The sequence below is a fragment of the Budorcas taxicolor genome, chromosome 10 (genome assembly GCF_023091745.1).
Source record: "Budorcas taxicolor isolate Tak-1 chromosome 10, Takin1.1, whole genome shotgun sequence".
In the NCBI taxonomy this organism is placed as follows: Eukaryota; Metazoa; Chordata; class Mammalia; order Artiodactyla; family Bovidae; genus Budorcas; species Budorcas taxicolor.
Window position 1 is genome coordinate 74,752,491 of NC_068919.1, and position 288,358 is coordinate 75,040,848.

At 42.6% G+C, this 288,358-nt stretch overlaps 6 protein-coding genes and 2 non-coding genes across 13 annotated transcripts; 5 read left to right on the forward strand and 3 right to left on the reverse strand.

Moving 5' to 3' along the window:
- Nucleotides 1-8,515: 8,515 nt before the first annotated feature.
- MTHFD1 (methylenetetrahydrofolate dehydrogenase, cyclohydrolase and formyltetrahydrofolate synthetase 1) lies at nt 8,516-70,306 on the forward strand. 4 transcript variants are annotated; one of them, XR_008200014.1, is made up of 29 exons: nt 8,516-8,652; nt 23,297-23,381; nt 33,961-34,020; nt 34,450-34,503; nt 35,388-35,524; nt 35,646-35,746; nt 37,660-37,796; nt 38,689-38,800; nt 43,750-43,877; nt 44,358-44,455; nt 44,606-44,779; nt 45,419-45,555; nt 47,294-47,340; nt 47,930-48,037; nt 48,170-48,244; nt 50,730-50,832; nt 52,697-52,773; nt 53,387-53,527; nt 55,010-55,078; nt 55,335-55,446; nt 55,540-55,679; nt 58,142-58,183; nt 60,710-60,810; nt 61,999-62,176; nt 64,511-64,618; nt 65,145-65,297; nt 68,692-68,785; nt 68,902-68,948; nt 70,173-70,306. XR_008200014.1 is itself a non-coding variant. In XM_052647271.1 (28 exons), exons 1-27 carry the CDS (start codon nt 8,612-8,614, stop codon nt 68,779-68,781), a joined length of 2,808 nt encoding a protein of 935 aa, XP_052503231.1. In that variant the 5' UTR covers nt 8,516-8,611; the 3' UTR covers nt 68,782-68,785; nt 70,173-70,306. The 4 variants fall into 4 exon arrangements, 1 of the variants encoding a protein (XP_052503231.1); XM_052647271.1 differs by lacking the exon at nt 68,902-68,948; XR_008200015.1 differs by lacking the exons at nt 8,516-8,652; nt 23,297-23,381; nt 33,961-34,020; nt 34,450-34,503; nt 35,388-35,524 and adding an exon at nt 35,294-35,367.
- ZBTB25 (zinc finger and BTB domain containing 25) lies at nt 65,978-110,820 on the reverse strand. Of its 2 annotated transcripts, XR_008200017.1 has the most exons (6): nt 99,573-99,708; nt 90,571-90,605; nt 85,563-85,626; nt 80,133-80,228; nt 68,976-69,185; nt 65,978-67,249 (listed from the first exon to the last, which is right to left on the reverse strand). XR_008200017.1 is itself a non-coding variant. In XM_052647272.1 (3 exons), the coding sequence occupies exons 2-3, from the start codon at nt 99,743-99,745 to the stop codon at nt 95,420-95,422; spliced, it is 1,308 nt and encodes a 435-aa protein (XP_052503232.1). In that variant the 5' UTR covers nt 99,746-99,752; nt 110,759-110,820. The 2 variants fall into 2 exon arrangements, 1 of the variants encoding a protein (XP_052503232.1); XM_052647272.1 differs by lacking the exons at nt 65,978-67,249; nt 68,976-69,185; nt 80,133-80,228; nt 85,563-85,626; nt 90,571-90,605 and adding exons at nt 95,420-96,554; nt 110,759-110,820 and having other exon boundaries at nt 99,573-99,752.
- Nucleotides 78,176-79,462, forward strand: AKAP5 (A-kinase anchoring protein 5). The gene has a single exon (XM_052647273.1). It carries the CDS (start codon nt 78,176-78,178, stop codon nt 79,460-79,462), a length of 1,287 nt encoding a protein of 428 aa, XP_052503233.1.
- Nucleotides 110,821-111,918: 1,098 nt separating the features above from the next.
- Nucleotides 111,919-134,726, forward strand: ZBTB1 (zinc finger and BTB domain containing 1). Of its 2 annotated transcripts, XM_052647029.1 has the most exons (3): nt 111,919-112,062; nt 125,737-127,652; nt 134,690-134,726. In XM_052647029.1, exons 2-3 carry the CDS (start codon nt 125,755-125,757, stop codon nt 134,724-134,726), a joined length of 1,935 nt encoding a protein of 644 aa, XP_052502989.1. In that variant the 5' UTR covers nt 111,919-112,062; nt 125,737-125,754. The 2 variants fall into 2 exon arrangements, with proteins under 2 accessions (XP_052502989.1, XP_052502988.1); XM_052647028.1 differs by lacking the exon at nt 134,690-134,726 and having other exon boundaries at nt 125,737-127,926.
- Nucleotides 134,727-136,963: 2,237 nt separating this feature from the next.
- LOC128054911 (small nucleolar RNA SNORD2) lies at nt 136,964-137,032 on the reverse strand. The gene has a single exon (XR_008200056.1). It is a non-coding gene; the product is annotated as a small nucleolar RNA SNORD2 (small nucleolar RNA).
- Nucleotides 137,033-141,574: 4,542 nt separating this feature from the next.
- Nucleotides 141,575-144,044, forward strand: HSPA2 (heat shock protein family A (Hsp70) member 2). Its single transcript, XM_052646239.1, has one exon. It carries the CDS (start codon nt 141,685-141,687, stop codon nt 143,593-143,595), a length of 1,911 nt encoding a protein of 636 aa, XP_052502199.1. The 5' UTR covers nt 141,575-141,684; the 3' UTR covers nt 143,596-144,044.
- Nucleotides 144,045-149,288: 5,244 nt separating this feature from the next.
- PPP1R36 (protein phosphatase 1 regulatory subunit 36) lies at nt 149,289-172,253 on the forward strand. The gene is given in 11 exon segments (XM_052647171.1): nt 149,289-149,354; nt 150,160-150,224; nt 158,186-158,272; nt 159,147-159,244; nt 159,344-159,410; nt 161,311-161,409; nt 166,125-166,259; nt 170,705-170,747; nt 171,074-171,252; nt 171,342-171,533; nt 172,070-172,253. Coding segments are annotated over 11 exon segments (1,215 nt in total).
- Nucleotides 172,254-193,439: 21,186 nt separating this feature from the next.
- TRNAC-ACA (transfer RNA cysteine (anticodon ACA)) lies at nt 193,440-193,511 on the reverse strand. Its single transcript has one exon. It is a non-coding gene; the product is annotated as a tRNA-Cys (tRNA).
- Nucleotides 193,512-288,358: the final 94,847 nt, after the last annotated feature.

The following is a 288,358-nucleotide window of genomic DNA, read 5'->3' on the forward strand; positions in this document are numbered from 1 at the left end:
TTTTCTGAGATGTGTAAGCTGATATATGTTTGACTTCCAATGGCTTAGCCTTGCGGGGCCCTTTGCTTTGGGCAGTAGCCAGCTTCCCTGGATTTGAGTGGTTTAAAAACTGGACAGGGCTTGACATGCTGGAGATAAAAGAAGCATGAACCAGATCTACTAATGGTGAACCAAGCTGCTTCCAAGAAGAGTTTTCATAGAGTGGTCAGGAAAAGATGCTGAGGTCTGGCCAGCGTCCTCAACAATGTCTCTGCGAAGGTTCCACGTCAGATCCTTACAGTTTAGCCAGACCTCAGAAGAAGCTGCCCGCTGAACCTGTAGCTTGGAGATAAGACAGATCTAATTTCTAAAGGCAGTATCAAAACAGTGCTTAAATTATACCTGGTTGAAAATAGCCTGCTGATATACATGTTTGCACTTATAATATCATACTTAAATGCTACTTGTGAATCATATCTTTAGATACATGACTTGCAAATTTCCTTCAATTTCTGAATCTATAGGAAATATAACTATATCCTTCAAGATTCAGTCAAAAGCTAGTATCCAAAATGAGTTAATGTAACATGTGATAGCTCATATTGTTCTTTCTGTCCCAGAGGAACATAAAATGTAACCTCACATTATGAATTTTATAAATTCAATTTCCTAAGAACTCAATATTGCCTTAAATCCATTTTCCCTACCCGGTTCAATTCACATATTATCTTTCTTTTCAATCAGAGAAATAGAAGAAAGACACCCTCCAAATTATTATCCATATATTTTATTAAGCAATAAGATGGAGATTTCTTTTTTAAGATCAGAGAATGAACTCTAGTGGGGGAAATGCGGCATTTAGAAGCTGTGCACCGAAAGGGCTGCATGCAAATAGGGTATGAGTTTCCTTTGCTGGTGGTATCTCCCAGAAAATGGAACAGTTACAGAACAAAAAATATCAGGAGGGTGTGAGCTGAAGAATATTGAGCTGAAAGTATGAAGCCCTGGTTTTCTTTACTAACCCTGGAAATCTATTTTGAAATGCCTCTATTACTTTATTCTAGATTTATTAATACTGAAGACAATAATTAAAGAACAAATATCTCTAATGAAACTTTAGTCTCTGCCTTATTTTAATTATTTGATACTTAAAATCGTTACTGTATCAATTCCTTTTCTAAGAACCAAAGAATAGACTTAAAGAATGCCTTCCTCAGTGATCAGTGCATAAAAATGGAGGCAAACAATAGAATTAGAAAGTCTAGAGATTTCTTCAAGGAAATTAGAGATACCAAGGTAACACTTCATGAAAAGATGGGCACAATAAAGGACAGAAATGGTATAGATCTAATAGAAGCAGAAGATATTAAGAAGAGGTGGCAAGAATACAAAGAACTATACAAAAAAGACCTACAAGACCCAGATAATCATGATGGTGTGATCATCAACCTAGAGCCAGACATCCTGGAATGTGAAGTCAAGTGGGCCTTAGGAAGCATCACTACGAACAAAACTAATGGAGGTGCTGGAGTTCCAGTTGAACTATTTCAAATTCTAAAAGACAATGCTGTGAAAGTGCTGCACTCAATATGCCAGCAAATTTGGAAAACTCAGCAGTGGCCACAGGACTGGAAAAGGTCAGTTTTCATTCCAGTCCCCAAGAAAGGCAATGCCAAAGAATGCTCAAACTACCACACAATTGCACTCTTCTCACATGCTACCAAAGTAATGCTCAAAATTCTCCAAGCCAGGCTTCAACAGTATATGAACCATGAACTTCCAGATGTTCAAGATGGATTTAGAAAAGACAGAGGAACCAGAGATCAAATTGCCAACATCCATTGGATCATTGAAAAAGCAAGAGAGTCCCAGAAAAACATTTACTTCTGCTTTATTGAATATGTCAAAGCCTTTGACTGTGTGGACCACAACAAACTCTGGAAAATTCTTCTATGGGAATACCAGACCACCTGACCTGCCTCTTGAATCTGTATGCAGGTCAGGAAGCAACAGTTAGAACTGGACATGGAACAACAGACTGGTTCCAAATAGGGAAAGGAGTATGTCAAGGCTGTATATTGTCACCCTGCTTATTTAACTTCTATGCACAGTACATCATGAGAAATGCTGGGCTGGAGGAAACACAAGCTGGAATCAAAATTGCCAGGAGAAATATCAATAACCTCAGATATGCAGATGACACCAACCTTTTGGCAGAAAGTGAAGAAGAACTAAAAAGCCTCTTGAAGAAAGTGAAAGAAGAGAGTGAAAAAGTTGGCTTAAAGCTCAACATTCAGAAAACTAAAATCATGGCATCTGGCTCATCACTTCATGGCAAATAGATGGGGAAACAGTATCAGGCTTTATTTTTGGGGGCTCCAAAATCACTGCAGATGGTGACTGCAGCCATGAAATTAAAAGATGCTTGCTCCTTGGAAGGAAAGTTATGACCAACCTAGATAGCATATTAAAAAGCAAAGACATTCCTTTGCTAACAAAGGTCCATCTAGTCAAAGCTATGGTTTTTCCAGTAGTCATGTATGGATGTGAGAGTTGGACTATAAGGAAAGCTGAGCGCCGAAGAATTGATGCTTTTGAACTGTGGCATTGGAGAAGACTCTTGAGAGTCCTTTGGACTGCAAGAAGATCCAACCAGTCCATCCTAAACGAACTGAGTCCTGAATATTCTTTGGAAGGACTGATGTTGAAGCTGAAACTCCAATCCTTTGGCCACCTGATGCAAAGAACTGACTCATTTGAAAAGACCCTGATGCTGGGAAAGATTGAAGGCGGGAGGAGAAGGGGACGACAGAGGATGAGATGGCTGGATGGCATCACCGACTCAATGGATGTGAGTTTGAGTAAACTCTGGGAGTTGGCGATGGATAGGGAGGCCTGGCTTGCTGCAGTCCGCGGTGTCACAAAGAGTCGGACACGTCTGAGCGACTGAACTGAACTGAATTGACTTAAGTTTTGGTGAACTGAAAAGGAAGAATAAACTGCTCCTCAGTCCTGGAACAAGGATCATACTGGAGACAAAGGTCTTCTTAAAAATTCTATCCTCTGCTATTTTTGAAATTTCTTTACCATTTTATGAATCTTATGCTCTTTTAAAAACAACTTACGAGTTTCATTTATATTGCTTCTAAGAAACAAGCTACTGTGTGGTTCAAAATATATTCCCAGAAGCATGAACTGATCTTACAGTATCTCAAGTACCATCTCCTTCCTTGATTTATGCAAGATGAGAATAATCTCTCTCTCTTCCTAATTCTAAGAGTATATGATCTATGCATTTCCTTTGATTGTTATCTCATTCAGTATCGTATGAGGTAAAAATCTGATCTCTCCTACTATATTAAAGGTACATTAAGAGCAGAATCTATTTCTGGTTTCTCTCTATCATTCCATACTCAGTTCAGCTCAGTTCAGTCACTCAGTCGTGTCCGACTCTTTGCGACCCCATGAATCGCAGCACGCCAGGCCTCCCTGTCCATCACCAACTCCCGGAGTTCACTCAAACTCATGTCCATCGAGTCGGTGATGCCATCCAGCCATCTCATCCTCTGTCATCCCCTTCTCCTCCTGCCCCCAATCTCTCCCAGCATCAGAGTCTTTTCCAATGAGTCAAGTCTTCGCATGAGGTGGCCAAAGTATTGGAGTTTCAGCTTCAGCATCAGTCCTACCAATGAACACCCAGGACTGATCTCCTTCAGAATGGACTGGTTGGATCTCCTTGCAGTCCAAGGGACTCTCAAGAGTCTTCTCCAACACCACAGCTCAAAAGCATCAATTCTTCGGCGCTCAGCTTTCTTCACAGTCCAACTCTCACATCCATACATGACTACTGGAAAAACCATAGCCTTGACTAGATGGACCTTTGTTGACAAAGTAATGTCTCTGCCTTTTAATATGCTATCTAGGTTGGTCATAACCCTCCGTCCAAGGAGTAAGCATCTTTTAATTTCATGGCTGTAATCACCATCTACAGTGATTTTGGAGCCCCAAAAAATAAAGTCTGACACTGTTTCCACTGTTTCCCCATCTATTTCCCATGAACTGATAGGACTGGATGCCATGATCTTCGTTTTCTGAATGTTGAGCTGTAAGCCAACTTTTTCACTCTCCTCTTTCACTTTCATCAAGAGGCTTTTTAGTTCCTCTTCACTTTCTGCCATAAGGGTGGTGTCATCTGCATATCTGAGGTTATTGATATTTCTCCCAGCAATCTTGATTCCAGCTTGTGTTTCTTCCAGTCCAGTGTTTCTCATGATGTACTCTGCATATAAGTTAAATACGCAGGGTGACAATGTACAGCCTTGACATACTCCTTTTCCTATTTGAAACCAGTCTGTTGTTCCATGTCCAGTTCTAACTGTTGCTTCATGACCTGCATATAGATTTGTTAAGAGGCAGGTCACGTAGTCTGGTATTCCCATCTCTTCCAGAATTTTCCACAGTTTATTGTGATCCACATAGTCAAAGGCTTTGGCATAGTCAATAAAGCAGAAATAGATGTTTTTCTGAAACTCTCTTGCTTTTTCCATAATCCAGGGGATGTTGGCAATTTGATCTCTGGTTCCTCTGCCTTTTCTAAAACCAGCTTGAACATACTAGGCCCCCAAAATACAGTTTGAACAACTAAAGAACCCAACAGGAAAAAAAAAAAAAGACAAAACACCACTCTTAAATACAAAGTTAACTCATATAAGTGATAATACTGTTCTTCCAAAAATATAATAAAAATATAATGGAAGTCTGATGTGAAAAATAAAATACAGCCATATGACACAATTATTCCATGATTTTAGGTCTGTACATAACTACTGAATTCTTTTACAACATTCATAAGATCTATCAATATTCACATTAGAAAAATACAGTATGCTATGCTTCATTTAGTAGAAAGTAAAAACCATAAATGTTTACCATATCAGGCACAAGAGAAAATTCCAATTCCAAGTTCAGTTCCCAGAAGAAATCTGAATTGTTCAATATGAGGGGCTGCCCTGCACTATTTGCCAAAAGAATGTTTGTACATCAAAGGAGCTGTTGCTAGGTCAACGCATCACAGAGGTCAAGGGAATAGCAAAGGGACTTCCTAAAGTGATAAAGTAAGGCCTGTTAGTCTTTATTTTCCTAATTAATGAAGTGAAAAACATCAAGTGGCTTCATCAAGCATGAGAGAACTTAACAAACTCTTAGGAAAATGATCCCACCAAAAGTAAACATTCCAGCAAAGGTGAAATTCATATTTTGGGTCTGTCTTTTGTGAAATTCTTGGAATAGGTCAACACCTACACCTAATAAAGAAAGAAGTACTTTGAAAGGAGGAGAAAAATTATGATTCCATCTACTATGGAATGTAGTAAAAGCAAAATATGATTTGTTTGAAAAACTGGTATTCGAAGAAAGCATGTCCCTATTATGTATTCTTGATATTAGAATCACTACAATTATACTTCAAATATCATCTAATCTAGTGGCTCTCAGCCCTGTCCACCCATTAAAATCTCAAAGACAACTTCAAAAAATACTGGTACTCTGACACTACCCCAAGTTCTGACTTAATTGGTCTACAGTGCAGTCTAAGCATAAATATTTTTAAAAATCTACACAGGTAATCCTAGTGTGAATAAAAATGAGGTAGGGGTAAAATAAGTAGTATTAATAAGTATGAGAGTAAGAGTTAATAACTAAACCAGGAAAATTAGAAATATCCTTTTTTTCCTCTAAAACTAGATTTTAAAAATTACATCCCGAAGCAGCAGAAACATAATCATGAACAAGACAGGAAATTTCTAATAAAGCTAAAATCCTGGTGGAAAAAGAAAAGATAGCAAACAGCTATATAAATAAATGAAATCATTTTAGATAGTGATAAGTGCTGTGAATAAAATAGGCTATCTTGATAAAGTAACAAGTAGCTAAGTGAGGGGTCATTTTTGATAATGTAAGCAGAGACAGTCTGCTTTGAATATATTAATAGAAATCATATTACACATTTTACTGGATAACCTGCCTTGATGATTTAATAATTTGTGAAAGCTATCTTACACAGCATCTATAGCTGTATATCCATTGTTTAACAACTTCATCCATCCTGATGGAGATATGCTTTTTACTATTTAAACTGACGCTGTGAGGAACACTCTTATATATATATCTTTGTGTATACATGTACTTATTACTCTAGGATAAATTTTTAGAAGTGGACTTACAAGATCAAAGAAGGCCCACATTAAAGTTTTGATAGATATTCTCAAATAACCCTCAGTATTTCTGTAAAAATGGAACTTCTGCAGAAAGGATCCACGTTTTTTCAAGCAACTGCCATTAACAGCATTTGAATAAAAATGTTATCTTTTTATTCTCTGTGAAATGATCCATTCTCGGTCTTTATCTTATTTGACCAATCTGCAATATATTTGGAAGAATTAGTTACCTCTTTTCCTGTGAAACACTTTCTTGTCTTCTAAGGCTGAATGGTCTCAAAGTTTTCCTCATAACATGCTGGACTCTTTTCAGTATTCCTTCCTGGTTTCTCCTCATATCTCCTTGAATTCTAAACACTGAAGTGTCCTAGGTATCAGTCTTCAGTCATCTCTCTACCTAAACTCATTCTTGTCTTGGGCACACTTCCAATTTCATGGATTTAAATATTGCAGATCTCATTTATATAAATATCAGACATTTAAGATGCATCTAAAAACTTATTTCAGCTCAGTAATGGAACTTCATTTTTTCAGTTGCTCAAACCAAATCCTTGCTTTTTTCTCTTATACCGTAGCTTCCTCTTCTGCACCTCAGATTCCCCAGAGGGAATTTCCTCTTAACACATTTCTAAAACAGCACTCTCCTGCCTCCCACCACCATTCCCTATCCTCTTAGCTTGCCTATTCGTAAAACATGGTATGTCTCAATATCTAAAATTAGAGTAGATTTCTTTAATTGATCACTGACTCCCAAAATATTAGCTGGGAAGTGGGGGTGGGGGGATTAATTGGTTCACCGTGGTACCCCTAGCACCTAGAGCAGTGTCTCTTTGTTGTTGACGCAGTAGCCACTCAATAACTATTTGCTCAGTGAATGAATTGTACAGGTCACACAGATATATCATAGCTGAAAACCAGGCTGTTAGAGTGGCAAAGGCAACATATTTGAAACAATCAGCTTTGGTCCCTATTCCAGCAACAGCTATGCAGTTTTGAAAAAGTTATCCTTCAAAGTCTATTTCTCAATCTGCAATTCGGGGTTTATGTCATCTTTCTCAGCAAACCAGACAGTTGCAGTCAATATTTATTTGGCATTATAAAAACAAACTTTCACTACCCACAATTTAAGGGCAACACATTTTTCTCTTAATCTCTGTTGTTCACATGGAACATAACGTAACAGTACGCCTTCAGAGGTCCTTATATTTTTTAGGTTATTATATAGTTGGCCCTCTGGTATCTTTGGGTTCCACTTGCTCAGTCAGCCAAGCCTGGTCAAAAATTTTACAAGTTCCATTAAGTTCCCAAAGGCAAATTTTGAATTTGCAGCCTACCAGCACCTATTTATATAGCATTTACACGGTATCAGTAATCTACAGATGATGTAATTTACACAGGAGTATGTGCTTACGTTATACGTAAATACTACGCTGGTTTTTTATAACAGACTTCAGCACTTGCGGACTTTAGCATCTGTTATAAACATTCCAGTTGCCTTCCAAGAGGGAGTGTCCGTCCTTGAGGTCACAAGGCTATCCAGTTTTGCAAGGCCCATGTCCTTTCTCCAACCCCAGATCTGTGTGGGGGCATTTGATAAAACCTAGACTTGCAAAGCTGACCACCCTCCCTGCAACGGCCGTCCTGGGGTTACCCGGACCCTGAGGGAGCCAACACGGCGCTCCAGCTACGCGGGTCTGAAACAGCGGGCTGGGCTTCAACCTTGGCCAAGCATCAGATTCGCCTGAGCCTTGAAAAGCAGTCAGGGGCGCCACCCAGACCCTCCGATTCAGTATAAGGGTGGGGACTGCGACCCTAGTCTGACCACGCCGGGGTGGGGGTGGGAGGGAAATGAGGGAGGGGGTGCGAGAACGCCGGACGCCGCCCCACACTCCGCACGTCTACCCGCTGCAAGCCAGCCCGGCGCCTCCAAGCTCCCTCCGCGGGAACCCGGTAAGAATCCTCCAGCAGAGATTCCACGCCCTCAGCCGGCGCCGCTCTCCCGCGCCCGCCAAACTGGTCTCCCGCTAGCCTGTGCCTGGACTCCGCCCCCTAAGGTCTGGATTCTAGGCTGATTCCCAATTCAGCTGGATCCCCGCCCACACGATGGCGCATTCTGGAAAAAAAACTCCTTCCAGCAGCCAATCATGTCCTCCAGCCAGTCTACACAGACGTCCCTCATACTCCCGCGGCACTTCAGACCCTCTACTCCTCAGCTCTAAGCTTGCCTAAGGGCCCTCCGTCCGTCTGGACTGCGCACGCGCATTCTCATCCGTTATGTGTGGAGGCGGGGGCGCAGGCGCAGTAGAAGTGTCGGCCTGGGCGGTCGCTAAGCACGTGTGTTGGGCTGTCCCGCGCAGCAGTAGAGTCGAACCTCGATTTTGTTGGTGTCCATTGTGAGCGGCGGACTTTTAAAGGTCATGGCGCCGGCGGAAATCCTGAACGGGAAGGTGGTCTCCGCGTAAGCACCTGTCCTTGTTATTAGGGCGTGTTGGGTTTGCAGGCGAGGACTGTGAGCAGGGTGTGCAGGTTCCCAAGGACTTTTTTTTTTTTTTTTTTTCGGGAGGGAGACTTATAGCGCAAGAGTCAGGCCAGCGGAGTGGGTAGCGAGGATTTTGTCTTGAACCCCTCACACCTGAAGACTGGGTCTCTGCAACCAAAAAAAGGCGCCCCGGACATGATCTGCGTTTGTAGATGGGGTACCTGGTGGCCGTTTCTGCTGGCTTCTGTGCTTCTGGGACAAGTTCTCTTCCTCAGCCCGACAACTATTCTCCCAGAAGTGCAGCTGCCAGAAGGGTAGTTTGAGTTGCCTGCAGCATCCCACTCAGAAATCCAGTTACTTCCCTTCCGCCGTAATTTGGAGGGGAGGAGACTGATATTAATGAGGTAGCAAGACTTTATTACCAGGCTGATTAGTGTCAGAGGGTCTCCATCCAAAATCATAGCTTTTTCCTACTACACCAGAGTCATCATTTGCTAAGTGAAATCTAATAAACATTTCTTTCCCCCTCAATTTCATGCTCCTCTAACAGCTATCTCCTGTGTCCTGACCCTAGAGCTACTTTCTGGTTTGGCTCTTGAGTCCTGACAATATTTTACACTCCTTTTGACCTCTGCCATTTCTACTCCACGGGGAAATCTGGATGCTTAATTAGTGGATATGATTGCCAGCCTTAATTCCCTGGGAGTAACACCTGGCAGCTTTTTGTTTTGAGAGTTGACCGGAGTGGAGTGAGGGGGAGAGATGAAAGTAGAAGAGGGAAGGATATATTTTCTGTGATCCACCTGCAGGTTTTTCTTGGGACCTTGGACTTTACCAGTTATTTTGTAACAGCTGCAGCTGGCAACAATAATTGCCCCATGAAGCCCTAATTTTGTGTGTACAGGTTTTGACTCTATAGAGTCACTGGTGGTGAAACCCACCTTCGGCCATAATGATTGTTTTCCTGGAAGGTAGAAGTGAACAAAGAAGGTGAGATGTAATTTAGATGATGGTGAATCTCTCACAGTGGTGAGGAGGAACCCAGAACTTCTAGATTAGAAATCACAATACTTAACATTTGAGCTCCTTTCTGCAGGTGATTTCCTAAATTGCATTGCTCGTGCTTAATCTTTTTTTTGTTTGGTTGCTTATATTCAAACCCACTGCCTTAATCAGAGCCTTTTCTTGATGAAATCTTCATTTTAAAGAGACTGAAGAGATGATTTAGATTTGCTTCTTGGCAGGCTACTGAGAATAGGTGCTCACTGGATATGTTTTGGTTTGAGTAGAGAGCAAATTAAACATGTTTGTAAGCTCCATAAGGGCCAATATGTGCATCATCTTATTTCTGTCTGTATCCAGAACACCTGGAAACCTTTCACTCCTTACTAGTTTTCTAGCATTAAGTGAGTTAGCTAACCTCTCTGTGCCAAAATTTTCTCAAGTGTAAAATAAAGATAATATCTAGGCCATTGAATTATTAAGAGAATTGAATGAGTTTCTAACTGAAGAGAATTTAGAATTGTTCCTGGTACAGAATAAGCATTCAATACATGTTAGCTGTTAACAATTGGTAATTAGTTAATATATACAGAAGAGATTGATTCATTATCTTTTTCACAGTTTCAAGATTCAGTATCTTTTGACAGTGATAGTTGCCTTGAGACCTATTTTAGTGGTTCTCAATATAAACTGCACATAAAAATCACTTGGGGAGCTTTTTGGTTTTGTTATTGCTTTTTATTTACATATGAACACGTACAAAAAAGTGCACCTGTCATAGGTATATAGCTCAATGAGTTTTTCACTGCTAAACTTCAGTAGCACTCAGCGAGAAATAACATTGTTGGCACTCCAGAAACTCCTCTCTCACTCCCATCCCATCACCACCCTCCAACAAAGGTAATCGCTGTCTGACCTCCAACACTGCAGGTTAGTGTTGCTTGTTTTTGATCTTTATATAAATGACATCAAGTAGTATAAAGTCTTCTGTGTGTCTGGTTTCTTTCAATCAGCCTTGTATTTCTGAAATTGTTTCATGTTACGTGTAGCTGTAGTTCATTAACTCTCATCGCTGTTTTGTATTCTGTGTGAATATGCCACTATTTACTTATTCACGTACATTTTGGTTTCTCGTTTTGGTTGATTATGAATATTGAATAATGCTATGAGCATTCTTTTACATGTCTTTTGGTGGAACATATGATATATACATTTCTGTTGGTTAGATCCCTAAGAGTAGAATTGCGGAATGATAGGACACATATATGAACAGTTTTAGTAGAAATTGCCAATCTTTTCCAAGATAGTTTTGTGCACGTGCAGGTATGTGAGAGGGTTCAATCCCTGGGTCAGTAAGATCCCCTGGAGGAGAAAATGGCAACCCACTCCAGTATTTTTGCCTGGGAAATCCCATGGACAGAAGAGCCAGGCTGGCTACCATCTATGGGTTCACAAGAGTAGGACACGAGTGAGCAACTGAGCACCTCCACATATCCACTCCATGCTTGGTACCTACACTAGACTGATTTAATTGTAGTTGCTAGCAGTAAACCACTGGACTCAACATTTTAAAAATCTTTTAAAAGCTCATCCTGTGCTTCTAAGGCATCTTGACCACTTATCTAAACCCTTAACTCTTACGCTGAGCTTCCCTGGTGGCTCAGACGGTAAAATCATCTGCTTGCAATGCGGGAGACCCAGGTTCAACCCTGGGTTGGGAAGATCTCCTGGAGAAGGAAATGGCAACACTCTCCAGTATTCTTGCCTGGAGAATCCCATGGATGGAGGAACCTTGTAGGCTACAGTCCATGGGATCACAAAGAGTTGGACATGACTGAGTGATTTCACTTTAACTCTTAAATCCAAGTTTCATAGTTGAAGAGGAGAATGGCAGTGATCTGGAAATGACTGTTCCAGGTACTGGAAGGATTCCTTTCCCTCGTCTGCTCAGAAGTCACATAGCTGACCTTTGACACTGCCTCATGGTTGAGCAATCAGATAGTTCCAACTAATACAATTCATAAACAAGCACTAAGACTAAGGACTGTGCTTACAGAGGAGTTTTCTTTAATGTACTCATAAAATGGCTCTTTCAGATGCAGCCATCGCACCTTGACTTTCATGGAGAGCTTGAATCCAGGAGCAGGTAGAGCTCACAGCAGAAAGGAGAAGCTGTAGAGAGGGGACAGCCTGCTTGGTTCATGCAGTAGTGGAGTCCCTCAGCTCCAAGTGCTGAGGCTGGGCCAGGCCTCGGACTCTTGGCTATGGCCCAGGGGGGCGTCCTGAACAGAAAGGTGGTGGGTCTTAGAGCTTGAGCTGGTGGGGCTGTAGGGTGTCCCTGCTGCTGCTGCTGCTGCTGCTGCTAAGTCTCTTCAGTCGTGTCCGACTCTGTGCGACCCCATAGACAGCAGCCCATGAGGCTCCCCTGTCCCTGGGATTCTCCAGGCAAGAACACTGGAGTGGGTTGCCATTTCCTTCTCCAGTGCATAAAAGTGAAAAGTGAAAGTGAAGTTGCTCAGTCGTGTCTGACTCTTAGCGACTCCATGGACTGCAGCCCACCAGGCACCTCTGTCCATGGGATTTCCCAGGCAAGAGTACTGGAGTGGGTTGCCATTTCCTTCTCCAGCAGGGTTTCCCTACCTTCCCTCTTTTCCTGGGCCAGGGACACTCTTCAGAGGAAAGGTAAGTGCAACCAGGATTCCTGGGGTCCAGGAGAAGGGTTCCTCATTCCCCAGATTTGCAGATCAGATTCCTGTTGAGTCTCTCAGGACAAACTTGCAAAACATCAAGTTCCCTGGGCAGATTCTGTCCTGATGTAGTGTTTGAATTATAACACTTTGCTTTCTTCTTTGAAGGGGGAGGAAGAATGGGGCAGACCAAGAATCCCATGGTGAGAAATTCTCTAAAATAGAGTTCACACCCATCCTATCCTGCAGCTGAGGAAACAGTTGAGGCAAGAAAAGTGATATGATTTGGCCAAAAGTTGCTTGACTGGTTAGTGGCAGAGGTTGATTTAGAATCAGGGTCTTCACCCAGTACATGGTGTTTCTCACCATCGAGTGCTTATTACTTTTCCTAAAAGGAATTTCATAAGCAATTTTCTTTTCTTTACACCCGTCTTCCTCTCATTGCCATGCCTCCCATTCTGCTGAGAAGGCCATCCTAGACTTTTGTCTACTTTTACTTCTTCTCCCTTTCTGGTAGCCTGGACTGGGCAGAGTTCATCATTCCAGATGTCTTCTCTGCCTGTGGGAAACCTAGATCTGTTTGCCAGTTGTGTCTCTTTGGAAGGAACACTTCCATTTCTTCCTTAGGGGAGTTTCCAAGGTTGTAGCCTGGATTTGAACACTGGGGGAGATCTGAGGGTTAGGGACCAAGGTGTCTTTGGGGATATTTATTCATTCAGTAAATATCTGTGGGCCTCCAACTAGCCAGGCACTCTTCAAAGCCACAAGAGTATAACAGTCGTCAAGACAGCCCACATCCCTACCCTGGTAGAATTTGTGTCCTAATGGGTAGATGAAGGTGGTAAAAATCGATAAAGCAGGGTGTGAGGTAGTGAGAAGTGCCAAAGAGAAAACCAGTGCGGGGAAGGGGGTGGAGATTTCTGAGGCGTTGGGATATGGGGTTTGTAATTTTGAACATGAGAGTGTAAGAGGAACCTATGGGGAGAGGTTTGAAGGAGGTGGGGCTGTGAGCCTGCCAGTGTTACAGAGAAGAGGATTCTTCACCAGAAACACAGCCTGTGCCATGGAACTTTGACCTCGCCAGTCATTATTAAATGACTGCCCTGGGGTCAGCAGTGATGGCCTCAGAGAAGCTGAAGGTGAGTGGGAAGGCTGAATGAAAGTGCACTGACCTTGGTGGTGAGAGCGCCCCCTGGCTTCAGGGAGGAACTCCTAAAGAAATGATAGAGAGGGTGGAAAATAGACACTGTCAGAAAAACTACCCTGATAACAGCTGTTAGACCAGAAGCGAACCACCATTCGCCTTTCAAAGGGGGCTAATGAAGTGTTGTACAATTTGTTTGACCTTTCCTTTTGCAGTTGAGCCTGTTACTTCCTCGGAGGGATTGATCAAGTCTCTTAATTAAGCCTTCTTTCTAAAAAGGCCGGTTGTGAAGAGACAGATGGTTTGCCATTTGTCAGGCCACCAAGAGAAGGTGCTCTGAGTTATGCGTCGAGCAGACCCTGTTGATGTGCCGGTAACACAGATTCCTGTGGGAGGTATCCACAGAGCTGGTCACGGAGTGCTCCCTCCAGGATCACTGGGCGACTTGGTTTACCTACTGCCTTAGCATCCTCATCTGTATACATGAGTGCCTGCTAAGTCACTTCAGTTGTATCTGACTCTTTGCGACCCTATGGACTGTAGCCCACCAGGCTCCTCTGTCCATGGGATTCTCCAGGCAAGAATACTGGAGTGGGTTGCCATGCCCTCCTCCAGGGCAACCTCTTCCCAACCCAGGGATTGAACCTGCATCTCATGTCTCCCGCATTGGCAGGTGGGTTCTTTTCAGATGCCACTGATGCCACCTGGGAAGCCCCCTCATCCGTATGTTGGTCACCTAATTCATAGGATTGTTAAATGAGTCATTACTTGTAGAGCATTTAGAGCAGTCCTTGACACACAGTTAAGTTACAATAAATTGGTACTTAGTACATGTTGAATAAACAGATAGTGTTTGTATTTATCCAAACCATATCTGTGAACGCTGGTTTACCATCTTGAGCCTTAAAATTAGAATGTATGCTACTGTTCAAAGATAAAATGGAATCTTGATTATATGTTTAGCTACAGGGCTAGAAGAACTATTTTCTGTAAAAAGAGTTTGTTCACCATAGTGAAATTGATAAGCTTTTCATTTTATCCTGCAGATAAAGTACCTGTAGGCCTTTTTGTGCTTGGAAAGATTTACCTATAATGAGTTCCAGAGTGTGGGCCTTTTGGAAGGTCCATGGAACGGTGACTGTCAACCTCAACCTTGGCTTGAGTCTGAGAGCCTGTGCAGGAGAGCAAGCAGGAGTTCCTGAAAGTGGGACCTTCCACTGATTCTTCACTAGGCCACCCAATCAGGCTGTTGGGTGTGTTGTAGGTGGACTGTGGCAGTCTGGACTGGCAGTCATTCACGTGGCCATGGCACCAGCCAAAATCTTTTCTAGGGCTTATCATCCCAGAAAATGTATTTGTCCTCACCCACCAGGAGGGGTGATAAGGCAGATTGGAATTTGGACAAGGGGCTTTGAGTAGAGGTATATAGTCCCTGTTTATATCCCCATTTGCATGGAGAAGCCTCTGGAAGAAGGGGTATCAGGCTGGCCTGGCACAGGGGAGGGTCCCTTCTCCAGCTGACTCCTGGAGAGGCTGGATAGGGTAAAGAACAGCCTTGTGTGGCTTTGGGCAAGTCAGTCAGCCTCACTTTCCACTTCTGTGTAGTCGGGGTGATTATGATGGTGTTTATCTCCTGAGGTTGCCAAGAGGATTAAATGAGTATATGAGGTTCTCTGAAGCAGTCCTTTGTGCTTCTCTGGTTACAGCTGTACCTTCTGACATCTGACCCACAGGGCAGAAAGCCATGGCATCTCTGCTTTGTACAGTTTCCCCCACCTTGATGATTTCTCATAAGGTGGCTCCTGGCACCCTGTATGTAAGCCTTTGACCTTGAGGGAGAGGGCAGCTAACTGTGCCACAGTCAGGGTTTCTCCGCTACCCAGGTCACCGCTTCCTCCATGTTGCAGTTTATGAAACTGCAGCCAGAAGTGACTTGTTTGACCAAGAGTTCTAAGGCTAGTGGCAGACCCTCATCAGTGTATTTTCCTTCTTCTCCAAGGGCTTTTTATTTGCTTGCTAAAAGGAATTGCAATCTTTCACTGGCTAGATTTGGCTCTCCCTTTAAAGAGTTGAATGAATCAAACTGAGTCACCTCAGAAAATCATTTTCAGAGTCACAGTCATTTTTGACAGGTTGAAGACCAGTCAAATCACCCTCCTTTGTTAGCTAAACTTTTTTTTTTTTTTCCTCCCTTGCTAAAAAGTTCTTGCCTTCAAGCCTGGGCAGGAGAGGTACAGCTTTGGGTTGCTGATGCTTAATGCGCCTCAGGAAATAGGGAGTGTTTTTGTTAAAGGTTTTGCCAGAGCCTTTCAAAACCAGAGCAGGGAAGAGGGGCAGACTTCTGATTCACAGGGATTATTATTTCGAATATGGAAATTAACCTCATACTCATTGTAAAAGGGACTTGTAGGTAAAGATTTGAAGGAGGTGGGGCCATGATCCTACCAGTGTTATGGGAAGGAGGGTTCACTGCCTTGCATGAGTTAAGATAAATGATTTTTCCTTTGGATGTTGACCCCTGCTTAGTAAGTAAGAAGCCTTTTGGACCTAAGCCGTTCCTACCCAAGACTGTCCTTTGCTGCTGCTGCTAAGTCGCTTCAGTCGTGTCCAACTCTGTGCGACCCCATAGACGGCAGCCCACCGGGCTCCCCCGTCCCTGGGATTCTCCAGGCAGGAACACTGGAGTGGATTGCCATTTCCTTCTCCAACGCATGAAAGTCAAAGTGAAGTCATTCAGTCATGTCCGACTCTTCACAACCCCATGGACTGCAGCCTACCAGGGGTTTTCCAGGCAAGAGTACTGGAGTGGGGTGCCATCGCCTTCTCGGAGACTGTCCTTTAGTCTTCTCTAAAAGCAGAAAGGCCAGGTCTCTGAGCCTTTTCTCAGCTAAGAGCTGTTGGCCTCTCCTCTTCTCCTGGTGGAGACCCCAGTATTTTCTACACTCTTTCCACATTCCCCTCGGATGCTGACCCAGAGGCCTGCTGAATGTCATCTGCTCTGACATTTAGATCTGTGGTTAGATAGTCCTGAAATAGGACTAATTCTGGGGGTTGGGCCCTTGCTTGCAGATCCTGAGACTTGCAGCCACTCCATCACGTCTCTTAACTCTTGCTACCAGCTGAGAATTACAGAATGGTACCCTGGAGGCCAGATGTAGTTGTGTTTCGTTGGGCTTGCAGATTTATTTTTAAAAATTGGATTACTTCCCAACACATTAGTGTGTAATTACACATAAGAATTAATTGATTAATTACACATGGTCGCCTGACGTTTTGAAAGACATGTAAAGTCCAGCAATACTGTACTCTGATTCAGCATCACAGGTTTGTTGGGTCTGAGAAGAAGCTGCCCCCACTCCCGTGTGAGGGCAGGGGGAAGGTGGGACTACCTAGCAGTGTGCACCCTGTCTGACCGTGCTTTCCTCTGTGTGACCTTTCTCTAATGTTAATGTAATTTTAGTCTGCTTTTAAAATCCTTGCTTTTATAAAGCTCAGTTGTGTCTGCCTCTTTGCGACCCCGTGGACTGCAGCCTGCCAGGCTCCTCTGTCCATGCAATTCTCCAGACCAGACTACTGGAGTGGGTTGCCATGCCCTCCTCCAGGGGATCTTCCCAACCCAGGGATCGAACCCAGGTCTCCTGCATTGCAGGTGGATTCTTCACTGACTGAGCCACCAGGGAAGCCCTTTCCGAAGCCTTTCCCCACCAATTCAGTCTAGTTTGTAGCTCCATTTGTTTCCTCCAGTTCAGTTCAGTTCAGTCCCTCAGTCGTGTCCGACTCTTTGCAAACCCGTGAATCGCAGCACACCAGGCCTCCCTGTCCATCACCGACTCCCAGAGTTCACTCAGACTCGTGTCCATCGAGTCAGTGATGCCATCCAGCCGTCTCATCCTCGGTCGTCCCCTTCTTCTCCTGCCCCCAATCCCTCCCAACATCAGAGTCTTTTCCTCTAGATCCGTGGTTCTTAAATGGTGGCAGTTTTGTCCCTCCTTCCATGGCCACGTTTGGACATGTCTGGAGACATTTTTGCTTGTCATGTGGCGAGTGGCTGTCTGCTGGTGGCATCTAGAAGGAGAAGCCAGGGGCTGCTGAGCATCCTGCTATGCACGGATGTCCCCACAACATAGAATTATCCAGCCCAAATGTCAGTCATGTTGAGATCCATAAACCCTGATCTGGAGACCTCAAAAGCATTTATTTTGTCACTGTGTATATGGATTAATGATGACCTTTACGCTCACTGAGAATTTGGAGGTTTATTACAACTTAACACCAGTTAGCTGTTTTCGTGTCATAAGTATCAGGTAAGTCACTGTTCCCTTGGGTCTTTGAGAGAGTTTGAGAGAATTGGATGGAAGAATTTTACATTCTAAATTTTCATTGGAGCCTAAAATAGATTCATATTAAGTTTGCAAATATATGTTTGAGGTACCTGTCAAGTTTAGTAAATATTTGTGTAAAATTATAATCATTGTAAATATTTTGTTCTTAAACATAAAAGAGTACTGGTGTTAGTTGATAGGTATACTGATAAAATGTAGTGCTTGATATTATCACTAAAAATGTATCAACAAGAAGGTAATTTTTTTACATTTATTTTATTGAAATAGTTGATTTACAGTGTTACGTTTCTGCTGTATGGCAAAGTGATTCAGTTCTGTGTGTGTGTGTATGTGTCTATATATACATACACACACTCATTCTACTTCATATTCTTTTCGATAATGGTTTATCGCAGGGTGCTGGTTATAGTTCCATGTGCTGTACAGTAGGATCTTGTTTATCCATTCTATATAGAGAATAGTTGGCATCTGCTACTCCCAGACTCCCAATCCATCCCTCCCCAACCTGCCCTGCCTTGGCACCCACAAGTCTGTCCTATGTCCATGAGTCTGTTTCTGGTTTATAGATAAGTTCATTTGCGTCATGTTTTGGATTCCACATATAAGTGATATCACGATATTTGTCTTTCTCTTTCTGATTTAGTGTGATAATCTCTAGGTCTGTCCATGTTGTTGCAGACAGCATTATTTTGTTCTTTTTTATGGCTGAGTAGCATTCCATTGTGTGTGTATCACATCTTCTTTATCTGTTCACTTGCTGATGGGCATTTAGGTTGTTTCCATATCTTGGCTAGTGTGAATAGTGCTGCTGTGAAGAGTGAAAGTACAGTTGCTCAGGTGTGTCCGACTCTTTGCGACCTCATGGACTGTAGCCCACCAAGCTCCTCTGTCCGTGGGATTCTCCAGGCAAGAATACTGGAGGGGGTTGCCATTTCCCTCTCCAGGGGATCTTCCTGACCCAAGGATCAAACCTGGATTTCTCACATTACAGGCAGATTCTTGGTGCATGAATATCTTTTTAAATTATAGTTTCATCTGGATATCTTCCTGGAGAAGGAAATGGTAACCCACTCCAGTATTCTTGCCTGGAGAATCCCCATGGACAGAGGAGCGTGGTGGGCTACCGCCCATGGGGATGCAGAGTCAGACACGACTGAGCGACTAACACACACCCACTGGCTGTCTACCCAGGAATGGGATTGCTTCATCACATGGCAACTCTGTTTTTAGTTTTTAGAGGAACTGCCACCCTGTTTTCCATAGTAGCTGCACCAATTTATTACATTCCCACCACCAATGTAGGAAGTTTCCCTTTTCTTCACACCCTTTCCAGCATTCATTATACTTTTTGATGGTGGCCCCTTGGACTAGCGTGATGTGATATCTCAGGGTAGTTTTGATTTGCATCTCTGTAATTAACGTTGAGCATCTTTTCATGTGCCTGTTGACCATCTGTATGTCTTCTTTAGAGAAATGTCTAGGTCTTCTTCCCATTTTTTGATTGCATTTTTTTTGTTGTTACTGAGTTGTATGAGTTGTTTATATATTTTGGAAATTAAGCCCTTGTCAGTCACATCATTTGCAAATATGCTCTTTAACAAGAAAAATATTTAATTCAATTAAACTAATTTGGGATTTGAAGTATATACCTTTCTTGGAACACTAGGTGGCCTCAATTGTTTTTACAAGGAACTACATGTTATGTTTTTCCCAAAAATTTGAAGAATTTTTTTAGCAGTATGAGAGATTCAGTGAAAAATAAAACAGCAAATGAACGAAATGAAAATAAAACAAATAAAATCAGACAGTTGTGTTTTATTGCATTGTAAAATCTTGAAACAACAACCTCCTTGAGGGGAAAAAGAGAAATGTGTGTCCTGGTTTAGAATAGCCCTACATGTTGATGAATGTTCTTGCTTTTTCTCTGATCAACTACTAAAGGCCTATTCTGTGGACCTTTTAAGGATCATTTGCAAATTCCTCTAAGCCTATGTTAACATTTCAGTGTTTGTTGACTGGGCAGCTTGTTTTTCATCACGTAGATTTCTTAGCCATGTAGGTAAATATCCTTTTCTGCCTCCTTTTCCTGCCTATAGCTTCTGTTGAAATGTCTTTGTTAGGGTTATATTTTGGCAGTGCTTTTTTTTCTCAGGCAGAAAATGTCCAAAATTTAAAAATGGGCCCTCCTGTGAAACAGAATGAGTTGAAACTTGTAATGGAGTTTTTCAAGAGTAATTGTACAAGACTTGAGGCAAGAGATCTAGGTGACTGTTTAGGGATGTTAGACTTTGACTAGGACTGTTCAAGAGTAATAAGATTCTATAGGGATGTACACCTTTAACTTTTATTAACTAGGGTCTTTGACGCTTGGGTGTGGGAGAAATCAGCTTGGAAAAAACTGATAAGTCATGCAGATCCATAGAGATTCAAACAGATTTTGACAGGTTGAGCTATAAATGATTCCACCTTGATTTTTGCAGCTTAGAAAGAAAAGGTAACCCCAAACATTGCATTTTATCGGCCAGCAGCAGAGTTTCTCAGCCTTGGGCACTGTTACCACGAGGGCTGGGTAATTCTTTGCTATGCTTTGTCCTGTGCATTGTAGGATATGTAATCGCATCTACCCACTAGATGCCAGTAGTAACTTAGTTAAACTGCATCTGTGTCTATTCACGTTTAGTTGGCTGTGACTCTCGGCTCAGGACTAGTATCTGTCCTTCAGGACCAGAGAGACGTCAATGGTTTACTGCTACTTTGTCCTGCTAACGTCAGTGGCAGTTTAGTTCTGATTTTTCCTACATCAAGACTGAGCTATGTCTTCCCTCAGATTTTAGGGTATGCTGATGGAAGATGGTGTGACCAGCATGTGTAGTTCTATTCAGGGATCAGGGATGTTTCTCCATATGCCCACTTTTGCCTCGCTTTGCTCCCAAAATTTTTACCAGGATGATGTAACTTGCAGGGCCATGGATAGAAATGAGAGGTGTCTGCAATCAAGGAAGTTTGTGTTGATTTAGGAAGCTTCAGTGATTCGAAAGTTATTCCATTATACATTTAAACTTTCTAAAAATGAGCTATAAAAAGTAAAGGGCTTCCCCCTATTTAATTCATCACAGTTTTATGACCCTAAAATAAAGGTAGACAAGGGAGGGAATGTTAATTTCTCTCTCCATCTTTTTCTTTTACAGTCTCAACTTCAGACATACCTGACACTTGGGTTTGTTTTTCCACTTTTCATTTTAGGTACTTCAGTTTCTGGCCAAACAAGAAAGCCAGGCAGGGGAAAAAAAAAATTTAAGGGACTTATGGAGACCTAATTACAACTATCTTAATTTCTCTGCCCCCGCCCCGCCCCCCTCACCAGGGCAGATTTTCCACCTGATGCTTTAGTGTTCTGTGCTGTCTAGTTCTTGCTTACTGTGGTTTATGTGCATGTTAGACTGTCTCACTGATATTCTGATCATGTCTCATAAAGAGGCCTAAGTGTTAACTTTTCAACAGAGCTTTGTATTTGGAAAACTATCCCTGCAAATTTTAAAATGATCCTGCTTCTTAGAGAAAGTTTAAGGGAGGCAGTATAAGTGATCTCAAGCTATAATTTCTTTTAGGGGAAAAAAATGCACCCTTAGACCCATTTAAATTATAGCATAGAAAATAAAGAACATTTTGTTCTTTGCTATTAACTTCCTGGGCTGAAACAACATTTTCCACCTCGACTACCTTATAGTACTGGGTTCCTGCAGCTTACTACCTGCTGAGTTTAAGTATTATTTTTATTTGTCCCTAGATTCTTTCCTTGGGTCTCAAATGCTTGCTTATTCTAGAATCCTTATAAGGTTTGGTAAATAAATTCACTGTCCTGTCCTTAAAATATTTGTACCATCAGTCTTTCCAGCTCCATCTCACAACCCCCTCAAACTTCAGAGTCCCCTGTATTCCTGGTATTTCCTCTGTGTTTCATGTTTTGTATATCTGGAATATATACTTCTTGCCAGCTTACCTCTGATACCATAATCCAAGCTACCACCACCTCTTGGCCTGGATTTTACAGTTGCAGTAACTTCTTGCTGATGTCCTTGATTCTCACCTTTCCCCCTTGGGTGTATTCCCAATTCAGCAGCAAGAATAATCCTTTAAAAATGTAAGGCTGAGGACTTCCCTGGTGGTCTAGATGCTTCTGTTCCAATGAGAGTGAGGGTTCCATCCCAGGTTGGGGAACTGGGATCCCACATGTCACAGGGCACAGCCAAAAAAAAAATTTTTTTTCAAGTGAGTTCCATCACGTCAGCCCCACTGAAAACCCTTGAATGGCTTCCCATCACATTCAGAATAAACGACTATCTACCTGATTTGATTACTATTTCCTCTTGGACCTCATTTACCCACTGGGGGCCTTTTGCACCTGTTGTTCTTTCTGTAAATTGGCCCTGGGAGAGGCACCTGTCCCAACTGCTTAGTGCCTGTGTGTGCATCTGTGAACAGGAATAAGAACGCTTTTTCTCCCTTGCCTACTGCAGGGGGTTATTGAGTCTCAGATGTGTTCATCTTTTCACTGTTGGTTCACCTTACTGTCTCACATTGTGCTAGGAATTGTTTTTTTTTAACACCTACCCCTCCTAAGATTCCCTTCCGCACTGGGTTTTGTTTGGGTGGGGAGGGGTAAGGAGAACCAGTAGAAGCCTCTGCCTGGCACTTTGTGTTACTTATGACAGTGGTTGCGGGAAGGAAGGGGAGAGCAGAGAGTGGAGACTTGTTCTCTGCAGCAACCTGGGCAGCACTTCCAGTCCTAGGGCAGGAGAAACCACTCTGGCTGGAGCTGCGGGAGAGTTTCAGCAGGAGCCCAGGGAAGACTTGGCAACTCTAGTGTTTCCTGTTGTCTTATGTCAGAGCAGAATTGTGCCTCTGTTCATTAAAATCCCAGTAAAAGAAATCCAATAGTCAGTTGATACTTGTGTTGAACATATGATTTGTAGAATATTGGATTTGAAAAAACAAGGCTACTAGCTACAAGATTTTGCAGTCCTAGTTCTAACTTCTTGTATCACTAAACATTCTTACCATTTACTGCTGCTGCTAAGTCGTGCTTCAGTCGTGTCCGACTCTGTGGAACCCCATAGACGGCAGCCCACCAGGCTCCCTCATCCCTGGGATTCTCCAGGCAAGAACACGGGAGTGGGTTGCCATTTCCTTCTCCAGTGCATGAAGGGAAAAGTGAAAGTGAATTTGCTCAGTCGTGTCTGACTCTTAGCGACCCCACGGACTGCAGCCCACCAGGCTCCTCCATCCATGGGGTTTTCCAGGCAAGAGTACTAGAGTGGGGTGCCATTGCCTTCTCCTAATGTCTGTTTAGTGAAGGTGTTTTTTCAATTTCAGTGTATCTAATAATACATATTATTTGTGACTTGAAGCATTAAGTTTTAACTGCAGTTTAACTCCTTTTTCTCCAGGCAAATAAAGGAGAGACTGAAGAACCAAGTCATTCAGATGAAGGAGGAAGTACCTGGTTTCATACCAGGCCTGGCAATTTTACAGGTATTATGATAGTGTGTTTCCACTAGTATCTTTCTTTCTTTCTCAATCTCTCAGTAGTACTTAAGACAACAAGCACATCAAGGTTCTCCCCTCTTTTTTGGCTTCTGTGAATCCTCAGACCTTTTCAGTTTCTCTGTGCAGGCTACTCCTCTTCAGCTCAACTTCTGCATGTGGACCTGCCCTGGCTCTTGGCTATTCTTTGTGGATACTTTTCCCTTATCCAGCATCTCTTGATCATTGGTCTTAGGACCCCTTTGCTACTGCTAAGTCACTTCAGTTGTGTCCTACTCTGTGCTACCCCATAGATGGCAGCCCACCAGGCTCCCCCATCCCTGGGATTCTCCAGGCAAGAGTACTGGAGTGGGGTGCCATTTCCTTCTCCAATGCATAAAAGTTAAAAGTGAAAGTGAAGTTGCTCAGTTGTGCCCAACCCTCAGCGACCCCATGGCCTGCAGCCTTCCAGGCTCCTCCGTCCATGGGATTTTGCAGGCAAGAGTACTGGAGTGGGGTGCCATTGCCTTCTCCGAGGACCCCTTTACACTAAAAAATTTAAGACTTAGGGAACTTTTGTTTATATGAATTTATCCATTGATATTTTACTATATTAGAAATGAAAACTAAGAAGTTTAAAGATATTTGTATATATTAAAATGCCAATAGTAAGCTCACTCAGAGAAAGCAATGGCACCCCACTCCAGTACTCTTGCCTGGAAAATCCCATGGACAGAGGAGCCTGGTAGGCTGCAGTCCATGGGGTCGCTACTGGTCGGACACGACTGAGCGACTTCACTTTCAGTTTTCACTTTCATGCATTGGAGAAGTCACTGGCAACCCACTCCAGTGTTCTTGCCTGAAGAATCCCAGGGACAGGGGAGCCTGGTGGGCCGCCATCTATGGGGTCACACAAAGTCGGACACGACTGAAGCGACTTAGCAGCAGTAGCAGCAGCAAGCTCACTATATATTAGCATTCAGTTTAGTTCAGTTCAGTCGCTCAGTCGTGTCCTACTCTTTGTGACCCCATGAATCGCAGCACGCCAGGCCTCCCTGTCCATCACCAACTCCAGGAGTTCACTCAGATTCACGTCCATCAAGTCAGTGATGCCATCCAGCCATCTCATCCTCTGTCGTCTCCTTCTCCTCCTGCCCCCAATCCCTTCCAGCATCAAAGTCTTTTCCAGTGAGTCAACTCTTCGCATGAGGTGGCCAAAGTACTGGAGTTTCAGCTTTAGCATCATTCCTTCCAAAGAAATCCCAGGGCTGATCTCCTTCAGAATGGACTGGTTGGATCTCCTTGCAGTCCAAGGGACTCTCAAGAGTCTTCTCCAACACCACAGTTCAAAAGCATCAATTCTTTGGGGCTCAGCCTCCTTCACAGTCCAACTCTCGCATCCATACATGACCACAGGAAAAACCATACCCTTGACTAGCCAGACCTTAGTCGACAAAGTCATGTCTCTGCTTTTGAATATGCTATCTAGGTTGGTCATAACTTTTCTTCCAAGGAGTAAGCGTCTTTTAATTTCATGGCTGCAGTCACCATCTGCAGTGATTTTGGAGCCCAAAAAATAAAGTCTGACACTGTTTCCACTGTTTCCCCATCTATTTCCCATGAAGTGATGGGACCAGACGCCATGATCTTCGTTTTCTGAATGTTGAGCTTTAAGCCAATTTTTTCACTCTTCTCTTTCACTTTCATCAAGAGGCTTTTTAGTTCCTCTTCACTTTCTGCCATAAAGGTGGTGGTATTTACATATCTGAGGTTATTGATATTTCTCCCGGCAATCTTGATTCCATCTTGTGTTTCTTCCAGTCCAGTGTTTCTCATGATGTACTCTGCATATAAGTTAAATAAGCAGGGTGACAATATACAGCCTTGACGTATTCCTTTTCCATTAAGTAATATTTTTATGACTTAGTAACTCTTAGAAACAATGGAGTGAGGAGAGGGGCATTGTTTTCCATTTTCGCAAACCCTTTACTGTCTGGCTTAATAGGGAACAGCTGGATTCCTGTCTACTTTTCAGTCTCTTGCTCTTCTAGGTTTGATTGAAATGTGTGAAGAACCTTCATATATATCTGACCTTATACAGACATATAGTTGTAAAAGGAAGCGTTCTTTTGATATTCTTCTCAGATAACTGTGGATGTTTTTCTTTAGTACTATAAGGACTCAATACGTCAAGGCTGTATATTGTCACCCTGCTTATTTAACTTATATGTAGAGTACATCATGAGAAACACTGGACTGGAAGAAGCACGAGCTGGAATGAAGATTGCTGGGAGAAATATCAATAACCTCAGATATGCAGATGACACCACCCTTATGGCAGAAAGTGAAGAGAAGCTAAAAAGCCTCTTGATGAAAGTGAAAGAGGAGAGTGAAAAAGTTGGCTTAAAGTTCAACATTCAGAAAACGAAGATCATGGCGTCTGGTCCCATCACTTCATGGGAAAAAGATGGAAACAGTGGAAACAGTGTCAGACTTTATTTTTTGGGTCTCCAAAATCACTGCAGATGGTGATTGCAGCCATGAAATTAAAAGATGCTTACTCCTTGGAAGAAAGGTTATGACCAACCTAGATAGCATATTCAAAAGCAGAGACATTACTTTGCCGACTAAGGTCCGTCTAATCAAGGCTATGGTTTTTCCTGTGGTCATGTATGGATGTGAGAGCTGGACTGTGAAGAAGGCTGAGCCCCGAAGAACTGATGCGTTTGAACTTCTCCAACACCCTGGGATTTCTTTGGAAGGAATAATGCTAAAGCTGAAGCTCCAGTACTTTGGCCACCTCATGAGAAGAGTTGACTCATTGGAAAAGACTCTGATGCTGGGAGAGGTTGGGGGCAGGAGGAGAAGGGGACGACCCAGGATGAGATGGCTGGATGGCATCACGGACTCGATGGACATGAGTCTGAGTGAACTCCGGGAGCTGGTGATGGACAGGGAGGCCTGGCGTGCTGTGATTCATGGGGTCGCAAAGAGTCGGACACGACTGAGCGACTGAACTGAACTGACTGAAGTCAAGTTTCTAAAAGGTAGTTGCAGTGTGAAATCTGAAACTGTTATCAGTGAACCTTCGTATTTTGTTAAGTCGGAATCTTGTTTTATGTTACAGTTTGAATGGATATTTACCTGTGTGTGGTTTTGTTATGTTCTTCGTTCCTCATCTGAAAAACAATGGTTCACTGAATTATACAGATCTCCCAAATGTTAATACATATTATTACGTGATTTTTAAAAAATCATAATCATGACTGTCACCAACAAGCTCATCGGAAGAGCCTGCAAGTGTTAGGAAGTTGTCAAGCTCACAGGAGTACATAAATACCAATTTTTGCTTGAAAGCTCCAATTTTGTCATTAGTTACTTTCCTTGCAGTAGCAGGCTCACTTTATCCAATTTTGAGAAAATATTTGCCAAATGTTCAAGCCCAAGTAATCATTGTTTGTCAGTTGTTCTTTCGAGTAAATTTGGTGTTTCATTAAAAAACTGGCCAGTTCTGCTTGCAAGGCAAGAAAGCACAAGTACTTTTCCTAGTGACAGCCACTTCTGTTTATGGCCAAAGTGCTTTATGATTGCTTCCCCATTCTTTATGCAGAATATTGAAAAGACATGTACTCAAGGATCGAGGTTTAATAAAAATAATTGTTACTGCATCAAAAGCACTTCTAAGTGAAATTGGTGTCTATGTTGTTTTCTTTTTTTTACTGAGCGTGTGTGACAGTGAAGGATATCCTTATGACTAGTACAGTTTGGTGCCATTGTCTTGATTCTTACTAAGTCATCAGCAGTCTTACCCGCCATAACTTTTGCAGCCTCGATGCACATGTCAATACAGTGAAAATGGCAAATGACATAGTATGATGGCACTAGCAGGCCTTCTAAAAGGGTGTTGGGGTTCCCCAAGAGTGTATGATCCACACTTTGGGAACCATTGCCCTGCACAATTACATCTGACCCCCAGATATCAGCTGTAGGTCAGGAACTTGTAAACCTGGATTTCTTCTGAGTTCCAGACTCTTGGCTTCCAGGACAGCACTCCCTTCTCTAACCTTTTTGCTTGCTGTTCCTGTTACCTTGACCATTTAAATGCCAATGCTCAGCCCTCAGACCTCTTTTCTACCTTATTCTTTCTGTAAGTGAGCCCCCAGGCCCATGGCTGCTTGGGAGAATACTTCCTAGCCAAGATTTCTTCCAAGAGCTCCAGGTTCATCCAGTAAGAGGCCTTCAATAAAAAGGCAGAAGATATTTCATAAATACATGTCGTGTGGACAGATGTACAAATGAATGTCTAAAGGGTTTACTGGGACAACAAGAAACTGATAGCTTGCATTTGAAATTCCGTTCAGAAACACCTGGTCCCTCACGTCTCATTTCTCTCTGTATGTGTGTCTCCATATATATCATTTAATTCCTTGCTAAGTTCTGTTCCATGTTCTCCAAGAATTTCAGAGTGAATAATACCGCCCCCGCTCCATTGCTATACATTATCTGAAAGGCCTTAGTTGAGAAGAAAAGCACCGAAGGCCTGTTGTTCTGCCTGGTCTGTTCTGTGCTTTGGTGGATTTTCCTTTTTTATTTTTACAAATTGCTAAGAATCAAAGGTATATGTTGTGGGTGTACACTTGGTACATATGTGGGACCAGTTATTTCTTGGCTTATTCTTGTGAATTGTTTGTTGTATGAAGAGTAAATGTCGTAGACAAGAAATCTGTCTCTGTAAAGCCCTTTTTTGTAGCAGTAGCGAAGGTTTTTTTTTTCCTGTTTTTAAAATTGGCTTCCAAGCTCCTATTTTAAACTTATTGATTGCAAAGTGTTTTTGTTACATAAATGCTGTTCTGTAACTTGTCTCCTATGCTCTTGCCAATAAAACAGTGGTTGAATATTTTAATCTTGCACTTTAGCACCAGAAGCAATATCATTCTATGATGCAATGCTCACAGATTATGTTGTAATCACATCTGTGCCACCTCAGACCTCTTGTGTTTTTTTTTTTCCATCCTGGTGACTGGCACCACCATTTCCCCACATACTCAGACCAGAAACCTGAGCTGTGTCTTGTCCTTTCTGCTCTCCACATCATAAGCTCTTGAGATCTCTTCCCTCCTTTTGTGTATTTATTTATTTTGAAAATCATTTTGTTTAATTTACTATCATTATGGTTATTACTATTATTGGTTGTGCTGGGTCTTTGTTGTTGTGCCTGGTCTTTCTCTCGTTGTAGTGCACAGGCTTCTCATTGCAGTGACGTCTCTTGTTGCAGATCACAGGCTCTAGGGGACACAGGCTCATTAGTTGCTGCACACAGGCTCAATAGTTGTGGCGTACAGGCTTTGGTCACTCCACAGCATGTGGAATCTTTCTGGACCAAAGATCACACCCATGTCCCCTCTATCAGCGGGCGGGTTCTTATCCACTTTATCACCAGGAAAGTCCATTTTCCCTCCTCTTGATTTCTTCTGCTCCCACCCCACTAGGGCACTAGTCACATGCTTACAAACTTCTGATCTGGATGCTTCCAGTCTGTCCTTTTACCCACAGATGCCACCCATGTCAAAACGCAAATCTGATCACACACAATCCAGCCACACACACTGCCCATCCTATGCAAAAAGAATGACAGTACTGTTTATGTAATGTCCCTATAGTTCAAGTGATTTGTATATATTTCTGGTTGTTCTCATTTTTATCTTATCCCCCGACTACAGGATGGGAGCTGTCTTCTTGTAGACACAGTAATGAAACCAAGCAGGAGCCTGTGGGGTCCCATGTGGTACAAATCCTTCCTGTGTCCCCCATTTCTCGTTTGTAAGAAATAGGCTCCATTCAGCCTTGCATAGGGCAGATTCACACAGTTGCTTATCAGGGAAGGGAGGGGATGTAGAAACACAGGAGAGGGACTGTCTGGAAACAATAGTAGAGCACAGCCTTGGGGCAGGGTCCCGGTTCCTTCTCAGGGATATACATGAAAGTAGCTTTGAGTTATTCTTCACAACTAAGGCCCCCACACAAGTGAAGGATGGTAACTTCAAGCTGAGCACAAGACTCCTAGAACACTTCCTGTTTCCTTACCACCAACCAATCTGAAGAAAGTCACACACACTGTTGCTCTCAACCCAAGTCTTGCTATAAAATCTTTTCCCTGGAGCTGAAGAAAAACTAATGAATTCCCAGGATATTTTATGTTGTAAAACAGGAATCGGAAAACCATTTTGTCTTGTTCAGTCGCTCAGTCATGTCTGATTCTTTGTGACCCCATGGACTGCAGCAGGCCAGGCTTCCCTGTCCTTAACCATCTCCTGCAGCTTGCTCAAACTCAAGTCCATTGACTCAGTGATGCCATCCAACCATCTCATCCTGTCATCCCCTTCTCCTCCTGCCTTCAATCTTTCGCAGCCAAAGGGTCTTTTCCAGTGAGTCAGCTCTTCACATCAGGTGGCCAAAGTATTGGATCTTCAGCTGCAACATCTGTCCTTCCAGTGAATGTTCAGGGTTGATTTCCTTTAGAATTGACTGGTTTGATCTCCTTGGTGTCCAGGAGATTCTCTCAAGAATCTTCTCCAACACCGCAGTTCGAAGGCACCAATTCTTCGGTGCTCAGCGTTTTTTATCGTCCAGCTCTCACAGCGGTATATGACTACTGGAAAAACCGCAACTTTGACTGTGTTCGTTAGCATGTTGGCCTTTGTTGGCAAAGTGATGTCTCTGCTTTTTAATATGCTGTCTAGGTTTGTCAACGCTTTTCTTCCAAGGAGCAAGGGTCTTTTAATTTCATGGCTCCAGTCACCATCCTCAGTGATTTTGGAGCCCAAGAAAATAAAGTCTGTCACTGTTTCCATTTTTTCCTCATTCATTTGCCATGAAATGATGGGACTGGATGCTGTGATCTTCATTTTTTGAATGTTGAGTTCTAAGTCAGCTTTTTTCAGTCTCATCTTTCACCTTCATCAAGAGCCTCTTTAGTTTCTCTTTGCTTTCTGCCACTAGGGTGGTATCATCTGATATTTGAGATTATTGATATTTCTCCCAGCAATCTTGATCCCAGCTTATGCTCATCCAGCCTTGCATTTCGCATGATACACTCTGCATATAAGTCAAGTAAGCAGGGTGACAATATACAGCCTTGATGTATTCCTTTCCCAATTTTGAACCAATCCATTGATCCATGTCTGGTTCTACTGTTGTTTCTTGACCTGCATACAGGTTTCTCAGGAAGCAGGTAGGATGGCTTGGTAGTCCCATCTCTTTAAGAATTTTCAACAGTTTGTTGTGATCCACACAGTCAAAGGCTTTAGCATAGTCAATGAAGCAGAAGCAGATGTTTTTCTGGAATTCTCTTGCTATTTCTATGACCCAGCAGATATTTGATCTCTAGTTCCTCTGCCTTTTTAAAATCCAGCTGTACGTCTGGAAGTTCTCAGTTCATGTGCTGTTGTTGTTGTTGTTGTTATGATTTGATTTGATTTGTTCAGCCGCTCAGTTGTGTCTGACTCTTTGCAGCCCCATGGACTGCAGCACGCCAGGCTTCCCTGTCCTTCACCATCTCCTGGAGTTTGCTCAAGCTCACGTCCATTGAGTCGTTAATGCCATCCATCCATCTCATCCTCTGTCATCCCCTTCTCCTCCTGCCTTCAATCTTTCCCACCATCAGGGTCTTTTCCAGTTAGTCAACTCTGCGTCAGAGCTTCAACTTCAGCATCAGTCCTTCCAATGAATATTCAAGGTTGATTTTGTTTAGAATTGACTGGTTTGATCTCCTTACTGTCCAAGGGACTTTCAAGAATCTTCCCCAACACCACAGTTCGAAGCATCGATTGTTCAGCGCTCAGGGCTGGGTAATTTCCTAGGCTAGGAAGTAGGAAGATTATTCCAGTTACTTTGGAGAAGTGGCAGGGATTTCGAGGAACTGGGCCACTGCCCACGTTTTGGCCTTTTATGGTCAGCCTGGGAACTGTCATGGTGCCTGTAAGTGTGTCATTTAGCTTGCTAATGTATTACAGTGAGCATATAATCAGGCTCTACTGGAAGTAGATGGCTCTACTGCCATCCTGTACCTAATGGATTCTAACTGATTTTTGTGGTATCCTGTTCTTTAACGGTTGTGTCGTTCTTTTAACTGTTGTGCCCTGCCCCCTTCCCTTCTGTCTCAATAGGACCTTTTTTGGATGATGTAATTGACCTCCTTCAAAGAAGAAATTGGTATTTCTGATAAAATGCTTAAGTGATTTTTTTTTTTTGGTATAAACTATAATGGGATTAAGATTCGTTCTGGGAAACCAGTCTGCCATCCACCCACTTGACTGTCAGTCAAGAAATCTACTGTTCTTCAACTAAACATTCCTTTTGCGTCCAGCTTGAGAATGATTGTGTAACCATTTTCCTTATTAGATGCCTATACTGAGTGTTTCAACTGGATCCTAAGAGGTGTTTTCCTTTGCCTTAGGATTACAATCAGACTTTGATATATGTTCATAACTCTTAAGCTTTTTTTAAAAACGAGTGGTCATTTTGGAGTTTTAGAAAAATTCCTTCAGAAACATCCAGACAGAAACAGCAACAACAAAAAGACTTCAGACTTTTGTGGTACTAAATGCCAAAGACAGCAACCTTGAAGGAAAATGTCGTGATTCTAAACTTGACCAAATTTGTCCTTCGAGTGAAGAGACGGCAGAGAGAGATTTTCAGGTACACATGGACTCAGGAGAATTGCCCACACCTTTCCAGAAAAGTGACTTACAGTTGTATCTCAGCTACATCAGAGATGAAGATAAAATATAGAACAGTTGTAATTTATTTAAAAAAAAAACAGCAGGGAGTGATAAAAACCATTTAATCTCAAAGTTGAAATAACTAATTGTAGTTATGACTATGGTCTACTTAAAAAACGTACAACCTAAGAGCTGTGAGTTGTTTGCTCAGTGTCTAACTGAGGGCAGTACCCCAGGAGACAGCAGTAGTCTCTCCAGTTGCTCAGAGAAACTGTCCCAAAGAGGTCGGGGGAGGAGCCAGTATGCATCGGTGAGTGTGGACTGGGGATACAGGCAGTCAGGATCCCAGTGAAAGGTTAACTGCGGGCACCGGGATCAGATATCTCAGTGATTTTGGTGCTTTTCTGTGTGTGAGAAGATGCCTGAATCTGGGGTCATTGACATTCTTCCTAAAGATACACATTTGAACTGTCTCAGGGGCCCACATATCCAAAACATGGAATACTGCAACCTGCATTCCTTTCAGGGGGGAGGTGCAGGTCCGTGACTGTGGTGGCTACTGACATGATCCTTACAGAACTGGAATGGCAGGAGACATTCTTTGTTTACAATATAAGTAAAAACAAAATACTCCTCCCTTTCTTATTTGATCTAAAAACCTGGAAGGTATTAAATCTGGTAACCAAATCAATGAAGGTTGGATGATAGGGGCAAAGGTCATACATGTGAAAAGGACAGGAAAGATGAGCTTAAAATCCCTAAATTTCCCTAAAATCCTAGGGAAATCCTCCCAGTAAGCAGCTAATGCATTTAGGTGCAGAAAACCAAATACCCCTCACTGGACTCCTCTGGCTATCTTGAAATTCAGCTTAGCACTGGCAAAACTGAGACTTCTCTAGAAAGACACCTGCAGCTAAGAGTGAGGCCATGTTCCGTGAGCCTGTGTTCCGTGAACCTAAGCAGAGCCTCCAGGAACAGCATCAGGTGACTAAGCCTGGAGCTACTCTGTTCCTAGGGCCAGCTGCTTTCTCCAGAGTTGTCCTGTGTAAAGCAGCCACACATCACTTATCTCTGGTGTCAAGGGACCTACAGTTTTTCCCTCTGCAGTTTGGGGAGAAACCAAACTTATTGTGATAAATCACCCTGAGAGGACATTTCATTATTGAAAAGAGCAAATGCCAGCACTGATACGTGGGTGGGGAAATATTTGTAAAGGAAATATCTTAGGTAAGTGATTACAGTGAAAACCTATGTATATCCATGATTAAAGAAACAGGGACCATGTTGAAACCTAGCATGGTGGGTCAGAGAAGTTGGCTTCTGGGTACTCTTTCCTCTCTGTCTTGAGGGCAGCAGACTGCCCTTTGCCTGGCGTAGGCAAGTGTTGTGTGTGAGCTGTGAACAGTTCGGTTCACCCTCACTGATTCCTCTTCTCTGTGGCTGAGCCTGAGAGCTTTGCCCTGCCCCCAGAGGTGGGGAGAGGGCGCAGATGTCTTATCAGAGCTGCCATGCGTTCTTGCATGTTGCCAGTTCCTCCGCCCCCCTGCCCTGTTGCTCTGGCTCATACGCTTGCTGGCAAGCAGCGGCTCCCCGTGGTTTAGGCAGGCCACTGCTCCCTCACTTGGTTCCCAGAGCGGGTGTGAAAGTGTCTCTTCTGTGGGCTCAGGCGTGCTTTGCTCTGTTTGGTACTGCCTGCTGTGTGCGCGTCTCCATGCTGTCCCGCCATCCTCCTTATTCTCCTGTAAAAGTTCTCGGGAGCAGGAGTCTCATAATTAAACATTGCTTTTATCAAAACTGAAATTTTAGAAGCTTGGCCTTACAGTTTGCCTTTCCCTAATCATCCGATTTGCATGTCTTTGTTATTCCAGGTTGGCAACAGAGATGACTCTAATCTTTATATAAATGTGAAGTTGAAGGCTGCTGAGGAGGTAAAGCCCAGAAAAATGGTGCCAACGCCCCACCTCAGCTCCCACCCCTCCCCTTCTCTGAGTCCTGTCTGTCACCCCTTGCACTCCTCCCACAAAAACTTTCATCACCCGCAGCAGACTTCGATTGACCTATTTTGCAAGTTAGAAATGGGTGACAGAGCTTCGGCCTGTAGTTGGCCCTGCAGTGTTTAGAATCAGTGATCTGATTCTAAAGAGCAGGCGTAGAGAACATAAACGTGCCTCAGTTCGGTGGCGACAGTTAACAAGGGAAGGATGCGGGGGTCAAAGCAGGAGACTCATTCTTCGGGACATGTGAGGGTGGAATGATGCCTGCCTCTCTTGCTTTGGTTTAGTCTCATCTGCAGAGGAAACAGGCCCATGTCTCAAGTCCTTTTGCCATGTACCCGTTTTAAATGTTCATTCTTGCAGATCGGGATCAAAGCCACGCACATTAAGTTACCCCGAACGGCCACGGAATCTGAGGTGAGCAGTTAGGAGTCAGCTATTAAGAGGGCAGCTGAAGTGCTTTTCTCACTGGTTTTAGTTTCAGAGAACTTCAGGGGCTGATACATTCAGCACACAAGAGACCTCCAGATAATTCGTTCTCTGGAGACTGAGCTTCCAGAAAATCTTTGAAAATCAGTAAATGGGGCAGTCCCAGCTATGAATGTTGGGTACTTGCAGTGTGATTGCCCGTATTTTGCTTCCAAATCACTGGCGACGTTCATTAAAAACGGATCACTGGCCTGTCGTTTAGTGTACTTTAAAATTGAAAACGTATATTTCATTTACATTGCTGTTCAAGAATAGGCAGAACAAATCTTGGGTGAGTCAAGTCGCAACTGTGGTTGCTGGTAGGTGGGGGATTGGCTGTGACGTGACAGGAGGGAAGAAGGACTTTCTGAGGTCATGGATATTTTCTACATCCACACAGTCCAGCAGGGGAGCCACTAACCCCATGTGCTCATTTAACTAAAATGAAATAAAATTTGAACTCCCACTCCTCAGTTGAACTAGCCACATTTCAAGTACTTCATAAGCCACTATTGTAAGGTACAGATTATAGAGCATTTCTGTCATCACAAAAGTCTTGGTTTAGATGATGATAACATGAATTTTACTGTGTAGCAATAGATTATTAAAGTTCTTAGCTCTTTTATTTGATGGATTTCTTACCAGACACCTGAAGATGACATTCTTTGTTAAGGTGGAGTTGCTCTAGAATGCAAGGCAAGAGAACTACAGTTAAACTCTCGGTGTGTGGAGGGGAGCAGGGATGAGGTCACCTGGCTTTTGACTTGGGAAGTGCTTCTCTACCCTCTTGATTTCTCCATGGTATATAAACTGGTATGTGGTGTGATTTTTAGGTGTTAAAGTGCATCACATCATTGAACGAAGACCTCACTGTGCATGGGTTCATAGTGCAGCTGCCTTTAGATTCAGAGAATCCCATTAACACTGAAACATTGGTCAATGCTATTGCCCCCGAAAAAGATGTGGACGGGTGAGTGTGGCTTGGCTTTCTGCACCATGTTGCTTGATTGCGATTAAAGTATATTCCTATTTGAGGAACATGTCATTTTGTTTCTAAAGAGTAAAAGTACCTATCACTTACCTTGTTTTAGACTGAATAGCATCAGTGCTGGAAAACTTGCTAGAGGGGACCTTAGTAACTGTTTCATCCCTTGTACACCCAAAGGATGCTTGGAACTCATCAAGGAGACAGGTAAAAACAGAAACAAAGCACCCTTTGGGGGAACGTGGTCTATACCTTTGGAGGTTTAGGGGAGATACGCTGTGGGCCCTAAAGAAGCGGGCTTGATTGGCACAAGGACCTGTATGCTAGGGGCTTCTTGACCTAAATTCTCAGTGTTCTCAACAGCCCTATGAAGTAGGTGCTCTTACTGTTTAACAGCTGAGAAGACATTCTCAGAGTGATCGAGGAGTTCGTCCAAGAGGCAGCAGAGCCAAGATTTGAACTCAGAGTTATTTGAGTTCAAAGCAGATTATTTTTGTGTGGAAAAATAACCGATTTGGTAATACAAATTCATATTGTCTGTAGGGTGAAAAGTGAAAAGTCCCCACCTCAAAATGGGCTACCAAGCCATTGTAGTTCTAGCAAATGGATGCCTTGAGTAACCAACCCCCCATTACCTAGTCAGCATGTTGGCATTTTAATTTCATCATGAATACTCTTTAGCAAAGGTTATTTTTTTTACAAGGAAGTGTGCCCTTTTTAGAGGAAGTGGATCAGAAATTTCAAGTGGAAAGTGTTGGCTAACGTAAGTAAAAATTTTCTGTGGCTGGCAAGGAAAAGTCAAGGTATAACCCTTGGGACAGCTATTGCTAATCAGTCCTACAACTAAATTTATCCTCTGTGGCTTGTTTAGCCTACAGTGTATTACAACTCAATGGAAATCAGTCCCTTAGGCTGCAGCAGCTGTAGGGCCTCCACCTCCTCTTGTTGATTTTAATTAATTAATTAATTTTTATTTATTTAAGCTGTGCTAGGTCTTAGTTGCAACCTATAGGATCTTTAGTTTTCGCATGTAGGATCTAGTTCCCTGACCAAGGGATCGAACCCAGATCCCCATGCATGGGAGTGAGGAGTCTTAGCCACTGGATCACCAGGGATATTCCCTCTTGTTGATATTAAAGCAACCATTTGCCCTAGTACAGTTTCAAGTCCTTTGCTGAACCCTAAAGAGTATAGAAAGGTACCTTATAAACACTTCACAATTTGAGGGCTTTTCTTCTAGATGTTCATTATATAGAAACTTCCCTATTTTTGGATAGAGTTAATGTTACACAAGAAGCATAATTTGAACACAAACTGCCTTGAGTTGGCTTCAGTGGGACTGGGTGTAGGGACTCAGCAGAGACCTCATCTCTGCTCCCCTATGTGTGGCAGCTCCTTCTCAGCTCTACTTGGTCTCCCGGAGCAGCTCCAGCCTGTTCCATCCTTGTGCCTAAGGGGCGGCTCTTGTTGGCCAGGGGATGAAATACAGTCATTTGTCCACACTTGGGTCCTCACCCACATCATCTCTACTGGGGAGAGTATGTTGGTCCTGAGGGATGTTGGAACAGTGCCAGAAGACTGGGATCTCAGTAAACAAAAAGAAAGCTTTATATTACAGTTAGGTTCCCCTTTATCACTTCTCTGCAAATAACCCTGTGGCCTAGGCCCTAAGCCAAAAGAGAAATTTGGATGAGGAACTAAAGAATTACTGATACAATCTAATTTCCCTCACTTCTCTCCTCCACTCCATTAACATGCACCCTATTTCTTATAACTTTTTCCCAGGTAATGTAATCTGCTCTCTGCTTCCATATGGCTGTTAAGCATGTCAGGGTTTCTTTCTGCTTTGAGTGTAGGTTTTCTTCCCACTCCGCTATGACTCAGTAAATGAATCTTGGCTTAAGCCCTGCTCAAAAACCCACTTGCAAGAAGGCCACATGGACAAGCCCCAATTTTGTAGCTGAAACCCTGAGTTGACAAAGAAGGGATGGTTTTAGGAAGATTTGTTTTTGATGCTCTGAACTTGTTTTTGTGCACTTATTCTGAATTTTCCCATTTAGGTGGCTTGCAAAGGAGGGCAGCTTCCCCAGTTCTCTGATGCTCGCTGGCTTGTCTTTCAGGGGTGCAAATTGCCGGAAGGCACGCTGTGGTGGTCGGGCGCAGTAAAATCGTTGGTGCCCCAATGCATGACTTGCTTCTATGGAACCATGCCACAGTGACCACCTGCCACTCCAAGACTGCCAATCTGAACGAGGAGGTAAGGTATCCAGAGTGGAGTACAAGGGCTGTGTGTGTGTGTGTGTGTGTGTGTGTGCCCGCACACGTGCTCACATTTGCATGCATGTTCCCATGTGTGGTGGGGGTCCTTGCGTAATGGGAATAGCTAACATTTCAGTGCCAAAAATTGTCGTGTACTTTACCTCATTATCTCATTTAACCCCTCTAACAATTCTATGATTCTTGTCTATTTTACAAGATGAAGAAACAAATTCAAGTTTAAAACTTGCCCGAATTTATACAGATTTTGTTCTGACTATTTTTCTCCACCAGTCCATCCCGCAGTAGATAGCGGTTAGCAGGATAGGAACTGAGACTGACCCCTGGCTGCCAGATCCCGGATATGTGACTGGGTAGCCTCAGAGGTGGAGGTGTCTAGAGGAGGATGTGGACAATGGTCTTGGGACCTCAGTCACAGCTTGTTCTTGACACCTGGGCTCAGAAATTCTCATACAGACACATCCCTTTGACAGTGCAGTCTCGTAAACGTGGGGAGAGACCAGGAGAGGCCCTGCATCTCTTTAATCCTCCCCAAGCAATGCTCTGTGGAAGGTGGTAGTTCCCACATCCTGGGGAAGAGGCATGGAATTCAGGGACGTTGTTTCAGGCCTGTGGCTCTAAGCCTATACGCCTCCCTACCTTGCAGGTTCTCATCAGGTTCCCCATTCAGTAAAATATCTAGTGAAAGGGGAGGTTTTGACATGTGTAGGAATGAGCACAGTATACAAAGAGCTGTCAGAGACTTTGCGGCCTGCATAAAATAGCAGATGACGAGGAAAGTCGTGTAAAACTTAGGGGTGTCCTTTCCACGTCTACATTTTTTTTTAATGTGTCACTGTTAAGTTTCTGAAGTCAGAACCATCTTTTCCTAGATAAGTAAAGGTGACATCCTGGTGGTTGCAATTGGTCAACCTGAAATGGTGAAAGGGGAGTGGATCAAACCTGGGGCGATAGTCATTGACTGTGGAATCAATTACGTCACAGGTGAGTGTTGCGGGGAGGAAGATGAAGCCTAAGCAAGAACCTTTTGTCCCGTTTTAGGCTTGAAGTGTTAAGGTTCAGAGCGATTAGCCTGCCCTTGGGTGCCTGAAGTTAGTAGATGGCATAGTTGCCCCTTGGCAGGAAGAAGCCGTGATTTTAGCCACTGTGCCGTGCAGTCCCAAGACGACCTAGAGGTGGGGTGGTGTTCAGTCATTAAGTCACGTCTAACTCCTGCGACCCCATGGACTAGCCCACCAGGCTCCTTTGTCCATAGGATTTCCCAGGCAAGAATAGTGGAGTGGTTGCCATTTCTTTCTCCAGGTGATCTTGTTGACCCAGGGATCAAACCTGGGTCTCCTGCATTGCAGATGGATTCTCTATAGACGGGAGCCACCAGGGAAGCCTCACCTTGAGTGGATTTCAGCAAAGGACAGTTAAAGTGTAGTGTGATCTTCACAAACTGCTCTGAAAGTACTCCAGGAGAGGGATACATAGTGCCAAGAGACCTCCAGTTAGGGCTTTGCAGAGGTGTTTGACCTGCACCTTTTCTAGACCAAGGATAACCCTAACTTTATAGTCATGTCTGTAACTGTCCTTGAATCCTCATCCCTAAATTACTCCCCATGGCCTTGTTCGGTTAGTAATATTATCACCATTCTTCCTTCCTGCAGGCCTGAAACCTTTCAGTTTCCCTCCCAATCATTCCACGTATGGACCCATTTTTAAATATTATGAATTTTTTTCCCCTTCTATGGTCTCAGTGTCACCACTGAGTGTCCCCCTCTCCACCGGATGCGCTGCCATGAATATCTCCCTGGCTTCCCTACCGCCAGCTGCCTCCCACTCAGGTCTATCTGTGTGCTCTTGCCAGGTTTTGGGGGCTTGATGTGGACTTGTGAGCCTCTTTCTCCCAGGTCACCTGTCAGACTCCTCAGCCCCATGCTAGTTTCAGCCACCTCTGCGGCCTTTTTTCTCACATGCACTTTGTGAATACCTGTCTTAACTGTTGTAAAGTGGACCATGTCCCCCGCCTGCCCCCCACCCCCAACACATACTTGTTTTCCTTTGCAGCTCCTCTGCGTCTTTAGTGGAACAGGCTGTTCTCTGATGAAGTTTTCAAACATAAAAGCTGAAAGGACAGTTGAGTGATACTTGTGTACATACTTTGTGAGTTTAAAAAAGGAACAATTTTTAATCAAGCGATCATTTCTGTGCATTGGGCAGGCACCACCCCAGGTCTTGGGCTACACAGTCAAATAAAACTCATCTGTCATCTTCATTTTCAGCAACTTCCTGCCCACCCCTTCTCTGTCTGAAATGTCCATTCTTCCTTCCAAACCTTTGGAAGGTTTCCCTTCATCAAAAGAGGATCTCTCCTTTGAAAGTGCTTTTCTTCTCCCTCCTGTGCCACAGAACTTGGTATTTCTCTCATCATATGTGTCTCTTACTTTTTCTCCACTTGTCTGCCCATGGGTGCCTCGGGGCAGTGGTCTCTGCGGTGTCATGTCCAGCTTGGGCTTGCTGACAGCAGGCCCTCATCTGTTGGATTGTTGAAGAGGGTTATAGCAAGAATATTCTTTTCTTCTCCCTTCCCAGCTCAAGTTTGAAGTATTGACACTAAGCTGCCAGGAACATTAGTCACTGTCAAGCCTTCCGTTTTTAACCTCCCTCCCACTCTCGGTACCATGATTTTAAGACAGTAGCTCACAATTGATCACTCATTGTCTTGTAGTGTAATTATCTGACGAGTGATAAAGAAATTGCTCTCCTATAACTCCTCACTTTCAGTACTTGCAATGTGACATTCAGGCTCATTGTATTTAAAACCTTGCGTTTTCTCTAACATAGTTCTGCTGTTGGCTTTTTTCTGTTTTGGACTGAATTTGAGAGATGATGAAAGAAGAAAACCTGGGTAGGGTTCTTGAGTCTCACAGTTTGGCACGAAATGCTGACTTACACATGAAACTTACCTCCTGTTCACATTTATTCCTCACATAGAAGGTGAAATATGAATAGTCAAAGCAGTATCTTTCCTCCGGGTCACCTATACTTTTTTCTGGTCCTGGGCATTTAGGTGAATAAGCATCAACAAGTCTGGATGTTACTGTTCCCCAAGGAGGGCAGGATTGCTGTTACCAATCCATGGATGAGCAGGGGGACCTAAAGACTGATAAATGTATGGGCTTCCCTAGCAGCTCAGATGGTAAAGAATCTGCCTGCAATGCAGGACACCAGGGTTCTACCCCTGGGTCGAGAAGATGGACAGGGTTTCCTGGAGGGTGTAATGTGGTCAGTGGAAAAGTGACCACATTTGCAAATGTTCATTCTTAAAGCACCATGTTCCACAGCTAGGCCACTTCTTAGCTCATATTTTGATTATTTAAATCATTTGCATTGTCCATTCAGGGATAATGTCTTAAATCATTTTCCAAATTCAGGATGAATTAAGGTATGTGTTTTTTTGCTGTTGCGTTGTTGTTTTATTACGGAATATTTTTTTTAAAGATTCAAGTGTAGAGAAGAAAGTGTTGGGCAGAGAAACATGTGAAAGTGTTCTTTCTGCTTGGCTTACTAAAGACCGTTTGAGAAGGGCTGGATTAATAGTGCTTTATTTGGCAGGGTTATAAAAGTGGGAACAGATTCCTCACTGCCCCCCCATCCAGTCTCAGTCTGTTTAGTGTAGTGGTTCTATGCTGAACCTTGTTACTAGGATCCCCAAATTACACACGAAGGACTTAAGGTTCAGCTGGGTCTTTTTTTTTTTTTCCCCATTCTGTCAGGCTTGTGGGATCTTAGTTCCCCAACCAGGGACTGAACCTGTGCCCCTACAGGGGAATCACAAGAGTACTAACCACCGGACCTCCAGGGAATTCCCTCAGCTGATCTTAAGTAGTTTTGTGCTAATAGTTCCAGATGAAACAGAAATTCAGGGGCTGGGATAAGTAACCAAAATGTGTGTTGGTTACTGAAGCCGTACGCTTAGATTGAGACGTCACTTTTCCACTGACCACGTTACAACCTCCATGAAACCCTGTCCATCTTCTCGACCCAGGGTAAAACCCTGGTGTCCTGCATTGCAGGCAGATTCTTTACCATCTGAGCCGCTAGGGAAGCCCCTACATATATCAGAGGCACTCAAGCCAGCCCTGATAGTGTTTGAAGAAGGAGCAGAGCTGAGCTCACCCAGTTCAGCATTAAGTTGTTCAGTCATTGATACATTTCCTGTATGTATGGAGAAACACAGGAAGAAAGGGACTAACATTCATAGATAGAAGGAGGTGTAGGGGTATTTTTAGCTGACTTCGGTGTTAGAAAGTTGAAACCTATACAAAAGGCAGCGCTGAATTGTATTTCCTTGGCATCTTGAAACAACCTTCATGGTTATGGTAGGAAATGTTCTCCTGTTGCCATAACTTGTTGCCTTATAATCTAGAAACCTGAAACCATCGCAAGGATTTCTGTCCCCTGCCTCCTTAGAGTATGTATAGAAAATATGTATCTAGAATGGGTGGGGAAGGAAATGGCAACCCACTCCAGTATTCTTGCCTGGAGAATCCCATGGACAGAGGAGCCTGGTGGGCTACAGACCATGGGGACACAAGAGTCGTACACAACTTAGCGACTAAACCAACCGCCACATCTAGAATGGGAAGAGAAACCCTTATGTTTGGAGGATTTTTTTTTTTTTTCAGTTTCAAGAAACACAATTTCTTGAGTCTTCACAAGCCTCTGAAATAGGTAGTGTTCATCCTTCTTTGCCCCTTCGGACTTTTCATGAGTCAGGAGCCCATAGGGGCTGAGGACTCGAGGTTCGTGTAAGAGTTGATCCTAGAGCCGAGATCACTTAATTCTGGGTTTTTGGCTGAACCTAAGCAATGGCACACCACTCCAGTACTCTTGCCTGGAAAATCGCATGGATGGAGGAGCCTGGTGGGCTGCAGTCCATGGGGTCGCTACTAGTTGGACACGACTGAGTGACTTCACTTTCACTTTTCACTTTCATGCATTGGAGAAGGAAATGGCAACCCACTCCAATATTCTTGCCTGGAGAATCCCAGGGATGGGGGAGCCTGGTGGGCTGCTGTCTTTGGGGTTGCACAGAGTCGGACATGACTGAAGCAACTTAGCAGCAGCAGCAAGGCTTTCTTTCTTATTTCTGGTGTTCTGTTCAAAAAGATGAAATGGCTAAGATCCTACCAGGTCCTGCCTGGAAGCCTTAGAGCCTCAAGGTCTAGCCCTGTCCCCAGCCCCTCCCAGAAGTGCTCTGAAGCCAAGTGTAGGATGTGCTTCGTGTGTGAGCAGTGATGCATCGTGGGATTTTTGTTCTCTTGAATAGCTATTCTTTGCTGCTGAGATTCGTAGTTGTTCTTGTATCCTTTTAAGGGGAGTGTAATTATATTCTTTGCTTTCTGCATACATTTAAGTAGCTGCTCGTCTTTGGAACTGGATGTTGAATTGTTCCTCCAGCTCATGCCTGGAGCTTACCAAATGCTGACAGTTGCTGTAGAAACCGTATCTAGCAGCTGTGATACAGTTGGAGCTTTGTGCACCCAAAAAATTCCTTTGAAGGCCTTGGCAAATTAACATTTTAAAAGGTGCTTATTATATACTGGGTGGTTGGCTGTAAGAATACAAAACAGTTGGTGTCTTATTTGCCACCTGACAGATGACAAAAGGATTCTCCTGGTTCTGAAAAACCACTTAAGCATCTTGGGGAATTTTGCAGGTAGAGTAAGTCTCTCCCTAGGAAATAGCAAATACCTGTTACCCCACAGCTTTTTAAAAGTAAAGCAGGCACTTGACCCAGATGGGACAGCAACTCCTAAACTCAACTAAGTTTTTGGAACAAGCTATTGTAATAATAATTGATCACATAACTTAGAAATAAACACCAGGATTGTGATTCTGAGGCTGGCCTTTGATTTTTTTTTTTTTAAAACCTCCTTGACCAGATGATACAAAACCAAGTGGGAAGAAAATTGTGGGTGATGTAGCGTACAAGGAAGCCAAGGAGAGGGCAAGCTTCATCACCCCTGTTCCTGGTGGCGTCGGGCCCATGACAGTGGCGATGCTAATGCAGGTGCGTGTGGGTGCAAGTTTCTATAATAGTTGTACAAAACTGATAGAATTCTAGGGAGTGCATTTCTCTTCAAGCAGAAATGTCATAGAACCTACTCAAAATCTGAGTAAGGATGTGACTATTTTGAAGAAAAAAAGGAAATGAAAGACCAAAGAAGTAGAATCAGGCATATGAATAAAGGGAATCAGGGGTAGCATGATTCTGATTTCCTCTGGAATGTGATAACTTCAGGGGGAAAAAAACTGTATAAACACCTTAGCTTTGCTCGGTCTGTTTTGGCTTATTGCCCTTCGTAACACACACCAGCTGAGGGGGGCGAGGCCCACAGCCCAGGGCGTCCCAGCTGCTCGTAGACTCTGGCCTACAACTGAAGCGTGTTAATAATCGGATCATGAAGCTGTTCATTTTGTGATTGAACTTGAGTGACCAGGATTAAGAATTGAGAACTCTTCTCAGTTCCGTCTGTGTCGTTTTGTTTAGAGCACAGTAGAGAGTGCAAAGCGCTTCTTGGAGAACTTTAAGCCAGGGGAGTGGATCATCGAGTATAACAAACTTAACCTGAAGACACCCGTGCCAAGGTAAAATAGTTTACTGTTTAAAAACTCCATGGATTGTTAGGTTTTTAACTGATGGTTAATGTGTATGCCCCTTCTGAAGGGGGTTGGAGTGAGTCATTACTACGATGGGATTAATAAAGGTCGATTCGTATTTTCTGTATTTCTTCTAAGTGACATTGATATATCACGGTCTTACAAGCCAAAGCCCATTGGTAACCTGGCTCGAGAAATTGGTCTGCACACTGAAGAGGTAGAATTGTACGGTGAAACCAAGGCAAAAGTTCGGCTCTCAGCGCTGGAACGGCTGAAGCACCAGCCTGATGGGAAATATGTGGTGGTAACCGGGTATGACTTTTGTCCATTTGCCAATTGAATCTTAATACTGATTATTATTGCCAGAGGTTGCATTTGCACTTAGCGTGTATTTGTGGAGGTTCTTTTAATTTGGTTTGGGCATTTTCATATGTCTTTATTGCTTTGATCCTTATAGCAACCTTGTGATTTAAGAGTAGATTATAACCCTGCAGAGATGAGAAAATTTGTAAAAGTCATTCATCTAGTAGGTGGAAGAGGTTTGAGTCTTAAAACCTGATCTTCAGATGAAAGTGCCTTTCTTTTTAGCCCCAAATCATTAATTCCTTAGATCTGTTGAGCATTCATCTATATTTTTGTTTTACTGAGTTAAAAGCTAGTTTTTGAGACTAAAATTGAGAAATTATGTAAGATTATAGCAGTGTCTCTTACAAGGTAAAGTATATTTGCCCCTCACAGTCAGAAGAGCTAAAATGCAGGAGGTTTTGTTTTTTTTTTAAACTGGGAGGAAGTTACAACTAAGATTCTTGGAAAAGATCCCTTTTGTGTCTGTCATCTTTCTGATTATTCAGACTAAGAGTCATTCTCTAGGATCTGTTAGATCTGACCTACTGATACACATGAATTTAATTTATATAAACTTAATTTTCCTTTTCTGCTTTCATCTTGAAGAATCACTCCAACACCCCTGGGAGAGGGGAAAAGCACAACCACGATTGGCCTGGTGCAGGCCCTTGGCGCCCATCTGCATCAGAATGTCTTTGCGTGTGTGCGACAGCCTTCTCAGGGGCCCACCTTTGGGATAAAAGGTATTTTTAAAAAATTACTTATTTTCAGTTGGAGGAAGAATAAAATGTATAAATGGGACCGGACTTGGGTGGCCAGAGGGCACCTGCCTCTCCTTTAGTCCTCTGGCCCACTTGGCCCATGAACATCTGAGGGGGTGGTGGTCTTCAACTCATTTAGACACTAGATGGGGCTTCATACACCCCCATCATGGTACTTCTGCTGAAAGCTTTCATCATTTCACCCCAATTCCTACTATCACTGTCTGACACCACACAGGGATTCCTGGATTGGGTGATACATAGCCAGGAGTGCTTTTATATGACTGATAGTCGATTGTCATAGTAACAAGTAAAGGTAATCATAACTGCTTCCCAGGGGTTTCCCAGGTGGCACTAATAGTAAAGAATCCACCTGCCAATTTAGGAGATGCAGGAGATGCGGGTTCAGTCCCTGGGTCAGCAAGATCCCCTGGAGGAGGAAATGACAACCCACTCTTGCCTGGATAGTTCCATGGGCAGAGAAGTCTGGCTAGCTAATGTCTATGGGGCTGCAAAGAGTCAGACACAACAGCAACTGAGCACACAGTCACAACTGCTGATCACCATGCTGACTTTTCTGGAGACAAAGACAAACCCTACAGATGTTTCACACTGAGAGAATAAGAGAAGCCTACGCTTGTTGAGTATTAGGCTTCATGCTAGGTTTTTTGCTAAGCAGTTTATGCCTATTGTAAGACAGTTTTATCACCACTTACAACAGTGACAGCTGGAATTCAGAGGAGCTTGGTCAAGGCACTATCATCGAGTACCAGGGAGAGCCCCCACGTCTGTCTCAAGCTCTAAGATAATACCATCAACGCAGTGTTTCTTCTGATGAGATGAAAGCACAGCATCAGTAACTGTATTTCACTTTCAGTGTTTGGTAGCAGCAATACTCCAAACATGTTCTTATAATTAAAATTATATTTTTATTAATTATAATGGGTTAGCTCAGAGTTAGCTTCATCATTTGCTTGGTGATAGGGTATCATATATTCTCCTTACTCTCATGATTACTACAAATGTTGATATGGGTACACCTTTGCCCTTCTTCAGCCTGTTGTTTAGCTGTAAGTCTGTTGACTTAGTTCTGCTTTTGAGCTTGTCTTAACAACTCCCTTTTAGCTCAGAATGAGCCTTTTCCTGTTTATTGAACCCAGTATGGGCCAGCAAAAATCTAGCACTTAAGCTGTTTTCCACCATATGTGTCCTATTTAGGAAGAATTGCAGTCTCTGTGTTTATGTTGGTGTGTGTATTTTAAATATTCCTTTTTTTAAAATGCCAGAATAGCAGTTATGAGGGTAGGAAATTGAACAGGTTTGTCTTTATGTAACCGTCGGCTGGGTTTTTTAACAAATGTTAGGAATCACAGGGAACCTGTTTTTAAAGATAATGAGTAGGTATGTATGTGTTCATGGTTTTGTCAGTTAGAGTCACATTTCAGCTGAGAGACTATTCAGCATGAACAAGAGCAAGTGGTTTAGTCTGGTAAAGAAAATTAAGAAGCACTTGATCAAATCTGTCCAAATGTTTGTAAAAAGTAAATAGATAATACGGTAAAGAAAATTAAGAAGCACTTGTTCAAACCTGTCCAAATGTTTGTAAAAAGTAAGTAAATAATACGCAAGGCAGTTACAAAAAGCAATTTGCTTTCATTTGATTTTCAAGTTGTGAAGAAGCGTGCTTAACATGAGTTCTCACCCTTGACCTGTCCTCTAGGTGGCGCTGCAGGCGGTGGCTACTCTCAGGTCATTCCTATGGAAGAGGTAATGCAGTCCAGGATTTGGCTGAATCATTCCTTTTGTTATAGTTTTTCCTTCTTGGAATTAAAGTCTGTCGCAGAGATCTTAGTAGACAAATGACTCATTTGCTCAGAAGAAGCAATACGTAGAAGAAAAACATCTTAATTTGTAAACTTCTAAACAGCTTACTTTTTGATATGACAAGGACTTCAAAGCCTGGCTTTCAGTGGAAATAACGTTAAGCAAGCGATCAGATGTGGCATGAGAGAGGGGAAAAGCAACATGCAGTGAATTCAAAGTGATAACCACAGAAGTGGGAACAGCATACGGGAATGGAGCTCCAGTGCACTCCTTGCTCACTGTTGAAAGCTCATGAGTGTGTCCTTTCTCACCCAGTGTCGCTGTTGATCCCAGGTCTCTTAGGGAAGGTCACAGTTCCCTCTGAGGACAGATAGTCATTTGCTCTCGAGGGCTGTTGGGTGTTTGCCCACTAGCTGTGCCCCCATCAGTTTTCCATTGGCTTTACCATAGGGATAGGTTTGGTCGTGATAGGTTGACTGTTGGAAAGATACAAAGAAGTTTTAAGACTGATGTGGCTTCCACCCTATTGTAGTTTAACCTCCACCTCACTGGTGACATCCATGCCATCACTGCAGCTAATAACCTTGTGGCCGCAGCCATCGATGCCCGTATGTTCCATGAAGAGACCCAGACAGACAAGGTAGGCTGCTCAGACTCCACAGACACTTGCAGAAGGTTTGAATTAATACTGGACCAGTGGGTGCTGATAATGCAGGTAGCAAGGCAATGGGGTTCTTTTCACTTAAAAACTCTTGCGCTCCTTTTCTTTAAGGCTCTTTTTAATCGTTTGGTGCCATCAGTAAATGGAGTGAGAAAGTTCTCTGATATCCAGATCCGGAGGTTGTGGGTAAGCCTTTTCCTTGTTCTTTTTTGTTATTATGCGAAATTAGGTGATTGATGTTCTCCTTTGAGTAGCCTATTTTGGACAGGTTCATTTAGTAATCATAAGATCATGATATACAAGTGGAGATTGGTGGCAGAAGTTATTTCTCATTTTTCTGTGAATTTCTAGTGAAAAAAGCAGAAATCTGACAGCCTACCCTCAGCTAAGAAAAAGAATGACACTTCCTTTACAGCATGGGTGTAGGAGTCAGGATGCCAGCATGGCAGCTTCTGGAGTTTCAGTACTTGCTCATCCCAGCATTGGGAGCTTAGCAAGATTATTACTTCTGTATTTTATTTGAATCTCTAATGCAAATATATAGTTATTAAACATACACTGTACTGTATGACCCAGAAATTCTACTTCTAGGTATTTACCCAAGAGAAATGCAAACTTTTATGTGTATTCATATAAAAACATGAATTTTTTTTAGCAGCTCTATTAATAATCTGCAAAATCTAGAAACAACCCAAATGGCCTTCAGTGAATGAATGGATAAACAAACTGGTACATCTGTACCATGAAAGAATGAATGAACTGATACAACAACTTGAATGAATCTCAATGAATCTCTTATGCTTTGTGGAAGAAAATGTCTCAAACAGTTGCATATTGTATGCTTGCATTTATTTATATGACATTCTCAAAAGACAAAGCTATAGTGATGGAGAATAGGTCAGTGGGTGCCAGCAGTTACGGGTCAGGGAACAGTGTGACTATAAAGGGGTAGCCCAAGGGAATTTTAAAAATGAAACTCGAAAGTATATTCCTGTGTTACTTTTACATATGAAAGAAATATTGTACATCTATAAATATTAGACTGCCTGGCACATTTGTAAGCATTCAGTAATTGGGATGTGCTGCCTTGTTATCAATAGTCGTTCTACTCACCTGACTTTTAATTTTTTGCAACTTATATTTTGGTGCTGTAAGAATAGTATACAAGCTCCTCTGTACCCAGATGCAGTAATTATTTGCATTTTGCCCTTGCATTTGATATTGCTTAGCTTCTCTTGTTTTCACACCTCCCAAAAAATACTATGCAGAAGGTAAATCAGCTGCTACCCTGTTATGTCAAAGAATTGTGTTCTGCAAGTATGGTGGAAAGAGCAAGCAACTGATCTTAGCCTTCGTTGGTGGAACTTTCTGTCAATGTGTGGGGAGGGGCTGGACTCAGTGTTTAAATGATCCTTTAAAAAGCTCTAGGGTTTGAAAACGAGGGATTTGTCCATGGCCACAGAACCGCTCGACAGGTTAGAACTAGAACATTGGTCCCCTGTTTCCTGGTTGCCAAACTTTCTTGAACTTCGTTATCTCAGTCTAACCCCTTAGCTTAGTCAAGAGTTGGTTGTCAGGACTTCCCTGGTGGTCCAGTGGCTAAGACTCCATACTTCCAAGGCAGGGGATTTGGGTTCAATGCCTGGTCAGGGAACTAGATCCCACTTGCTGCAACCAAGAGTTTGCATACTGCAACCAAAGATGCCACAATGAAGATCAAAGATCCTGCATGCCACAGCTAAGACCCAATGCAACCAAATAAATAAGAGTGGATTATCAACAGCAGATTCTCAACTTAGTGACTGAGGGTTTTGCTGACCTCTGTAAACAATATCATATTCCAGGCTTGTGAGGCTGTTTGACAAGCCGGTGAGCACCAACTCTGAAAACACACCTGAGGTTTGAAAACAAAGTCCTGTTGGCATAGGAAGGAAACTATGGGAGGAGTAGGGCTTGCTGGGGCCACTCAGCTTTACTAAGAGTTATGAGAAAAGGAGAGTATGTTTTAAAGGAATTTTCCATTTCAGGATGTGACCACGGTACACAATGTAAATAGACAAATTTCCAAGTTCCATGGGGAGGAAGAGACAAAGGTTTCTTGTGCCTTTTGAAACAGTAAGAAGGCAGTAAACAATAGGGCTACTTCAAAAGCATGTACTGTGCTAGAGCGATGTCTTTTCTTTTCCTCTGCATTGAAAAGACTATTTATGCCTTTATATATTTCAAAAGATTAGCATATTATTATTTTAAAAAAACATTAAAAGTGATTTCCATTGATTTTTATTGATTGTTACTTGTTTTGGCCATTTCTGATTTTGCATTTGACTTGGGCTTCTCAGTTGTTTGATTGAAAAAGCTTTGCACTTCTTTTCAATATGTTTGCATATGGTGAATTAATATGACATGTTTTGGTCACTGTGCTTACATAAGGCTTTGGTTTAGGGAAATGCCTCTGGTGTTCAGTCATAGGGACAAATGTGTTACTAATGCCTTGGTACATGTGTGAGTGGTATTAATAAAGATTTAGCTAAAGGGATCATAATTTGCCCTTCTGAATTTAACATGGTTTATATTTCCTAGAGGGGACCCTACCTGGAGCTAGGAATAAAAATCTTTTTTTTAATTTTATTTGCTTTGCTTTGTCTTATTTTTAATTTTTTTATCTCTTCAGAGGCTAGGCATTGAAAAGACTGACCCTGCCACACTGACAGATGAAGAGATAAACAGATTTGCAAGATTGGACATTGATCCAGAAACTATTACTTGGCAAAGAGGTACCAGAGCAGGGCGTACGCCCCGTTGGTTCAGCTATGCTGCACACCCCATGCCCTCCCTAAAAGGCGGTAAAACGGGAGGTCCAGAGCTTGGGTGTTCTTGTGCTCATGGTTAAGGGCTGACCAAGATGGCAACTTACTCCTCTTGCTGGCCACCCCTACCGGTCTCTCTCCTTATTAGCTGTAATCAAACCTCCTTTTGTTTGGTCAGTTGGACATTTTGCTGGCTCTTCAGTGTTCATTGGTGTGAGGGTGGTTTTAAGGAAGTTCATGTATAAACCAGAAGTAACATTTTTGCAAGTTTCATTTTATACAGCAAGTTTCCATGTCATGAAGTAGAGAAGTAATGTTTAATCACTTCTTGAATCATGTTGCCCTTTATTCTTAGAATTCTTGTTTGGCATAAGTGACTTGATTTTTCTTGTAGCTCTGGAGTTTGCCAACTCATTTATACCTCATTTTGTTAAACTCTCTTTTAACAAAGTGGGTAGCCTTGAAGGTCTGAACATTTAGCAAGTTGATGAGTGAGTTGCCTGGTTTCCCTGCCATATGTTGCCTTTCTTTATATCAGCCAGCATGGCTTAGTTTTTTATTTTGTACCAACAGTGCATCCATCCAAACTCTATCACTGCTGAGAAGGAATTTTTATCCAGGTGCACAGAATGCAGCTAACAAGTAATTTACTGGCTGTTTTTTTAATTGTCATTGGCTCAATAACTGTGCTAGCTAATGGCATTTCTAAGGTAACTCTCTTAACATCTAAAACTACTGATATTTCTCTTTCTTTGTTTCAGTAGCTTTAACCCTATGTATAATACTTTGGGAGGAATAAAGATCCAGTTTGAAAATTTGGTATCTCCTTCACTTTTCCTTCGCTTTCTTTGTAATTTCATGCTTTCTGAGAAGGTAGAAATAGACAAGGGAAAAAATAGATCATACCCATTGGCTGTTTTCTACATAGAAATTAGATACAGGGAACTTGACACTATTAAAAAAAAAAAGGATAAGCTCCAACAACTCATGACATCCTTCACTGTCAGAAAGGGGTTGTGTGTGTGTCTCCAAGTGCTGTACAAGACACTGCTTTTAGTGTTTAAATATGGTATTATGGGAAAAAATTGAGCATGTTATCAAGTACCTTAAAAATGCCTCTCCTCTGATCCACCCTAAAAGTATGAACTGGTTTGCCACTGTTGTTCATTTTGTGTTTTGTTGCTATTTTTGGCATGTCATACAAAAAACAAAATTGGGAATACATTAAAATGTTCACCATAGTTAGACCTAGGCGGTGGGATTAAGAATAGTTAGTAGGTTGATCTAAGCCATGTTTTCCAAGGGTATGCAATTGGATCGATGTTGTGTCATCAGAATGGAAACTATTCCATCTACACATACTAAGAAAAGAGCAGGTGTGTCACCCAGCCTGCTTCAGAAGGCCTTGCCCTTGCCCTGTGTTTATGGCCCTTGTGGTTCTCAGGGTTGTGTAAAATCAGCGAGTCATCCCATGGAACAGCACAAACCTTGGCCTTTTGAAACAGTGACCTGCTCTGTTTTCTTTGGAATTTGGAATATGCTTTGAAACAGAGTCCAGATTTCTAGTTATTAATAATTGTTTGAATTCTCTAGAAAGCATAGACACAGCCACTCTACAATCCTGTCCTTGATTACTGCACATTAACAGTACATGAACATCATTTCTAAACTTGAACCCATATTCTAGCTTTACCATAAAATTTGAAATCAAATAGTCATTAAGTTAGATTTGTTGCTTTACAATTCTGCGAGTTCCTTTAACTCTATGGTCCTTTTTCCTTTCTGTTGTGCCTACTGTATCTTTCTTCTGCGTCTTCCCTTTCTCCTGTAGTGCTGGATACCAATGATAGATTCCTGAGGAAGATCACGATCGGACAGGCTCCAACGGAGAAGGGGCACTCACGGACGGTAACTGTTCCTTTCTAAGTAGATCAGTTCATGGGGACTGGGTCCTTGCTGCTTCTCTCCTCCTCCGTCCTTTCCCGATCGATTGATTCTGCTGGGTGTTGTTCCGCCTTCTTCCTTTTAAAGTGGGAGCGAGTAGGTGTGTGGCATTGAGCGCTCTTGACAGCTTTTGCAGTAAATCCCATGTGTCACCTGTGTATTTCCCCCTAGCATTTTCTCCTAGAGGTGGAGAGCCCCCAGTGAATATCCTTGCACACAAACTGATTAAAATTGTTTCTTTTTTGTGGCCGTCTTACAGTACGTTTCTTTAGTGTGAGAGCTTCCGTGTCAGTCCTTGTATATTAGGGAAACCATAATCACATAAGCACAAGCTGCCTCCAGAGGGATTGTTGGTCCTTCTAGGACTTTTATTTCTAAAAAATGTCTATTCAAAGTCTTGGAATATTTAATTACAAACTTTTTTGCTCTTAGGGGATTATTTATTTTCATCAAGTTCTTCATATGCTGTTCTTTTATTCTGTCCTTTTAAGTTATTTGTTTAAGCCTACGATGTAAAAGAATCCACGCTTCTGGGTTTAACACAGTTTTCCTTATTGTGTCTTTTCCCTGCCAACAGGCTCAGTTTGATATCTCTGTGGCCAGTGAAATCATGGCTGTCCTGGCTCTCACCAGTTCTCTAGAAGACATGAGAGAGAGACTGGGCAAAATGGTGGTGGCGTCCAGCAAGAAAGGGGAGCCCATCAGTACTGAGGATCTGGTGGGTCCCGGGGTGATTCCTCTGGGTCTGTATTCCCAGCCTCTCTCAGCAGCTACCGATAACACAAACTATGGTGTAGTTAAGATACTGCAGTTAACTAATGAAGTCATGTGATCTTTTTACTTAGTAAATAAATATGAAGTTCATAAAAAACACTTCCACAGAGAGTGACAGGCAGTATGCTCCAGTAACAGACCACAGTTTTCAGGTGGCTTGAGCATTTATATTCAACCTGTGAATATTTCCAAGAGAGGGTGTCTGACTTCAGTTTCAGAGAGCATCAACAGTCCCAAGTCTAAGTGCCTTAGAGCTGAGCTTAGAGTCCCACCCCGGCCCCTCCCCGCAACAGGCCTCCTTGCACAGAGACCTCCCATCATGAGGCTCGTTGGCCCCATATCCACACTGATGACCATATTGGAAACAGCTCAACCAGGTCTTCTAATGATCCTACTTGGCTACTTGTCCACGTCAGGATTATTTCTGAACTGTCTACATGGTAATATGAAGTTGGAAATGAGATAATCTCTAGATTAATTTTTAAAAAGCCTATTTGTGTTGACACACACCAGAATGGTTGGTCTACAATTAGTGGTATGTCAGATGAATTCAGAAAAAGGGGGAAATACTAATTTTTTTGTTTTCACAGTTTCTGTATGTAAGAACAAAAACTGCTTTAAATTTTTACACCAAACCAGAAACCTAGAAATTCATGGAAATTGAAATCTATAGCTTTATCTTACATTGATAACAGTTTGTTCCTCCATGGTTGGATGGCTTAAAAGAGGGTCCTGATATATAAGAGTTGATGTTGAACTCCTGGGTAAATTTCAGTTTAAGGTACAGGATGTGCATGCATGCTAAGTCGCTTCAGTCATGTCCAACTCTTTGCAACCCTATGGGCTGTAGCCCATCAGACTCCTCTGTCCATGGGATTCTCCAGGCAAGAAGACTGGAGTGGGTTACCATGCCCTTCTCCAGGGTACCTTCCCAACCCAGGGATCAAACCCGTGTCTCCTGTAGCTCCAGCATTGCAGGTAGATTTTTTTTTTTTACCGCTGAGCCACAGGAGAAGCCCCATGTTAAATTTGGAGACGCCCCAAGACACACATGTTAAATTTGGTTTACAGCCATTTCGGTCCAGACACCACAGAGTTACCTATACTTCAGTACTCTAGGAACTAGTGTTTTCATGCTGTCTAAAATGGATTCCCCACATGGATCAGTAACCAGAGCTTCACTGAGAGGCTTGTTTCCAGGATTACATATTTTTCGAGAACTTACATATGAATGTCATTTTCATTCTCTATTCTCCTTTAAGGTAATTGGTAGCTTATAAGTACATGAATGACTGGTCTAGTTTAGGTAAAAATAATCATTAGTCCAAGATGGCCAAAAATGGAAGACCTAAGAATGCTGAATTTTGGCTTCAAAAGGGAGGTTTTTTCCTGGTGGGAATTAATCGTTCGTGCCTTTGTTTTGTAGGGAGTGAGTGGAGCATTGACGGTCCTTATGAAGGACGCCATCAAGCCCAATCTCATGCAGACATTAGAGGTGAGCAGAGTGACTCCCGCCGTCCTGGACTGGTTGGAAAGCACAGTGTCCCTAGAGAGACACTTCTTTTCCTGATTGTCTCATTATTCCCATTCTTCTCACAGTTATGTCTGGGACTTCACTGAAATATAAAAAGAGGTGGCTTCATACTTGCCCTTCTTCTTTTGGATGCCAACTGATTTTGGTTCCCCTTGACCGAATGATCCCTTTTGAAGCAGGATTGGCAGCTTCGCTCACGATGTCTTGATTTCCACAGGGCACTCCAGTGTTTGTTCATGCTGGGCCGTTTGCCAATATCGCACACGGGAATTCCTCCATCATTGCAGACAGGATTGCACTCAAGCTTGTCGGTCCCAAAGGGTTTGTAGGCAAGTACTTTTGCAAAATCAGTGATAGACCATTTTTCTTTCAGCATCAAGGGAGTTGGGGTAGCATTTTTACAGTTGCTTTTCTGCTTACAGTGACTGAAGCAGGATTCGGAGCAGACATTGGAATGGAAAAGTTCTTCAACATCAAATGCCGGTATTCTGGTCTCCGCCCACACGTGGTGGTGCTTGTCGCCACTGTCAGGGCTCTGAAAATGCACGGAGGTGGCCCCACGGTGAGAATCAGGGATTCGAAGGGTCTGATTCTCAGACGTGTTCTGAAGGCTAAAGGGAAGCTGATGACTTCTGCCTGTTCCTTCATTAAGCTGCTCTTACCCTTATGGTTATTAGGGTACCAAAGCAGGGCACGTCCAGATGGCTCTCGTGCTGGCCGTCTCATCACTCACAGGTAGTCCCAGCTCTTGGAGAGGGCCAAGTTCGGCCTCGTGGCCTACCTTTCTGAGGAAAACACCTGATGATATCCAAACCCCCTCCAAGGACATGTGCTTGGCTATATTTACCGAAAAACTCCTTTCTGTTAGGACTGTTCTTTTTACATCTGAGTCCCATTCCCTCTAATGGTGCTGCTGGCAGCTAGCCAGCCAAACCATTTAGCTTGAGATGGAGGTCAGCATGCCAGGCAGGACTGATAACAGCCTGGGCTGGGGAGAAGAGGAGGAGAAGGGCAGGTATGCTGGGACTCCCTCCAGTGATGGGGAAAACAGGTGAGCACGGTTTTCCTTCGGCTGTCCTGAAACTGTGCTTTCCTCTATTCACACTGCTTAGAAATTGTACTTTTTGCTCTGTTATCAGGCTTCCCAGGTGGCTCAGGCGGTAAAGAATCCACCTGAAAACCAGGAGACCCAGTTTGATCCCTGGATCGGGACGAATACCTGGAGAAGGGAATGGCAGCCCACTCCAGTATTCTTGCCTGGAGAATCCCACGGACAGAGGAGCCCGGTGGGCTACAGTTTGTGGGGTAGCAAAGAGTCGGACACGACTGAATGCCTAACACTATCACTGTTGTAACCTTTTCTTCAGCATGTACATGTGAAGATGCGGCTCTCTTTTTCAGGAATTAGTTGATGAAGTATTTAAATTCCTATCCTCTGGGAGCTGGTCTTGTAGCTTGAGCAGTAAGACCTCCCTCACCTGCAGAAGAAAATCATTGTTTCTTAGTGTAGTGATCAGGGCTTTTCCTGATAGAGCAGTTCTCAAGAATGTTGGCCTCAGACCTTCCTGACACACTTACAATTATTAAAGGCCTAAAAGAACTTATGTTTAGGTGAGTTGTGTCTATTGATATTTACCAAAGTAGGAATTAAATTTTAGCACAAATATTAACATAATTAAATGCTTACATAAATACTTTTTTTAAGTTACTCTATTTTCCAGAACAACATTTGGGCATTGTATGTTTTTCAGATCTCTTCAGTGTTTGGCTTAATCAAAGACTGCTGGATTCTCATCTTCAGCATTTGATCTGTTGTGATGTCACATAATCTGTGGGCAAATCTGTTGTAGACTTCCTGAGGGAATGAGAGTGAAAGAGCCATAATATCTTAGGGTTATGGAAGTAGTCCTGACCTCTTGGACCCCGGGAAAGGTTTAGGTCCCCACTAAGGGGAGAACCACCACCACCACAGCCCAGCACACCTCTCTGGTCCTCCGCGTCCTGTGGCCCTCCTAACCCAGGACGTCCCTTTCTGCTGGGCTGCAGGACGGACTCCCTTTCTCTTCCTCATCATAAGCAGCGTTTCTGCTTTTCCATCCCCTCACTCATCCTCACTCCATTGCGCCTCCCTTCCTCCTGATCTCACGGTCTGAGGAATCATGTGGGTGTGGCACCTGGCCGCACCGAGAGAAGAGCTTTGCACACAGCTCTGTCAAGAGGCTGGCCCGCTGCTCCTGTACCTCCTGGAGCCACGTGAGGCCCAGAGCGTGGGATCAGGTCCCAGCTTCGTGCCCCGCCTCTCTGAGGCCCCTTTTGGAGTTGGACCACCGTGATGTCTCTGAGGAAAGGGAGCAGAGCACTCGGAAGGTTTCTTAGTCCATTGCCCAGCGGGGTCCCTGGGACCGGCGCCTGCACCCTCACACACTTCCCTGTGCATACAGTGGGTCCCACCAGGTACCTCTGTAACCGTAGAGGAAGAAAATCCTTGTGTGTTGTTTCCCTTTTGTTTGTACTGCTCACGTGCCCCAGTTCAGCCCCCACGCACCAAGTTCAGCTCCACAAGGTGTGGGCTGGCTTGGTGGACCAGCTCCTGAATACATTGCTGGGCGCATCTCAGACTCCACAGCGGACGTCTCAGGGTGGCTCTTGCAGGGCTGACAGCTGCCTTTTTCCCTATACTCAGCTCTACTTCCACCCCCGCTGCTGTGTGCTTCACTCACAGGGAAACACATCACTTCCCCCGCCCGCCTTCATAGATTCGTCCCTTCTCTCTTTAATTCAGTTCATGAAGGTCTCCCACCCTGCTCACAACAGTGACTTTTGTTTTGTGCTGTAGTTTTGGTCATTTGCTCTAAATCCTTATGGCACGAAATCGCTTTCTACTGCTGTATATCCTCCACCTCACCCCCAAGCCCCCACCCCAAGGATGCAGCTTCTGGCTTTGAACAGATGGCAAAGCACCGTTAGAAGCTAAAATTTTACTGTAAGTAAAAATGCCTCTGATTTTGCTTCTTTATCTTCCAGGTTACTGCTGGACTTCCGCTTCCCAAGGCCTACATAGAGGAGGTAACTTCAGTTGCTTCTCACCGTTTGTCCTAGGGTGCACCACGTTCCGAATCAGCATTTCTCAGCCTGGCATATCTGGAAATGAGTGGGCTGTCATATGACCCAGGGCTGTTCCTGGGAGCAAGGGGCCCATAATGTGCTGAACAACTGTACTAAATGAAACAGGGAAGAAATGCCTCATAAAACAGTTGCCCACATAGGATATCGGTAAAACCACTCCCCTAGACCAGTGGTTGATTCTCAACCAGAAGCAGTTCTCCATCCTAGGATATTTGGGAGTGTCTAGAGACATTTATTTTTGATTGTTACAACTGGAGGTGGGGAGTGCTACTGGCATTCAGAGCATAGAGGCCAGGGTTGCTGCTAAAGAGGGGTGCTATGATTCGTAGGATACCCCCCCACTACAAAGAAATAAGGAACCATGCACTCATCTAGTGGAAGTTTCCTTGTCTTCCCTGCATTGGCCGGTTGATTCGCAAATGCCATTCAAATCAGAGGCAAGTAGGGGGATTTTCTCAAATGCTTTTTTCTCTGCAGATTTAAATTCATAGTCAAGGGCCAAGATAGGATCAGCACCCTGGTTATTTTCCTAAGCAAGGTTTTCATAAACTGATACAGTTTATAGCAGTAAGCAGGGGCTCTAAGAATTGTGAGCATACAGCTTCTCATGATCGTATCATTTACCATCGAGAAGCATCTTCTGGCGCCAGTTTGGGGTGGTCTTGAGAGAGGTGGGGGCACCATGTGAGATGGTAAGGTCAGCGGCTATCACCGTTGATTCAAGTGCTCTGCCTTTTTTGGAGGCTTTTAAATTGTCAGACAGTACAGGGTCACTTTTCAGCCCCCAAATGAAGTAATTCAAAAGCAGCTAGCAAAGCATTGCTGGTGCCTTCAGCCTGCCTGTCTTCTGAGTTATGATTTGCCTTTTATGGTCATTTGTGTGATTCATGCGTAGGAGGGGAATTCACAGTTCTGGCCCTCCTGCCACCCCGCAGCCTTTCCTGTGTCTAATTAGAGTGACTGCCCCTCACTGGCCCAGCTGGTGTCTTCATTTAAGAAATTCGCCTTATTTAAAACTGTTCTCAATCAGTCTTACATATTAATTGGTTTTCATGTGACTAGAGGTAAAGAATTAGCTGTGCTCTTTAGAATGTCAACTAAATTCTAATCTCAGTTTTCAATGATTAAAGGGAAAAAAACATAAATCATGTTTATAATGATCTCAGTTGTTTTGTGCTTGTATCTTACCTTTTCTCCCATGGTTTTATGGAGTAAAAACCAAGCACTACTACTGCTGGGTTTTATCCATGATCTTGGGTACATATTTGTATACGAGACCATGATATTTTCATTGTTAAAATACTCAATGTATTTTAAGCTTATATAATAACATACACTTTGTAAAAAAAAATTAAGATTATAATATATATGACATGAGTCCCCTGTTTAGTGTATCTCTCTCAACATTTAAAATTTCCTGCATTTGCACATGTATTTTTGTATTTGTCCAAAAATAGCATTCATTAAGCTCTTCATAGTTTCACAGTTTTAGTACATCTTTGAGAGGTTCTGTGCTAATACAGATTATCTCACTTTTCTGACATGTGCATGATACATATTTATTGAGTGTGTATATCATAATTCACTGGCTCAGTCCCCTGTTGGAGGAGGTGTGTGTTGTTTGCAGTCTTATGCTGCAAGCAGTGCTCCAGGAAGCATATTTTGAAATGTTTTCTTAATTACTTTCCTTTCAATTTCATAGTATTTGGTTCTTAAAGATGATATTTATCTCATTTCTGATACAAGGTTTATTATGGCTGAGTTCATTTAAGCCTTTGCAGCATTCCTGATGACTCCACGTTTTCTGACAGATACCATGCACAGGGCTCCCTGGGGGCTCAGACGGTAAAGAATCTGCCTGCAGTAGGGGAGACGCAGGATGCATGCCTGGGTTGGGAAGATCCCCTGGAGGAGAAAATGGCAACCCACTCCAGTATTCTTGCCTACGAAATCCCTTAGACAGAGGAGCCTGGGGGGCTGTAGTCCATGGGGTCGCAAAAAAGTTGGACACAACTGAGTGACTGACACTTTGACTCTTTTGTGCACCGTATGCTAGGCCCTGTCTTCTGACGGCAGCGTCTGTGCCATCCTGAACAGTCAGTTTGTACCATTGTGCCATACATAGAAGTATGTACAATCTATTTTAAAACAGGTTGTAAATATAACTTATTTAAGGGCATCTGAGTCCCTTCAAACAGCAAATAAGCTCTTAAGATGCGGCGTGGTGAGGCAGATGCACAGGCAGATCTCAGCTTTCAGGGCAGCCAGGCCAGGAGCACAGCTTGCTCCAGGGTCGCAGGTCACTCGGTCACCTGGGGAACGCATCACCGCCCCTGCGCTCTGTCGGCTCGTCCTGACAGCAAGTGGCTGCTGGCGCAAGGAGACGGTTTCTCTTTTAAGAAGAACCTGCAGCTGTTTTAACTTCTGCTCTCTAACCTTCCAGATCTTCCTCTGTTGTTTCTACAGGACCTGGAGCTGGTTGGAAAAGGCTTCAGTAACTTGAAGAAGCAAATTGAAAATGCCAGGATGTTTGGTGTGCCAGTGGTAGTGGCCGTGAATGCCTTCAAGTAAGTATGGGGTGTGAGAGTTGAGGCAGGATTTGACAGAAAACAACAAAATTCTGTAAAGCGATTATCCTTCAATTAAAAAATAAATTAAGAAAAAAAGAGTTGAGGGAGACTGTAGGAAATGGCCAGCAGACATCTCCTGGAGCAGATGTGCAGCCCAGCTCTTAGCTTTGTTCTTTTCTTCAGTTGTTGCTGTCAGTTATCAAGCATTTGCTTTGGGAGCTGTTGACGAGAGCCTGCCATATGACAGGAACTGCGTATGTCACAGGGGACTTGTCACCCTCCCTGCTGAGGGTGCGGAGTCAGATTTGGCTCCTGTGGGTGCCCATCCTCACCAGGTGAAGTGAGTAACACACAGGCCAGAACTTAAATGTTCTTTCTGGTCTCTAAAGGCCTTTTGTGCTAAGATAAGGTCATGGGTCTGCTGCTGCTGCTGCTGCTGCTGCTGCTGCTGCTGCTGCTGCTGCTGCTGCTGCTGCTAAGTCGCTTCAGTCGTGTCCGACTCTGTGCGACCCCATAGATGGCAGCCCACCAGGCTCCCCATCCCTGGGATTCTCCAGGCAAGAACACTGGAGTGGGTTGCCATTTCCTTCTCCAATGCATGAAAGTGAAAAGTGAAAGTGAAGTCTCTCAGTCGTGTCCGACTCTTCGCGACCCCATGGACTGCAGCCCACCAGGCTCCTCCGTCCATGGGATTTTCCAGGCAAGAGTACTGCCTACAGTTCCATTATTTCTCCAGGTCTGGTGGGATAGTGTCTTGACAGTTTGTTAAGCATAGTGACCTGGAAATGTTCCTGTAAGAGAACTTGCATGGGTTGTTTAGTTATTCTCATGCTGGGTTTGATCTTATTCTGATGGTGTAGCCACAGCAAAATAGGAAACAAAAATTTTGAGACGCTAGTATTTATTGATTCCTTATGATGTGCCTGGAATGTTCTGCCTTGCGTGTGTTTGCCATCTAAGCCTCATGACATCCCAATGAAATGCAGTGATTATACCCACATGGACCCTAAGACATTGCAAGTCATGAGCTGGTAAATTGTGGCGTCAGGGTTCAAACCCAAGCAGTGTTACTGTTAGTTTCTGTTTATCAGTGGGTAATGCACATGGATTTTTATGCCAAAAACATGACAAATTCTGTCCTCTCCCCCATCCTCAGTGCTTTAACATGAAGTTCTGCCTTTATAGGACAGATACAGAGGCCGAGCTGGACCTCGTCAGCCACCTCGCCAAAGAACATGGTGCTTTTGACGCCGTGAAGTGCACTCACTGGGCAGAAGGGGGCAAGGGTGCCCTGGCGCTAGCTGAGGCCGTCCAGAGGGCAGCTGCGGCCCCCAGCAGCTTCCAGCTCCTCTACGACCTCAAGGTGGGTTAACTGCTGTATGCAAAAAAAATAAACCAAAAAAAGCACAACGAGGTTTCTGTTTAGGCTTCTGTTTGGAGCCGTGTTTAGCAGCTTCAGCCTGTGGGTTTGCATCTCGTGGAGGTGAGTTACATGACCACAGCCTGGACTCCCAACTCCAGACAGCTTTCTTAACAACGTGCATTGCTGCTTTCTGACCGAGGAGGGCATCCAGACAAGAACACCCCAGGAGGTTGGCTCACGTCCTAACTTTGGAAAAGGCTCACAGTACAGCCCCTTTTTCTGGCAGGAGAAAGGCTTACATAGAGAACCACAGCCTTTAAACCAGGGCACCAGCCATGTTACTGCAAACTGGCACTGGGCTACATCAAGCTCACAAGTGTCGTCTGACTGCTTCCCAGCATAGGGGAAAGCAGTGTGGTTCTGCACACCCTGCCTGGTACGGGGCTGCCTGGGGTTCAGAGAAGCACTCAGGCGCGAAACCAGACCACCCTGGCAGGCTCAGCGTCCTTTCTGTCACTGAGTAAATTAATGATACGTCTGGCATAGGCAGAAGCACTGCTTATTCTGTGGTACAATAAAGTTAGTTCACAAAATGGTTGTTCTTATTATAGGGTTGTACTTTGCTATCACTTCTCTGTCCATGTACTTCAGAAGGCAATTGGACGTTAAGCAGTCTGCCCACAGCAACAACTGCCAGCTTCGTTAGGAGCATGGCATGGACGTTGCAGCTGGTTCTGCTTGTGTTATCTAAGCCGCTTTTTGGCCTGATTTTTAGAAAATAATGATAGACTTTCAAAAATAGCCATAAAAAGGTAGAAGGAAGCAAACCCTATTACTCATGAATTTTAACAGTCTCTTGTTTTCTTTGCCCCTCGCAGATCTGATCTGCTTATATCTTAATTACAGTTAATTAACATTCTGTTGACATGGACATTTTCTTGTTGAGCTTTAGTTTTATAGACTGGTTTGAAAACCTGTTCAACCAACTGTCTTTGGGGGAAATGCCATACAGAGAAATTTGCACACAAATACAGAGCATTTATACACACCCTCTCTAAGCCCGCATCCACGGTGCCTGAGTGAGGAACACCAGTCCTTGGAGGTGAGAAGGAGGCCTGGAAGAAGTAGGATAATGAGGACTTCATAACCCGTTTCTACTTGGAACTTGTATCTGACAGACGGGAAGCTGTTGCATTTTGTTTCATTCAGCGTCTGTTGTAAATCACTCCTCAACGAAAGTACTTTTGCTTCAGAAGTTCTGAATGTACCTTGGCATTTATAGAGCTCCAGTCATAAGAGGCATATGAAAGTAATCTCTATTGGATCTTTATAAAGCCGCAATTGAATGGCTTCACTTTATTCATGTCCATTATACAAAGCCCCCTCGTAAATGATCACAGTTTAGTTCAAAAGGAAATGCTTGTTTTCATAGGTAATTATTCTTTTCAGAAAGCAAAACTCACCCAATGTTAGCCTTAGTTGCTAGGGGACCTGGAGTCACATACTGCCTAATTTAAGTGATTTGCTCACCCAGGTTACCTGTGAGAGTAGCTGTCTTTCCCATTTCCTTTGGGCAGTTTCTCCTTGTGCTGTTTGCTCTTGAATTTTAGTGCCTTGAGCTGGGCTGCAAGAGTATTTCAGAGGCCAGACGCCACTTCTGAAGGCTTTTGCCCTGGAAGAAGCAGCCCTGGGCTTCCTCATTAGACCTGGAGGTCACTGGTTGGACCACTGGCCTCTGTCCGCTACACAAGTGCCATGAAAAACATATCCTTTCCCACCATCCTTGTTGTATGTTGATCGTATAAGTCATTAGATTGTTGTTTAAATATGTGGATGATTTTGTTTTTATAACTATTTCCAAAGTAACAGCAGTTGACAGTCATTTGTGTTAAAGGTAGCATCTATACACACTGGGGGTTCTGTGAATGGGTATCAGTTGTCTTATTTCATAAACAGTATCCCAAGTCTGCTTTGATGGGAGACTGATTATCAGTATTAGAGCATTATTTTTATTTATGAAGAAAGAGTTACTCTTGAGCAGTATTGTTTATGATGTACCTAGTAAAATCTTACACATGTGCACGCACACGCACACGCACACACACACACACACACAGCAACTTGACACCTGGGGGACAGTTTCCACTTATAAAATCTGGGACCTTGTAGTAAAAAAACGTTTCTAATCCAGTAAACCTCGAACTGTTTGCCCATCCTTGTATATGTATAAACACCTGTGGCCGTTTTGGGGACTCTGACCTGGAATACCACTGTAAGTAAAGGTTCATGTCCTCACGGGTGACTAGTCATGCCCTCCCCTCTCTCTCTTATTAGCTCCCAGTCGAGGACAAAATCAGGCTCATTGCACAGAAGATCTATGGAGCTGACGACATCGAATTGCTCCCTGAAGCCCAGCACAAAGCAGAAGTCTACACAAAGCAGGTGGGTGTGTTCTTTCAGCTCTTTTTATACATCAACTCTTGGAGGCAGAATGCCCGCATTCTCCCAGCCCCGCCAGGCACTGCTGTCCTTCTCTGGGCGGCAGCCGTCTTCCCTCTTAAATACTGAGCATGGATTAGGTGGTCCAGTCCCAAGTTCTTTATCTTCCCTGAGGTGGTATGTGAGTGTGGAAAAGTCATGAGGAAACATGAAATGTCTTACTAAAGCACTGAGAGCCTGCCTTGAGTCGAATCTTCACGTCTGCTCCAGACTATCATTTTAATCGGTTATATAAATGAAAGTGAAATATTCATTTGTGGGATATAGTTGTGAGGGCTCCACTCCTTTGCCCAACAAGGATTTTTTTTTTTTAATTTATAATGACTAAGCTGGAGGAGAGTGGTGACGTAGACATAGACATAAAGGGAGTTGGGTGTTTCAGGTAAATTGCAGAAGCACAGTGCCCAGATGTTCTTCGTTGCATTGCCAGCCTTTCACTTCTCCCTCTTCTGTTCCCATCTTTCCCCAGGGCTTTGGGAATCTGCCCATCTGCATGGCCAAGACACACTTGTCCTTGTCTCACAACCCAGAGCTAAAAGGCGTGCCCACTGGCTTCGTCCTGCCCATTCGCGACATCCGCGCCAGCGTCGGGGCCGGCTTTCTGTACCCTCTGGTGGGAACGGTGAGTGAGTGCTGCAAGCAGAGAGGACCGCTTGTTCATCAGTGCTTCTTAAATCGATTACTGCAAACGTTACACAAATGCCTAATTAGCAGAGGAGAAAGCTGGAGTCGGACCCGTTACGATAAATTGTCTTGCTGTGGACCATCTTGGTCTCAGTTCAAGGATGATGCCATGACTGCTTGTACTGAATAATAATTGTTTCCCGGTGGCAGTGTGACCTTGTCTGAATCCCGAATGGGCCTAATCCATAGGCTATGTACAGTACTGTTGTATATAATCACAGCTGACTTTTATTGGGCACCTTTTACAGACTAACTTAGTCCTCCCAATAGCCTGTTTTAGGCTCTGCACCTCCTGGGTCTTACCAACAGGCCTGGAGCTTATGCCTGAAATTCAGGTAATTAACCATTCTTGAGTAAAGAATTTGCCCCTTAAAGTGTAAATGAAGCCTATAGATAAGAAAGATAAGGTGGCTTATTTTTGCTTTTTTTTCTTTTTTTAATTAATTTTTTAATTGAAGGATAATTGCTTTACAGAATTTTGTTTTCTGTCAAACCTCAGCATGAATCAGCCATAGGTATACATATATCCCCTCCCTTTTGAACCTCCCTCCCATCTCCCTCCCCATCCCACCCCTCTTGGTTGATACAGAGCCCCTGTTTGGGTTTCCTGAGCCATATAGCAAATTCCCATTGGCTATCTGTTTTACATATGGTAATGTAAGTTTCCATGTTACTCTTTCCTTACATCTCACCCTCACCTCCCCTCTCCCCATGCCCGTAAGTCTGTTTTCTATGCCTGTTTCTCCACTGCTGCCCTGTAAATAAATTATTCAGTACCATTTTTCTAGATTCCGTATATGTGTGTTAGAATACGGTATTTATCTTTCTCTTTCTGACTTACTTCACTCTGTATAATAGGTTCTAGGTTCATCCACCGCATTAGAACTAACTCAAATGGGTTCCTTTTTATGGCTGATTATTTACGCTTTGAGATGAATTAATTTTCAGATCCTTCCTGTCTTACAGGTTTCATACATGTTTTAGGAGGAAAATTGCTAATTGGGAAGTAGAGGAAAGGTTACGGGCATGATTTGGACTGACTTAGTTAGTTTGGACTCTGGCCCGAAGTCTGCATTGATCCTGTGCCCAGGTTTCCCCCACAGATCTGCCCAGTAGCCTATTTGGTTGGCCAGAAAATTCGTTTGAGATGTACAGAAAAACCCAAATGAACTTTCTGGCCAACCAGTATATCTGCAGCTTTTTCTTACCTGCAATAACAGGATTGAAATAGTGAACTAAGCCAGTACGCAAGTAAAAGAAATCAATACATCTCCTTTTGGAGCTTCTTTCAGTGTAGTCAGAAGGCGGTACGAGGCAGTGTTACAGTCAGAAGTACAGAACGTTAAAGCCAAATCTACTTTCAGCTCTGCTGGCTTGGGCCTCAGGAAAGTTCAGGTGTCTCAGTGGTAAAGAATCTGCCTGCCAAGCAGGAGACACTGGTTGGATCCCTGGATTGGGAAGATCCCCTGGAGAAGGAAATGGCAACCCACTCCAGTATTCTTGCCTGGGAAATTCCATGGGCAAAGGAGCCTGTCAGGCTAGTCCAAGGGATCACAAAGAGTCGGACACAACTGAGCGACTAAACAAGAGGTGTGAGCCCTGCTCCTCGCAGCACTCTGGGCAGCATCACCATGCCACAGTGGTGGCCAGACGGGCCTGCAAGCCAGTGTCCCTCAGCCCCTCCAGAGGCAGGAGGCCTCACCATCACCTCAGTGATCTTGACATTCATCAGTGCTCAGGGTTTGTCGAAATCCCCTTTTAATAAGAACTCTAAACCATTTATCCTGCACCTTGGATATTGTAGAACGTACATTGATTCTGGAGAAATTGTCAGCAGCTGAAGAAGCAGAGCAGTATTGTCACTTTTGACGTGTGCACGCAGAAGGGTGTCTGTAGAGACAAAAGCAAAACTGAAAGTGTCAGGCCTGCAGTTCAGAGAGGAACACAGCCTGCCCAGCTCCACGACAGTCTCATCTAGAACAAACTCACATTAGAAGCCCACTTGGACCAACACATTTCCACACAGAATCTAGATGGCTCGATGATTCCTGTTCTTCCTGCTTTCTAATTGCTGTTGGGGCCTGAATGAGGCTCAGAGGATTTGAGCATTTTATGTACTAATTCACAGGGTGGTGGCTTCTTTTTGGAGGGTTTTTGTTGTTTTTTTTAATCTAAGTTCCTATATGTATCTATATAATCTTATTTAAAAATGTTTTCTGATTATCAATATGACCAGTATCTAAGGGTAAAAAGTCCTACTTGGAAAAGAATAAAAGTAATGAAAATCCGGCTAATTACTGTTTGGTGGAACATCTTCAGAATTTTCTGCCAGCTTGCACATGTGTGTCTACATCAGTGGGCACCTGGCCTTCATCTTTATAATGTCATCTTCAGGCTCCCTTTTTCTTCCTCATCCCCACACTTAGCACTTGCTTCTCTTACAGAATTTGGGACTAAAGACCAACATGAGCTCCATATAGTATGTTCTCAGGAGTGTTGACTGACACTCAGATGTCAGAATCAGGTTTTCTAAAGTATATGTATTTTGTGTTATGGAAGGTGACTCATCCTTTTCTATGACACTTTTATAGTAAAGTTGTAGAAGTTCCATTTAGTCTCGCCTCCTGTCTGGATCTGATTTGAAACTTGTATGTATGTATTCTTTATAATGGATGTTGTTACAGGTTAAAATATACTGAGTTTTCACTGACAAGACTTTAGAAATTTATATCTAAGTAGGTATTTGTCAAAGCCAACTCTTTAGAAGAAACAAGTATAAATAATATCCACAAGCATTGCAAGTTCAGTTTTAGAAAGCCAGATTGGACCAGTAGTAACAGTGATTGTAAAACCATCTAGATTGTGTCCAGCAACATCCTGGCCCAAGTTAAAGGATACTGATTGCTAATCTTTTGTTACTAAAGCAAAAATAATACCAGTATCATTTCAAGACTCATTGAAACAAAATTAAATAGCAGACAAGCCTGCACCTCCTTTTGGTCTTTCAGTGTGAGAACCAAGGGGGTGAATAACTGGGTTAGCCTCCCGGCACCTGCCATTGTGGGACGAAGGTGCAAACACCCCCTCAGCCTCCTGTTGCAGCTGTCTGTGTGGGAGCCCAGAGGGAATACTGGCGAGGGGTTTGCTGGAGGACTCAAGTGTTTTCTCTTGAGATCATAACAGAATCAGTGACTTGGTTTTTAATTTATAACACGAAGAGTGCCACTTTATGGACAACTGTAAAATAATATTGTGTCTTGGGCTTTCTAACTGAAAGGAACATGAAGGAAAAGACCTAGTTTAGCTTGTTTTTAATGCTATTTCACATCTAGATGAGCACCATGCCTGGACTCCCTACTCGGCCCTGTTTCTATGATATTGATTTGGACCCGGAAACTGAGCAGGTGAATGGGCTGTTCTAAACAGGTAAGTTCATCACTGGCAGAAGTTTTGCTTTTTCCTTATGAGGCATATTTATGAATTATCAGGTTCCATCTAAAGCTATGAAAATTCAGATTTCACAACTTAAGATTCCTTTCCAGACATCAGTGAGAGAAGAGGTGGTAGTAGCGAGCACTGGCAGTACACAGTAAGTGAAATATTTATATTTACGTACATTTTTGGAAGAAGAACAGGGTTCATCACAAATTGGCAGCATCAAGGGGAGAGGCACCATCTGATGAATTGTGGAGGGACCCCAGTGAAGGTTAGACCTCTGTGGACCCCCAGGAGACTCTGGGCTTGGAGCTGATGGCACCTTGGAGGGCAGGAGCAGCTGAAGGTCTGTATACTCTGAATGGACGGCAGGCAGGAGTGAGTAAATGTCCTAGAAAGTAGATGAAAGAAGGAAGCAGGAGCAGTCCAGGAATTCTTGGGGTCTTAAATGAAGGGCCCCAAAATACTCCTCACAATGAATGAGCCAGCCCTGGACATACCAGGTGAAACCTCAAAGACACTAAAGATGAAAATCCTAAAAACCCTTCTCCAGAGAAGAAAAAATGGCTGGCCTGTGAAAGAAGTGAGAGTTAGACTGAACCCCTGTCTTCCCAGTAGTAAGAGGCTTTTAGACAGTGGAGGAAAGCCCTCCACACTCACAAGGAAAGGTGACTTTCCACCTGTATTTACACTCCACTAAAACTGTCCAGGTGTTCTCAGACACGCGCAAGCTTGCTGCTCCCACATCTCTTCCTCGGAAGGGATTTAGCAGTTTACTCCAGCAGAATGAGGACCATACCAGGGCAAAGGAAGACCTGGTTTTCAGAAGATCAAATCTTAACCTGGACTGAAATGAAGGGGAGTCCCGAGAAGTGCAAGTGACCCAGAGTTCAAGTCCCACATGGAATAGAAGGAGGGAGGAAAGACTGGAGAGAGCTTAGACAAGGGTGTCAAAAGGGTAATTATGCCAAAGAAAGGCTCTCACAGTGTCTCAGAAAGTCAGGGTCCAGGTGGAAGCCAACCATGGCTGTCATCCAGGCAGCTGTACGGATGGTTGTCACAGAAGCAGAGACACCTGGGCTTGGTGCTGGGGAAGTGCTGTTCTTCAGGAGGCATATGTGACCTTGGAAATGTCATCGTGGCACCTGCTTGGTCTGGACTTACACATCCTTGGTCTGGACTTAGACAGTATTCGCACAGCCATGGTGTAAATCCTATACATGGTTTTCAAGTCTGTGCACAGAAGTGTTGACGGTGAGAAAGGAGGTAACTGTTAACAACTTCAGCAGCGGTAGATGATGGTGTGGCGTGGACAGGAAGAGGAGATATTTCAGTGCTTAGAGAAAACTGTGCGTTTCTTGTCTCTTTGTCTTTCTAGATTGTCTGTCTTCAAGAAGCTGTTTTGAAAGTTTGGCTGGTGTTTATTCAGGCCTCCTGTCAGGAAGTGTGGGGAAATGAAGAGAAGTCAGTCTGCCCCAAAGGTCTTCTGAAATGAGTAGTGGGAGTTTCCCCAGAAGCCTTTCTTCAGTTTTAATTTGCATCATTGTGTATAAATTAACCTGAATCATGTACACGTCTAATTACCTTACAGAATCCATAGAATAAAAGTAAATAATTTTTCAGTCTCTGCGTTCAAATAGAAGTTGTAGCATTAACAGTCTGTGTTGCCTTAGCTCTGCTTTCCCGTGTGATCTGGAAAACCTCTGCCACAACAGAAGAAGCAAGTCCTAGTGTGTACCTTAGGATACGTTGTGTTTAAAGGGGGAATGATGCGTGCGTGCTTGTGTGTTTCTGGGAGGACACGTAATAAGGAGACCTTCTTAGAGGGCTGAGGGAGAAATGGAATTTGGAGAACATGCCTTTTTGTCATGTACATATATATATATGTATATATATATAGTTTTTTTTTTTTAATGCATTCTTGGCCTCATTGCCTTGGTCAATAAGTCAGTCTAGTTTTTTTGGAGCTACTTTTTTTTTTTCTTTGCCACACTGCATGCGTGTGAAACTTCCCCAACCAGTGATTGAACCCATGCCCTCTGCTTTGGAAGCTTGACCAGGGAAGTCCAAAATATTGCTTTTTTTTTTTTTTTTTAACTCTGAGAAAGTATTACTTATATAGGTTTTTATCCTGAACTTCCTTAGAATTCCCATTGCTGTCACAGCTTCGGCACCATTCTTTTATATATATATATTTTATTTATTTATTTATTTGGCTGTGCCAGGTCTTAGATGCAGCATGTGGGATCTAGTTTCCCAACCAGGGATCAAACCTGGGCCCCCTGCATTGGGAGCTCAGAGTCCTAGGCACTGGACCACCAGGGAAGTCCCCAGCACCGTTCATTTTTAAAAGTCCTCAGGAAGGATGGTTATCCAGTATTAACCGTAGGATGGCTCTGTTGACTCAGAGAATGATTATTTAGCTTCTGCCCTGTGCCTGAGCTCCCTAGCCCTCCCTACAGGATGTTTGTTCCCCTCAAATGTTTTCCCTTCTCTTTTTGTTCATCGTCCATCTCGGTTCTTCTGCCATTTTTCCTTCTCTTTCCCCTCTCTCGTCCTGCATTGGGCCCTTCCAGAAGATGTTGCGTCCACACTGGTGCCAGTGCTGCTCAGTTAGCATTGCAGAGCAGCGTTTTTCCTGGTGTCCTTGGTTTTATTATTTTTAATCCCCTAGGTTGTTCATATCAGTGTTGTAATACTGTCAGTTTCACAGTCTAAAGAAATGACAGCAGTGGGCATATGGCAGAGGGGATCAAAGCAAGAGCCCCGGCTCCATCATGCTTTGTACGCTTCCTGGCACATCGCACACACACTGATGTTGTCAGTTCCTGTTCGAAAGCATCTTTGGGGCCGTCTGCACAGAGTTCACTATTTCCAGTGTTTTTTGTTTTTGTTTTTTTATGTCCTATAAAACCTCATCTGGAATGGGACCTGCTGGGAATTCAGCTGGTAAACAGGAGAGTAAAGCAGTGTATTGTCTAAGTGCCCTGAAGATCATCTTTAAAAATTTAGGCTTTCTCATATCACCAAAAGCCATGTGGGTTTTGTTTGTTGTATATGTGTTCTGGCTGTGCTATGCAGCTTGTGCGGTCTTAGTTCCCAGACCAGGGATCAAACTCGTGGCCCCCGCAGCAGAAGACACAGAGTCCTAACCACTGGACTTCCAGGGAAGTCCCAGCCATGTGGGCTTAATCTTTAATATTTCTAGAAATACTGAACCCAACTGGTGGGAAGACAAAGATTATAAACAAAGCCCTAATACATAAATGGGCTTCCCTGGTGGCTCAGCCGTAATGTGGGAGAATTGGGTTCAATCCCTGGGTTGGGAAGATCCCCTGGAGAAGGATTCTGGCCTGGAGAATTCCACTGACTATAGTCCATGAGGTTACAAAGAGTATGACAAGACTGAGTGACTTACTTTGAATACAATAAATAAATAGTTTTTTACCCAGTATTCCAAGCTCAAGAGAAGGCATAAAGAACAAAAAATAACTGCAGGCTATCTGAAGACCTGAACTCAAGACTTACATTAGTGGCTTTGGAATAGTCGGTGTGGCCAGAGAAGGACTAGTGAGCCTAAGGCATCCTTCAAGATCACCGACCTCCCTGTCCCTGCTCTGACCCTGAGTAGTTAATGGCTTCCCTCCCTATATTCGTAATGTTACTGATAAACAGATTGCATCTCCTCAGATCTGCACCTCAGAGGCTTGCTGTGCAGTGAAGATGTATATACATTCTCAATTCAAGGAAGAAAATGTTTATGTGCTGTCAAGTAAAGCAGATTGCAGCCGAATTAGTGTCAAGTTTACGTTGGCTGGGGCAACCCTGGTGGTGCCTGGAAACAGATCAGACCAGCAGAGAGCTGCAGCCATATTCATTTAATGGTGTACCGGGGAAGGGAAGTGGAGGGCTTATTCCCAGGAGGTCTCATAACATGTAAGAATTATGACCAAGGAGTTATAAACCATTTTTGGTAACTGCAGACCCAGGCTGTGGGTGGATAGGGACTAGAATGGGAGAAATGGTATCATCTGTAGAGATCAGATAAATAAGCAAGCGATTTTATTGGCACACTGTATCTGGTGATATTAACAAGATAAGCTGTAGGTAGGGTAATTTCTCATCAGATTGAAGATATATTTAGAGCCTGTTTCTCATTATATAATAAAAAGCTACTAATGGAATAGCAGACAATGATATGGGTAATAGGTTACTAACTGTCACTTAAATGAGTTCAAGGATGACAGGTTTCTTTCATGTATGAGGTACTGGATATATTTTTTGAAACTCTTATTTTGCATTGGGTTCTAGTTACATCCTAAAGAAAAACCACACTACAGTATTTTATGATTCTATACTATGTGTATCTTGGAGATTGGAGATGAGTTATATGTAATATACCTTAAATCTGCCCTTCAAATACAAAATCAATTCACCTCTTACCCCAAACCACTTTTCAGTAATTTTTTTTTAAGAAAAGCAGATGGAATAAGATCTATGTCATTAAGATGACCTTTATTGTTTTAATCTGTTGCTTATTTCATTTCCAATTACTTCCTAATAAGACAGCTATTCTACCCTGTCTTCATATAGATAAGCTCATCTTATTTTTGCTTGAAATTGCTGCAAACTCCCAAATCTGCTAGATTTGAGAAAATTTGTATCTCAATAATAGCATCTCAGTTAGTTATGAATGGCATAGATTTTTTTTGATTTGTTTAAAGTTCAAAACTGACAGCAGGGTCAGTAACCCATCTGAGACATCTTCACATATATTTGCTGAATAAACAAAGATAAATTGAATTTTTAATTATAACTACTATAAATTGGATGCTTATGGATTTTCCTGTTTTACAGCTTTTGTCTCTAAGATCTTGACAGATAAGACTCATCTTTACCTTTGTGTGCTAATAGTTCTTTGCTTAATAAGTCTCAGATAAAGCTATAGAATCTTAACAAAGGTAAAATATATACCTGGAAAAACATTCCCAAATGGGTTACTGAGGTTTACCTATAAAGTATCATGATCCTATAAAAGAAAAGAGATAAGTACAACTACTTTTCAGAAATTCTTCCCTCCATCTTAATGAGTTCTTCATCTGGGTGGTGTGCATGGGAGGGGCCAGAGGAGGAGAGAGGAGCCAAGCATACTGGAGGACCTCAGCTCTGGAGCTCCCAGGAGTGCCCTTGTAGGTCATATTAAACCCAAAGCAAGTCACTCACTGCAACACCTTTCACTGGTGTTAATGTATAGCACACAATTGATTACGTGTACAAATAAATGCTTACGATGCTTTTCACTAAAGTTTAAGAATCTATTAATAAAGACTCAAAATGTGTGAAAATACACAATACTTAAGCTGAATCTACCCTCCAGTCAGGCAGGAGAGTAGATAATGCCAGTACCCTTCCTCTGATCAGGACTGGAGTTGTGAGGAACATGGCTCCAGTTCTCCACCCCCCACTTAACTGAGAGGGAAGGCAATGGCACCCCACTCCAGTATTCTTGCCTGGAAAATCCCATGGGTGGAGGAGCCTGGTGGGCTGCAGTCCATGGGGTCGCTAAGAGTCGGACAGGACTGAGCGACTTCACTTTCACTTTTCACTTTCATGCATTGAAGAAGGCACTGGCAACCCACTCCAGTGTTCTTGCCTGGAGAATCCCAGGGACGGGGGAGCCTGGTGGGGTCGCACAGAGTCGGACACGACTGAAGCGACTTAGCAGCAGCAGCAGCAGGAACATACTGAAGGGAAACGGGTAACTTGTAAGCCACTTAATCTTGGAAATCTATACAAGGTATAAATGATGGGTGGAGCTGGGTGCCTGGGTTCTGAACTCGACGGCACACAGATTGCATCATTTCTACCCGCCTTCTAGACATTTAGGGAGAGAAGAGCCTACTATGTCTTAAGGTTCTGAAACCCTTTGGCCGTGAACCTTGATATCCGAAACTTTCCCAGGAGTGGGTTTGGGTGTAATGAGGTTTTTGTTTTGTTTTTCTCTTTCTCTATCAATTCATATAATGTCGTTTTCTCTCCAAACAAGGTTCACTGCAAAGTTTTGAATCCTACTTTTAAAATGTGCTGTATGCTCTGACTTAAATATTCAGTGGGGGGATTTATAATGGGATGCCTGTCATTTAAAATTGGATTTAACTACTTTGCTCTGAGAAAAAAAGAGGAGGCTTTCGACCCTGGTCCCTTCCCCATCTGCCGGCTCACTCTCGTATGAGGTCGCGCGGCGGGGATTGCCGCCAGGCTGGAAGAGCGACGGTCGGCTTCTCGGCGGCCGGGCGAACTGCTAGATGGAATCTAGATCTGGATCTGCTACCCTCACCACCCGCCGCCCCCAGCCCGGCCCCGCCCCGCGCCCGCCCCCTCCGCGCGCATTGGTGCTGCCGCCTGTCGGTCCCCGCGCTCTGGGGAGGGGGCGCCGCGGGGCTGCGGTCCCTCTGCAGAGGGCTGCTCGCTCCCGGTGCGACCGTGGCTTCCCGCATGCCCCGGCGTCCAGCCCTGCCTCTGCCAGGGACCCCTCGGTAAGTGAGGAGGGCGAGGAGGTTGCGGGGGAGAGGGTGCGGGTAGGTGTCCGGTCCGCTGATAGCCTGTGTGGCAGAGTAGGCGGGAGGCCCCCGCTTGACCACCCAAGGTGGCCGGGGTGAGAATCAGGAAGGTCGTTTGCCCGCAGACACCTCCAGCCAGAGTGACCCTCATCGGCTCTGTCCGCCCGCCTCTTCGTGTTACATCTCCTAGGAGCAGGTGTTGCTGATAGCTTTTTTTCATTCCTTGCCCTTTTGGGGGGAAATACGCTGTGGAGTTCCTGGCCATTATCGTTGTGCAGAGAACTTGAAGCTGGGTTACCTGTTCCACGCCCCAGCATTTTCCGTTTTGAGTACTTTCTCCTGCGCTCTGGCTCCTGCCAAACGCACAATCTAGCCGAAGGAGAGAAGCCTTCCTCCCGGAGGAAGCTTCGCGGTCCGCACCGGGAGATGGGAGAGACTCACTACTTTCCCCAGAGAGCGGCTGCTTTTTGCCTCTGTGCTTCTCTGCTCACGGGAATATGGGGAGCGGTATTTTCTGTGGCAGTAAACTTGCGCTTCTATCAGGAAGTTATAACAGGGACTTTGAGATTGCCGAGGCGATAAAACCATCTGCGCAGGTTAAGGACAAATCATTTGCAGCTTAGTGTTATGCAAAGTTTTAGTGTCGCTGCCCTGCACCTTCCCCGTTTCAGTTAGGTTTTATGTGGATATTTGTTGTATTTCTTCATCTGATATACATTCAAGTGAGCTTCTCAAGCAGTTATCTTTGGGCAATCTAGGATAATTTCAAATGATACATTTCTAAACATGGTCTAATTTCAATATTTCTATTGGGTCTACATCCTCTGGTTAATAAAAACTCCCAGGCGCTGAGAATTCACAAGAAGGGAGGAGATTTAAAGAGCTATAATCAGCTGTGGTTCTTGTGTTATGGAAGCATATGAGGAAGGACATTGTAAAAATGTTCATATTTTAGTTTCGTCATTGTTCTAGGATGACTTTGTCTTTCTGTCAGAGGAATGGAGTATGTAAGACCCAACCTAAGGGGATATTTACTTAGATGATGAACTGATTTTGAGAGTTCCAGTTCCTTCTGTGGCTCATGGAATCAAGGGCTACCCAAATAAACCTTCAACATTGAAGGATTTACATTAAAAAACAAACAAAAACCAGTACAAAGAAAGAGTCCTTTTGCTTATTTTAGGATCCATCTAAAATTCATAGGATTTTTGTTAGGTAACCACCTCACATCTCTGTTCATTGGTACCCTCATACCACTCTGTGGATTGATTTTAAAATATACCTTTATATTTATGTCACTAATTAGTTTGCCAATTGCCTATCTTATCAACTTACTTTTGGCTTTCAAATTAGTTCCAGAGCCAAGATAATAAAATACAAAGAATTTCAAAAGCTTGATTTTAAAATAGCAAGAACTCATTCTGAGTCTTGGTTCAGTTATGAGTCGATGGGTTGGTTACATTATGGTTACATGACCATTAAGCAGTTTTTAAATTTTTTGACTAGTGAGTCTAGTGCAGATTAGCATCTCCAATTCATTTTTCTGATGAAACTCTTAAAGCCCAGTTTCAGAGGACAAGCTTTGAAAACAGGCAATCTTGGGTTGAATCTGAGCTCTGTTATCAACTAGCCGTATAATCTAGAGCAAGTTACTTAACCTATCTAGGCCTCAATTTCTTCATCTGTAGATGGTGATAGCACCACCTCCTCTGTAATGTGGGAGGATTAGAGATGTATATAAAAGTGCTTAGCACTTCCTAATACATAGGAGTTGCTCAATAAATGTCAACTGTTATTATTCACTCTGACCTTCAACTATGTGCTCATTATATAAAATGTTTGAACAGCAGATACTTAGAAAAAAATGTTAAAATTATACAAACAAATTTACAAGTAGAGAATGACAGTATGTTAAATTTCCCACGAGCATGTATGAAAAGTAGCACCTCCTTCATGGTACATACATTTTTAGAACAGAAACCTTATGGTATACTGGAAAGAGCATTAGAGAGTCAAAGTCTTCAGTTCTAACTCTGGTTCTGACTTCATCTAACTGTGAGACCTTCAGCAGGCCAGCTGCCCATGCCGGAGTTCAGTTTTTTCACCTGGCTCAACTTGAATAATCTCAAATAATCTCTAAGATCTTTGCAACTTCAGAACTCTTTATTGCATGTAATAAAAAATTACATTATCTTGCTTATCACCCTACTCTTCATTGTTTTTGTTGTTTTTTGTGGTGATGGTGATTTTTGTTTGTTAACTTGCAATTCAGAGAATTACATAATTCATAGAAACAGCACAACTCCAGAATTGATAAAATAATAACAGATCTGCAGAGTAACTCAAAATGAAGTTTTAACAAAGAAAAGAGAGTAAAATAAATTCAAACTGAAGTCTTCTGGATAGGGCAAAAATAAACCCCAATTTTTATTCTCCAGTCATTTCAGTAAATTAGTTTATGGGAAATATGCCAGGTAGAATCATATGCATTCAACTGAAATAGTCTCTATAGAAAACAATAGACTGATGGTGAAATAAAATATCCCTCTTTTCTCTTATCAGGTTGCTCCTTAAATAAAACAAAAATCTATCCAGTAAAAGGGCTTTCATGAAGAAATTAGCGAAATTACAAGTAATAGAGAATGTAGGCATTTGTGTAACTGGAGAAACCACCTAAAAGGACTATATGGAGTAAGACGAAAGGAATGATTACATCTGGAAGAAATTTTACTCAGTGTGATATTTTTGCCCACTTTTTTGTCATAATAGACGCTAACGAGACGATATAGTTTTCTAGAGAAAGAAAGAGTGTAATGTGAAAATGGAGATCACAGTGTCTGAAATACAAGTAGAAAGCAAGGATGAGACGAGATCAGCAGAAGTTAGACGTCAGGATGAGAGGCAGGAGGAAAAAGCATCGATGCTCTGCTTCAAGAGAAGAAAAAAAGCAGCCAAAGCAATGAAGCCCGAAGCCAGCTCTAAAGCTGCTGATGCAACAAGGAAGTGTCCTCCAGAAGCAGGAGCTTCTGATCAGCCACAGCGCCCTGGCGGGGCCTGGGCCTCAATCAAACGCCTTGTAACACGCAGGAAAAGGTCAGAGTCTTCAAAGCAGCAAAAGCCCTTTGAGACTAAACTGCAATCGGAAATCAATGCTGAGGATGCTAATCCTTCTAAGAAAAAGGCAAAATCCAGACTCAAGATTCCCTGCATAAAATTCTCAAAAGGAGAGAAAAGAAGTAATCACTCCAAAATCATAGAAGATTCAGACCGCAGTGTCCAAGTCCAAGAGGCTGAAAATCTGGTTACAAAAACTCTGACCCAATCAGATGACCAGACAACAAAGAGCAAGTCGCCCCAGGATATAAGGGAAGCTGTCTCACAGAAAGGGGATGATGAGGTCTGTGAATCAAATGTGAACAGCAGCATAACTTCTCCTGGAGAGAAAGTGATTTCAGTAGAACTTGAGTTAGATATGGGTCATTCTGCTATTCAAACAGGAACTCTAATCCTTGAAAAAGATACTGAAATGCTTGAGGAAAAACAAAGCACTCAACCTCAGCAAGTGAGCCCACTGGAAGCTTCGGACACAGAACAGGAGCTCCCAGTGGGTTCTGAGATTCCTCCCTCGCCTGCAGTCCCAGATCAACAAATTCTGGAAGAAGCCAGAAATGGTGTCCTAGAAAGTGGACCAGATTGGAAGGAGCATGGAAGTAGAGAGATTGTTGTTGAGGAGAGTAAGCCAAAAGATACTGAATTGAGCCAGGAATTGGATTTTCAAGAAAATGAGATCACTGCAGAAAAACCCAAACCAGAAGAAAGCAAAAGAATGGAGCCAATTGCTATTATTATCACAGACACTGAAATCAGTGAATTTGATGTTAAGAAATCTAAAAATGTCCCTAAGCCATTCTTAATTTCAATTGAAAATGAGCAAGTAGGGGTTTTTGCTAATGACAGTGGTTTTGAGGGTAGAACTTCGGAACAATATGAAACACTCTTAATAGAAACAGCTTCTTCTCTTGTCAAGAATGCTATCCAGTTGTCTATAGAACAGCTTGTTAATGAAATGGGCTCTGATGATAATACAATAAATAATCGTCTACAGTGACAATTTCTAGATCATGGGAGGGAAAAACAAAAGCTTAACGGTTAATTATTTTACATATTCGTGGCATTTCTTTTTTCAGCAACAAATGAGAGATTTAACATCTGGAATTTAACCCAACACAATTCCAACCTAGAAGTCAAGTGCTGAAGAATTAATCAAGTTATAAAACCCTCCCTACCACTGAAATGCAGCCACTTCTGGATTGGAGGAAGTCGGTACAAATTGCAATGAAAAGTGACATCAGGGGAGTTGCCAAAATGGTTTCTGGAGATTAGAGTGCTTGGGAGAAGATACATTTAATGAGTACTTGCAGTATGCCGTAAGCTCTTTCATGTCCTCTGATGTCACAAAGCCTGGTTTCCTTTGATAGTTCAACACTGTGTATAGGTTAATATTGCATTCTGTTTTCAACAACTTTTTTTTACAGTGTACTTTTATGTTATTTGAAATGATGAATATGGTGAACTATTTTTGTGAATGTGTGATTTATAGAAGTAAGACTACTGCCTAGGACTTACACTCCTAGGCAGTAGCCTTACCTCAAAACAATACTGCAAACCAAAATATATATATATATATATAGTTTGATTAAACATGAGTGGTTTTCTAGTCTTGCTCAAGTTCCTTACAAAAGCCATTCACAAATTACTTCAAACAGGCAAGTAATTACCTTGTGGAAACAGGGAGTGCATTTTCCCTCTCCATCTTTCTTCTACCCCAGATAGACTTGTGTAAATCCACTTGTGCAAGATCACCTGCTGAAAGCCTAAAAAAAGCAACAACAAAAACAAAAAGTGGAATATTATTTTCCATCCAGGAGAAGACAAACTTCCCAAGTAACAAGTGATCACAGGTAACACAGGATTCATCTTGCAAGATTAAATCTCTGGAGACTATATTCATCAATCTCTCCTCGAAGAGGGGAGAGTGGATTCAAAGCCAACCTGGCAGTAAAAGTCCTAGGAAATCACAGTCAATTCAGTTCAGTTCAGTTGCTCAGTCGTGTCCGACTCTTTGCGACCCCATGGACTGCAGCACGCCAGGACTCCCTATCCATCACCAACCCCTGGAACTTATTCAAATTCACGCCCATTGAGTCGGTGATGCCATCCAACCATCTCATCCTCTGTCATCCCTTTCTCCTCCTGCCCTCAATCTTTCCCAGCATCAGGGTCTTTTCAAATGAGTCAGCTCTTCGCATCAGGTGGCCAAAGTATTGGAGTTTCAGCTTCAACATCAGCCCTTCCAATGAATATTCAGGACTGATTTCCTCTAGGAATGGACTGGTTGGATTGTGATTTATTAGGAAATCACAATAATTTAATGAAAATATTACTCATGCTTGCTCAAGAATGAGCCAAACACATAGCTGAATAGAAAGTGGAAAGTTATTACTAAAGTACATTATATTTTAAATGCTAGTATTCCTTCATTGTGCCTATGTGTTGAGAGACACCAGTAAACATTTTACATGAATATTAAAAATTTACTTTTTCATCAGTACTTAGTCCAGCTAATCCCTTACACAAAAAAATGAACTTAATATAGCAAGAAGGGCTAGTGTTTTATTTATTTAAATCATTGATCTCAGTGATAGCCATATTTTTTGAAAAAAGTAATTGTTTCAACCTTTCCTTGTGTGAAATGGCCATAAGACTGCAATACACTCCCTACCTCACAGGTCAGGGTTCACATTGTACAGTCCGCTATTGAGTAACAGTGTCACTCTGAAAGTAGATGAAATAGCAAAGAAGTTTCACTTGAGTTGTAAGGTACTTGTTAAAGGTATTCGTATGTTCTTAAAGAAAAGAATGTACGTTAGATGATTTAAAACGATCTGGTGACTTCCTGCATTATTTATGGATTGCATACAGAAAGTATGTGCTAATTTGTCCCTTAGAATCTAGTTTCTTCCTTTAAGTACCTATTGAGACCTCTGGCAGAAAATGTGACTTTGGAACTGAACCAGATAACAGATATTATTAGCAAGATTCTTTGTTGAAGTGTAAAAGTATTTCCCCAGGTTTTCCTCCCTTCATGCTTATAACCTTGTGGGGAGGGGAGCGCAGGGAAGGAAACTACCAGTCCTTCAGTTTAGCAAGATGAAAAGTGGATCTTTCAAAACATCCAAGAGATCAATTTCTTTTAATTATATAATTCTTAAACAAAAGACTGCTAAGTCATCCTCCCTAAAAATACTTTTTAATTCACTATATGTGGTGCTAATGGACTTGGACAGCTACCAGCAACTACATATTTAAAAGTGAGCAATTTTTTAAAAAACTGACTAAAGTTGGTGCGTTTTACAGTTTTGAAGAATCCTGCCTTCATTTACTGCAAGGATGGCTCAAGCCAATATACTTAATTGTAAGTTTTTAGTAATTTCTCATGAATGAGCAAAAAGTATAGCACTTACATTTACTGAAAATATTTTCAAGTGTTTAGGTATATTTATTTGGGAGTTTTAAAAACATGTGAGATAAATATGTGTAATGAATATTTTTTAAGACTAAGTAGTCCTAGGTTTCTATTGTTTTTTTTCCCTTTGTGGTGTAATACATATTTGGTTAGAATGTATTATAATTGAGTGTTTTTGTGATGAAATGTGTACTTTATTTGCATTCATTCTTAAATGGTTTCTCCTCAATCTTTTCTATTGAGAATATCTGGTGAATTAAGTAAGTAGGATTCCAGTTTGAAAAAGGAATCCAGAAATGCACTGGTCTCAATCTGATTATTCTGCTACATGGCCAAATTCTACTACTGTGAATTCTAAGATGATGTAAATTGTTTTGCTCTTATAGAAATAATCAAGAATCAGATGACTTAGGAGTCTTTCATAAAATATTTTTTATTTTAAGCAATTTGACCTTATATGTAAGACATGAAGTGAATGTAAATAGGTTCTTATTCAATTCACATCCACTTGATAGTATTAAAATATCACAAAATGCAATTTAATAACACATTAATTTTCCTTTAAATTTGCTGTGGTATAAATGCTTTTAATGAATATTCATCAATTAGCTGGGATTCAGTTTCTCTTGAACTCAGAATTTTACAAGGCTAGTTGGTTTATCAGATGATTTTTCAGCACATTATATTCCCCCTTTTGAGAGTTGTGTTATTCACAACTTTTTTTTGCTTTACAACAAGAATAAGAAAATCCTCCTCTATTTTGTGTAGCACTAGCCACTTAACATTTTCTCAAAGTACTTTATAGGGTATAAAAATAGTCCCTGGTAACATTTAAGTAAAGGCAGCAGGAAACAAAAGAACATTCAAGTAGAAATTAGGTTCCCTGCCACCTCCTCCACCTCAAAGAACAATAAGCATGTGGCACAAATGGAGTTCTTCAGAAAACTGTCTGCATAATTTTCTTTGAAGATAATCTATTTGACAGCACGAAGTTTGTGATCTTAATTGGTCTACTATTTAGTGAAGCCTTAGACACTCGATTGATGTATTTTTGAGAGAATATGTTATTTCACCAGTATGTGTGACTCACCTTCCTGCTAAAGGCTTTTAGAAATACAGATTGTGAGAGGGCACCAGTCCAATCTGGCTTCTGCAAAAAATCCAGAGTTAACTTCATCTGTAAGTTTCTAACTTCAAGTTGCCTTATTTTTTTATAGTTTAAGAATTAATTTGAAGGGGGGACAGTTTACAGAATTTTTAACATAATTGTTAGGTTTCAGAATCCCATTGTTTGAAAAGATCATTTTAATGTCAACTTTATTCAGATGTGTGAAGTCTGCTTTTTAATTTCACCTAATACTCAATACATTAGGGGTGGACTTCTTTGCTGCCCTTTCTGCATTTTTAAACATGTTTATTTAAGGTTTAGAGTTCTTTAGGTTAAAATTCCTGTGATGTTTTATTGTGTAACTTTCTTATTATACAAAATTCAAATTTTCAGTATATAGTACATTTTATGGTACATTTTTGAAAAGATTATTTTGTAATCCTTAGTTAACAAAAAATGTAACAGAAAGCAACTACTTAAATTTAGGTTGAACTCAATTTATTCAATGTTTTGAGTATGACACATCCCAAACACTGATAAAGGGGACAGGCTGTCTGCCCTTGAAAAGCCCAATCTGGGAAACAGCAGCAACTGAAACTGGGACGGGGTTAAAGAAAGAGCCACAGGGACGCAGCACTGTGATGCACTGCGGGGGAGACGAAAGAGACAGGAATTCATTTTGCCAGGTGTGGGGAGATGGTCATATAAACGCACGGGCAGCTGGTCATATAAATACAGGGGCAGCTTGATAGCATTTGGTTTCTAAGTAGTTTTAAAGTATATTCCTTCTGATTTGTGAACAGGTGCAGAAGAAAAGCCTGCATAATGTTACATATTTATAGTAGTTCTTTGTCTGTAAAAATGTTAATTGGATGAGCTATTATGAAAGCAAAAGTTCTAATTTGTATTTCTCATTAAAATTAGTACTATATTACTGTGGATCAGATGCAAATATTAAAGAAATAATACTCTGTAAAAACGTTTTAATCTGAATTAATGTATGTACTGAATATTAATATAAAATAAATGTTATATTGGTTCATGTTTATTTACCCAGGTCTTTTAAGAGAAACATGGTATAGTACATTAATTTCCTAAAACCATAAAGATCACAGATTGAAACTGAGTTAGCACCATCAAAAGTTTTGCTCTGCTGAGTGTTAGCCAGATTTTATGATGACATGCCTAAAAGAGCCCACCTCCAGGAAAGAGAAAGAAAACACCTTGAACTTGAATTCAATTTCACTGAAATAATTCCACCTAAAGGACAATTCTGATTTTGATGCCATCTATGAACCTGATAGAAGCACTTGTTTTCCTCACCTCTTGCTGTTCTCAAGTTGCTTTTTCTGTATTAAGTGACACATTGTTAATAATCTGTATGGTTACCAAATAACTAAGCAACCTTGATGCAAAAAAAAAAAAGCTTATTCAGAAGGTGCCTGCTAAAGCTGGATGTTTCAAAAGTTCTGTGTTTACTAAGACACCAGTTTTCTTCCCTAAACATTGACAGCCCTGTTTTTCTGAAGCACAGACCAATGACAATAATTAGGCTCTAGAAAAGAATGTGCTTTCCAAACCTTGGGATCAATTTAAAGTTGATAACATCTTAAAAGTCCTAAAACTAAACTTTGTTCTGAAGTAAAATGTCTTGTTAATGTACACTGTACATAGGGTATTTAATATTTCATGCTTTGTGGAATTAAAATTTTTTATTAAGTCACATCTTTCTAACTTAAGAGAATAGTACATAACCTTTTGCAACACTTGTCCTCACAGGCAATTCTGCCCTTTATGCTAAATCTGGAGCCCCCAATCACTTTGTGAAGTACATACCTTTTTTTCCCTGAAGCTTGAGATCATTGGAAGCTAAGTTTCTGAACTTAGGAAAAAGAGTGAATAAATATGAATCTGTACATGAGCACACTCACTATACATTCAGAAAATCCTCAGCAAAGCTGGGCACAGATACCACAAACAGTTAAGAAAAACCTAGGTGAGGGGAGGATGCCTCCTAGGGTGGAAAACTCCTAAACTTAAAACTGTCTCTAACTTATCGTAACAGCAATGGTAGCAGTGTCTAGCAGCTTCTGCATTTTACAAGACCAGATGCACTTTCTTCACAATTTGTTTCATGGCTAGACTCGAATAGGACTTTGGCTTTATCTTGATCTTTGCATGCATGCTAAGTCACTTCAGTCATGTCCAACTCTTTGCAACCCTATGGACTGTAGCCTGCCAGGCTCCTCTGTCTATGGGGATTCTCCAGGCAAGAATACTGGAGTGGGTTGCCGAGTGCTTCTTCAGGGGATCTTCCCAACCCAGGGACTGAACCCAATGTCTCTTACATCTCCTGCATTGGTAGGCAGGTTCTTTACCACTAGCACCACCTGGGAAGGTCTATCTTGATCTTTATGACAGTGCAATTCTGGGGAAGGGATTAAACCTTTCCTATACTTTTCTCAGCTATAACTGTGGCCAAAAAAACAGGTCTTCCAATTTTGTACTCCTGGGAGATGTTTGTGCATGCTCAGTCATGTCCCATTCTTGGCAACTCCACGGACTATAGCCTACCAGGTTCTTCTATCCATAGCATCTTCCTGGCAAGAATACTGGAGTGGATAGCCATTTCTTCCTCCTAGGAGTGACAAAAGCAGGTGCAGTCATTTGTATACTTGTCACTTGTATACTCAAACCTTTGAATCCCAAATCCATATTGTATCTGCAGGTCACAGGAAGGTCTGGTCAGTACAGTGACAAGTGGGCCTCTGGACCACATCTGTGATCAGTCACAGTCATGACTAATGCAGCTACAGGTGTGTATGCTCAAGTCAATCAAATATCTTCATATATAAATTACAATGCAGAGGTTCCATGTGGAACAGGATAAAAACAGAGAGTATCACCTCTCCTTTAAACAGGCCAACTGAAACTAGTGTTTCTATCTCCCTAATCAGAATGACTAGTTGTCCTCTGTATAAAGCTGAGATGCACCAAATGCCAAAATAATCGGTCACTCACAATTCAATTCAGGTGAAAAACTCAACCTGTTTTTGATTTTTTATCCAGATGTGCCACAGCCTCATCAGCAATTTGTCTGATTTCAGAGTGAATTTCAGAATCACCTTTTTAGTTTCATGAGTTTTTCTCTGTACTCTTAATGTCTGCTGCTAAGTCACTTCAGTCGTGTCCGACTCTGTGTGACCCCATAGACGGCAGCCCACCAGGCTCCCCCGCCCCTGGGATTCTCCAGGCAAGAACACTGGAGTGGGTTGCCATTTCCTTCTCCAATGCATGAAAGTGAAAAGTGAAAGTGAAGTCGCTCAGTCGTGTCCGACTCTTAGCGACCCCATGGACTGCAGCCCGCCAGGCTCCTCCATCCATGGCATTTTCCAGGCCAGAGTACTGAAGTGGGGTGCCATTGCCTTCTCCAACTCTTAATGTCTAGATGGTGGTTTTTTTTGACCCGTGGAAGGATTAATAGTGAATGATAATCATTATGGCTCATTAAACTTTTCTATATTTATCTGGGTGGTCTTAATCTTTTCTTCATTAAGGTGTAATTTACATACAGTAAAATCCACCCTGTTCTACAGGTGCACAGTTCTACAAATTTTAACAGACACATGGTTGAGTCACCTAGGGAGTATTCATTTTTTCTTCATTGTTCTTTATACCACCTGTGTATTTTAATTTCCTGGCTACACAAGTGAAAACTGTCACTTGCTGCAGAAATTCAAAACAAGGGCTTCTTAAATTCAACATTTAAACCAGGATAAGGAAAGACAGGGCTGCTCCGCACAGCTGTGCAAACTGCAAGCCTAACGCCAGAAGCATGCATTTGGTGAGTGGTGCATGCAATTGTTATTGTAATGGCTCTTAGTGTAATTTGCATGGCTCTACATGGTGGGTCTAGAAGCTAACCACCAACTGGAGAAATCTGAAAAACTGTAGTTAACAGTGAAACAGGAGACGTTCAGCATTTTCTAAAGGTGTTCTCCATTTATATGCCTCTCCTCCCAAATTTTGAAATGCTGTGATAGTGGACAGGTACCACTGAGCTCACAGCATGGACTGTGTGCACATATGTAAAAGAAGGGCAGTGTGGGAAATGAGAACTGGTCCAGTAAAAAAAAACCTTTTTGAGAGGCACTCCACTGGAAACTTTGGTCTGCATTTCAAAACCTTTTATCTCTGCAAATGTTGCATCCTTTTCCTAAAGAACCACACCATAGGTTCTTTAGATTTTCCTCCCTACAAGGCACTTGGTACAAATGCCAGTTATCAAAAAAACGATTTTTTAAAAATTAGATACTTAACCTACATATGGTTTGGACCAAGTACCATATGGCTTCCCTTACAGAAAAATGTGGCAGAGCTAAATTCATAAGATCTCATTCCTCAAGGGCCTGTTTGGTCCACAAGAATCTAACATGAACCTTCTCGAAAGTAATAACATAGATCATACAACAGGTGACTTCAGATGATGAAGGCCTCCTTCTTGCACAAGCCTCTTCTCCACTTCCCAACAGAGCCAGGACCAGCTGTACAGAGCAGCCCTCCCATAGCACTGATATTCCTTCAGATTTCTGACATGAAAGGACACCAAGGATTTCTAGCAGCTTAAAGGAAGATCTTTTATTTCCATTATTTTGATACAAGTTGTTTCAACAGAAAAGTTTCAACATTATATAAATAAACACTGGAAGAGAATTCATCTGGGAGGAAGCAGGTTCATTGTCCAAGCTGGTTAATCAGTTGTAAAATAAATGTAAGAGAAGTATTTAGCGATGAGGCACAAAGCCCGAGGATAATAGTACTACTGCAAGCAAAGTCGGTGGAGAGCAAAGGGTAGCCTGCATTCACTCAGCACTGGAAGGCACAAGAACTCTATGAGAGAACTGCTCAGCCTACTCAGAGAATGAAACTGGCTGGAAGGAAGCAAATGAAGATGGAAAAAGAACACCAGCTTAGAAAGTCAGTTGTTAAATCACAGTTGAAAGAAAAAGTAAGTTCCAGAAAATAATATACAGGCTAACCTCACGCTGTGCATATGAAGGAAAGAAACAAAAGGTAAGAAACTAGGGAGTATTTACTCATATGTCCCTGGATTTATCTACTAACCCATCAGAACACTAAAAACTGAGTTTGATGCCTGATAAAAGGAACAAATGTGATTGAGACTAAAATGCCTAAGGCTTAATGGTAAAGAATCTGCTTGCTATGCAGGAGACCCGGGTTGGGACGATCCCCTGGAGAAGGAAATGGCAACCCACTCCAGTCTTCTTGCTTAAGAGAATTCTATGGACCGAGGAGCCTGGTGGGCTACAGTCCATGGGATCACAGAGTCATACACGACTGAGCGAACAACACTTTCACTTAAAGACTTACAAGCATCCTCAGAAATTCTTGATATAAGAAGCATACTAAATGATATTTTCAAGTTATCTGCTGCTAATACAGGTAAATTGGGAGCATCTTGATCAAAGCAGGATGTCAACATATTTCCTAATATATTATGGAATCCTAATACATTACCTATTATGGAATGCTAGGAAGCTTCTCATTAATCATGACTCTATAAAGTGAGACAAAATCCCAAAGAAGCTAAGTACCAAATAAATGTGATTTAAACAAATAGTGATGCCAAATTTAAGCATAAAGTTCAGTTCAGTCGCTCAGTCATGTCCGACTCTTTGCGACTGCAGCATACCAGGCTTCCCTGTCCTTCACCATCTCCTGGAGTTTGCTGAAACTCATGTCCATGGAGTCAGTGATGCCATCCAACCCATCTCATCCTCTGTTGTCCCCTTCTCCTCCTGCCTTCTGTCTTTCCCAGCATCAAGGTCTTTTCCAATGAGTCAGTTCTTTGCATCAGGTGGCCAAAGTATTGGAGTTTCAGCTTCAGCATCAGTCCTCCCAATGAATATTCAGGGCTGATTTCCTTTAGGATGGACTGGTTGGATCTCCCTGCAGTCCAAGGGACTCTCAAGAGTCTTCTCCAACATGACAGTTCAAAAGCATCAATTCTTCGGCGCTCATCTTTGTTTACAGTCCAACTCTCACGTTCATACATGACTCCCAGAAAAACCACAGCTCTGACTAGAGGGACCTTTATCAGCCTAGTCAAAGCTATGTGAAAGACTTTTAAAAGGTACACTGGTGCCACCTTTTGGCCAAATTAAATATTTATACAAATTACAACTTATCACATTTTAATTTCACAGAGAACTTACTAGGGACACAATTGTTTTTCAAAGATTATATGAGTAGATTTTAGACTGTCCTGTTGCTTAATACATCTACAATTTTTAATAATCACATTTTTATCTTTGAAAAGATGGGATAAAGTTAATACAAATAGAAATTTAATTCTTGGCACCACTGACATTTTGGCTGGACAATTCTTTGTTGTGGGGGCTATACTCTGTGCTGTAGGATGTTCAGAGTACCCCTGATTTATCTACCCACTAGATGCCAGCAGCAACCTTCTTCTAGCCCCACCAAGTTGTGACAAATCCCTCCACACTGCTAAATGTCACCATGGTGAGGGGGGATCACCCAGTGTGATAATTAACTTCATGTGTCAGCTTGACAGGGCCACAGTATACCCAGAAATTTGGTCAAACATTATTATTGGTGTGTCTCTGTTTATGAATGAGTTAACATTTGATTCAGTAGACTGAGTGAAGATTTCCTCTCTCATGTGAGTAGACCTCGTACAATCAACTGAAGGCCTGAACTGAACAAAAAGGCTGACTCTCCTGAGAATAATGGAACTTCGGCCAATTAGCTGGGACAGTGGTCTTTTCCTGCCTTTATGAGTCTCAAGCTGTAAAGTTTGGACTGGAACTACCTCACCCACTTCCCTGGGTCTCCAGCCTGCCACCTGCAGACTTGGGACTTGGCCTCCATATTTGCATAAGCCATTTATAATCAACCAGTCAATCAATCTCTTTCTCTCCCTTTCTCCCTCTCTCACAAACACAGACACATACACATTCACCCACAGTGTGGTTCTGTTTCTCTGCTGCTGCTAAGTCGCTTCAGTTGCGTCTGACTCTGTGCAACCCCATAGACAGCAGTCCACCAGGCTCCCCCGTCCCTGGGATTCTCCAGGCAAGAACACTGGAGTGGGTTGCCATTTCCTTCTCCAATGCATGAAAGTGAAAAGTGAAAGTGAAGTCGCTCAGTCGTGTCCGACTCCTAGCGACCCCATGGACTGCAGCCCACCAGGCCCCTCTGTCCATGGGATTTTCCAGGCCAGAGTACTAGAGTGGGGTGCCATTGCCTTCTCCGTCTGTTTCTCTGGAGAACCCCAATTAATACATCCTAGCGAAGAATCACTGTTGCAGATTCCGCTACTGGAGGGATAGTAAAAAGGGAAGAAAGAAAGGAGCAAAGCAAGAAACTTCCAGGAAATTACTAGATACTATCTTTCTTTCCAGAGATGGCAGCTGGGAAGCACTTGATGAGGACACAACTTTTCTATTAACACAGATTATTGTTGACAAGAATTGGACCCACTGATGCATTTTTTTGCATCACACATCCAAAATGTTACCTGATACAGACTACTTACCTCAACACTAGGAAGACAACGTTTGGCAGACACTGCTGTAAAATAAGAACACATTCTATAAGCTGAGCTAATAAAAAGTTTTGTTTATGATCAAGCCACATTAATTTATTTGTCATGATAAAATACATGAAATTCACTGTTTTCATTCCAAATGGAGAATACAAGACTTCCTGAAAGAATATTTCTGAAGCAAACTCACAATACATTAGGTGGAAGAGCTTAAGCATACAATGTATTACTGATTTCCGTCTCCTGCATGATACGTTACTTTGTGTTAGGAGTACTTTGACGATTTCTTCAGGGGCCTTTTCGTTGTACAGGTTTCGGGTTTTTTTTGCCTGTGCCACACAGCTTGTGGGATCTTAGTTCCCCAACTAGGGATCAAGCCCAGGCCCTCAGCAGTGAAAGCGCAGAGTCCTAACCACTGGACAACCAGGAAATCTCCCTTTTCCTTTTTTTTTTAGGTCCAAGTTTCTTTGAAAGAATTTTAAGCTGATATTTGATTTAACCTGACTAAATGACTATTTGGCATAAAACAGAAGAGTTGATGACAGTCCATCAATTGCACTGGAACAATATCTACTAAGTAATCAAGTGTGGACAGATACACACTGAAGCACAAAGGATTCTTCAGGTCTTGAAGACAAAAATCACAGTTTGTAATTCCTTACATTTAAGACAGACAGGCTAAGGACTGTATAATCTCACCAGTCTTCAACCATACAAATACAGAAATACAGCAAAGAATAATAATTTACAGATTTCATTCTTAGGAATTTAAAAATTAATTATAATAAAATACCACAGAACTACATTTAGTTTAAAACATACAAAGATACAAGTTACCTTATGAAATTTCTTCATATTGCCTATTTTTTACCTCAATTAGACAAAAAATGGATACTTCTCAAGGATCTGAGTTACAACATCAGGAATTCACCTGTGCAAATAAACATCAATGGAATTATACATTTTCCAGACTATCTTTTCCCCTGATTAATAAGTATTTCCTTCAGTTTTAAGTGAAGCCTTTTCCAATACTATTTTGATAGGACATAGTAAATTACTATGTTATTATCCCTACTCTAGTCCCTGTCTCTACCTACTTTTTAGGTGATCTACATCAAAGAAATGAAAAGGGTATTTTCTCCACTGTTTTTGTTTCCTTTCCTATATATAAACAATATGTTTGGGGGAACTTTCAATAACATTGAACTTGGAAAGTTTTCATTCCCAGTAATACCAAAGAATTACTATCTTTCTTGTTAAAGGTTAAAAAGAAATACTTAGGATTAAACGAAGGTAGAGTAGGAATTCTAGCAACTCTGCTGTTTCTAGAGTGTTTGTAAAAAGTAAAAATTTTGCCAATTAATTATTGAGTATTAAATAGTACACGACCGCTTCTGAAGACATTCTAGAATTTATGAGTTGGAATACTAAAGTTAAAGGTTTAGCTACATAAAAATGCAGAATGTAATTTTCTTTATATGGTTGGTTTTCTTAAGTCTTTACTGAATTCGTTACAGTACAGCTTTTGTTTTTATGTTTTGGTTTCTTGACCCATGAGGTATGTGGGATCTTAACCCCCTGCATTGGGAAGTGAAGTCTTAACCACTGGACCGCTGGAGAAGTCCCTATATGGTTGGTTTTTATCAATAATACTGATATAACTTACCACAGTTTTAAAACAAATCCTCACAACACCCCTGTGAGGTAGGGATTGCTTTCACACATTTTACAGATGGGAAAGTGAATAATAATCCAGAGAAAGAAATAATAATTTCAAGAGATAAATCCAGAAATGTTGGTTTTCTTATAAGGCAGACTGCACTTATCAGATACTGAGTTTAACAAGATGCTAACAAGAACAAATACTGTTTCAGTTTTCCTCCAGAAAAAAAGTGTTATGTGGGATCTAGGAAAAAGGGAAAATTCTAAGCGGATCCAAAGAGGAAATGTCTGTTTAGGACTTGCCTGATCCACTAAGGAGCGCGCAGCATTTCCAGTTTTAAGAGTTCGACAATCATCATGCAGACCACGCTATATGGCTAAGATGACAGCTCCGTTTCATAAACGATGTAGTCAAAATTAAAGTGTTTGGCTGGAGGAACCTTTTTATACAAGGTAGATTTTCTTAGGAATCATGTCTTTAAAAATACTCAGGGCACAATATTAGTTATAAAATAATTTTTACAATATTCTTGTTGAACAAATGAAAAAGATAAAACTGGAATCATTCTCCATACCACTACTCACTGGCTCTCTGGAACCCAGGTTTGGGGATTTTTTCCTATAAAATGCAGTATTCATTTTCCCACTTCCTAATACAGACATAATACTATGAAGATGAAGGAAAGAATACTTGCTTTGAATTCCTAATATTAAAAGGAACCCTATGACTAAGAATAAAAATACAGTTAATCACTCCTTCCTTAACACTCAACAAAGTAGATAAATGTCTGCTTTAAGTTAATGTTGTCTATTATGGATAGTCAGCCAAAAGCAAACTCTTGCCTCATCCAGATTTTGCCTTGAACTGCTGTCCTACCCACAACTCATATGCACCCTAAATCCCACCCTTTAAGCTATACATACTTTTTGTGTCAAGGACCAATGACTGAGCAAGTAGGAAAGAAAACAGAACAGAAAAATCAAGAAAATTTTTATCTAAACAAGAAAAAATAAAATTTTTACTTGAAGGAGGCTAGGGAATATATCCAGAATAGCCTAAGATACATGAAATCAATGTTAATATTTGTGTTCACCTTATGTGATGAAGTCATTGAGGACAGCAAAAGTTTGAATAACTGCTGAAATGCTGTAAGAATATGATTAGATGAAATTCTGATACTAAAGAGCAATACATTTGTTTTGACTACTGACTGATACAATTGACTCTGTATCAATAGCTACTTAGATTTTGTTCTTAGCACGTTAATCCTGACCCCATGAGGCTTCACATCCTTGTCTAGGACAGAAGTTCAACCACCTTAGATAATGCCCATTGGTTTTCTTCATTCACTTCTTAAGAAAAACTTACTTCATAATCTACCTGAACTCACTGATAACTCAGAGAAATCACTGCACCCTTAAAATGAGATGGATTTCTCTCTGAGCTGCTTCCTGACTAAACTCAGACACTTAAGGAACTCTGAAGTGTGCAGTCATCAGGGAGATTAAGGAGTTTTTGTATCCAATTAAATTCTAAGCTGTAGAAACCAAATTTATTAAATTTACTAAAATACTTGTGAGAGTTAGAATTTAACAGGGGAACATACAAAAAAGACGAGGGTGTTCTAAAGCCTCTCTTTGGTTATTCTTGACTATCTAGGATTTAAAATTTAAACATATCAGAAACAATTTAGATCTATCCTCTGTGGTGAAGTTTGACCAGCTTTTTCCCAGCGACACACAGCAGAAGAATCTGTCATTCGGTCCATCAGTTTTAATTTTCTGGAGTATTAGCTTTGTAAGTTTCACTATTAGAAAGGGGAATTAAGTTGACTCACAGAGGGAAGGCTGGTCATGATTTTTAAACATAGTTCTAGTACACTGACTGTATTTACTCTGCTGGTTTTATGTACCAGAAAAAATGAAAACTGTGCCACTGAAAAAGTACCTTTTCAGGTTTTTGTTAGAAAATTAATGTCTGAGAGGGGGGTTCAGGATGGGGAACACGTGTACACCTGCGGCGGATTCATGTTGATGTATGACAAAACCGATACAATATTGTAAAGTAATTAGCCTCCAATTAAAATAAATAAATTTATATTAAAAAAATAAATTCCTTAGCTAAAAAGGGAGAAAAAAAGGAAATTAATGTCAACTCAAACAGCCTATAAAATCTTCTGATACTATGGATGGAAGTATGGATAATTTGTATTCTATCATTTTCCTCTTAAGCTCATATAAACCTCTTGTCATATAAATCTCAAACTGCTCTTAATTTAAGAAAACACTAGAGTAAGGTAACACCACCAGGGTGTCAGTCCACACAGATCTGTCTGAACTGCTGTCTCTAACACTGGAGGCATCTACGCTTACCTACGTGTATGTATCTTACTGACTCTCTAAGTTTTTGTGTGTTTCTGACTCCTTTTCTGTCTTTTAAATAAAATACTTTTTATTGAAAATGAGGTATGCTCAATGTTAAATAAAGTCACATAATGGCAACCCACTTCAGTTTTCTTGCCTGGATAATCCAATGGACAGAGGAGCCTGGCAGGCTATAGTCCATGGGGTCAGAGTCAGACACTCTGTGGGGTTACAAAGAATCACACCCCAGGATCTGACTGAGTGACTAAGCATGCACACACATGCATGCAAGATGCTGCAGAACTAGCAAATAAACAGTAATTTAAAACTACTCGTGATTTGGTATAGTTATGCCCTCAAACAAATGTTTTATACATTATAACATCTTTATATACTAATATAACTATTAATTTCCTATATGGCAGAAAATATTTTAAAATAATCCTCATAGGGGCTTAATTCATGTGGAACATTCACCAAAAGTGATAGTTTAGAACATTCTTTTAAAAAGATTACACTTATTTCATATTCAATTTGCTTTTACAGATTCTACAACCTGAAAAAACTTCCATACTTCCACATTGATTTCTCATTTGTAAATAGTGATTTAACTGAGGAAAAGACAGCCCTAATGGAAGGTTACATTTTGGCAGCAATGTATCGATATATCTTTACAATAAAAAGATGTAGTATATACAACCTTAGAACTTGGATAAATGGTAAAGAACTTGAGGAGGAAAATAATTTATGAATAAAAAAACACATGTGGATTTCCTTTTTCAGAACTGATATAAAAACTCTGAAGGAGAAACTGCTACTCAACTAGGATAGTGTCCACATTTTCTTGTGTGAGTTCTGACTCTAAGGCACAAGATGAATCTAACTGTTCTTGCGACAAACGAGAACTTTTCAGGGGGATGTCAGACCAGCTGTCACAATATGGCGGAAATCTCTGGGCTAATGCATTACCGAACCTTTGGCACCGGTTATACCTGTAAGATTTGCCTTTGTGTGTGTACATGTGCTCCAGCAATTGGCTCTTTCGGAGAAACTTATGACCACAGATGGTACAGCTGATTTTTCTCTTCCTTGAAAAAGAAAAATTACAGTTTAATTCCACTGGCTCAGTGTCTTTGGAGATCAAAGACACTTGACTGATCTGCAAAGGCTCTGTGGCACCCCGGTTTGAGAGGTCGGGCTGCTGCTCATTCTCCTTGACAATAAAGGAGCTGAGCCGGCGGCATTCAAGAGCCTCGCTATTTTCATTAAGTGGATGCACTTCACCAAGGTCATTACTCTCCAGAATGGAAGCAGGGACACCAAATGGGAGGGATCCAGACACGTGGGTGTGGAGATGCTGTCTTAGATTACTACGGGAATCAAAACGTTCCCCACAGTAATGGCATAAGTGTATTTTGATACTGCTTTCGGTGAAAGTGGGGCCTGTCACCTCTGATGAGGGTGAGGGGCGGCTCTGGGAGATCACAGATTCTGGGTCACATCTCTCCTGCTTGATGGACACTGGGGGCTTCTGGTGCTCTTCCAAGGCCTGGGAGGCAGGATGGGCCCTCTGCTGGTCTGCAGTGCCATCATCCAGCCCAATAGCAAGAGAGAGCTGCAACTGGGGGTGGTCACCCTGGACAGCAGCTCTGTTTCCACTGTTATTGGAAGGAGCTTCCTTGACCTCCAGCCCTGGTTTGACAGCTGTTTTTTGGGTCGTTGAGATCTGAATGCCATATAAATTTGAGGACTGCACAGTCTCTGGTGAGAACACTTGATTCATCTCAGTTGCAATGTGAGAAAGGTAGTCGGCGTGAAGAAATCGAATCCCTTCCTCCAAACGACTATGGTCCACAATCTGTTTTGGCCCTTTCCCCGTGTACATAATGTGCAACAAATAGCTGAATATGTCAGGCTGGATGTCAGTTGGTTGTATTTTTATGCATTCACTGTTAAAAACAAAAAAACAGACCCACACAGAATGAAACAACCCAGATGGCCTTTTAGTTAATAGCATACAGTCTTAGGCTAAAGCAGTTTCGTCCTAACTTCTAATTTAACAATCTGCCTTGACGAAACACAGCAACAAAAGCTCAGATTTTCATTGTATACCAGTTTTATGGCCCAGCACCAAGTCTTCACTTATTCAATCTACTGCCTAAAGTTAAGAAACACAGATATTCTGATTAGTTCAACGTTTAGTGACTCCTAAGTGATATGCACTTAAACTGCATGCAGGGGGTAGAAAAACAAATAAAACAGATACCTCGCCCTTAAAGAACTTAACAGTCTATTGGGTATATAACCAAAAGAACTGAAATCAAGGACTCCAATGGAAATCCATAAACCAATGGCATTTTACATTAACCAAAAGCAGAAAACAACCCAACTATCCACCAATAGATGAATGGAGAAACAAAATGCAGTATATATGTATACTGGAACATTACTCAGCCATAAAAAGGAATCAGGTTCTGATATACACTACAACATGGATGAATCCTGAAAACATGCTAAATGAAATAAGCCGGACACAACAGGACAAATTCTATATGATGCCACTTGTAAGAAACATCTAGATTTGGAAAATTCAGAGACAGAAAATAGATTAGAGGCTACTGGGAACTTGAGAGTGGAAAGGATGGGGGTTTATTATGTAATGGTTAGTTTCTTTCTGGGGTGATGAAGTTTTAGAAATAGGTAATGGCAATAGTTACACAACATTGTGGATATGATTCATGCCCTTGAACTGTACAATTAAAAATGGTTAAAATGGCAAATTTTATGCTTATATATATTTTGCCACAATAAAAAATAATTTTAAAATTTCAAAGGGCTTATTGGAATTGGTACCATATAGAATTTAAATCATACTCACCTTATTTTGGCTTCCAAATATATTAATATATCTACTCTTTAGATCACAAATGAATACAAGTGTAATTCTGAAAAGCTTTAAATTAATCTCAAGTCCAATTTTTCACATATGAATCTAGAATTCAGAAGATAGATGGAAATAATTGTGTAACAAGAAATCAGGAAACACTCTGTTAAAATTAAGATAAAGAGAACCTGAGGGAAAGGCTGGATGACAAGGAACAATGGAATCAGTCGATGGACTTACCTTCCCTGAAACGCAAGTTTGCCTCAACACATCAGAAAGCAGTCTGAATGCCAGCAATCCATTTCTTTAGTCCTGATATTTTAGGATTCCCTCTTGGGTTTCACTCTTACCTCTGACCCACTCATTGCTATGGTCTGTGGCAGGGTTGTTTTTTTTTTAATATCAGCACAGAGGTCTTTTAAATGAGGAATTTTAGTTACTCAGCAGAAATATCACAGAGCAGGCCTGTTACCTGTGCATCTCCTGAATTTAGCTTAGCATGGTGCCTAGTACACAACAGGTGCTTTAAGAGCTAAAACAACTTACTGCTCTCAAATGAGGCTGATGTGAAGGTAGGGTTCCTAATCTAGTTTCTACATTGACACTTAAGTTGGAGAGGAAACTTTTGTGTGACAGAAAAGCCTACCCATGACCTGTCCCTGACTCTAATCTCCTCTCCCCTTTTTATCATATATGCCAATCATTCTGATTTACTCCATTTTTTGAATGTGCTAGCCTGGTTCATATCTGCATATGTTTTCTTGCATTTTTTCCTCTGCCTATAATTGCAATTATTGGCACTCCTCTATAACATCTGAAAAACTCCTCCTGATCCTTTAAGATTCAGAGCCTCTGTAAAACCTGTTCTAACCCTCTCAAAGTAAGGCTGCTGACACTCCAGTCTACTTTGTGTGCAGCACTTCGACTATACACATCATAGAAACTTTTAATAGCAGCAGCTAACAGTGCAAAGCTCTGTTCCAAACATTTTAATATTATTAATCCATTTAATCTTCTCAACATCATGGAGTGGATATACTATTCTAGTGTTTTACAGAGAAGGAAATTGAGGCACAAAGAGATCAATTACACTGCAATTATTTTCCTTACATGCATTACCTCTCTCTTGGACTATAAATGTCTTTTTTCTATTTTTGGCCAAGCCACCTGGCCTGTGATCTTAGTTCCCTGACCAGAGATCGAACCTGCGCCCCCTGCAGGGGAAGCACAGAGTCTTAACCACTGGACTGCCAGAGAAACGCCAAATGTAAGGTCTTCTAAAAAAGCATAGTGTTCCATCACTTTTAACCTAACATGCATTAAAGCTATTTTTTACCAAGAGCTCAGAATCTGGATACCATTTTATACCCCTCTCCCTATCATGTTGAGTTAATCTAAATTTAAAAAAAATTTTTTGAAAAAATATTTGAAACAAATGACCTTTGAATTACAATATGGAATATCGGCCCTCCCTCCGTGGTGACGGCGCCACTCGACCCAGTGTCGGATTCGGCGGCACGGCCAGAGAAATTGGGGCTGAGGACACCGTCGCCCGCAGAGAGGCGGAGCCCAGAGAGGAAAGAAGGGTGGAACGGACTGCCCCACCGACCGGCGGGGCTCCTCTGCTGCCACCAGGTGGGTGGAGTTATGACATTGAAATCTTGCTATGAAAGTATGAAGGAACAGAAATCAACAACTTAGTAACTAAAAGAACAGATTTGCATGAGTTTCATTTATTAGCTGTGCGTGTAATCCTAGATGGACAAGTTACTTAATAACTCAATCACAGTTTCTTTTTCTCTTAAAAAAAATATGGATAATGGTAGAATTTACATTAGATAAATTCTTAGTGGTTGGTTATGGGATTAAACAAATAAATAAACTTTACCTATTATTGTTTTCATTATCTTCCACCATTGATCCTATACAGAGCTTAATTACAGATGTGTAAAAAAATGATAATTTTTTTTTTTAATTTCCTAAGGTGATCCCATAAAAAAGAATACCCAAAATGATGTCATAATAAAGCTTAACTATATCACGGTATTAAAAATTCTTCTGATTTACAAAAGCACCTCCTTACCTTGTTTGGTGAATAAATATCATCTTGAAATAGTTAGAAAAAGCAGCAAGCACTGCTCTGTGGGCTTTGAAGTAGACGTCTCCAATAGCAACGGTGCAATCACACAGAAAACCAAATTCTCGCTGCATGTTCAGCTGCTGCAGAAGGACAAGGCTATGGCTAGCTGTGTCCATTGTGGCTCTGAGAAAAAGGACAATATAGTTTTTGCTTTTTTTTTTTTTTTTTTTACCAAATTGGCTATAGTTCACACAAACCTACAGAGGACAGGGAGACCTAAATCTAAATGAAATTACTCAACATTTTTCAATACTGTTAATCTAACCCTAAACTTAGCTAACATTAAATTATGATAACTGATATCAACTGTACTGAAAAGGTAATACATGGCCTTTTTAAAAATCTGGTAAGAAAGTGACTTGTCGTGGGTGCCGACGATGTGAAAGAGGAAGTTTGTCCTTTTTTTATCTATGTGACCACAATGTTTCTAGTCCTCAGTTTCCTCACTGGCAAAAATGGGAATGAGGTACTGATCTTTGCCTCAGGGCCAGATGAGATAAGTTACCTGAAAAGCACCTTGTAATGGAAACTACTGTTCAAATGTCAACTCTAAATGTGTGCCCTGGCTAGGCAAGAGCTGTCCCTGCTCCTTAGGGATCCTCTGCGTACTCAGGGGACACTGGCCGCCTAACTATCATATAAGTTTGGGAAACTTATCAGTCACAGAAGCCCTTAAAATAGATGTCAAGCCACATGGGGCTTGGAGCCCAGTGGGAAAGAACCTAAGCCCTGACCTTAACTGGACTCAGACACATACAAGCATGGAAGTTCCCGAAGAAGTAGAATGCTGGATGGGACCACTGCTCTCAGGGGGAGCGGAAATCATGCCTCGGGAAGAACATGCAAAACAATTCTGGTGGAGAAGCCTAGTGTGAGCAGAGCAGCAAGAACATTTGAGGGCGCCCTGGAAGCAGGAGGCTGGGCCATCCTCTCCATCCACCTTCTCCACCTCAACTGTGCGGAGAGCCCTGGTGCTTCAAAGAGAAGGCAGGTGTGGTATAAAGGGCACCACTGGGGTCTGGGAGAACCGTCTCTAAAAGAGCAGGTCCTAAAAAAAGAATGAAGCTTTCTCACTAACCAGACAGATCAAAGTCTTAAGGAGGTCAGTGATGATAGTGGGAGGTTAGCTGTCTGGAGACTGGCAGTAGCTTGGGCTGCAAAATGCTGAGTGAGGGATAATAAAAATCAACAGTTTATAATGCTTCCTGTGTGTCAGGAATTTTTCACTCATTTAATTTTCAATACAATTCTGTGAGAAAGGAAATAATCAATCCATTTTACAGGTGAGGAAACAATCAGCAGAGAGCTGACTGACCCAAGATCATGCTGCTAGTGAGATGCAGAGCTGGGGATTCAAACCTGGGCACTGGACTCCAGACCCCCAGGGTCCTCCCTCTCCACCTCCCAGAAAAAGACACAACCCACCAACTGAAGGAGCAGAGGGAACAGTCATCAAGTACCCTGGGAAGTCTCAGAGGAATACCTGGAAAGAAGAATCAGGGAGAAACCCAGATTCCTGCTACTTAAGCAAATGTGACACAGCAAAATAAACATTTAAAACTGGTAAAGACAAAAGCAATTATTACTGATTAAAGGTTAGAGCTATTTTAGTTAAAACCACGTATTTAATGTACTAATATGAAATAATCTCCAATACATATTAAGTAAAAAAAAAGCAAAATGTAAAATTGTGTAGAGAAGACTACTATTTATGAAAAAGTGGTAGAGTGGTTATTTTATTATTAAAGGTTGGGTAAGAATTTATGCATAAATATATTCTTGTTTATGTATACATGTCTGGAAAGATTCAAAGAAACCACTCTCCTTTCTGCCAGGGAAACTAGAGAACAGGGAGTTAAGGGTAGCCCGCGGAACTATCCTGTTTGAATATGCTGAAGTATTTTAGACAGATAAGTAGATAAAGAGCACAATGTAACAAGCACCCACCTCCCACCCACCTGGCCCGGGGCACAGAGAGTAAACAACCACAAATAGGGAAGAAAACCACTGCATCTCTCCCTCATTCTATCCCCTACCACCCCCTACTCCTTGCCTCCAAAGGCAGCCACCATCTTGATTTAGTGTTTATGACTCCACTGTACATCATCATATTTCTACTGCATATGTATATATCCCTTGAAATCGAAGGTGAAGTCGTTCAGTCGTGTCCGATTCTTTGGGACCGCATGGACTGTGGCCTACCAGATTCCTCCATCTATGGGATTCTCTAGGCAAGAATACTGGAGTGGGTTGCCATTTCCTTCTCTGAGATCTTCCCAACTCAGGGATTGAACCTGGGTCTCCTGCATTGTAGGCAGACGCTTTACCATCTGAGCCACCAGGGAAGTCCCATATATCCTTTAAGAAGGTTTTTATATGAATAGTATTATACTTTAGGAATCCTAAAACTTCTTTTAACTCTATATTCACACACTACTTTAAAAAATTCTTCTAATTCAAACGTAATAGCTTCCCCTGGTCCTCCCTCGAGTAACAAAACAAAACACATATCCCTTTCTATCTTATTTTTTAAAAGCTTATAAGCAGAAATAAAATAAGAAATTAAGATAATAGAAGCTACAGCGACCTGAGCCTCTAGGAACATAATCAAAAATCCAAGTTGTGGGTATTGTTTCAAAAGGCCATTTAATCAAAAGTCATTATTTATTGTATTTACCACATTTCCCTGATTCTAAAATACCACCAATTTATAAGGAGATTAAAAAACCAAATTAAAATTCTATATTAGATATTTCAATATGTGAAAAACAAGTCTTAGATTCAGTAAGATAGTTAAGGTTGAAGTACCTTAAACCAGTCTTACAAATTATCTCCGAAACAGCCCCCCTTGGATCATAAACATTTTCAACAGTTCTCTCTCTCTCTCTCTCTCTCTCTCTCTCTCTATATATATATATATATATATATATGGTGTATATAAATAGTGCATTAGTATAGTGAACTATTGAACCATGTAGAAATGAAAATGGTACATACTAAAAAGCCACATATATAAAAATCTGTGGTTAATGGTCTGAGTAACAGTTAAATTCACTTATCAAACAAATATTTTGTGAAGAGAAATTTAATAAAGGAAAGTACTTGAAAGCATGCACCATACAAGGCACAGAGACAGAAAAAAATTACAATGATGTTGCAGTCAATAAGCTAATAGGGGAGACAGAACATAAAACAGAGCAACTGTGACATGAAGCAAAAGTGGTAAGTGCCATAAGAGCAATTGGACAGCATGAGGGGGAGATAAACAGGAAGCCCAATGAGAAATAAGCCATTTGAACTGGATTTAGATGAAAATGGAGAAGGTGAACATAGCATTCCAGGCAGAAAAAAAAACCAGAATGAGTAAAATCATCCTCATTAGGCCTGAGAATCAAGACTGCTCTAGTAGCAACAAATATAAAAGATTAACAAAGAAAAGGCACGGAGCAATAAAGACCAGTAAGTAGTCTTTTGTAACATCTAAATAATGGCAGTGGGAATGAAGAAAGGAATACAAGAAGATATACAAGATGGAGAACTGACAAGCATTGGCAGAGAATTGGATGTGCTCAGTCACAGAGAAGATCAAGTCAAAAGTGAGTTTCAGAGCTCCAGCTTGGGCAACTGGAAGAATTCATTCATTCCTCAGGATCCTATTTGCAGAGTAACTGCCATGTGCAAGGTGCTGATATACAGGTAGTATAGCAGAATGCCAGAAGGGAGGCACAGAAGCTGGCTTGGTAAGAGAAGCTTCATTTTGCACACAGTGAGTTTGAGGTGTCCACCCTAGGACATCTGAGTAGAATGGGCAGCGCTGGAGAGGAGGTCCTCCGAAATAACTGGGCTGAAGTCACCAGGAATGGATGGGGTTACCAAATAAAATAAGAAAAAAGTAGAAAAAAAGGCTAAAAATGAATCCTTGAGAAACACGGATACAGCTGGACAGACGAAGAGAAATAAGAACATATATTGTTATTGAGGGAGGTAAAGAAAAAGTGGATGCTCTGAAGGGAATGGCAACCCACTCCAGTATTCTTGCCGGGAGAACCTCATGGACAGAGGAGCCTGGCGGGCTACAGTCCATGGGGTAGCAAAGAGTCACACGACGCAGCGACTAACACAACACAAGAAAAGGCAAGAACCTTGACGGGAGGAATGGCTGAGAAACATGGGGATGAGACCTATTACAAACACCCGCCAAGTGTGCTGACCGAGGTTTCTGGTGACCTCTCTCAACACTCTGGGAAAGAGTAGAGTATCTGACTGCAGGGCGATGTTAGAATGTTAGAAAGCAGAGGCCATTGAGGATAGGCACAGACAGAACAGGATACTGAGGGAACGGCAGATCAAAGACTTCCAGGCTGAAGATGGGTAGAATCTCTAGAAGCTGGAAAGAACAGAATCAAAAGTATAAGTGCAGCAGTGAGCCGTGGAGAAAAGAAATCTTTGTGTTTTTTTTTTGATTGTGGAAAGCACATGGTTGAAGTAAGAAGAATCTCAGAGTATTCTTCAATGGCACTGATTTACAAACTATGATGTCAATCCATATGCAAAGAGGTGAGTTTAGGCCTTGAAAGAAACCCATTAATCCTTGATGTTAATATAGAGTGTTGAAGTTTACAGAGAACATTCACACACAGTAATTTCTCTTTCTGCTTCAGATAAGATCATTTCCATTTACCTATCTTCAAGTTCACCATCATTCCTGTTAACCCACTTTTTATCTCAGATATAGTTTCAGGACTAAAATTTTCATCTCATGTTTTCTAAGTTTCTATTTCTCTGCTGAGATTTCCAGTTTATTCACATATTATGACCTTATTTTCCTTTACACCCTTCAGCAGTTACAGTAGTTGCTTTAAATCTTCTCAGCTAAATTCAACCTCTGGGTCATCTTGGGGTCAATCTCAATTAGGATGATAGTTTCCTATTTCTTCATGTGTCTCATGATTTTGGATAAAATCTTAGACACTGTCATTACTAAAGACTCTAGGTACTATAATATTCTTCCAAACAGCACCAATGTTTTTTTGTTTTTGCAAATTAGCTGCTGCTGTTGCTGCTAAGTCGCTTCAGCTGTGTCCGACTCTGTGCGACCCCGTAGACGGCAGCCCACCAGGCTCCCCCGTCCCTGGGATTCTCCAGGCAAGAACACTGGAGTGGGTTGCCATGTCCTTCTCCAATGCATGAAAGTGAAAAGTGAAAAAGTGAAGTCGCTCAGCCGTGTCCAACTAGTAGCGACCCCATGGACTGCAGCCTACCAGGCTCCTCTGTCCATGGGATTTTCCAGGCAAGAGTACTGGAGTGGGATGCCATTGCCTTCTCCGGCAAATTAGCTAGGCTGAACTTAAACTCCCCAGTTCTGCCTCCACTATGGTTTGGAGTTTTTTTGTGTGTTAGGTGTGCTGTTTGGAGGCTGCTCAACACACATATACATTTCAGGGTTGGCAAGAGATTTCAGCTGAATTTATACACAGTATTTGGGGGTCCCCTCAACAACCTTTCTAGGATTTTCCTCCCTACTTTCTACCTATGTGGTCACTCTGAACTCTTGTGGAATCTTCCAAGACCAGGGATTGAACTTGTGTCCCCTATACTGGGTAAATGGATTCTCATCCACTGTGAAGGGTGGCACTTATATTTTGCAATCTTCTTTAATACCTGGCTTTAAAAACTATAGCTGGGTTCTTTTCTCTGCCTTTTCAATCAATCTATTGCCACATGATGTTTTGGTTCAAATGTATTAAGAGAAATTGCCTTGGCAAAAGCAAGATAATTATAAACCCACTGACAGAAATTCAGGAAACTTCAAGGTGTCCGTGGACCACACTTTGAGAACCTCTCTCCTACACTATCTTTTTTTGATCCTACGAGGTACTAAAGCAGATCCTGTATTATTTCCATTTTCAGGTTAAGAAACTATAAGCTCAGAGAAGGCAGGAAAGGTACCCAAAATCAGATAACTACCTGTTAAATGGTATTGACAGAACTTCACGTCTGACCTCAAACTCAGTACCTTTTCTTCAAAATCCCCATCTAGAGCTATCAATATATATACTGATGGCAGATTTTGCAAATATATTGAATCAAATAAAGGGATAAATGTTTCAAGTTTATAAAATGAAATAAACTCAAATCTGTTAAATAAAAAGTCATATATATATATATATATAAAAGTTCATTCAAGCTTGTTTGCATTATGGACATTTCATGTTCTAAGGCAGCACAACCAGACTTTACCTCGTGTTAATAGAACCAAAACATCACAGTTAATTTAGGACGTTTTCTAATACAACTTACTTTACAAATTATTAGAGAGGCTTTTAATATAGCCTTTGTTCATCATTTTTTGTCTACTCATTTGATTTTCTTTAGAATGTGGAATAGTCAAAATTTCCTCTGTGTACAGAAACATCTTAGAAGTTACATGTGAGAAATTTTCATGGAGATTTAAAATGTGAGAGAGGTTGCAATAAAATAACTTACCGTTATATGTACAAATGCTATAGCCAAATGTAATGGTGCTACATCTTAAAACGGTTTATCTGTTATCAAAGCGATATTAATAATAATAGCACTGATATTTAAGAGACTACAAAAAATTGTTTACTTACTAGACTGTAATAACTCTGGATTAGCTCAATCTAAGTAAGCTAGAACAGTTTCAATGTTAACTTGATATCCAACATCTTTAAATTTACTTAAAAAAAAATTTTATAATAGACAGAGTAGACTCTTAGATCTGGACTCTCAGACCTATGACAGCCAGAATAATGCCCTACAATGTGCAATTTTTCATTCTGGCAGGCTATAAGACTCTTGAATAAAAGAATAGACAAAAGGAGTAAGACATCCATTTCTCTGGAAAACACTTATTTTCTTTGTGGTTTCCACCACTGTAACTTTATTATTAATTATTAAGACATGGAGACAGGAAAGTTGGCCTAGGAATGTGTACAGCTTTTTTGAGATACTTACTCATGGTTATAAATACAAAGGTAAAAGCAGAAATATCCAAAGTGCTACTTACTAAGATTTTATACAATGATTTTAACTTTTTAATTTACCTTCACATGATTGTGGCAGTGTAATGTTTTATAACCAAGATAAAGAATGTTTACAGAAATCATTTTACCCCAGAATAGTGGCTCTAACTGCATTGTAAAACCTTCTATGCAGAGCTGTACTGATGTCTGAGTCCTACTCCAGATTAACCCAAACAGAACTGCTGAGGGTGAGGCATAGAGCCTTTTTTAACCTCCTCAGGTGACTCCTGGAGAAGGTAACAGCAGCCCACTCCAGTATCTCTTGCCTGGAGAACTTCATGGACAGGGGAGCCTGGCAGGCTATAGCCCGTGGGGTAACAAAGAGCTGGACACGACTGAGCGACTAACATACAGGTGATTCTAATATAATGCCTCAATTAAGAACCACTGCATTAGAAGAACAAGGGACCCAGGAAATCCAAGAGACTATTTCACACACTGAAATTACAGAGAAAAGCTATTTCACAAGAAGGGCTTAAAATGTGGGAATTATACGAATTACATTAAATGAACCAAAATCAACCACTGTAATTCTAATTTTAACTGTAAACTAAAAATTTGCCAGATCAAGAAACAGAAATATTCCCAAAGTAGTATGGGTCTTGGGGGCAGATGAAGAACACACCATTTTCAAACTTCTTTTTCAAAAGTACTTAGGAAAAAGAGGTATATTTACTCTCTCGGACACTATTATATCTATTTTTATAATATCTGAAAATGACATGGAAATTCAAGATCTGAAAATTCTTGTGTGAGGTAAACCCTGCAGTAATTCTAGGCATCTGCTAATAAAATTATCTCTGAAAATGTAAGAGAAGAGGGGAAGGAGCAGATGCGGTAGCTGGTACAGGAAGAGCAGTTAAGCTCTAGAAACCTTTAACGGAACAGGGGAAACGTTAGTTTGGGGCCTGCTGCCTGTTGGTAGACACAGCCAGCCTGCTACCTCTCTACTCTCATCTAACCAACACGTGGGATGCCTGCTAAAGCCGCAATGCCAGGCAAACATGAAAGCTAACACCGGTGAGTGCAAATTGCTACTGGATCTTAAAAATATCAGAACCTTGTAAAGGAAAAGTTTCCTCTTAGTCCACTAAAAAATATTAAGTCTGCATTTCTGAAAGAAAAAGCAAACCACTGACAGGGCTGGAGAAAACTGGAAAACAACAACACTGGTACAGACCTGGAACACAGTACAAACAAGAATGATTATAACTTCTGAATATAGGCGAACCAATGCTTCCTTTGCCACGCAATGTTCCACACACACATTATCCACATGCGTTAATGAAACCCTTTGCTTAAAGTGCCTAGGATTTCTCAGGAGGAATTAAAGAGTCATTGTATGATTAACTTGTAACCAGGGAAATAATGAATTGAAAAATATTCAAAAATAACAACACTATAAACACTTTTTCTCCAGGTAAGATTAAGAAAGAAAAAAAAAATTCCTGCTAGAAAAGGAAAGCAGATTTGTTAATAAATTCAACCAATAATCCTGAAACTGTTTGCTTCAAACACTTTCTTTCCTCTTCCTCCACTCTCCCTAAGCAAGCTCAAGCAGCAATATCTTTTCTAGCCTAGAGGAAATATTGTTACAGTTATTAATGGCTATTATTATAGAGTAAATAGTATGTGTAAGGCCTTGTGCTAAATGCTCTATGTACACTATCTCTTTTAATCCTCACCATGACTATATGTATTATTTTTATTTCCACTTTACAGATAAGAAAAAACCTAGGCTTAGGACATACAACAAGCAAATAGTACAAAGTGGGATCAAAAGCTATATTTGACTCCACAGCCTGTGCTGGTAACTATAAACTGGAACAGTATTTTTCTTAGCATTCTTCTCTCAAGAGACTGAAGTGCACATGCAATTTGGAATAAATAAGCAGAAAGGGGGCACAGGAAGTGGTGTAGAAGTACTTTATAATTTATCAAGATAAGAGCACCTGCACAGCTTTTTAAGACAAGGAAAAAACCTGCAATAATAGAAAACCCCCAACTCTTTTCTGGCCTTTATTACTAAAATGTACAAGTTTTTCTTTAACAAGATGGTCAAGCACCATCTACGGACCATAGTAAATAAATCACTTTGGTTCAGTGTTGGGGAGGGCATTATGCAACACTTCCCAGCACAGCCCTGACCAGGATAATTTATGGCCAAGGCACTTGGGCCCCTCCTCCCCAGCTAGACAGCCTGGCTCCTCCGCACTCCCCTCAGGAGATAGGGTGGAAGCACACAGCTCTACTTTCTAAGGCGTAGAGGGCAGCTGAAAGTCCTGCTCAGCCTCTCTGGGCAACCACAGGCGCCAATAAATCAGCCACAGGCGATTCACTCATCCCCTTCCTGGCTTGAAGTGGTAGCAAGATCTAATGCAAAAGAGCACTGACCAAACTTGGGAGATAAAGTGATTTAGCCTTGAGTTCTACTGCAAATGACAGCATCACTGAAGCCAGGTAAATCTTTCTGAGCCTGTTTCCTTGCTTGTAAGATGGGAGACAATACTATCTCCATTTTGGTAAATATTCATAATTCATCTATGAAAGAGCAGCGGGCCACTGCAGGTTGCTGTTGGGCTGTTTACTCAATAAACCAGGACCAAATCCATCTCTGCTACCTCCAAATAAGACATTCAGAGCTGCGCTGGGAGAAAAAGTGTAGCAAGTTACATGCGGTCCCCTCCTGTCATCTTGCTAATTATCCCTGTGATGTTCTATTGGTTCCTGAAAACCTCCCAGCCATCAGAAGTCATCTATTCTGCTTCCTATCCCATCAGTTTTGTTCCCTATTAGAGAGCTGACGTCTGATAATGGATTAATAGTTCACTCTTAATTAAAGCATATTCAGATTGCCAAAGTGATCTCTGGTGCCTTTACCCAAGGAAGCAACTAATCCTGCACATCTTGGTTATTCTTGCAGAAAACAGAGCTGAATGTTTTTGTGCGGGGGAGGGGGACGAGCTTTGAGCTCAAAGTGCATTAATAGGCAGTCTATTCCACCTAGCAATAGTGCCAACCACATTCCTTAAGAGGCCAGAGTTATCACACTAGCCAAGTCTGATTTCTCAATAACCGGAATCAAGTACAATCACCTCTAGCAGATAAGTCTCTACAGTGAGTGGGTTAAACTGGCATCGCACTCCTGGTGTGGTGAGCCCTGGAGTCTAGTTATTGAAGAGATATGGGACTCCGATCAAGCTAGTCTTTTGGCCTGGTGTCCTCACCTGTAAAATGAGAGGGATGAACTGCATTTTCTATTAGGCCCCTTTCGGCTTTAAGACTTGTGATTCTAAGGTGTACTTTACATACTTCACAAAATCCTGTGAGAATAACAGCTTTGCCAAAGAGGAGTCTCAAAAGACTGCATGCCACTGGGGGGAACCGGGGCGTTAATTTATGAAACATGTTAGCTGCTGTCAATTTCCAGGTACGGCGCTAGGCACTGCCTAAGCAATTTGACAACAGCTTGATTTCTCCAAATAAAGAGTGCTAAAGAAGGCAGCGATAGATGGAGCAGGCTTTAAAAAGTAAAACTGATTTAGAATGAGATTAACATAATCTGAAAAAAGAATTATGGAGATGAGGGGGAATTCCGGCCCTAGAGAAGGGGTAATCACAAACGGGGTTGTGGAGGGGAGACGGAGGACAGTGCCTGCAGCATTCCGCCAGTGGCACCTGGAGACCCGCCCACTGGTGAGAGGGGTCCGGGGCGCAGCAGCCTGGGGAATGCCGCAGGCCCGTGGGGGCTTCCCGCGCCGGGTCGCCCCGGGCCCCCCAGGCGGAAGGTCTCCGTCCCTTTGAAGCGCCCCGGAGCCCAGTCCCGGCCTGCGTCGGGCCTGGCGGCCGCATGGTGTGAACAGAGAAAGGCCGCTCTGGACATTCTCCGCCCAGCTTTCACTGACGGTTGCCATTTTCCTCCAGTACCCTGATTGACATCTCAAACGGACCAGAAACACCCATCTCCCCAGCTACTTGCATCTGTCCCGCGACCGGCGCAGCTGCAGGCCGCCGCCCTAGGCGGATCGCGGCGGGAGGGACTGAGCCCGGGGCAGCCCATAGGGGCCGGGCCGCGTCGCTTACCCAGAGGCCGCCGCGGCAGGCAGGCGGCCGACTTCTCCGTGCGGGAGGGGCGCCTCCCGCGCCGCGTACGTCACGCGGCAGCGCCGGCTCACGCACCCCGCGGCCCGCTCTCGCGCGGCTTCCCGCGCCAGCTGCCCGGCGAAGGGCCCCACGTGACCGCGCCCCTCGTAGCTGTGGAACCAGAGGCGCGGGGGCCGAAGTGTGCGTGCGTGCGTGCATACGTGCGCGGCGTCCCGCCCGCTCGCCCGCCTGCTCAACTGGCTTGGCGGGGGTCGGCCCGCTCTCCGGGTGCCTTCGCCACGGTTGCTAGTCGTGACTCTGTAGGCGGAAGCGTGGAGACCAGCCTGAGCGTCACAGGCTCCCACACACACACAACCGCGTGACCCGGGGACTTTCCCCAGGGTGTGCAAAAACACAGGCACCACCTCATTTCAGAGATGGGGGCGGGAAAGGGTGCACCCGCGTCTTCGCGGGAAGAGGAGTGAGGGCGCGGGGCCAGCGAAGCTTAAGCCCCGGTAGCCTAGGAGGGGAGGCGGTCGGGCGGGGTGGGGCATGGCGGGGGAAGTGACTCAAGGCCAGAGGCGGACAGGCCCGCGGAAGGCAAGCGTGGGGGAGGTGCGGGGAATGGGCGACCCTGAACTGACTGGTAGCGCACGGGACGGGACGAGGGTTCCGGCACCCCCCGAACGCTAGGAACGTATTGTGAGGGAGGGTCCCAGCTGCTGGGCCCTCTGGGGCCGGGCTCTGACATCTGGACGGAGTGGGAAAGCAGCAGCCTGCCCTTGGGGAGCCGGGAGGAGCCCAGTCCCATCCAGCTGTGCAAACAGGAGGAGGAGGAGGTCCCAAGCCTACCCTTGGGAAAGGGGCGAGAGGGGTGGTCAGGCCGCCGCCGCGCCGGCCCCCGCGGTGCGGGTTGCGCCAGCCTCCTCGGAGCCCGACGCAGAAACTTGTTGCAACAAACAGGCGACCGCGGGTGCCCCTAGCAGCCAGCGGCGGAGTGGGTGGGCGGTCGAGAGGGAGGGGAAGGCTGGCGGACGCCGCAGCGAACTGGTGGGCAGACCCGGAGTCGCCGCGTAAGCGGGGCCGGCTCAGTGCGGTGCAGCAGGCGCGGCTGTGCGGCAGCGGAAGTCCTTTGTTGCAGCGCAGTCCCTGGCAGAGCCAGAGCCTCTCCGCGCAGCCCAGCCCGAGCGCCGCGCGCCGCCGCCACTGCAGCTCTCGGCCCCTTCGCCTCCGCCTGCCTTTCCCGCTGCCGATTTGCCTTAAACTCCCTAAAATCTCCGCAGCCCCGGTTCCTGCTGCGGCCGGTGAGTATTTGCCAGTTATGGGGCTATTTGCGCAACTTTGGCCCGGGCCGCAGGGCTGGGGGCGGCGGGCTCGGCGGAGTGCGGGACCGGAGCGGCGCCGACCCGTGCGGGGAGCCGGAGCGCCGCGGGCGCACGGCGAGGACCCGGTGACGGGTGACTGCCGGGCCGCCTGCTTGATCCCACCGCCCGCCAGCGCGCCCAGTCGGGGACGTGCGGCCTCCCTGGGTCGGAGGCGAAGCCCCCACGGAGACTAGTTCCCAAATTAGTTACCTTCTTTTCCCTTTCTTTCTCTGCCTTTATTTTTTTGAGGGGGGAGGGGAGGGGAGGTGTAGACGGGAGGCGGGAGGAGCCGGTTGATTGACGTGCCGAGAGCCCGCTTCTCTCAACTTACAGCCGCGGCTGCTTGGCGGGTGGGAGGGGAAGTGTCCCGGAGCCCGAGGCCGCAGACTTGGGCGCGCTCCGAGGGAGGAGGCGTAAGAGCCGTGCAAATTCTTGCCACGCTTTTTCCCACCCCCTCTTGCCGTCACACTCGCTTTTTTGTTCAGTAAAAAGTGGTAGGTCTCGGGTTTGGGGATTTTTAGTGGAAAGATGTTTCCTGGGAAGAAAGTGTTTTCCTTTCCAGTGGTGGGCGCTTACTAGAGTTCTGTTAGTGTCCGGTAAATATGTTGGATGTAGATCGGGAGCAGTTAACACTAAAATATGTAGGTTTGGGTCTGAGCTCAGCCACTCACCCCGTCTTCCTTCGTACCTAAGCAGCGCATCTGCGTGATCTGAAAGGCTGACATGACATTTTCCAAGCTGGGAGCGTCAGGGAGATGTAGATGAAAGTCCTTGATGTTTTCTAGGGACAGTACGGCGTTTGTATGTAATAATATTCTTAAATCAAACTGGTAGGCACGCGCAGGTTCTTTACTGGCCTAAGTGTATTCCCATGCAATATGTATCACGTCAGGAAAACTATGCCAGGAACGAAATATTTCCCCTTTGACACTCGATCCCAAGATGTGGTCCCAGGCTCTTTGAGACTTGGAATCAGTCGTTTGAGCTCAAGTTCAAGGCACTCCAGAACAGATTTGGTGAGGGATGCCGTTCTCATGATAACTACTAAGCAATCACGACATTTTCCTTTGAAATTAGGAAATTTTGTCATTGCAAATGGATATGATGAGATTTGGAATACAAAGCGATGAAGCTTGAATGATGGCTGGCCATCAGAACCTCAAAACTTTTGAGTCACTTGCTAGATATCTAATAAAGTCTCAGTAATAACTGAATGGATTTGGAAGAAGCTAGATGGGGCTTCCTTATCTTAAACAGAAAAAATTGAACCGTAGTGATGGTGAAATACTTTCCCAGAGATTGATAAAATGATGATAGTCTGCAAGTAGGACCCTCAATCAGCATCTTACATTCATTTCAAAAGCAGGTTTCTCCATTACAACCAAATTTTCATGGTATAGAATAATAACTGCTCGAGTTAAGCAATCTTACCTGAAGCCTTTCTACTCTTCGTACCCTAGTATGGCCTAAATTGGAGGCAGAGGGGAGCCCTGATGCATCGTTGTCAGAGTAAAGAGAAACCATATTTAACCAGGACCCTAGCAGGGCAGAGCAGTCTCCGACACTTGCTCTTGACCTTGTGTTTGATTTCGTTTTAATGCAGCTAAATTTTTGTACTGTTTCCTTGTTCTCTTTTGCCAGGCTCTGGGGAAGATATAGTTCATGGAGCTTTTTAAGGGTATCTCTTTGTTCCTTGCAGAATAACCAGTCTAATGTGCAAGAGAAAAGAAGTGCCTGCTTTCAGGCCTCTCCTCCATCCATGAGAAGTGCTAAGCCTTTGCAATTAAGCTCTGGTCCAAAGGGGAGAGAGAACCATTTGAGATAAAAATACAGAAAATTTTCCATAAATTTTATTTTTAAGCTACAATCTGTTGTCTTTCCTTTTGCCCAAAAAAATTGAGATACATTTGAAAAAAAAAAAATTTGCTTGAGAGGGCACTTTGGTCCCTGTAGGAGCTTGTCTCCTGACATTTTCTTGTGCTGTTATCTCTTACCATAAAAATTGAAATTATTCTAATACTTTTATGGGAACCAAATTAAAACTGGTTCATGTCTTTTTTTTCCCCTCAGAATAGAAATGCTTTTTTTTAATATAAAATTCATTTTCTTTATAAAAATTCAACCTATACCAAAGTACATAAAAAAAAAAAAGAAAGTAATTTTGACTCCCACTCCTTAGAGATAATCACTGTTAACAGTCAGTTCCTTGTGTAAAATGAGAGAGGGCAACATTTGGTCATACTCTGCTGCTGTGTGTACCTCACCCTGGCTAGGGACAGCCGTGATGATTCATGGACTCATGAACTCATGCTCTCTGTTCACCATTCTGGCTGGTGAGAACTGGCGAGGTAGAGAAAAAGGGAAAGTTTTGCATTAGAGTGATTTAAAATTCTATGATTAAGTAACAAGACATGAGAGTTTAAATATAACAGGGCTGCTATTTTAGATTTGTCCTTATGAAGTACTTACTGTAGCTTAGCAGACTAGTTCTCACACTTTGAATGTTAATGTTGGTGTCAAGCCTTTGATGGGTTGATTTATACTGGCCAAACTCATTAAAGCAAAACCAAACCCTCACATTTGTCAAGAGTTTCATAATTTATAGTTGGGGAGTAGTTATACTTATCATTAAGACCACTGCCAAGATACCACTGTGCTGATACAGGGTGAGATGTCCCTCTGGATCTGTATTCAGAGGTAACATGCCAAACATCAAGGAAAGGAAACTAGAGGAAAGAAGAAGATTAATGACTGTGGGTTTCAGATGTGGCCTAGAAGGAGACAGTACATATTTAAGTTATATTTCTAAGTATACTCATATTGTGGCACATATAAGAAGTCTTAAAAGTACAGAATCACTTATTTCTTAGCCTGGTATTTTCAAGAAGAGTAAGCTGTGAAGTAGCTGATATTCTGACAACAAATTGCTGAAATAGTACATAGAAGTTAAATTACAACATTGGTTGATAGTTTTGAGGACATGAGGGTTTTTTTTTTCTTTTTCTGTGATTTGAATTTAAAATCACTTTCAAAATAAAATTGGAAAATTAAAAGAATTAAATCTCCAACCAGATTTTCTGTTATCTGTTTGAGATGTGATCATTTTTAGAGATAATTGAGCTCCATCCTCACTTTAAATCTTTTGTATTAGAGGAGGGCTTCCTTTGATGGGTAGTGGGAGTCAGCAGATGGAAGAGGAAATGGGGAGAGCAGGGCATTCTGCCTTCAGTATGGGGCTTTCTAAGAATGGGGTGACTCTGGGAGGCTTAGAATGTCCAAAGGGACACTTCAGTTAATAGTTATTGCCAGAAAGAGTGTTTTCTGGCTGAAAACACTGAAACTTAGGGCTCTGAATCAAGAGTCAGAGTTTGAGTCCCATCTTATAAGATGAGCACTTGAGTATCAACCACTGAACCTGTTTCTTCATTCACAAAATGAGGATAGTAAAAATACCTACCTCAGGGCTGTTGTAAAAATCAGTTGCATAATGTATGGGAAATCACATTGTAATTTTTGACTATTATATAAAAGTAGCCATAATTGAAATAATGCAAAAAGTTCATAAGCAAAATAAAACTTGCCGCCTTCAACACTTATTCATTCAAAAACTGATCAAATACCAACTAAATGTCAGGCAACTGTTAGAGGCTTGGGACACAGAGATGACTAAGATAGTGCCCTGATCTCAGGTAGCCTACAATGAAGCAGGGGAACCACATCATAATAATCCCTGCCATTGAGTGTGGTGATAGAGCATCCCAGTTTGAATGATACATTATTTGTTTGAAAGCACAAAGGTGTTTGCTTTTTTAGTTAGTTTGAGATGAGGGGAAATATTAAATAGACAAGACTTAAAAATGGAGTTAAGCTTCTTAGAATGAACATACCTTTTTTTTCATTTAATTTTTCAAAATTCTGGAGGCCAGGTGCTTTTTGTTGTTTTTAGTGATTTAATTTATTTATTTTTGGCTGTGTTGGGTCTTCGTTGCTGCAGGCTTTGTTCTAGCTGTGGCAAGCAGGGGCTACTGTCGAGTAGTGGTGCACGGGCTTCTCACTGGGATGGTTTCTCGTGTTGTGGAGCACAGGCTCTAGGACACTGGCTCAGTAGTTGCAGCTCCTGGGCTTTAGAGCACAGGCTCGATAGTTGTGGCACGTGGTCTTAGTTGCTCTGCAGCATGTGGGATCTTCCCAGATCAGGGGTTGAAGCAGTCTCCTGCACTGGCAGGCGTATTCTTTACTATTGAGCCACCAGGGAAGCCTCTGAACATATTTTTTATGATACTCTTTTTATTGGTTTCAAGGTGTGTGAAGTTTTCAGGATTTTGGTTAGAATTAAAAATTTAACACTTGGAGCTACACAGTTGAAAACAATACAATTTAAAAATATATGTGGACTTGCTGAAAGAAGGAAGCTGGATAGTCCCTCCCATCATCTTAGAGCTGCCTCACCAATTTTCATTCAGCAACATTTACTGAGTACACACCATGCTGCAGAGACTCGAACAAGCCAAAGTCCTGGCCTTCAAGTTGCTCACGGTCTAGTTGGGAGACCAACATATGGATAATTGTGGTAACTGATTCTTATTTAGCAGTTGCTCCATGACACACCTCCTTATAGTAACCCTAAACCCTAGGGAAAATTGTGTGTTAGTTGCTCACTTGTGTCCAGTTCTTTGTAACCCCATGGACTGTGGCCCTCCTTGCTCCTTTGTCTATGGGATTCTCCAGCGAAGAATACTGGAGTGGGTTGTCATTCCCTTCTCCAGGGGATCGTCCCAACCCAGGGATCGAACCCAGGTCTCCTGGATTGCAGGCAAATTCTTTACTACCAGAGCCACCAGGGAAGCCCTAGGGAGGATTATCATCCCCATTCTCAGATGAGAGAATTGAGGCACAGATAGATGTAACCTGCTTGAGTTCATACATCTACTAAGTGACAGAGCCAGAATTTGAATCCAGGCAGTCTGGTTAGTCTGTGCATTAACATCTGCTTTATGTTGCTGTTCTGATTATTTAAAAAATAGCATAGTCAGTGCAAAATAAGGAGATAATACACAATAATATCAAAACCCAAATCAGTGGGAGAGGGAGGTCTCCAGAGGACTTTCTGGAGGTGATTGATTCTTAAAAGATATGTGGTGGGTTCAGACAGTTAGCTGAAAACAGACAGTTAAAAACCAGTTAGCATGAATAAATATGGAGATAAGAAATACGTGAAGTATATGGAGTTGGAGGATGGGGGAGGTGGCAAGCAGTTTGATGCTGCTTGTCTGAAGTGTGAAGCAGTAAGTAACCACGTAGGAGACTAGATGGGTGGACAGGAAGGGCTTTTGTATGCTTTCCTTAAGGAGTTTGCATTTCAGTCTGAGGGTATGTGAAAGGACTCAAAGAAGCAGAATGACAGGGTCTGATTTTTGTTCTTTATGAATCATCTGAGTGTGAAGGATAGATTTGAGGGACCAGTTAAGGAGCCTATTGTAATAATTTAGGAGTAAAGATAGATGCCTCAAAGGACAGGAAAGGTAAGGATGGGATAGAGGGGCAAATTTGAGAAATACTTAGTGAGAAAATTGGCAAGACTTAGTTAACTGTGAGGCAGAAGTCCTAGGTGACTCACGAGTATCCTGGGTGGTTAGTGCGTGATGGAGGTGGGGGAAGAGCAGTTTTAGTGGGTCCCAGACAAAGTCACAGAGTAAGTATGTTGAAGAATAAGGTTCCACAAAATGAACCTTAAGAATACGAATGCCACGTGCAAAAAGGGACTTCCTGGTGAAGCTGCCCTTTGCTGAGACAAGCCTTCTGTTCAACCAGTGCCCTCTGGTGGTCAGAAGATGCCATGTTGCCCCCTCAGGATGAACAGATCAAAATGTAGACTGAATTAAATGCTTTTCCTCTTCCACTCCTGGAGAGAGAGAATATTTCAGGGGTCACTATGTTTCCTTTGCATTCTGTGTCAATAAATTCATTTCCTAGACCTAGCACCTTGACTACAGTAACACCTCAGTTATTCAGAAGTTATTTGGTTGACAACCTCAGCAAAGAGTAAGGCAGTTTGTTGCCTATCAAAAATTAAGATAGGTTAAACAAAGTGCATGAATTAAAACCTTATCATACTCATAGAACACTTCCCTAGGTCCTCACAGAAAATTAAATTATTTATGTAGACTCAGTTTCAGTGAGTTTTTGTTGAATTTCATAACCCATAACAGAAGTGCTGGGCTACAGATCAACAGACCTTTTAGAAGTAATAGCAGTTGCCTGGACAAGTAAGGAGACAGAAAAATACTAACCACCCCACAAACTATACTCTCCAAAAGTGTAACAGCCTCAGGCCATTTTGTGTAGGTGCGAACAAACCTTGCAAATTTGAACAGTTCCTATTTTTCAGAAAAAACTGATGCAGAAGAGCTAGTAGCCAGCCAGGTGTTGCTGTATGTGGGGGGCAGCTGTTGGAATTGGAGGAGGAGCCCCAGACCAGAATTAAAGAGACCAAGGCCCTATCCTGTCATCTACAAAAATTAGATATGACTTTGAGTGTATGACTTAATTTCTCAGGGCCTCAGTTTGTTTTCTCATCTATAAAGCAGCAGGTTGAACTTGATCACTTGGTAAAATTCTGTGAATTTTGTTCACAATGATGATATTAATGTTTAAGAAAAATTCCATTGCTCTTGGAAAGACAGTTTTCATCTCTGGTTTATATAAGAGTTCCATGAGGAGTATGGTTATCTCTGATTTATAGTTGAGAAACCAGGCTCAGAGAGGTGAAGAAAATTTGTAGTTGGGTAAGTAGTAGGGCTGGTATTCAAATCTATCAGTGTCTGCTCCCTGGGTTCTTAATATTTTCATTTAACAAGCATGCATTAAGTGCCAACTCCATGGGAATTGTGCTAGGCACAGGGAACACAAAATCCATTAAGCCTTGTCCCTGTCTTGGAGAGCTGAGTGTAGTAGGCATTGCTGTATAGTCCCTCTATTAGTGCTAAAGGTGCAAGTATTAATACTACTATAGAACGGGTTGGCGCTAGTGGTGAAGAACCTGCCTACTAATGCAGGAGACTTAAGAGATGTGGCTTCGATCCCTGGGGGGAAGATCCGTTGGAGCCGGGCGTGGCAACCCACTCCAGTGGTCTTGCCTGGAGACTTCCATGGACACAGGAGCCTGCCGGACTACAGTCCATAGGGTCACACAGAGTGAATCACGACTGAATTGACTTAGCATGGCATGCACTGCACAGTTAGGATGAACTAATACACAGCCTCATTGGGGTTTTTAAAGACTTTATGGTGTGAAGACAGAATGGAGCCACCATTTATAGCTTTGTTTCTATGGGAATATGTTTCAGGTTCCAAATAACTTAAAGTTTTGGAACATAACCCAGTATAATTTCAGAACTTCCTGTACTAAGTACTGAATTTGCAGTCTAATAATCAGTCAGGATGCCTGTTCTAAAAAGTGAATAAAATTTTCTAAACTTGATCATGACTGTCCAGTTTCAGTACCTTGAATAAAAACCTGTTCTCTTTAGGAAACAAACCTGTATAACCAGTTCTTCCTGGAAATCTCAAGGAGAAAACCTAAAGAATTTTACTGAGGTTAAATTTAGAGATTGGAGCACTGTATACCCTGGAAAATGGTATTCTAGGAAGAACTTTGCCAAGGTGACCTTATTTTTATAGGCGGCAAAGTCATTAAGGCTATGATCTCAAGCTCAAGAGTTCTATTGCTTGTGTTCTAATCTCACCAAGTACTCTGTGGCCTTAGGAAGGTTATAGAACATTGTGTTCTGTTTTCTTATCTGGAAATGGGTCTTAGAACATACTTTGTAGGATTGTTACGAGGATTAAATGATAAAATGATATACATATTTAAATGCACATATACATGTTTTATATATAATACTATATGTCTTACTATTATTGACTTGCCAGGCTCCAGTTTAAGCAGATATATGTTACACACACACACATCTGCTTGATAGTAAGGCTAGTGAAACAAATTTATCTTCCCTCCCATTACATTTTCAAGCTTTTATTTTTGCTGATGTGTACCTCTCCCCAATTTTTCACATACACTCCAATGCAGATATCCGAAATGTCTTTCCCCTTGCTGTCGACTTTTCTTTCTTATCCTCACTTATGGAGACTTTAGTCAAATCCTTCCTAAAGGCCACTGTTCTAGTACAATCATGCTTTTCTCTTTCTAAACTCTTACTGAACTTTATTGAATATAATTTAGTATTTTTCTCAAATTGTTTCTTGGTTTAAAACGTAATCCCTCAGGGAATTCCCTGGTGGTCAAGTGATTTAGGACCCTGCACATTCACTGCCGGGGGCTCGGGTTCAGTCTGTGGTTGAGGAACTAAGATCCCACAAGCTGCACCGCTCAGCAAAATAAAAAAATAAAATGTAATCCCTCATATGTAATTAGCTCTACTGTATACCATCCTTCTCCACCGTCCACCTCAGTGCTTTATGCTGTTAGGAACATTGTGGGTGTTTAATACATTCTGATATTCTGGTTTATAAGCAGAAGAGAATCCTTTCACTATATTTCAGGCTTCTTAAAATCTAGTCTATAGCCCTCAAGTCAAGTCCATATACATTTATCATATAAGACATAGAAATAGATATGAGGAAATGAATGTATGTACTTAACAGTTACCTTTGAGACCCAGAGGTAAATGTTAGTAGTTCAGAGATTGGGATGCTGAACTGTAAACTCAACTGCGTATGTGTGTGTACTTAGTCGTGTCTGACTCTTTGTGACCCTGTGGACTGTAGCCCCCCAAGCTCCTCTGTCCATGGGATTTTTCCAGGCAAGAAGACTGGAGTGGGTTGTCATTTCCTTTTCCAGGGATCTTCCCAACCCAGGGATTGAACTCACCTCTCTTGCATTGGCAGAAGATTCTTTACCACTGAGCCACCTGGGAAGCCCTGAGCTATGCAAATGGTTCTCAGAAGAGTGTTCTTAGTAATGCAAGTCAGTGACACAGATTAGAGGGTGGTTATTCGCCTTATCAGAGAAGGCAATGGCAACCCACTCTAGTACTCTTGCCTGGAAAATCCTATGGATGGAGGAGCCTGGTAGGCTGCAGTCCATGGAGTCGCTAAGAGTCTGACACAACTGAGCGACTTCACTTTCACTTTTCACTTTCATGCATTGGAGAAGGAAATGGCAACCCACTCCAGTGTTCTTGCCTGGAGAATCCCAGGGACGGCGGAGCCTGGTGGGCTGCTGTCTATGGGGTCGCACAGAGTTGGACACGACTGAAGCGACTTAGCAGCAGCAGCAGCAGCAGCAACAGGGCAACAGAAACATCAAGCAAAACAGTTTTTTTCCATTTAAGAGATTTAGCAATGAAGGAAAAGTATTTCTGAAACCTTACTATGTCAGTGAGAAATTTACTGAAATAGCTTAAAATATAATTTAGGGAACACATCTACTGAATAAGATTAGATGCACATATACAGACACAGCCGCATTACAGATGGAGTTCTGGGTAGTTTTTTTGTGCAAGGATCTTAATAAATCTCGTGTTAAGGACTCATACCCAATCTTTGCTGACTGTTCTTTGCAGAGGGGCACACTGCAAGGAGTATGTAGTAATCACTGTTTAGTGGTTAGTACCATCTGGATGGTCAGGAATCCCAGTTCCTACTTTACCACAGTTAACCCTCCTCGATACATTGTTTTAACAGCACTACATCACTGTCCGGTGAAATAAGCCTGTGGGACCAGATTAGATCTCTAAGCTCTAAAAGCCTCTGAATATCTAAATTACTGAATATTCTTAATGTGCTTGGTAGCTGGTTTTGAATTTGAGAAGGCTGGTTAAACTTTTTCAAACTAAAAGTCTCACAGGAATTTAGATCCTTTACCCATGATTCCACCTCCTGCCTTTCTGTTTGTTTTTGTTTTGGTGTTATTAAGCCACCTTAAAGCTTTTCTGAATGAGGTGTAACAAGAAGAGAGTTGTTCATGCTAATGTGTGAATGATTGCTAGTAAAGGTTACTCTCCCTAAAATCAGCTTTACTCAGAACTTGGTTGTATTGTTGTAGAAACTACAGTTTTAGATCAGCCTAAGAGCTGTAGTGTTAGCATTAATTTTTGACAAAAAGGTACTTGTTCAGCTTCCAGCTGTATGAGGGGAAGATAGAAATACAGAGACATGGTGGTGGTGGGATTCATACTCAGGTCTGTTGGACCCTGAGCCCTTGTTCTGTCCATCACAGCACATTGCCTTCGTGCATAGTACGTATGTGTTGAGCAAAGTAACTCATCTAGAACAATAAATTGTCCTCAGTGATGTATCCTTGAGATTATAGGATACCTATGTTGTTGCTGATTCTCAGTACTCTATACAGTGCCTGGTACACCAAAATACTCGATTTTTGAGTTAATGTGTGTTAAAATGCTGTTGATTCTCTTACTTTAGTGTTTTGTTTAACACAGAATGTATGTTCACTAAGTGAATTATAACTGTAGCTACAGATGTGCCTATCATATTGGTCTATGTGGCTGCATTCATTTTGGTTGACCATAAAACTGCTTTTCCTTTAGATTACAAAGGTCTTTGGAACTTTTAAGCTCTTAATGTCAATATTTCAAGCACAAGACATTTAAACCTGAAAGTTTTAACAGATAAACTGCTGGCTTTCATACGGATGGGCTCTTATTTAGAAGGAAATTTTAAGACTGTCTAGTCAGACTTCCCGGAGAAGGCAGTGGCACCCCACTCCAGTACTCTTGCTTGGAAAATCCCATGGACAGAGGAGCCTGGTAGGCTGCAGTCCGTGGGGTCACGAAGAGTCGGACATGACTGAGCAACTTCACTTTCATGCATTGGAGAAGGAAATGGCAACCCACTCGTGTTCTTCCCTGGAGAATCCCAGGGACGGGGTAGCCTGGTGGGCTGCCGTCTCTGGGGTCTCACAGAGTCGGACATGACTGAAGCGACTTAGCAGCAGCAGCAACAGTCAGACTTCCCTCCTGTGCTTAAGGAAGCAACACTACCATTACAACTGCCACTATTCCTTCCATTAGTTGTCACGTGCCAAGCACTGAACATTTCACACATGGCTCCTGTGAAGCCTCATGTTTGATACCATTTTTGAGGTGTAATTACCCCCACTTTGACAGTTCAGGAAACTTGGGGTCAGTGAGGACAAACAAGTCATCTAAGGTGGCAAAGCTAAGTTGGAACTCAGGCCTGTCTGACCCACAGCCTGTGCCCTGTTCACTGCACTGTCCTTAACAGAATTTCTCCCCTGCTTCTAAATGGGACAGTCATTATCCTCTAGATGAGTTTGTTTCATTTTTTAACAACTCTTATTATTAGAAGAAAATTTGAGATAATATCTATCCTTCTACCTCTTTATTCATTAAAGGTCTCTCTGAATCCTGTAGAACAGTGGTGTCCCCAATCTTTTTGGCACCAGGGACCGGTTTCGTGGAAGGCAAGTTTTCCAAGGTCTGGGGCCAGGGGGGTAGTTTTGGGATGAGTCAAGCGCATTACATTTATTATGCACTTTATTATTATGTACTTCATCAGCTCCACCTCAGATCATTAGGCATTAAATCCTGGAGGTTGGGGACCCTTGCTGTAAAATGTCTATAGATCTAGAGATCTCATCCTACATAAAATGGGCTTGGAGGGGGTCAATATTTGTGTGTGAGTGTGTGTGAAGGTTTTGTTGTTGTTGTTTCATGTTATTGTAATTTTTAAAACTTCGTAGTCTGTGGTTATTTACTTGACTTTCCATCCTGAAAACTTTTCTCATTTTCTTTTACAGCCTTCATTCATAAATATAATTTTTATAAAGGCCACATGGCAGTGAATTTTAGGAAGTAGATTTACCTTGGTTTACTTACAACTCCCTTATTACCATGCATTTCGAGTTATAAATAACACTGATAAATACCTGAGCATACATGGCATTTTGTATATAGCTACATACTGAACATGACTCAATTCTGGTACAGATATCTAAGTTACACAAGGTTGAAATATTATACCTACTTGTAATACTATTTGATCTGGCTTACAGAAAAGGCCAGACGTTTCAATTTAAAGATGGCTGTAGGTCTCATAAGCCATCTTCATTTCACCAGGGGCACGTCCCTACTGTGTAACTCTGATTTCAGGCAGGAAAAAAACAAGCAGGGTGATCTTTAGGCAGTAGGGGAAAGGGGTATGTGACCCACATGTGATTTGTGACAAACAGATAAAAAGCAAGTAGAAGTAAGTAAATTTAGATAATTTCTAATTATCATTGCAGGGATTAAAAGGTTTTGAGATGTGAATGTTTTATTTCTATGAACAGCTTGTTCAGTTGTTCTTTTTATGTTCAGTCAAATTGCGTAGGAACTTGTTTTCAAGTAGAAGATAGATTCTGAAATTTTATTTATACAGGTTAAAAATTAAGGCTGAAATTGGATCTTATTTTAGCTTTGTAATATAATCGGACTTACAGTGCTCCTGTCTTTATCCAGCATCAGCTCTGTATATTAAAAATATTTATATGTTGATAAGTGAAGAAAACTAGTTGCAGAAGATATATACAGTACAATATCATTTAGGTTAAAAAAAATTTTTTTTAAACCAAAGCAAAACTATTTGTCTGGCATGTAGTGGGTACTCAATAGCTGTTGACTCTGTATGTATGCATATAAACAGATTTGAAGATAAATAATTGGAGAGGTTATCTCTGGAAGGAGGTATGTGACCTAAGGTGTGTTTTTATTTTATGTACTTTTATGTTTTAATTTTTTTCAGTAAGCATGTGTTACTTTTGTATAACTTTTTTTTAATGATTGAAAAATGAAGAAAAATTTACAATCTAAGGACAGATACCTCCTTCCCAAATAGGTCCCCTGTTTCTTTATACAGAATTACTCCTTCTCTAATAAATTAAGAAACAAGCATTGACCAAACCTATTTGCTTAGTGCCATTTGCATGTAGTCTAATAAGCTTTAGTGAGTAGAATTTTTCTAAGGAAACTTTCAAACATACAAAAATAGAATTATGTCTACTTCCTAGCTTCGATAGTTATCACCACAGGACCAATCTTGTATCATTTATAGCCCTATACCCACCCCACTGGATTATTCTCAAGCATATCTTAGATGTATCATTTCATCAGTAAACACAGCAGTATGTGTATCTAAAAGATAGGATGTTTTTAACACAACCAAAATTCCTGCATCACACTTAAGGATGAGCAATAATTCCTTTATATCAATCACCTGAAGAGTTTTTTTTAATATTCGGCAATTGAATTACTTTCAATTCAAATTGCTATTTTATTTGCTTTCACTGTTTGTATTCTTTAAGTACTTTAAAACTAGTGTCTTTTTTCCTTTCAAATTTAGTTTGAAATTGCATGTTTCCTTCTAGAGTTGTAATGAAACCAAAATGATGGGTTTTGCTTTTGATAACTTTGCTTGTATTTCTTAAAAATGAGAAGCTTGAATAAATGGCTATCTTCAAGTTTTAAAAGTGATTCAGGTATATATTAATTAACTTTTACAATGTTAGAATGGACAGCTCTTTTTTTTCAAGTGCTTTTCTGATTTCTTGTCTGATTTTAATGTTTTTGTTTTACATAGGTCTCTAATTAATAGAAGATGGCAAAGCCCAGCCACAGCAGCTACGTCCTGCAGCAGCTAAACAACCAAAGGGAATGGGGTTTTCTCTGTGACTGTTGTATTGCAATTGATGACATTTACTTTCAAGCACACAAAGCAGTTCTAGCTGCTTGTAGCTCCTATTTTAGAATGTTTTTCATGAACCATCAGCACAGTACTGCACAACTGAATCTCAGCAACATGAAAATTAGTGCTGAGTGTTTTGATCTCATTTTGCAGTTCATGTATTTAGGAAAAATTATGACAGCTCCTTCCAGTTTTGAACAGTTTAAAGTGGCAATGAACTACCTACAGCTGTACAATGTTCCTGACTGCTTAGAAGACATACAGGATGCAGATTGTTCTAGTTCAAAATGTTCATCTTCTGCTTCTAGCAAACAGAACAGCAAAATGATATTTGGGGTGAGAATGTATGAAGACACTGTGGCTAGAAATGGCAGTGAAGCTAATAGGTGGTGTGCAGAGCCAAGTTCAACAGTGAATACACCACATAATAGAGAGCCTGATGAAGAGTCGTTGCAATTAGGTAATTTTCCTGAGCCATTATTTGATGTATGTAAAAAGAGTTCTGTGTCCAAATTATCTACTCCAAAAGAACGTGTATCACGACGCTTTGGACGGAGTTTTACCTGTGATAGCTGTGGATTTGGCTTTAGCTGTGAAAAATTATTAGATGAGCATGTGCTAACCTGTACTAACAGACATTCATACCAAAACACAAGATCCTATCATAGATTAGTGGATATTAGAGATGGAAAAGACAGTAATATCAAAGCTGAATTTGGTGAAAAGGATTCTTCTAAAACCTTTTCTGCACAGACAGACAAATACAGAGGAGACACAAGCCAGGCTGCTGATGACTCAGCTTCAACCACTGGAAGCAGAAAAAGTAGCACAGTGGAGTCTGAACTAGCCAGTGAAGAAAAGAGCAGAGCCGCTGAGAGGAAAAGAATCATCATTAAGATGGAACCAGAGGATATTCCTACAGATGAACTGAAAGACTTTAACATTATTAAAGTTACTGATAAAGACTGTAATGAGTCCACTGACAATGATGAGTTAGAAGACGAAGCTGAAGAGCCATTTTATAGATATTATGTTGAAGAAGATGTCAGTATTAAAAAAAGTGGGAGGAAAACTCTAAAACCTCGGATGTCAATAAATGCTGATGAAAGAGGTGGTTTAGAAAATATGAGGCCCCCGAACAATAGCAGTCCTGTACAAGAGGATACTGAAAATGCTTCTTGTGAGCTGTGTGGGCTCACAATAACTGAGGAGGACCTGTCATCTCATTACTTGGCCAAACACATCGAAAATATCTGTGCATGTGGCAAATGTGGACAAATACTTGTGAAGGGTAGACAGCTTCAGGAGCATGCCCAGAGATGCGGAGAGCCCCAAGATCTAACAATGAACGGGTTAGGAAATGCCGAGGAGAAGATGGATATGGAAGAGAATCCTGATGAACAGTCAGAAATAAGGGATATGTTTGTTGAAATGTTGGATGATTTTAGAGACAATCATTTCCAGATAAACAGTATCCAAAAGAAGCAGTTATTTAAACATTCTGCCTGTCCTTTTCGATGTCCTAATTGTGGCCAGCGATTTGAAACTGAAAATCTAGTGGTTGAACATATGTCTAGCTGCCTAGACCAAGATGTGTTTAAGAGTGCCATCATGGAAGAGAATGAAAGAGATCACAGACGAAAGCATTTTTGTAACCTGTGTGGGAAAGGATTTTATCAGCGGTGTCACTTAAGAGAACACTATACTGTTCATACCAAGGAAAAACAGTTTGTTTGTCAGACATGTGGGAAGCAGTTTTTAAGAGAACGTCAGTTGCGCCTGCACAATGACATGCACAAAGGCATGGCCAGGTATGTCTGTTCCATTTGTGATCAAGGCAACTTCAGAAAACATGACCATGTACGGCATATGATTTCTCATTTATCTGCTGGTGAGACTATATGCCAGGTCTGCTTTCAGATATTTCCAAATAATGAACAGTTGGAGCAGCACATGGATATTCATCTGTATACATGTGGAATATGTGGAGCAAAATTTAACTTGAGGAAAGATATGAGATCACATTATAATGCCAAGCATTTGAAAAGAACATAAGTGATTTTCTACTGTAAAAAGTTTAGCTGATAGGAGACAAAACACCAAAGCAAAGGATATGAGCTATTTAGAAATGATTTTATAAGATGGAATTGTTGAAAAAAATTTTCAAGGCCCTTTTACCGTTAATATTTTTGTCTAGGATCTTAAGTATATACATTTTAGGTGTTATTAAATGTTTATCATTTTTGTTATTTCTTAATAGATTTGTTTTTAGTTTGTTTTAGCTATGATTAAAATTACTTTTAAATGTAGATTACAAGTGGTTGTTACCCCTTCAGTGACTGTTGAAGCATAGGTTGTTTTTTTTAATCAGTAAGGTGGTGATGTCACAATTTTTATTTTATTTTGTTTTTTTAAGGCTACCTTGTGAAATTTTAAACCCAATATCATTGGCCATTCCTGTTTAAATTAAAAAAAATTTTTTAAGTAGTTATTTAAAACTATCCCATTTACTTTAGCTTTTTTTTTTTTTTTGTAAGTTGAACAATGATTTAGCCACTGTTTATTTCCCTGTCTTACCAGTGAAATTCATATTCTTAAATTGAAAACTTAGTAGGCAGGTTAGGTGCGCTGAATCTAACCTTGAAGGTTGACATGGGCTCAAACTTGGCCTAAAAAGATTGATGGACCTAAGGAAATTCCTATAAATGAATATTTCCTATAATTGATAAAATATTATCATTTAATAATCACATTTAAAACTTATATTAAGTGTAAAAACCCAATGACTTTACTCCACTTGACAAATTAGTGGGGACAAGTCATTTTGTTTTGTGATTAAATTTAACTATGATAGTTAATTAAAAAAGCATATCTTGTATTCATTTAAAATAATTTAAAATATTTTGATTTCTAAAGTGTGTTAGTTTATCAATTATTTTTGTTTATAAATAGATTTTAATAGCTTTCTAGGAAGATGACATCTAAAGGAAAATGATTTTTCACCTTTAAAATGACATACTTTTGGAACTTACTTTGAGATTTGAGAAAGCTGCCATGTATATTGATAAATCTAATAAAGAAATCAATCACAAATCTGGTTGTTCTATAAAAGTAGAGTGTGCAAAACATGTCTCGTGTTTTATACTAAGATTTGGAGAAAATGTGTTATGGAAAATTACAGTTTTATCAACATGCCTTTTTTTTCTGTAAAGGACTATAAAATTTGAGGACTATAAAATAATAACAACATATAAATGGAAAGTTTATTTTTTAAATAAAGTAGTATTACTGTTAGTTGTTGCTGACATGAGGTCTACATGAATTACATGTGAATTAAAACTGGCAAAACCAGCCCACAAATCAGCACATCTGTTGGATAGAATGTGTTTTAATGTAAATTACTTGCATAGTAATACCCTTCTCATAATGAAAGGGATTTTAAATAACTCCTATATTTAAAAATATAATTCTGTGATTATGAACAGTAATTTAACAGTATTATTCTTTTTGTTTATATCACATTTTAAAGATATGCAAGTCATATTTTTGTATACCATTTGCATAAAAGAACAAGTTTGCCAGGAGAACTGAGAGACATATTGACTGGCATAGATTTAGTTGAAAGAGAAGAAGACCACAGTGTGTGCTCAGAGATTTGTGGGGACATGTTGAGGTGTTAAGAATTGAAATAGTACAGGAGCCATACAGTATTAGAACAAAATAATGGGAAGTAGAGATGGGGGAAATACACAAAAAGACAAGTGAGAAATCAGGATTTTTTTTTAAAAGCCATATAGCAGAAAAAGCAAGAAAAATGATTCATCCTAGTTCTTAGATACAGTAGTTTATCAAGTTATTAAATCTGAAATGCAACTTAAAAATGTATATACATTACTAATAGAAACCTGATAAAAGTTCTGTAACAAATCCAGAGACCATCAGAGAACAGAGAAAAGATCTCAAACCAAATTTCCAAAGTATATAGATAGCATCTTAGTAGACATCACTTTCTTTGGAACCACTTTTTTCCATGACCCTCTTCAAAGCCTCTATTGCAATGGCTTTCCCACCATTAAAGAACAAGTTTGTTGTTTAGTCCCTAGGTTGTGTTCGACTCCTTTGGCGACCCCGTGGACTGTAGCCAGCCAGGTTCCTATGTCCATGGGATTTTCCAGGCAAGAATACCAGAGTGGGTTGCCATTTCCTTTTCCAGGGGATCTTCCTGACCCAGGGATTGAACCCATGTCTCTCGCATTGGCAGGTGAATTCTTTACCACTGAGCCACCTGGGAAGCCTTTAAGAATGGAAGCCTTTCTAAATACTACCACTCTGTAAAAAATGATTTCTAACACATTGGGAAAGGGGTTTAGTTTTACACATGTACTAACAGCCAATTAGCAAGCAAATATATAAACATTAAAGATAATCTCTAATTTTACATAACTGATGTTATAGTTTCACAAAGCCACACTGCAGGATGCGTTTTCCTCGTTATACAGCACACGCCTTTTGTTTTGCAGCCAGCTACAGCAGTACAAGCTTCTTTATGTACAGTTTTCCTCATTAAGAAAGAGTTCTTTTAATGACTACATGCCTCTTTTTAAAACGGAGGGGGGGGGCAGGGGGGGGCGGGGGTGGGTTTGAAATCAATCCGACACCTCTTTAGCCCAGTTTTCTCTCACTTCCCTCTCCCGGAGTGGAGCTACAGAGTTGTGGCTACTTAATACTGCTTCTTGCCCTCCAGTGATATGAAGACAGTGAATCAAGGTTGTGGATGTTGCCTCCATCCTACTGTCTTTGTAGTTTACGTGATTAGGCTCCAAATGTGAAAATGAAGGGGAAATCTAGATAGTTATATATGGAATATTGTGTTTTCTTACAAATACGGTCTTTCTTAAAGGGCCTTTTGTTCTCCAGCAAAAAATCTTGGGGGAATGGAGTCAGTACTTAGCAAGCTTGCCACCAATTCCAGCGCAGCTCAGATGTTTATAATTTTTAGTAAACAGGACTAAGAATCTCAGAGATTAGTGGATTATGACTCGAAAGTTGTCTTAATCCTGTATTTTTAAAGTAATATTCAGATAAATGACTTACATGAGTAAAATGGCTAATGTTTAAAGTTTGAGTATAAACAAAAGCACTCCAAGGGCTAGATACAAAAATTAAAGAATTAAAATAAGGACAGAGTTTTCTAGAGCAGTCAGCACCAATTAAAAGGAAAAATTATAGGCTAAGTAAAAATCACAAGTATTGTGGCTGAGAATAAAAATATGAGCCAGGTAAAAACATTGAGTAAAAAGTGAGGTGAGTAAAAATAGAATTTGATACGCTAAAATAATGGTTAATTCCATCAGAGCTACAGAATGCCTAATGAAACAGCTTTTATGAACATGCCGAGGATATGCATAAACGTGAGATAATATTCCAACGTTTATAAAAAGTGGGAAGAGAAGCTGGTGGTGGTTTGTAACATTCTCTGGTTAAACAATACATATTCCTATATATCACTAGTTAAAGAACTTCTGTATTTAATAGATCTGTGGAAAATTCCCCAAAGAACCAGTGTAACAGTTTAAGTTAAACATAAAACTTGTTAAAACACTAAATTAGTACCAACTAGAAGAGAAAAGCTTGAATATGTATAAGCATACATAGTTGAGAATAAAGTAGTTTGGTATATTTCTTAATTCTAAATGGGTTTTGTGAGTTACACTTTTTTTTTTTGCCATTAATCTACTTTGATTAGCTCATCATTTGTCACCACCCCCACCTCCTTTGTGACATATGCTTCTCAGTGATAGAAGGCTTTGACAATGCCTAAGATCCCAGGATACCAAAGGCTCTGCGGGAACATAACTTTGTGGAATGTCTCCCATCTCCTGATACCTGAGGTGCAGTAAACAAGGTGATAGAATGAATGCCAGGGAACTGAAGCAAGTAGAGTTAGATTTGGTGTTAGAACTTGTGGCCCAGATTTGGAAGTCTATGAACTACCCATCCCAGGGCTCTCAGTAATCCCATCAACCATTTCATTAACACTTTTTGTACTTTGCTAAACACTTGATACAGATGTAATTTTAATGAATCATCGGCCTTATGAGGTAAGTATTCTATCAGTAATTTTCCAGATGGGGGACTGAGGTTCAGTGAGACTGAGTCTTTTTCCTAAGATCATATAGAAACTAAATACTAGCACTGATATTTGAAACTAGGCCTACTTGATTCCTACATTCCTGTACTTAAGCAACATACTTTACCAACCAAGAAGTACAAAGAAAAGCCTTTTCAGTTCAGGTAATACGTATGACAAAGCTCCTAGGAGATTCTGTGCTCCTTGTTCATCATCTGTCATCTACTGTGCCTGGTAAGATAGCTGGTAATAGTGGTACCTTAATGAACTTATTGAATAATGTGAAAATATATCAGAAGCAAAACATTTTTATTTGAGTAGATCATTCAGAATGATGTTTTAGAAATGAATATTAAATACTCTTATAATTTTCCTTTATATTTCTACCTCTGTGATGTTTTGCCTCTGTTTTCCCTATTCCTGATTGTTATGTTTTAACCTCTGACCAGTCACCATTTCCTTTTATTGGTTATGTGATAAATCATTTGAAAATCTCCATTGTGGCCCCCTCAAATCTGTGGCCCCCCCAGAATGTTTTCCTCTTTTTGCCTTAGCAGGTGATGTGGATAAGAAATTCTTCATTTATTTGGCTAAAAAAACACAATCCCTAATTATCATTTTGTAAGGATTAAAGTTTACAGAGCAATCTCTAAAAACAAGTTGTTCTAGCCACTTGTAATTCAATTTGCCAGAAATATCTATGTATTCCTAGTGTAAACTTACAACCTTACTTGTAAATGAAAGATAATTTCAGGAAACAATTGTATATCCACCCTAACCTAGCAGCAAACTTTTAAGAAATGGAATAGTCTACTGGTTTAAGTGAAACAACATCCCTCCCCATCTAATCAGATTTTAATTTCATGCATCTATTGCCTGATTTCTAAAACCTATACAATAGGTTTTACTGTTACTTAACAAAGCCTACTACTTTAATGATCTCTCTACCATCTGCCAAATATTTTTTTTTTTTAAAGGTGAGATTAGAAGATGGTGAAGATTCCATACAAAATATATAATCTTTTAGGTGGCCCACTTTCATTGCCTTCTATCAAACTCAAGGACTTATTCCTTGGTAACATACAGGTTGTTGCTGTTTAGTCCCTAAGTCATGACTCTTTTGTGACCCCATGGACTGTAGCCCTCCCAGCTCCTCTGTCCCTGGGATTTCCCAGGCAAGAATACTGGAGTGGGTTGCCATTTCCTTCTCCAGGGGATCTTCCTGAACCAGGGATTGAGGCAGTGTCACTTGCATTGGCAGGCGGATTCTTTACTACTGAGCCACCAGGAAAGCCCCAACATATGGGTTGAGTCTAGACCAAGTGAAATTTAGCTACTTATAAATTTATATGCTGGCAAGAGGCAAAAGTGCAAGGATTTAGAATGTCTGTGTCTCTAAATATTGGTAAATAATAACTAAATGACAATAGCAGCTTATAAATTCATGCTAATCTTAAACTAGTTTAATAACACACGCATATGCTTAGTTGACTTAGCATTAAGAAGTTAAATCCATTTAAGTTGCTCCCTTACTATATTTAGGAGAACCAAATCACTAAGGTCCATTATTAGTGACAAAATTGTTTATCTTTTCTATCAAATTCTACCACAGATCACTAGTGGGCAGGAAGCCATTTATAATTTTTTATCATCTTACTTGCTGGCAAGACTATGAAGATTATAATTCAGTACTTGCCTCTGAATTAAATGTATCAATGTACTAATCACCACTGTAATAAGTAAAAAATCACAGGAAACTCTAGGACTGAAAGATGACAAAAATGTAAAAAAACATGACTTCGTGAGTCAGGAATAGTAGTAATTTTATGTGGGAACATTTGAATAACTTTGTACTTACCTATTTGAGAAAAGAATGGGTAGACATTTCATGAATCCCAGTTAAGCTTTATTTAGAATGTTACTATGTTGTTTTTATTCTACTTAAACCAATTGCTTATAGCAGAACCAGCAGAGCTCATTTTTAGATGACAGAAATATAAACATCTTGATTATGAAAGTCATTGTTTCTTTCAAATGCTTATCTGCTCCTTGATGTGGAAAAAATGAAAAATTTCTTTTATTACAAAATTAGGGCAAATCATTGCTGCAAAAAATAAAATTCTACCCAGAATCATTGGGGCAGGTTAGGAATGCTATGAACTTAGGAATTTGAAGGAACACTCATTTTTGTGTATGGGTGTACTTTATTTCCATTTGCAGAGTGTAAAACAATATTTGAAGAGAACAATGTTAGCCTGATGGCTGAAGGCACTCATAAAAAGAACATGAACTTGTTAGATGTATGTTTCATTCAGAGATTTGATATTAACAAGTACACTGTAAAATTATTTTATTTGAAGGAAAATACTTTTTAATTGCTTCCTTCCTCCCTACTTTACCTGACTATCCTCCTCTTTGTTTCATATTTATGAGTCCTACCCATTCTATGTTAGCCCTTGTAAGAAAAAGTTGCCCCAATAGCTGAAAAATTATATTGGTGAAAAGAATACCTTATATTTAAAGGGTATAGTGAATTACATCGGGGAAGAAATTAAGTTTTAGGATCTGTGCTTTTGTTCTCATTTTTTGTTCAATTAACAGTGTGCTGGCCTGGTGCCAAAAGTGATGAAATTCTGACCTAAGATTTATGTTGTATCTTGTAGAGCAGTCAACTTGTAATATTATTTTTCTTGAGTTTTGTCTTTTTCTGTGTGGCAGTGGTCAAATAGGGCCTTCTAAACCTCTGGAGAAGTGAGATCTGAATTTGGAGAGGACATGGGGAAGAATCAATCAACAGATAATCTTTAAGTCCAGACCCAGGAATATCAGATCTGAAGTGACACCATCTTTTCTGTCTTCTGACAAACCTCATCAACCCCAAAAGTTCCAGTTGCAAGGATCCAAGAAAACTCAGTAAAGATCACTTTGGAATCACTTTGTTGTGACAAAATCGATTCACAGTGACTCTATTATTTGTAAAAAATCTGCTAAAGAAAACAACATCAGTGATTAAAGCTACACTGAAATGAAACTTTATATGCTAATTATCTTCAAGAGCCCCTCCTAAAATAAAAGGGCTTGTTAGGCTACTAGAAATACATTATAAAGTAAGATAATCACCTATCTGTGTAAACACATATAATTCTAAACTTAAATGGAATTACAGTTTATATATCATGAAATGTAGTTAGTTTCAAAAATTACATACCAATTCTGTAGTTTAGGTTATAAATAAAAAGATGTGGGTACAAAGAAGAAGTTACATGTAAGACCAATATTTTAACAAGATAATCTAGTTATTGCTTACTGTAATGTGACATTTGCCTTTCTTTTTTTTCACTGTATATAACCAGTCACAAATCTTGATTATTAATATTAATGAGGCTCCCTTTTAAGTCTGTTGCTTTGAGAAAAAATAGAAGTGGTATTACTTCCACGGTGGTATATATTCACAGATCACAGACAACCAAGAAGAATGTATCAAGTCACATTTTCTTCTCAATTTAGCAATGTAACCTAATAGGCAGAATAAGCTGTTAAACATTTATTCTTGGTATTAAAACATAATACCATGCTTCTCAGTTTTCAAATTTCAAGACAAAATTCAACTAAGTATTGAATGAAACCACTGTTAACATGTTTAAAAAAGCTTTCATGGGAAAATGAAATGTCTGATGATATTTTAACCTGAAGATAGATATACATACATTTCTCAACCATATTAATCTTACAGCCATATTATTTGCATATTGTGAATATATCTGTAGTTTTGGTTAACTGCGTAGTCAACTCAATATCATCATCATAATCATTACTGTTTCATCTGCAATATCAAGATGTATATATTCAGAAATGGTTTTGTTTTTATGCCAATGCCTTCAAATGTTTTAATAGGGAGTTGCACAAAGATATCTAACTTAAGAACATATTTAAGAGCAGATGCAGAATTTAAGACATTTAACATCTCTAGATATAAAGCAGGATAATAACATGAATATTCTAATAATTAGACTAACAAAAAATCAGAAAAAGTTAATTAAAATGTGATACTGGGTACAGGGGTGAGAAGGGAGATGAGAAATCCACTAAAGACTTCAAATTCATAAGAATTCATCTGCTTTAAGAGAAATAAATAAATTTAGAGAAGTGTTATAGTCTAAAAACCAAAAACTATAGCCAGTTTCTTCTAGAAATATGAACAAGCATATAGAACTGCAGACTTCTAACAAGTAAACAGAAAACAGTAAAGATAAAAGAATACTATCAATAATTCAAGGTGCTAGATCAATATAGTAGAAACTCAACAATTTTTGATTACTGGTGGAATTAGATTTACAACAGAAATATGACTTAAATTTTGACTGTACTAAACTACAAATGTAATAAATTATAATAATTATAAATGATATAAATGCATTCTATAATGTGACTACTTTCTGTATATTAGTATAAAATGGACTATTGGGTTACATAGAGAATTTTTGTTACATTTTTTAACCCACGCTTTATCTAATAAAATTTCCTCCTCTATGTTCAGAATTTAAAATGTCTTTATATTACTTTTTTTATACTGTACTTTTCTAACCTTGCTCTTTTTAAAAAATTATTTGACTGAAAAGTTATCTGTTCCTTTCATTCTATAATACCAGAATAATAAAGTATCTGATATAGCTAATTATAGTATTCCTGAGCACCTTAAGAAGTGCACAAAGAATTAACTAAAATTCTTATTTCCAAATCCTGGTTTCTTTCAATACAGAATGACTAGAAGAGTACTATCTCATGGCAAACAGATGGTAACAAATTAGGTTTCCTCATAATATAAAAATAGGTAATTATTTATAAAAATTAACTGACATAGTATTTAGTTCTTTTAGAGGGTTAATCTATTTCTCAAAATAACAATTTATTCAGAGAAATAGCTACGTTATCAATGTAGTTCATTTTGTTAAATTTCCATTTGAGAGTTTAAAAAATTGTTTTTCTTTTTTCAAGTGATCAGCAATGAGTCTTCTCTTCATTTCGGGTAAGTTCTGAAAGATAAGTGCCATAATTTCACAGAAGTTAGTATTAGCAATGACGGCATATTGAATCTGATTCTCCATATATAAGACAACAGCTTCACTTTTTTCAAAGTTGCTCAGTCGAGTCTGACTGTTTGTGACCCGATGGACTATACATTTGCCTGGAATGCAGGAGACCTGGGTTCCATCCCTGGGTTGGGAAGATCCCCTGGAGAAGGGAAAGGCTAGCCACTCTAGTATTCTGGCCTAGAGAAATCTATGGACTGTATAGTCCATGGGATTGCAAAGAGCTGGCACAACTAAGCGACTTCTTTTAAATTATTCTTTTACTTCTTTTAAATTATTTCAGAGTATTCTACAAGAGTGTCTTGTCTTCAAGGTTAACACTCTACAAAACTGAAAAAGGTACAATTTGTCTGCTATTACACAGATTCACTTTTCTAGAAAAGTCTCTCTTCCAGGTTTGGGAGCCTTAGCCTTCCATACAAGGCAAAGTAGTGTCGTATTCCAATTATTGTGTATCTACAATTCAAATAGAACTTTTAAAGACTGACTTTTTCAAGATTCAAAGAAGCAGATGGTGAAATTCTAGTAACAGGTGATTGGAGAAATATTTTGGGACTGGGTACATCCAAAGAATTATAAAATGGCAGTATTCATAGAGATCTTAAATATAACAAGTTGAACTCCAGTTTGCTGATAGGTTCTCAAATTACAGGCTGCTACTGACTCCACTCCTCGCTTCAGGGCAACATTACCTCTTCAATCCACAACCTTTATGAAGGTTGTGCCTGGGTAGGGAATGAGAGGGTTTCAGAATATCCATAAATTTCTTTACTAGAAATTCTGGAAAAAATGTATTCTTGCTCAGGTAATCTCCTTAGGGTAGGCCTTACTACCACAAGCACACAGTTTTAGACCTCATCTTATTCATCTTTGTAACTCTAGGTACAAGTATTTTCAGATGTGAATTTGTTTCAATTTTTGGTCTCTGCAGTATTATTTAGTACAGAAATGTAAGAGGCAAGCAAAGAATCTTCCTCTTATACAGGGAAAAAGTGAAGTTATTATTTCCAGTTTTTAATGTCTCGGGTCACTTTTAATAAACACTGAACAAGTGAATTACTACTGTGTTCCAGGTACTCTTCTGGATTTGGGGAGTTCATCAGAGAAAATTTGACACACATATAGTTTTTGTTTTATTCAGACTGTGTAAAATCTCAGTCTTTGGATTTTAAAAATATTTTGAAACACCCTATTTATAATCTGCCAAACAAATCTCACCTGTTGAAAATCAGTAGTAATTTCTACATAAATAGTAGGATTAGTGAATCGTATTTCAGTTGAATGCTGATAGCCAAGCTTTAAAAATCATCTGTAAAAAAGAAAATTTAGAAAAATTACTGATAATCCTACTCTCTAGAGATAACCAATTTTGATGCAATTCTCATATATATGATTATCCTACAGAGGTTAAGATGATACAAAACTGTTGTATCTAATTTTTCCACTTAATTATACCAAAAACATTTTCCTGCGTCATTAAAAATCCTGTAAACAATTTTTAATTCATGACTATAGGTCAAATAATTATTTCTTATTGTTGGATATTTAAGCCATTTCCCCTTTATCACTGTTATCATAAATAATACACCTGCATGCTCCATTATTTCCTTAAGATAAATCCCACAGAGTAATGCTAAATGAAGGGTACGGTCATATTTAAGTTAAAGAAAAAATATTGTCACATAGTCCTCCAGAAAGACTGTACTAATTTACATTCCCACCAGTAGGTAGGGCTTTACCTGTTTTGCTGCACCATTACTGAGGTTGATGAATATCATTTCATCTTAAGTTTGCTAAGTTTGATCATTTTTAATGTGCCACAAGTTTAAGGAATTATGAGTCACAATCATAAAATAGAAAAAAAATTTTTTAATCCATACAAACGAGAAAAATATTAAAAAATCCAAGAAAGGTCAGTATATGATAATGCTCCAGAACTGCAAAAATTTATTTCATATGAAATAAAAATGCAAACACTGTGTCTTTTTGGGACAAACTCAGGATGCCATTTTAAGTATGAAACTTATGAAACATCAATTTACTGAGTGAAAAGTTAGAACAAAAAAATACATACAGCTAATGAAAATACAGATAAAACTGCTACTGTGGTTTCAGAAAGTTGTATTAATGATGAATGTGGTAGTTAGATGGCAAGATGTAATAACTGTGCAGAGAGATAGTACATAGTTACTATACAAAAGAACCTCTCCCTTCTGAAACTCGAATTTTGGTTTTTGTGTGTAAGAATTGGCATGTCTTCTTTTTCGCCATCTTGCTTTGTTTGAGGTGTGTGAGGACTGAATACAACAGATCTGTAGAGTCAGTGTTTCTCACAGTTCTCTTCTGCTTTCAGTTGTAGTTGGGCCCTATATCTAAATCACATATCATTAGTTCTATAAAGACTATGTATTGCTCTCCAGTCCACTAATACCCTGAACTCGCTTTTTTAACTGCACAAAAGACAAGAATTTCTAAGAATAAAATCAAGAAATCCGTACTTACCATTTAAGGCAACTTCAATAGAAATTTTTGGTTTGATCCTTATATTCCTAATTTTTAAAAAGTTTTCCTAGTTAAAGTTTTTTCCTTAACTTCTTTAATGGAAAAAGAGATGGGAATTGTGAAGTGAGATTAACAAATTAATAGCAAATGTACTTTTAAAAATTCGAAATTACATACACAACTAGATAAAAGAAACTTAAATATCCATTGGTTAACTTTCTAGGATTCTGTCACCGTTATTTTTTAAATTATAGATAACTTGTGTTACTCTCAAAAGCTTTTCTCCAGCACTGTCTCATAACTTCCTTCAAAAGATGTTTCTCTCCACGCCCCCATAGCCTCAGGGAAAAGATCATGGCATATCCCGTCCACCTGAAGAGACTATTTCTTGTTTGTATCCCTCCTCATGTACTGACACCAACCTTCAACTTGTAGTTGCCCCCAGCACACACTGCTCTTATCTTTGCCCATGCTACAACCCATGCAAAGAATGACAAAGGTCAGAGGCTGTCATGTCACCTCTTACAGGAAGCCCTCGGGAACATTAGTTTCCCCGACTGGATGCGCTCCCTGTTTTGTGTTCCCCATAGCACTTCTCTTGAGCTATTTTTAGCTCTTTATTGAGCTGTCAACCTCATAAAGACACACTATTCCACTCGTCGTCTTACTCTCACATCCTGGGACTTGTTAAAGCTGAATGAATGTCTCCAGCTTCCCCACATAAGGTGAAGTGTTACCGCTGTTTTGTTACTGTCTTCCTTCCGGAGCCCATTTATAGGAGCCTGCTTCTATCACCTATCCCATATTCCTCTTAAACACGACAGAATGAATTGCGCTCCTTTCTATCTACCTCCTCTGAGAGTTCTCACTCAGCTGAGTTTACGATAGCCTGGGTTAAGAGAATCCTGAGAGGCGTGAGACCGGGTTATTTTATGATACTTCAACGTGTGGGGTTTGACTACAGACTTCCCGGAGCACTCAAAGCGGCGGATAAAGCACTTGAAACGGAAAATAAAAGCAGTGGCGAGAGAACAGGGAGATGAAACTAGGAAGCTTAAAGTGGTAAGACAAGCAGGGTAAACGGAAAGTGAGATCAAGAAAGGGGAAGAGTTGCAACCACGCCCATGCCTCCCTGCCACTCTGTAGGCCTCCGCGCGCAGGGAAAAATGGTCAGCCTCTTCCGTAGCTCTCCCAGTCTCCTGCTGCCCCCGCCCGCCAGATAAGATATCCATAGCTCACACCAAGACTCTGCGAAGCACGCAAAATTAAATTACAGGAGGCCGACGGCCCGTCCTAGAAACTTCATCTTCATTTCTTAGTCCTCCACCCAGCTCCTCCTCCCGGGGCTGTAGCCGCCCTCACGCCCAGGCCCCGCCAAGCCAACGCCCACAAGCGGGCAGAAGAAAAAAGCCAGCTCTGGCCCTAGTTCTTTGCTGTCGCCAACTCAGAACGAATTGCCCCGCCCCAGCGAGCTAGGTTGGCCGAGACACTAGTAATTGATCGACATTTCAGGATTTAAGAACTGAGCAAACCGTATAGGTGGCTCCCTTCTCCCGGCTCTGCTTCCGCGACTCCTCCCAGCGCCACGCCCCAATCCTTTCCTCCCCGCCCTACTTGGGAATCCGCGCTACTCATTGCCTGCGTGCCCTGCCAATCCAACGGACGTCGACGAATCCTGACTCAGGGAAGGTGAAAATTGAGAAGAAGCGCGTACACCTGGCCTGAGGCGCGAGCCTAACGCCCCCAAGCTGCGGGCCGCTCTGGGGCCGCGGGGACTGCGGGCCGCCTCGGACACGTGGGAGGGGTCTCATTTGCATAACGGCCGCCCCTCGCGTCCTAGCTTGGCCCGGAATCCCGCCCCTCATCCATCTAGAAGTCTGTTGGGCCTCAGGCCGGTCACTCCGATCCCGGCAAGCCTGTGGCTGGCGGTCCCGAGAGCGGATTGGCTCTGAGAGTTTCCAAAAGGCGGCGGGGAGGCGACTATAAGAGTGGGGAGCCGAGCGAGGGGAGTGAGACGCTGGTTGCGTTCGCGGAGTCTGGTGCTAGGCGACCGTTAGTTGAGGCCGCAGATTTTCTCCCCCAGCTGTTCTCGTCTAACGTCGCTTGCCTGTCTCAGTCAGGATGTCTGCCCGCGGTCCGGCTATTGGCATCGACCTGGGCACCACCTACTCGTGCGTGGGGGTCTTCCAACATGGCAAAGTGGAGATCATCGCCAACGACCAGGGCAACCGTACCACCCCCAGCTACGTGGCCTTCACCGACACCGAGCGTCTCATCGGCGATGCAGCCAAGAACCAGGTGGCCATGAACCCCACCAACACCATCTTCGACGCCAAGAGGCTGATCGGTCGGAAGTTCGAGGACGCCACAGTGCAGTCAGACATGAAGCACTGGCCGTTCCGGGTGGTGAGCGAGGGAGGGAAGCCCAAAGTGCAGGTGGAGTACAAAGGAGAGATCAAGACCTTCTTCCCCGAGGAGATCTCCTCCATGGTCCTCACTAAAATGAAGGAGATCGCCGAAGCCTACCTGGGGGGCAAGGTGCAGAGCGCGGTCATCACCGTCCCGGCCTATTTCAATGACTCGCAGCGCCAGGCCACCAAGGACGCGGGCACCATTACGGGCCTCAACGTGCTGCGTATCATTAACGAGCCCACGGCGGCGGCCATTGCCTACGGTCTGGACAAGAAGGGCTGCGCGGGAGGCGAGAAGAACGTGCTCATCTTCGACCTGGGCGGCGGCACCTTCGACGTGTCCATCCTGACCATCGAGGACGGCATCTTCGAGGTGAAGTCCACGGCTGGCGACACTCATCTGGGCGGGGAGGACTTCGATAACCGCATGGTGAGCCACCTGGCGGAGGAGTTCAAACGCAAGCACAAGAAGGACATTGCACCCAACAAGCGCGCAGTGCGGCGACTCCGCACCGCCTGCGAGCGCGCCAAGCGCACCCTGAGCTCGTCCACGCAGGCCAGCATCGAGATCGACTCGCTCTACGAGGGCGTGGATTTCTACACGTCCATCACCCGCGCCCGCTTCGAGGAGCTCAACGCCGACCTTTTCCGCGGGACCCTGGAGCCGGTGGAGAAGGCTCTGCGCGATGCCAAGCTGGACAAGGGTCAGATCCAGGAGATCGTGCTGGTGGGCGGCTCCACTCGCATCCCCAAGATTCAGAAGCTGCTACAGGATTTCTTCAATGGCAAGGAGCTGAACAAGAGCATCAACCCCGACGAGGCGGTGGCCTACGGAGCCGCGGTGCAGGCGGCCATTCTCATCGGGGACAAGTCAGAGAACGTACAGGATCTGCTGCTACTCGACGTGACCCCGTTGTCCCTGGGCATCGAGACGGCTGGCGGCGTCATGACTCCGCTCATCAAAAGGAACACCACCATCCCCACCAAGCAGACACAGACCTTCACCACCTACTCAGACAACCAGAGCAGCGTGCTGGTGCAGGTGTACGAGGGCGAACGGGCTATGACCAAGGACAATAACCTGTTGGGCAAGTTCGACCTGACCGGGATCCCCCCAGCGCCCCGCGGGGTCCCCCAGATCGAGGTCACCTTCGACATCGACGCCAATGGCATCCTCAACGTCACCGCCGCCGACAAGAGCACCGGTAAAGAAAACAAAATCACCATTACCAACGACAAGGGTCGTCTGAGCAAGGATGACATTGACCGGATGGTGCAGGAGGCGGAGCGGTACAAGTCGGAAGATGAGGCCAATCGCGACCGAGTAGCCGCCAAAAACGCTGTGGAGTCCTATACCTACAACATCAAGCAGACGGTGGAAGACGAGAAACTGAGGGGCAAGATTAGCGATCAGGACAAAAACAAGATTCTCGACAAGTGTCAGGAGGTGATCAACTGGCTCGACCGGAACCAGATGGCGGAAAAAGATGAGTATGAACACAAGCAGAAAGAGCTCGAAAGAGTGTGCAACCCCATCATCAGCAAACTATACCAAGGCGGCCCTGGCGGCGGTGGCGGTTCTGGAGCATCCGGGGGACCGACCATCGAGGAAGTGGACTAAACCTGCACTCAAGACAGCGTAAAAACCTCTTTTCCTTTCTATTTTCTTTTTCCTTTTGTTTCTGTTTCTTTGAAATGTCCTTGTGCCAAATACGAGATCTGTTATTGGAAGTGTTTAACCAGTGTATGCATATGAAAGGAAAGGTGCAACAACTTAGTTGAATGATAAAAGATTAGTTCTAAAGTTTGATTTTTTAGAAACATTATTTGAGGTAGCTCTTTAATGCATTTTGCTTGTTTGCTGACTTGAATGTTTTTTGGTTATCTTAGTTTGTGCATGGAGATTTGAGAGGGGAAACCTGAAGTTTGGTAACAATAAAATACATAGAAGCTTGAACTGCTTATTTGTATGTACTACTTGAAGAGAAAGGTGAACATTGCAGTAATGTTAAGGCATACTTTTTGCAAATGCATAAATACAGATTTAAAAGTAAAAAGCTGAAATTGATCTAAAAATTACTGTCTTGGAGTTTTTTATTTTGGTTTTTTTTACTGTTTACCCATATAGGTCTTTAAGTAAGGTATTAGTATAGGGTGAAATTTGTCTAACTCAATCTTATCTAATTCTCAGATGAGCTTCCTGCTTTGAATTACCAGCAACTTAAGGGGAGAAGATCTGGGTAAACTTTACCCTCCTTTTAATACAGAAACCAGAGTTGGCATAAATGTTCAAGTGAAAATCCACCTGAATATTCCAGCAAAATAAGCTGTATTCCAGGGTTAAGTACAAAAAGATTCTTTCTGTAAACAAAAGGAGTTGTCTTCTGAAAACAGCCTAACATAATATGAAACAAGTTTGCTTTCTGCTGCATACAGGTGTCTGAAACAAGATCTAACAGACAAAGGTTAAAGCCACTTAATATTGAGTCCAAATTCAGTCAAACTTTTAACTTTTTCTAGTAAAACAGTTCAAATTCTGGGCATATGGCAAATTCAAGAAGAATATGTTTTCAGCACTTAAATTACTTGGATGGTAAAGGAAGATAATAGTTTTTTGTTGTTGTGATTTGAGGATCATAGTGCTTTTTCAATACCTGCCTTAAATCACTAGAATATATTTCTTTTTTAAAAAGATAAACTGCAATGTCCTATATTTTGTCAACATGCAACTTGTTCATTTTCCAATATTTCCAATTTGAGATTGTTACAGATAGAAATATAACCCTTTGAAATCCACTATCCTGGGCTTAAGTTTTAAAAATCCACATCCTTGGAAGAAGGGGGTTCATGTTTATATTTTAGTGGACTGACTCATCTGCTTTGTACTGATTTATTCTCTTTAAGGAGAATTTGGAAGAAATTCAGTAAAGCTGATTGGAAAATGCATAGTTAATCTAATGTTTTCACCGTACAATTTAATATCTCCTTCCAGGTGATGTAGATTTACTTCATGTTGTTCATAACAGTGACATATAGAAGCTAATTTTAAACTTAGTAGTGGACTCTTCCATATCAAGCACAGAGAGGAATTTTTGAAATATAAAAACTAGAGAACAAAATAGCCTAAAAATATTGAGCTTTGGTCACAGTCCTCTCACGTAAGAGCTGACTCTTTGTACATAGAATTTTTTTTCTTTTAACAAGTCTCATTTGGGTGGAAGCGGGAGATAAAAAGGCAGTTGTAAAATTGCTTCAAAATAAACATTTTTTTAAAAGGTAGTTGTTCCTTACACTCTGAAAGGTGAACATAACTTGAGTTTTTCAATGCTGTTGCCAGAGTGGAAAGTTATCAGCAAAGAAGCATTAAGGATATTTCACTGACTGCAGATAACATCACATAAATATTTGATAAGTTACCTTGGTAATTAGTAGCCTTAGAGTGACGTTTCACCTGAGTTTTTACCAAGGTAATATTCATTCTGTTAACCTTTTGTTAGTTTTTTATTGAGTGTTTATCCCTTGCTCTAACTTTAAAGTATACAAAGTATAATGGGGGTCTTTAAGTGCAGTTTGGTATTAGTTTGACTCATTTTAGACCTCGTTTTAGAAGAGATTAGTTTCTAAAGGATCAGAAAAATGCCAAATGGTAATCTCTCTGATCCTATAGCCTGACCTCTGGTAACTTGCTGTAACACTAACATCAATCTATGTAGATACTTCATTTTCTGTTATTTTGAAAAGTAATTTGTAAAACTCTTGAGTGCTTTTGTCTTCTCAAATTTACCTAGATCTAAATATTGCTTAAGATAAAAAGCCACTAAAGTAGCCATTCATGTTTCCAGGGTCAGTTAAAGCTGGTAACTCAATAACTCATGGGAACCCTTTAGCAGATGTTAGATCAGCCATAGTCAAATGACAATGGAAAAAGTACTTGAGTTCAGGATGAGGCTAAATTACAGTTTAAGGAATAATTAACATCACTTGCCCTTGAAAGTAATACTATGCTAGGGACTAGTGGTCATGACTACAGCTAATGAAATATGTATAGAATGCTTAGGGATTGAAAAAGTACATTTCTCAGAACGGGGACTTAATTTCTTCTTTCTTGAATGTCTGATTAACATAATTGTCCCTGTTTTGAGGGAATGAATCTAGACACCTGTCAAATTGTTTAGAGTATTTCGGTTGTATGAAATTTCAAAACAAGATTACTCTAAATTTATCATATTAATTTATATGTATAATGGAAGTTAATGCACCTGACTTGTGCGTTAGGAGATACTAGTGCTCTTTACATCTTTAAATTTAGCATGCATATTAAAATACATAATATATTCTGTATGTCAAGGAGAACTAAAAATCTTTATTCTGTGTATAATTTTAAACATGAATATAATCTGACTATCTAGATGAAATCAAAAGGTCTCTCTTATGAACATCAAATACTGGGGCTCATGATAAGGTATTTCAATTGGATGTAGTTTATAAAAGTTGGGAGGCATATTTCTCTTGCTTTTGAATACTGGAACTGAAGTTTTAAAGAATCTCAAATCCATATGATCACAAGACAATTGCTAAAGGAATATATATATATAGAACAGTAATATTCAATTGTTTCTGTATATTTAATGTATGAGACAACTGTTCTGAAGGACTATCCTTAAGCATTAAAATTAGATATAAAATTTAAATCCTTCAAGAAAAATTACAGATCTTTAGAAGAAGAGCTCAGTATTTCTTTTTACAAGTATTTACAGCTTTGAGGATGGAGATATTTTAGGATATATGTATTTCTAAAATTTAGTAGTGTTACTTAATGTTGAAATGTTTTTCTCTTAAGTGAAAAAGTCAGACTCTTCCTCCATCCCTTTTAGTACAGATTAGGATGTTTGAATTGAAGATTGGAGAAATAAGCACCAGAAATGGAGTTGCTAATTCAAATACTAGTATTGCTGTTTCTTATATATTAGTTTTAAAAGTAGAACCATAACATTTTGAAAATCTGTCCACTGATTTTTTTATAGTATAAATATGCATAATATCCAATTAATATCTTGGGCCTAAAATTTGAGACAGTCAACTTAGTTTTATGTCATATGCTCTTAGTTCTCTTATCTTGAGAACTTAATTAGGCAAAAAAAAAATCTTATAGGACATTTGAAATTATTAAATATTTAGACAGCACCTTTCCCCTACTTCATTGCATCATGACTTTTTTTTTTAAGAGAAAATTATATTTCCATATTAGGTTGTGAGTTTCTAATGTCATTAAAAAAAAAACTAACTGGTGGAAAATCTAATAGATGAGTGGGTCACTTTAAAAATAATGATTAAAAAAATAAAAAAAAATAAAAATAATTATTTAGAGTCATAAAAACAATTTTTACTCCCTCTTTCGTTAGGGTCTAGTGACACAGAAATATAAGATGGTACCTTCAGAGTTATCCAGGGTTTCCTCTAAGTGTTAACATGGCCCTTTAGCACAGCTGTGGTAACTTGTCATGTAACTTTTATGTAGGTCATTATTCTGGGTTCTCAATTCCTTTATTTTTACCTTTAGTTTTGCATATTAGACAGCCTAAAGTTAAACACGGTAAAGTATAAAAGATCCTTGGTTTTCTATTAGCATTTCTTCACTCATTTAGCTAAACTGAAGAGGTTGCCTGGAAGTGTGATAAATGGGTACGACCGAGAGTCCTTGTTCTTCCTTGTTCCTTTTTGGAGCTTCAGCTCATTATTTCTTCTTGTTCCCACCCAAAGTTAAATACCCAGGTTGGAGAAAAGCTTTTGATGACTGGGATATTTTGGTGAATTCTTTTCAAATGAGTCATCTTATAATAAGCCAGCCTCTTAAAGGCCATAGCCTCAAAGCAACATTGCCAGTGTACTGGTGGGTTTCCTTATATCTGAGCCAGTTGGAGCAGTTAGCAGCAGTGGACTCGAGTGGATCATGAATCTAGGTGTTTACAGTTTTATACTACTGTCAACAGTGATTGTGTGTTACCAAGTAGACTAGGATGGTGGGGTTAAGGGGAAGCAGTGGAGTGTCTATTGCTCTTGTTTGTAAAGTTTATGCGAGGAACTTCCTCAGTGTTTAAAACTCCACCTTCCAATGTAGGGGGTGTCAAATTCAATCCCTGGTTGGGGCACTAAGATCTCACATGTGTGCAGGGTGCAGCCGAAAAAAAAAAAAGAAACCAACTAATAAATGGGTGTTACCCATCATCCCACCAATGTGGGATTCATAAGTTTATATGAAAATAAAGTCAGGTATTTACTGACCATCTATTTAATGCTAATTAAGTTGTGGGGCTAAAACAAAAGCAGAATATGAGGCATTCCCAGTCATATAGTGTCATTTAGCATTGCTTACCATCAGTGTTAGAAGGGGGAAAATACCAAACAATCTGCATATCAACTCAGTTGCAAGAAGAAATTACAAGACACATGGTTTGAAAAGTAAATGCAGGAATGAAGTTGAACGTGGACTTCCCCAGGTTGCTCAGTGGTTAAGAATCCACTTGCTAAAGCAGGAGAGAGGGGGTTCCATCCCCTGGAGAAGGAAATGGCTCCCTACTCCAGTATTCTTGCCTGGGAAATCCCATGGACAGAGGAGCATAATGGGTTACAGTCCATGGGGGGGGTTGCAAAAGAGTTGTACACAAATGAGAGACACCGTTGAATACCCACTGACACAAACCAAGGTTCTTTGCTTTCTGCAACATTAATTCTCAGTACTTTAATTCAGGGTGATTCTTTACATACATTCAGTTCAGTCGCTCAGTCGTGTCCGACTGCGACCCCATGAATCGCAGCACTCCTTAAAAATCCTCAAACACCGATCATTTGGGTATCTTCAAACGACTTCCACATCAAAAACCTTGATTTCCACGGTTGCGCCACTCGCCACGCCACGCCACCCCCGACCCCGTCCCAATCAATTTAGTCCCAGCCTGGATTTTGTTTCTCTAACCTGGATTTAAACTTCATTTCGTGCTATCAAACTTGGGAACAAAGGGAGCCTCCCTGTGGAATTGAATCTAGTTTTTCTAATTCAAAACAAAGCCAGTGACGTGGTTGGCTTCTCGGTGGCAAGGCACGAAGGACTGACCCCTAAGCAAAAAACCCTCGGGCAGCTTCGTAGTGAGACGCCAGCGCGCCGAGGCAGCCCAGGGTGTCCCCAGAGGCGGGAGCTAAGTCCATCAGCCGCAGCGGCGTAGGAAGCAGGGTCCCGCCCCCAACCCCGGCCCCGGCCCCGGCCCCGCCCCCGGTCACGGTTTCCAGGCGACGCTCTGAAGCGGCCAACGAGAGACCATGAGTCCTGTTGGGGAGTTTTATTCGAGGCGGCGGCGGTTGGACTCGCAGTCTGCCCTGTAGGATGTAAGTGCCCCTTCGGCTGACCCCACCCCGCGGCCCCCGCCCACCTCCGGCGCCCGACGGGGCTCGGTGGCTGGGCCGCGGCGCCCTCCACTGCCTCAGCCGCGGTCTTGCCCTCCGCGCTCCCCGGGCGGGGCTCCGCCGTAGCCTGGGGCGAGGCGCACTCGACGAAACCTGGGCAAAGTGGTCTACAATAAACCAGATGATGGAGGTATGTTCAGCAAACGGTCAGAATTGAATTCCGGCTCCCCACGCTGATATCCAGATGTAGGAAATTTCTACCTCACCACCTCTGATGGGTTGTCTGCAAAATAAGAAACCCTCGGAGGAAGCAGTCCTGCTCGGTCCGGCTGGGATCCCCGGAGAGGAAAGGCTCCGAGCTGGTAGCTACGCAGCCTTGGAGAGTGCGAACCTGTAGTACGCTGGCTTGCTTTTGAAGGCCTGGATCAGGGTTACAACAGGTGTAGCCCCTCTGAAAGATGGGGGCTGCCTTGGGCACCAGTTTATTGTGGTCTAAGTCCCAATTGGTAAATTGCTATGGTGAGCCTTGAGGTGATGCAGGCTTTTAGCCTTCCGCTCTTCCTTCCCTTCCTTCCTTTCTCCCCTACGTTCCTCCCTTACTGTCTACTTGAAACTACACCCCGAAATAATAACTTAAAATCCTGGCATCAAGTTAAAAAAAAAGAAAGTTTAAGGCTCTATAGCGTTAAAGAGCAACTAGTGAGAATTATTGTTAAAAGTTCATTATGACATGTTGATTTTAAATTGAACCTTTAATTATTTTTGCTGCAATCATTTCATTTTACAGCAATTGGGATTGCGATTAGGGATGTGGTACTGGAAAGATGAAACCAAAACACTTGAATTCAGAAGGTAAATTTTAACAAAATTTTATTATAGCTTTTATGGAAATTACATGTGTTTGTATAAAAAAAAATTCAAGCAATACAGAAGAGTACAAAGAATAAAATGAATGTCTCCTGAAATCTCACCATCTAGAGATAACTATTTTGGCAGCCTTCCAGATATCACTTTCTGATGACATTTATCAGCTGTTTCCTATGTACCAGAAACTGTGCTAATCAGTTTATCAACTCTTTGAAACAGCTGCATGTTAATCCACTTTTACATATGAAGAAACTGATGTCAAAGGGGTAAGAAGTATGAGGAATGCTAACAGCCTTGGTCATATCACACAGCTCAGATGTTTTAAATCTAGGTCTACTTGGTTAACACTGTATTATTAACTATTTTATAAAATTGCTTTTTTGAGTTATAGAAATAGAGTTTTACATTAATGACATCATGTTATACCTGCTGCAATAGACAGCAAATTTTACAAGGTAAAATTATTAGAATAGAAGAAAGAAAGTGAAAGTCACATCTGACTCTTTGTGACCCAGGCCAGAATACTGGAGTGGGTAGCCTTTCCCTTCTCCAATTATCTTCCCAACCCAAGGATGGAATCCAGGTTTCCCTCATTGCAGGTGGATTCTTTACCAGCTGAGCCACAGGGGAAGCCCAAGAATACTGAAGTGGGTAGCCTATGCCTTCTCCAGCGGATCTTCCCTACCCAGGAATCGAACCAGGTTCTGCTGCATTGCAGGCGGATTCTTTACCAACTGAGCTGCTAGGGAAGATTAGAACTAGTTTTAATTCTCCACTGGGGAAATATTGACTCCGTTAAAAGTGTTTTGCTAAACTAACAAGACTAGCCACCACCTGCTATGCACCTGTTATGTCCCAGGCATTTGCATATTTTTCTGATTCTTAAGACAGCCTTGAAAAGTGAGTGTTAATATCTCCTCTCCACTTCATAGATGAAGAAACATGGCTCAGGGAGATTAAGCATTTAAGCCAAAGTCACACAGCCAGAACAGCAGAACTGACATTTCAAACCAAGATTTATCTGATGCCAAAGTCCTTTCTACTTTAAACAGTATCTCCCTCCAATAGACTGTAAGCCCTCAGTGGAAGGAACTGTCTTAATCATCTTCACATCCCTGAAACCATCTCCAGAATTTCACAGAGTAGGCATTCACCAAATGCACTGAACAAGTGCATACTGTACTGAGGACATGGGGGCTGTGGGAGGGAATTTGGAGTGTCATGTACCCAGATAATCTGCTTTGCACAGTAACAGCTTGATCTCAGGAGTGTTCAAGTTCTAGCACATCAATTTAAGACCTTGGAAATTTCTTCCATGGTTTTGGTCTCCCTCCACCTAGGGTAGATAGGCCACCTTTTACACCCACTAGCCAACAGGAGTTCATAGACATCTAGGTACTCTCAGATTCAGGTCAAAAGAAGAAGACCGCTTTTCCTCTCCCCCACCTTGCAGTTCCTGGCATCTTTCCTGGATGAATGACACTGGGACTCTTCCTTTCAGAGAAGTAGTGGCCTATTCCCAGGCAGAGTTTGTCTGACCTTTGCAGATTATACCCTGAGGAGGATAACTGTATCCGAATATAGCAGTATACCCATTACCTCTATGCATGAAATGACACAGTAATGGGCAGGGAAAGGATGGTCATTATTTCTTAGGAAAAAGACCATGGTGAGTAGTTTGGAGGGAGACCTGGGTTCAAATCCTGGTTCTGCTACTAATTTGGTGGTCATAATTTGTCAAGTTACTTAGCCTTGTTAATTATAAGTTACCTTATTCAGAAAATTAATGCCTTCTGAGGAGTAAATGAGGGCATTGCGTAGTTCATCAGCTTGCATGCCCATTTCTTTCTTATTTATTCCCTCGGAATACCTTGGAGATTTTCCTGGCTATCCAGTGATTAAGACTTCGCCTTCCAATGCAGGAGCATGGGTTCAATCCCTGGTCAGGGAGCTAAGATACCACATGCCTCAGGGCCAAAAATCCAAACATAAAACAGAAGCAATATTGTAACAAAGTCAATAAAGACTTTAAAAATGGTCCACATCAAAGAATCTTTTACAAAAAGGAATACCTTTATTCACAGGTGAGTTGGCCCACAAGACATGCATCTCTCTGATAGAGTGCCTGTAGTTCTTTCGTTTCATGTTTCAGGTGCCTTCTTCTTCCAGCTGAGAGAGAATCAGCCCCTGTCTGAGTATTTGCTAGGGTCATGGACTCCCCTGAGGACGCACAGGAAACTACACCTCCAGAAGCCTTGGACTTATTTTTCAACATAGCCTAAGAAAAGACTCTAGTAACTAACTGGTGTGGAAGCCAAGAGTGGTCCAACCCTCTGCATCTTAGTGATGAGTTCTAGGAGAAAATATGACTGTTTTTTCTCATTTGTTTCAGGGCAAAGGAAAATGAGATGATTGTTCTAGAAATATCAGGAAAGCACATCAACACAACGTGGTCTAAATAGGTTGCCAGATTGAAGGGGGAACTGTGAAGATTGGAAGAAAGTATAGATCTAGGTCAGACTGTGGTTTGGGAGCCAATCAGAGGTGCAATTTAAGGGACAATTTTCAATTATTACTAGTGCTGCTGCTTAGTGATTCCAAAAGCACTGTGAGCATAGGCTGCTTTCAGAGCTATGGCAGGACACTCACAAGGAGGAATCCATCTCACCATCTGAACCAGAGGATGACTTTAGTCAAGTTAAAAACCACTCAGGCAAGTGTGGGAAGGTGTTACGTGTCCAGAGGTCATAAAAACAAAGATGACGGTTTAGCAGTAAATGTCAGACTGTTGGCTAAGGGCATGCACTGCCACAAGTTTCAGATGCTGAGACATGGTCAGCCTCTCTGAGCCTTAGTTCTCCATCAGTAAAACGACATCCATGTACTGGATGATCTTTTTGATGTCCTCTAACCCCAAATTCTATGATCTTATGACTTTATAATTCTAAGTTCACTTGACTTAGTTCACAGACCTGATCTGTAAGATCCCAAATGGGTCCTTTTCCTTACCATAAGGCTCTCTCATCTCCAGTTTAACTCAGGCAAACTAATAGGGGAAGAAATGTTGAATTGTAGGGATGGATCTGAAACAAGGTTAGGAGGGAAACAGTTTCATTTGTCATTAACTGAGATTGGGTGTTTCTGTGTTCTCTCATCTTCTAGAGAAGAGAATCTGGGAAGGGCTGGTGACTTGAAATTTCTTTAGCCTGGGGGGACAGTTAACAGCCAATGGCTTATAAGTGCCCAAAACACTTTGATGGTCCAAGGGAAAACTGAAAACAGTTTTGTGTTCTTGTTTAAGGTGGTTATATTAATATCAATGCTGCACATTAGATATCCAGCAAGCAGAATGGACTTCACAGAGCTGTTAGAAAATGTCTGAATGTTAGGGGAATTGACCATCTTGTTGAAGACTATCTAAATGGTCTGTCAATAGAATGTATTGACCACATGCTGTTTCTTCCTCTGTACCTCTATCAACATTTTTTACGGTATGCAGGTAATATATCAATACATCCTTTTTATTCTTGGAGGAGGAAATGGTAGTCTACTCCAGTATTCTTGCCTGGGAAATCCCATGGACAGAGGAGCCTATAAGGCTACACTCCAAAGGGTCACAAAGAGTCAGACATGGCAGGATGCACATGACGCAAATTCTTGTTATTACAAAAAAAAAAACACCTCAAATAATACAAAAGCATACAGCTGGGGAAGATAGCTCCCTTCATCACCATACCCCCTCTCTGTCCTATCCAATCCCCATTCTCTCTCTGGAGATAGCCACTATCACCATTTGGTATCCTTTCACTTCTTTTTTTTTCACCATTCCTTCAGTATTTCAGCACTCCCTCCCCCTAAGTACCCAATCCATGGAGACCAGTGATAAGAAGAGGACAAGAAAGAATGAAAAGTTCAGGAATCATCCGCTAACCAACTTGGTGCCAATGTTCTGAAAAAAAAAAAAAGAAAAAAGTCATTCCCTTGAGGTGACATATTTAAAAGTATATACATGCTTTTAGATTCTAACCTAGTTTTCCATCTGAATATTGCCAGGATGTTGGCAAAAACTCCTGGAAGAAGAAAGTACCAAACTGATTAACTTTATTATTCCCATGGCAGGTATTTCTCTAAAATTATGACTTTGTGGGCAACCAATGCCAGAAAAAATGTAAAGGAAGTTGTTTCAAAACTTATGTTGACAAGGATATGGTAAGAGTGTATGTGCATGCTTAGAGAATGATTAAAGTCTGGGGGAAAGTGCTGCTATCTACTATATCTACACTTAAACTTAACAAAGAGACCTGTAACTGTGGGCAGAGATTAAACTTCTAGGTCATGTTATCAATGTGGCATTATTTCAGGCAGAAAAATAAACATCATAATCCACAATGGCTGCCAAACTAATGTATTTGGTAGACACCACAATTCTCTTAGAAAATACACTCTTTATAAGGCAGGAACCGCATCCTACTGGTCTTTAAAAGACTTTTTTTCTGTTTTCCTATTAAGCATTTCCTAATAATCCTGAGAGTCTGTGCATTGACTGTAATCAGAGAATGTTTTTATTTTTTTATTGAAGGATAATTGCTTTACAGAATTCTGTTGTTTTCTGTGAAACCTCAACATGAATCAGCCATAGGTATACATATATCCCCTCCCTTTTGAACCTCCCTCCCATCTCCCACCCCATCCCACCCCTCTTGGTTGATACAGATCCCCTGTTTGAGTTTCCTGAGCCATACAGCAAATTCCCATTGGCTATCTATTTTAGGTATGGTAATGTAAGTTTCCATGTTACTCTTTCCATACATCTCACCCTCTCCTCCCCTCTCCCCATGTCCATAAGTCTATTCTCTGTGTCTTGTTTCTCCACCAGTGCCCTATAAATACATTCTTCAATACCATTTTTCTAGATTCCGTGTATGTATGTTAGAATACAATATTTATCTTTCTCTTTCTGACTCACTTCACTCTGTATAATAGGTTCTAGGTTCATCCACCTCATCAGAACTGACTCAAATGTGTTCTTTTTTATGGCTGAGTAATATTCCATTGTGTATATATACCACAACTTCTTTATCCATTCATCTGTTGATGGACATCTAGGTTGCTTCCATGTTCTAACTATTGTAAATAGTGCTGCAACAAACAATGGGATACATGTATCTTCTTCAATTTTGGTTTCCTCAGGGTATATGCCTAGGATTGGAATTGCTGGGTCATATGGTGGTTTTATTCCTAGTTTTTTAAGGAATCTCCATACTGTCTTCCATAGTGGCTGTATCAGTTTACATTCCCACCAACAGTGCAAGAGCATTCCTTTTTCTCTGCACCCTATTCAGCGTTTATTGTTTGTAGACTTTTTGATGATGGCCATTCTGACCAGTGTGAGGTGATATCTCATTGTGGTTTTGATTTGCATTTCTCTGATTTTCAGCAATGTTGAGCATCTTTTCATATCTTTGTTAGCCATCTGTATGTCTTCTTTGGAGAAATGTCTGTTTAGGTCTTTTTCCCACTTTTTGATTGGGTTGTTTGTTTTTCTGGCATTGAGTTGTATGAGCTGCTTGTATATTTTGGAAATTAATCCTTTGCTGAGCGCTGAAGAATTGATGCTTTTGAACTGTGGTGTTAGAGAAGACTCTTGAGAGTCCCTTGGACTTCGAGGAGATCCAAGCAGTCCATTCTAGAGGAGATCAACCCTGGGTGTTCTTTGGAAGGAATGATGCTGAAGCTGAAACTCCAGTACTTTGGCCACCTCATGCAAAGAGTTGACTCATTGGAAAAGACTCTGATGCTGGGGGGCATAGAGGGCAGGAGGAGAAGGGGATGACAGAGGATGAGATGACTGGATGGCATCACCGACTCGATGGAGGTGAGTTTGAGTGAACTCTGGGAGATGGTGATGGACAGGGAGGCCTGGCGTGCTGCAATTCATGGGGTCACAAAGAGTCAGACACAACTGAGTGACTGAACTGAACTGAATCCTTTGTCAGTTGTTTCATTTGCTATTATTTTCTCCCATTCTAAGGGTTGTCTTTTCACCTTGCGTATAGTTCCCTTTGCTGTGCAAAAGCTTATAAGTTTAATCAGGCCCCACTTATTTATTTTTGCTTTTATTTCCGTTATTCGAGGAGGTGGGTCATAGAGGATCTTGCTTTGATTTATGTCATTGAGTGTTCTGCCTATGTTTTCCTCTAACAGTATTACAGTTTCTGGTCTTACATTTAGGTCTTTAATCCATTTTGAGTTTATCTTTGTGTATGATGTTAGGAAGTGTTCTAATTTCATTCTTTTACATGTAGCTGTCCAGTTTTCCCAGCACCATTTATCGAAGAGGCTGTCTTTACCCCATTGTATATTCTTGCCTCCTTTGTCAAAAATAAGGTACCCATAGGTACATAGGTTTATTTCTGGGCTTTCTATCTTGTTCCTTTGGTCTATATTTCTGTTTGTGTGCCAGTACCATACTGTCTGGACGACTGTAGCTTTGTGGTATAACCTGAAGTCAGGAAAGTTGATTCTTCCAGCTCCATTCTTCTTTCTCAAGACTGCTTTGGCTATTTGGGGTCTTTTGTGTTTCCATATGAATTGTGAAATTTTTTGTTCTAGTTCTGTGAAAAATGCCATTGTAATTTGATAAGGATCACATTGAATCTGTAGATTGCATTTGGTAGTATAGTCATTTTCACAATATTGAGTCTTCCTAGCCAGGAGCATGGAATATCTCACCATCTGTTTATGTCGTCTTTGATTTCATCTGTGTCTTATAATTTTCTGTGTACAATTCTTTTATCTCCTTAGGTAAGTTTATTCCTAGATATTTAATTCTTTCTATTGCAGTGGTGAATGGGGTTGATTCCTTAATTTCTCTTTCTGATTTTTCATTGTTAGTATATAGAAATGCAAATGATTTCTGTGTATTGATTTTGTATCCTGCAGCTTTGCTAAAATCATTGATTAGCTGAAGTAATTTTCTGATACTATCTTTAGGGTTTTCTATGTACAGTATCATGTCATCTGCAAACAGTGAGAGCTTTACTTCTTATTTTCTGATCTGGATTCCTTTTATTTCTTTTTCTTCTCTGATTGCTGTAGCTAGGACCTCCAGAACTATGTTGAATAATAGTAGTGAAAGTGGACACTCTTGTCAGACAACACTTATTTTTGATATTACAGCAATGCCTGACACAGAGTATGGCCTCAGTATATATTTATTGTTGCTTAATTGTGGTCCATTGTTTGTTAGGCCCATTACTGCTCAATAATGCTTGTTCACAAACTAAAGAGTCTAAGAAACCCTGAGTTAAGTAAAGGGTCCTGAAACCTTCTTAGAGATAATCAAGCTTTTAGAAGAGTCCACAGCGATGACAACTGAGTCCTGCTTGGGAGGCAGGACTGCCTGGTGGGTAAGCACATGCCTCTGTAGCTAGAGAACTGGCCCTGGTTCTGGCTCTGACACTTGCTAAGTGATCTTGATCAGTTTACTTAATCTGTTTCTAAACTTCAGTCTTTTTCATAATGGAAAAATTGTGACAGTAGCAATATTTTCCTTATAGAGTTGCTGTGAGGATTGAATAAGATCATACTTCAAAGCACTTTGCATGTAACAAGTACTCAGTAAATCAAAAAAATCCTTCCAAATCGATCACAAGCCTTCTATTTCTTGTGAGGTTACAGCTGGATTTTCAGATGAAATGATTTGTTTATGGTGGTATTCTGGGGGCTAGTGATACGTAGATACTGAATGCAAAGTCCGATCTTTTCATTTTTTCCTAGGTGGTTGTTCTGCATGTGAATACATGGATTAAGAGTGGATGTGCCTCTGATTCTCTCCAGGACACTCACAATACGTATCAGTCCTAAGTTTCCATGAGCTGTGGCAATGCTCTGATTAGTTTCTCCCAAAAAAGATTAAGTTCCTAATTTTCTCATTTCTATTACAGTTTTACACCTGCAGTAGAATCCAAGGAAAGAGGAAAGAAAGGCAAAGCAGTTCACTTTGTTGAAATTGATGGTCCAGCTTCAGACAGGTAGCTTAACTACCACCATGGCAGTGTTGCTAATAGCGCCTCTTAGCAGAATGGCTTAAGCCTCTACAAACTCTTAAGAAAATATCACTCCCATCATCTTAAGTTGAAATGCAAATACGCATCAAGGAAAGAACATGCACTATTTCACAATTATGATAGGAGCTAGTCATCCCAATAGAGTATCCTTGTGATAATTTGGCTACAAATGGATTTTCAGCTTCTTATACTTGTAAAAAGAATTGAAAACGATAGATATGCCAAAAACAGATGAGCTAAATGTTCTATTTTGGGTGAAATTGGTATTTTCATTTTATGTCAGGCAGTATGCATTCCTCCTATCCCTAGCACAGTATATACAATGTTTAATAAAATATATTCCAAAATGATCCTATATTAAATGAAACCCACGCATAACACTCAGGGTCTTCTTACTTTATAGTAAATACTTTCTGTGCCTCAGGATAGATTAAATACAACTAAAACCTTTCAAAGTACTACTAAAGGGCTTCCCTGGGGATTCAGTGGTAAAGACCCCACCTGCTGTGCAGGAGATTCGAGTTCCATCCCTGATCCGGGAAGATCCCATATGCTGTGGAGCAACTAGGCCCGTGTGCCACAGCTGTTGAGCCTGCGTTCTAGAGCCTGGGAGCCATATCTGCTGAGCCCATGAGCTGCAACTGCTGAAGCCTGCATGCCCTAGCCTATGGTCCCCAACGAAAGAAGCCATGGCAATGAGAAGCCTGCTCACCGCAACTAGAGAGTAGCCCCTGCTCTGTGCAACCAGAAAACCCCTTGCAGCAACAAGGACCCAGCATAGCCAAAAATTAAAAAAAAAATTTAAAGCACTACTAGAGACTGTCATATCCCCTAACAGGTTGACAGATAAAAGGTTTGCTCTAAGAGACGATAAGTCACCCAGAGGCTTAGAGAAACGAAGTCAGCAGGGCAACGTTACACTGCATGATGCTAAATGTGAGTAACTGTGTCATCATCCTTACATATGTTCCCTGGTGTCAGCCTCTAAGGCAGCAGTTTGTCCCTCTTTCAACTGTCCATCTTCTCTCCCTTCAGTTGTGGCTTTGCTTTTGCTACAAGATACCGAGATGCCGCGTATCTGTTCCTTTACAACGTTTATGAGGTATGTAATGCTTGTGAGACGTTTTAGATCCTTTATCTTTTATTTTGAAGTCATTCCATCTGATAAATGATGAAAAATCTGAGTTTAGCAGAAAGAGCTGGCTCTGTGCTAGCCATCCTCTCAGGATTCTGTTTCAAAGACTGAGACCAAAGGGAGAAAAAGTCAGGTCACAGGAGCCCAAAATAAAGTCAAGGAGTATGGAGAGCATATTGTCAGAGTTCCAATGAGTATGCACTGTGTGTATGTTAGTTAAAGGGTATGCTCACTTTCGGAAGATCAGTGTTCTCCACTAGTTATGTCTGGCAGCCCCAAGTACTCGGTGTGTGACTCTGGCACAGCTTCTTGTCCTTCCTAAGCGTCAGTTTCCTCAGATACAAGTTTGGAAGTCCTGCTGTCGCAGGTGGCTGTTTGTGGAAGGTGCTCCACGTGACAGCTGCACTTGCAACCGCAGGTGGAAAATGGGTATCCTGAACTGTGGGAGCGCCCTCAGATTCCCTCAGCATTCAGTGAAGACCATTTATGGGAAACATCTGAGAGTCTCTGCCTGATGCTTTATTCTATAGCAGGAGCACACTCAGCCAGACTACAGGGCAAGCTTGGGGCACTAGGGTGTCAGCGTCCCAGAAGCAGCCTCCAGTCAGTGACGTGCTGGAGGGAGAGTTGGCAGATAAATAGCCCACCTTCCACCTGTCAGGATAACTCTTGAGTTTTCTACACTGTCTCCCAGAGTCCCCCATGGGACTGAACTACACAGTGATAGTGAACTTGTTAGCACCCCTTTCCTATCTCACCTCTCTGCTCTCTTACTGATGTTTACTCTGATCACTTCCAAGTAAACTACTTACTCTCACATCTGTCTCATGGCACGTTTCTGAGAGAACCCAGCCTAGGACAGGTAATTATTAATATCATGGGAAAAAAAGTCTGCACTGCTCATCTTCATCTTGCTCTCAAGGTATGCTTAAGGAAAGCATGCCACAGTAAACATTTCCATCTGGGGCTAGAAAGGAAGCAGCAAAAATTTTGTAAGAATATTTGGAAAGAAAACAAAGGCTTTTAGTTTTAAAACAAATGACGTAGGACTGTAAATCAATGCAATCTTTTTAGAGAGCAAAACTTATGAAACTTTACAGATTTCTGTAAAGCATTTTCACTTCTAGGAAGTTACTCAAAAATGTGGCTATGAGAATGATTACTGCAGCAATGTCTATATTTTTTAAAAAACCTAAATATCTATCAGTACAGGATTAGTTAAATTATGAGCTACAGAATACTTTATCCAGCTGTTTAAAAAAATGAGAAAAATCTATACATGGTATCATGGAAAGAGGTCCATCCTACACAGATAAGGGACAGAGCAAGTTGCAAAGACTTGTGTATACAGCATTGCCCCGTTTGTTACCAAAAAAATTCAGGCATATATTCATGCATATGTGTGTGTGTTGGTAGGGGAGGACCTCATATGTGATTGTCTGTGCTCTAGAAAGGTTAGGATGGATTCATGCCAAACTCTTAACAGTGGGTACCATTAAGGAGTAGGATGGTGACAAAAGAGCGAGGGGAGAGTCTTTTTACCTCGTACATTTGTGTACATCTTTTAAACAACAAAGTTACCTATAGTATAAAAACTTTTTTAAAATGAAAACTAACTGATAAGCAAAATTGTAATTCAACTGTGACCTCCTAAAAAGTTTTGTTTACAAAAGTCAGATTTCTTATATTTTCAACAGTTATAGTATGTAGAATTTTAAATGTAAACTAGTTGTGTGATGGGTATGCTGACATGTGTGTCTACTTATTCTTGTGTTGTGTGCCCATGTATTTTTTTATGACTAGCTTCATGATTGAAATATGTTGTCATTATTTTAATGACATTATTTTCATTTTAATCTCCTCATAGGAATAAGAATCTTGACAATTTCCTTATGGCATTGTTGTACTACTTATATTATTACTTGGAAAAAATCTCACAGGAAAAGAAACCCAAAAGCTATATGGTGTAAGTAGAATTTTATAGTGCATTTTAAAAAAATTGATTTATTTATTTCTGGCCAAGCCTTGGGGCTTCCAGGATGTTAGTTCCCCACCAGGGATTGAACCCAGGGCCCTGGCAGTGAAAGCACCAGTCCTAACCACTGGACCACAAGGAAATTCCCCATAGTGCACTTTAAAGCTTTATCACTGCCAGTATTAGAACTAACTTTTGTGTAGGCTAAAGAGACGATGGAAATTGAGAAATCTTGGATTATTAAGATAAAATGTTTATTTAATGTTTCTCTTATAAGATAAAAAAATAAAATGTTTATTATTATTAAACATTTTACAGGGAGGAGTTCTCCAGTTTTAACGCTCACTGAATAATTCAGACAGGTATTCTGTTAATGAAATATTCCAAATAATATAGACCAGCAATGCCCAATAGAAGAGTATGCTCAACTTTTGAGAGCTATGTACGTAATTTAAACTTTTCTGATAGCTGTATTTTTAAATTGCAAAAAGATACAGGTGAAATTAATTTTAACAAGGTATTTTATTTAATCCAATGACTCAAAAATATAATCATTCCAACTTGTAGTCAGTGTTAGGAAGTTATTATTAAAATACTTTACTTTTATTTAGCAAGTTTTTGAAATAAGGTCTGTTTTATAATATTCAGAGGAATTGAGGAATAGCTGAGCACTAGCTGCTCAAAGTGCTCAGCAGCTACAGGTGGCTCTCAGCCATATTGAACAATGTGGATATAGATATTATTTCTGTTTTTCATGCTTACAAAGTTCTTGCTAAAGGGTTTGTAAGCATCTAATTAAAAAAAACTAAGAATTAAAAAAGATTAATAGGTATGAGCCAAATGATATTCCACATCACAGAAGGAAACAAGATTTCGTAGGCTACCTATGAAGAATTTAATCACTTTAGGTGGAGGTGGCTCAGAGCTATACAGGGCAAGAATCTGGGAACTCAGTGTCCCAAGCGGAACAATGCCTCTCAGGCATGGTGACCTTTGCAAGCCATGAAACTTTCCCAGTGCCCTCCCCAGTACGCATGGAACCAACCCAATGATTTAGCTCTTAGGAATGCTGGATAAGAGTCATCAGTTTGTTGCTGTGGAATGTTTTCAAAATGCAAAATCCTTGCACATAAACAAGCAGCCTGAGAAACATTTTGTGGACAGATGAATGTATTGGGATAGCAGTTTTCTGAGGAACCAAATAAATAATTCAAACATTGCTACTCCAGTAAAGCCATTATAATATGCAACATCCACCAGAGCAGCCAGAGATCATGAAGTGTTTCTATGGTAGCAGAGGGACTCAAGCCAGCTGTGGGCTCAGAAACTTTGAGAAGTCTTACTGTTTCCAAAGACAAAATTTATTAGACTTTGGTAGCATATTAGCTTTTATTTTGTATGGTGTTTTCAAATTCTGCAGGTTATTGCTACTCAAGCCAGAGACATTGTTTCAGTTCTTAATCTGTAAGAATAGATAACAGAGAAGAAAGGTTTCTTAGTTATTTTTAGAAATGTGCTAAAATTATAGAACCCACTAATATTTGGTTGGGGGTTCCCTGTGGCTCAGCTAATAAAGAATCTGCCTGCAGTGCAGGAGACCTGGGTTCAATCCCTGGGTTGGGAAGATCCTCTGGAGAAGGGAATGGCTGCCCACTCCAGGATTGTTGCCTGAAGAATTCCATGGACAAAGGAGTCTGAGGGCGCTACAGTCCATGGGGTTGCAAAGAATCAGACACAACTGAGCGACTAACACTCACTTTTTTTTCAGTGATATTTGTATATTTTCATAGAAGGAATCAGTTACAGAATGACTGAAAAGTTCAAGCCTTAAAAGTAATGGTTCTGTGGTGTGATTCTAAAAAAGCATAACTTCATTTTCAAGTCTCCATTAGTTGATTGGTTTATTTATTATAATTGAAGCAAATTAAATTGAGATATCTGTGCATAACTTAAAAATTAATTTCAGTCAAAATAATGAGGTCTAACATAGAGATAATAGTAGCACTCACTTTCAGTTATTGTCCAGATTAGATAAGATAATGCATTTTATCCTAATCTAGTGGTTGGCACTTAGAAGGAAAGCCTATAACCTGTGACAGGAGAGCAGGAAGAGATAGAGAAAGATATCAAAGATACACTTTGATGATCTTAGATGAATAAAAGACCTCATTCCCGAAGAAGAAGTCTTATCCCCATTTTACAGATGATGAAGCTAAGGCTCAGAGAGTTTAAATAGCTGGCTGGACGTTACCTGCCAAGTTAGTGGTGGAGCTGAGACTAGAATGCACATCTCTTTAACTCCACAGTCTATGTCTGTGTGGTATGCTCTCATCCCTTACTAGTCAGATTGGCTTTCTGTTGCTAAGGTTATCCATTTGTAATTAGGACTTATAGCTTCTGAACAAAGGTTCAATTATGTATGCAGTTTCAAACATCATACATATTTTCAAGTTGTTACAAGCTTCATAATTATAATTTTTAATGGTAGCATAATGTTCCTTCAAGCCACTATATGTTAGTGACTTATAAATCTGCCTGTTAAGAAGCAATGTAATATAGTGATAACAGCACAGACTTTGGTGCCTGGCTTAAATCCCACAGGAACTCATATGTTAGATCCTTGTCAAGATCTTAAACAGTAACTGGCTGTGTTACTATAGCCTGTATTACTATTCCTATTATCCCTCTATTTTATATATTTTTGGAGTCTCCAGGTTTTCTGATAGACATAAATAATTGCATTGATATCTTCATGTATTACATTTCTCCCCTAACTTTGGATGATTTTTTAAAAAGAAATTTACAGGAGAGATTGTTGGATCAAAACTTAGGACCAATTGTGTGGCACTTGAAATTATTACCAAAATTTTTTCCAGAGGATTATACCTGGGTTTGTTTTAAATGCCAGGCTCTACCCAGGCTTAACGGAACCAAAATCTGAAAGAGCTGGCATTGGGAATTTGGACTTCTAGCAATTACCCCAGGTGAAGTTTTTTACACTTATTAAGACTTAAGAACCATTTGCCCAAACATTTCAAACCATTTCTTTGTTGTTGTTTGGTTTGCTTTGTTTTCAGCAGCAGCAGGAGAGATTAACTATTGGCAGATCTGGTAAAGTAGAGGTGAAGGCTGCAGGTGGTGCTTCTGAAGGAAACAGGGAGGCCGGAAAGAGTGATGGTCATTGGGGTGCTCGTGGGAGAGTATGTGTTGGGTTATATGATATTTGGGCATTTAAAGTTGGAACCCACTTTTATCTATTGCAGAAGCTCATGTTATTCTGATGACTCACAGGCCTTCTCACCATGTGTGATAAAGTTTTGTGCTTGGAGACATCTATATTATCCTTAAAGCCACTCCCTTCCCCCCACAGCTTATCCTCCTGTGGTTAGTCTAGTGGTTAGCAACAGAAGGGGCAGTATGCTGTTCCTGTTGTTTAAAGTGCGTTTCATCTGGTTTAAATCTTTCTGAAAACAAAAGGGCAAGAACAAGATAGTGCCACTTTCAATAGCAATCATTGGAATATATTGTTGGCAATGTTGTTTCCTGCTAGATTGTACTGCGAAGCTTCTAAAGTTAGGCTTCAGACATGCCGTAACCTAAAAACAGATTGTCTTTTAGAAAGTATATTTGCAATTCAATTGGATGGGGCTGTGTTTTACAGGGAAGCAGGGAGGTGATTCTAATTGATGCCAAAGTTCCCAGAACTGAGGGTGGGCAAACGTTGAGCAGTTCAAACATTGAGCCCCCAAACATAGTAGTAACGTCAGAAAACCCTCAAGAAGCTAAGGTGGAGAAAAGTCTCCATGGCTGTTATAGCAAAACAGCAGCAAAGTGGGCTGCTCACTGCCTCAGAAACTAGGATAGGGAATTTGTTAGTTGAGCTGTTCTCAATTAGGACTGTCTGCGTATAAAATTAGGGGTACATCAGTTCAGTTCAGTCACTCTGTCGTGTCTGACCCTTTGCGACCCCATGGACTGCAGCACGCCAGGCCTCCCTGTCCGTCACCAACTCCTGGAGTTTACTCAAACTCCTATCCATTGAGTCCGTGATGCCATCCAACCATCTCATCTTCTGTCGGCCCCTTTTCCTCCTGCCCTCAATCTTTCCCAGCATCAGGATCTTTTCAAATGAGTCAGCTCTTCACATCAGGTGGCCTAAGTATTGGAGTTCAGTCCTTCCAGTGAACACTCAGGAGTACATAGCACAATATATAAAGAATCTTTAAAAAATTAATACTCAGGACTTCCCTAGTGGTACACTGGATAGGAATCCGCCTGTCAATGCAGAGGACACAGGTTTGATCCCTCATCCGGGAAGATCGCTCAGGCTGCAGAGCAACTAAGCCCATGAGCCACAACTACTGAGCCCACGCTGTAGAGCCTGTGCCCCGCAACAAGAGAAGCCACTGCAATGGAAGAGTAACCCTCTGCAACTAGAGAAAGCCCGTGTTCAGCACCGAAAACTCGGTGCAACCAAAAATAAATAAATTAATAATATTCGGCATAAATTGAGATGCTGATTACAATGATAAATGTCAAAGGACTTGGAGGACCTTCCTCTGCCGCAGCTCAAGTAAAAAAAAAAAAAGAAATGATAAGTGAGATGTGTTACTCACTTCTGTTTCGAAATAGTTTATACTTCTGACTTTTCACTAGTTGATAAAGACATTTACCAAATTAATCCAAATTATTGTTTTTCTTTTCAGGGGCCTTGTAGAGAAAAAAGAAATGGAAGTGATTATCAGTAAGTTAGAAGCAGCACAGAAATACTTGGCACAGAAGTACTGTGTCCTCGTCCTGGGCTTGGGAATGCCTGATAAGCATCACATGAGCTGCGGAAAGTAAGCACTCATTTAGATCTTCACTTGTGTGTATATCCACATCCTTACGACCCTTAACTTTGACTTTGGGTACCCTTGAGAAAGACTTATTGTTTGTTGTACAGAATAAGTGGGCTCAACTGAGACTGTCCCAAACTCATGTGATGTAGTATTCAAGAGAGCCAAGTGAGTCTAGGAAGAATCTCAGCTGATTTTTTTTTCTTTCTTTCAATTAAAGTTGATTTACAATGCTGTGTTAGTTTCAGGTGTGACAGATATTTTAACAGCCTGCTACCACTTGGGTTTAAAATGTCTTTCAGATTGAATAGGATTGAAACATACATTACCATATGTAAAATAGATAGCTAGTAGGAAGTTGCAGTATACACAGGGAGCTCAACCTGGCGCTCTGATGACCTAGAGGGGTGGGATGAGCAGGGACAAGTGTTCAAGAGAGAGGGGACATATGTATACTTACTGCTGATTCACAATGTTGTATGGCAGAAACCCAACACAATATTATCAAGCAGTTATCTTCCAAATAAAAATTAAAGTAAGAACAGTTAAAAAAAAAATTCTCTCAAATTATATCAGCTCGATGAAATCTTGCTTTCCTGTTGTCAGACAAAGGCTGCTTGGCTGTGTTGGGTGAGAAGCCGAATGCTGGGCCAGTGTTGAAGGGGTATTGGGTGTGTCCTCTGCCCTTATGCTGCTTGCCTTTCAGAAACAGTTGTGGGTATGAGTAAGCTAGGAGTAGTAAAATGACCCCATTTGTGGAAGGATATTTTTTACCTTAGGATGACAGTTTATAATAACTAATATAATTAAAAATTTAAACTGTCGTATCACAGGAAAGTTTGGGATCACAGGAGAGAAAATTCCAATCCTTAACCCAAAATCTCCCTCTCTGATTTCACAACGTTACCAACATTCACAACATCACAACAGTACTAATTTCACAACAGGCTCAAGACCCGTCTCTGGTCATGGCCAGACTTTAAAAATTTTTTTAAACTTTATTGGCAAAGAACCTGATACATAATTTCTGTTTCCGTACATTCCCCCACATTTTTCAAAATACCAATATTTGTATTGTATATACTTTTTTGTGTTCCACGTTTTTTTTTCTATGAACCTTATTCTAGTATTCTGCTTATATAATCTCACCTGCTACTTTGAATAGCAACTGTGGTTATTCTGTCATATAATGTACCAGTTTGCTTAACCTTTCCTCTTGTGCACACTTGTGTAGTTTCAGTTTTTATGCTTACTGTTTTTACATTGAATATCTTTATATAAGTAACTTTGTTCATTTGCGCTGTTTTGTTGTTGTTGTTATCAGTCACTGAGTCATGTCTGACTCTTTGCCACCTCATGGATGTAGCACTCCATGTTTCTCTGTCCTCCACTATCTCCCAGAGTTTGCTCAAATTCATGTCCGTTGAGTCGGTGATGCCATCTAACCATCTCATTCTCTCCTGCCCCCTTCTCCTTTTGCCTTCAATCTTTCCCAGCATCAAGATCTTTTCCAATGAGTCAGCTCTTCGCATCAGGTGGTCAAAGTATTGTAGCTTCAGCTTCAGCAACAGTCCTTCCAAGGAATATTCAGGGTTGATTTTTTAGGATTGACTAGTTTGATCGCCTTGCTCTCCAAGGGACCCTCCAAAGTGTTCTCCAGCACCACAGTTGAAAAACATCAGTTCTTCGGCACTCAGCTTTTTTTATGGTCCAACTCTTACATCAGTACATGACTACTAGAAAAACCATAGCTTTGACTATGCGGACCTTTGTCAGCAAAGTGATTTCTCTGCTTTTTAATATACTGTCTAGATTTATCAAGAATAAGGTAGCTAGGCCAAAGCAGAAACTCAGTTGTGGCCGTGTCTGGTGGTGAAAGTAAAGTCCAATGCTGTAAAGAACAATATTCCATAGGAACTGGAACTGGAGTTGAAAGGGAAAATGTAACAAATCTAGACAGCTCCCTAGTGTCTTTTCCTCTTCTTAAAAGGACACTAATACCATTATGGGGCCGCATCCTCTTGACCTCATCTAAACTCGGTTATCTCCCAAAGGCCCCATCTCCAATTATCATCACTTTGGAGGGGTTTTAAGGGCTTCAACATATGAATTACAGTGGGGGAAAGACGCATTCTGTCTATGACAAGGTTAAAAAAACACATACTCTAAAAAACATTTTTAAGTACATTTTTATTACATTGTATTTTTTTATACAAACTTTTAAAAGAACTCATGTTTATAAGTGATTGCCTCAGTACATTTCCTGGAAATGTTGGTCTTTCTGCCATTGTGGGCAATGTCACCTGCTTTGGAGAATAATCAGTTTTTTAGCTCACTACCCTCATTCACATAACAAAGTTTATATAGGCCAAATTGCTGAACAATGAATATTGAGTAAAACAGATTATAACGTGACTTTACCAGAAAAAGTTGTTAATTGGACATGGGAGTTGATTGTATCCTTGCATGAAGTTTCTATTGCTCTTTTTGGTTGTTTTTATTTAGAGAAGATAAGGACAATGTTTTTGCCAGTTATGAGTTATGACCTGATTTTAACATATCATTCTTTTAACTTCTTCCTGCTGTGAAGAAGCTTCTATTCTTCTGTGTATTTCCTGACTTTTCTTTCTAATGTGTGCATACTTAATGTTGGACTAGACACCTTCTACTGTTTATCTCTGGAGATAAAGATGTCAGTAGAACCAGTAATTTAGCGGCTGTTAATTTAGTGCTTTCATGATTCTTGAGAAGTAGGAGGACATGTCTTTCTGTTCTAAATACTGCTGTGAAATCCTGATATTACAAAATCTTCAGCAAAATTTTGATGAACTTGTTGAGTAAAACCGCTCTGTGTTTTCCGGGATAAGTAAGAAAACCCCCAAATGGCACAAACCCATAGAACTGGATCTGATCTTTGGTTATGGCCAATTCTGGCTCCAACCCCACCTCTACCCTGGAAGGTATGCCCTCCTCCTCTGCTGTCAGTGCAGCTGTCCCCTGACCGGTGACCAAAGAGACTGGCGGTGGGGATGGGAATGGGGACAAAGGGGTTTCTTTGAAGCTCAGGTGCTTAAGTCATCTTTAAGTCCTTCTCCCCAACCCTTACCTTCAGTCACTTGCACCAAGGCCTCTTTTCCCTCCCGCAAGCACATGCCTTTGAAATTTCTCTTCCCTTGTACAGAGCAGGCCTCGACCATCTTTTAAACCTAAGGCAGAAGAGGGCCTAGTGGGAACACAGTTTTTTTTTTCTCTCCCCAGCCCAGAACCCCATATGTCTGGCTCTAGGCTTTATACCCCTTCAGGAATGACTGAAAATATGATTTGGTTTAGAGCTAAGAGTCTCATTTAGCAGGAAGGAAAAAGAAACCATATAACAGACCACGACAGCCTCTGAGTTTACCAACAGCCTGGCTTCCCCCTCTTTCCTTTGGATTCCACCCTCACAGGCGAGTGTAAGGCCTCTTTGTTGACCAGTGTGGCAGCCACTTACCGCCTGCGGCTACTGAGTGCTTGGAATGTGGCTGATCCACATTAGTACTGCTGTAAGTGTGAGATATGCACTGTACAAAAAGTTTAAAAGTGAATAAAATAGCTCACTGATAATTTACAATATTGATTACATATTGAAATGATAATATTTGGGGGTAAAATAAATATATGATTAAAATTAATATCACCTGTTTCTTTTTACTGTGGCTCCTAGAAGGTTTTAAGTCACATTTGTGGGTTGTATATTTCTGCTGGATTACGCTCTTATCAACCTGTGTCTGTTTTGTTTCTGATCCTTTTTGCATCCAATAGCCATAACCGCTGTTTGAGAATTTTTTTCTTTATTTTAAACTCAGTCTCTAGTTCTTTATTTCCATTCCTACTAATGCCTTGTGTTACCTCTTCACCACCATTCCCCTCTCCTCACCTCCCTAACATACACTTTACCAGATATATTTGGAAGAATACATTTCCTCGTTGGCTTGTTTATCCTGAATTTATACTGATTGTGTATATCTTGAATTTCTATTAATTTATTTAGCTTTTTTTATGAGTCCCACTTTATTTTTTTAATAAAGTGTAGTTAATTTACAATGTTGTGTTAATTTCTGCTGTACAAAGTGATTTAGTCACATAAACATCATTTTTCATGTTCTTTTCCATTATGATTTATCACAGGATATATTGATTAACCAAACACTAGGGCTTTTGATCTGGGTAACCTGGGAAGTTGAAGAAAAAGACATTGGCACTCATTCACAGTGCCTTTTTGATAGCATTTATGTGAGTAAATAGTTATGAGACCATTGGTAATAATCTGCAAAGAGGCCTTTTGAAGATAAAGGATTGCCTAGATCACTGAAATATTGAACTTCCCTTTCAAAGAAGGGATTTAAAAAAAAATAATTTTAAATAATTTTTTTTTAAAATTATTTTTAAAATAATTTGTTTTATTTCAGGGGAAAAATATCAGATACACAAAAAGACTGGAAATTCTTTGAGGTGAGTCACTTACCTTTGGGGACTCTGCTCTTTGACATGAAACATGAAGTATAGCAATAACCAATAGTTATTTTTCAGGCACATATATTTAGTAAATATCTTCTAGAAAGGATACTAATAAGCTGTGTGCCATTCCTTAAATCTTTGGTCTGATTTTCCTCCTGCAAAAGTGAGGACGTGTATAAGTTCCCACAGCTCTGCAGGCATGTGGAGAGAGTGGCTCATCTTGGTTTGCATCTCCTTAGCAGTGTTCCATAGAAGGAGTTTCCCATGTCATTTTTCATGTCATAGCTGTGGACTGTGATTCTTGTCTGTGTCTGTCGTAGTCCTTTTATACATTCTGCACATACGTAGCCTGGATTGTCTTCCGACGTCAACACTTCACAGAGATTGAGGAAGAAATAGGAAGGCTCTTTCGTTCCAACATGTTCAACATTCCTCGAAGGAAGCGTGAGGATGAAGAGTCAGGAGGGGAAAAGAAGCGCATGACTTTCGTACAATTCAGGTATGACCTTTTGACTCTCCTAAGTTCAAGGACGTTGCTAGGAAACAGGATCATGTGACCTGAATGTCATCCCTGCTTCTCCCTGCCAGGAGAATGATGGCAAAACGCCCAGCGATTAAAAAAGCCATTAACATGCGCTCTCCAGTCATGTCCACTCTGCTGCCCTCTCTCAGAGAGAAAGCTCAGAATGTCTCTGAGAAAAAGTACCGCCAAATAGGTGCGAAATTCCCAGCCCAGATGCAAGAGCCCAGGGAAACTCTGGACTCTTTGCACATGCCAATGTAAGTGGCCCCAGGGGAGAGGAAGGAGAGACGGAGTGTTGTGTGTCACTTCCTAGTTGGGACCCAGGAGGGGCAGGGGCTCAGACATAGTGCTTCTGCCAGAAAGTTGAACAAAGGTGGAAACACACTCTTCCTACCATCCCTGGCTCCTGTCCATCTGTTTTCTTTCCAGATCAGCTCTTGGTGTACGCATGTAGGCTAGAAAAAAACTAGAAAGTTATACTAGACTTCAGACAGTTTTAATTTGGTGAAGTAAATAGCAGACTTTGTAAGACTGAGGTTTTCCCATTAGAAGAATAATCTTTGGGAAATGTATGAAATCTTGCTAGGTGTCAAGTTTTTGGACCCATATTTAAGACTACAGTGGTGATTCATAGAAATAGGGAAAGCTTAAAAAAAAAATAGGTGCATAAATCTGTGTGTGTGTGTGTGTGTGTGTTTATCAGTCTTAGCTTTATACACATACAAAGCACAGCCATATGCCTTAGTCTTTGACCTCAGCAAAGATTCATCTATACCAATAATTCTTTCTACAGAGTTGGCATCTTGGGGGAGCCTCGATGTCAGTTCAACCCCCATACCCTTATCCCCCTTGATCCAGAAGAAAGCATGAAGTCTGGAAAACTGTCTTCCCTGATAGAAAGAAATAACATGAGGATTCAGGATACACTGGACTTAGTCATGAGAACACTGTCCTCTCAAACAACATTCCCTAAATAATCTATACATTCCACTTCTGTAGTTAATTCCTATATTTGAAGTAAACTACTTTGACTTAATCACTTTATATAAGACTAGTGTTTATTATTAAACTTTAAAGCTTATCCAAATTATTTTTGCTAAAAGTTCAACAGTAGACTAAAGAATTCTAGGAAGCTTTTGAAAAGCTCATTTTCCTATATTTAATAATTTGCTTTGTTAATTATTTACTTCCTTGGCTTTACATGACTGTTTAGAGTAATGTATTAGGACATTTGACTTTTTATACTGCTCAATGAACAATGCAAAGAAGTAGAAGAAAACAATAAAATGGGAAAGACTAGAGATCTCTTTAAGAAAATTGGAGATATCAAAGGAACATTTCATGCAAGGATGGGCATGATAGAGGACAAGGATGGGCATGATAAAGGATGAAAATGGTAAAGACTTAACAGAGGTAGAAGAGGTTAAGAAGAGAGGGCAAAGATATACAGAAGAACTGTACAAAAAAGGTATTGATGACCCAGATAACCATGATGGGGTGGTCACTTACCTAGAGCCAGACATCCTGGTGTATGAAGTCAAGTGGGCCTTAGGAAGCATTACTACCAATAAAGCTAGTGGAAGTGATGGAATTCCAGCTGAGCTATTTAGAATACTAAAAGATGATGCTGTTAAAGTGCTGCACTCAATATGTCAGCAAATTTAGAAAACTCACCAGTGGCCGCAGGACTGGAAAATGCCGGTTTTCTTCCTAATTCTAAAGAAGGGCAGTGTTAAAAAATGTTCAAAAGTGAAAGTCACTTAGTCATGTCCGACTCTTTGTGACCCTGTGGACTATAGCCTGCCAGGCTCCCCGTCCCAGGAGTTCTCCAGGCAAGAATGCTGGAGTGACTTGCCATTCCCTTCTACAGGGGATCTTCCCAACCTGGGGACCGAACCTGGGTCTCCTACATTGGAGGTAGATTCTTTACCATCTGAGACACCAAACCACCATACAACTGGGCTCACATCCTATGCTAGTAAAGTGAAAGAAAGTGAAAGTCGCTCAGTCGTGTCCAACTCTTTGCCACCCCAATGAACTGTACAGTATATGGAATTCTCCAGGCCAGAATACTGGAATGGGTAGCCTTTCCCTTCTCCAGGGAATCTTCCCAACCCAGGGATTGAACCCAGGTCTCCTGCATTGCAGGTGGATTCTTTACCAGCTGAGCCAACAAGGGAAGTCCAAGAATACTGGAGTGGGTAGCCTATCGCTTCTCCAGGGGATCTTCCCAATCCAGGAATTGAACTGGGGTCTCCTACATTACTGGTGGGTTCTTTACCAACTGAGCTACCAGGGAAGCCCCATGCTGGTAAGGTTATGTTCAACATCCTTCAAGCTAGACTTCAGCAGTACTTGAATGGAGAACTTCCAAATGTATAAGCTGGGTTTAGAAAAGGCAAAGGAACCAGAGATCAAATAGCCAATATTCACTGAATCATAGAGAATTCCCCAAAAACATTTACTTCTGTTCTATTGACTGCATGAAAGCCTTTGACTGTATGTATCACAACAGAGTGTGGAAGGTTCTTAAAGAGAAGGAATACCAGATCATTCTTACCTGGCTCCTGAGAAACCTGTATGTGGGTCAAGAAGCAACAGTTAGAACCTTACATGGAACAACTGACTGGTTCAAAATTAGGAAAGGAGTATGACAAGGCTATATATTATCACTCTGTTTATTTAACTTATATGCCAAGTACATCATGCAAAATGCTGGGCTGGATGAGTTACAAGCTGGAATCAAGATTGCTGCGAGAAATATCAACAACCTCAAATAAGCAGATGATACCACTCTAATGGCAGAAAGTGAGGGGAACTGAAGAGCCTTTTGATGAGGGTAAAAGAGGAGAGTGGAAAAGCTGACTTAAAACTCAACATTAAAAATATGTAGATCATGGCATCTGGTCCCATCACTTCATGGCATGTAGAGGGGAAAGAGTGGAAATAGTGACAGACTTTTTTCTTCTTGGGCTCCAAAATCGCAGGCTGGTGACTGCAGCCCTGAAATTAGAAGACCCTTGCTTCTTGGAAAGAAGGCTATGACAAACCTAGATAGCATATTAAAAAGCAAAGGAAAAGAAAGAGCAAAGACATCACTTTGTCAACAAAGGTCCATATAGTCAAAGCTATGGTGTTTTTAGTAGTTATGTAAGGATGTAAGACTCTGATGCTGGGAGGAATTGGGGGCAGGAGGAAAAGGGGACGACAGAGGATGAGATGGCTGGATGGCATCACCGACTCGATGGACGTGAGTTTGAGTGAACTCTGGGAGTTGGTGATGGACAGGGAGGCCTGGCGTGCTGCGATTCATGGGGTCGCAAAGAGTTGGACACGACTGAGCGACTGAACTGAAGGATATAAGAGTTGGATCATAAAGAAGGCTGAGCACCTTAAAAGAATTGATGCTGTTGAACTGATGCTGGAGAAGGCTCTTGAGAGTCCTTTGGACAGAAAGGAGCTCAAACCAGTGAATCCTAAAGAAAATCAACCCCGAATATTCATTGGAAGGACCAATGCAGAAGCTCCAGTACTTTGACCACCTGATGCCAAGAGCCGATTCACTGGAAAAGTCCCTGATTCTGGGAAAGATTGAAGATAAAAGTAGAAGAGGGAGGCAGAGGATGAGATGCTTGGATACCATCACTGATGCAATGGACATGAACTTGAGTGAACTCTGGGAGATGGTGAGGGACAGGCAGGCCTGATGTGCTGCAGTCACAAAGAGTAAGACACAATTTAGGAAATGAACAACAATTAGGACGTTTAGCCAGTGTTCTAGTGGACTAGTGAAGAAACATTCTGTTTCTTCATTTTTGAGTTCCTTTTTGTTTTATGAGAGAGAGTAATTGGTACATCTGAAAACAATATATCATAAAAAGGCAAAATAAAATATTTTTAACATTAAATCTCTTTCTATGGCTATATTATTATTGGCATTGGGATATAAAGTACATCTGACTCATTTAAAGGCCTTTTAGCATGTACATTTCATTCATTTTTTTCATTTGTTTATTTAACAAAACTTATGTTTCAAGCCCCTGCTCCATCCACAGCCTTGTGCTGGCTTATGTAAGGAAAAAAGATCATCGAGACAGAGACCATATCCTCTGGTCTGGGTAGTAAAGAGGATTAGTAAAACCCATGCCTGCTAGTGATACAACATTGAATGAGTTAGAGACCTTTAAAGAGAAATCCAGGTGCCCTTTGAGGACAGATCAGTAGAGCCCTCACTTCCAGGGGAATTGGGCTTCCCTCATAGCTTAGTTGGTAAAGAATCCACCTGCAATGCAGGAGACCTGGTTTTGGTCCCTGGGTTGGGAATATCCCCTGGAGATGGGAAAGGCTACCCACTCTGGTATTCTGGCCTGGAGAATTCCATGGACTGTATAGTCCATGGGGTGGCAAAGAGTAGGACACAACTGAGTGACTTTCACTGTCAGTTTTCACTTTTCCAGAGGAATCAGGAGCGTTCAGATTTTGAAATTGGTGTTGCAGGGACGGGGTGGCACTAAACAGGAGCCTCCTGTCAGAAAAAAAGACAGTGTGCAAAGGCACAGAGATGAAAAGGTATGTCCTGTGACCAAGGATGGCAAGAGTCATGGGTGTACAGGGGGGAGGGTGTGTGAGGCGGAGAGGAGGAAGAGTGGACTGCAAAGGGGAGCTGAGCCCTGCGTGCCTTTGCAGGGAGCCAGAGGAAGCTGTGTTTTGACCGCTGATTGTATACAGTATTATCCTTTAAAAAGTCCTGTAGGAGTTTCACCAACTAAAACAACTGGTGAATTTACCTTCCTGTGGCCGCGGGTTTATCCTCAAATTTCAAAAGTCCTCCTTTTTGCATTTAGCTAAAGGTTCCCCAGGTTTAATATCAAGAGCAGAGGAACAGCAGCTCCAGCCTGTTGATCGTGTTGGGGGGGGGCATCTTCTGTGCAACACACAGCCTGGCTTCACTGTCATCCCTTATGTTCCAGATCAGCTCCAGTTACTCCTGTTAAAATTGCAACGTTTTTCTCAAATAAGGATCCTGGGGCAGGGGAAAGGCGGGGAGCAAAGAAAAAAATCCTGAACTAACCCCTGTGGAATTTTTTATTTACACAGAGAATTTGGTTATAATGCACTGTGTCATAACAAATTTTTACCTGGAACATGTTGACATGGTTTTATTTTTATGGGTTTTTTTTTTATTTTAAAAAGTAAATCCTGGAAATTTTGAGACTTTTATAACTGTCTTACTAAGGCACTGGGCTTTTTTTTTTTTCCTCCTGCCTTCTTTCTGACCTGTGAGGCTTTATTGTCCTTCATTTATTAATTCCTTCCATTTTTTATTCTGTTTTTTCATTCACTCTGTGCTAGGTACCATGTTTGGTGCTGGGAATTCAGTATAGAAATGATATAGCCAGTTCTGACTTGGAATTGACAGTCTTGGGGAAGAAAGACAGGGATCGAATATTCAGATAACTGATTGCAGTGGTGGGGAATGCTGCAAAAGAGAGGTCATCTGGTTCCAGCACGACTCAAGTGGTTGTTGGCAGGACTGAGTTCCTGGCATGCTGTTGGCCCGAGGCCTTCCTTGGTCCTTTTCCATGAAAGTCCCTCCAAAAGAAGCTTACAACATGCCAGCTGACTTTATCATTGTGAACAAGTGAGAGAATACGTGCAAGCAAAAGAGTGAAGTTGGGTCCCCACTTTACACTGTATGTAAAATTTAACTCAAGTAAACCGTAAGCCTAAATATAAGGGCTAATATTAGAGAACTCTTAAAAGGTAGGAGTAATTTTCCTGATCTTGGGCTAGGTAATGGCTTCTTAAATATGAATAATATCAAAAGCATAAGCAGCCAGAGGAAAATTGATCAATTGGACTTCATCAAAATTAATAACTTTTGTGCTTCAGAGAACATTAAGAAAATTAGGGGGATTTCCCTGTTGGTCTGGTGGCTAAGACTCAGCACTCTCAGTGCAAAGGACCTGGGTTCAATCCCTGCTTGGGAAACTAGATCCCACACACTCCTACTAAGGCCCAGTGAAGCCAAATAAAAATAATAAAATAGAAAATTAGGGTAATGATTGTACCACAATTTCTGAATATACTAAGAAAATGGAATTACACATTTTAATGATGAATTCATGGCATGTGAATTATATTTTTAAAAAGCTGTTAGTAATATATAATTCAATATATACATTGTTTGTTTTATCAATAAAGCTGTTATAGAGAAAAATGTGAAAACACAATCCACAGAATGGGAGGAGATATTTGCAACTCCTATATATGATAAGGGTCTAGTATTAAGAATACATAATAAACTCTTATAATTTGACAATAAAAAGTTCAATTTAAAAATTGGCAAAAAGTTTGAATAGAGATTACTCCAGAGAAGATGTACAAGTGGCTACTAAGCACATGAGAAAGCACTCCACATTTTTAGTTGTTAAACTGACAGTGAAATCTTACTTGACACCCACTAGGATAGCTATGAGCAAAAAGCTAGAGAAAAACAAGTGTTGATAAGGATGTGGAGAAATCAGAATCTTTACAGCATTCCTGATGGGAATGTAAAGTGTTGCAACCACTTAAGAAAACTGTCAGTTCGTCAAAAAGTTAAGCATATACCATGTGACCTAGCATTCCACTCTTAGGTATATACCCAAGAGAATTGAAAACATATGTTTACATCAAAACTGGCCCACAGATATTCAAAGAAGCGTCATTCACAATGGACAAAGAAGTGGAACAAACCAAATGATCAACAACTAGTGAATGAATAAACAAAATATGTATATCCATGCAGACCCCATAGACAGCAGCCCACCAGGCTCCCCCATCCCTTGGATTCTCCAGGGAAGAACACTAGAGTGGGTTGCCATTTCCTTCTCCAGTGCATGAAAGTGAAAAGTGAAAGGGAGATCGCTCAGTCATGTCCGACTCTTCACAACCCCATGGACCGCAGCCTACCAGGCTCCTCTGTCCATGGGATTTTCCAGGCAAGAGTACTGGAGTGGGGTGCCATTGCCTTCTCCGAATGAAATATTATATAGTCATAAAAAGGAAAGCTACAAAATGAATGAAGCTTGAAAACATCACACCAAGTGAAAGAAGCCAGACAGAAAAGGCAACATATTCTGTGATTATAAAGGTATGAAATGTCCAGAATAGGGAAATCCATAAAGACAAGGTAGATTAGTGGTTGCCAGACACTAAGGAGAGGAGGGAATGGGGAGTGACTGCTAGCAGGGTTTCTTTTGGGGTGATTGTAAATGTCTGGGAATTAGATAATGCTAATTTTACACAACTTTGTCAATAGACCATCCCTGATAAAAGAGTTAATTTTATGGTATGTGAATTATATCCTAATTAAAACAAGGAAAGTCTGAGAAATTGCTACGTGGTGACTAAATCTAATCTAGTATCCTGGATAGGAACCTGAAACAAACATCAAAAAAGGATATTATGCAGAATCTAAGGAAATCCTAATGAAATATGGATTATAGTTCATTATAATGTAGCCGTATTGGTTCCTTAATGTACCATGGACTTTTCTGGTGGCTTAGTGGTAAAGAATCCGCCTGCCAATGCAGGAGATGTGGGTTCCATCCCTGGGTCAGGAAGATCACCTGGAGAAGGAAATGGCAATCCAACCTAGTATTCTTGCCTGGGAAGTCCCATGGACAGAGGAGTCTGGTGCTCTACAGTCCATGGGGTTGCAAAATAGTTGGACACAACTTAGCGACCAAGCAACAGTAATAACGAATGTACCATACTAATATAAGATGTTAATAATCAGAAACTGGATGTAGAGATACAGGAATTCTCTATATATCTTTGCTACTTTCCTTTAAAACTCTTCTAAAATTTAAAAACTGTTTTAAAAAAGCGTTCAGCAGATACTTATGTCAAACCTGACATGTGGGCATAGAGCTGGACCACATATGGTCTTTATTCAGGTTGCTTTCTGGACAAAAGTGGAAGGATAAGATAAGCACATGTACAGAATGGAGTCTAGAAGTCAGAAATCAAGAAACACAATGCAATAGGTCTTAAAGGAGAGAGCCTTTTAGGTCAGGAGATTGGGAGATGAGCATAGAGCATTGGTCTTGGAGCACATCTTCCAAGACACCTGGAAGATGAGAGGGGTCTGGATAGGCAGAGAAGGGGTGGGAGTATCAGGGGGTATTTCCTGGGATTCTAACAGGGTTCAGACCCGAAAACCAGGTGGCAATGGGGCCTTGTGCAGTTAAGCTGGGCTGTGGGCTTGGTTAGGGAAGCAGTGAAGACTTCTTCATGTAGGAAAAATCATGTTATTTCTTAACCTTTTCCAAGGGCTCCGAAATGTTTTCTATTCAGTCTTTGTTCTCAGGCTGACCCCTGCAGGCTCCTGTAACATTTGAACCGTCACCGTCTTCTAGGATTCAGCCTGGCCAACCATGTCAGCATTTCCATCCTTACCTCTGTTTTGAGCTTCAGTTCCATCATAGATACAAATCACCCTACTTAGAACTTGGCATATGGCATTCTGGTCTCTAGCTAATTTTTTTATTTTTATTTTTTTTATTTTTTTGCTGCTGCACTGCAAGGCTTACAGGATCTCAGTTCCCTGACCAGGGATTGAACCTGGGCCCAGAATCCTAATCACTAGGCCACCTGGGTGTGCGTGCTAAGTTGCTCAGTTGGGTCCGACTCTTTGCAACCCCATGGATTGTAGCCTGCCAGGCTCCTCTGTCCATAGTTTCTCCAGGCAAGAATACTGGAGTGGGTTGCTGTGCCCTCCTCCAGGGAATCTTCCTGACCCAGAGATCAAACCCGTGTCTCTTACATCTCCTGCATTGGCAGACGAGTTCTTTATCACTAATGCCAACAGAGAACTCTAGCTAATTTTTTTACCAAGAAAGAAAAATAAATATGCCTCTTCCAGGACCATTGCCCTTCAGCTCTCCTCCCTCTGAGCAAGTTTCAGGTTGCAGAAAGCAAGCGGTTTCAGGGTGAAGTGTGCCCTTGTGTTTGAAGGGTGTCTCCAGAGCAGTCTGTGTCTGGCAGCGGGTTTGCTGTTCTCTGCCTAGAGTTTCTGTCTGTGGGGCAGTGCCTGAGGCAGTCTAGGTGGGTGAGCCATGCCAAGTGGCTTGATGTCCTGTACCACTTGCTTTGTACCTTGACCCTTCTCATCCTCTTTGTACAGAATGGTTTGATCTCATTTCCTTTACTTCTCCTGTCTCTAACCCAGAGGCCTGAGCAGAGCAATAGGAGAATGCCCTGGGGCCCAAGAGCTCAGGTCACACTGAAACCTGGCACAAAGATGGCCACCCACACCTAGGACCTTTGCAGGGAACAACTGTCCCACCCCAGCTGGCCAGTGTCAGAACACTGGAGCTATTTAGAGTCAAAGTCTATTTGTAGTTGCCCCATATCAACCTGTACTTCTTCTAGGAATGGTTTTTAATGCTACCACCTGCCTAATTTACACAATTAATCCTTGTTCAGGACAAAAAAAAAGAACCTTAGAAAACACAAAGAAAAAAAATGCCCATAATCTCATCACTCAGGATAACTCATCATTAATGTTTAGGTAAACCTCCTTTCAATCATTTATGTGCATATATGTACAAACGAAAATGAGGTCATGCTGTGTACCCTTGTCTGCAACCTCCCTCCTACACAAAGTGATACATCTGGAACATTCTCCTGTGTCAGCCAGTACCCATCTAAAACATTTTAATTATTTACTTTTAAAATATTCTATTGTTTTGGTTGCACTGGGTCTTAGTTGCAGCATGTGGAACCTAGTTCCCTGACCAGGAATTGAGCCACCAGGGAAGTCCCCTTAAAACATGATTTTAATTACCCTGTGGTATTCTGTGGTAGGGCTTCCCTGGTGGCTCAGTGGTAAAGAATCTGCATGCCAATCCAGAAGATGTGGGTTCGATCCCTGGGCTAGGAAGATTCCTTGGAGAAGGCAATAGCAACCCACTCCAGTATTCTTGCCTGGAAAATCTCATGGACAGAGGAGCCTGGCTGGCTACAGTCCATGGGGTGGAAAAAGAGTTGGACACAACTTCGTGGCTAAACAAAAATGATCTATGATATGAATAGGTCACTGTGTCCTTGCCCCTCCCCTACTTTCTTGTACACATACTGCTTTTTTCCTTAGGATAAAGGTCTGCTAATGACATTGCTGCCTCAAATATCACACACCTTCTCTAGACCTTATGATTGCCAAATTTCCTCCCCAAGGCCATCCCTAAAGCATGCTACTTCCGTCTGCGTATGAAAATACTCACCCCTCACCTGGGCATTACCACTCCTTTGAGTCCTTGCCAATTCTTTGGTAGTGAAAAATGGAATCATATGTTTGTTCTACTTTACATTTTTCATTACTTCTTGGAAGGAAAGTTATGACCAACCTAGATAGCATATTAAAAAGCAGAGACATTACTTTGCCAACAAAGGTCTGTCTAGTCAAGGCTATGGTTTTTCCAGTGGTCATGTATGTATGTGAGAGTTGGACTATAAAGAAAGCTGAGTGCAGAAGAATTGATGCTTTTGAAGTGTGGTGTTGGAGAAGACTCTTGAGAGTCCCCTGGGCTGCAAGGAGATCCAACCAGTCCATCCTAAAGGAGATCAGTCCTGGGTGTTCATTGGAAGGACTGTTGCTGAAGCTGAAACTCCAATACTTTGGCCACCTCATGTGAAGAGTTGACTCATTTGAAAAGACCCTGATGCTGGGAGGGATTGAGGGCAAGAGGAGAAGGGGACAACAGAGGATGAGATGGCTGGATGGCATCACCGACTTGATGGACATGAGTTTAGGTGAACTCTGGGAGTTGGTGATGGACAGGGAGGCCTGGTGTGCTGCGATTCATGGGGTCGCAAAGAGTCGGACACAACTGAGCGACTGAACTGAATTGAAGGATGAATAGTTCTTCATACTGGTCATTTGTGCGTCCCCTTTTCTGATTTATCACAGAAATAATTTGATGTATGAATTTCTTGGAGTAAACGCATTGCCCAACCCAAGGAATTATGTTCTAGTATCAGATAATAAAAATAACAGTACCTTATCATAAATTCTAGGTCAAGGTGAATGGTCTCTAGGTGTTTGTTCTTAGTTGATAAAATCTATTTGTCCATCTTCTGACTCAGAATCTCAGAATGCTTTGCAGATCCCAGTTAAACCTGTTGAAACACTTTTTTAGGTACTTATGATAGGAGTTCCATCTGTCTCAGTAACTTCTGACCCACCAGCCTGGTATGCCGCTGTGCTGTGTGGGTGCAGTTGTGCCCAACTCTGACCCCATGCTCCTCTGTCCATGGGATTTCCCAGGCAAGAATACTGGAGCAAGTTCCCATTTCCTTCTACAGGGGATCTATCGCACCCAAGATGGAACCCACATCTCCTGTGTCGGCAGGCAGATTCTTTACCACTGAGTCCCCTGGGAAGCTCCCCAGGCTGGTAGTGGTAGGAGAAAAACAATATGAACACAAGAACCTGATCATTAACCTATTAATATCCTTTGCTTATTTTTCTATTAATGGACTCTGTTTTTCTTTTATTGATTTGTCATTCTTTGAAGAAATTGCAAAAGTTCCTGAGAGGAAAACAGTTCACAAAAAGCTGTTGAGTTCAGTTCAGTCACTCAGTTGTGTCTAACTCTTTGCAACCCCATGAACCGCAGTACACCAGGCCACCCTGTCCATCACCAACTCCCAGAGTCCAGTCAAACCCATGTTCATTGTGTCAGTGATGCCATCCAATCATCTCATCCTCTGTCGTCCCCTTCTCCTCCTGCCCTCAATCCCTCCCAGCATCAGGGTCTTTTCAAATGAGTCAGCTCTCCAAATCAGGCGGCCAAAGTATTGGAGTTTCAGCTTCAACATCAGTCCCTCCAATGAATACCCAGGACTGATCTCCTTTAGAATGGACTGGTTGGACCTCCCTGCATTCCCAGGGACTCTCAAGAGTCTTCTCCAACACCACACTTCAAAAGCATCAATTCTTCTGAGCTTAGCTTTCTTTATAGTCCAACTCTCACATCCATACATGACCACTGGAAAAACCATAGCCTTGACTAGACACACTTTTGTTGGCAAAGGAATGTCTCTGCTTTTTAATATGCTGTCTAGGTTGGTCATAACTTTCCTTCCAAGGAGTAAGTGTCTTTTAATATCATGGCTGCAGTCACCATCCACAGTGATTTTGGAGCCCAGAAAAATAAAGTCAGCCACGGTTTCCACTGTTTCCCCATCTATTTACCATGAAGTGATGGGACCAGATGCCATGATCTTCATTTTCTGAATGTTGAGCTTTAAGCCAACTTTTTCACTCTCCTCTTTCACTTGCATCAAGAGGCTCTTTAGTTCTTCTTCACTTTCTGCCATAAGGGTGGTGTCATCTGCATATCTGAGGTTATTGATATTTCTCCCGGCAATCTTGATTCCAGCTTATGCTTCATCCAGCCCACTGTTTCTCATGATGTACTCTGCCTATAAGTTAAATAAGCAGGGTGACAATATACAGCCTTGATGTACTCCTTTTCCTATTTGGAACCAGTCTGTTGTTCCATGTCCAGTTCTAACTGTTGTTTCCTGACCTGCATATAGGTTTCTCAAGAGGCAGGTCAGATGGTCTGGTATGCCCATCTCTTTCAGAATTTTCCACAGTTGATTGTGATCTACACAGTCAAAGTCTTTGGCATAGTCAGTAAAGCAGAAATAGATGTTTTTCTGGAACTCTCTTGCCTTTTCAGTGATCTAATGGATGTTGCCAATTTGATCTCTGGTTCCTCTGCCTTGTCTAAAACCAGCTTGAACATCTGGAAGTTCAGCCTGGCTTGGAGAATTTTGAGCATTACTTTACTAGCATGTGAGATGAGTGCAATTGTGTGGTAGTTTGAGCGTTCTTTGGCATTGCCTTTCTTTGGAATTGGAAAGAAAACTGACCTTTTCCAGTCCTGTGGCTACTGCTGAGTTTTCCAAATTTGCTGACATATTGAGGGCAGCACTTTCACAGCATCATCTTTTAGAATTTGAAAGAGCTCAACTGGAATTCCATCGCCTCCACTAGCTTTGTTCGTATATGATGCTTCCTAAGGCCCACCTGACTTCACAGTCCAGGATGTTCAGCTCTAGGTGAGTGGGAGTGATCACACATTCATGTTTATTTGGGTCGTGAAGATCTTTTTTGTACAGTTCTTTTGTGTATTCTTGCTACCTCTTCTTAATATCTTCTGCTTCCATGAGGTCCATACCATTTCTGTCAGATAGTAAAATCTCATGTGTGTAAAAACCACATATCATTATATAGGTTGAAAGTCTGGAATAAAAGAATTAAATTACTAATAGTGATTCTCTCTGAGAAGTAGGATTATGTGTGGCTTTTCTTGAAACATGTATTTTCTGTTTTTTTTAACAATAGATTTTTTTTTCCCCAGAAGTGTCCCTGATTTCTTGCAGAGTGATGATGTCTACCTCATCCGGCAGAGTACAGTGCAGAGTGCTCTGGAGTGCGTAGAGCATAAGTTATGAATAGGCATCAGTCACGAAAGGAGAAAGACAGATGACTGATGTGACAGGGCATTCATTCTCACTACTGATTGGAAGTATAAGTTAGAACATATGATTCCATTTTCACTTCTAGGATTGACAAAGAGTCCAAGAAGTGATAATGTTTCATCTTGGCAAGTGGGTGGGGAAGTAGGCATTCTCATACACTGATGGGAGAGTATACTCTGGTATGAGCCTTTGGAAGGCAATTTGGCAGTAACAGATTACCTTTTGAGTATATTTGTGTATTTTGTGTATACATTTAGGGCTGGTTCAGGTATCTGACTCCTTCATGTCAACTTGTGATGGTGTTGTCCATCACTGATTTAAAACTCATTTAAGTGTGGATACTTCCCTGGTGGTCCAGTGGTGTAGATTTCGCCTTCCAATGAAGGAGGTGAGGGTTCGATCCCTGGTTGGGAGCTAAGATCCCACATGCTTCTTGGCCAAAAAATCAAAACATGAATGAGAAGCAATATTGTACCAAATTCAATAAGGACTTTAAAAAAAGTCACTTCCGAACAAAAAAAAAATAAAAGCTTATTGAAGGGTGAAACTGTCTTTCCATGCAACTCTGTGACCAGAGAAACACTTCAGAAGTGCTTTTGAGGATGCTTATGATAGTGATAAAATAAAGAACTTTTCTTGAATTTACAGACGGTCATCAGTCATTTACTGATAATCTACTCAGGGCTCAGTGCCTTGCAAGGTTTATCAGGGACTCAAGTATAGCATAAACTTCTTGTCCTCAGAGCTGACCTACAGAGTCAGGACGAAGCTTAATAACAACAGCAGGGAACACGCAGGTAGGGTGAAATTGTGACCTGGAGATTACAGCCTCAGCAATGAGTCAGCTCAGAATCATCTGTGCAGAAACAATGAGGATCCTGGAGAGGAGTGGAAACTTCTCGCGTCCACTGGTCTCTCCACCTCCTCCTGAACCAACGCTCTTATGAACACTCTTATCAAGCAGCGTGGCTACTGCATTTAAATTTGCCTCTTTTCCAATACTTGGACCACCTGATGTGAAGAATTGAGTCCTTAGAAAAGACCCTGATGCTGGGAAAGATGGAAGGCAGGAGGAGAAGGGGACAACAGAAGATAAGATGGTTGGATGGCATCACTGACTTGATGGACGAGAGTTTGAGCAAGCTTTGGGAGTTGGTGATGGACAGGGAAGCCTACAGTCCATGTGGTCGCAAAGAGTTGGACACAACTGAGCGACTGAACTGAACTGACCTTTTCCCTGGCAGGCGTTGCTTTCTTTCACAGTGTACCTCACGCATGCATGCTCAGTTGTGTCTGACTCTTTGTGGCCCTATGGACTGTAGCTTGTCAGGCTCCTCCGATTCTCCAGGCAGGAATACTGGAGTGGGTTGCCATTTCCTCCTCCAGGGGATCTTCCCGACCCAGGGATCAAACCCACGTCTCTTGCATCTGCAGGTGGACAGTTTACCACTAGCACCATCTGGCAAGCCAGGTGTAACTCAGGGCAACCCAAATGGTTGATTGAGGGACAAACTTCTCTGTATAGAAATATTTCAGGTAAAAAATGTAGAAGGAATGATTGATAGAGTTAGAATCTTACCATCTTGCAAAACCTTAATGGAATAATGAGTCCCCACAATGATTATCAGAAGTGGTTAACATCATGAGAGACATCTGGTCCTCAGATGCCCAGATGGGAAGATACACCACCACCTGAGGTGTTCCTGCCAAAAAAAACCCAAAGCAGATTGAGCCTCTATATCTAACATTTGATTTATAGGAAATTCAAGGGAGGAGAAATATGCTAAATAGTAGGACAGAGTTTGCATCAGAAAAATTTTAAATGCATGAAACTCTACAGAAAAAAAATACCCTTTTTAAAAAACTTTATTTTGTATTGGGGTATAGCCGATTGTGCGAGTCCCTGGGTGGGAAAGGTCCCCTGGAGGAGGGCATGGTAACCAGTATTCTTCCCTAGAGAATCTGATGGACAGAGGAGCCTGGCAGGCTGCAGTCCATGTGGTTGCACAGAGTCAGACACAATTGAAGCGACTTAGCACACATGCAAACACATAGCCAATTAACAAACAATGTCATGATAGTTTCTGGTGAACAACGAAGGGACTCAGCCATACATATACATGAAAAATAACCTCCATAAATGAAAAGGGTAATAAAGGAAGGGGAGAGAAACTTTAGGTTAAAAAAAGAGACTTAGAAGACATCTAAGGTCCTTGCTTGCATCCTAATTTGAATAAGACAGTTTAAGAGACACATACTATATATAATGTGTGTATACATATGTACATGTACAAGGGAAATTTACTAAGGAGATATTTGATATTGAAGAATATTTGGTAAATTTGTTTTGGTGTTACTGTTTTCTAACACTCCATCCATTTTTAGAGCCATTAACTTAAATATTTATAGAAGGGGGAAAAAAGGCAGGCAGTGGAAAGGAAATCGAGAAAAAAACAAGCAGGTATCAACTCTCTGTATGTGACTGCAGGGTGATTTTTATACCATCTTCCCCAGTCCTGTTACTTTACAATGAGTGCAGACCAAACCATGTGTGAACCACCAAAACATACCTTCCAGAAAAGGAAAGCAGTAACAAAAAGCAGTGAATCAATGACATGCCCACACAGCAGGGATCAACCTGAGACCCTGCCACAGCAGGGCAGTGGGTTTAGAGCTGCTTCCTCCTTCAGCGGCCTGAGTTCTTCCATGTGACTTCCCTGAGCCCACTGACTCTGGATCAACGTGCAGCTTCCTCTCCGCACGCTGCTGCTTTTACTAATGATCTCCTCCCCCACATGCAGCCTTTTTCCTTCACACACATGCCTCAGCATGGCCGATAATCACACACTGATGCAGACCTATGAGGCACAAATGGAGCGTTTGCTTGAGGACTAGACAGTCTTGTGTCGCTGTGCACAGAGAAGAAAGCGCCGGGAGCCCTGAATGCCATCGCGCGCCGCACACTAACACGTACCCATTAAAGAACAAGTGCGTGGGTTTTAGAGCTGGAGAAAACTTTTTCGTTAGTTCTCACAGCAAACCAGGAAGAATGGGGGTTACACTGCTGGCTTTTCAAGCCAGGATCCTGAGTTACAGAGGTGTTGTTACCAGTTTAGAATTGTCCGTTTGTCTTACTAAAGCATTGCTTTTATTTTATTGCATTTATTTATTGTTAGTCACTCAAGTCATGTCTGACTCTAGCCCTCCAGGCTCCTCTGTCCATGGGATTCCCCAGGCAAGAATACTGGAGTGGGTTGCCATTCCCTTCTCCAGGGGATCTTTCTGACCCAGGGATTGAACCCAGGTCTCCTACATCCCAGGCAGATTCTTTACTGTCTGAGCCACCAGGGAAGCCCAACTCATTGCTTAATTATTTCACAAATATTTGTTGTGTACTTCTGCACAAAGCCCTAAGGATACTTCCATGACAAGGCAGACATAGTCTGTGCCCTTCCACAGAGTCGGAGCCCTCTCCTGACAGAGGATGGATTAAGAGGGAGTTAGCAGGGAGTTAGGGAGAAGGCAATGGCACCCCACTCCAGTACTCTTGCCTGGAAAATCCCAAGGACAGAGGAGCCTGGTCCATGGGGTCGCTAAGAGTCGGACACGACTGAGCAACTTCACTTTCACTTTTCATTTTCATGCATTGGAGGCGGAAATAGCAACCCACTCCAGTGTTCTTGCCTGGAGAATCCCAGGGACAGCGGAGCCTGGTGGGCTGCCGTCTGTGGGGTCGCACAGAGTCAGACACGACTGAAGTGACTTAGCAGCAGCAGCAGCAGGGAATAGATGGTTTGTGCTCTGTGGGTTGTGGCAAGATGTTGGGACTTTATCTAATTGGGATAGGAATCAGATGGAGAATTTTTAGGCAAAGGAGTAATATGATCCAATTTCATTTGAAAGGATTGCTGTGGCCATGGTGTGGAAAACGGGGCTGGAGTGGAGGATGGAGAGTGAAGGCTGGGAAGCCCATTAGAGGCTACAGAGGCGGCCCTGGAGAGGGAAGATGGCCACTTGAACTAGGGATGGGTTCCAGATAAGGAAGGGGTGACAGGATTTGGTGGGTTGGATGTCAAGGATGAGAAAACTGAAAGCAAGGAAACCTCTAAACTTTTTGACCTGAGCAATTGGGTGTTTAGTGCTTCCACAGGGGAGAGTGTACAAGGAATGGGTTGAGGGCAAAAATCTTGAATTCTATTTGGGAATGTTAAATCTGAGATGTCAACCAGCCATCTATGCAGATATGAGTTGGCCTTTGGATGTAGAGATCAGGAGTTCTGGGAAGAGCTGGGGATACGGATTTGGAGGTAACTGGCTGTGGGCCTGGGTAAGATGACCTAAGGAGAATGAAGCTGGAGAAGACAAAGGACCAGCTTAGATCACTCTCCAGCTGAGAGGGGTTAGAGGAGGAGCAAGCAACAGGCAGCAAACCCTTCCATGCTCCAGCCACAAAACTCAACTTCAGAATGTGCCACCAGCCAGTGAGGCAAGAGGAAAAGTCATGGAAGACCAGAGGAAAAATTGTGACATGAAATAAGCAGGCAGCTGGGTAGAAATGCTGCAGAAGGAATCAGAGAACAAGAGAGAGGCGACCATCAGACTTGGGGACGGGGAGGACAACTGTGCAGACTTAAGGTGTGGAGCCCCCTTGAAGTGGGCTCAGGTGGGAAAGTGGATAGTGGATACTACGAGCATGGACAATGCAAGGTTTGCTGTGAAGGGGAGGAAAGAAATGCAGCAGCATACGTGAGGAGAGGCAGGACCAAGGGGGTGCAGTTTTATTGTTGGCTTCTCTTGGATTTCGGCTTTTTAGAGACAGCAGATGGGCTGAGGGTGGGAGATGGAGAATGGAGTCTGGAATGTGTCTGATACAGACTATCCGGTAGAGGAAGGGGATGTTTGTAGGAGCTGAGACCTTGAGGGCTGGGATGTGAAGCAAGGGTTGGGGGTTGCTCTTAATAGGAAAGGCAACTGGAGTCACGGGAGGGAAATCAGAGGGTGTGACACTCTTTCCCCAAGTTCTTTTGATTACCTTAGATGCCCAGAGCCCCCTTCTGTGTGTACTACTTGAGCAAGGTACAGTCTCTGAATTTTCAGTAAACTAACTTAGCCAAAACACTTAGCCAAAGTGCATTCTAAATGGTGGACTTTCAGACACTGCATAGGAAGGGAATACATAGCTGCGCTGGGAAGCCTTTTTGGTTTCCCTGAAGCCACACTTTTTGGTGATCATCTACTCCACTTCTATGTAAGACCAGCTGGGAAAGTTGTATCATTTTTTTTCTCTAAGATTTCTTAACCAAGTCATGGATCATCAAGGATTAAAAAATTAACAGCACCGGAGCTCTGAGTCAGCTTCAATTCTGTAGATGTTTTTTTGTGCCCTGTAGGTTCTATTTTAAGATTAAGTTCATTTCTCTTCTAGAATTGACTGCCAGGGAAAAGACAGTCTCTTCTAAAATTTTTCTGTGATTTCTTTCATCACAGAACAAGACTATTTAACTTATCATGGGTTGCTCTTTATCTTTTGCTTCAAGGAAGCACAGAAATAAATTTGCTGCTTAATCATAAGAACTTAGAGCTTCAGTCTCTCAGATTTTTTTTGTCTATCTTCCCAATTTTGTGTTGCTTATATCTTTTTCTTTTGTTCCTTTTTAAAATTAAATTTTAAAATTTTGAAATTTTGTGGCAGGTTTACATGAATTTGTAAGAAATAGTACAGAGGGATCCTGTGAACCCTTTACCCCGTTTTCTCAGTGGTAGTGTCTTGCACATTATAGTACAGTTTCACAACCAGGATACTGATATTGATCCAGTCAAGATACAAAACATTCCATTCCTTACATTGCCTGTTTATCACCACATACCTCTTTCCTGTCCCCACCCTCAGCCCCTGACAACCATTAATCTGTCCTCCAGTTCTATAATTCTGTCATTTCAAGAATATTATATACATGGAGTCACACAGTAGCTAACTTTTGGGCATTGGTTTTTTTCACTCAACATAATTTCTGGGAATTCATCCAGGATGTTGCATGTATCAATAATGCATTCTTTGAAGCGCTATTTACAATAGCCAAGGCAGGGATGGATGAATGGATAAAGAAGATGTAATATATACAGTAGAATATTACTTGGACATAAAGGGAATAATGCCTTTTGCAGCAACATGGATGGACCTAGAGTTTATCATACAAAGTGAAGTAAGTCAGACAGACAAAGACAAATCCCATATGATATCACTTATATGCAGCATCTAAAAAAAATGATACAAATGAACTTTTACAAGACAGAAACTATTTACAAAACAGACTCTTCTGTAAAACTATTTACAAGACAAAATAAATTTATGGTTATCAAAGGGGAAAGTAGGAGAGAAGGATAAATTAGGAGTTTGGGCTAACATATATACATTACTATATATAAAATAAATAATCAATAAGAACCTACTGTATAGCACAGGGAACCCAGCTCAAGGCTCTGTAATAACCTATATGGGAAAGAATCTGAAAAAATTAGATATATGCAAATATATAACTGAATCACTTTGCTGTACACCTAAAACCAACACAACATTGAAATCAACTATACTCCAATATAAAATAAAAATAAAGAAAACTAATTTGTTTCTTTTTATTGCTGAGTCATATCCTGTGATATGGATGTACCACAGCTTGTTTAGTTCATCCTTCTAAGGACATATGAGTTGTTTCCAGCTTGGAGCTATTACAGATAAAGCTGCTATCAACATTTATGTACAAGTTTTTGTTTGAACATAAATTTTCATTTCTCTAAGCTTATACTTTTTATAATTAATTGTATCAGATCTTTTTCTGTGAGTGGATAGTATACAATCATAAGTAAATAAAAGACCATCTACTATTTTTGTATCGTGATTGTCGTTATCATGTTGTTATCCTTCATCTTCCAACTCTTCTCATGGCCTGGAAGCTTGGCAGAGTTATATAGGGTATTTGCAGGTCCAGTGGAGACTGAATTCTGATATGTGTTCTCTACTTCTGGCTTTTTGTGGCTACTATGAAAATCACTGCGCTGGTCTTCAGGTAGGGTTTATTTCTTCTTCCTCTCTCCAGGATTTTGGTCGACATGAACCGTATTTGGTTTTGAGTTGCTTGCTTAGGAAAGGCTCAGAGATATGGCTGGATATTCCTTCATGTGTGTAGGCAATTGAAACAGAAGTCCTAAAAGATGCAGGTACAACTGACTCCTAAATCACTTCGTCTGGACTCTTACATTTGAAATTAAGATAACAACTTCGTGACACCGTGGTTTTTTACAAATCTCTGTGAAAAAGAATGCTCACTTTAAAGAAAGAGGCAGAAATGAATCTACCATGAAACCCAAGCCATGTGTTTTTGTTGAAGCCACATTCAACCAACCATAATGGAGGAATGAAGGGTAAAAACACATGTATACCTGTTCGTTTCTGAGGCTCTAAAGTGACACAGACAGTGGATACAATTCTCACCCTCTCTGCCTATATTAGTCTAATACCTGGCAATTAAATTCTTTTTTTTAAATATAAATTTATTTATTTTATTTAATTGGAGGTTAATTACTTTACAATATTGTATTGGTTTTGCCATACATCAACATGTATCCGCCACAGGTATACACGTGTTCCCCATCCTGAACCCCTCTCCCTCCTCCCTCCCCGTACCATCCCTCTGGGTCGTCCCAGTGCACCAGCCCCAAGCATCCAGTATCATGCATTGAACCTGGGCTGGCGACTCGTTTCAAATTAAATTCTATTTGCTCATTTATTTCATTCAACATTTTGTTCCCTCTATGCCAGGGACTGAAGTGGGGACTGGAAATTGGGAGATTAATAAGATGCTGTTCCTACGCTCATGGGGATCACAGTCCACTGAGAGGGAAAGGTGATGTCAAATGATGATGTGTGAAGTGCTGTCCCAAAGTCTGCAAGTGGTGCGGTGCCAGCAGCAGCCTCCAGTGACCAGGGGTGGTGGCAGCAGGGGCCTCGCTGGACTGGTTCAGCAGTGTAGTCTTGTCTGTGGTTATGGCTGGTTGCCCATTCTTTAATTCTTGATATTTTCTGAGTCTTCTTGGTAATTTTACCTAATATGCTCCTAGTAAATTCTCTTTCTACTTGAATCAGCCAGCGTTGGTTGATAGACTGCTTATTTCAGGTTATTAGGAATACCTCCAGGATTGTTTTATGAATGAAAATGTGAGACTAAACCCCATCCAGTTATGAAAATGATGAAATACTTCCGTGCCAGTTGGTATTGATAAATAAGCACTGCTCCCAGCCCCCCTGAGATGCTAGGCTTCCAGGTTCCTCCCCTGGGACGGACCCTCTCTCTTCCCCACAACCCATCATCTCACTGATTACATTAGGAACAGGTGTTCTGGTACTACATGTGGTATTCTTTCTGATTAACAGGTACCTCTGGTGATGCATCTTAATGTACACAGTATACATTGTAAGTGTATGTATATGAAAGTGACAGTGAAGTCACTCAGTCGTATCCAACTCTTTGAGACCCCATGGACTGTAGCCTACCAGGCTCCTCTGTCCATGGGATTTTCCAGGCAAGAATACTGGAGTCGGGTGCCATTTCCTTCTCCAGGAGATCTTCCCAACCCAGGGATTGAACCTGGGTCTCCTGCATTGTAGGCAGATGCTTTACCCTCTGAGCTACCAGGGAAGTGTATGTATATAAGTATATATAAACATCAAAAATTTAGGACAAATTTCATGTCAAATGGGAATTTACTTCACAGTCTGTGTGGCTAATGAAAGATCTTTCTGCATCTGTACATGTAGATTTATTCCCTTTTCAAATGACTGCTTCATTACGTAGATTAACTATAAATGATTTAAGCAGTTTGGGGAGGTTTTAAAAAATAGAGATGTCCTTCCCCCATATCTCAATACCACCTGCAAAAGTGTGGCCAAGATGACAGAGTAAGTAGACCCTGCTGCTGCTGCTAAGTCGCTTCAGTCGTGTCCAACTCTGTGCGACCCCATAGACGGCAGCCCACCAGGCTTCCCCATCCCTGGGATTCTCCAGGCAAGAACACTGGAGTGGGTTGCCATTTCCTTCACCAATGCACGAAAGTGAAAAGTGAAAATGAAGTTGCTCAGTCGTGTCCGACTCTAAGAGGCCCCATGGACTGCAGCCTTCCAGGCTCCTCCGTCCATGGGATTTTCCAGGCAAGAGTACTGGAGTGGGGGGCCATTGCCTTCTCCGAAGTAGACCCTGAGCTCATTTATTTCCACATTCACACCAAAATTATAGCTCTTTATAGAACAACTTTATAGAACTACAGCTAAAAATATAAAGGAGACACAAGGAGATGGGCAGGAGAGGTGAAGTCACGGTATAGTCAAGACCCACATCCGCAGGTAGGCAACTCACAAATGAGAGAATGATCACAATTGCAGAGGTTCTTCCCAAGAGGTAAAGGGTCCAAACACTGCTTTGGGTGCCAGCCAGAGGGTTCTGCACTGGGCAAATGAGCACTCAGAACATTTGGCTTTAAACCAGTGGGGCTTACTCTCAGGAGATCAACAGGGCTGTGGGAAACAGACTCCACTCTTAAAGGGCACATACAAAATCTCACATGCTGGGACCCAGGGAAGAAGCAGGAATTTGAAAGGAGCCTGGGTCATCTGACCTGCTGACCTTGGAGAGCCTTCCGAAGAGACAAGAGACAAGTGAGTCTCCCCCTGGGGACACGCTAGCAGCAGTCATTTTGGGAGCTCATCTGTCTCAAGGATGCTGGTGCTGGCAACTGACATTTTGGAATCCTCCTTCTTGAGCCCAGGACTCAGACCTACCCAATACCAGTCCTGGGATGCCCCAAGCCAAACAGCTAGCTGGACTGGAACACAGACCCACCCACCAGGATGTCAACTCTCCCAGGCTCTTCTGAGCCCCCAGCCACCCAGGGACCCACCCTGCCCGTCATTGGGCTTACTAGCATTGGGACAAAGGCTCACCCATCAATGGGCAGAGGGCAATGGGTACCAGCCCTGGGCCTCCCTAAGCCTCAGCCGTGCCCACCAGCAGTCCGACATCAACTCTAGGATTCCCAAGGCTCCACAGCCAGAGGTCCTGGGACCCAGCTCTACCCACTAGAGGGCTAGCGCTAGTCCCGGGACCCCGGCCCTGTGGCCAGCTGTCCAGATCTGACCCCACCTACCAGCAGGCCAGCAATAGCTCTGGGACCTTGAGTCCCACAGCCAGAGACCCTGAGATTTTGTATGGTGACTCATGGTAATTAGACTGCTCATGGTGGTTATTTTTTGTTTATCATTTTGAAATATATAGAAATATTAAATCAATATGTTGTACACCAGGAACTAACATAGTGTTGTAGGTCAAAATATTGTACTTCAAAAATGAATAAACAAACCCATAAGAAAGAAGATCTGATTTGTGGTTACCAGAGGTGGAAGAGGGGGGGTGGGTAGGGTGGCTGAAGCCAGGAACTCGATGAAGGTAGTCAAGTTACAAACTTCAGGTTACAAGATAAATTAGTACTAGGAATGTAATGTATGACCTGATAAATGTAATTAACGCTATTGTATGTTATATGTAAAAATTAAGAGAGTATATCCTAGGAGTTCTCATCACTAGGGAAAAATACTTTTCTCCACTTCTTGAATTTTGTAGCTACATGAAAGGATGGATGGTCACTAAACCTGTGATAACACTTTCATGTTGTATGTAAGTCAAGTCATTATGCTGTATACCTTAAACTTGTGCAGTGCCATATATTTGAAAGTGAAGTAAAAGTTGTTCAGTTATGTCCAGCTCTTTGCGACCCCATGGACTATACAGTCCATGGAATTCTCCAGGCCAGAGTACTGGAGTGGGTGGCCATTCCCTTCTCCAGGGGATCTTCCCAACCCAGGGATGGAACCCAGGTCTCCTGCATTGCAGGTGGACTCTTTACTAGTTGAGCTACCAGGGAAACCCGTATGTTTATTACATCTCAATAAAACTAGGGGAAAACAGAAACATTCAAAAAACACACCACCTACAAGATGGAGATTCAGGAAATATAAGGAGAAGTTGGTCCTGTGAATTTTCCAAACTCTCCAGGTGGTTCTCCAGGTCTGGGATTTATTGGCACGAGCCATGCATCAGTTGACCCTGCAAACATGAAAACAAAGAAAAAGCCATAAAATTTCCTTTATAAAAGAAGGCCTGTGTTCTCCTTTCTAGGACACAATATATAAAGTAAACAATATAAAAACCTGTGTTTAGAGACTTCCAATCCTTAAGTTTATAGTTGCCCTGGCTTGCTGCTGCTGCTAAGTCACTTCAGTCGTGGGCCAACTCTGTGCGACCCCATAGACGGCAGCCCACCAGGCTCCCCCATCCCTGGGATTCTCCAGGCAAGAAAACTGGAGTGGGCTGCCATTTCCTTCTCCAATGCAGGAAAGTGAAAAAGTAAAAGTGAAGTCACATAGTTGTGCCTGACTCCTAGCGACCCCATAGACTGCAGCCTACCAGGCTCCTCCGTCCATGGGATTTTCCAGGCAAGAGTACTGGAGTGGGGTGCCATTGCCTTCTCCGTGCTGGCTTGCTACCAGATTGTAATTTTTCTCTGTTTAGCAATAACTAAAAGGAATGCCAATCTAGAAATAAAATGAGAGCAGAGCCCTCACAAGAAGTTCCAGATATACAGGCCAAGCTTTTGCTTCCAAAGAACATTGCTGTCCCTCCTGTATTTAGAATAAATTCAATTCTGGTTGTCTTCCAGGAACTGACAGTGGTCAAACATCAGTATTTCTTCAGATTTGGAAGTAAATCATGATTTTTTTTTTCAGAAGTCAACAAAAAGCTCAGATAATCAGGTATAGTTCTTGGAAAGGATTAAAACGTGAACTCAGTTCAACACTCCCAAGCAATCTGGAAACCAGAAAAACATATTTACGGGAAAAGACTTATATAAATACTTTATCAGTGACCCAAATGATAGAGTTGAGAATAAGTATCTTGTGTTGGTGGCTGATACCAAATTAGGTGGAGTTGCTAACATCCTAAATAGTGAGAACTTAACTCACCATGACCCTTTTAAATTGGCCTTGACACATTTTTTTAAAAAATGAGGCATACCGCAAATACAAGATGAGAAATGGCTCACAAGAGCTATAGTGAAAAAATTATGATGAGATTTTCAAAGTTAGCAACTATATCACTAGCACAGAATTAGTCAGCAGTAGAGAAACTATTGAGAACATAAAACAACATGATGCTGGAATGTTAATGAGGAAAGATAAGCAAAACTGAATACTTTTCCCACATATGGCCTTGATCAGGCCTTAACTGGAAAATATTCCTATCCAGTTTGGGCCTTCATAATTTGGAAGTCTATCTAAAAAAAAAAAAAAAAATTAAGATGTGCCCTGAAAAATGTGGGTGACTTATAAAACAGGAAAAGAAGGGAAATCTCTGGGAGGAAAATTAAGCTAATTTAAACTTCAGAAATAAAACTCAGAACTTTAGAACCCTCTTCAAATATTCATGGTGTGATTATAGAGTGCTAAATATCTTTTTTGCACAAAAGACACAACTGGAAATCAAGAGGTCAGTCAGTTTAGTTGCTCAGTCGTGTACAACTCTTTGTGACCCCCATGGATTGCAGCATGCCAGGCTTCCCTGTCCTTCACCAACTACCGGAGTTTGCTCAAACTCATGTCCATCAAGTTGGTGAATCAAGAGGTAAACATTCAGTAATTTGGATTAACTTGGATCTAATCTAAGGCCATGTTTGGGCTTCTCAGGTGGCACTAGTGATAGAGAACCTGCCTGCCAGTGCAGGAGACATAAGAGATGCCTGGGTTGGGAAGATCCCCTGGAGGAGGGCATAGCAACCCACTCCAGTACTCTTGCCTAGAGAATCCCATGGACAGAGGAGCCTGGTGGGCTACAGTCCATAGGGTCACACAGAGTTGGACACAACTGAAGTGACTTAGCATGCATGCAAGCAAGGACATGTTTGCTAGAGGTAGATTAGTTGTACTGGGTAGCTGTGTTTAACACCTGGAATATAGAGACTGTGGACTCTGGAATTAGCTTGGGTTTAGATCCCAGCTTCGCCACTTAATATCTATGAGCCTGACTTACCCTCAGTCTGCCTCCATTTGCCCATCTATGAAGCGAGAGGTCAATACTGTCTGCCTCATGAGGTTGTGGGGAGGACAGTATGAGATGATGCAGGCAAAGTCCTGAGAAGGGTGTGATTATTGGTTGACCACTAAGGATAGTAAAACTTCTCGAACATGTACCTGGAGGGGATCCATGAATCTTTTCTAAGGCTGTCTCAAACTTACGGTTAAATTTATGGTTCTAGTTTGAGACAACTCTGTGAACAATACATGGTGTCTATGCAAAACATCTCACACAGTATTTTTGCCATCATTTCAAAACTGCCTCACTCTATCACATTCTTGTCTCTCACAATTATAAATCTTGTGCATTCAACGTGGCCGTCTTGCCCACAGTACACATGTACAATCACATGGGCAGCAAACTTGGACATGGTGCATGAGAATATTTGCTCCCTGTTCTTTTGATACTGCAGATATATTATCATATAGGCTTCCTGTCATACTGTGAAATGAAAGTGAAAGTCACTCAGTTGTGTCTGACTCTTTGTGACCCCATGGACTAATACTGGAGTGGGTAGTCTTTCCCTTCTCTAGGGGATCTACCCAACCCAGGGATCGAACCTAAGTCTCCCACACTGCAGGCAGATTCTTTACAGCTGAGCCACAGATAGAGTCATATCCAAATTTTGAGTTAATGAACCATTTTAACTCAATTCAAATAAATTCCATTCAGTTCAAGTAACCATTATTGAGGATGTAGCTAGGCCTTTGGAATGACAAACTACTTCTTGTTCTCTGCCTTTAGAGATCTCACAGTGTAACAAGAAAAAGAAGACAATGAGTTTATTTTAATATTACATAACAGAAGGCATGTTTCAGGTGCAAACTGCCATGGAACAGAGCCTGATTGATGATTTTTTCCCTAGGAATCCCCAAGTGAAGTCACTCAGTCGTGTCTGACTCTTTGCGAACCTGTGGACTGTAGCCTACTTGGTTCCACCATCCATGGGATTTTCCAGGCAAGAATACTGGAGTGGGTTGCCATTTCCTTCTCCAGGAGATCTTCCTGACCCAGGGATTGAACCCGGGTCTCCCACATGGTAGGCATTGTAGGCAGACGCTTTACCGTCTGAGCCGCCAGGAATCACCAAAGGCTCCCAGAAACCCAGACACTTAAGTGAACTTTGAATAAAGAGGGGAGGGGAGAGAAGTTCTGAGGTGAGGCTGAGAGGAGGTCTAGAGAATGACAGTTTCTATTGGATCCAGGGGCAAGGGGACTGTCATTATACATTACCATTATTACTTTGCCTAAGTCAAGTTGGCACAGATCGGTGACATTTCTAGATAGACACGAACATGATCCAGTATTTGAGGCAAAAGAACTCAGAGGTCATGGGTTTAAGTTGTACCTCTGCTTTGCAGAAAGATTTCAAAAGCACCGCTGACAACTCAGAGTAATCATCTTGGTGTGTGGAACTTCTCTGGTGGTCCAGTGGCTAAGGCTCCACATTCCCAATGCAGGGGGCCCGGGGTTTGATCCCTGATCAGTGAAATAGATCTCATATGCTGCAATTAAGACCCAGTTCAGTTCAGTTCAGTCGCTCAGTCGTGTCCAACTCTTTGCAACCCCATGGACCGCAGCATGCCAGGCCTCCCTGTCCATCACCAACTCCTGGAGTTTATCCAAACTCATGTCCATAGAGTCGGTGATGCCATCCAGCCATCTCATCCTCTGTTGTCCACTTCTCCTCCTGCCTTCAATCTTTCCCAGCATCAGGGTCTTTTCAAATGAGTCAGCTCTTCCCATCAGGTGGCCAAAGTATTGAAGAGTTTGAGCTTCAGTATCAGGCCTTCCAATGAACACTCAGGACTGATTTCCTTTAAGATGGACTGGTTGGATCTCCTTGAAGTCCAAGGGACTCTCAAGAGTCTTCTCCAACACCACAGTTCAAAAGCATCAATTCTGTGCTCAGCGTTCTTTATGGTTCAACTCTCACATCCATACATGACCACAGGGAAAACCATAGCCTTGACTAGATGGACCTTTGTTGGCAAACTAATGTCTCTGCTTTTTAATATGCTATCTAGGTTGGTCATAACTTTCCTTCCAAGGAATAAACATCTTTTAATTTCATGGCTGCAGTCACCATCTGCAGTGATTTTGGAGCCCCCAAAAATAAAGTCTGACACTGTTCCACTGTTTCCCCATTTATTTCCCATGAAATGATGGGACTAGATGCCATGATCTTCATTTTCTGAATGTTGAGCTTTAAGGCAACTTTTTCACTCTCCTCTTTCACTTTCATCAAGAGGCTTTTTAGTTCCTCTTCACTTTCTGCCATATGGGTGGTGTCATCTGCATATCTGAGGTTATTGATATTTCTCCCGGCAATCTTGATTCCAGCTTGTGCTTCATCCAGCCCACTGTTTCTCATGATGTACTCTGCATAGAAGTTAAATAAGCAGGGTGACAATATACAGCCTTGATGTACTCCTTTTCCTATTTGGAACCAGTCTGTTGTTCCATGTCCAGTTCTAACTGTTGCTTCCTGACCTGTATACAGGTTTCTCAAGAGGCAGGTCAGATGGTCTGGTATTCCCATCTCTTTCAGAATTTTCCACAGTTTATTGTGATCCACACAGTCAAAGGCTTTGGCATAGTCAATAAAGCAGAAATAGATGTTTTTCTGGAACTCTCTTGCTTTTTCGATGATCCAACAGATGTTGGCAATTTGATCTCTGGTTTCTCTACCTTTTCTAAAACCAGCTTGAACATCTGGAAGTTCACGGTTCATGTATTGCTGAAGCCTGGCTTGGAGAATTTTGAGCATTACTTTACTAGCATGTGAGATGAGTGCAATTGTGCGGTTGTTTGAGCATTCTTTGGCATTGCCTTTCTTCGGAATTGGAATGAAAACTGACCTTTTCCAGTCCTGTGGCCACTGCTGAGTTTTCCAAATTTGCTGGCATATTGAGTGCAGCACTTTCACAGCATCATCTTTTAGGATTTGAAATACAGGATGGAAGTGCAACCAAATAAATCAAAATAAATATTAAAAAAAAGAATCTTGGTTTGTGTGTATGCATCCATCTATGCATTAATTTATTTTTTTGCATTCTTATACGTTTGGACCAAAACAATTTTTAAATAGTAAATGCCAGAGAAAGAAGTCCTGTCTGTGATAAATAAGAAGAGAAGGCACTCTTTCTGGATTCTCATTTATTTGTAAGGGTTCTGGTCACATCTGCCCAATCATAGGAGTGTATGAGGAGTAGACACTCTTCCCCTTTATCATTATGGTGCAAACTGGGGAAAGCATAGAACACTCTACACATAATAAGGGAAATGTCCAGAAATCTCACCCCCCTGCATGCTGTTACTGATGCTTAAAATGACCTCTATGCACCGATGCCGAATCAAATCTCGGAGAAAGAGTTTTGGGTGAAGTAGAAAAGAATAGCTTTATTCCTTTGCGAGGCAAAGGGGGACACAGAAGGCACTGCCTCAAAATCTGTGTGTCCTAACCTGGGGGCATTTTGTGAGGAGTTTTATATTGTGGCTCAGATGGTAAAGAATCCTCCTGCAATGTAGGAGACCTGGGTTCGATCCCTGGGTTGGGAAGAATTCCCTGCAGAGGGAAATGGCAACCTACTCCAGTATTCTTGCCTGAAGAACTCCATGGACAGAGGAGCCTGGCAGGCTACAGTCCATGGGGTTGCAAAGAATCAGTAGCCATAGTTCAAGGGTGAGGTTGCTGATAAGGATCAGGGTGTGTGCAGGGCGCGTTTTCCTTTTTTAATCTGGCTAGGTGATCTTCTGGTGAGCTTCTGTGGTTTAAGAGACTACAAGGTGTCTCTTGATTTTCTCTGAAGATGACTTCAAGTGGTTAGCATCTTCCATTTGTTGTGGGTTTTAGTTCTGCAGAAGAGCTCAAAGGTATTTTTATATGTACCCCTTGACCTACAAACAAAAAACGGAAGATACGGAAAGGCTTCCAGGCCCCAGGAACCCCACAGTGTCCTGCTTGGTTTCATTCTGTAGGCTTCTATGACAGGGAGAGTAGAAGAAATAAGAGAGAAAGAAAAGCATGAAGGAGGACGCAGGTGTCTTGTGGAGTGAGGTCGAGCCGGGGTTCCAGGGCTCTCTCCTAATCTCCCTCCAGGCAGTGAGTTTGTTCCCTTGCTGATGTTTTCTTCAATAATAACTGAATCCTGTTATAAGATAGGCCCTTCCTGGGGTTACAAGGAGGGCAGCGGTGGCGCCACTGACCAGGCTGGTCCCCATCCAGTAAACTCAGGATCCTTAGGGGACAGAGCTGTATATCTGTCTCTGGGCACCAGCAAGTCCCTGGAATGGCACACAGCCTGGCACCATTAACAGGAAGGCTTTATTTTCAGGGCTGGGTGGGGGAGAAGCAGCTGAACGAGGACTGTTGGGTGCTTTGCTATGGTGCAAGGTCAAGGCTTTTTCCAAAGCAAATGACAGATTGTTCTTTGTCCATCTGTAGCCAAGTGACACCCGAGGCCCCAGGAGGAATAGTTGGTGCCCATCACGAGACGCCACGCCCTCATCACATGCTTGTGTCAGGCTCTAAACGGAGCCTGATGGGCCTGCCTGAGGTCCTGCCCCTGACATCTGGCCAACAACTCTACTTTCTCCTCCGTCTCTTCTTCGGTGTCTGGTTTCACAGACACCAAATAAAACCTTCATTGATTCAGCATTTGAAATCACTGGAGCTGAACTAACTAAAGTTTTCCCTTGTAATACGTTAGCAAAATGTTTAATAAATAAAGATAAAAAGTCATCAGAGGAAGAGGGGATTTAACCCAACTAAAATGATAAATGTATTGAAAAGACTTTAGGGTTGATTAGTCCTTGGTGGTAGATGGATTCTATATTTTGGCCCATTTCTAACTGATGGACACAGTAGGGAAGATTACACATTAAAAAGCAAAAAGGAAGGACGCGCTGTTTATTTAAAACAGCACTGTGATTTGTTAGCAACATCTATGCTGGGCTTGAAGAAGATACAGGAGTGGTGGTAAATAGGCCAGGTATTTGCTCCTTTTGGTTTCTCAGGTGGCTCAGTGGCAAAGAATTCACCTCCCAATGCAGAAGATGCAAGGTTTAATCCCTGAGTCGGGAAGATTCCCTCCAGGGACACAGGAAATTGCAACCCACTCCAGAATTCTTGACTGGAGACTCCCATGGACAAAGGAGTCTGGCAGGCTACAGTCCATGGGATGGAGAAGAGTAGAACAAATTGAGCAACTGAACACACATGCATGTATTTGCTTCCTTAATAAAGATCAAATCTCTTTTAGAAACAGAGCTGTGTAGAAAACAAATACAATGAAAGTAAATAGCATTAATTAATCCTTTATTGTGTTCCAGACCTATGCTAGAATCAGTGGGAAATTGTCACTTGCCATGGGCACTTGTCATCTACAAGGATTAAATTATGTGTTGCTGCAGCTGCTGATTTTCAACACCCTTTGAAGGGAGTTCAGGGTGGAGAGCAGAAATGAGGCACATTGTGTTCTGGAAAAACTGGCAGGACAGGTCTTAAGATAGTTAGATATTTTCAGGAGCTGGTTTTATGAGCCCAATTCTACCACCTCCTCATATCTAGAAAAGCACTGAATTCCTTCATGGTGATATTTGTGACGAGCAGAAACCTTCTGTAAAACTATGTGCTTGATTTCATATACTTTCCCTTCATCAAGATCACATATATACTGATCTTCCCCTTCTTGTTTGGAGCAATTTCTCAGAGCTACCTGAAATATTATCTCCTGGGCTATACCCCTCAGTTCAGTTCAGTCGCTCAGTTGTGTCCAACTCTTTGCAACCCCATGGACCGCAGCATGCCAGGCCTCCCTGTCCATCACCAACTCCCGGAGTTTACTGAAACTCATGTCCATTGAGTTGGTGATGTGATCCAACCATCTCATCCTCTGTCATCCCCTTCTCCTCCTGCCTTCAATCTTTCCCAGCATCAGGGTCTTTTCAAAATGAGTCAACTCTTCGCATCAGGTGGCCAAAGTATTGGAGTTTCAGCTTCAACATCAGTCCTTCCAATGAATATTCAGGACTGATTTCCTTTAGAGTGGACTGGTTGGATCTCCTTGCAGTCTAAGGGACTCTCAAGAGTCTTCTCCAACACCACACTTCGAAAGCATCAATTCTTCTGCACTCAGCTTTCTTCACAGTCCAACTCTCATGACTACTGGAAAAATCATAGCCTTGACTAGACGGACCTTTGTTGGCAAAGCAATGTCTCTGCTCTTTAATATGATGTCTAGGTTGGTCATAACTTTCCTTCCAAGGAGTAAGCGTCTTTTAATTTCATGGCTGCAGTCACCATCTGCAGTGATTTGGGAGTCCAAAAATAAAGTCTGACACTGTTTCCCCATCTATTTGTCATGAAGTGATGGGACCGGATGCCATGATCTTAGTTTTCTGAACGTTGAGCTTTAAGCCAACTTTTTCACTCTCCTCTTTCACTTTCATCAAGAGGCTCTTTAGTTCTTCTTCACTTTCTGCCATAAGGGTGGTGTCACCTGCGCATCTGAGGTTATTGATATTTCTCCTAGCAATCTTGATTCCAGCTTGTGCTTCATCCAGCCCAGTGTTTCTCATGATGTACTCTGCATTGAAGTTAAGTAAGCAGGGTGACAATATACAGCCTTGACGTACTCCTTTTCCTATTTGGAACCAGTCTGTTGTTCCATGTCCAGTTCTAACTGTTGCTTCCTGACCTGTATACAGATTTCTCACGAGGCAAGTCAGGTGGTCTGGTATTCTCATCTCATTCAGAATTTTCCAGTTTATTGTGATCCACACAGTCAAAGGCTTTGGCATAGTCAATAAGGCAGAAATAGATGTTTTTCTGGAACTCTCTTGCTTTTTCGATGATCCAGCGGATGTTGGCAATTTGATCTCTGGTTTCTCTGCCTTTTCTAAAACCAGGTTGAACATCTGGACGTTCACGGTTCACGTATTGCTGAAGCCTGACTTGGAGAACTTTGAGCATTACTTCATTTCGCCCCAAATAAAACTTAATTTACAACTCTCAAATTGTGCATTTTTTAAAAAGTAAGCATTAGATACTGTAAAATTTTTTCATTTGATTTTTACTGTACTCAGAAGAGTAGTAATGATTATCCACTTTTACAAATGGGGCAATTGAATCCTGTAGAGATTAAGTTGACAGAGGCCAGATGGCCAGTCAGGTTAGCAGAGTCAGGTTTCAAATTCAGGTTTGGTCGATTGCAAAGTCCACTGTTATTTCAATTAAAATAAAAAGGCGGGGGCGGGAAGGGGGGCAGTTTCCCTGATGATTCAGTGGTTGGGAATCTGCCTGCCAGTGCGAGGGACACAGGTTTGATCCCTAGTCTGGGAGGCTCCCACGTGCCTCAAGGCAACTAGGCCTGTGCACCACCACTACTGAACACCAGCACTGTAACTACTGAATCCCACTGCACCTAGAGCTCAAGCTCTGCAACAGGAGCCATGGCAGTGAGAGGCCCACACACAGTAACTAGGGAGAAGTCCCCGCTGCAACTAGTGAAAGCCCACACGCAGCAACAAAGACCCAGAGCAGCCAAAAAAAAAAAATTAAAAATAGGGCTTCCCTGGTAGCTCAGTGGTAAAGAATCTGCCTGCCAATGCAGGAGATTTGGGTTCGATCCCTGATCTGGAGAGATCGCCCAAGCCGTGGAGTAATTAAACCTGTGTGCCACAACCACTGAGCCTGTGCCCTAGAGCCTGTTCTCTACAAGAGTATGACAAGAGACGCCACTGCAGCTAGAGCCCTCACTCACCACAACTAGAGAAAAGTCTGCTCAACAAACGAAAACCCAGCACAGCTATGAATAAATAAAACCTAGTGCTTGAAAATCCCATGGACGGAGGAGCCTGGTGGGCTGCAGTCCAAGGGGTCGCTGAGAGTCGGGCATGACTGAGCGATTTCACTTTCGCTTTTCACTTTCATACATTGGAGAAGGAAATGGCAACCCACTGCAGTGTTCTTGCCTGGAGAATCCCAGAGACAGTAGGCCCCCGTCTATGGGGTCACAGAGAGTTGGACACGACTGAAGCGACTTAGCAGCAGCAGCAGCAGTGCTTGAAAAAAATATATAATGCATCAAATGAATCAGTATGTCAAAAGACTTCAGTATGTATGAGAACACTTTCAATTAAGATGGTTTTAGTGGAGGTAAAATGAAATAATTTAAAATACTAAATTAAGAAAAGAAGAGAGAAAAAGAGAAAAAAGGAATGAAGACAAGTTGTGACAAATGGAAAACAACTAGCAAGATAATAGATGTAAGTCCAACATAGCAATAATTACATCAAGTATAAACAGTCTAAGCCAACCCTAGTAAAAGTCAGAGATTATCAGATTGAATTAAAAAGCTGGATCAAACTGTAGGCTGCCTATAAGAAACATACTTTCCATATAAAGATGCAAATTGTTTAAAAGTAAAAGGATAAAGAAGGATAAATCAAAAGAATGCTGGATATATTAAAAAATAAGAAATATTACCAAGGATAGGAGGTACATTACGTAAAGATAAAAAATAATTTTATTGAGAAGACATAACAATTCTAAATGTGTAGCACGCAATAACAGAGCTTGAATATATCTAAAATAAAAACTGATAGACTAGAGAAATCTATAATTATAGTTGGAGATTTCAAGACTCTTCTCTAGTAGCAAGAAAGAATAAGCAGATAGAAAAATGGGAAAGATAGAGAAGACCAAAACTATTAGCCAACTTCACCTAATTGATCTTTATAAGATGCTCCACCCACGAGTGGTTAGCCACTCTTTTTCAAGTGCACATGAAATATACCCCACTATAACCTGGACCCAAAAAACAAAACTTCGCAATTTAAAAATAATTGACATCAAAGTATATTTTCTAACCACAGTGAAATTAAGCTAGAAATCAATAAAAGAAAGATTGCTGGAAGTACCCCATGGGTCAAACTAGAGATCACAAGGGAAATTAGAAAATATTTTGAATTGAATGCAAAGTCAAAAATGCTGACATTTTACAAAGTCCATCTGGTCTGAATCAGTGTGATTTGCCTGCAGGTTTTGAGGAAATGTGCCACTGAGGCTATTTTATTAAAACACAGGGGCAAGGATCATGACTTCAGCAGTCTTTACAATGAAGAGCATATGAGTAATGTCTGTACAGTGCCCTCCCCTCCTGCTCCCACTCTTTCTGCAGCCCTGGCTCTTCCCTGGTTTCAGGGAGGGAACACATACACAATAGAATTTCACTTTAGACACTGTGCATGTGTACTAAGTCACTTCAGTAATGTCCAACTCTCTGAGACCCCACGGACTGTAGCCTACCAGGCTCCTCTGTCTGTGGGATTTTCCAGGCAAGAATACTAGAGTGGGTTTCCAGGCCCTCCTCCAGGGGATATTTCCAACTTAGGGATCGAACCCACTTCTCATTATGTCTCCTGCATTGCAGGCAGGTTCTTTACCACTGGCACCGCCTGAAAAGCCTCCTAGACACTACTGTGCTGTGAAGTATTTCTGGGACAGCATCTTGCCCATGATAAGAAAATCACTGCGCAATGAAGAAAGAGACAGGAGGCTTTCACCTCAATGAGCAGGAGTCAGATCTCTTCCTGGCTCTGTGTTTAAACACTTTCCAACCACGACACCAAGCATGTCTTGCCCTGTGGCAAACCTCTGAAGAGAACCAGAGGCCTGTGGGAAATTCATGCCGTCATCATGGGTGACACAGGCAGAATGGGGGCTTACATGACAGGGGAAAAACCAACCTAAGTAGGGGCAGGTACAGATTACAGTGTTATTAATATAATCACAGCATGTATGTACTGCTCACTCTGTCCCAGGCATCATCTCTTTGGACCTTACAGTAACCCTATGCGGTGAGTCCATTCTGCAGAGGAGAGACTGAAGCCCAGCAAGTTAAATTGCTTAGAATTCCACAACCAGCAAGTGGACAGACCATGGATTCCATTCAAGCAGTTTGCTCTGACAGCTGAGTAGCTCCAGGGGGTTCATACTGAAAAATACATGGTCTCAGCTAGTCCCCACAAGGACCCTGAGGGAGGCCTTGTAATCAAATGGGGAAATGATGCTGGGGAACTGACAGAGATCCGGAGAGGTTACGTGACTTACCCGTGGTCATTAGGCTGTTACGGCAGGTCTCAGGTTAGGACTCAGTCCTTCTAACCCCCAGGCCCGCGCCCTTTGTGCCACACAATGCTGCCTCCCTCACCTGGGAGCCCTGGGAGAATCGCTTATATTTCTTCCATCCTGCTGTTATACTTTCCAAAGTACCGGTGTGACCAGGTGCAGATGCACGTATGGATACAATGAACAGAGCAGAGGCGGTATGACTGTGGCCCAGGTCATAGAGCTGCCAAGTACGAGAGCCAGGGGAGGGGCTGGGAATTACGGGGCTGTGTGGGTCCATATAATTAGGGCTCTGGTCTGAGAGCCTCAGGCCATACATATAAGCTGTGTGATCTCAAGCAAGTGACTTAATTTCTCTGAGCCTCTATTTCCTTGTCTAAAAACTTGGGGTTAAAGTATTAATGATTTCATAGAGTCACTTTGAATATTGAAGGAGTAAACGCACATAAAGCATTGAATCCAGTGCCTAGCACGTAGGAAGTACCAAGGCAGAAAGTGAAAGTGAAGTCGCTCAGTCGTGTCTGACTCTTTGCGACCCCATGGATTGTAGCGTACCAAGCTTCTCCATCCATGGGATTTTCGGGCAAGAGTACTGGAGTGGGTTGCCATTTCCTTCTCCAAGGCATCTTTCCAACCCAGGGATCGAACCCGAGTCTCCCACATTGTAGGCAGACGCTTTACCATCTGAGCCACCAGGGAAGTCACAGGGGCAACACAGGTACATTTTCTAAGTGTTGCTTCTAAGTGCTTGCTTGTCGCTATACTCCTATGGCTATAACCCCTGGATGGCAAAAAAAAAAAAAAAAACAAACCACAAAGTTTTTCTCTTCCCTCTTCCCTTCTGGAGAGTGGTGGTTTTTGCCTCGTGCCTCCCCTGCGTGCTCACCAGCCTGAAGGCTTGGAGACATTTGCTTGTCAGGGCCTGTCTCCATGGTACAGCAGAGCCTCTCTGCTTTTAGTACAACTCCAGCATTTAGGAAATTCTCCCTGGGTCCAGAGACGGTGTGTCTAGCAGTTCATTCTTTTTTTAAAATATGTTTATTTTTGTTTTTTACTGCCTCAGATGTTAGCTGCAGCATGTGGGATCTTTTCATAGTTTCCTGACTTGGAATCAAACCCGTGCGCCTGTATTGGGAGCACAGAGTCTTAGTCACTGGACAACCAGCGGTCTCAATTGAGATTTTTAGAGGTAATATCTCTAGAGTCTGCCCTGAGATTTGTAGGGGATTGCCCTTACAGTGGGCCTTCCCAAGTGGTGCTAGTGATAAAGAATCTGCCTGTCAATTCAGGAGATGCTGGAGTCAAGGATTCAATCCCTGGGTCGGGAAGATCCCCTGGAGGAGGGCATGGCAACCCACTTCAGTATTCTTCCCTGGAGAATCTCATGGACAGAGGAACCTGGTGGGCTGTGGTCCATAGTGTCTCAAAGAGTGAGACACATCTGAAGCGACCTAGCACACACGCACACCCTTAAGGTAGGTGATTATCCTTAAGGTTCAGTTCAGTTCAGTTGCTCAGTCGTGTCCGACTCTTTGCGACCCCATGAGTCGCAGCACGCCAGAACTCCCTGTCCATCACCAACTCCCGGAGTTCGCCCAAACCCATGTCCAGCAAGTCAGTGATGCCATCCAGCCATCTCATCCTCTGTCGTCCCCTTCTCCTGCCCCCAATCCCTCCCAGCATCAGGGTCTTTTCCAATGAGTCAACTTTTCGCATGAGGTGGCCAAAGTATTGGAGTTTCAGCTTCAACATCAGTCCTTCCAATGAACACCCAGGACTTATCTCCTTTAGGATGGACTGGTTGGATCTCTTTGCAGTCCAAGGGACTCTCAAGAGTCTTCTCCAACACCACACTTCAAAAGCATCAGTTCTTTGGTGCTCAGCTTTCTTCATAGTCCAACTCTCACATCCATACACGACCACTGGAAAACCCATAGCCTTGACTAGACAGACCTTTGTTGGCAAAGTAATGTCTCTGCTTTTTTTTTTTTTTTTGTCTCTGCTTTTTAATATGCTATCTAGGTTGGTCATAACTTTCCTTCCAAGGAGTAAGCGTCTTTTAATTTCATGGCTGCAATCACCATCTGCAGTGATTTTGGAGCCCCAAAAATAAAGTCTGACACTGTTTCCACTGTTTCCCCATCTATTTCCCATGAAGTGATGGGACCAGATGCCAGATCCTTTCAATTAAGAACATCCAAATCTGCCCACTGGACAGATGAAATGCTAGAATCCCTTTTTCTTGCACCAAAATGCTATGCATGTATCAATATGTATCAAGTCCTAAAAAAGTTCATTCTCCACTATGATCCTTTATAACTTTTTCAAATGGACATAGCTTTGAAGAAAATTAACCTTATTTCGAGATGCAGTTTAGTGCAGTGAACAACAACAAAAAAAAAAAAACTGGACTCTCAAAAGTCCTAGCTGGTTAGCTGGACGATTGTACCCCAAATTGTGAAAATGGTTTTCTCACAGTGGTGAAATTGTAGATGATGTTTTCCTTCTGCTTCTGTATTTTACTAATTTTTATACCATAAGAAAGAATTACTTGAATAATTTATCCTAAGGAAATAACCACTTACTCTGATAAAGATGTTTTAACAGCATTGTTTATGGAGAAAACAACAAACAAGCTGAATGTTCACCAAGAGGGAATTACTTAACCTGAATATGGGTCACCCATATAATGATGTATAACACATCCACAGAAAATGGTGTTTCCAAAGAATATTTATTATCATGGGGAATACTCATGATGTAATGTTAAATAAAAAACACTGTATATAATAACACACTCAGTAGAATGACTAGAGGGCTTCCCTGGTGGTACAGTGGTTAACAGTCCGCCTGCCAATGTAGGAAACACAGGTTGGATCCCTGGTCTGGGAAGGCCCCACGTGCCGAGGAGCAACTAAAGCGGCTACACCACAACTACTGAGCCTGCAGTGCCCCTATTGAAGCCTGCGTGCCTAGAGCCCCGTGCTCTGCAACAAGAGACGTCACCACAATGCAAAGTCCTCACCCACATCGAAGAGTAGCCCTGGCTCGCTGCAGCTAGAGAAAGGCCTGTGCAGCTACAAGGACCCAGCCCAGCCGAAATAAACAAATAACAGAATGACTAGGATGAAAACTTCTGACCAAACTGTTACTGCAGATGAGAAGGAACTGGAACACTCATCCACAACTGGTGGGACTATAAAATGGTGCAAATTTTTTTTCTGTGGGACCCTCCCAGCCCTGACCTTCCCAGTGACCATCTCCTTCCTTGAGCCCCAAAATGGTGAGGACCCCAGGTTCTATTCTGGGGGGACCTCCCACTCCCATAGGTCCTGTATGTGAAGGTATCCAATGACTATTTTTACCAAATTAGATCATTTGTATTTAGTTGGTTTGGCGGGACAAAGGAAAGGAGCCATTGCCCTTAACAGAGGGTGCCGATGCAAGTGCCAAGGGAGAGAGCAGGGACCGTGACCCTAAACCTCTCACAGGATTCAGGAATTCCTGCGTGCTTCCACACAGTCCTCGGGATAGATAATAAAGCTGGCCAAAACATTCGCTGGCCCAGATCAGACTAGGTGCTTCTTCACTCTCTTCCTGCCTTCGATGCCTCTTCACCCAGGCTGGTTTTGCCACTGGAATGTATATTTCATGGCTTTGATTCTGTTCATAAAGAACTAGCAGTTTTGGTTGAAACCTGGCCCATCTTGTTCAAACCATCTTCACAGTGGCTCACTGTGTGTTTCCAGACTATGCTGTTTGCCTTATTCTAACTTCCCCATACTGAGAAGAGAGCTGAGAAAACTTGGCACTGCTGTGCCTTCTAGACCTGCCACCCACCACGGGAAATGGATGTGGCACTGAGAAACCAGACCGGCCCTGCCCACAGCACATAATCACCGGGTTTCTTATTCGGATGGCCCAGGCCAGTGCCAGGCCTCTTGTACGTGTAGGAGCCAGGACATAAAATCCCACCCTTTCTTCCAAAACAAACCTAGGGAGGCTTTATTCTGTGTTGCTTTCCTTTGATGAGGTTTTCCGGGGCCCGATGGATGACTCTGCTCTCTCCCCGTGGCCTCTAATTATTGCCCACACTCGGTCCTGTCTGTTGTGGTTTCTGAGTAGTGAATGGAAGTGAACCTGGATGTTTTATCATCGCTTTGGAACATGAGCCTAGACAAGCATGACGTTCCCTGTAATTTCCATTCCTTTGGATTCCTATTCAGCCTCAGTTTTTTGCTGAGACAGCATATGAAGCAAAGAATGATCAAGGTCTGGGCCCCTCCCCAAAGTGCCAGGTACCTCCCTCTCTTACCAGGGGTGAAATCAAATGACGCAGCTAGTTCCCAGCTTTAATCAGCTGCCCATCAGCAAGGTCGTCCATCCTACTCACCATCAAGATGCCAAGGGGTGAGAGAGGTTCCCAAAGGTAGAGGCCTGGCTTCTGTCCCCAAGGAGTTCGCCATGTAGACTCTGCCCTCAAGCGTACTCTCCACAGAGAGTATGACCAATAACCAGCAGGACCAGTTCCCGATCCAGGAGGACACCCAGCGCTGTGACTGAACTTGTTGTGCATAAAATGACAGTTCTACAGACTCAGAGCTGCTTGAGGTCAGTGTGGCCTGGAGGGTTCTGAGACTGTGACCTGGAAAAGGAGCTGTTTGAACTGAATCTTAAAAACTAAGTAAGGGTTATTTAGGTGGAAAAGGAGGGAAGAAATTAAAGGTGCTCCACACTGCATAAAAGTGAGGGTGAGCCCAGCTCTCCTAGGGACCCACGCTGTGGTCTCTTTCTTTACTCTGAAGTTCTTGCAGACCCTCTCCTTCAACTGCTTTACCTGAGAAGAAGGCCAGTCCTAAAGCAAGAGGTGATTCAGACCCCTGAAGGTCGTGGTGAGTTAGTTGCCAACTCTTTGGGACCCCATGGACTGCAGCCCGTCAGGCTCCTCTGTCCACAGGATTTTCCAAGCAAGAATACTGGAGTGGGTTTCTGTTTCCATCTCCAGGGGATCTTTCCGTCCCAGGTACTGAACCCACGTCTACTGCGTTGGCAGATGGATTCTTTACCGCTGAGCCACCAGGGAAGTCCTCCTGAAAGTGAAGCAGCCCCTAAATCCCAGCTCCCCCACCCCAGTCCCAAGGAACACAATGCATGTGTATAAAGTCACTGAAGTAAAAATAGCTGATTACAGAACCTGAGGCAGGAGGTGGGGGAAGGGGAAGACTGAGGCAGATAGCTTTGGGTGCCCCGAGGTCATGTGGGGTGGAAGATGAGAGGGTGGGGGAGACCCAGAGGAACTGCTGAAGGAGGCTGAAGGTCGGTGCTGAGACTCTGCTGTGTGTGGGAGGAGGTTGAATGGCTAGACAGCTGTTTGTCTTGTAGCTGTGGGCAGAGGCAACTGGAAAAAAGGAGTCAAGGGCTGATTTGTCCAGCCTCTGGGTTCTGTGTGGAGCCTTCATAACCCAGTAACAAGATTTTATTTGATGTAACAGACTGTATCTTCCCTCCCTTCCATAGCTACAAAGGATTTTATGGTTAAAAACCTGTTCATGGAGAGAAAATACTAGGAAGGACATGTGTGGCGAGCTCTGTGACCCTCGGTCCCTGGTTAGTCTCAGATCCTCTGCAGTATCTCCCTGCACTTGACTTGGGGGGGTCCCAGTTACTGCTGACCCAGAGCCAGCTCTTGCCTGCCCCACCCCACACGCCCCAGCAATGCTGGCTCTCCTAACTGCCGTGCTAACAATCGCTCAGGCAAGACTGAAGCATCCTGAGCCAGCCCAAGCTCTGACCCTGGGTCAGAACCAGGGAAGGGGAGGGGGAGAGGAAGGCAGCCCAGTACATGGGAACAGGGAACCCAGAGGAGGATGCCAGGAGGGCCCCTGTACTTGAGACAGGGGCCCTGGGACTATCAAACTGCCTGGGAGCTGTGAGTATTTTGAGTCTGGGAGTAGCTTTTATTGATATCCATGTATTTATTCGGAGCTTCCCAGGTGGCGCTAGTGGTGAAGAACCTGCCTGCCAGTATAGGAGATGTAAGAGATGTGGGTTCAGTCCCTGGGTCAGGAAGATCCCCTGGAGGAAGGCATGGCAACCCATTCCAGTACTCTTGCCTGGAGAAACCCATGGAAAGAGGAGCTTGGTGGGCTACGGTCTGAAGGGTCACAGAGTCAGACACCGCTGAAGTGACTTAGCATGCATGTATTTATTCATCAGGATTATAAATCAAAAGGTCTTATCTGTGCCCTTCACCACTATTTTCCCAACAAGTGGTATCAGAATGGCACTGCCAGGCAGAGGTCCCCACAAAGATTACGTCAATGAAAGGAGAATATAAATTCCATGAGTGAAAGAGGCTTGGTGTTTTTTTACTGCCATATCCCTGGTGCACAAAGTAGCAACTAAATAAATATTCATTTATTGAATGGATGATAAGTGAATGGATGAACTGGGCACTTAAAAATCACTCAATCAAGGATGAAAGGCTTTTAAAAAGGTTGTAATTGGGGCGAGTTAGGGTAGAAATTTTGCAAAGCCTAAATTCCAGATCCATGCATTCATTTATTGAGCACTGTTGTATGCCAGGCACAATGATAGATGTTTGAGATACAGAAATGAATCAGATATGACCCCTGTCTTCAAGGTCACAGGAGACTTTAAGCAAAATAAAGGCCAGAAATGACACTGGAATTTAACCTCAAAACAAGTCAGTGAGGTTGGTGATATTATTTGCTCCATTTTATAGTTGAGAAAATAGGGGCACAGAGAGGTTAAGTAATTTGCCTGAGATCACACAGCTAGGAAATGGTCAATGCAGGCTTCCAATCCAGGCATTCTGACCTAGAGTTGGAGCTCTTAGCTACCGCTCTGAAACATAAGGAAGGATAGAGAATCGCCCTTTACTGTTCATGATGGTGTAAAAACCCCTGAAGTTTGCTTCATCAGGAATAGCAGAGAGTTACAGTCAGCAAAATCTTTTCAGTTCCAGGGTCCCAAAGACTTTGACAATCTGAAGACTGGACACCCTTTCCAGAAAACTGCAAATATAATTCTGGGGTTTTGTTGCTTCCCTGGTGGCTCAGAAGAAGAATCTGCCTGCATCAGAACTTCCCTGGTGGTCCAGTGGTTAACAAGCCACTTCCCAACACAGGGGATGTGGGTTTGATCCCTGGTCGGGTAACTAAAGATCCCATATACTAAGGGGCAACTGAGCCCATGTACCACAATTAAAACCTGAGGCAGCCAAAATAAATTAATTAATTAAAAAAAAGAGAGAGAAGGATCTGCCTGCAATGCAGGAGATCCGAGTTTGATCCCTGTGTTGGGAAGATCCCCTGGAGACTGAAATGGCAACCCACTCCACTCTTGCCTGGAGAATCCCGTGGACAGAGGAGCCTGGTGGGCTACAGCCCATGGAGTGGCAAAGAATCACACACAGCTGAACAACTGACACGGGCCCAGGTGGGTCCCCTGAAGCCTATTCGTAGGGCCTTCAGGCCTGTGGACTTGAGGTTAATGGGTCAAAGGTTTCCAGTTTGGCCTGGAGGTGGGGGTGTGGGTGGGAGTTGGGTTTGCAGACAGGGATCAAGGTTCTGATTCTGAGGTCAGGGCCAGGCTCAGCTGAGCAGAGCGGGTGCTGCTCAGGCCATCGTGGCTGCCTGCCACCCGGCTCAGTGCCTCGCGGATGAAAGCACCCACTTCAAACTCTGAGTCATCTGGTGCTATTTCTTTACATATTTTTACAAGAAAAGAGACTTTATTTGAAATGATTTACCAACATATTATAAACTGAGACATACAAAACAGACTTCAAGGAACTACAGAAACTTACAGTTTCAGGAGCTATAAAAATAAACTCTTTCCAATGTCCCCATAGGACATGTAAATTCAACTCCAGAGACAAGAACAGATGAAATCAATTCACTTTTCAAGCTGTTACAAACCTAGCTAATATAATGTATAGCTATTTTCTTCTTTAAAAAATTTAATCAATGTAATACATGACCAGGATTAAAAAGCAAAACCTTCGGAGGATTTCCCTGGGGGTCCAGTGGTTAGGACTCCATGCTTCCAGCGAAAGGTGTGTGTGTTTGATCTTTGGTCAGGGGACTATGATACCACATGCCAAGTGGTGCAGCCAAAAAAAATTTTTTTAATCAATAAATAGAAATAAAAAGCAAAACCTTTGGAAAATCCAGCAATGAAAAGCTACAGCTGTGTCTTTTCCTATCTTGAACCCCAGTCCCTAAAGGGAAGTACTTTTACCTGTCCTGTTTTTACTGCCTCCGAGGGCTACCTCTTGACCTCTAAATATTATGCTTGACATCTGGTGTCCTGCTGTCAAAGCAAGCCTCTAGATATTGTCACCACCTCTGTGACACCCCTCCCACTTCTTTATAGTTAAACTGCTAGTTCCCCTATGTTGCATTGATTCACGTTGTAACTGAAAACCATATACTTCCACCTCTATCTCTTGCTCATTCAACTTCTGACATCTCCCTTGTTCCCAGATTTTACAGATGAGAAAATGGAGGCTTGGGAGGATTATCACTTGCCCAAGGCCACATGGTTGGGTACAAGCCCAGCTCAGCCCCCAAGCCTGACTATGGTCCCAGAAACACTTGGGCCCGGCACTGGTCACAGTGCATGTGAAGTGAGGTCATGTGCTATTTTTTTCACCCATTACTATGCAAAGAGAGCTGAAGCCCCAAGAACTAAGCTTGTCAGCTAGTTAAAACACCTTATTAGCTAGTGGAGGAGGGGTGTTTATAGAGAAGATTGCAGAGTTCTGTGGGTCAGTCCTGGAGATCTGGGGCCCATGACTTCCTTCATTCTCTTGCTTCAGGGAAGCAGGATTAGAAGAGTTAGTCTAGGATATGTTATGGAGATATGGATGATTTGGTAGAAGCTAGGGCTTCCCTGGTGGTTCAGTGGTGAAGAATCTGCCTGCCAGTGCAGGAGACGCTAGTTCAATCCCTGGGTGTGGAAGATCCCCTGGAGAAGGAAATGATAACCCACTCCAGTATTCTTGCCTGGGAAATCCCATGGACAGAGGATCCTGGCAGATTGCAGTCCATAGGGTTGCAGAAGAGTCAGACACGACTGTGTGACTGAGCAAAATGGAGATGCAGAAATAGAGAACAGACTAGTGTACTCAGTGTGGGAAGGAGTGGAACTAACTGAGAGAGTAACAAGGATTTTTTTTAAGTCTTTATTGAATTCATTGCAACAATGCTTCTGTTTTATGTTTTGTTTTTTGGCCACAGGCATGTGGGATCTTATAGCTTCCCAACCAGGGACTGAACCCACTCCCCCTGCATTGGAAGGCAAAGTCCTAACTACTGGAACACCAGGGAAGTGCCCCTGGGTTTTCTCTTTATTACAGTCCATTATAGGTTGTTATAAGATATTGAGTAATATTCCCTGTGCCGTAGAGCCAACCCTTGTTGCTTATCTGTGTTACGTATAGTAGTTTGTGTGCTCAGTCATGTCTAAATCTTTGCAAACCCATGGACTGTAGCTCGCCAGGCTCCGCTGTCCACGGGATTTTCTAGGCAAGAATACTGGAGTGGGTTGCCCTTTCCTTCTCCAATAGTAGTCTGCACTATACTCCTAACTTGTCCTTCTTCCTCTCCTTTTCACCTTTGAAACCATTCATTTACTGTCTGTGAGTCTGTTTTTGTTTTGTACATGAATTCATTTGTATTAATTTTTAGATTCCAGATATACATGATCATATCACATTTGTTTTCCTCTATCTGACTTATTTAACTAGGCATAATATTCTCTCGGTCCATCTAAGTTGCCTTATATAGCATTCTTTCTTTCTTTTTTTGTGGCAGAGTTATAGTCCATTGTATAGGTATATATAGCACATCTTCTTAAATCTGTTGACTGATGATGGTAACTTGGATTGTCTCAATGTCTTGGCTATTGTGAACAGTGCTGCTACGAACATTGGGGTTTAAGTATCCTTTCAAATCAGTGTTTTTGCTTTTGTTTTGTTATGTTTCAGATTTATACCCAGTACTGGAATTGCTAGATCATATTGTAGCTTCTAGTTTTTTAAGGAATCTCCAAACTATTTTTCATAGTGGCTGGATTATTATGATGATTAAGATTCCAAATATATCTTATATATCAAAGTCATATTTATAAGACTGCTAAAAGGTCAGTGGTTACCCAGGGTGGCAGAGATGGGGTAATGAGTAGTCTGAGTCTAGAGAATTCTCATGATAATGAAAATAATCTATATAATACTGTAATGATGGATTCATGTCCTTATGCATTTGACCAATCTCACAGAATCTATATCACTAAGAATGAGCCATAAGGTAAACAAACTATGGTCTTTGAATTAGTGTGATGTATCAATGTAGAGCCACCAGTGGTCCAAAGGAACCACTCTTCTGTGGGGTGTTGAGAATGAGGGGGACTATGCCTGTGTGGGAGCAGGAAATATATGGGAAATCGCTATTATATTTTCACTTTGGCTGTTATATATTTCACTGTGAACCTCAATGGCTTTTTAAAAAGTGACTGAAAAAAATTAAATATGTTGGTAATTAGCTCATAAAACACTTATGGAATATATTAAAAGATTTAAAAATCTTAAAATAGATTATAGCTTCCCAACCAGGGACTGAACCCACTCCCCCTGCATTGGAAGGCAAAGTCCTAACTACTGGAACACCAGGGAAGTGCCCCTGGGTTTTCTCTTTATTACAGTCCATTATAGGTTGTTATAAGATATTGAGTAATATTCCCTGTGCCGTAGAGCCAACCCTTGTTGCTTATCTGTGTTACGTATAGTAGTTTGTGTGCTCAGTCATGTCTAAATCTTTGCAAACCCAGCTACTCCACTTCTGGGTGTATATCCAAAAAAAAAAAAAAGAAAGACCTAAAACACTAATACAAAAATATACATCCATGCCAATGTTCATAGCAGCACTGTTTACTATTACAAAACTATGGAAGTAACCAAAGTGTTCATCAAAGGATGAACTGATAAAGAAGATTCAATACTACTCAACCACACACATACAAGAATGAAATTTTTGGCATGTGGGATCTTCCCATACCAGGGATTGAACTGGTGTCCCCTGCATTGCAAAGCAGACTGTTAACCACTGGACCACCAGGGAAGCCCCATATTTATTTTATTTTATTTTATTGAAGTGACATTGTTATACAATGTTTTGTGTGTTGTAGATGTTGTTGTTGTTCAGTCACTAAGTTGTATCCTACCCTTTGCAAACCCACGGACTGCAGCCCACCAGGCTCCTCTGTCCTCTGTCCCCCAGAATTTGCTCAAATTTATGTCCATTGAGTCAGTGATGCTATCTAACTATCTCATCCTCTGTCGCCCCCTTCTCCTCCTGCCCTCCGTCTTTCCCACCATCAGGGTCTTTTCCAAAGAATCAGCTTTTTGCATCAGGTGACCAAAGTACTGAGGTTTCAACTTCAGCATCAGTCCTTCCAGTGAATATTCAGAGTTGATTTCCTTTAGGATTGACTGATTTGATTTTCTTGCAGTCAAATGAACCCTCAAAAGTCTTCTCCAGCACCACAGTTCAAAAGCATCAGTTCTTTGGTGCTCAGGTCTCTCATCTGTACACGACTACTGGAAAAAACACAGCTTTGACGATATGGTCTGTCAATGCTTCCACTTTTCCCCCTTCTATTTGCCATAAAGTGTTGGGACTGGATGCTATGATTTTAGTTTTTTGAATGCTGAGCTTCAAGCCAGCTTTTTCACTCTCCTCTTTGACCCTCATCCAGAGGCTCTTTAGTTCCTCTTCACTTTCTGCCATGTTTCCTTCCCTCAGCTATTTGTAAAGCCTCCTGAGACAGCCACTTCGACTACTTGCATTTCTCTTTCTTTGGGATGGTTTTGGTCTCTGTCTCCTGTACAATGTTACACACTTCTGTCCGTACTTCTTCAGGCACTCTCTCTACCAGATCTAAGCCCTTGAATCTATTTGTCACCACCACTGTATAATCAGAAGGGATTTGGTTTAGGTCATACCTGAATGGCCTAGTGGTTTTCCCTACTTTCTTCAGTGTAAGCCTGAGTTTTGCAATAAGGAGCTCATGATCTGAGCTACAGTTAGTTGCAGGTCTTGTTTTTGTTGACTGTATAAAGCTTCTCCATCTTTGACTGCAACGTAGTGGTGTTCATGAGTAGAGTCGTCTCGTGTTGTTGAAAGTGGGTGTTTGCTATGACCAGTATACTCTCTTGACAAATCTGTTAGCTTTTGCCCTGCTTTATTCTGCACTCCAAGGCTAAACTTGCCTGGTACTCCAGGTCTCTCTTGACTTTCTACTTTGGCATTTCAATCCCCTATGATGAAAAGGACATCTTCTTTTTTTGGTGTTCATTCTACAAGGTGTTGTAGGACTTCATAGAACCAGTCAACTTCAGCTTTTTCAGCATCAGTGGTTGGGGCACAGTCTTGGATTACTATGATGTTGAATGGTTTGCCTTGGAAATGAACCAAGATCATTTTGTTGTTTTTGATGTTGCACCTGAGTACTACAATTCGGACTGTTTTGTTGACTATGAGGGGTACTCTATTTCTTCTAAGGGATTCTTGCCCAGAATAGTGGATATAATAGTCATCTGAATTAACTGGCCCACTCTCATCCTTTAGCGGAGAAGGCAATGGCAACCCACTCCAGTGTTCTTGCCTGGAGAGTCCCAGGGACGGTGGAGCCTGGTGGGCTGCGGTCTATGGGGTCGCACAGAGTCAGACACGACTGAAGCGACTTCGCAGCAGCAGCAGCATCCTTTTAGTTCCCTGATTCCTAAGATGTCGATGTTCAATCTTGCCATCTCCTTAACCACGCCTGATTTATCTTGATACATGGACCTAACATTCCAGGTTCCTATGCAATAGTGTTCTTTATAGCATCAGACTTTACTTTCACCAGCAGATACGTCCACAACTAAGCGTCCTTTCCACTTTGGCCCAGCTCTTTCTTGTGCTGTTTCTTTACTCTTCCCCAGATACCTTCTAACCTTGAGGGCTCACCTTCTGGTGTCATATCTTTTTGCCTTTGCATACTGTCCATGGGGTTCTTGCGGCAAGGATACTGGAGTGGTTCACCATTCCCTCGTCCAGTGGGCCATGTTCTTGACTGTGACCTGTCCATCTTGGGTGACCCTGCGTGCATGGCTCATAGCTTCATTGAGTTTTGCAAGACCCTTTGCCACAAGACTGTGATCCAAGAAGGGGCTGTAGGAGTGCATAATCTTTTTTCTGTCATACAAGGTTTCTGGGTCAATGTTACTTCTCCGTTTAGTTTTTTTAATAAAGCTCTGTGCTGTTCTCCATAGCAAATGTACTAATTTTCATTCCCAGCAACAGTGGAGGAGGGTTCCCTTTTCTCCCGATCCTCCCCAGCATTTATTGTTGTAGATTTTTTGGTGATGGCCTTTCTGACCTGGGTGAGGTAATACCTCATTGTACTTCTGATTTGCAGTTCTTTGCTGAACATCGTTTCTTGTGCCTTATGGCCATCTCTATCATTTCCTTAGAGAAATGTCCATTTAGATCTTTCACTCCTATTTTATTGGATTTATGATTTGTTTAATATTGAAGTGCATGAACCGTTTGTCTGTTTTGGAAATGAATTCCTCGTTGGTATATTTGTTTACAAATACTCGTTTCCATTTTGAAGGTTCTCTTTTTGTTGAGTTATGGTTTCCTTTGCTGTGCCAATGCTTTTAAGATGAATTAGGTCCCATTTATTTTTGTTTGTTTGTTCTATACTGTTCTCTTTAGTGGATGTACTGATTTTCACTCTTAGCAACAGTTTAAGAGGATTCCCTTCTCTCCACACACTCTCCAGCTTTTATTGTTGTAGATTTTTTGAGATAGCCATTCTGACCAATGTGAGGTGACATTTCACTGTACTTTTGATTTGCCTTCCTCTAAGAATTGGGACTTCCTGGTGCTCAGACGGTAAAGCATCTGCTTACAGTGTGAGAGACCAGGATTCGATCCCTGGGTCGGGAAGATCCTCTGGAGAAGGAAACAGCAACCCACTCCAGTACTCTTGCCTGGAAAATCCCATGGATGGAGGAGCCTGGTGGACTGCCATCTATGGGGTCACACAGAGTCAGACACGACTGAAGTGACGCAGCAGCAGCAGCAGCAGCATCTTTTCATAAGCTTTATGGTCCTCTGTATGCCTTCTTTGGAGATGTGTCCATTGATATCTCTGACTCATTTTTAAAAAATGAGTTTGTGTGTGTATATATATATATATATATATATATATATATATATACAAACTGCACTAGCTGTTTGTGTGTTTGGGAGATGAATTCTTGTGGGTATCTTTGTTTGCAAATATTTTTTCCCATTCTAAGGGTTATCTTTTTCTTTCATTTCATAGTTTTATTTGCTATACAAGTGCTTTTAAGGTTAATTAGGTCCCATTTGTTTATATTTGTTTTATTTTTCATTCCTCTAAGTGGCGGATCAAAAAAGAACTTGCTGTGACTTTTGTCAAAGCGTGTTCTGCCTATATTTTCCTCAAGAGTTTCAAGGTATTTGTTTTTCCGTTTAGATCTTTAACCTATTTGGAGTTTGTTTTTGTGTGTTTTGTCAGGAAGTATTCTAATTTCATTCTCATTTTCATTGTATAAAGAACCTCCACGCTGTCTTCCACAGTGGCTGTTACCAATTTCCATTCCCAGCATCCATATAGGAATGCTCCCTTTTCTCTTCACCCTCTCCAGCATTTATTGCTTGTAGAGTTTCTGTCTACGGCCATTCTGACCGGTGTGAGGTGATACCTTGTTGAAGTATTGATATTCACTTCTCTCATATTTAGCGATGTTGACATCTTTTCATGCGATTTTTTTCAAAACGGTGTGAGTTAAAACTTAACCTCTTGAAATTGGCTCCTTAACCGTCTGCCCTGTTTTGAACTGTTTTTCGATGAGCTGTCTCGGACATTTCCTAAAGGTAGGTGTGTTTCAGTTACAGCCTTTACAGCCGGGCAGACCTAGTGAATATTAAGTGCCCATCAGTGCAGGATTTAAAGTTGTTGTTTTGGAAAATGGCCACAAGGTGGTAGCATTTCTTCATGCCCCCGCCCCCCTCCACCACCACCACTTTTTCCGGTAATTTAATTGTTATTTTATACTGGAGTAGGGTTGATTTCCAATATCGTATTAGTTTTAGGTGTACAGGAGCTTGATTCAGTTATCCATAGACATATATCTATTCTTGTTCAGGATTTTTTTCCCATATAGGTTATTACAGTGTATTCAGTAAGTTCCCTGCACTATTCAGTAAGTTCTTTTTGATTATCTATTTGATATATATTAGTGTATATATATCAAACCCAAACTCTTAATTCACCCCCCAGCTAACTTTTTTGGGTAATCATAAGTTGATTTTCCAAGTCCGTGAGTCTGTTTCTGTTTTGTAGATTAGTTCACTTGTATGAATTTATAGATTCCATCAGTGATATCTTATATTTGTCTTTCTCTCTCTGACTTAGTATAATAATCTCTTGGTCAATCCATGCTCCTGCCAATGGCACTATTTCATTCTGTTTTATGGCTGAGTAGTATTCCAGTGTATAGATGTACTACTAGGACATCCTTTTTCTGTTGAAGGACATTTTAGGGTTTCCCCGATAGTTCAGTTGGTAAAAAATCCACCTGCAATGCAGGAGACCCCAGTTCGTTCCTGGGTCAGGAAGATCCACTAGAGAAGGGGTAGGCTACCCACTCCAGTATTCTTGGGCTTCCCTTGTGGCTCAGCTGGTAAAGAATCCTCCTGCAACGTGGGAGACCTGGGTTCAATCCCTGGGTTGGGAAGATCCCCTGGAGAAGGAAATGCTATTCACTCCAGTATTCTGGCGTGGAGAATTCCATGGACTATGACGGACTGAGAGACTTTCACTTTTATTTTTGGTTGATTCTATGTCTCGGTTCTTATAAATGATACTGCCCTGAGAAGAGGGATGCATGTATCATTTTGAATGACGATTTTCTCCAGATCTGAGCCCAGGAGTGGAGTTGCTGATCATATGATGCCTCTATGTTTAGTTTATTAGGGAGCCTGCCTACTGTCTTCCATAGTGGCTAGACCCATTTACAACCCCACCAGAAGTATAGGAAGATTCCCTTTTCTGTAGGCTGTCTACAGAATTTATTCTTTGTAGATCTTTGTGATGATGGCCATTTTAACCTGTTTGAAGTCATACATCATTGTAGTTTTGATTTCCATTGATTTAATAATTAGTAATGTGGAGTGTCTTTCCATTTGTTTTTTTTTTTAAAAATCTTATATAGTGTGAGTACAATTTACTTCTTGAAACCGGCTTCTTAAAAGTCAGCCCTGTTTTGAATTTTTCCCAATGATTTACACCAGGACATTTCTTGAGAACGGGTGTCTTTTACAGTCCCACAGGCCTTGTGAATATTAAGTGCCCATCAACTCAGGTTTTAAAATTATTCTTAGGGGAAAGAGCCACAAGCAGCAGCGTTTCTTCATTCCTTCCTTTTTTGCCTTTCAATTTGATTTTTATTTTATACTGGGATAGAATTGATTTCCAGTGTTGTATTTGTTTTGCCCCCAACATGTACTGTTGTAAGAATCTGTGGAGGCCATGTACACCTGGCACCCTTAAGGATGGGCTTCAGATTTTGACCCTTCAACATCCTGGTGTCCAGCCACTGCTTTAGCATTTCTACAGGCCCAGTGCTCACTCTAAGGGTTCTGTAATCCGGCCTCTATCTGCCTTTCTTGAGATCTGCGCTTCTGGGATCCTACAGGGCAGGGTCTCTGTGACTGTTCTATAGCTTCTCTAACAAATGACTACAAGCTGGGTGGTTTAAAACAACAGGAATTCATCCTTCCCTAGTCCAGGAGACCAGACACTTGAGATCAAGTTGTTGCAGGGCTGAAGTCCCTCCGGAGGCTCCAGGATAAGGTTCTTCCTGTCTTTTCCAGCTTCTGGGGGTCCAGGCATCCCCAGGCCTGAGGCTACATACCTGCCATCTCTGCTTTCATCTTCACGTGGCTTCTCCTCCATGTCTGTGCCTCTCCTTCTTTGTCTCTTATAAAGTGAAAGTGAAGTCGCTCAGTCATGTCCGACTCTTTGCGACCCCGTGGACTGTAGCCTGCCGGGCTCCTCTGGCCATGGGGTTCTCCGGGCAAGAATACTGGAGTGGGTTGCCATTTACTTCTCCAGGGGATCCACCTGACTCGGGGAAATCCAACCTACATCTCTTGCATCTCCTGCATTGGCAGGTGGATTTTTTACCACTGAGCCACCAGGGAAGGCCCAGGTAGTTAACCTTACAGATTCTCAGGCACTAGTAGCTCTGGTGCCATGTGTTCATGACCATCAGGTAGTTAATTTCTTCCATTTAGTGGTGATCTTAGCATCTGTAAAGCAACTCAGGAAGTGTGTTTCAGATGCTACTACTATCTAGGTGCTTCAGAGAGGAGCTGCAGCAGCAGATATGGGGAAGAAGGTCTGCCCCAGGAAAGCCCCATGAAGTCCTGCTCAGTTATACCAGGTGACTGGCCTCAACAACCAGGGCAGGTTTGGCTGCCTCCTGGGTGTGGGGAGCAGCAGGGTCAGAGTCCTCCGAGGGACCTGTTAGCCCCCACAGTGAGATGGGGATGCAGAGGTTGGGCAGATGCATCTGGCCTGGGAGAAGGGTCCAAGCTGGAAATAGCACCAGAATCATCTCAGGGAGGAAGAGGAAAGGCCAGGTGGGGGCAGGTGGGTCACAGCAGACTGTGTGCAGGTGAGGTGGTACTGTTGGAAGCAGCACAGAACCAGAGGGGAGTGGCGGTCAGGAGCTCAGCTTCATTCTGTTGTTTTTTGTAAAACCACTGTGTCAGAATTTGAGGCAAGTCTCTCAGAAGGAGACTTCTGACCCCAGTGCTCCTGTGGCTTCATCAAAGGGGCTTAGGTGGAAAACAGAACCACTGCAGGCTCAGCCTATGTCCCTACTGGGGGTGAACCCCATCAGGGCACTGGGGCCCACAGACTTCAGGGAACCCCTGCCCTCAGGAGTGGTAGCCCTTCTTTGAACCAAGGTCATAGGTCAAGGGCCATAGGTCATAGTTTAAGGGTGATAGGTCAGAGGTCATAAGTTAGGAATTGACATATGGTAATTCTATGTGTAATTTTCATCAACTGAATATAATGACTTCCACAGTGGGTGGACTATTTTACTTCTTTTGGTATGGCTTTCCTTGTGGCCCAGCTGGTAAAGAATCCACCTGCAATGCAGGAGACCTGGGTTTGATCCCTGAGTTGGGAAAATTCCCTGGAGAAGGGAAAGGCTACTTACTCCAGAATTCTGGCCTGGAGAATTCCATGGACTGTATAGGGTCAGTCTATGGGGTCTTCTCCTCTTCCATGGGGTCACAAAGAGTCGGACACAACTGAGCAACTTGCACTTTCACTTGCACTTTCAAGGATCATAGTTCAATGGTCAGAAGTCATAGGTTACAGGTCACAGGTGAGATGTCTGACAGAGTGGGAGCAGATGAAATGGGTCAAGTGTTAGAGATCAGGGGTCACATGTTGAGAGTGAAAAAGTCAAGGGAGTGAAATAGGTCAAGAGTCATAGATTGACCCTCAGAGGTCTTAGGTCAGGAATCAACATATCATGTTAATTCTATGCATAAGTTTTTGAGTAACCGCTATAATGACTTCCACAGTGGTTGTGTCATTTCACTTTTTTGGTATGATTGTCAAGGGTCATAGTTCAAGAGTCAGAAGGCATATGTTAAGGGATCAGGTGTTATAGGTCAAGGGTCAAAGGGTCAGAAGCCATGAGTTGATGGTTTGGGTCGGAGTCAAAGTTTGGAAGTCATATGTCAAGGGCCACAGATAAGAGTTCATAAATCGAGTCCTAGGTCGATGGACAGAGGTCATAGGTCATCATACACTGATATATATGTGTACCATATGTGTATGTCTTTGAAATATATATGTGTAATACTGTACTAATATATTACATGGCCTTCCCAGGTGGCGCAGCGGTACAAGAATCTGCCTGCTAATGCAGGAGATGCAAGAGATGCAATCTGGATTTCTGGGTCGAGAAGATCCCCTGGAATAGGAAATGGCAACCTGCTCCAGTATTCTTGCCTAAAAAAAATTCCATGGACAGAGGAGTTTGCTTTAAAAAACAAACAAATAAGAATTTGGCAGCCAAAGCTGAGCAATGAACTGGATGTTCTCGCTGGATCTCTCTCCCTGAAACATAGAAACCTGTTGATTAAATGGGTGGAGAGCCACAGAACATCATGACTTAAGTGGAAAGAAAGCATACCAGTTTAATATATATCATCCCCATTACATGGGAACGATGCCGTGGGCTGGCCCTGCTCACCGAGGCCTGAGAGCAAAACAAACTGCCTCTTTGTTGCACACAACAACATTCCCTTTGTAATCACTTGAAGATGGACTAGTTAATGTCTCCTATCCTCCCTGGAGCCACTGAACAGCCAGGGTGCCTGTCAGCAAGAGAAGTGTGTGGGCACCCAAACCTGTATATGTATGTCAGGTGGTGGGAGCTGCCAGGAGTACTAAATTCTATGTGTTGAGAACAAAAACAGGGCGTGGAATCTGTCCTAGAGGCCAAATCCTACTTTTAAATAATGTGTTGCATTGTGTGGAATTCTCCAAGTCAGAATACTAGTCCTGATCGTAGGGACAGAAATATAGAATCCTTCCAAGTGTAGCATTTCTCACAGGGGAGCATTTGATAGCCCAGGAAGTTAGGAGAGTAGATTATAAGAACTGTGTCCTTGCATTTCAATAAAGACCTGGCACAAATAGTATTATGGGGATCTTTGGAAATCTCTAGTCACTGGTCACTTTCCCGAGGTTTGTGATGTTGGGTTACTCTGGTGTGACTGCAGTGGGATCAAGTAGAAAGGGCAGGAAGCTCTTGAATTGGGGCTGAATTCTGATGTGAATCCTGGCCAGTACTCATTAAGTTTGGTGACCTTGGACAATTTAACTTTGTGAAGCTTCAGATTCTTATCTAAAACAGGACCCATTACTAAACAAAATGATGTATACAAAGTGTCTATCATACCACACGGCATACAGTAGGCACTAAACAATCTAGAAAAAAGTTAGCTGATAATAGGTAAAGGCTAGACATTAAAAGGTTCCCCCGCAAATTTCCTAGCTTCTTCTGCCAAATTTCCTAGCACTGATGTCTGTCCCTCCAACCGAATCTCTGAGGTTTCCTTCTTTCCTAACAACTTCAACTTTTAATAATGGAAACAGCTCGCTGTTCCAGAAACAATTTTAGGGAAGAAAAATCTTCCCCATAAAAATAAACTTAAGCCTACCATAATTATAAATGTATTAATTTTTACTTCTGCAATTTAAAATACTCCCCAGCAACTAGTTCAGTTCAGTTGCTCAGTCCTGTCTGACTCTTTGCATCCCCATGGACTGCAGCACGTCAGGCTTCCCTGTCCATCATCAACTCCCGAAGCTTGGTCAAACTCATGTCCATCGAGTTGGTGATGCCATCCAACCATCTCATCCTCTGTCATCTCGTTCTCTTCCTGCCTTCAATCTTTCCCAGCATCATGGTCTTTTCCAATGAGTCAGTTCTTGCATCAGGTGGCCAAAGTATTGAAGTTTCAGCTTCAGCATCAGTCCTTCCAATGAATATTCAGGACTGATTTCCTTTGGGATGTACTGGTTTGATCTCCTTGCAGTCCAAGGGACTCTCAAGAGTCTTCTCCAACACCATAGTTCAAAAGCGTCAATTCTTTGGCGCTCAGCTTTCTTTATAGTCCAACTCTCACATCCATACATGATTACTGCAAAAACCATAGATTTGACTAGACGGACCTTTGTTGGCAAAGTAATGTCTCTGCTTTTTAATACTACCCCTTCATTTAACCTTGTTCTCGTACCATCACATATTGAAGAGAAATCAGTATTACAGCAAAGCTTAGATAGTTTAACTTAACAAGAATTTGTACAATTATTTTTTAAAAAACTTTGACATTTGGAGCATTATTTAAAGTGGACTGCTATTTAAAAGCATAATTTCTGGGGCTGTTCAACTTTCTAATTAACTTTAAAGTTAATTCTGCTTTTATATATAAAAATGTTTCCCACTGTCATTAGGAAAATTACCAAAGAGTTTCTTATCATATTTATCTACATGCTTGTCAGTTACCAATCCCCCTGAAGCAGCCCCTTTCCATGGCCATAGCATTCACAGTCCAGTTTGATGATCTCCCTGCCACATTTACATTTTTAGTAGCAAGCTCTTGAAAACCTGACCATTGTCAAAATCTGTACTGAGTACAGAGACTTCAGTCAGTGTGACAGATGGTAGAAAGAAATATTTATATGGAGGCTGTGGGTGGGAGAGAAGACACTTCCCAACTGTTGCCAATAATTAAACTTGCAGTAGCTGCCGGTGGGCCACACAGGCACAGACCTGGCAAAGTCTCCATCGGTCCTGATGGGTTTTCCTTATAGCCAACAGCTGTAGGCCATTAGTTACTCTTTGGGGCCCCAGGATTCTTCTCGGATGGCTCAATCTCCCTCACAGCCTCGTCCAGGAAGGAGGCTTGGTTCTCCCAGGAGGAATTGCAGCTGAGAAGGACGGCACCAAGCTGGCTTTCAGAGAGGTGGGGCAGCAGATTGACGGTAGGTGCTGGGGCGGTGGGACAGGTGGAGAAAGTTAAGGGTTGGACATCATCTTCTTGGGTGTCTCTAGAAGGACAGATCCGCTGGGACCAACACAGTGAGGGGCTTGGCAGCCAAGGACATCCAATGACATGAGAAGAGAGGCAACCTGCTTATTTCTACCATCTTCACTAAAGCCTACCTTGCTTATTTTTAATGAAATGTTTCAAAACTAAAATGTGAAAAAAAGGTAAGTTAAAAAAAAAAATAATCTAGGTTGGTGGATTTGTCCCTCAGTTCTCTTCCAGAGCCCCTCAGTGTAGACCCTGGTCGGCTCTGCCGGTGTTGGAAACACTGCCACCTGCTGGACCCTTTGAGAATGTCAGCAGGCCCTGCCCTTCAAACCCAGTCTTGACTGGTGCCAGTGTCAGCAACTCAGCCACCAGAGTCAGGGTGCACGGGACCCAAGGCCTGTGGCTGCCAGTGGCTCAAGGGAGAGATTAGTCGGCTAGCCAGAATATGGACATAATTAGACATTGTTTTTAACCTTTAAGCAATGATCTCATTCTACGATTACGTTACCTCCACTGGGCTTTCCGGGTGGCTCAGGCCGTGGAGAATCTGCCTGCAATGCTGGGAACTCGGGTCTGATCCCTGAAGAAGGGAATGACTACCCACTCCAGTCTTCTTGCCTGGAGAATTCCATGGACAGAGGGGCCTGACGTGCTACAGTCCATGGGATCGCAAAGAGTCCGACACGACTGAGCGATTAACTTTCACTTTCACTTTGTCATTCGCTGAAGGGTTTGGGAACAGAAGGGTCAAGACCTCCTCTGTCCTCTGTAGATCTCCAGGCCCTGATTTGAAATGACGTGTGTGCTCAGCCCTAGACTTTCAAGGCAGCTTCAAGTGAGATGTATGTAATTCCTTTGCTCTGACAACATGTTCCACTCTGTTCTCTCTGTTTCATAATTAACTGCTTTTAAAGAGAATTTATGGGGCCTGATGAGTAGCTGAATGTTTCTTTCTTTGAACTCCCAGATGTTCTGACCAGATTCCAGCCTCCAGTCCCTGTTCCCAGCCCTTCACCAGAGCCGTCGGGTAAATTTTCTAATCCTCTCTGGGACATTCCTATTTCCTGCTGAGAAGTAAAAAAACAACAGTGCTTCCCTAAGGGCGGTGTGCCTCAGCCCCACTGCTCACAATCTCCATTTTAGGAAAAATGTTTCCCTGAGCACGAATCCTCTGAAAGGAAAAGGCCTATGAGTCTCCTGAGAAAGAATATGAGACCCCACCGTGAGGATTTGCCGTAGAATTTCGCTGCATTCCTCTGCGGGACTGGGCTGTCTAGGAAGTTCATTTTGATTTAAAAATATATCAGAGTGGAAGTGTGTTTGTGTGAGTAGGCGTGTGAAACAGATTTGAAAAAAAGACAGGCAAAAATAAAGTGGGGAGATAAGGAGAGAGGTCAAAGGCAAATAGTTCTTTCCTTCTAAAAGGATCTCTTCAGAGTGCTTGAATTTTTTATTATGGAAATACTCAAAACGTTCAAAACTAGAGAAAATAGTCTAATGAACCACTGGGTACCCCTCATCCCACTTCAACAATTATCAACATTGCCAATCTTTATCACTTATCTGCTCCTCTTTTTTTGCACCAGAGCTGGACCTGGCCAAATCCATGGACAAAACCAATTTGCCTCTTGTTTTTGTGGAAAAAAACACAAAGTTTTACTGGAACACAGCCATGCCCAATGGTTCCTATTGTCTATACCTGCGTTCACATCACACCAGCAGAGGTGAATTGTTGTGACAGAAATCATGTGACCCAAATGCCTAAAATACTTCTTGTCTGGTCTTTCACAGAAAATATTTACACACGCACACAGCCCTGTGCATGTACATGCCTGCTCGGTCGTGTCCTACCATCTGCGGCCCCATGCGCTGAAGCCCACCAGGCTCTTCTGTCCATGGGATTCTCCAGGCAAGAGTACCGGAGTGGGTGGGCATGCCCTTCTCCAGGGGATCTTTCCCACCCAGAGATCAAACCCAGGTCTGTAGCACTGCAGGCAGATTCTTTACTGTCTAAGCCTTCTCTTTCACTCATATGTATTTGTTGAAGAAACCAGACTCTGTCCTACAAAATCCCCACATTTTGGACATAGTTGGGTATATGCTCATTGCACAATTTTACATGACCATAATGCATTATTTTTAATTGGAGTAGGCATTAAAAAAAAAAAAACGGAGTACAGTTGAATTACAATGTTGTGTTAGTGTCAGATATACAGAAAAGTGTTTCAGTTATATATATACATATACACACACACTTTTTCAAGATATTGAATATGGTTCCCTGTGCTATATAGTAAGTCTTATTGTTTATCTGCTTTATATTTAGTAGTGTGTAGTGTGTATCTATTAATCCCAACCTCCTAATTTATCCCTCCTTACCATTTCCCCTTTGATAACCATGTTTGTTTTCTAAGCTCGTGAGTCTATTTTTGTTTCGTAAATAAGTTCCTTTGCATAATTTTTTTAAGATTCTACCTTTAAGTGATATTGTATGATATTTGTCTTTCTCCGTCTGACTTACTTCGGTATGTTAATAGTATGATAATATCTACATCCATCCATGTTGCTGCAAATGGCATGATTTCATTCTTTTTTTTATAACTGAGTGATATGACCACAGTGCATTTTTCTGTCAGGCTACATGAGGTGGTGGAGCTTTGGGCTTTCTCCCGGTTTCCAGACCTACCTGGGCAGCGCCGTGTGACCCCCAGCAGTGGCCCCACTGCGTTGCGGGTGAGAGCATGCCTCCTTCCTTTGGCGAACTCCCTGTGATCCTGGTGAAGCTGTTGTTTCCGTCCATTTGGGCTGCTGTAACAAAATATCGCAACAGAAATGTGTTTCTCACACCTCTGGAGGCTGCAAGTCCAAGATGAGGCCGCCAGCGTGGCTGTGTTCGGGTGAGAGCCCGCTTCCTGGTTCACGTGCGTTGCCTTCTAGCTGTGCCCTCGTTTAGCGGAAGCAGGCAAGGGATCCCAGCGGGATAGTTTTCCTAAGGCACTAATCCCATTTATGAGGGCTCCATAGAGGCACGCCCAAAGGCCCCACCTCCTAATACTGTCATCTTTGGGGGTTAGGATGGCAACATGTGAATTTTGCAGAGACACAAACATTCAGATCACAGCACTGCCTATCACAGCTCCCTGGCTTCTTCTTCATGACAGCCCAGGAGGTGAGCATGGGACTCCCACCCAGGTGATTAGAGCTCTTCCCTGGGGAGTTATTTTCTCCCACAGCATTGCCAAACTGGCATGATCTCACCTAGAGCTGCCTGTAGCCATGCCTGAAAAGTGAAGTGTTAGTCAGTCATGTCTGACTCTTTTTGACCCCATGGACTGCAGCCCGCTAGGCTCCTCTGGCCATGGAACTCTCCAGGTGAGAATATTGGAGTGAGTAGCTATTCCCCTCTCCAGGGGATCTTCCTGACACGGGGATCGAACCTGGATCTGCTGCATTGCAGGCAGATTCCTCACAGTCTGAGCCCCCAGGGAAGCCTGTAGCCATGCCTTTGTTGTTGTTGTTGTTCAGTCACTCAGTTGCGTCTGACCCTTTGCAATCCCATGGACTGCAGCACACCAGGCTTCACAGTCCTTCACAATCTCCCAGAGCTTGCTCAAACTCATGTCCATTGAGTCAGTGATGCCATCTAACCATCTAGTCCTCTGTCGTTCCCTCCTCCCGCCTTCAATCTTTCCCAGCATCAGGGTCTTTTCTAATGAGTCAGCTCTTTGCATCAGGTGGCCAAGTATTAGAGCTTCAGCTGCAACATCAACATCTGACCTTCCAATGAATAGTCAGGGTTGATCTCCTTTAGGATTGACTTGTGTGATCTCCTTGCAGTCCAAGGGGCTCTAAAGAGTTTTCTCCAACACCACAGCTCAAAAGCATCAATTCTTCAGTGCTCAGCCTTCTTTATGGTCCAGCTCTCACATCCATACATGACTACTGGAAAAACCATAGCTTTGACTATATGGACCTTTGTTGGCAAAGTAATATCTCTGCCTTTTAATGTGCTTTCTAGGTTTGTCATAGCTTTTCTTCCAAGGAGAAACTGTCTTTCAATTTCATGGCTGCAGTCACTGTCTGTGGTGATTTCTGAGACCAAGAAAAGAGCCTTCATCAAGAGGCCCTTTAGTTCCTCTTTGCTTTCTGTCATAACGGTGCTGTCATCTGCATATCTGAGATTATTGATATTTCTCCTGGCAATCTTGATTCCAGCTTGTGCTTCATCCAGCCTGGGATTTCACAAGATGTGCTCTGCATATGTTAAATAAGCAGGGTGACAATATACAACCTTGATGTACTCCTTTCCCAATTTGGAACCAGCCCATTGTTCCATGTCCAGTTCTAATTGTTGCTTCTTGACCTGCATTCCTGTTTCTCAGGAGGCAGGTATGGTGGTCTGGTATTCTCATCTCTTTAAGAATTTTCCACAGTTTGTTGTGATGCACACAAAGGCTTTAGTGTAGTCAATGAAGCAGATGTTTTTCTGGAATTCTCTAGCTTTTTCTATGATCCAATGGATGTTGGCAATTTGATCTCTGGATCCTCTGCCTTCCCTAGCACAGCCAAGTAACAAAGTTTAAATCACTAAAGGATGCTGAGGATCCTAATAATAGCTGTCACTTGATTGTGTCCCTCCCCAATGCATGGCACATGGCTGAGACCTAAGGGAACACAGGGTTGTGAGTAGAAATGGAATTATGTCAGTAAAGTCCTCATAAAACTACAGGGCAAGGGCAGAACATCTAAGAGGATAGAAGCATCTTCCTGCTGCTTCATCACAGAGCTTCTCCCAGCTTTGGTCCTGTGAGTTCTTCAGAAACAATACTTTAGGACTTGAGTTTGAGTAGGCTCTGCGACTTGGTGATGGACAGGGAAGCCTAGCATGCTGCAGTCCACGGGATCACAGAGTCAGACAGGATTGAGACTGAACTGAACTGATACAAAATTAAAAGTTTTCTTTAAAACGCTGTATTGCCATGACAACACCTGGTTCCACCTGAACTTAACTTTTCTCAAAGCTTGAGCTAACCAGTGTGTTTTTCTTATAGAAATATTTTTCTTAAGCTACGTTAATGCTATGTGCTTACCTTAGAATCTGCCTTTCTTCAAGTCAGTTCCAAGGAATACTCAGAACCAATGATGGCTCAACAAACCAGTATGTTTTACTCACGGAAATCTTCTCTTAAGCTATGTTAATGAAACTATGTATCTGCTGGGAAATTTGCCTTTCTTCAAGATTCACGTCAATTGTTTTATGGCCCAGGATGACTCACCCTGTGCCAATGCTATCTCAAAACACATGTGGGTGAAGGGCCTGGTGCAACTCTCAAACTTTAGTACACAAAAGTGCTGAGCGGTCAAGCGTCATCTCTGGCCCTGGATTGAACTCCTCTCCTCTGGAGGCCAGGAATCCCAGCATCGTTCATGTGCTCATAGCAGCAACCTTTTACAAGGAGGTTCATAAACACTTGTGAGAATTATCCTTCTTCTCCCAGTTAACAAACATACTCTTTATTTTTCTAGAGGGGCAGGGGAAAGCTCATTTAGAGAAATGCAGGCCCAGGTCTCAGCAGAAGAGACGAGAGACCAGTGAAATCCCAGTATTGCTCTTGCTATATCTACTCATGGACTGAGTTGGGAAATGCAGGCACACTTGATTAACCTTAATAAAGCCGGACCACCTCCCCTTCAGCACTTTAGTTACCTGTTGCTGCAGAACAAATTACCCCAAATCTTAGAAATTTAAAGATTATAGTAAATGCTTACTATCTCACACAGGTCAGAAATTTGGGAGTGGTTTAGCTGAATGGTTCTGACTTGGGGATCTCTCATGAGCTTGCAGCGAACTGTTGGCCAAGGTTGGAGGATCCGTTCTTTGATGTGACTGGGGGATGCACTGTAGGAAGAATCACTCTAGTGTTGGTTCTTGGTAGGGATGGGAGGTGGTTCTTACTCACATGGACTTCCCCATAGTAGTGCTTAAGTATCCTCATACCATGGCAGCTGACTTACCTGACTGTGAGTGATCCACTCTTTCCTTTCTGTAATAGCCTGTTGTTCTATGTGCTTTGTTGTGTCCAACTCTTTGCAACCCCATGAGCTGTAGCCCACCAGGCTCCTTTGTCCATGGGATTCTCAAGGCAAGAATACTGGAGTGGGTTGCCATACTCTTCTCCAGGGGATATTCCCAACCCAGGGATCGAACCCATGTCTCTTACGTCTGCTACATTGGCAGGCGTTCTCTTTTCACTAGTGCCATATGGGAAGCATGCGCTGTTGTTACAGTTTATCCCCATTCAATGTGGGAGGGAATGACACAAAAGCATGAATATCAGGAGACAAGGCTCACTGGAGGCCTTCATGGAAGCTGGCTAGTGCAGCCAGTCTCAGCATGGTACCATTTTCAAGAGGCACCAGTTTCACATTCAAAAGCGCTGAAAACGTTGAAAAGCAGTCTTTACTAACATTTCAATGAGAGGCAAGGAAGGCAGAATTATATTGCCTGGGGCCCATCAAAAGTTCTAAAGTTCCTCTTCACTCACATATTTCTCCAAAGTTATCACTCATCACACCAAAATCTCTCTTCTCCTAAACACTCAAATCCTCACACCTCTCCCCATCCCCATCTCAACTGTGTAGATTAAGTCAACTTCTCTTAATTCTCAGCTCTCCTCTTTACTCTGAGGCCCCAGGAACCAGGTATCAGCCACAAAGACTTTTGAGTGGGGCATGGAGAGAGGATGAAGAGGGAGGCTGGGAAGAATGATATGTTAACATTTTGTATCTTTATCACATTTACATCCTAAGTGCCTTTATAGTGCTGAGAACATAGTAGATGCTCAGTATGTTGATGAATTAATGGACGGTGGTGTTTAAAAGTTATAAACAAAAATTATTTTATTTAGTGGTATTCAAAGCTAATGCTATATCAACAAATTTCCATATGGAAATTCCATAGTATTAGCTTGTTTAGAAATGTTCATGATAAGGGTATAAAATGTTGCTACTTTTCTATGTATGTATTTTTGGGGTGCTCCCTTGAAAAACCCTGTTGAATCAGAATCTGTGTTTTATTCCTTTTTATGTCCCCCAAACCTGGTAATGCCTGACTTGGGGTAAGCAGCTTTGCCAATTACTTGTTGAATACTTACAATGTATACCAGACATTTATCCAGAACCAATACATGTATTAACTCACTTAATTCTCAGGGTAACTGAGATAGATTATATTATTATCATCCCCATTTTTCAGATGAGGAATATGAAATACAAAGAGATTGGGTAACATGCTGGAGGACAAAAGCAAGAGCTAGGATATGGACCAGAGCCGTCTTGTTCTAGAGTCTGTGACCATCCTCCCTACCACATCCTCAGGGTTTGCTGAATTGAATTAAAGTTGAGTGAGGAGATTGGTCAGATCTTTCCCAGAAAAATCTATACACCAGACACATCTAGAAAAACGCTGAGAAAATTCTAGAAACCGCTAGTGTACTTTAAGATGATCATGGATGGAAGAGGGGAAGTTGCAATGCCTCTGAGGATGGTTGGTTTAGAGAAAGATGGAATATGTCCAAAAAAAATCAATGAATGCACAGAGGACTTTTAGGGTGGTTAAGATACTCTGCATGATACTATAATGATGGACACAAGTCATTATATATTTGTCCAAACCATGGGATGTGCAACAGCAGTGGAGTTTGGGTACTTATGATGTGTCAATGTGGCTTCATCAATTGTAACAAATACACCACTCTGGAGGGAGATGCGGATAATACAGGAGGCTATGCATTTGTGGGGGCAAGAGGTATATGGGGCATCTCTGTACCTTCCTTTGAATTTGTCTGTGAATCTAAAACTGCCCTTAAAATTAAAATAACATCCTCAGCAGAAAGAAGTCAGTGAATATGAGTAAAGCCAAGCAGCTGGGTTCATTTAACATCAGAACGGAAACCCAGGTGGAGGGGAGCCTTGTGGTCTGTGCCCCTGGCCAGCTGCGATCCAGAGCTGGGCGGGCATTGAGCTGACGCAGTGTCCCTCACAAGCAGTAATAGCTCTGGCCATCACAGAGCTCTGGTTTGTTGAATTCGTGTTCAGTCTCATATGGATATTAATGTTTGAGAAAATTTTTTAAATCACCATAGAAACCAGGAAGCAACGCTCCTATTTGGGGAACCAACTAATGGAATGTTTTATAAAATAAGAAACAAGTTTATGCTTCAGCCGTGGGATTGTGTTCACCCTCTCCCGTGTTACATGGTTCATGTCCGCCTCCTCTGGTGCCATGTAATACTTTTAGCTTTCAGAATTGGAAACCGCATGACTCTTGGAGAAGTTTAAAAAGGATAGGAATGTAAAGTGAAGAGAAGTGAAGTGAAGTGAAGTAAAGTGAATGAAGTCGCTCAGTCGTGTCCTAAACTTTGCGACCCCATGGACTGTAACCTACCAGGCTCCTCCCTCCACGGGATTCTCCAGGCAAGAGTCCTGGAGTGGGTTGCCATTTTCCTTCTCCAGGGGATCTTCCCCACCTGGGGATTCAACCTGGGTCTCCCACATTCCAGGCAGATGCTTTAACCTCTGAGCCACCAGGGAATGTAAAGATTTCCCAAATAACAGTTTGCACAGCTGAAGCAAAAGGAAGCAGAGCTGTGGAAAAGAGAGGTGGTGTGGCACAGGGCTTCCTAGGTGGAGCTAGTGATAATGAACCTGTCTCTCAGTGCAGGAGACATAAGTGACAGGGGTTCGATCCCTCGGCCAGAAAGATCCACTGGAGGAGGGTGTGGTAACCCACTCCAGTACTCTTGCCTGGAGAATCCCATGGACAGAGGAGCCTGGCAGGCTACATTCCATGGGGTCACAAAGAGTCAGACACAACTGAGCCAGTAAGCATGTCAATTATATCTCAACAAAATTGGAAGAAAAAATATTTTGGAGAAGGAAATGGCAACCCAATCCAGTATTCTGGCCTGGAAGATCCCATGGACAGAGGACCCTAGCGGGCTACAGTCTGTGGGAGTCGCAAAGAGTTGGTCACAACTGAGTGACGAACACTTTCACTTTCACACAAGGCGGACTCAGTTTACTTTTTTTAGCTTTTTTTTTTTTTAATATGGACCATCTTTAAAATCTTTGTTGAATTTGTTACAATATTGTTTCTGTTTTACGGTTTGGCTTTTTTGGCCACGAGTCATGTGGGATCTTAGCTCTCTGACCAGGGACCAAACATGTACCCCCTGCATAGGAAGGTGAAGTTTAATCACTGGAACACCAGAGAAGTCCCGAGGATCCAGATTTAAGAAAGAAGCAGAGAGAGAAAGGCAAGAGGGCGCCTTTTGCCTTTCTCTCTCTGTCAGATTTCCAGACAGGCACGTTTCCTTCTGCAGATGACACAGTCTGAACAGAATTGAGAAGAGACCTCTCTTCCCTTAGGGCCGCCATTGCTCAAACTGCCTCTGTGACTTTGTTCCCGTCTGTAATACACAGGTCACACTCACTATAACCTGAAGAGCAGGAATTCCTTCACCGTGCACAGTGCCCGGCAGTTTAGAGAACACTCTGGAAGGCTGCCCCCAGAATGTCAGCTCCGTGGAGGCAAAAGAAAAGCATTCTTCTCTGTGTTGTTCTCTGTTGCAGTCCCAGCCCAAGGAACAGTGGGGTCACACAGCAGACACACCATCAACAGCGCCTGGATATGTGACGAGGCGGGGTTTCGGGGCGATCCCGGGAGGTATTTCTCTTCATTTTACAAATGAGAGAACTGAGTCGGCCAGACTGAGTAATTGACCCGATGATCTGGATTAACACAGGTTGTTTGGCTCCAAGTCCAGTGCATAAGAAGTACATCAAAATAAAGTATGTTCTTCTTTTTTCTTTTTCTTTTTTTAATTGAAGTATATTTGCTTTATAATGCTGTGTTAGTTTCAGGTGTATAGCAAAGTGATTCAGTTGTATGTATATATCTTTTTTCCAGTTCTTTTCCCTTACAAGTTATTATAAAACTCTGAGTATAGCTCCCTGTACCAAATGGTAGGTCCTTGTTGGTTACCTATCTTATATATAGTAGTCTGTGTCTGTTCATCTCAAACGACTAATTTATCCCTCCCCACAGCTTCCCCTTTTGGTAACCATAAGGTTTTTATTTTCTGTGTCTGTAGGTCTATTTCTGTTTCGTATGCAAGTTCATCTGTATCATTTATTTTAAGATTCCACATATAAGTGATATTATGTGATATTTGTCTTTCTCTGTCTAGCTCACTTCACTTAGTATGCTAATCTCTAGATCCATCCATGTTGCTGCAAATGGCATTATTTTGTTCTTTTTATGGCTGAGTAGTATTCCATTTGGAGAAGGCAATGGCACCCCACTCCAGTACTCTTGCCTGGAAAATCCCATGGATGGAGGAGCCTGGTAGGCTGCAGTCCATGGGGTGGCTAAGAGTCGGACACGACTGAAGCGAGTTAGCAGTAGCAGTAGCAGCAGCCGTGTTCTGTTGCGTGTTTGTGTGTATACATTCTTTATCCATTCATCAGTTGATGGACGCTTTGGTTGCTTCCGTGTCTTGGTTTTTGTAAACAGTGCTGCCATAAACATTGAGGTGCCTGCACCTTTTCAAATTATGGTTTTCTGCAAAGCATATATATTTAAACACCCATGAAGGTACATGAAGCAAATACTCTGAGCCCTTTGGATGATGATTATTCTCCTCCCTCGCTCTTCCTATTTTCTTTTCCCCTCTCATATCAGCTTCATTCTTGTTCTTACCCAGAATGTAGCTTTTGACTCTTTCGGCTGTGTGAGAATACCCTGTGGGGCCTTACCCTCTTCTCCAAAGGGCTTTTGGGGAATTCCTTCCCAACCATTCAGGTTCCCTCCCTAGGAGGGGTGGAGTCCTGGCCAACACAACCTGTTCTCTCCTAATAACTTCAAAGTGATTCTATTGCTCCCCTCATAGACCAGGTCCGGCCTCTGTCGGTTGGCCCATTGGTCAAAGTACATTGAAGTGTTCGTTGTGGGGGACAGAATTCCAGGCTCTTGCAGTCTTTCTTCTCATACGGACTCCAAGTCCTTGGTTCAAAGTCCCCCTGTGTTTATCAGTAACAGGAAAAACTGATGTTATGCACCTCCTAATACAATGCCCTGAAAAGAGCACAGCAATATTTCTGTGGCATTCCTGCCTCAAATATATAAATCATGAGGAAGCATCAGAGAAACCCAAATTGAGGAACACGCCATAGTGGGCCTGGCCTGTGCTCTTCAAAATATCAAGGTCGTGAAAGGTGAGGAAAGCCTGAGGAACGGTCCTAGATTGAAAAAGGCTCAAGGGACATGGCAAGTGAATGCAACTGTGATCCAGCTTTGAATGCTGGGCCTGTAATCAGCATAACTGAGACAAGCAGTGAAATCTGAATGAGCCCGTGGATTAGACGGTATCCTTGAACCTGTGTCAATTTCCTGATTGTCATGGTTGTACTGTGGTTATGTTGCAGCATGTCCTTGAACTTGGGAAACACACACTCAAGTAATGAAGTGGGGAACAGTCGCTCTGCCTTTAAAAGCAGGATAACAGCAAAAGTGGGTGGGAAGATGGGCTTTAAAATTCAACACACCTGACTTCCTTTGCAAACCAAGTTTCAGTTTCTCCTTCTGTGAAGTATAGCTAACACTCTACTTACGTCATTGAATTTTAAGAATTCAGCGAGGCACTTCCCAGTAGTCCAGTGGTTAAGAATCCTTGCAATGCAAGGAGCCTGGGGTCTATCCCTGGTCGGGGAACTAAGGGCCCCCATGCCTCAGTGAAGTGAAGTGAAAGTGTCGCATCTTAGTTGTGCCTGACTCTTTGGAACCCCATGGACTGTAGCCCCCCAGGCTCCACTGTCCTTGGAAATCTCCAGGCAAGAATACCAGAATGGGTAGCCACTCCCTTCTCCAAGGGGTCTTCTGACCCAGGGATGGAACCTGGGTCTCCTGCATTGCAGGCAGATTCTTTACCATCTGAGTCACCAGAGAAATTCAGGTAGGGCCAAAAATTAAAAGAAAAAAAAGACAATGTTGGTAAAGAGCTTACCCTGATACCTGGCACATGGCAAGCCTTCCACAACCTCTAGCTACCTTTATTGCCTGAACATGTTTCAAAGGGATGAAGAACTGTCATTGTACAAACATTAGCTTTCCAGCTTTGTGGCTGGGTCCCTCTTGGGTTCCCTCCTGGCTGCTCTGCTTTGAGACCTTGTCACCATCATCATAGGCATTGTCTTTGGAATCAGCCACTAGTTAGAATTATTTTCTTTGGCCTGAATTCAGATCCCCAGGCTAAAGCATTGAAGTCTGAAGCAAAGCCCCGGGATGGAGCTCTTACTTCACAATCCAGGTTTCCTGTCCCTTGCTGGGGCAAGCATCTATCTCTTCCTGAACAGCCTGGGGCTTGATTGAATTTCCTCTAGGTGTCCAGAGGGCTCCACTCTGAATCCGGAGGTGGTCCATCTAAGTCTCCTCATTTCAGAAGTTCTGGAAGGCAGCCAGGGATTCCTGGCCAGTGGCTTATCCTAAAGGTTGGCCATCAGTGTCTCAAATGTAGGAAGGTGGGGATTGAGGGTACATGTGGGAGGCCAGACCCTAAGGGTCAGCTGTGTAGCCACTGGGAGGGGAAGTGGCATCTCTCTAAGCTGGACATTGGAGGGTGTGGTTTGGGCTCTACTCTGGCTCATCACTTAAAACACCTGTTCAGGAAGTCACCTAGGGTGGGGGTGTCTGTCGATTAGGGAGGGTATATTTAGTTTTCACAGATTTGAGAGCAAAGCCTTCCTTGCAGTTTTAATCTTCACCCTCTTTAGAGACCGTATCCATCTTGGTCTTTCAAGTACTGAATCATTTAGATTAAAATTTTGAACTAAGTCTTGAAGCAAAATTATTTATTATCTCAAGATTTCTATTGGTTAGGAATTCAGATCAAACACAGTGAGAATGACTATTCTCTGCCCTGTGATATCTAGGGCTTCAGATGGCAGATGTTGATGAAGGCTAGGGGTTGAAATCATTTAAATGTGTCTTCACTCATGTGTCTGGTGACTGATACTGGCTTTCAATTGGGAATCTCACTGATGCTGTTGGTGGGAACATCCACATGTGGCTTCCACACGTGGTCTGGGCTTCCTCACAACAAGGCAGCTTCTTTCCAAAAGCGAGTAGCCAGAGAAACAGGGAGAGCAAGGTGAAGGCTGCGTTGCCTTTTATGACCTGGTATGTCAGAGTAATTGAGGTAGAGAAGACACTAGAAGATATCTATGTCTCTCTCTCTCTCTATGTATATATATATACATATAGCTGACCCTTGAACAATATGGATTTGAACTGCATGGGTCCAGGGATTTATAAAAGGATATTTTTTCAAGAGTAAATACTCTTGAATAGTATAGATAGTACTATACTATCCTCAGTTAATTGAATCCTTAGGTGTGGAACTGTGGATACAGAGGAACTACAGATTTCCAGCTGTGTAGAGGATCATCACCCCTAATCCCTGCAGTGCTCAAGGGTGTGTATACACACACAGAGTTAGGAATAGGTTCATGTGATTATGGAGGCTGCAAGTCCAAATCTACAAAGCGGGCCAGTATTCTGGAGATCCAGAGAGGGGTGCCAATGTTGCAGTTCAAGGCCAAAAGTGGTCTGCCACGGAATTCCATCGTATTGGGAGAGGTCAGTCTTTGGTTCTATTCGAGGCTTCAGCTGATTGAATGAGGCTCAGCCGCATCATGGAGGGCAATCTGCTTTACTCAAAGCCTGCAGACTTAAATGTTAATCTCATCCCCCAAAAATCCTCAAAGAAGCATCCAGAATAGTGTTTGACCAAATACCTGGGCACTGTGGCCCAGCCCAGTTGACACATAAAACTAACCATTACACCTAGTTTCAGAACTCACACAGTGTACTTGCACCACATTCTACTGGTCAAGGCTGTTATAAAAGTTTAGCCAAATACAAGAGAAGAGATCACAGAATGCCCCCTGCTGTGAATTCAATAGAGTAATATAAATACCATGTTGTAAGAAGCATATGCTTATGGCATGGGGTATGTGTTGGTGTGGCATCTTTGGAAAATATGATGTAACAAATGTCCAACTGTGATATAAGGGGAAAGGAAACCAATTTATAATCAAGTATTATGTCTTTCAAAATGTAAGTCCTCCAGTGTGGCTGCTCTCACAGTTACAGTAGAGAAGTCAGATTCCTGCATCTGTTCACAGCATCACTTTGAATGTGAGCCACACAGGTGCAGACTACTATAGGTGTGTCCCAAGGGCAACTCAAAAAAGATGAGTGGAGATGCTGTGGGTGGTGTGATTTTCCAAAATGGTGAACGCTCTAAAACTCTATATAAGACAAAGTGCAATTTTTCCTGTTTACATGGTAGTTGTATTCCTGGGATGGGGTGGAGGGTGGTGGGATTTGGGGAAAATCTGAGCATATAAAAGTTTGCAAAATCACATTGTGTTTACGTGTAAAGTGGAGTTATTAATAGGTTTCAAAGCTCAAAGCCTAGCGAAATAGATTGTTAATCTATAAATAAGCTGTTTTACCAATAGAAATGTCTCAGGGAACATGCCAATGTCATGGGAGATATAAGGCAATTCCTACAGAACTTTCCAACAATCACAGGAGGACTCCTGGCCTCTGTGATCTCTCCCTACTAAAACCTAGCAGTGGGGACTTCCCTCGTGAACCAGTGGCTAAAACTCTGTGCTCCCAATATAGGGAGCCTGGGTTCGATCCCTGGTCAAGGAACTAGATTCCACATGCCACAACAAAAAACGTGCCACGACTCAGACCTAGTATAGCTAGATAAGTAAATGAAAATAAACAAATATTTTTTAAAAGTCAATAGTGCCCTCTCCAGCATTGAGACCACCAAAACCAGCACCTACGCTTTTCCGAAACTCCTCATGGAGGACATCAGCAACCCTATTGAGAAGCAGTTCTGTAGAGGAAGTGCATACCTGCTAAGTCATTTCAGTCGTGTCCAACTTTTTGCAACCCCATGGACTGTAGACTTCCAGGCTCCTCTGTCCATGGGATTCTCCAGGCAAGAATACTGGAGGGATGAAAGAGAAACCTTAGACTTTACTGGGACTATTCAATAAAAACCATGCCATTCTCTAAGGGGATCTTCCGACCCAGGGATCAAACCAGCATCTCTTATGTCTCCTGCATTGGCAGGTGGGTTCTTTACCACTAGTGCCACCTGGGAAGCCCCAGATAAAGGAAAGGAACAGAGAAATTCCAAAGATTCCTGTGGAGGAAGTCTGGGGAATATAGATATGAACCAGTTCAGTTCAGTTCAGTCCAGTTCAGTCATGTTCGACTCTTTGTGACCCCATGGACTGCAGCAACCAGGCCTCCCTGTCCATCACCAACTCCCGGAGTTTACTCAAACTCATGTCCATTGAGTCAGTGATGCCATCCAACCATCTCACCCTCTGTCATCCCCTTCTTCTCCTACCTTCAATCTTCCCCAGCATCAGGGTCTTTTCAAATGAGTCAGCTCTTCACATCAGGAGGCCAAAGTACTGGAGTTTCAGCTTCAACATCAGTCCTTCCAATGAATACTCAGGACTGATCTCCTTTAGGATGGACTGGTTGGATCTCCTTGCAGTCCAAGGGACGCTCAAGAGTCTTCTCTAACACCACAGTTCAAAAATATCAATTCTTCTGCACTCAGCTTTCTTTATAGTTCAGCTCTCACATCCATACATGATTACTGGAAAAACCATAGCCTTGGCTAGATGGACCTTTGTTGGCAAAGTAATGTCTCTGCTTTTTTTTTTTTTTTGTCTCTGCTTTTTAATATGCTGTCTAGGTTGGTCATAACTTTCCTGCCAAGGAATAAGCATCTTTTAATTTCAAGGCTGCAGTCACCATCTGCAGTGATTTTGGAGCCCCCCAAAATAAAGTCTGTCACTGTTTCCCCATTTATTTACCATGAAGTGATGGGACCAAATGCCATGATCTTCGTTTTCTGAATGTTGAGCTTTAAGCCAACTTTTTCACTCTCCTCTTGCACTTTCATCAAGAGGCTCTTTAGTTCTTCTTCACTTTCTGCCATAAGGGTGGTGTCATCTGCATATCTGAGATTATTGATATAGCTCCTGGCAATCTTGATTCCAGCTTGTGCTTCCTCCGGCCCAGCGTTTCTCATGATATACTCTGCATATAGGTTAAATAAACAGGGTGCCAATATACAGCCTTGACGTACCCCTTTTCCTATTTACAACCAGTCTGTTGTTCTATGTCCAGTTCTAACTGTTGCTTCCTGACCTGCATACAGATTTCTCAAGAGGCAGGTCAGGTGGTCTGGTATTCCCCATCTCTTTCAGAATTTTCCAGTTTCTTGTGATCCATACAGTCAAAGGCTTTGGGATAGTCAATAAAGCAGAAATAGATGTTTTTCAGGAACTCTCTTGCTTTTCCAATGATCCAGTGGATGTTGCCAATTTGATCTCTGGTTCCTCTGCCATTTCTAAAACAAGCTTGGACATCTGGAAGTTCACAGTTCATGTATTTTTGAAGCCTGACTTGGAGAATTTTGAGCATTACTTTGCTAGCGTGTGAGATGAGTGCAATTGTGTGGTAGTTTGAGCATTCTTTGGCATTGCCTTTCTTAGGGATTGGGATGAAAATTGACCTTTTCCAGTCCTGTGGCCACTGCAGAGTTTTCCAAATTTACTGACATATTGAGTGCAGCACTTTCACAGCATCACCTTTTAGGATTTGAAATAGCTCGACTGGTATTCCATCACCTCCACTAGTTTTGTTCATAGTGATGCTTTCTAAGGCCCACTTGACTTCACATTCCAGGATGTCTGACTCTAGGTGAGTGATTACACCTTTGTGATTATCTGCATCATGAAAATCTTTTTTGTACTGTTCTTCTGTGTAGTCTTGACACCTCTTCTTAATATCTTCTGCTTCTGTGAGGTCCATACCATTTCTATCCTTTATTGAGCCCATCTTTGCATGAAATGTTTCCCTGGTATCTCTAATTTTCTTAAAGAGATCACTAGTCTTTCCCATTCTATTGATGTCTTCTATTTCTTTGCACTGAGGGCTGGCTTTATTTTTTGGGACTCTAAAATCATTGCAGATGGTGATTACAGCCATGAAATTAAAAGATGCTTACTCCTTGGAAGGAAAGTTATAACCAACCTAGACAGCATATTAAAGAGCAGAGACATTACTTTGTCAACAAAGGTCCGTCTAGTCAAGGCTATGGTTTTTCACATGTATGGATGTGAGAGTTGGACTATAAAGAAAGCTAAGCGCAAAAGAATTGATGCTTTTGAACTGTGGTGTTGGAGAAGACTCTTGAGAGTCCCTTGGACTGCAAGGAGATCCAACCAGTCCATCCTAAAGGAGATCAGTCCTGAGTATTCATTGGAAGGACTGATGTTGAAGCTGAAACTCCAGTACTTTGGCCTCCTGATGTGAAGAGCTGACTCATTTGAAAAGACCCTGATGCTGGGGAAGATTGAAGGTAGGAGAAGAAGAGGATGACAGAAGATGAGATGGTTGGATGGCATCACTGACTCAATGGACATGAGTTTGGGTAGGCTCCAGGAGTTGGTGATGGACAGGGAGGCCTGGTTGCTGCAGTTCATGGGGTTGCAAAGAGTCGGACACAACTGAGCGACTAAACTGAACTGAACTGAACTGATCGCTGAGAAAGGCTTTCTTACCTTTCCTCACTATTCTTTGGAACTCTGCATTCAAATGGCTATATCTTTCCTTTTCTCCTTTGCTTTTCACTTCTCTTCTTTTCACAGCTATTTGGAAGGCCTCCTCAGACAACCATTTTGCTTTTTGCATTTCTTTTTCTTGGGGATGGTCTTGATCCCTGTCTCCTGAACAATGTCACAAACCTCCATCCATAGTTCATCAGGCACTCTGTCTGATAACAGGAATGAGCCAACCAGTGACAAAATGGAGGATGGAAAGCAAAAAGTCTCATACCACATCTGATAGGTAAGACCTATGCATGTGTGGATGGGTGGAGGGATCCCAGCCTATCCCAGAGACCCTGGTAGAGGCCCCACCCTGCTCCTCCAACAACCACCGCCAGCCAGGATCAGCCAGAAGAGAGCTCTTTTGCATATATTCAGTGTCATCTGCATCAAGGGACCCTAAGCTTATGGGATGTTGCCCACACTTGGAGTGAAGCGAGGGAAAAAGGAACTGAATAGCCAGCAGTGTTCTCTTTCTGATCACTGCACCCTGATAGTTTGATATCTCCTTGTTTAGGGATGAAAGAGAAACCTCAGACCTTACTGGGGCTATTCGATTAAAACTAGAAACTTCAAGGTGTCTCCATTTTTTAAAAAAAACAAAGCATCATTCAGGAACCTCTATGTTACACCTAGCATATCTTTCAAATTTCTACCACTGGGCCTTTGCACCTGTCATCTGCTGTGTTGGAAAGTCATCTCCCCTGCTGGGTGCCTGTGTAAAGCCTATTTGTTTATCCTCAGTCTCACTTCCTTTGTGAAGTCTGGGGTTCCCAACACAACCCAACGAGACCTCTCTTCCTCCCCCACATAACTCTTTCTCTCATGGATCCATCAGCCTCACGGGACTCACATATGTGGTGTATATCTTTCATCAGGCTCTTCCCTCCCACTGGACACTTTCTTAAGGACAGGACTGAGGCCAACACCCCTGTTTCTCTGTATCTCCCTAGAGCACCTAACCCAGTGCCTTGACCACAGTACACATATTTTACATTCATTCAGCAGGAACGAAACTTCATAAAATTCTGCCACTTGAAATACGGCAACATTCATCTCTTGAGGTCAAACTAAACTTTCACATTCCTGGGAATTAATTGCTGACATTTCCAGAGCTTCCCTTCTTCCTGTGAGAGGCTGAATTTGAACTACTACTTTAAACAATAGGTGGTTGATTTTGTAAGTGGCTGTTGGGAAGGGCCTCAGGAAGGGAAAGCTGCAAAGGTCTGAGTCAGGAAGGCAGGGACAAGTGAAGGGAGAAAATTCTCCTGGCCCTTAAAGAGGAGGAGGAAGGCAGCCTGAGAGTTTATTCATTGTTATCCTCAAACGTTATTGGCCTGTTCCCTTGTGACATTTCCATGGCTAAATATTCCCATAAATCACTTCAGACCTTCCACAGGGGCGGGTGGAGTGTCTCTGCCCCCGAATGGTGAGAGATTTCAAAACCCCACTTAATTACAGAACTTCTTCATTTCAATTTCCCATTAATTAGGAGGTTTTTCTGGTATCACAGGTCCTAAATTTGTGGTTTCAAGAGTGCCTGTGTTCTTGTCCTATGACCTTGGTTCAATCCTCAGGTCAGGCCTCCCTGTATTATAGTCTCATAGTGGCATGAACTTCCCCTTCTTGGAATTTGTACAAGTGATCTTTTTTTTTAGTGCTGTTTTTTATCATTATTTTTAATAATCTGTTTAATGTCTCCTTCTACCAAGTTGCATGCCCCAGAGGGCAAGTAGCCAGGCCTGCCAGGTCCACCACTGTGCTCTTGGTTCCTGGCGCAGAGGGTACGGGAGCTGGTTAACATGCATTGAGTGAAAGAAGAGTCTGGTACTTCCTCAGGAAGTTAAACAAAGTCACCATAGTGTGCGCAATTCTGCTCTTAGGTATTTACCCAAGAGAACTGAAAACATGTGTCCACACAGAAACTTGTACGCAAATGTTCATAGCAGCAATATTCATAATAACCAAAAAGCAGAAATACCCAAATGTCCATCAGCTCATGCATGCATGAATAGAATGTGGTCTATCCATACAGTGGAATATTATTCAACCATAAAAAGTGATGACGTACTGTTACAACCTTGAAAACATTATGCTAAGTGAAATAAGCCAGAGACAAAAGGCTGCATATTATATGAATCCACTTAAGTGTCCAGAATAGACAAATCCATAAAAAACCCAGTGGTTGTTAGGGGTTAGTGGGGGGGAGGGGATAATAAAAAAAAGAAAAAATCTCTTCACATGAGATTTCTTTGTTATGATTAAAATCCTTTGGAATTAGAGAGATGTAATAGTTGCACAATACAGGAAATATACTAAAAAACACTGAACTGTAAACTTTAAGGTGATGGTATTTATATTATATGAATTGTACCCCAACTTTTAAAAATTCTACCTTAAAATATACATATTTTTTTCCTTTTGGGGGGGCACGCTAAACTTTTGTGTCCTTAGTTCCCTGACCAGGGATCGAGTCTGGGTTTCCTGTATTGGAAGCGTAGGAGTCCTAACTACTGGACCACCAGGGAATTCCTGATACATACATTTATTGAGTGAACAGTTCATCCCTGAAACAGAAACTGCGGGGTCTCTGGATCAACGCTCAGATTTTTGAGGTTTTAGTGCTAGCTGTGTTTCCTAAGAAGAGCTGGTCTCACCGTGCACCAGCCCCAAGCATGCTGTATCCTGCGTCGGACATAGACTGGCGAATCGATTCTTACATGATAGTATACATGTTACACGGTGATGACGCAGAGAGTTGTTATGGGGAGGGAGGTGGGAGGGGGGTTCATGTTTGGGAACGCATGTACACCCGTGGTGGATTCATGTCAATGTATGGCAAAACCAATACAGTATTGAAAAATAAAATAAAGTAAAAATGAAAGAAAAAAAAGTTTTAAAAAAAAAAAAAAGAAGAGCTGGTCTCTACAGGGTGAGATGTCGGCAGCCTGTGTGGGAAAACGGCGTGGCTGCAGTTTATCTGCGACTGTACGTTGGCTGCCAGCAGCCCCGCTGGACACAGTCCATCACTGACATTTTTATTAACTTCAAGAGAGGAAGTTCCAGAGGGAGGCTTCTACCCTTTTTTCTTGAAACTGATTTCTGAGGTGTGTCCCATTAACAAAAACATCCCAGACTTCAAGGCCAGGTATCACAGCTTCATCTTAGGGGGACCAGGAGCAGGTGGCAAGTACTCCAGTGAGAATTTGGATGTGTTTTATTGCAGGCTTTGGGGATTTACATAAGAGGTAAAGAAAACCTCACGTTGGTGCTACATGAGGCCATGATTTAGAGCTGGCAGGAATACAGAGAAATGTGCTATGTCTGTAGTTCAAACCCTGGTGGAGTGGGTGTAGGGAGGGAGCCAGACATTCCGTGTGTGAATATGCTCAGAGGCCCTTCAGTCTGGTTGAACAAGGGGAATTTTCAGGGCTTGTTCTTGCAGATGGATTTCCTCTAAATGAGGAGACGGATCCTTTACGAGATTATCTCCTCTTACAGAGAAGCAAGAAAGTCTTGGGAAAAATCAATGTGAAAAAGGGAAAAAACATTTTTGCAGGAATTCTTTGCTCTCAACAGCAGGTCTTGGCCAGGGCCACTTAGAGGTTGAGAGTAACCTGCAGTTAGGTGCATTTTTTAAGGTTCCTAGTAGCTGACTCATTGGCAAAGACCCTGATGTTGGGAAAGATTGAGGACAGGAGGAGAAGGGGATGACAGGGGATGAGATGGTTGGATGACATCACTGACTCAATGGACATGAGTTTGAGCAAACTCCCTGGAGGTAGTAAAGGACAGGGAAGCCTAGTGTGCTGCAGTCCATGGGGTGGCAAAGAGTCAGACACAACTTAGTGACTGAACAACAACAAATATTAAAATGTGAAGAAATGTCCCCACTCAAAAGGTTGCTGGGAACTGTGCTATATTTTAAAAGTTTATATTTGACAGATTAATACTTTTGCCACAGAAACACAGAGTAAAGGTAATTATGCTTTTGCACTATAATGCCCTGATTTATTTTAAATCTATGACATGAAGTGCTCTACAGGCAGCGATGGAACTTGGACTTAGAGATCTACCCCAAACATCAACATCTCTCAATCCTGTCATCTAGAGATGACGTCCAAAGCCAGAGTAGGGGGCCCTTTGTGAATCATGTGACCAGAGCCCAGTGCTTTCTATACCTGACCATCATCTCTATATAGGCTCCTTGGGCCCCACCACCTGCAGGTCACTTGGGTTGGAGTGAGATGCTGCCGACTCAAAAGCTGTATTTGTGCTGAAGCCAGTTCTTATTAAGACCTTTTGCTTCAATCAATAAGCAATTTGTTCTTGAGACTTTAGTCCTCTTTCTGGTCAATTCCATATGCCTGTTTGCTAGATGTTTTTGTGGATTTTATTTTTGTTTTAGTCAAAAGCAGTAGCTTGTTTCTAGGGCAAAGGCAGTAATTACTCATTTTCCAACTGCAAACAACCAAGTGTCAGGCAAGGTCACACTTCAGCCCTCCCAGCTCTTGCTTGCTAAACCGGCTCCTGTGAAGGACGCCTTCAAGGCCTCGGCCTACTGTAGACCCTCATGTATCACTTTTCCCAAAGCCCCAACCCCAGATGGCCATGCCAGCCAGTGACTTGAGGGTGGCACTATGAGTCCACGGACCCATGGGGACCCACCTGGAGGAATTTGGGAAAAGGAGTTTAGCTTCATTAGAACATCTTTAAGGCTTCCCTGGTGGTCCAGTGGTTAGGAATCTGCCCTGCAATGCAGGGGACACCAGTTCAACTTCCAGTCGGGGAAGATCCCATGGGCCATGGAGCAACTAAGCCCACGTGCCGTAACTACTTGAGCTTACGCTCTGGAACCCAGGAGACACAACTGCTGAGCCCCTGTTCCACAGAAACGGAGCCACGTGCCGCAACTACTGAAGCCTGCGTGCCTGGAGCCCATGCTCTGAAACAAGAGAAGCCACTGCGATGGGAGGCCTGTGCACCGCAGCTAGAGAAACTATGTCGACCCAGCGCAGCCAAAATGAATAAACCGTTTAAAAAAGAAAAGAACATCTTTAAACAAGAGTGCAGGGTGTGGAATTCCCTGGCAGTCTAGTGGTTAGGACTTGGTGCTTTCACTGCTGGGGCCCGGGTTTGATCCCTGGTCAGGGAGCTAAGATCCTGCAAGCTGTGCAGCCAAAAAGGAAAAAGAAAAAAAGAAAAGAGGGGACAAAGAGCATTTTGGATCATTGTAGAGGACAAGCTCAAGGAGTCGCTTGGATACTAAATTTCTGTGTGAGGTATCAGTTGTGAACTACCTTGCCATTCCCAATTGTAGCAGTCGGGGCACATTCCAGAATACCTATCATGTACCAGGTATGAACCAAACATTTGTCATGGCACCTTCTCACTTCATCTTCCCCACAACCCAATGGTATAGGTACTATTCTCATGCCCATTTTACAGAAGAGGAAACCAAGGGTAGAATGGCTGAGCAACTTGCCCCAAATCACACAACTATTGAGCAGCAACAGCCAGGATCTGAAGACTGGTCTATCTAACTCCAGAGGTCATGATCTCAGAAACTCTATTTCTTGGTTTCTAGAGCACTTTCCTTTTCTAAACCAACTTCATGTTCAGGGCCTTTTTGTGAACAGAAAGTCAACGGTCCACCCCACAGGGCAGTGAAAAAGAGGCTCCTACAGTGTGGCTGTGAATGCAAATAACAAAGACATGAAAAGCTCTGAACCTCAGGAGGAGGCAGACCACAGAAGAGTTTTGAACAGGGAGGCAGGAGGAGGTGTCTGCGCCCTGCTGAGCCCAGCCTCCTAAGCAGGTCACTCAAGGTTTCCCTGGAGCTTCTCACCTGGGACTGAAAGAGACTCAGGAATCTTGGAGCAGGAGGGAATCTTGGCCATTCACCTTCTCTGGTTGCTGCAAGGGAAACAGGTCTGGGAGATTAGGTAGAGAACAATTTTACTGTCTGCAAGCACAATCTGGGACTCCTGGCTCCCACACCGTTTAGAGCATGAGGCATTTTCTCAGTTAGGAAGCCCAGAACCTGACAGGTGCTGCAACTGACCAGGGGAACAATCTCAGGCAGCCTCAGCCTGCAGCGGCTTGGAGCAGGATTTGTTTTCCTGGCCAAAGACTGAAGTCAGGCAGTGGCAGGGAGAGCGCTGAACCCTGGTCACTAGACCACCAGGGACAGTGGCTAGTGGCAAGGCCCTAGCCTACCAGTGGTGTAGAAGTGAATTTCCACATAGAGATGGAAAGCAGTGAAACAAGTGAAGTGTCTATTGGGAGGAAAAGAGTATGTGTGGATAGACACACGGGTGGGCTCAGAGAGAGTCACGCCCTCCTGGTAGTTTGAATCATGAGGCATTTCTGCTGGGCTTCCTTTGACCAATCATCTTGCTTTGCCTGATTCTGAATCCGTATTTGGTTTACCTCAGAGTCCTTCCTTGTGTGTGAGCTCATTTCTTAGTGAAGATGGGTTCTAGTGAAGAGGTCTGTGGGTATCTGACATCACTTGGTATGAAGTGACACCCCCTTTCTTTTGACCTCCAAGTAGCCTTTCTGCACGTGTGTAGTTGGGAAGCTCTCCTTAACTTCAAGAATGCGGAATATATATTGTCTTTTATCTCTTATCTGGGCAGGGTTCAGCCTCCTCCATCTGCTTTTATGAGTTTCTGCTTTTATGGAGTTTCTGTTCACAGTGGAGAATCTGTTCAGCCTGGGGCCCCTTGAGCTCCTCCTTCAGGAAGACACCCAGCCTTGAGTCCCTTGGGGTCTGCCAGCTGCTAAAGTGACAGCGGACTGTGAATGGAAGGTGACCTTCAAACCCTTTTAGGGTGAATGAATCATGTGCATTTTTGTAAATATGTGAATTATCTGGGCATATGTCAAAAATGACTCCAATCTGACTGCAGGTCTTGCCCTTGATACACTGTTCTCACTGCTGATCCAGGAAGTCCCCAACCCATTACCACCCACTTTTCATGGACTAAATGGTATTCGTTTTTGAGATTTGTTTTCTGCAGGTCTGGACTTGTCTGGATCTGAGCACACTTTTTTCCCCATACCTTCTTGCCTTTAATGTAGGCTGTGTCCTCTAGGCGGCAGAAAGGAGCCATTTGTTTTACAAGGGCTGAGCCTCAAGATGTCTCAGAACTTTAAGGAGAAAAGAAATACCTGAAGATCTTGCACATACTTTTCCCACTGATTGAAATGTGATCTAGAATCCTCTAAAAGAGAGGATATTGATAGGAACTCAGGCTCTGAATTCAAATAGCCTCAAATTTGATGGATCTAATGTGCAGCACAGTGGCTATAGTTCACAGTTGTTGTTTAGCCCCTGAGTCTTGTCCAACTCTTTTTTTTTTTTTAAGGATAAAGAGTATTGGCTATTTTTTTTCTTTATTCAATTTATTTTAATTGGAGGCTAATTACTTTACAATATTGTGGTGGTTTTTGCCATACATTCACATGAATCAGCCATGGGTGTACATGTGTTCCCCATCCTGACCCTCGTCTCACCTCCCTCCCCATCCCATCCCTCAGGGTCATCCCAGTGCACCAGCCCAGAGCACCCTGTCTCATACACCGAACCTGGACTGGGGATCTATTTCACATATGGTAATATACATGTTTCAATGCTATTCTCTCAAATCATCCCACTCTTGCCCTCTCCCACAGAGTCCAAAAGTCTGTTCTTTACATCTGTGTTTCTTTTGCTGTCTTGCATATAGGGTCATCGTTACCATCTTTCTAAACTCCATATATATGCGTTGATATACTGTATTGGTGTTTTTCTTTCTGACTTACTTCACTCTGTATAATAGGCTCTGGTTTCATCCACCTCATTAGAACTGATTCAAATGCATTCTTTTTAATAGCTGAGTAATATTCCATTGTGTATATGTACCACAGCTTTCTTATCCATTCGTTTGCTGATAGACATCTATGTTGCTTCCATGTCCTGGCTATTATAACAGTGCTGTGATGAACATTGGAGTACGTGTGTCTCTTTCAATTCTGGTTTCCTCTGTGTGTGTGTCCAGCAGTGGGATTGCTACCGGGCCATATGGCAGCTCTGTTTCCAGTTTTTTAAGGAGTTTCTGCAGTGTTCTCCATAGTGGCTGTACTAGTTTGCATTCCCACCAATAGTATAAGAGGGTTCCTTTTTCTCCACACCCCCTCCAGGACTTATTGTTGGTAGACTTTTTGATAGCAGCCATTCTGACCAGCATGAGATGGTACCTCATTGTGGTTCTTGTCCAACTCTTTTGTGACCCTGTGGACTGTAGCCCGCTGGGCTCCTCTGTCCATGGGATTTCCCAGGCAAGAATACTGGAGTAGGTTGCCATTCCCTTCTCCAGGGCATCTTCCTGACCCAGGGATCCATCCCAGGTCTCTTGCTTGGCAGGTGGATTCTTTACTACTGAGCCACCTGAAAGTATAGTTCTCGATACTATACCATATATTTTAAATTTGCCCAAAAATAGACCTTAAATACTCTCAACACACACACACACACACACACACACACACACACACACACACGTGGTAACCATGTGAGTTCATGGATGCATTAACTAACCTTATTATGGTAATTATTTCACAATATATACAAATATCTAGATCATTGTATACTCTATATTTCCACAGTGCTATCTGTCAATTATATCTCAATGAAGCATTAAAAAAAAAGAAGAGAAAGAAAAAGAAATCAAAACCCCCCAAAACAGAAAAGCCTACATTCACCCTCAGCCATCTACTGTCTTTATAACCATAGCAGGCTATTTAAGTTCATCAAGCCTCAGTTTCCTATTTTGTAAAATAGGAATAGTAATAATACCCACTTAACAGGATTGTTGTGAGCTTTATATGGCAATTGCTAAAAAAAGGTTTGCTTTCATTATTACCTTAACTGTTACTGCTGCTCTATAAATAGCAATGAATTTTAAGTCTGAAGGGAAGGTGAAGCCACTTTCTTCAGTATTGGCTAAAGCTCTCTAAGGAGGCATTCAGCCCATTCTTTTCCAGGCTCTGTCCTAGGATGACATTTCACATCCTGGAAACCAATAATACGAACAACACAGAGGCCACACTGGACACAAGGAAACATGTTGGCTTCCTCAATAAAATCAAACCCACTTCCTCCAAGGTCAACCCCAGCTGCGCGGATGCTGTGTGCATGGGAAGGGTGGCTGGATCATTTGTTTCTGTCCCCAAGATTCACCTTCCTCTGGAGATTTCTCCCTAATCTCACTGGTGTCACCACGGGCAAGGAAAGCTGCACCTCTCCCCCACCCGCATGAGAATCTTGCTTCTGCCACCCACCTTAGTGGGTCTGGGTTTGCTTTCATTGAGGGTGTCAGTAAGCTTCCTTACCCTGAGACTTGGGGGTTTTCTGCTTTTTAGCTTCATCCTGAGATTTTAGGATGTTTAGTACCTAAGTGGAAATAATCATCACTGTAGCAGCTACCATTTTATGTGCCAAGTGCCTATGGATTCCCTCATTCCATTTCTGCTGCAATCCAGTGGGCTAATTCCTATGACCACCTCATTTTACAGATGGAGAAACTGAGGCATTAGGTGACTTCCTCAAAGCCTCTTTTTTAATTGGAGTGTAGCTGATTTACAATGTTGTGTTAGGTTCAAGTATATAGCAAAGTTATTCAGTTTTATATATACATTTTTTTCAGATTCTTTTCCATTATAGCGCCCTTCTATTGCATATATATATGCATATATGTGTATATACACACCACATTTTTGTCCATTCATCTCTCAATGGCATTTAAGTTGCCTCCATGTCTTGGTTACTGTAAATAGTGCTGCTATGAACATGGCATGTATCTTTTTGAATTAGAATTTTCTCTGGATGTATGCCCAGGGGTGGGATTGCTGGATTACATGGTGATTCTATTTTTAGTTTTTTAAGGAACCTCCATACTGCTTTCCATAGTGGCTGCGCCAATTTACATCACCACCAACAATGTAGGAGGGTTCTTTTTTCTACACACCTTCTCTAGTATTTATTATTTGTAGAGTTTTTGATGATGGCCTTTCTGACTGGTGTGAGGTGATACCTCATTGTAGTTTTGATTTGCAATTCTCCAATAATTAGCTATGTTGAGCATCTTTTCCTGTGTCTGTTGCCCATTTGTATGTCTTTTTTGGAGAGTTGTCTATTTAGGTCTCCTGTCCACCCCAAAGCCTCTTGGGTAGTCTGACTGCAGAGCTGAATTCCAAGTCACTTGATCATGAATTGAATAAACACAGACACTGCATCCCTACCCCTTCTATACTCGAAGCACTGATAAAGCCTAAGGTCTTTGGTGATACTGATACCAGTTTCATCAAAAAGTCGAGTGCAGCCTGTGCTCCCTTTGGCTGGCCCCTGAGTCAGATCCAGGCATCAGTGACACCAGGGAAATGCTATCCTGCAGGGAGATACCCAGCATCCAACAGCTGGGCTCTTCCCCATATGCTTGTCCTAACCCGCCCCCAACAGCAAGTTCCCTCCCTGCTTGAGACCCCGAGAGACACTCAGTTGCATGGCACTTTGCAAAGACCCACAGAGGGTGAAGAAGATGGGTGTGGCTTCTCTGAGGCGCAGTCAGCTCACAAAGGTCTGACACAGGCAGGAAGAGAAACACCTCGGAGGTCCTCCCTTGTCAGAAACTGAGCCCTGGGGCAGGAGCACAAATGCTGTTCCCTCCTGTCTTAGCCTTTTCACCTTCTTATTTCTTTACCACTGCGAAGGCAACACTCAACAGGCCTGTCAAGACACCATCCCTGCCCTGGAGATTCAGAATCTGTCACCATCGCTATGAGGTGAGAAGGAAATTGCAGTGCTGAGGTTTCTTGCTTCTTCCTCACTGAGACAGACAAACCCAACTGTCAACAAACCCCAAACCAACCAACCAACCAAGTGATGCTGGGAGGTTGCTGGGCAGCAGGCTGCATCTATGGCAGACAAGGTCATGAAATGGCCTGGGCGCAAAAACCAAGGTCATGAAAGAGGATGAAAAGAAGAGGAAAAGCTTGTGAAGGGGGGGGTGCTTGGACTGAAAAGGGAGTGAGGCCAGTGTGCGTAGGTTCCCCAGGTACCCAGTGAGGGAGGGCCAGCCAGTGAAGAGGAGAGGAGCGTGGTGGGTGGGGAGGGATCTGAAAAGAGGGCAAAAGGGAAGAGCTTGAAAAGAAAAGCAACCGTGCCAGAGAACCAACAGGATTAGGACATTAAATATCCAGACCTGCAGACAGAGCTGTACTGTATATAAGTTGTGCCTCATGGATCTGACTTAAAAACAAGCTGGGAAAGGTGTCAGCAATTACATACTACAGGTCAGCTATGTTAAAAAAAAAAGAAAAGGAGGATAATTTAGGCTTTTATTTCTTAGAACCAACATAAGCTTCTTCACAAATTCTTATTCCCATTAATCTTAGGTGGGAGAATTTAAACTTGCCAGCTAAAGGAAAACAAATCTCTTTCACTTTAAAATCATTTTATTAGATAAGTTCAGCTGCTTTTGGATAAATATTCAGTTCAGTCCCTGCCTGGACTATTGCTGGCTCTCCAGGTGTACCCTTCTTGCCCCTTCCCCCTTCTGTCCCCATGCTGTATATAACTCTGGGACAATGGACAGGGTGGCTGGTCTGGATCCTGAACCTTGAGTCATCCTCTGGTCCTCAGTGACCTCTATAGAGATGCCCTTCACCCACCAGGTCTGCAGGCATCCATGATTGAGGTCCTGGCTGGTGGGGCCTGCTGGTTTACCTGGCTCCTCGGTCCTGTCTGCTGGTTCTGTACATAGACACCTGCACCTGTTTCATGTAGCTGTTTGTTTTCCACTTCCCAAGACAGGTCCACAAGATCTCAATTTTCAAAGCAACTCAGCGTTCCCTAGCAGCCTTGGACATGTCTGTGTTTCTCCCAGGCCATACTCCAAATAGTCAAAGCTATGGGTTTTCCAGTAGTCACATATGGATGTGAAAGCTGGACTATAAAGAAGACTGAGTGCCAAAGAACTGATTCTTCCGAACTGTGGTGCTGGAGAAGACTCTTGAGAGTCCCTTGGACAGCAACGATATCAAACCAGTCAATACAAAGACAATCAACCCTGAATATTCACTGGAAGGACTAACATTGAAGCTGAAGCTCCAGTACTTTGTGTGTGTGTGTGTTAGTTGCTCAGTTGTGTCCATCTCTTTGCGACCCCATGGTCTGTCCATGGAATTCTCTAGGCAAGAATACTGGAGTGGGTTGCCATTCCCTTCTCTAGGAGATCCTCGCGACACAGGGGTCAAACCAGGGTCCTCTGCATTGAGGGTAGATTCTTTACCATCTAAGCTACCAGGGTAGCTCAGTACTGTGGCCACCTGATGCAAAGAGCTGACTCATTGGAAAAGACCTTAATGTTGGGAAAGATTGAGGGCAGGAGGAGAAGCGGGTGACAGAGGATGAGATGGTTGAATATCACTGACTCAATAGACATGAGTTTGAGCAAACCCTGGGAAATGGTGAAGGACAGGGAAGCCTGGCACGCTGCAGTTCTTGGAGTCACAGAGTCAGACATGACTTAGCAATTGGACAACAAGAAGGCAGGGGGAATGGGGACATCTTCAGTCCCTCTCCCAGACTAAACATACGGTGCAGTCATCTCTGCTTTCCTGAGCTGCCTCAGATGGGTGTGGGGACACGCCGTGTGGGTGGCCCCCCCAGGGCTCCAGTGGAGGAGCAGGGCATGCATATTTTGTGTTTCTGGTCTGCTCTCAACCTCTGTGGAGGTTCTCTACTATCCTCCACGCTGGCAGCAAGGTTTGACATGGGTGGAAGAGCACCAGCTTCTGGCCTCCCACCCCTCCCGCTCCCCCTCCAAGCAGCACAGGACTTTGCACTTCCTCTTTCTGATTCTCAGGGACTTCCTGTTTTGTCGTTTGTTCCTTCTTCCCTGCCCCATGGGTTTTGTTCGAGACAATATCCACCTTTCTCTTTCCCTAGGCAATGAGCCCCATGGTACAGTGAGAGAGTGTCGCTCACTGCTCAGGAAAGTGTTTCAAAACACTACCTCCCTTACTGTAGAACTTTAGGACCAAGGAGTCATTTCGAAGGAAGTGTTGTTTGTTTGCTTGCTTGCTTGTTTGTTTTGGCCCTGATGCTCGGCTTGCAGGATCTTAGTTTCCTGACCAGGGATTGAACTGATGGCAGTGTCAGTGTGAAGTCCTAACCACTGGACTGCCAGGGAATTCCCATCAAGGGAGTGTTTTTGCCGGCATACTAATAAGGGTCAGTGTTTTAAATGATACAAGTTTTTTGTTAATGAAATTCTCATCCGCTCAGATAAACAACAACCACTTCATTAACTCTCCCATAGTCATCTCCTCAGTTCTCCCGCAAGCCTGCTCTTCCTTCTGTTTCCTTCTTTTTTTTTCCTCTGATGTATCACGCACTCTCTCTATTTATTTACTTATGCAGCTGTGTTGGGTCTTAGTTGCAGCACACAGGGTCTTCATGGCATCATGCAGGACCTTTGGTTGTGGTGTATGGACTCGGTAGTTGCGGCACACGGGCTCTCTAGTTGTGGCATGCAAACTCCAGGGCACACAGGCTCAGTATTTGGCACCCAGGCTTAGTCACTCTGAGGCACGTGGGATCTTAGTTCCCTGATCAGAAATTGAACCCATGTCCCTTGCATTGTAAGTCGGATTCTTTAACCACTGGGCCATAGGAAAGACCCCCTCCTCTGTGTCTCTAATCTACCTGGACACCCAAGTCAGAGATTAAGAAGCCTCCTAGACTGCTTGTTTCATATTCAGTCTATCTGAACCTTCTTCCTCCTTCACCTGCAAGAATGGCTGTCTCTCTCCTCTCTCTCATCCCCATCACTACTGCCTACATTCAGGCCCTTTTGGTTCTCACCTGGATTGTTGGAAGGATTACAATCAATCTTTCTACACCCAGACTTGCTTACTTGCTTTCGTCCTTCTTGCCACTGATGTGAACTTTCCCAGTATATATCACACCGTGTCATGTCTCCACCTAAGACTGTAGTTCCCTGTGCCTATATCTCATGGCACTTGCCCATCTCTCAAGACTCATGTCTTTCTGCTATGTGCACAGCCTCTAGTCCAGCCAAACAGCTTGCAGTGGACTGGCAATGCTGTGCTGGGCAGCTGTGTGACTTTGCACATGCTGTTTCCCTGGCTGGAATGTCCCTTCCCACCTTCTTATCATGCAACATTCAGCTCAGAGATATCCTTCTCCTTGAAGCCTTTTTGGTCCTCCAAGCAAGAACGCTATGCTTTTTCTCTTTTAAAAATTTTTTATTTTGTACTGGGGGTATAGCCAATTAACAATGTTGTGATAGTTTCAGGTAAACAGAGAAGGGATTCAGCCATACATGTACATATATCCGTTGTCCCCCAAACTTCTTTCCCATCCAAGTTACCACATAGCATTGAGCAAAGTTCCATGTGCTGTACTGTAGGTCCTTGTTGGTTAACCATTTTAAATATAGCAGTGTGTACATGTCCATCCCAAACTCCCTAGCTATCCCTTCCCCTCATCCTTCCCCCAGCAATCATAAATTTATTCTCTGTGGGTCTCTCTCTGTTTTGTAAGTAAAAGAACGCTATGCTTTCAACCATCATGGTACCGACTTGCCTCTCTTAGGACACTTGCCATGCAGAATTTATATCATAGCACTGGGCTGTGGGCTCCTTGAGGCCAGTGATCAGTTACAGTAATCTTGGTGTCTCCAGCAGGTAGCACGGGTGTCTGTCTCAAGCTAATTGAGTGAATGGATAACACTGAGCATCAGCTCTGGATTGGGAAGAGACCTTGAAGGTCACTAGTTTCAGTGTTTGCATATTCCAGATGCTTCTCTGAGAGGTTAAGTCAACAGGTTGACCTCACGCAGATAATTGATAACAGAACCAGACCTGGTCTTTGAATCTGAGAACAGAGCATTTTCTCACTATTCTAGACACAGCAGAGGGGAGTAGAGGTTGGGGGGCAGGCTGTGGGTTGGGATTGGTGAGAAGACAATAGAAGCAAAAATTTAATTCAGGGCCTGGTATAACTTACTCTCAAGCAGGAAACGGGTCAATCCCACAAAGGGTTTTTGTAAAACCCGTGTTACTCTCACCTGTGCAACTGGAGAGAGTACACGACGTCAGCGTGAGCAGCTGGCACCTGAGGTTACAATAACAATGCTGCGGAAGAAATTTAAATCAAAGCCTCACTTGCTTGCTACTGATTTGTTTGAGGTTCAGTCAGTTTATCCAGCCCAATTATACGACCATCACAATTTTTTAAAATTTATTTCTTTAGAAACAGAGTCTATGTTTAAAAAAACCCATCCATGGGCTTCCCAGATGGTTCAATGGTAAGGAATCCGCTTGCCAATGAAGGAGACGAGGGTTTGATCCCTGATCCAGGAAGATCCTGCATGCCTCCAAGCAACTAAGCCTGTGCACCCCAACTATTGAGCCTGTGCTCCTCAATAAGAGAAACTACAACAATAAGAAGCCTGTGCATCACAAATAGAGTAGCCAAGTCTCACCACAACTAGAGGAAAGCGTGAGCAGCAGCAAAGACCCAGCACAGTCAATCAATCAATAAAGAAATTTTTAAAAGGATTATTGGCAACCCTTAATAGAACTTAGTAACATTTACTTTAAAAAAAAGGAAGAAGAAAAAAAGGAAAAACCCAGCCATATAACCTTCACCTTGTTCCTCCCGGAGACAGTGGGGGAGATGGAGGGTGGGCTTTCCCAACCCAGATGGAAGCGGGAATTCGAGGCTTATTTAGGGCATGACTGAGGACAAGACACTTCACTGTTCTGCGCCTTAGCTTGTATGTTTGTGGGAAATAGAGGTCACGCGAGTTCTCCCCCATGGTTGCTGTGGGAATGAAAAAAAGGCGCTAAGGCAGCAGCCAGCAGAGTGGGTGAAGCCTGGCCCTGGAGCCAGGGCACCAGGGTCGGAACTCTGGCTCCACCCTGGCAAGGTGTGTGACCTCAGACAGGTGGCTGCCCTCTCTGTGACTCAGTGTCCTCTTTGGAGGGGTCGTTAGGACCCATGTGGTGCTCGACAGAGGCTGGTACATAGTGCACACCAGGTAAGTGTAAGCTGGTGGAAACGCTGGGTCTAGTGCCAGGTACTTAGTACAAGGGAGCCCTTTCCTTCTTCCGCAGCCAGAGGGAGCCCCATCTGTGTATCCGTTTGGGGGTGTCCAGCCCTTGGTTGTGGTCTTCAGCTCCACCTGTATCAATCATGATAAATCTGGAGGAACCATGCCCTCCCTTTTCTCTGTTGAGCCAGTGACAGGTAACTCTCTCTCTTGATCACTGGAGTCACCACACGTTGACCCCTGGCCCAAATACCTGGAGCCTCTCTCCCCTACCCCTACCCCAGGAGGTGCAAGCCCCTTCTTGGGCAAGCCCTCTGCTCCCAGGTCAGGGCAGCGTGGTCTCCTGCCCAGCCTGACACAGGGCGCTTTGTTCAGTTCTGCAACCTGGGCCCCAGCTCCCAAAACCTCCCCGAGACCTGTTTGGACCTGTCGTCTCTTGGGTTTATTAGTCTCAGCTCACTTGCTAGACTCTCAACTCCACATGCCAACCCAGTCACCTTTCCCATGCGGACACACCCCGGGGCCCTCAGAGGGATACTCAGCGCCAGCCCCAAGTCACAGCCCTGGAGCTGGTGGAGGCAGGTGAGGAAGGGCAAGGGCTAGAACCTGAATTCAGAAGAGAAGAAGCCTGAATCCTGCTGCTGGTGGGAAATTGAAAACAAAGACAGCAAAGCTTCTGTGTCTCCTTAGAAATCCCTGTGCCCTGTGAGAGTTCTAGGCCCAGGTCCCAGAAAATGAAGAGAACTCTCAGAACTTGCAGGACTCTTCCGGGCCTACTCTTGACCTGGTTGAAGCAGGAAGCCTCATTATGGCACCCCAGCAGAGGTCCTTCAGGCTCTGCGTGAACGTGTCCTGAGAGCTCACTCCCTTTCCACTTGCACATGCCACGGCTCAGCCTGCCTCTGGCTGGAAACCTGGCTTCTGGAATTCTGACCCAGGGCTCCCAGTCCCTTTTCTGTGTGATGGTTGATTTGAGCAGTTATTCTATCCACTCCATCCCCCAGCTTCTCCAGGCTTAGCACGTCCATGGTTCCTCACATAACATGATGTCCAGACCCCTCCCCATCCTGCCTGGGGTCACTGGACTTCTCTCATGCCCACAGAAAGGCATCGTAATCACAACAAGGAATGAATCCCTGATAGTCCAGTTGTTAAGAATCTGCCTGCCAATGCAGGGGACACGGGTTCAGTCCCGGCTGGGGAAGATTCTGCATGCCATGAGACAGCTAAGCCTGTGTACCACAACTACTAAAGCCTGTGCTCCACAAGAGAGGCCACCCAATGAGAAACTCTAGCACTGAAACGAAGAGTAGTTCCCACTCACCACAACTAAGGAAAGTCCTAGGGCTGCAAACTGAAGGCCCAGCACAGCCACAAATAATAATAATAAAAAAATAATAACAGGGAAGCCAGCAAGTATTCTGGGTCCTACTGTGTGGCAGGAATGGTGCAGGTGAGGAGCACAGGAGTCTCACAGCTGGCCTCTGGCCTCAGGGAGCTAACCATAGATGTGAGAAGGAGATAACTTCTGTTCAAGTTTGCAGACCAGTGGAGGTTACCTGCCACATTCCTACAGATGAAATGTTTAACAGTTGAGGGGGTTAGCTAAAAGATACAGTTTTTTTTTTCAAAGTAATGAGAAGGTCTAAAAATGATGGTGACGAAGGTTGCACACATCTGTGAAGATGCTAAAAACCATCGAATTGTTCACTTTCACTGACTGATTGGCATGGTAGGCGAATTGTTGCTCTTGTTGCATTGTTTAGTCACTAAGTTATGTTTGACTCTGCAGCCCATGACTGTAGCCCACCAGGCTCCTCTGTCCACGGGATTTCCCAGGCAAGAATACTGGAGTGGGTTGCCATTTCCTCCTCCAGGGGATCTTCCCAATCCGGGGATCTAACCCTTATCTGCATTGGCAGGCAGATTCTTTACCGTTGAGCCACCAGGGAAGCCTTGGTATGGAAATTTCATCTTAATAAAGTCAAGATTTTAAAAGTTTAACAGTTAAAATGTGTTCTATCTTTCTACCTGGAAAAGTATTCCTTCAGAAGGCCAGATTTGTGGTTAGCGTTCCTGGCATCCTCGGATTCTGCGTGGGAATGTGGCTGCACAGAGAGAGCCGGTCAGCCCCTAAACAGCTCCGTCCTCCTTCCCACCCCTCCCTCCCACCCCAGCTCTTCCTGCACCTTGAGAGGCTTCGTGAGCATGCAGGGGACTCTTCAGCTCACAGGTTCCAGTTCCACAGCCCCTGTCAGCTACCTTTACTGCTAGTGATGTGCACACTGGTGATGGGGTCTGCTCTAGGAAGGCCAGACCCAGGAAGACGCCATCATAGGCCCAGGTTGACTAGTAGCCTTTTTTTTTTTCCCGAATTTTTATAGGAGTAGAGTTGATTTGCAGTGTTGTGTTTTTATTTTCAGGTGCACAGCAAAGTGAATCAGCTCTACATATACATACACCTACTCTGTTTTAGATTCTTTTCCCATACAGCCATTACATTACAGAGTATTGAGTAATACCATGCTATACAATGCTGCTGCTGCTGCTAAGTCGCTTCAGTTGTATCCGACTCTGTGCGACCCCATAGACGGCAGCCCACCAGGCTCCCCTGTCCCTGGGATTCTCCAGGCAAGAACACTGGAGTGGGTTGCCATTTCCTTCTCCAATGCATGAAAGTGAAAAATGAAAGCGAAGTCGCTCAGTCATGTCCGACTCTTAGCGACCCCATGGGCTGCAGCCTACCAGGCTCCTCCGTCCATGGGATTTTCCAAGCAAGACTGGAGTGGGTTGCCATTGCCTTCTCCGGTGCTATACAATAGGTCCTTAAATAATAGTTATCTATTGTAGTGTGGGCCTAGAGATTATCTTACCAGGTAAAGTAAGTCAAACAGACCCCATGGACTATAGCCCACCAAGCTCCTCTGTCCAAGGGATTTCCCAGGCAAGAATACTGGAATGGGTTCCCATTTTCTTCTCCAGGGGATCGTCCTGATCCAGGGATCGAATTGGCACATCCTGCATTGCAGGTGAATTCTTAACCAACTGAGCCACCAGGCAAGTCCATCACTTATCTGTGGGATTTTAAAAAGTGCTGCAGGGCTTCCCTGGTGGCTCAGTGGCAAAGAATCCACCTGCCAATGCAGGAGACATGGGTTTGATCCCTGGTATGGGAGGATTCCACGTGCAGTGTAACAACAAAGCCCAGGTGCCACACCTATGGCGCCTCTGCTCTAGAGTCTGGGAACCACAACTGCTGAAGTCTGAAGCCCTAGAGCCCGTGCTCAGCAACAAGAGAAGCCACTGCAATGAGAGGCCCGAGCACCGCAACTAGAGGAAAGCCTGCCCAGCAACAAAGACCCCGTACAGCCAAAAAAACAGTGAATAAATCAATAAATCATTTTTGAAGTGATTTCATATTAATATAAGTAAATAAAAATTTCTAAAAGTTTAAAATGGTGCAAATGAACTCATTTGCAGAACAGAAATAGATGTAGAAAACAAACGTATGGTCACTGGAAGGGAAAGGGGAAGGGGAGGGGGAGGGGTAAATTGGGGCAGGGGGCCTTTGGACCAGGGGATTCCAGAGCCTGGTCTGGAGCAGTGCTACACCACTGAACGTTCTTCCGTGTTGGAAATGCTCTATGTCTGTACTGTGCCATCTCTAGCCTCGGGTGGCAATTGAGCATTTTAAATGTGGCTAGTGCACACAAGGAATGGAATTTCTTAACTGAAACATTGTCATTAAGGAACTTTTAAGTTGCCACGTGTGGCTTCTGGCTACCATAGGCCTAGAAAGCAGGGCGAGGGGGACTCTGAATGGACACGTCCTGCTGACTCCATCCTATAGGGGCGGTGGGGTGGGGGTGGGGGGTGGGAGGGCTAGGCAGGGGCTGGAGGAGCACCAGAATAGGGCTTTCAGGTCTCAGGAAGATACTGGAGATGAGATTTGTTCTCAGAAGGAAACAGCCGTATACGGCTGCTTATCCCTGGCCAGTGAGCTGTCCAGATCTGAGGAGAGGGGCAGAGGGCTGTGTGCTCGGGGAGGGGAGAGACTTGAGGGCACCCCCAGACAAGTCCTTCTGAGATTTTTGCAGGGACCTGTTTCACATGAGAGGCCTCCTTTGGTAGCTGAAGCCTGCTAGGACTGTGGGTACTGGCAGATGGAGAAGATTGTTATTTTTTTCTTCCAAGGCCATGTGAACGGGGCAGGCCGTGTGCATAGTTTCCATGGCATAATCTGACTAGAAAGCCCTGTGTGTCTGTGGGGGAGGGATGCAGAGGGGACCTCAGCCCAGCCTCAGTCAGAACTGGGCACCAGCCCAGGAGACGCATTCCCTCCCGATTTCTGCAGGGTCCTGAACAGAGAGGCGAGGAGGGCCGCGCCAGGCTGGCCTGAGCCTTTGGAAGCTTGCTTGGCTGCTGACTGGGGTGAGGAGACTGGCTCTTCCTGATGCCTGGATGTGCGACAGAGGAAAGACACTGTCCAGAGAACTTGGCCAGGTGGAGGCTCAGGCAGAGCACAGGAGATGGATTCTCAGGGAGGCAAAGCCCAGGAGAGGTGAAGGAGGGTCTCTACACTTCCCTGCCTTCTCCCACCTGCAGACCAGAAGCTGCTGGCAGGCTGGCTGGGGCCAGCCCTGCGGAGGAAGCAAGCAGGATTATTTGCCCAGTGTGAGTCCAGGCAGGTTCCCTGAACACTTCTGCTCGCTGCCAGAGAAAGGATGTCTGTAAAGAAAAGAAGCCACCCTCCAGCCCTCGAAAACTGGAGATGCAGAGATGTCAGGGTTGCAGAGCAAAGGCTAGCATTAACTAAGTATCTCTGTACTGGGTACGGGACTCTGTGCTAAGCGTTCTGAACTTCTGATCTCATTTGGAACAATATAGATTAATAAAATCATTATAAGGGACTTTCTTGGCAGTCCAGTGTTTAAGAAGCTGGGCTTCATTTGACAGAAAACAAAATTCTGTAAAGCAATGATCCTTCAATTAAAAAATAAATTAATTTTTAAAAAAAGAGGAAGAAGCTGGGCTTCCACTGCATGGGGCATGGGTTTGATCCCTGGTTGGGGAACTAAGATCCCACGTGCTGGCGGCCAAAAAATAGAAACAAACAAACAAATCATTATAATAGCTAATATTTCTTGAGTGCCTACGAACGGACCAGACATCAATCCATTTAATCCTTATGACTCCCTTGTCTTTAGAGGGAAGGAAACTATTTCTCATTTACAATTTTACCCCAAGTTGCTCAGTCAGAAAATGTTCCAATTGAAATTTGAACCCAGACGCTGACCTCACACTCCTGCTCTTAAACCACTGATTTTCCTGACAGCTGTTCTGGGTGTAACGTAGATTTCCTGAGGCTCTAGCCCAGGGTCTTCAAAATGATCCCTCAGCTCCGAATTACCCAGCTTTTCCCAAAGCTCCTGTTTTCCTCCTCTCTCCGGGCTCCTTGGAGTCTGGAAATCTGGCATCTCAAAGGCTCCCTGTTCTTGGATAGCGGCTGTCCCTTCACTTGCTCTGGGTTTGTTGTGACGTGCAGGCTGGCTGCCCCAGGCCATGGAGGTTGCCCAAGACAATCCTGCCTTTCTGAGGGGCTTGCTGGCCTCGGGTCTCAGCCACAGCCCTCACACACAATGCCCTCTGTCTCCACCAGGGCAGAAAGGAGCATTATTGCAGTTGGGTGACTCGGGCTCCACTGGGGTGATGTTTGTGGTCTGAGCCTTCCCAACCCGGCACCTCCCCACTGGCCAGAGGCAGGCCCAGGGCACTCGGGCCTGGGAGTCCCTTCCTCTTAAGGCCCCTGCCTTGGCTCCCAGGTCAGACTTACCTCTCCCCTTCCATCCCCTCCTGCTGATCCTCCCCCAGACTCACGTCTCACTCTCCTGAGTCTGTGATGCTCTAATTTCAGTTACTTCTGGGAAAGCACACAGCATTGTGCCTGGTACAACAGGCCCCCACAAATGGGACTTTCTCTTCTGCTTTCTGGCTTCTCATGCTTGGATGTCAGGCATGTTGGAGATTATTTTGTTATCAGGAATTTTGAAAGAGACCCTAGAAACAAGTGTGTTCTTTTTTTTTTTTTGTCAGTGAGCATTTTATTTTTTTATTTTTTATTTTTTTTAATGTTTATTTTTACTTTATTTTACTTTACAATACTGTATTGCTTTTGCCATACATTGATACGAATTTAATAGCAATAGCAGCCACAGTTTTCTAAGCCATTGGCCATATGCCTGGCATGGGGCCAAACCCATACCCTCAGGACAGTCCTGGGAGACTGTGCTCTATTTATTTATTTATTTTTGGCTCTGCTGGGTCTTCAACCCATGCAGTGGGGTTGCTGCATCCAGGCTTTCTCTAGTTGTGGCCAGCAGGGTCTACTCTTTGTTTCTGGTGCTCGGGCTTCTCATTGGAATGGTTTCTCTTGTTGGGTAGGAGCACAGGTTCTAGATGCAAGGGCTTCAGTAGTTGCCACGCACAGGCTTAGTTTCTCCAAGGCATGTGGAATCTTCCCGAACCAGGGATCAAACCTGTGTCCTGCATCAGCATACTTGCATGCTCAGTTGTTAAGTAGCATCCAACTCTTTGGGACCCAATGAACTGGGATTTTCCAGGCAAGAATACTACAGCGGGTTGCCGTTTCCTCCTCCAGGGGATCTTCCTGACTCAGGAACTGAACCTGGGTCACCGGCATTAGCAGCGGATTCTTTACCACTGAGTTAAGTAAGTGGATTCTTATCCACTGAACCATGGGGGAAGTCCAAGGCTGTGCTCTTTTCTAGTCCCATGTGAAGGATAAGAAGAGGATGCTCAGAGGCTTGGAGTGACTTGCCTGAGGCGGCAAAACTAGTAAGTGGTGCCCCTGGGAGTGGAGCTCAGCTCTGAGCGATTGACCATTGTCACTGCACCTGGATTCGTCTCCCAGGGGTCCAAAACCTAGGTGGCCTAGAACAACAGTCACGTATTGTCTCACAGGTGTGGAGCCTAGGAGTCCAAGGTCAAGGCCCTGAGAGGGCGGTTCCTTCTGAGGGGCGTGCGCAGGCTCTGCTCCTGCCTCTGCCCCAGTTCTGGGGGGCTTGCTGGCAATTCCGGGTGCTCCCTGGTCTCTCCCTAACGCCTACCTTCATCTTCACCTGGTGTCCTCTGTGTGCGTGTCCGTCATTTTCTCTTGTTGTTAGGAAACCAGTTGTATTAGACTAGAGCCCACCCTGATGTTCTCATTTTTATTTGAATATCTGCAAAAACCTTATTTCCAAATAAAGTTGCATTCACAGGTACTATGGACTGGGACCTCAAAATCTTTTTCGGGGGACACAATTCAACACATGACAATGCCTTTCCCTGCTCACTATCCTGGTAGCTCAGGCCTTCTCTCTCTCTTTATTTATTTATTTCTCCATTTTTAAAAAAGATAGGTATTTATTTGTTTGACTTTGCTGGGTCTTAGCTGTGGCATACGGGATCTAGTTCCCTGACCGGGGATCGAACCCAGGCCCCCTGTATTGGGAGCGCAGAGTCTTAGCCACTGGACACCAGGGACGACCCACAGGCTTTCTTAAGTGGACGTGATGTTTCCCTCAGTTCTAAGGGCAAGACAATCTTCATTCCATGACCTCTTTCACTGGCTCACATAGTGTGTACACACACACACACACACACACACGCACACACACACGGAAATTCAGTCATGTTGACTGAAAAGAAAATGCACACTTAGAAGTTGAGAATTGTATATATATATATATTTTTTTTTCAGTTGACAGAACAGAGGCTGGACTGCCACATTAACCACGCTAACCCCTGGACTCTGTGGAGAGATGGCCACATCCAGCCAGGATGAGGTGTGGAGGGTGCCAGGGCCACACCTGCGTGGACAGGAGACCGCCTGCGGTGCAGACGCTTGACCCTCTGAGCCCAGCCAGGCGGCTCTGAAAACATCCCCTCCCCCACTCTCTACCCCCTGGACTCAGGCCTCCTTCCCTCCACCTCCAGGCTCGCAGGAGCAGAGTGTGTCATCTCTGAGCTCCAGCGTGTGGCCCGGCAGTGTTGTTTAGGGAGCACTGAGGGCAGAGGGAGGCAGCCTCCAGCTTGTGAGCCGCTATATGTGGATCCTTCCATCTGCACCTCCAGCTACACACAGGTTTCCTTACCTGGTTAATTATCACTTCCGCTGGGTCTCAGGTGGTAAGCCCCCCTCATCAGATATAGATGGGGCCTGGGGAGGCCCCAGCCTGGGGTAGGAATGGTGCTTCCTGGGCCCTTGACCTGAGGCGTGCGGGCCCTGCAGACATCTGGCCCCAAGCACCCAGGGGCTCGCCTAGCGCAGAGGCCTTGCCCCACCTTCCCCCAAGCTCCACCTGTGCCTGCCCCAGCCTCCACTCCCTGCTCCTCCTCCCATTCCCCATGGAGGTTCCTGCTCTACTTTCTGTCTCCCATGTCCCTCACTCATCTCCATGACTGGTTTCCTTCTGCCAGGCCGCAGTGCACACACTCATACATGCTTTACACAGTTACACGTGCTCACGCCCACCCTCACAAGCCCACACACGTTCACATGCACCCAGAAACACTTACACACCTGCACACACCCTCTCACAAGGCTCACACGCTCACGCATGTGCACACATTCTCATCTGCCCAGACACACACAGATGTACCTTCTCTCACACACCCATACACTCACATACACACGTGCCTTAGACTCGCTCCCAGAACCTCCCTGCTAAGAGCTCTGCTGTGTCCTGGGCACGGGCTTCCTTGAATTGGCTCCTTAGTGGCTGCTTATAAACGGGTCTCCTGGGGGTGAGGCACCCATTGATCTTACTGGGAGAAAGAAAACTGAGGCAGAAAGAGAGGTTCAGCCCTCAGATCAAACCTAGAAGTCCGCTTGACTTCCAGGTTGGATCCCAGCTACACCACTCTGTAGCTATATGGACTGAGGCACATGCCTTGTTTTTCTGAGTCTCAATCTTTTTATTTGGGAAATGGGAATAATGTTCGCCATTTTACAGAGCTGTGCTCGAACTAAATGAAAGATATAGCCTGACATAAAAGAAGCATTTGTTGTTATTTATTTCAAAATTCAATTGTATTTATATTTAAAAGATAAGTCACATAATTCAAAATTCAAAAGGCAGGAATGGGTATAAAGCAAAGTCCCCTTCTCATCCTGTCCCCAAAGCACCTAGCCTCCTTCCTGCAACCACACAATCATTGTTCTGTGCCTCTTTTTCTCACTTAACAATAAATATAGCTTGGAGAATGTTCCATATCAGTACAGAAATGTCTTCCTCATTGTTTCATGGTTCCATTGAGTTCCATTATGTGGAGGTGCCATCATTTATTCAACTAGTTCTCAAGGGATAAGACATTTAGGTTGTTCCTAATCTTGTGCTATTTTGAACAAAGCTAAAGTGAGGAATCTTGTATGGACATCAATTCCCACAGGTGTGAGTGTATCCAGTAATACAGAAAATATTGTCAAATATCCATTAAGACCCCCAAAGCCACTTTTCCTGACACATGGGTCACTCCTCTTCTTTCACAGGTACTCACTCTACAACTGAGAAATCTGATGGGCGATACTCCAGCCCTGGATTTTCCCAGCACCATAAGCCAAATCCTAAGACCCTTGCTTTGGCTGAAGAGACAACTCTATAACATTTTGATTCTTAGCATTTCAATAGGATTCAGCCCACCTGGAAGGAGCCAACACTGCCAGGATGTGGAAGGACAGCAACGAGTTATGTTATAGATCTGCTGAGGAGAAAAGCATTTGCAAACCAAAGAGCCCAGTGCTCAAGGATTTGCCTACTGGATTCAATCAGCAGATAGAACTCGGACACACAGGACCTGCCATGCACTGTGCTGGGGATGAGGAGGGGTCGAGGGAAGACAGGGCAGACCCTACCCTCATGGAACCTGCAGTCATATGTTGGAAAAAAGCACAAAGCAAGCAATTCACAAACAATATGAGCTGTGGCAAAAGAGCAAGAGCAAGAACTTCTCTGATGGTCCAGGGACTAAGAATCCACCTTTCAGTGCAGGGGCATGGCATGGCATGTTAGTCGCTCAGTGGTGTTTAACTCTTTGCAACCCCATGGTCCGTAGCCCTCTAGGCTCCTCTGTCCATGGAATACTGGAGTGGGTTGCCATTGCCTTTTCCAGGGATCTTCCCAACCCAGGGATCAAACCTAGATCTCCTGCATTGCAGGCAGATTCGTCACTACCTGAGCCACCAGGGAAGCCCCTTCCAATGTAGGGGACTTGGGTTCAATCCCTGGTACCGAACTAAGCCCATATGTTGCACTGGAGAAGCCAGAAAATTGCAACTACTGAGCCCATGTTTAGAACCTGTGCTCCTCAACTACAGAAAGCCTGTGTGCCGCCTGAAGACCCAGTGCAGCCAAGAAAAAGCCTTCTTCAGCTTAGACGAATTTAGAGACAGGCTGGGACATCCCTTGACTCTTCTTTTCTGAAGCCCCTTTAACTTTTCTTTTCTGAAGCCCCTTCTGGTTTTCCTTAGAGTGTGCCCAGAGGCTTAGCCTTCTTCCCTGGTTCCTTCTACCCCCTCACTGTCTTTCTCGCCATGGCTCTGGGCAGCTGGGGGCCTGCACACTGCCTTGGAGAGGTGGATGCTGCCCCTGGGCACAGCTGGAGCCGTGGTGGCACCTCAAGCTCTCCTGCTGCTGCCCACCACCCACCTCCCCAGCCTTGGAGAGCTGCTCTGAAGCTAGCAAGTAAGAAGGGCTGGTCTGCCACCCACTTCCCTTCCTGGTGTCAAAACTTGCTTATCAGGGCCAGCTCACCCTTCCTGACACACAGGAAGGCAGCCATCTGATAAACTGGGTTGTACCATGGTGTTGGCCACTCCCTGGAATATTTGCATATTTGATGACACAATGCAAAGGAGTGAGTTGCTAATTAGGGACCACCCAGGCTCCTGGGAAGATTTTCTGTAGGTGACACAAGGGACTGGCTTATATTTAACAACAATTGACTTGAGTTAGGCTCTTCCCTGGTGGCTAAGAGGTTAAAGTGTCTGCCTCTAACGCGGGAGACCTAGGGTTAAGAAAGTGTCCTCCACAGTCTCTGCGCTATTGCATTGCTGTTTTAAACTGCAACTGCGAGGAGTCTGTAGAAACAAAGCATTTGCCCGAGAACGGGAGCTCCTCATGTCCACCAAACTCGCCTCCTGAAAGGTCAACTCTTGCATCCGTGGACCCACGGCGTGGTAAATGCAGTATTGCCACATGGAGAAAACACACTGGCAAAGTCTCAATGGTGTTAGCACAGCAGGCTGATGTTTAGCTCCTAGAAACTATCTATTGTGAAAGAGAAAAATGGAATGAATATTATCAACATAACAATATAAATGTAGGCATACAACTGGCAGAAGGTGGGGCTGGAAGGGGCATCTTGATGGAAAGATAGGTAAAAGGCCCTAGTAAACTCATTTTACAGAGCTAGAAGACTATCAAAAATTGACCCAGCCAGCAATCAAGTGAGTTTTAAGTACATTGCTTAAAGTTACCAAGATAACCAATAGAGGGACTTCCCTGGCGGTCCAGTGGCTAAGACACTGAGCTCCCAATGAGGGGGGCCAGGGTTTAATTCCTGGTCAGGAAACAGATTCCACAGGCCACAACTGATTTCCCATGCTGGAAGGAAGATTGAAGATCCTGCGTATTGTAACTAAACCCGGCGCAGACTAATAAGTATTAAGGGACTTTCCTGGTGGTCCAGTGGTTAAGAATCTACCTGCCAATGCAGGGGCCATGGGTTCGAACCCTGGTCTTGGAAGATTTCACTTGCTGAGGGGCAATTAAGCCGCAACTACTGAGCCCACGCTCTAGAGGCTGTGTTCTGCAACAGAAGCCACCGCAGTAAGAAACTCGTGCACCGCAGCTAGAGAGCAGCCACCCTTGGCTGCAACTAGAGAAAGCTGTCGCACGGCAACAAAGCCTCAGCTCAGCCCAAATAAAAAACTATAATTAAAAATATTAAAAAAACAAAATGCATTTGAGTCAGTTCTAATGAAGTGGATGACCCTAGAACCTATTATACAGAGTGAAGTAAGTCAGAAACAGAAAGATAAATATCATATTCTAATGCACATATACGGAATCTAGAAAAATGGTACTGAAGAATTTATTTACAGGGCAGTAATGGAGAAAGAGACCAAGAATGACTTATGGACATGAGGAGAGGGGAAAAGGTGAGATGTATTGGAAGAGTAACATAGAAGCATACATTACCATATGTAAAATAGATAGCCAATGGGAATTTGCTGTATGGCTCAGGAAATTCAAACAGGGGCTCTGTATCAACCTACAGGGGTGGGATGGAGAGGGAGATGGGAGGGAGGTTCAAAAGGGAGGGGATATATGTATACCTATGGCGGATTCATGTTGAGGTTTGACAGAAAACAACAATATTCTGTAAAGCAATTATCCTTCAATTAAAAAATAAATTTAAAATTTAAAAATATTTTAGAAAAAAGATAACCAGTAGAATAACTGATAATTGTCATGACTAAAAATAAAGGTGATTAGGGTGAAGGGTGGGAGTTGGTTAGTGGGTTAAATTCTCATCTTTCTTAGGCAGGAGTCAGGCATCTGAGGTTGATAATCCAATGTTGAGGAGCCAATTCCTTTGTGGGAGGGTGACGACCATCTAAGGGCTGAGACCTGTCAAGCCAGTTGTCTCTGGAAAGGAATAACAGAGTAAGGCAGGGACGTGTTAGTTATTCCCTATAAGCCCCATGGTACCACCTTGAAATGATAGACTGGTTTTACTTTCATGAAACTTATGAGAAATTCTTTTTCAATTTTCCACATTTTCTGTAATGGGCATTTGTGATGATGATAAGGAATGATAAGAGAATATAGAAACAAATAATTAATTGTAAATTTCTATTGTGTTAACATATTATAAAATCATGACAAAAAAATTAAGTATACAGTTCAATAGTGTTAATTGTATTCACTGTTGTGCAAGAGACTTCTAGAACACTTTCTGCTTGTGAAACTGAAACTCTAAACGTATTGAACAATAGTTCCTCATTTCTGCTCCCTCCAGCCCCTGGCAACCACCATGTTATTTTCTGTCTTTATGAATTTGACTACTTTAAGTACCTCATATAAATGAAATCATACAATATTTGGCTTATTCACTTAGCATGATGTCCTCAGGTTTCATCCAGGTTGTAGTATGTGACAGGGTTTCTCTCATTTTTAGGGCTTAATAATATTCCATTGTATGTATGTATCACATTTTCTTTGTTCATCATAAAGATAGACCCTTGAGTTGCTTTCACCTGTTTTGCTGTTGCAGGTAATGCTGCAGTGAACCTGGATGGGTATATAAGCTTGATTTATTTCTAAAAATAGATACCCTAGAGACTTTCCTGATGGTCCAGTGGTTAAGAATTGCCTTGCAATGCAGGGGACTCAGGTTTGAACCCTGGTCAGGAAACTAAGATTCTACATGCCGCGTACCACAACTACTGAGCCTGTGTGCTCTGGTGCCTGCGTGCCACAGCTAGACAGTCTGTGTGCTGCAGCAAAAGGCCCCATGTGCTGCAGCTGAGACCCAATGCAACCAAATAAATAAATAAAATAAAAAGGATATCCCCAATAGATATAGAAACTAAGGTCAGAGAAGACCCATAACTTGTTTAAGTCCCTCTTAGACTACAGCAAGCTCTGGGCATGCACTTTTGGGCTCCTGCCTTCCTTCTCCTGACAGCAAGAGAGTTAGTTAAAACCCGATTTCTTGAGATGGTCTGGAAGCTGGAAGAAGCATGAATGGCATGGAAGGCACATGGAAAGAAGCCAAGTTGACACCAGCCTGACACATCGTCCTCCTCCCATCCATCCACCTTCATGGTACTTTCCATTGTTGGCATTCTCCCAGCCCTGCCCGTACCTACCCAGTGCCCTATTGTGGCTTCTGGTGCCTGTGAGCATCTGTGATCTGAGTTCAGTGCAAAGGCATTTGATTAATCATCTCACTTTCCCGCAAGTTCACTTTTTTCTTTTGAGTCTTGGGCCTGTGTCTTGTGTTGATTTACAGGCTGGTGGAGGGCTCTGCTAGGTTGTCAGGATCCATTCACCTAGTCTCTGACCATCCTGGGAGAGCAGATCCCTTTCTGGGCTGGAGGCTGAGGGTGGAGCCATGTCACCAGTGCTGGCTAGCTTGGACGGTTTCCCACAGTGTTAGGTGACAGATTGTTCTTGGAAAGGAAATTATTTAAGTTCAGCTTTTCCTCTGATGATCTGGGAGGCACTTGGTCAACACATGTGGAGCTGAAACCCCACAGGGACCTGGCCATTAATGGCCATGTGAACTGGGCCCTCAGGCAGGGCCTGAGACACATCCCAAAGCGGGGGAAGACTGTGGGGTATGGGAATTCTGAAGCCTGGGGGCGGGGGCGGGGGGGGGGGTGGGAGGACGTGAGCTCCCCATGGGGCTATTGGGAGGCGTGGAAGTGATTTCCTTCCTTACTGGACTGTGGTGTCAGGGCCACCTGGTAGCCTCAGATGACCTTTTGTGAGGTCCTTTTCTGAGCCAATGGCTCTGTGGGGTGGGGCTGGGTGACAGCTGTCAGAGTTCAGGCAGCTGATGTCTGTGTCTAGGAAGGAAGTTGACACCAGGGGTCTTCCCCGTTTCCCATTCTACACCATCTGCCTTTTCTGACGTAGATCCTTGATTGGGATGTTCTGTTCCAATTTATCCTGCCTTTTCTCTCCCATGCCCTGGAGGTGGGTGAAGGAAGGATATTCTCCAAGGCTTTGGGTCTAATACATAGCCTCTAGCCACATGTGGCTATTGAGATTTACATTTACTGCAATTAAATAAAATTAAAAATTCAGCCCCTTGATTGCCTTTAGCCACATTGCTAGGGGCTACCCTAATGGACACTGCACGTTGTGGACATAAGACATTTCCATCATCAAAGAAAGCTCTGTTGACAGGCTGCCCTAAGCTGCCTGTCTTTTCTTCTCTATGATTGTGATCTGAAGTGACTGAAGCTGCTCCTTCCTTAGGCTGGGGACATCCAGAGAGTGCTGCCTATTGAGAATCTAAAAGCAGAGAATGAGTAGTGTGGAAATGCCCTCAGTCCCCAACTCAGGACTGAGTCTAAGGCAGCCTTGCGCTCTGAAATCTTGCTCTTCCTGAGGGTGGAACCACCTGAAGGTACCACCTAAGCCCTCTAGCTTCCCAGGTGGCTCAAGTGGTAAGGAATTCGCCTGCCAATGGGGGAGTTGCAGGAGCTGCATTTTCAATCCCTGCATAGAAAAGATCCCCTGGAGGAGGAAATGGCAACCCACTCCAGTATTCTTGCCTGGAAAATCCTCATGAACAGAAGAGCCTGGCAGGCTACAGCCCAGGGGGTTACAAAGAGTCAGACATGACTGAAGTGACAGAGGACACCTGCAAACTATTTAAGTGAGTTCTGGCTTGCAGCAGGGATTTGGTTCTGCTTGCCACCAAATCCATTTCATGAATGTTTCAGGATGTGAAGATGATCCCACCTAAGCTGGTCTTCTGACCCCTGTCCTAAAACACCACACCTCAGTGATCATCCAGTCACTAACCGTCCTCTGATAGACAGTTGTTGTCTGTAGGCCATTGCTCCTGGCAATTAACCATTTGGTTCCCTGTGAAAAGACTGGTCATTAAAGTTTGGAAGGAAGTGGGGACATGTGTCTGTCTGGGAAGTCTGTAACAGGAGATGAGTTTTTCAGAATAATGCGACACAGCCTTGCTTTCTTCCCCGTACTTGTCCAAGACTGTCTTTTTTGTCTTTTAGATCCACCCCTCAGCACAGAGTATTCCCCACATGACAGCCAACTTTGGGACTCCATCAATGAACCCTTTTTTTTAAAGTTAATATATTTTTTATTGGAGTATAATTGCATTACAATGGTGTGTTAGTTTCTGCTGTACAACAAAGTGAATCAGCTATATGTATACACATATCGGTGGCTCTAGTGGTAAAGAATCCACATACCTAAGCACAAGATGCAGGAGATGCGGGCTGGATCCCTGGGTCAGGAAGATCCCTTAGAGAAGGAAATGACAACCTGCTCCAATATTCTTGCCTGGGAAATCCCATGGACAGAGGAGCCTGGCAGGCTACCGTCCATGGGGTTGCAAAGAGTCGGACATGACAGTAGGCACACACACACACACACACACACACACACACACACATATATCCCCTCCCTCTTGGACCGCCCTCCCCCCCGCCCCCCACCCTACCCTGTAGGTCATCACAGAGCACCAAGCTGAGCTCCCTGTACCATACAGCAGCTCCCACGCACTATTTCACACACAGTAGTGTGTGTATGTCAGTGTCACTCTCCCAGTCTCTTCCACCCTCCCCTTCCCCACCCTGGGTCCACATGTTGACTCTCAACATCATTGCATCTCTATTCCTGCTCTGCACCCACCACTTTTCTAGATTCCACATGCATGGATTAATATGCAATATTTGTTTTTCTCTTTCTGACTTACTTCACTCTGTATGACAGACTCTCAGCAATAAAAAGGAATGAAATTGGGTATTTTGTGGAGATGGGGATGGACCTAGAAGCTGTCAGTGAATCTCTTTTACCTGCTTTGTCAGGTTCCCTGACAAGAGGCTGAGAAGACGGTTAGGAGGGATACTTCGTCTTTTTTCAGTAGAGTGGATAAGTTCAGAGATTATGAATCTAGGGCTGCTAGCAGCCAGCTTTCCTGCCTCTCAGTGAGAGCCAGCCTGGAAAGTGGAACTCAGTAGAGAGGAAAAATGGGAGAAAACAGAGCCTTGGAATATTATTAGAGCCAGCCGTACCTCAATATTTTGCAAACTAATGGACTTCCACGGACTTTCCAATTATAAGAGGCGATTAAAGCTGAAGACAATATCAAAGACAACTTTCTACTAGAGTTAGCTTATGTTGAGTCTCTGTCACTTGCAACCAAAAAACTAATACAAAGTCATTGAAGTGAAAGTTGCTCAGTCATGTCCAACTCTTTGTGACCCCATGGATTATACAGTCCATGGAATTCTTCAGGCCAGAATACTGGAGTGGGTAGCCATTCCCTTTAGGTTGAGATATTTGGTAGGAGGAAGTCTCTACTGGAAGATCAAGTTCAGGTCCTTGCTAAGATACCAGCAAGGAGTGGTCAGACAGGGACTTCCCTGGTGGTCCAGTGGCTAAGACTCTGTGCTCCCCATGCAAGTAGCCCAGGTTCAATCCCTGGTCAGGGAACTAGATCCCACATGCTGCAACTAAGACCTGGCACAGCCAAACAAGTCAATAAATAAGATAAATATATATATTTTTAAAAGAGAGAGCCCACTTCTTTTAAGAGCCCACCTCTTTTAAGAAACCTTCCCTGACCACCCCAGCCTCTACCCTCTGGCTTCTAATATCCTCTACCCTCTAATATCAATTATAATCATTAAAGAACTGAGAGCGGTCTTTTACCAATGCCTGCTTTCATTGTCTAGAATGGCACTCTAAAGATTTTACTGTTACATGTTCACAGCTTGTCACTCTGTCTCACTTGGTCAAAGTCAGAGACGGGGCCTGACACTTTTGTGTCTCCAACAGGATCCAGCATAAGGCCTGGCACATAATAGCACCTCAGTGAATATTTGTGGACTAGAAGCTTGCAGATACAAGTGTGAGAGCCACAGGAGTCCAGTCTGTATGCAGCTCTGCTCAGGGGAGATGAACTCCACTCAGGCGTCCACGATGACAGTAGGTGACATTCCTCTAGCAAAGCTAGAGGGAATGGGGATCAAGGGGCAGGAGGAGCAGAGGAAGAGACTGGAGAAGAGGTGAGAAAGTAGATCTTTGCTGATGGCTAAGACCTCCCAGGGAACGTCTCCTAGGTCCCCTGGGACAGTGGGGAAGAGAAACGTCTATGTGTCTCAGACTCCTCTGAGCTCCCTCGGGGAGGAGTGCAGGCCAGGGGGCTGGGCATAGGGTGAGGAAAGGCACAGGTCAGAACTGGCTCCTCTTTGGAAACATCTTCAGAGCTGGGGCAGGAGCCACGTGGGAGAAACTAGGGTCCCTACTGCATGGTCACTCCTCCTTCTGGATCTATTTCTGATTGCTTCAGGTCTGAGTTGTGGTGTGCGGGCTCTCTAGTTGTGGTGCACGAGCTTAGCTGCCCCACAGCATGCGGGATCTTAGTTCCTCGACCAGGGATTGAACCCACATTCCCTGCATTGGAAGGCCGATTCTTAACTACTGAACAACAAGGGAAGTTCCTAAAGGTCTTTTGAGTGACGAGAAGATCTTTGACATAAGCATTATGTCCACATTCTTGGAAAGCTAACAGTATGTGAGCGTATGTATTCTGAGTCATTCCTAAAAGGGGAGGGAATCTCTTTCCTCCCTTCAGGTGTGATCATTGTCACTTCTGAGAGCACAGAAAATACTACCCAATTAGGCCCTCAGCTGTTCCCTAATTGTTTTCTGACTCCTCTTTTTTGATTTGTTTACACATTTCCCTCCTGGGGCAATGCTACATCTTATTCTAAAGTGTGTATCTCCCAGCAACCAGAACATCCTTGGATGGATGAATAGATGGGGGGTAACTTGGTAAATCTTATCTTCCTACATAAACAAATGAACATCAAAATCTGTATGAGTCAGGGTTCTCCACAGAAATAGAACCAATAGGACGGAGATGGATATAAACACGAAAAGTTTTACTATAAGCTGTTGGCTCATGTGCTTATGGAGGCTGAGAAGTCCCGTGATCCACCATCTCTAAGCTGGAGACCCAGGAAAGCTGGTGGTGTGGTTTGGAAGGCCTGAGAACCAGAGCACCAATGCTGTAGGTTCCAGGCCAAGTCTGAAGGCCTGAGAACCAAGAGTGCTGAGGACGGGAGAAGATCTATGTTCCGGCTCAGCCGTCAGACAGAGACTGAATTCAAAGTTCCTTCATCTTTTTGTTCTATGCAGGCCACACATTGGGGAGGGTGGTACACTCTACTCAGTCCACCAGTTCAAATGCTAATCTCTTCTGGAAACATCCTCACAGACAACCAAAAACAACATTGAACCAGATGTCTGGACATCCTGTGATCCAGTCAAGCTGACACATAAAATTAACTCTCACAAACCCTAACATTGACCAAGCATTTATTATATCCCAGGCACATGCTAAGTACTTTACTGATATTATCTCATTCTTAGGGATATATTTGTGTGAGCATTCCATAGAGAAAAAATGTTTATATTAAGTGACTTCTAGGGTCTCTTTCAGTTATAAGATTCTTTGACTTGACATGGCAATAGGAAAACTAGGATATTGAAGTGTGGGGCTTGGATGCCTAACACCTAGAAGCAGAAATAAAAATAGCATTATTAGTTCTTCTTTTCTGTGGACTAGGAACTGTGCTAAGTACCTCACAGATATTTTCTCCCTTATTCCTAAGATAGAACTACTACTATTCACTCCATTTTCAGATGAGGAAATCAAGGCAGAGAGAGATTAAGTGGCTTGCCTAAGAAGCAGAGCTAGCATGCAGGTCTGTTGACCCCCAAGTCTGTGCTCTTATCCATCCTGCTTCCAGTGGGACTGCAAAGCCCTCCACCTTGGCCTGGATGGCTGAGAACGTGCCTTTCCCTGGGTCCACAAGGAGGCAGGTGATCTGGGGGAGGGAGAGCCTTGCAGTGGGACCTGTGAGGTTTAATGAGGAGGAGTGGCACAGAGGACATCTGGGGCTGAGGAAGGTTCTGGAGTGGGGAATTGATACTACAGGAGCCTCTGAGCCCAGCGGGAAGGAGACTAACTCTCCAATCCCTTCAGCAGCACTTGGCAAACCCCTGCTTTTCTCCCTCTGTATCTCCCCGGGGCAGAGAGGACAGGATGTTCTGGAGTTCTAGCAAGGGGACCACTCCTTGGGAACAGGCAGCAGAGCTATGATTAGGGCTTAAAAGTCTACGGTTGCCAGGCAAAGGCCTTGCCTCACCTTTTATAGCCGACTAGCTTGAGACATCATGTCACAAGTATTTAGAGACTTTTGCTTCCCACCCCCACCTCTTCTGCTTTATGACCCTGAAAACATTCTTCCTTTTCTTCCCATTGGTTCAATTTTCCAGCCCCTGGAACAAGGCTATATCTCACTAGTGAGCCTAGAGGTTTTCTGGTGAATTGAAAGGCAGTTTATACTTTCAATTGGTTTTGTTGGGCCAAACAAGGTGGGGGCATTTCTTATCTTGGGTTTAATTTGCTTAAGTTGCTTCTACCTTCTCTGCTTGGGTTTAGGGCTCCTTGGGAGCAAGGGTTGGGTACTTTGGTAGCCTGATGAGTTTTGGCTGCAGAGGGGCCTGGAACATGTCCTGGGTTTGCCATTAAGGACCGCAGGACCTAGGACCTGGTACTTGACCTCTCTGAGACTCAATATTCTCATCTGTAAAATGAGAGAATACTACCTGTCTCCAGGGGTTGTTGGGCAATCCTCAAAGGATTGTTGACTAGCCTGGTACTGTGTTGTCCCCATCACAGCACAAGCTGAGGATAACCACAGGCCTGAGATAAGGGTGTTTGGATCAGAGAATCAGGAGGCTTCTCTCCCTAGACCAGCTTGGAGGTGAAGGGGAAAGAGCTTATTGGAGGTGCAGGGGAAAGAGCTTGTTGGAGGTGCAGGGGAAAGAGCCTGTTGTAGCTGAAAGATCCAGTGTGGGGTTCCTTCAGATGGTAGAATCCATGATTTTCAGGATTGGAAGAAACCCTGGCAATCCTCTAAGACCTAGAGGAAGGCAGTTATATAGCAGGAGAGTGAGAGAGCAGGCAAGGCCCTGCTTCTGAAGGGATTGGAGATTTTGAAGGGAGTGCCTTCAAGAATAGGATAGGACCAAGTGGGGACTGACTGGGAGCCTGGTCACTGTTCAGGTGGACAAACAAAGCTATTCCATCCACCCTTCTGTCGATGCTTCATTCTCTGTGGAGAAGATGCCGGTGGCTTAGGAAACGAGATGGACCTGATCCCAGTTGCCCTAATCCGGTTGTAACCAACCCATGTTTCCTGTGTGGTCTGGCATAGAAACCAAAGGAAGGGTTAGGCAGGTCTGGGCCCCACTGTCGCCTCGGCACAGCTATTGCATCCTCTTTGGATAAGACAGAGAAGCCAGGGAACCCAGAGGCCCCTGTCTGAGAGGAAAACATCAACAACCAAAATTACAGTCAGGAAGAACTGCCTCCATCTGCAAGTAACTGGGTAATCACCTCCTAATTAAGCTCTTATTAATTTGCTTTCTGAAAGTTACAGCATAGCACTTGGTAGGTGCACCCCACCCTGTTTCTCTCTAAGGTGTTGATTAAGCACTACACATGGAATCAAGGCGGAACTCTCTCATCTGATTAAATATAATAGCGCGATTAATTCCAACATCTGAGCTCTTAAAAGCCATACCCTTTTATCTTTGGAGCACTGGGAGGGATTTTGGGGGTTTTTATCTTGAGTCCTGTGTTTCAGGGCAGGGAGAAGGAGCACCAGGAGGGGAAGAGACACAAAACAGAATTCAGACTCATGTTTTTTAAAGTGTGGTCTAATGAATCTCTCTTATATCTGACTCACTTGGCTATTTAAAAAAATGCAGATTCCTGGGGTCTGTTTCTGAGTTAGAAACTTGACAGGCAGTTTTATGAACACCAGGTCTGAAAAGTTCTCATGTTGAAGTGGCAAGTCTTCTAGGATATCAATTGCATAGATATATGAAGTACTCAGACAAAATCACTATGGTCCATGACCTCAGCCATGAAATTAAAAGATGCTTTATCCTTGGAAGAAAAGCTATGACAAACCTAGACAGCATATTAAAAAGCAGAGACATCACTTTGCCAACAAAGGTCCATATAGTCAAAGCTATGGTTTTTCCAGTAGCCATGTATGGATGTGAGAGTTGGACTGTGAAGAAAGCTGAGTGCCGAAGAATTGATGCTTTTGAACTGTGGTGTTGGAGAAGACTCTTGAGAGTCCCTTGGACTGCAAGGAGATCCAACCAGTCCATTCTAAAGGAGATCAGTCCTGGGTGTTCATTGGAAGGACTGATGCTAAAGCTGAAACTCTAGTACTTTGGCCACCTCATGAGAAGAGTTGACTCATTGGAAAAGACCCTGATGCTGGGAGGGATTGGGGGCAGGAGGAGAAGGGGACGACAGAGGATGAGATGGCTGGATGGCATCACCGACTCAGTGGACATGAGTCTGAGTGAACTCCGGGAGTTGGTAATGGACAGTGAGGCATGGTGTGCTGAAGTTCATGGGGTCGCAAAGAGTCAGACACAACTGAGTGACTGAACTGAACTGGTGCTGGGAAAACTCTTGAGAGTCCCTTGGACAGCAAGGAGTTCAATCCAGTCAATCCTAAAGGAAATCAACCCTGAATATTCGTTGGAAGGACTGATGCTGAAGCTGAAGCTCCAATACTTTGGCCACCTGATGGGAAGAACTGACTCATTGGAAAAGACCCTGATGCTTGAAAAGATCGAGGGCAGGAAGAGAACGGGACAACAGCGGATGAGATGGTTGGATGGCATCATCGACTCAATGGATATGAGTTTAAACAAACTTCGGGAGATACTGAAGGACAGGGAAGCCATGTGCTGCAGTCCATGGGGTCTCAAAGAGTTGAACATGACTGAGCAACTGTACAACAGACAACCCCAAACACCATCTCATGTAATAGTTTCTTAACCCACCTCAGAAAATTTTTCGCTTTAACATTAGGCTGGATAAAGCTTGACTATTCCACGTTTACACTTCATTTATTGACAGGTAGTGATGTGATGCAAATAGAAAAACTGCTGGCCCAAAGGCTAGAAGTCTTTCTGACTTACTTCCTTAATTAAAAAGTCACAGATTCCTGGGGTCTGTTTCTGTCCGGAGTCAGAAACTTTCCAGGCAATTTTTATGAATGCTCAGGTCTGAAAAGTCTCAGCTATAAGGGGCCAGAAGTCAGAGAAGGAATAGCATGTTTGTGTATAAATCACCGCTAGATCATCAAAGGCTGACGTCTTAGTGCCAACTCCCAGGTCTCAGGTGTTGTAAATGCTGGTTTACAGCTCTTTTATCTACTGATAACAAAAGTGATCTCCAGAAATGGTTCACATGTGCTCCCAGGTTCTTGAAAAACCACAGATGATTGGCAAATGTTTCTGTTGTAGACACAAAATCAAATTAACAGCTCATTTCCTTCAGGAGCTCTCCACAGCAGCAGCCATGACCCTGAATGTAGTAAGGAGAGGAGCTGTCTTCCTCCCTCTCCTTCATCCCCCACATTTTCTTCCCCTTTCCGATGTAAGATTTTTCTGACACTTAGGGAATCCAGGGGCTTCCCTTGTGGCTCAACTGGTAAAGAATCTGCCTGCAATGTGGGCAACCTGGGCTTGATCCCTGGGTTGAGAAGATCCCCTGGAGAAGGGAAAGGCTGCCCACTCCAGTATTCTGGCCTGGAGAATTCCATGGACTGTATAGTCCATGGGGTTGCAAAGAGTCTGACATGACTGAGCTTCACTAAGGAGTCCAGACTGAAGGAAAGAAGTTACTGACAAAGAGCTTCAGGAAGCAGCCCCCGTGCACCCACTGCCCCTTGCCCAGGTCACTACCCTTTCTCCTCTAATGGAGAGTTAGTTACAGACCTTCCATTCTACTCATTTCAGGAAGCCTGGGGGCTACGTGGCTTTGAATCACTGTCTTGTCTGGCATAGTGAACTTCATTCAGTGTGCTCTGAGGACATGAAGAGTTGGGTCCCTGACTGCTGAAGATTCTGATAGGATTCTGAATATAGGTAGCCTGGGTAACTCTGTAACATGTGATAATGGCCTACTTTAAAAAAAACAAACAAACAAACAGATTCATTGAGATGTATTTCACATATCACACAACTTGCCCATTTACAATATACAATTCAATGATTTTTAGTATATTAAATATTTTTAGTATTTTATCACGACTAAAAGAAACTCCGATCCTGTTAGCAGTCACATCACCCTTCCTCCATCCAATCTCCCTTCACCCCGACTCCAGCTCTAGGCAACCATTAATCTACTTTGTGCATATTTGTCTATTCTGGACAGTTCATGTAAATGGTATTACATATATGTGTGTCCTAGTGACCAGCTACTTTCACTTGGCATAATCTTCAAGTTCATCCATGTTGTAGCATAAATCAGTACTTCATTCCTTTTTTTGACTGGATTATATGGATATACATTTTGTTTATCCATTCATCAGTTGATGGACATTTGGACTGTTTCTACCTTTTGGTTATTATGAATAATGCTGCTATGAACATTTGTGTACAAGGGTTTGTGGGGATAGATGCTTTCATTCCTCTTCGGTATATACCTAGGAGTAGAATTGTTGGGTCATATGGTAACTCCATGTTTAACCTTTTGAGGAACTGCTAGACTGTTTTCCAAAGTGGCTACACCATTTTACATTCATTAACAGTGAGAGTTCTAATTTCTCCACTTCTTCCTTAACACTTATTATTATGTGTCTTTTTTCCCCACCCCTATTATGTGCTTTTGATTTTAGCTTTTCTAAATGGTATGAAGTGA

Bases quoted from the DNA above. Each gene is read 5' to 3' on its own strand.
- MTHFD1 (XM_052647271.1), top strand. From the start codon at position 8,612: ATGGCGCCGGCGGAAATCCTGAACGGGAAGGTGGTCTCCGC. The intron at 44,780-45,418 runs GTATGACTTTTG...TTCATCTTGAAG, and splicing joins AAATATGTGGTGGTAACCGG to AATCACTCCAACACCCCTGG. The intron at 48,245-50,729 runs GTAAGCCTTTTC...TTATCTCTTCAG, and splicing joins TCCAGATCCGGAGGTTGTGG to AGGCTAGGCATTGAAAAGAC.
- AKAP5 (XM_052647273.1), top strand. From the start codon at position 78,176: ATGGAGATCACAGTGTCTGAAATACAAGTAGAAAGCAAGGATGAGACG.
- ZBTB25 (XM_052647272.1), bottom strand. From the start codon at position 99,745: ATGGACACAGCTAGCCATAGCCTTGTCCTTCTGCAGCAGCTGAACATG. The intron at 96,555-99,572 runs GTAAGGAGGTGC...TGTTTTTAACAG, and splicing joins ATATTTATTCACCAAACAAG to TGAATGCATAAAAATACAAC.
- ZBTB1 (XM_052647028.1), top strand. From the start codon at position 125,755: ATGGCAAAGCCCAGCCACAGCAGCTACGTCCTGCAGCAGCTAAACAAC.
- HSPA2 (XM_052646239.1), top strand. From the start codon at position 141,685: ATGTCTGCCCGCGGTCCGGCTATTGGCATCGACCTGGGCACCACCTAC.